The 241,812-nt window shown below is 46.4% G+C and overlaps 4 protein-coding genes and 2 non-coding genes across 82 annotated transcripts; 4 read left to right on the plus strand and 2 right to left on the minus strand.

The window, feature by feature from the left end:
• The first annotated feature begins 8,034 nt into the window (after nt 1–8,034).
• Nucleotides 8,035–8,190, plus strand: LOC123569637 (U1 spliceosomal RNA). Its single transcript, XR_006693451.2, has one exon. It is a non-coding gene; the product is annotated as a U1 spliceosomal RNA (small nuclear RNA).
• A 36,447-nt stretch (nt 8,191–44,637) lies between these two features.
• On the plus strand, nt 44,638–203,688 carry TNRC6C (trinucleotide repeat containing adaptor 6C). 25 transcript variants are annotated; one of them, XM_065532069.2, is made up of 23 exons: nt 44,638–44,948; nt 93,653–93,752; nt 94,557–94,578; nt 121,786–122,112; nt 139,197–141,806; nt 157,264–157,479; nt 160,701–160,867; nt 164,352–164,432; nt 166,331–166,388; nt 168,511–168,653; nt 170,504–170,677; nt 173,060–173,206; nt 176,723–176,842; nt 180,779–180,862; nt 181,129–181,369; nt 185,935–186,102; nt 188,053–188,244; nt 188,749–188,892; nt 192,838–192,954; nt 193,426–193,620; nt 198,690–198,760; nt 199,631–199,770; nt 200,698–202,803. In XM_065532069.2, the coding sequence occupies exons 1-23, from the start codon at nt 44,881–44,883 to the stop codon at nt 201,056–201,058; spliced, it is 5,946 nt and encodes a 1,981-aa protein (XP_065388141.1). In that variant the 5' UTR covers nt 44,638–44,880; the 3' UTR covers nt 201,059–202,803. The 25 variants fall into 25 exon arrangements, with proteins under 25 accessions (XP_065388141.1, XP_045231692.2, XP_065388143.1 ...); XM_045375757.3 differs by having other exon boundaries at nt 139,197–141,797; XM_065532071.1 differs by lacking the exon at nt 44,638–44,948 and adding an exon at nt 45,783–46,339 and having other exon boundaries at nt 139,197–141,797; nt 170,528–170,677; nt 200,698–203,688.
• Nucleotides 159,894–160,005, plus strand: LOC123569590 (U6 spliceosomal RNA). Its single transcript, XR_006693407.2, has one exon. It is a non-coding gene; the product is annotated as a U6 spliceosomal RNA (small nuclear RNA).
• A 1,679-nt stretch (nt 203,689–205,367) lies between the features above and the next one.
• LOC135967783 (uncharacterized) lies at nt 205,368–209,184 on the minus strand. Its single transcript, XM_065532083.2, has 2 exons — nt 208,382–209,184; nt 205,368–208,225 (listed from the first exon to the last, which is right to left on the minus strand). The coding sequence occupies exons 1-2, from the start codon at nt 208,865–208,867 to the stop codon at nt 207,932–207,934; spliced, it is 780 nt and encodes a 259-aa protein (XP_065388155.1). The 5' UTR covers nt 208,868–209,184; the 3' UTR covers nt 205,368–207,931.
• Nucleotides 209,185–209,445: 261 nt separating this feature from the next.
• On the minus strand, nt 209,446–229,762 carry TMC6 (transmembrane channel like 6). Of its 30 annotated transcripts, none has more exons than XR_012426228.1 (21): nt 225,711–225,807; nt 223,910–224,047; nt 223,649–223,773; nt 223,403–223,492; nt 222,871–223,029; nt 222,300–222,405; nt 222,031–222,127; nt 221,685–221,942; nt 221,151–221,341; nt 219,475–219,619; nt 218,439–218,594; nt 217,904–218,055; nt 217,544–217,723; nt 215,869–215,964; nt 215,546–215,621; nt 214,352–214,485; nt 214,018–214,194; nt 213,218–213,296; nt 211,870–211,964; nt 210,069–210,145; nt 209,446–209,736 (listed from the first exon to the last, which is right to left on the minus strand). XR_012426228.1 is itself a non-coding variant. In XM_074020688.1 (20 exons), exons 2-20 carry the CDS (start codon nt 223,963–223,965, stop codon nt 209,673–209,675), a joined length of 2,418 nt encoding a protein of 805 aa, XP_073876789.1. In that variant the 5' UTR covers nt 223,966–224,047; nt 229,681–229,762; the 3' UTR covers nt 209,446–209,672. The 30 variants fall into 30 exon arrangements, 16 of the variants coding, with proteins under 16 accessions (XP_073876789.1, XP_045231675.2, XP_005585174.3 ...); XR_006693196.2 differs by having other exon boundaries at nt 223,649–223,776; XR_012426230.1 differs by lacking the exon at nt 211,870–211,964 and having other exon boundaries at nt 215,546–215,581.
• Nucleotides 228,166–241,413, plus strand: TMC8 (transmembrane channel like 8). Of its 24 annotated transcripts, none has more exons than XR_012426222.1 (16): nt 228,166–228,238; nt 228,656–229,106; nt 229,250–229,398; nt 229,699–229,848; nt 230,120–230,202; nt 230,739–230,875; nt 231,199–231,346; nt 231,880–232,078; nt 232,385–232,524; nt 235,380–235,468; nt 235,861–235,958; nt 236,149–236,332; nt 236,481–236,611; nt 236,706–236,864; nt 237,294–237,372; nt 239,282–241,413. XR_012426222.1 is itself a non-coding variant. In XM_074020685.1 (16 exons), the coding sequence occupies exons 7-16, from the start codon at nt 231,324–231,326 to the stop codon at nt 239,558–239,560; spliced, it is 1,416 nt and encodes a 471-aa protein (XP_073876786.1). In that variant the 5' UTR covers nt 228,166–228,238; nt 228,656–229,106; nt 229,250–229,398; nt 229,699–229,848; nt 230,120–230,202; nt 230,739–230,875; nt 231,199–231,323; the 3' UTR covers nt 239,561–241,413. The 24 variants fall into 24 exon arrangements, 15 of the variants coding, with proteins under 15 accessions (XP_073876786.1, XP_005585173.3, XP_073876779.1 ...); XR_012426219.1 differs by having other exon boundaries at nt 231,908–232,078; XR_012426223.1 differs by having other exon boundaries at nt 239,285–239,802.
• Nucleotides 241,414–241,812: the final 399 nt, after the last annotated feature.

The raw sequence follows: 241,812 nt of genomic DNA on the forward strand, positions 1-241,812 counted from the left end.
AGAAAAGGCCTTCAACAAAATTCAACAGCCCTTCATGCTAAAAACTCTAATAAACTAGGTATTGATGGAACGTATCTCAATATAATAAGAGCTATCTATGACACACCCACAGCCAATATCATACTGAATGGGCAAAAATTGGAAGCATTCCCTTTGAAAACCAGCACAAGACAAGGTTGCCCTCTCTCACCACTCCTATTCAACATAGTGTTGGAAGTTCTGGCCAGGGCAATCAGACAGGAGAAAGAAATAAAGGGTATTCAATTAGGAAAAGAGGAAGTCAAATTATCCCTGTTTGCAGATGACATGATTGTATATTTAGAAAGCCCCATCATCTCAGCCCAAAATCTCCTTAAGCTGATAAGCAACTTCAGCAAAGTCTCAGGATACAAAATCAATGTGCAAAAATCACAAGCATTCCTATACACCAATAACAGACAGAGAGCCAAATCGTGAATGAACTCCCATTCACAATTCACAAGACAATAAAATACCTAGGAATCCAACTTACAAGGGATGTGAAGGACTCTTCAAGGAGAACTACAAACGACTGCTCAACAAAATAAAAGAGGACTCAAACAAATGGAAGAACATTCCATGCTCATGGATACGAAGAATGAATATCATGAAAATGGCTATATTGCCCATGGTAATTTATAGATTCAATGCCTTCCCCATCAAGCTACCAATGACTTTCTTCACAGAATTGGAAAAAACTACTTTAAAGTTCATATGGAACCAAAAAAGAGCCCGCATTGCCAAGACAATCCTAAGCAAAAAGAACAAAGCTAGAGGCATCACACTACCTGACTTCAAACTATACTATAAAGCTACAGTAACCAAAACAGCATGGTACTAGTACCAAAACAGATATGTAGACTAATGGAACAGAACAGAGGCCTCAGAAATAACACCACACATCTACACCCACCTGATCATTGACAAACCTGACAAAAACAAGAAATGGGGAAAGGATTCCCTATTTAATAAACGTTGCTGGGAAAACTGGCTAGCCATAAGTAGAAAGCTGAAACTGGATCCCTTCCTTACACCTTATACAAAAGTTAATTCAAGATGAATTAAAGACTTAAATGTTAGACCTAAAACCATAAAAACCCTAGAAGAAAACCACATGGGCAAGGACTTCATGGCTAAAACACCAAGAGTAACGGCAACAAAAACCAGAATAGACAAATGGGATCTAATTAAACTAAAGAGTTTCTGCATGGCAAAAGAAACTACCATCAGAGTGAACAGACAACCTACAGACTGGGAGAAAATTTTTGCAATCTACCCATCTGACAAAGGGCTAATATCCAGAATCTACAAAGAACTCAAACAACTTCACAAGAAAAAAACAAACAGCCCCATCAAAAAGTGGGCAAAGGATATGAATAGACACTTTTCAAAAGAAGACATCTATGCAGTGAATAGACACATGAAAAAATGCTCATCATCACTGGTCATCAGAGAAATGCAAATCAAAACCACATTGAGATAACATCTCACACCAGTTAGAATGGCAATCATTAAAAAGTCAAGAAACAACATATGCTGGAGAGGATGTGGAGAAATAGGAACACTTTTACACTATTGGTGGGAGTGTAAATTAGTTCAACCATTGTGGAAGACAGTGTGGCAATCCCTCAAGGATCTAGAACTAGAAATACCATTTGACCCAGCAATCCTATTACTGGGTATATATCCAAAGGATTCTAAATCATGCTACTATAAAGACACATGCACACGTATGTTTATTGTGGCACTATTCACAATAGCAAAGACTTGGAACCAACCCAAAGGTCCATCAATGATAGTCTGGATTAAGAAAATGCGGCACATATATACACCATGGAATACCATGCAGGAATAAAAAAAAGATGAGTTCATGTCCTTTGCAGGGACATAGATGAAGCTGGAAACCATCATTCTCAGCAAACTATCACAAGGACAGAAAACCAAACACCACATGTTCTCACTCATAGGTGGGAACTGAACTATGAAATCACTTGGATGCAGGGCAGGGAACATCACACACTGGGACCTGTCAGGAGGTGGGGCACTGGGGGAGGGATAGCATTACGAGAAATACCTAATGTAAGTGATGAGTTGATGGGTGCAGCAAACCAACATGGTACATGTTTACCTATGTATCAAACCTGCACACTGTGCACATGTACCCTAGAACTTAACGTGTAATAATAATAATAATTAATAAAATTCATAGTAAAAAAAAAAAAAGGCCGGGCGCAGTGGCTCACGCCTGTAATCCCAGCACTTTCGGAGGCTGAGGTGGGAGGATCACCTGAGGTCGGGAGTTTGAGACCAGCCTGACCAACATAGTGAAACCCTGTCTCTACTAAAAATACAAAATTTAGCCGGGCATGGTGGCGCCTGCCTGTAATCCCAGCTACTTGGGAGGCTGAGGCAGGAGAATCACTTGAACCCGGGAGGCAAAGGTTGCAGTGAGCCGAGATCGCGCCGTTGCACTCCAGCCTGGGCAACAAGAGCAATACTCCGTCTCAAAAAAAAAAAAAAATCGAGAGTGCCCAGGTCTCACCCCAGAGACCCTGATCCAACAGGTCTGATGTGGGGCCCAGGCATTGAAGGTTTTAAAAGGTCCCCCGAGAATTCTAGTGTGCCATTCAAGTGAGAACCTCTGGTGTCAAAGGCCAAAGACGCACCCCTGTGGGACCACCGTGTTAACAAATTGCCTCCCAGTCTTGTCATCTGGACAGAATGAAGCTCCAGGGCTTTGAGTGATTTAGAGCAGAACCACGTGATACTTGGGTGCGGGGGCTCCCACTTGAGAAGCCATCTCAACACCCCAAGACAGGCACTGACCCAACAGAAGAAACTTGCCCTTCTACTTCCTGTTGCCATTCGTTGGGTCTCCCCTCTGCTGCTCTCAGATTCCAAGCTGGGCTCCAGGCTCAAAGCCAATTCTCTGAAACCCAACTCTCCGAAGGGGGCCAACTCAGGGAGTTGCCTTAGCAGGCAAGCCGGGACTGGCCATCTTCCAGTAGGACCTCCCTCTGTGCTAGTTGTAAGGATGAAGTGAGATATTAAATGTAAAATGTTTTACATTTTTTTACATGTGCATGGCGTATACACGTGCTTTATAGACCCTTGTACGTAGCTCTCAGAATTTCTCTTTTGCACCCATTTCAACAGTTCAGCTCTTCAATCCATCTTCAATTCCTCTTTCTCTGCTCCCCGAATATCCCCAGTGTCACTGCCTCAGCCCAGCCCTTGGCGCAGCAGAGCGCTGCTCAGAGGTGGTGCTCAGTGAAGGCTGGAATGATGGGATAAATACAGGTTAGCCCTAAGTGGCAGGTATATCTGAATGGCACCACTATCTGTCAGCCACTCCAAGTGGACACCTGGACCCAACCCCTCACTCCTCACTCCCCCTCACCATCCTGATGCTGGCACCAACCCCCCAGCCCCACCATCCTGAGATTGCACCATCCTCCTGCCCTTTTCTCTGCAGCTGCCCCACTTCCACTCCACTCTCCAAACTTTGCCCACTGGAAGATACGCACATGAAATTACTTACTAACCATTGCACTTTACCCAAGTGATTTGCTTTTTAGAACACATACTTGAACTGAGTCAAGGTCATTTTTCCTCCGTGAAAGACATCCTCACTGGGGTTTTTCCGATCCAGCACGCGTTCCTGAGAGCTGAGAACAGAGGGGTATAATCCCATTCCAGACCAAGGGAGTGTGGTTCCTGGGATGGGCACCTGTCTCATGGGACCTTTCTGTGTGCCTCAGTTTCCTCATCTGTAAAATGGAAAAATTACAGGAGCCCCCTGACTGAGTTGTTGTGAAGATTAAATGAGATGCTACATGCAAAACTTGGAGCACAGCCTGGTCCAGTGTGTTAACCGTTATTATTATCACCATCATTCTTATTTTCAAGTGTGCACAAAAAAGGGCCTGAGGACTGCAGTTCTGCACGGTAGGAAGTAATGGCTACAAAGTTGCTCAGTTGGTCACTTCCCTCCCCTCATAAAAATCCCTCTATGGCTCCCTAGCGCCCTCAGGCAAAGTCCTTCAAGATCTGGTCCCTGGGCCAGGCGCGGTGGCTCAAGCCTGTAATCCCAGCACTTTAGGAGGCCGAGACGGGCGGATCACGAGGTCAGGAGATCGAGACCATCCTGGCTAACCCCGTGAAACCCCGTCTCTACTAAAAAATACAAAAAACTAGCCAGACGAGGTGGCGGGCGCCTGTAGTCCCAGCTACTCGGGAGGCTGAGGCAGGAGAATGGCGTGAACCCGGGAGGTGGAGCTTGCAGTGAGCTGAGATCGGGCCACTGCACTCCAGCCTAGGCGACAGAGCGAGACTCTGTCTCAAAAAAAAAAAAAAAAAAAAAAAGATCTGGTCCCTGCTGATCTTGGCAATCTCATTTTGCACCACACCCCGCTACCCAGCCGGCTGCAGCAACCAGCTTCTCTGGACCGGGTGGTGATTGGTCAGCATGGGGCTAGCCCTGAAAAAGGCTCGCTTTAAATCTGTTAATGCGGCAGGATGAGTTTGCACAGCATCGGGTCACCATCCACCCTAGGCGGTATCCTCCGGTTTAAGGGCAAAATGCAAATTATACATTTTGAAATAATCAGCAACCAAGATTATTTATCTGGAGCAAGGAGCTCTTATTTCCCCAGCAAATGCTGCCCTATGGGGTCTGCCGTATTTCCCGACTGCTGCTTGTGTGTGTGGCAGACGTCTTGTCTCATTCGACATTATTATTTTCTAGAGGATAAGATAGCAATGTTTGCTCTACTCAGAATTATCAGCCCATGATTGCAGTTACCTGTACTTTATATTCAGCGCCAACACAGAAAAACCTTCTAAGACTTGTGAAATCAACCTGAATTGGGGGATAGGAGTGGATATAAAAGAAAGAAGACTATCCTAAGAGCTAAGGAGTAAAATATTATCCTGAGTAAGTATGGGGGAGGAGTCAATGCACTGAGGTTAAAAATGCATCGTTTTTCTTTTCTTTTTTTTTTTTCTTTTTGCAAATTGCGTTCTTGTGTGTTTCGTGATGACTGATATGATATATCCTTGGCTTTCGGAGCAAGAAAAGTCATCAGGGTTTCATTTGTTATGTTTATGCCAAGAGAAATCAATCTCCACAGACACAGAGAAGGCTGCTCATACTCGCGATGCTGTCTGGGGAATCGGCCGGTCACACCCTTGGCAGACGGCAGAACAGATACTGGGTAAGATACGCTTTGGGCTTATTGATTACAAAGCTTCTTCATTACTTCTGTGGAGCTGCAGATCAATAGGCTCACAGAAACATAATAGATTTTTTTAGAAAATCAATTAAACAGAATATTTTTTACAGAATTGAGTTTGCACAGCCGTGTCGTTGGTGTGCAGTTTCACATTTTTAATGCAGTTTCTCTCTAAGAGCCGCGTTATAATGAAGAGCTGGCAAAGCCTTGGTTAAAAGTTCACGCATAGCAATACGAATGGGTCAAATCAGAGGGAGGGAGACAGGACTGACTCTCTGGGGAAAGCAGAGAGCATGGCAGCTGCAACGTTGCTGGGGAGCAGTGGTGTTGGCCACCTGGCCTGCCTATTGCCTACGCATCATCATGTGGGCAAAACCTATCCGTGTGCCTCCTCTTGGTCTAAAAAACGGAACTGAAACTTCTTGGAAAGCTCAGATCGATGTCTGAATTTCCCCATTCTGAAAGCAGAAGGAAGCTCAGCAGGCATAAAGGTGAAATACAGCCAGGCTATGGCTGTCTAGATTTGCCCTGGCGTACACGCGGCTCTCTCCTCTAAGCTGTAGAGGAGTAGCTGGAGGTGCGGGGACATGGGGTTCAGGCTACAGAACAATGGTGGGGAGGAGCTGTGACCTGGACCCCAGGCCCATGGGCCACATACATGGAGCTTTTCAGGTCACGGGTAGGTAAGCCATTTCCCACAGTGCCAGGTTTATGCAGAGTGATCCTTGCAGGCGAGCTGCAGTGCCCCAGATCACAGTCCTGAGCCAGTAGGGGCTGACACCAGCCCTGATTCACTGTACTTCCCTCCTGTTGCCACGTTCCTCCTGGTTTGGTATGATCCTGGAAGACAGGCATGAAGAAGAAAGAGAAGAAAGAGAAGGAGGAGGAGGAAGAAGGAGGGAGGAGGAGGAGGAGGAGAAGGAGGAGGAGAGGAGAATGAAGAAGAAGGGAAAAGAAGGAAGGAGGAGGAGGAGGAGGGAGAGGAGGAGGAAGAGAGGAGAATGAAGAAGAAGGGGGAAGAAGGAAGAAGGAGAAGGAGAAGGGGAAGAAGGAGGAGGAGGAGGAGAAGAAGGAGGAGGAGGAGGAAGAGGAGGGTTAGAAGAATTATTAGAAGAATAACTAGAAGAATTGTAAGAAGAAAGAAAAAATTCCCCTCCCATTTCTGGCAACTCTACGAAGAACCACTCACACGTATGCTGTGAGAAACCCAGCAGGAAAGCCTGAAAGCACTCCAGCTCTGCCGGACACAGGACTTCAATGTTCCCAATGGAGCATGATTAATAACAAGGCTGTTAACTCCACAAAGAAGCCTAGTGATGACATTTAGAAATCTCCCTTAGGCTGGGCGCGGTGGCTCACGCCTGTAATCCCAACACTTTGGGAGGCCGAGGCGGGTGGATCACGAGGTCAGGAGATCGAGCCCATCCTGGCTAACATGGTGAAACCCCGTCTCTACTAAAAATACAAAAAATTAGCCGGGCTTGGTGGCGGCGCCTGTAGTCCCAGCTACTAGGGAGGCTGAGGCAGGAGAATGGCGTAAACCCGGGAGGCGGAGCTTGCAGTGAGCTGAGATCGCGCCACTGCACTCCAGCCTGGGAGACAGAGAGAGAGTCTGTCTCAATAAATAAATAAATAAATCTCCCTTAGCTTCGTTCTCATGGTTTGCATCGTTGGAACCCCAGGATGGAATCTCAGCCTTAATTGATGTCCATTTCAGGGGTGTATGTTGTTGAATCACACTTCCTTTTTTCTGCTTCTTGTCACCTTGGGCTTGTTCTTTGGTAGGTCAGGGGTTCCTCGGGGGCCTCTCTTCCTTCCCGCTTCACTCCAGGGCAGGACAGAGGGTCCTGCCCTCTGAAAATCTAGATTATTTACATCTCTAAAGGAGCAGTGTCTGGACTTTGAGTTGCTTGTAACACTTCTCTGTAAATTCTCCCCATTTTGTTTTGTTTTGTTTTTACCCTGAATTAGTAAGAATCCGAATTGAATCCTGAAAGCCAGAGTGAAATATGCAGCCTTCCTTTCTGCAGGGCTAGAATAGAATCAGAAAGACCCCCCCACGAATCTAAAGCAGCAGGCTGGGTTTGCCTGGAGACCAACACGTGCCTGAAGGTGGAGACGTCCATTCCCTTGTTCCTTTGCCTACCTACAGGTAGCATCCCTGGGAAGCGATTCGAAGGTGCTGGGGCTGCAAGTGTTGTTTGGGGAAAGGGGAAATTAGAAGGAAGTGCACATGGAAGTCTTTCTGATCCAATGATTTGGGGAAAATGACTTCTTCTGAGGCCATGTTTACATACATGGCACCTAGTATGTATCTCGGCAAAACAGCAAATGAACCATCCAAGGATCAGCTGTCAGCCTTTCACATTTAATCGTTCAGAACTCAACCCGGATCCACAATAGACACTAGAATGCAAGGCTCTGAGAAAGCTCTAGGGAAGAACGATAGCACTGTCACAAAAAACAATGCGGAAACAAGAAGCTCCCTCCATGTGCCCTGTTGGGACATTTTTGCTTGGAGAACCGTAACTCCAAATTCTTACCTCGCAGAGAGGGACCCAATGGGACCTGTTTAGTAAATATTCACTGAGTTCTGCCACGTGTGGACAATCTTCCAGGGAGAACTCCTAATTAATTAGAAAAGGTGCCTGCCCTCGAGGCACATACATTCTATGAGTGAGACAATTAGACAAACAGACACAGATGTGACATGGACACCACAGTGCAAGGATTCTGTCTGCATGTGCGTTGCTGAGTCCCCATGTTTAGAAGAGTACCCTGCATACTTACCTGGCAGGGGAGACACTATGATCACAAAGGTGGTTTTCGCAGGGTTAGGCTCATATTCCAGGTGTGCTGACCCCTGCAATTTCCCCAAATGCAGGAAATTCAACTCTATAATCGGTGGTTGGGGGGACTGTGTTTGCAATTTCCCATGTGGGTTTTTTTAAAAAGAAGAGGCTGGGCACGGTGGCTCATGTCTGTAAGCCCAGCACTTTGGGAGGCCAAAGCAGGTGGATCACCTGAGGTCAGGAGTTCGAGACCAGCCTGGCCAACATGGTGAAACCCTGTCTCTACTAAAAATACAGACGTGGCCAGGCACAGTGGCTCACGTGTGTAATCCCAGCACTTTGGGAGGCTGAGGCAGGTGGATTACCTGAGGTCAGGAGTTCGAGACCAGCCTGGCCAACATGGTGAAACCCTATCTCTACTAAAAATACAAAAAGTAGCTGGGTGTGGTGGCAAACACCTGTAATCCCAGCTACTCAGGAGGCTGAGGTAGGAAAATCACTTGAACCAGGGAGGCAGAGGTTGCAGTGAACCGAGATGGCACCACTGTACTCCAGCCTGGGTAACAACAGCAAAACTCCATCTTAAGAAGAAGAAGAAAAAAGAAGAGTACCCTGCACATAGCAGGCCCTCAGTGAATTATGAATCAGACTGAGTCTGTATCACGGCGTATGTCAGGTGGTAGCAAGTGATGTGCGTGCCAAGAAAAGTCTTCATAAGCACAAAACATAAAGGCCCTACAGGTGCTGAGTGTAAACAGCCTTGACCCTGAAGAAGGACTGCATTTATAGCCCTCAAAATAGCGCCACACTCACCCTTTGCACACCTCACAATCAAGCCCACAGACCACACACACACACACCCCCCACATGCACAGGCACACATGTCATCTCATCTACAATATAACCTGTTGTCCACAGGCATTTTCTACAGTGCCACACCTCAGGCCTCATTTCACACCCAGTTTAAGTCATTTTTAACCCCCTCCCCATACAACAAAAGGATTTTTGGTAATTGCGGTGGGCTGAATAATGAGCCCCCAAAAATCCAGGTCCTAGTCCCTACAAACCTTTCAATGTGACCTTATATGGAAAGAGGAACTTTGCAAATGTGATTAAATTAAGCATCTTGAGATGGGGAGATTATCCTGGTTTATCTGGGCAGGCCCTAAGAGTCATCAAATGGATCCTAGTCAGAGGGAGACAGAGGTAGACTTGAGAGCAGAAGAGACTGTGCAACCACGGAGGCAGAGATTGGAGTGAAGGGCTCTGAGAATTTAGGAAGGGGCCATGAACCAGGGAATGCAGGCTCAAAACCAGCACAGACTCCACGTAAGTCCCTAGTGCAGCCTCTATGAGCTGGAAAAGACAAGGCAAGAGCCTTCAGAGGGAGTGCAGGCCTGCCAACACCTTGATTTGGGTCTGATTAAACCCATTTAAGACTTCTGGCCTCCAGAACTGTAAGAGAAGACATTTATGCTGTGGCCGAGGTAGGAGGAACGCTTGAGGCCAGGAGCTCAAGAGAAGCCTGGGCAATATAGCAAGACCCCAACTCTACAAAAAATTTTAAAATTAGCCAGGCATGGTGGTGCACACATGTAGTCCCAGCTACTTGGGAGGCTGAGGCTGGTGGATCGCTTAAGCCCCAGAGTTCAAGTCTGCAGTGAGTCAAGATCTTACTCCTGCACCCCAGCCTGGGTTATAGAGCAACACCTTATCTTAAATACATAAATACATTTCTGTTGTTTGAAGCCTCCAAGTTTGTGGTACAATTTGTTACACCAGCCGTAGGATACTAATACAGTTTTAAAGTAATCGACATTCTTTTCTTGGTTTATGATTTAACACTGTTTTCATAGAAGAATAAACTTTCATGTTAAAAAATTACTCAAATTCAGTAAAATATTTCATGGATGAACTAAAATTTGTATTTACCAAACACAAATACTTCTCCTTGCAGTTCACACTGTTTCACTGTTTGTTTGTTTCTTTGTGATGAAGTTTAACTCTTGTCATCCAGCCTGGAGTACAAGGGCGCAATCTCAGCTCACTGCAACCTCCACCTCCTGGGTTCAAGTGATTCTCCTGCCTCAGCCTCCTGAGTAGCTGGGATTACAGGAGTGCGCCACCATGCCTGGCTAATGTTTGTATGTTTAGTAGACATGGAGGTTTCACCATGTTGCCCAGGCTGCTTTCAAACTCCTGACCTCAGGTGATCTGCCCGCCTCAGCCTTCCAAAGTGCTGGGATTACAGGTTTGAGTCACCACACCTAGGCTCTTTCACTGTTTTAAATTTGAATCACAGAGAAAGAGGATCTGTGGTCATACAGAACGACAGAGCTGAAAGAAGTCCAGCTCTGTCGCTTCATTGTTGCAATCCCTGTGCTGTCATTGTGCATTTCTAATCTGTGTAATGAAGGAGAATGTAATTCTGCAGGGGTTGGATACATAGACCACACCTGAGGCCCCTCAAATGATTCCACACCTTAGAAACGTGCTCTCTAAATGAACACCAGTGGCCATCCTTGTGCTGGGAGCTGACTGTGCAACTGGCATTTTCCAAATTAACTGTCACAAAGAATGCAATGTTTATCAGAGTAAGTAATAAAAATGTGCTAATTTGAAGCTTATATATATATTATTAGAACTCAATAGCAAGCAGAAATTGTTTAGAACAGAGACCAACCAAAAACATTTCCAGGGACATTGTTTAGAACTGCGGATGCATGGTGTTAATAAAAAGCAGACGAACTTTTAGCCAGTTTTATTATTGTTTGTAAATTTCCTATGGATACTGCATGTCCTCACTGCCTGCCCTGGGTATTACACTGATGTCTCATGGTGCAGGAAAAACGAAGACTGTTATCTTGGCTTAGATGCGAAGCCTTCCTCGGGCCCCACTGTGCCAAGAGGCTGAGTGAAATCCCCAGGGCTGTCTGTGCCTGGTCTCTGAGCACAGTGCTCAGAGAGCTGGTGGGAAGGGGACCCAGGAAGGAGGGAATTCCGCAAAGGGCCCCGAAGCCTTTACTGGGTATAAAGTCAAAGGAGGCTTCCCTCCGTCCTAAGGCAGGGCAGCTTACAAGGGATTTGAGGGCAGGGCCGGCCTAGACAAAACCAGCACAGACCCCAAGTGGGTCCCCTGTGTAGCCCCTTCTCCCCTGGGGTAACCCAGCCCCCTGAGCCTGGCCTCCGAGAGAGACTTGCCCTCCCTCCCAGCCATTGGAACTCCCTACACTGGCCTTACCCCCTCATCCCCAGGGACACACCCCCAACCTGGAACTCATCGCTCAGCTGGAGACCAGCCAGGTGCCACCCCAAGTGGCTGGCCCTGCAAATTGAGGGGATCTGGATGTCTCCTGGCATGTGGTGGTGCCAGGCCGGTGAAGGAATGAAGTCACCAGGAAACAGAGAGGCAGCGGGAACAAGAAAGCAGAGGCCACCTGGCCCACACCCTCCAACGACCCTGAACCTGCATCTGCACCTGGTCGCTGCTTCCTAAGCATGCGACCTTTCTCCCCTGAATGCCCCAGGCTGCAGGCAGCCTCTTGGTGACAAGAAGACTCGGAGGTACCTATGCGCTTTGGGGTCAGGAGAAAGGGATTCAAACACTGCCTGTCCCCTGTTTGCCCTCGGGCAACATTTCACTCCAAAAAACTAGACTGGAGCTGGGCACAGTGGCTCACGCCTGTAATCCCAGCATTTTGGAAGGACAAGGTGGGTGGATTGCTTGATCCCAGGAGTTTGAGACCAGCCTGGGCAACATGGTGAAACATCATCTCTACAAAAAATATATGTAAAAATTAGCCAGGCACGGTGGTACGTGCCTGTAGTCCCAGCTACTCAGGAAGCTGAGGTGGGAGAATCACTTGAGCCCAGGAAGTCAAGGCTGCCGTGAGCCATGATCGCATCACTGTACTCCAGCCTGGGCAATAGAGTAAGACCCCATCTTAAAAAAGAAAGAAAGAGAGAAAGAGAGAAAGAGAGAAAGAAAGAGAGAAAGAGAGAAAGAGAGAAAGAGAGAAAGAGAGAAAGAGAGAAGAGAGAAAGAAAGAAAGAAAGAAAGAAAGAAAGAAAGAAAGAAAGAAAGAAAGAAAGAAAGAGAGAGAGAGAGAGAGAGAGGGAGGGAGGGAAGGATGGAAGGAAGGAAGGAAGGAAGGAAGGAAGGAAGGAAGGAAGGAAGGAAGGAAGGAAGGAAGGAAGGAAGGAGAGGCTGGAAGGCTGAGCAGGGCAATGGTCCTGTGAGAACACCTGGTGCAAGGGTGGGCAGTCAGCCTTCACCTCCCACTCCCCTCCTTCCGGGCAAATGCTCATGGGCACTTCCAAATAGTAGGGCACAGTGTCATTTGCCCTGAGCCCCCTTCCCTGGCCCCATAACCAGGAAGGGGCTGACTTGCTCCCTAGAGTTAGATTCCAGCATTTAATAGGAGCCTTTCGGAGAGATGACAATCATTTTCAGCAGTCTCAGTGGAGGAGGCATTCAAGGACTTTAGGGTGACACCCAACGTGGCTGCTGGGGCAGGCAGCCCCGTTTTGAGTTGAGCCAGAGTGGGAACAGGGTGGGAGAAGGAAGGGAGGGTGAACAGAGAGGCAGTTCCCACCCCATCGGTATGCAAATCACTTGCCGCTGAGATAAATGATCCGGCAGGATGGCAGGCAGGGTTCCCAGCGGGAGCCATTTGTCATTTCTACTCCTGATGTGTGAGTGAGAAAGTGAGAGCCTCCCCCATCCCTCCCCCTGACACAGGTAGCTCAGCCAAGCCTCAGGTGCCAGAGACAAGAGGCATCTCCCAGACCTCCACCTCCCCAAGTCTGGAGAGCGGCCTGCCTGGCACAGTCCTGGACGCGGGTTCTCCCAGCACTGCGCGTGGGAGGACACTCCTTGGCGGCCAGAGAGTGGGCCCTTTGTCTCCTGGAAGGACGATGTCAAGCCACAAACCTCCCTCTCTTGGCAGTCAGCTCTCTGGCTAATTGACAAGGCGTGCGTTGCTAAGATTTTTGATGACATCAGCAGAGCCCAACCATATCTGGGGTTCACGGGGCGGGCCTGGCACAGAACGGGGAAGGGTCAGGCCAGGTTGTGTTCCAGCAAGAATTTGCGTCATGTTTGGACCCCATGGGCTCGTGTGTAAATGATTGATGAAGGGACGGATAAATCAATCAATCCTGGAGATCTTGAATTTGCCAGAAATCCAATCCAACCATCCCGCCCTTTCCTATTTGGGCTCCTCGTCTTGAGAGCAAAGGCTTGAGAACATCACACTAGGACGCAGAATGTCTGGCAGCAGATGCCAGGCAGTAGTGATTTACTAAGAGAGAAATGGGCTGCCCTTCCTCACGGCTAGGGATGCTGTCCCACCCACGCTGATAAGCTTGAGACGGTTTCCCACTGTGGTGATGGGCCGGGCTGGTGCATCCTGCCCTTTGCTAGAGCTCAGAACCTGCCCTTAGTAGGGACCCAATAAATATTTGTTGATGAACTAACAAACGACCAGAGAAGGCCCCTCGTGAGACCACATGGCACAGACTTAATTCTGGAAAGAGTTAAAGCTTTTTGGCACAGTCAGGGGTTGAACTCACAGCCTTGGTGTAAAAAGCATATGGTCTCACTTTGTTCTTTTATTCTCTTGTTCTTTCACTCACTCACTCACTCACTCACTCACTCATTCATTCAAGAACTATTTCTTGAGGACCCACTACGTGCTCGGCATTGGACAATGATGATTCTCAGTACGTCATGGGGTACCAATGAACAGGACCCTGAACAGTGACCGGGGGCCTCTCCACTGACAATGGCCAAGAGTTCCCAGACACAAAGGGCCCCACAGCTCCTGGTGAACCCCAGATATCACTGGGCTCTGCTGATATCATGGAAAATCTTAGCAGCTCATGCACAGGATACACATCTGTCAATTAGCTGGTGAATTCACAAGCCAAAAGAAAGTGGTTCGAAGCTTTCCATTGCCTTTCCAGCACATGGAGAGTCTTGGCCAAAACACAGCGCTACCCAGGCTGCCTCCTTGGGGGCGTTCTTCCTTCTCTTGATGGTGAGGGGTTGGACAGGTCTGCCATCTCTCACTTGAGGTCCCCATCAGAACCCTCTGAGATCAACTCCACCTACAACCTCCCACCACCAAAACTTGGGAAAACTCCAGAAAGGCAAATTTGATTCAACTCACTTCAACAACACATTCTTTGATACCTACTGTGCACAAGGTCCTACTAACGCAGGGCAAGCAAGCTCTAAGATGGGGCTTAGTCCATGAGGGTTCTTGGTCTTGCCCAGGCAATAATGCAAAGGCAAGCAGGGGGTAGAAGAAAATGGCCTTGTTGAAGCAGCGGTGTTACAGCTGCGTGACAGCTCTGTGACTGCCCCTGCAGAGCAGGGCTGCCCCGCAGGCAGTGTGCTGAGAGCTGCCACTCAGGGCGGGTTAGCAGACAGATTGATACCCACTTTTAATTGCATGTAGATTAAGGAGCAGTTTATGCAGAAAATTCTAGGGGATGAGCAGTAACTTTTGGGTCATCAATATGGTCATAGAAAGAGGTGGTAATTCCCGGCTGTTGCCATGGCAATGGTAACCTGACGTAGCACACTGGTGGCCATGTCTGACCGGAAAGCTGCTTCTGCACTGGTCTGGTTTTAGCTAGTCCTCAATCTGTTCCAGTATCTGAGCCCCACCTCTGGAGTCAAGTCTCACCTCCTACCTCATTATGTTCAAACTTGCCAGAGGAAAAAGACCCAGTCTCTTTTATTCAGGTACTGATGACCTAGAGAAGAGAGACACAAACACAAGTAGCTATAATGTAAGAGGAGGTCAAGGGTTGCCACCCACAAGGGGATGAGGTCACAGGGGATACGATGCTGGTGAGAGGTGAACCGGGTCTGCGCAGGGGCTGGGAGGCAGGGTCAGCAGGGGACAGCAATGGCATAGTAGCTTCCTCAAAAGAAGGGGGGCTGGGCTGGGCGTGGTGGCTTACGACTGTAATCCCAGCACTTTGGGAGGCCGAGGCAAGTGGATCATCTGAGGTCAGGAGTTCGAGACCAACCTGGCCAACGTGGTGAAACCCCGTTTCTGGTAAAAATACAAAAAACTATCCAGGGGTGGTGGTGTGTGACTGTAATGCCAGCTACTCAGGAGGATAAGGCAGGAGAATTGCCTGAACCGAGGAGGCGAAAATTGCAGTGAGCTGAGATCACGCCATTACACTCCAGCCAGGGCAGCAAGAGTGAAACTGCGTCTCAAAAAAAAAAAAAAAAAAGAAGAAGAGGAAGATGAGCTGGAACCTGGGGAGGCGACAGGGAACAGTGTCAGTTGGGAATCCCCCATGGGAGGGGGCTGAAGGCATCTCTTCCCATCCGTGAATGGGCCAGAGGAGCAGAGACACAGATGAAGCCATGGGAGACCACCCCCTGAGGGAGGTGTGGCAGACATTGCAGGGGATCCAAATTCATTCCAATAACAGGATCCACGGCACTCCACAGGGGAAACTGAAGGATGTGGCAGGAGCCAGTCAGCTCAGAAGGAAAGGGCTTAGAAAGGGGCAGGCAGGAGGCCTGGATGGGGAGGGTGCAAGAGGACTAAGACAGACAGTGGGCAAGGGGATCTCAGAATCAAAACCAGAGAGCCGCAACTGCTGCCTAGGCGTCACACAATGCCTCCGCAGAGCCTGCGGTGTGGAGGCAATGTGCATTTGCTGCGTCTGTTGCCATGTGCCCCTGTGTGCATCTGTGACACGTCCCCAGTCATGCGTTTGCTGCAGACCCAGCCAGTGTGCAGTCACTACCCTCTCAGAGCTCATGTTCCACTTGGGGAGAGAAACAACGAGCAAATGGACACGCTGAATGAAGAAAAGGAAGCAGGGTGTGGGGAGGGCAGTGGGAAGGGTGCGCAGAGAGGAGGGTGGAGTACGAACCTGCCTTCAAGGAACTGAAGAAAGGTCTCCTTCTAGCTGAGCAACATGGCTCACGCCTGTAATCCCAGCACTCTGGGAGGCCAAGGTAGGCAGACTGCTTGAGCCCAGGAGTTTGAGACCAGCCTGAGCAACATGGTAAAACCTCATCTCTATAAAACATATTTTAAAAATTAGCCAGGCGTGGTGGTATGCACCTGTAGCCCCAGCCACTTGGGAGGCTAAGGTGGGAGCATAGCTTGAGCCTGGGAAGCTGAGGCCACAGTGAGCTGTGGTGGCACCACTGACCCTGTCTCAAAAAAAAAAAAAAAAAAAAAAGGAAAGAGAAAAAGGAAAAAGAAAACAAAAGGAAAGGAAAGAAAAAGAAAGAAAGAAAAGAAAAGAGAAAGGGGAAAAGGTTTATTTTCTCCTGGAAGGAGTAACCCTGAGAGGCTGGCTTTTTCGAGTCTCCTTTCACCCTGCCTGAGGATGTGGCTCCAGCAGGTGCGCCCCACTCGTCCCCCCTCCCCCAGGCTGCTCTCGAAGGGCCACGAAGGAGTAGCTGGCTTTGATGGTGTTCCTGTGGTCTTACCCTTTATCTAAGCCTGGTCCCAGCAGGTGGCTGTGGGGCCCGGCAGGGCCACCTGAACCCCACTGAGAATGCATTCTCTGATCTTGTCTTTCTTGGCTGTGGAGAACAGAAGTTGAAGCAAGATTGCAGCTTTGGAAAAAGGCAACCTCAGGAAGCAAAGCTCGTTCTCAGTTCCAACCTGGGAGAGGCACAGAGACCCCACAGTTCTCCCTCTGGGAACAGCGGGCCCCAGCCTGACACAGGTCCTCTCCAGTCGGACACCACCACCATACTCCCAGCTGGTCCTCAGAGGGGCTGCTGGCCTCCAAAGCCTGCTTCCAACACTGCAGGGTGTGCTCATTTCTACTCTTGGTCACCAACATCCACCTTCCTGCATGAGAGTCCACCCACAGGCTTCTCCTGTCCAGAAGCAGCTTTACGGGATTTTTAGGGGCCTATTGCCTGCCCTCCAGTGCCAGGAGTCTCTACCCCTGGGATCAGGAAATGGGGGCTGCGGACAGGATTACAGGGAGGAGTCACTTCCTGGCTGCAGGTATTGAGACCAGGAGAAGGACACCAGCCCTGGGTAATACCCAAGTGCCAGTCTCCCTCCTTCCTCCTTGGCCCCCACACCCTTCTTTCTGAGAGCAGAGGTCTTGCACTTGAACTTGGGAATGTATCATTCCCCAAGACCCCCACACAGGACCACCAGGACCTTGCCTTCCTTCTCCAGACCCCAAAGCTGGTTTCTCCTCCCTCTTCCTTGCTGTGCCCATCCTTCTTCCTCTCCTAGGGTCCCCAAATCTCCCAGGTCTCCCAAAGTCCTGAACTGCTGTGTAGAATCAGATGTTCAGTTTTTCCCCTCCACTGAAATCAGGCAGCCAGCAGCCACTTCTGCACTGAAGGTGGAGTTTTGGGCAAGGTGAGAGACCTGCCAGGGGAGGTGGTGGGCAGTGCTCTGCACTGTGGTCAGTGGCTGCGGGAGCTTGGATTCCTGAGCAAAGGGCTGGCACCTGCAGTCCTCAGCCAGACCCCCAGGCCCACCTGCCCCTCGGCCGAGGCCAGACTACCTGCAAGGTTGTGACCCATACTCCCTTCCCTGGGGCCCGGCTAGGATCCTTTCTGCTTGTCCACGGCAGGCTGGGACTCACCCAAGGCTGTGTGTCCAGGAGGCCACTGAGCCTCCTAATGTCCACCAAGGAGTCCATGTGACCAGTGACAGGCACAGCCCCAAGCATGGACCACAAACACATCACCAGGGCAGCAGGAGGGAGCCAGAGGCTAGCACATCACATTTTTAAAAAGGTTCTGGCCCTAGGACTGGCTTCCCTGTTTGGATGCTCTTCCACTCCCCTCTCTGTTCTGTCTCCTGCTCTTCTCTCTACCACTCCCAGCCTCCTTCCCAAAGCAAAGGGAGGGCCCCAGGGTGAAGAGTGAAGTCCCTTGCCTTGCCTCAGTCTCCCTTTTTGTGAAATAAACAATCCTATGATCCAAAATGAATAAAGGCCTTTGAATATATCCATTTCCTAGTCTCTGGATTTGGATTCTCCCAACCTAGGATTCCTCTGCTAGACAGAAGTCCTGACTCAGCTCCCCAAAACCTCCCCGCAACCCAGCTCTGCCTCCAGCCTCCCCCTACCTCCATTCCAGCTCCCTTCGTCCCAGCCTCCCCCATCCAGCTCCCCAGGCCCTAGCTCTGCCCCCCACCCCACCTTCCCCAGCCCCACCTTCCCCACCCAGCTCCACCTTCCCCTGCCCCACTAGCTTCCTCTACCAATTCTCTCCCCTTCCCACCCCAGCCCTACCTCCCTGCCCTGCCCATCCCTACTTTGCCTTCCCCGCCTGATGAAGCCTTCCCTTCTGCCATCCCTCAGCTGTGGCCTGGCATGGAGATGTAATTACTGCATTAGCCCAGTGGCCTGAAGAAAGACTGGGGTTGGGAGCGGGGTGGGCTGAGAACTGGGGGAGAGGAAGGTTCTTTATTAAATGCAGATGTTTTTAAATCACTGTAATTAACTGGAATGGATACCACGAATCACAGGCATAAAAGCTAAATGGGCTTTTGTTTTAACTGTTTGTCATATATTTAAAAGGGTCATTGGAGAATATAGCACATGGAGAGGTTCTTGCTCTCTTCCTGCTTGCTTTTGCCTAGCAAAGGCTTTCTTCGGACACGCTGGTGAACGCGCACATGTCCACGCACACACACACCCCCATCGATCCTCTCCTCTCTTTCTGAGTCTCACATCCACACACATACACACTCGGCACACACACCCTCCGATCTGTCACACACACACTCAGTGGGGCTGGCCTGGGTAGGACTTGGCTGCAAAGGAGTGTGGGTATCCAACAAGGCAGCTGTGGAAGAATCAAGTTTCACCCCCTTGGGAAGTTTCCTCAGAGGCCTGGGGACATCCTGCCCCAGCGGCTTCGGGAAGCACCAGCGGCTTCTCGGTGGACACACGCACAGACCCGTGCTCAGATACATGCTACAGCAAGAGGCATATCTGTGGAGACTTGCCGCCCCAACTCCTTCCTTGTTTCACTAAAAAAGTTAGGGACAGACACACCCCCCTCTGGGCCAGACTCCCCCTTTCTCCCCGGGAATGTGGAATGTGGAGCTGCTTTTGTACTTGGGCACTGTTTTTCCCAGGTCAAAGGCAGCAGGGAAGTGGCGGGGCCAGGCCCTGAGTGGTGGGCTGGGTGCTGTGAGAGGCTTTGAAGGGCCCCTCTGGCCGAACGCTGCCACCTGCCCCTCTTCTGGGGCCTGTCCCCAAAATACTTAGGTGAAAGCAGGGTCTACAGCCCAAGCATGGCGCGTGGCAGAGAGAAAGTGAATTGCACAAGCAGTGTGCGTTGAAGGTGAGGGCGAGGGGTGCTCCTGAGGTGTCTCCAGGCCAACCCACACCCACCACCCCCAGCATAGATGTGCCACCGCAGGAAAGAAGAGCCAGTGCCAACTCCATTCCTTTCCGGGAAGCCGCCCCAATGTAGAAGCCTGCGGTTCCACTGCTGGACAAAGTCAAAGCTCTGGGGCCAGACCACCTGGTGCCCACCTCTGCCTCCAGCCACCAAAGCCTCCCATGCCTCCCCACCCCCATCCTTCCAGCACTCTCTGCCTGTCTTCTTCCTCTCCAGCCCCCTCGCTGGAGCTAAGCTGAGCCAGAGAGGAGAACTGGGATGAAGATCCTTAGATTTGGGGTCTAGTGATTGAGATGCTCCTGGAATGCCCCACTGAAGCCAGGAACCCATCTCCCCCGCTGCCCATAGAGTCCATGGTAGGCCAGTCATTCTTCTGTATCGCATTTAAGGTTGCAATTTAGCTACACTCTGAGCCAAGCTAAGACCCCTGCTCCTCTTGAGAACGAGGCTTCAGTGGGAAATGAGTTCTGGACGCAGCCCGCATGCCAGGAAGTTTCATGTTCACCTTTCCTTGTAGTTAACCAGGGAAGAAGCCCAGGTGTCCAGTTTCCTGGTCAATGCCTGGTCCCCTAGAGCTTCCCTCTCTTCCCCTCCCTCCCCCCGACCCCTTCCCCTGCCGAATCTCCGTCTCAAAAAAAAAAAAAAAAAGTCACCAAAGAGCATATCTTTACCCAGCCTTGTGCGCTAGTATTTTCTATTCTATTTTTGTTTCCTTTTCTTTTCTTTTTTTTTTTTTTTCCGAGATGGAGTCTCACTCTGTCGCCCAGGCTGGAGTGCAGTGGCGCAATCTCGGCTCACCACAGGTTCCACCTCCCGGGTTCACGCCATTCTCCTGCCTCAGCCTCCCGAGTAGCTGGGACTACAGGCGCCGGCCACCACACCCGGCTAATTTTTTGTATTTTTAGTACAGACGGGGTTTCACCATGTTAACCAGGATGGTCTCGATCTCCTGACCTTGTGATCCGCCCACCTCGGCCTCCCAAAGTGCTGGGATTACAGGCGTGAGCCACCGCGCCCAACTCTATTTTTCTTTTCTTTTTTTATTTTTATTTTTATTTTTTGAGACAGTCTCACTCTGTTGCCCAGGCTGGAGTGCAATGGCACCATCTCAGCTCACTGCAACCTCCGCCTCTGGGGTTCAAGCGATTCTCCCTGCCTCAGCCTCCCTAGTAGCTGGGATTACAGGCATCCACCACCATGCCTGGCTAAGGTTTGTATTTTTAGTAAAGACAGGGTTTTGCCTTGTTGGACAGGCTGGTCTCAAACTCCTGACCTCAGGTGATCTGCCTGCCTCAGTCTCCCAAAGTGCTGGGATTACAGGCGTGAGTCACCGTGCCCAGTATAGATTTTATATATATATATGTGTGTGTGTGTGTATGTATATGTGTGTATATATATGTATATGTGTGTGTATATGTGTGGGTGTGTGTGTGTGTGTGTATATATATATATATTTTGAGACAGAGTTTTGCTCTGTCACCCAAGCTGGAGTGCAGTGGCATGATCATGGGTCACTATAGCCTCAACCTCTCAGCCTCAAGTGATCCTCCCACCTCAGCCTCCCGAGTAGCTGGGACACGAAGCACACATCACCATGCCCGGGTAATTACTTAATTTTTTTGGAGATACAGGGTCTCCCTGTGTTGCTCAGGTTGGTCTTGAACTTCCAGGCTCAAGTGATCCTCCACCTCAGCCTCCCAAAGTGCTGGGATTACAGGTGTGAGCCACCGAACCTGGCCAACATTATCTTTTCTATTCTATTCTATTTCTAGTTTTCACAACCCACAACCTGGATTTCACCCACTGGTGGGTGTCCTTCTGCAGTTTGCAAAGCACAGCTCCTGCTCTTCTGTGATGCAGGCTTCAGAAAACTCTCTAGGCCCAGGCGCCAGTTCTGCTCTCAGAAACCTTCCAGGACTGGTCGGGCATGGTGGCTCACACCTGTAATCCTAGCACTTTGGGAGGCCAAGGCGGGCAGATCACCTGAGCTCAGGAGTTTGAGACCAGCCTGGCCAACATGGTAAAACCCTGCCTCTACTAAAAATACAAAAAATAGCCGGGCGTGGTGGTGCACGCCTGTAATCCCAGCTGTTCGGGAGGCTGTGGCACGAAAATTGCTTGAACACGGGAGGCAGAGGTTGCAGTGAGCAGAGATCGCACCACTGCACTCCAGCCTGGGTGACAAAGCGAGACTCTGACTCAAAAAACAAAAAACAAAAAGAAACTTTTTTTTTTCACTTTCTAACATTACAGAAATTGAAGTGCATCTTATAATCAATGTCGAAAGAAACTTGTCAGCTGATGATATATCTTACAACATTGGGTGAATTGGAATGGAGGAAAAAAAAGTAGTTGAAGACCATCCCTGCGGCTCCCAAGGTGAAAGTTACTGGGGTGGCCTGAACTTCCCAGTGTGGCTGGAAGGTGCGTGTGGATTTTTCTCGTTTGCTGTAAGAAAGTCTCAACATAATCTGGTTACCATACTTTTAACCACACCGATTTATGGGAAAGGATGCTCTGGGGCCACAATTTTATTTCTATTTGCACAGCCTTATGTATCGATTTTCAGATGTATGCTCTCAGCAGAAAAAAATAATTTTTTTTGCAGTAGCAATTAACCTAATAAACCACCTTTTCATCGTTCTGCATGTAGATTAACCACTTCAGAGAATACCAGATCAACACCGTGTTTTGCATGCCTGCACCTTCGGAGAGGAAGCTGCTATTTCAGAAGCCAGGCAGAACAAAGGGAGTCGTCTGGTGCAATCCTAGTAATTAGGGAGAAGAGGCCCCTCAGGTAACTGCTGAGAAAGGTCCCTTAATTTGACCCTGTTTCACACAGTCCAATTTTCAATAAAAAGAGACACTTCAGCACCGTCCCTTAGGAAATCGCCTGGGAGTCCATAATCCCTCGCTCTTCCTGGGGGTTATTCTGTCTAAAGTCCTCCCTTCTGATCTGTTTGCGTCAAACCAGCCATCCCTCTTCCCGCTTCAGTATTTACCTAGGGACGTTTCCAGGGCCCAGGCCTCCGTGCCCCGTGGCAGTGTTGACAAAAAGAGTCAAACTCTGTAAAATATTTGAAGAGATTTATTCTGAGCCAAATATGAGTGACCATGGCCCGTGACACAGCCCTCAGGAGGTCCTGAGAACATGTGCCCAAGGTGGTCAGGGTGCAGCTTGGTTTTATATATTTTAGGAAGGCATGAGACATCAATCAAATACATTTAAGAAATACATTGGTTTGGTTCAGAAAGGTGGAACAACTCAAAGGAGGGGGGCGGGGGGAATTCAGGCTATCAGTAAATGCAAACATTTTCTGGTTGACAGTTGGTTGAGTTTATCTGAAGACCTGGGATTAAAGGAAATGCTCAGGTTAAGATAAAGGATTGTGGAGACCAAGTTTTATTGTGCAGAAGAATCTCTCAAATAGCAGACTTTAGAGAGAGACCAGATTGTAAAACGTTTCTTATCAGGCTAGTTGATTATCTCCTGGATTTGAACAGGAAAGGAGGAAACAAAGGGGAAAAGAGATTCTCTATAGGATGTGGATTTTTCCCACAAAAGACTATGCAGGGCAATTTTCAGGTACGGCAAGGAAATATATTTTGAGGTAAAACATTTTGATTTTCTTTCTTGTTATGCCACAGTCAAATTGGAAAGTCAGTCACAATATATAGGCTCAAATAAAACCCATCTGATGAGAATTTATGGTTTGTAGGGCATGACTCCCCAGACCCCTTAGATAGGAATTTGGGCAAGATTAAAAAAAAAAAAATCAGAGTTTAGTCCTCAGCAATATCAGCCAAGTGTGGAGGCTTCTTTCTCCTTTGGTTGGCACCTCCCTTATCATTATCACTGATGATCTGCTTGAGCTTGCTTCTCTTTCTCACCATCAGTAGGAATCCAAAGCAGTATCTGATGGTTTGTTTATTAGTTCCTTATTTATTGATCGAACAGAACGTCAATCAAATACGTTTGATTGTAGAAGTCGAAAAAGTAGAAAGTAGAAGAAGAAGTAGAAAAAATACATATGCCAGCTCCTCATCCCCAAACTCCCCTCCCCTGCCCAACTCTGATATACGCAGGATACACGCTTTGAATCCAAAACAGCCCAAATGCACTGGCATGTTTTCTCCCCAGGTACTTTGGGTTCCAGGTTTATTTTTCGTCCCCAGATTTCCCTCTTTGAAGACTAACCTCCTGGTAGCCCAGAACAGCAACAGCGGCTGCATCAAATGCAATCTTCCTTGTGGCAGAATTCTCTTCCAATGGACCATAAAATGCTCCACCCTGGTCCCCAGGAAGCCTGGGCATTTCTGGATAGCCAAGATCCTGCCTTCAGTGCTTGCTCCTTCCCACGTGCCAGCATTTCCCACCCAGACCTCTGCAGGCACACAGTCTTGGGTACCAAGGAGCACATCAAGGATTTAGGGCCTAGCTGCCCACGGCTCTGATATACGCTGCCCGGGACACAATGGCTTTTCAGGTGAGCTGGTGGGCGGAGTTCACTCTGGCTCACCTGTCCATCCATGGCCTGGTCCTGCCTGCTGTGCCGGCCTCACCTGAGTTTCTCCTTGCTTCACACCGAATCCCCTCTGTGCACCAAGAGGCTCACAGCTTCCTGCCTTTGACCCACTCTGCTCGTGCAAGGCTTAACTCAGGCATATCTTCCTCCAGGAAACCTCCCAGGGTCCAGGCTCAGCTTCTGGTCCCCCTTGAGGCCCCAGTACCCACCCCACACTCATCTGAAGTTACCTGTTTGTCTATCTGTGCCCCTGACAAGACAGAAGGCTCCCCAAAGGTAGTGTATTGGAAAAGACTCCTTCAGTTACAAATGACATAAACCCAACCCGATGGTATTAAGCACAAGAAAAATGTGCTGGCTTCAGAGGCTGAAGGTTGGGCTGGCTTCCGATGAGTCTTGATGCTGGGGCTCCAGTCACATCCTCAGGACTTGTTTCTGTCGCCTCTTGGCTTAGCTTTGTCCGCTCCCTTCCCAGGCAGGTGCTCTCAGCTTCATACACAGTAGGGAACCAGCCTGGCCAACACGACGAAACCCCGTCTCCACTAAAAATGTAAAACTTAGTCTGGTGTGGCGGCACGCACCTACAGCCCCAGCTACTCGGGAGGCTGAGGCAGGAGAATCACTTGAATCCAGGAGGTGGAGGTTGCAGTGAGCCGAGATTGCACCACTGCACTCCATCCTGGGCAACACAGTGACACTCTGTCTCAAAAAAAAGAAAAATATATATATATATACAGTAGGGAAGAGAGTCTGGTTTCTTCATAGTTCAAGTAAAATAATAGAAGAGAGTCTTGTTGGGCCTGGGTGGCTTGGCTTGCATCAGATACCTATCTCAAAACCAAGCCTGTGGCTGGGAGGATGCAATGTGTTAATTGAATCCAGGAGTTCACTGGAACCATATAATAATAATAATAATAGCTAATCGTTAGTCATCTAAAGTAGAGAGAGGGTCCTTAAACAAAACTTGAGGTAACTATTATCATAAGAAGGTGCAATAGAACTGAGCCACAAAATCACCAAAGCCAGCTACTGCAGGCACTGCGCTTAACCATCTTTTCGGGGCGCAGGCCTAGGGTGCTGATGGCGGCTTCGCACCCAATGCACACTCGCTGAGTTGAGCTGAAAGGAGGGAAGCAGCAAGACAACCACTGAGGCAGGTTCCTGGGAGCCCTCTGACACCCATGCACCATGACAGGCAGCTGTAGACTTCTACGCCCTTTCATACGCTCTGGAAACTCACGTGTGCATAGAGAAAGCTTTGCTGAAAGCCCCAGCTGCCCAGCAGTCAGGGACACATGTGACCCCCTGAAGAGGAAACAAGGGGGTTGCTGCAGGAGGCAGCTGGTCCCCGCTCCCGGTCCCCCAATTCCCTGAGAGCAACTTCCTTGAAGGCCACCTGGATTTTCTGAGGGAATTATTAAATCTTAAGCTGGAACGAAGAAGATACTTCAGTACTGTTATTAGCCACTTTCATCAACTCTACCAACTAATAATTAAAATGCCTGCTGTTAAAGTTTATAATTTACTAAATGAAAACCGGGATGCAGCATATCAGCTATACTGTAAAAGCAATACTTGCTTGGTATGGAACATATTGAGAATATAAGAAATTATGGCAGGGGACGGTGGCTCACGCCTATAATCGCAGCACTTTGGGAGGCCGAGGCAGGTGGATGACTTGAGTTCAGGAGTTCGAGATCAGCCTGGGCAACATAGCAAAACCCTGTCTCTACAAAAAATACAAAAATTAGCTGGGTGTGGTGGCACACGCCTGTGGTACCAGCAACTCAGGAGGCTGAGGTGAGAGGATCACCTGAGCCTGAGATGTTGAGACTGCCGTAAGTGGTGATGGAGCCACTGCACTCCAGGCCGGGCGACAGAGGGAGACCCTGATTCAAAACAAAACAAAACAAAACAACAGCAAAAAAGAAATTATAAAAAATATGCACCCATAAAAAGGAACAAGATCATGTCCTTTGCAGGGACACGGATGGAGTTGGAAGCCATTATCCTCAGCAAACTAACACAGGAACAGAAAACCAAACACTGCATGTTCTCATCTATAAGTGGGAGCTGAACCATGTGAACACGAAGACACAGGGAGGGGAACAACACACACGGCCTGGGTGGCGGGCAGGACGGAGGGAGAGCCTCCGGAAAAATAGCTAATGCATGCTGGGCTGAATACCTAGCTGACGGGTTGATAGGTGCAGCAACTCACCATGGCACACATTTACCTGTGTAACAAACCTACACATCCTGCACGTGTACCCCGAACTAAAAATTAGAAAATAAAACGGAATTGTAAAAAATAAAACCAGTTACCAATAACCTCACCACCCAAAAACAACAACTAATAACATTTTGGGGGGTACTTTTTTTCTTCCAGGCTTTTTCTTTTCTTTCCTTTTCTTTCTTTCTTTCTTTTTTTTTTTTTTTTTGAGACAAAGTCTCGGTCTGTCGCCCAGGCTGGAGTGCAGTGGTGCAATCTCAGCTCACTGCAGCCTCCGTCTCACAGGTTCAAGCAACTGTCCTGCCTCAGCATCCCGAGTAGCTGGGATTACAGGCGTGAGCCACCACGCCTGGTCCTTCCAGTCTTTTTCTAGATGTAGATGATGCAGATTTTATGCAGCAGTGGTCATATTATCAAAAAAAAAAATTGTATTTTCAGTAGAGACGGAATTTCACCATGTTGGCCAGGCTGGTCTCAAACTCCTGACCTTGTGATCCACCCGCCTCGGCCACCCAAAGTGCTGGGATTACAGGCGTGAGGCACCGCGCCCAGCCCTTCCAGTCTTTTTCTAGATGTAGATGATGCAGATTTTGTGCAGCAGTGGTCATATTATCTGTACGTTTGATGTCTCGCTTTTTCCTCTCTGAACGCTTCACTTTTATCAGTTAACTTACAGCTTTTGTAAACATTTAATAGCTGCGTAATAATACATTGAGATGATATGTATTAATCTATTTACGCACTTTCTAATAGGCTGCTTTTAAATATGTGCTATTATAAAAATGCAATCTGAAGTATTTTAAAAGTTTGAATTGGGCATAAGATGTATTTCGAAGTGGATGATAAATTTGACCTCAGACAACCACCACTGTGATCTCGATTTCCAGAGACTCCTGAGTACTGTCTTCTCTCGTCTCTCCTTAGAACTGTGAGAGGACATTCGCCTGGCACTCTGAATGCCTCCGGCTTCAACTAGGGACTCGTACAGGGTTCTCTGGTGACGAATTCATCACAGGGATGTGACTGACTGCCCTCCTAAAATTCTCTTCGGGGAACAATTCTCTGAGGTTTCACGTGGTGCCTAATTGACAACTTTCTGTAATGGGCTGGGATGATAACTCTTTCTTTAAGCCACAGATGATGATTAATAGAGTTCCAATAGGACAAGGTCCTCACTTTATTCTCACCTTCATTATTTTAATCTCTCTCTAAATGATTGGCTAATGGATCTGGATTGCTGTAAGGTTCTGCGAATGGTGGCTGGGTGTCTATAAATCCCTCAAAATCACTAGAGGTCCTCTCCACTTGATTAAGGGGGCTGCCTCGCCCCCAGGCTCAGGAGGGTGAGTATAACTGGCAGAAGTATGCGTTAGACATGACTCTGGAGTGGCCAGACGACTTCAACCTCCCCTGAATGGCTGAATGGCGCCAACAAATTATATTTGCTCCTTGCGGGTAAGGATAAAGAGTGAAGGGTGAAATGGCAACTTGGAGGCCATCAAGAATGCAGAGGGTAGTGAGGAATCATTCATTAAGGTGTCAATCGATGCATCCAGTCATTTAGCAATACACTGAGCCAGCTGGTCTGTGCCAAGCACAGTGCCAGGCATCGGGAAATCGAGATCACTGGAATGGTCCTGGGCTTCCCGGGTCTCACAGCCTCATTGTGGAAAGAAATAGCTACAATCTGGCAATGACCCTAGTGATAAAAGTGCTGTTAAGGACATGGAAACTAGAGGGGCCAACTTGCAGGGCCGACTTCACGTGTGGGCGTGTGATCTGTGTTGTACCACAGGGCCCGCAGGTAGAGAGACCTCGTGCTTGGTTTAACGTTCTGCTGGTGGGTTTTACTACCTGTGATAGTTGATAGCGGAGGTTAACTTGATTGGATTGAAGGATGCCTAGATGGCTGGTAATGCATTGTTTCTGGATGCGTCTATGAGGGTGTTGCCAGAGGAGACTGACATTGCTCCTCCTGCCCTTGGACCTCAGACTCCAGGTTCTTCAGCCTTTGGACTCTGGAACTTACACCAGTGGTTTGCTGGGGGCTCTCGGGCCTTTGGCCGAAGCCTGAAGGCTGCATTGTCGGTTTCCCTGCTTTTGAGGCTTTTGGACTGGGACTAAGCCACTACTGGCTGCTTTCTTCCCCAGCTTGCAGATAGTCTATCGTTGGACTTTTCACCTTGTGATCGTGTGAGCCAATTCTCCCTAATAAACTCCCCCCGCCCGCTTTTTTTTTTTTTTTTTTTTTTTTTTTTTTTTTTTTGAGACAGAGTCTCGCTCTGTTGCCCAGGCTAGAGTGCAATGGCACAATCTCACCTTACCACAACTTCTGCCTCTCGGGTTCAAGCGATTCTCCCACCTCAGTCTCCCAAGTAGCTGAGATTATAGGTGTGCACCACCACGCCCAGCTAATTTTTTGTATTTAGTAGAGACGAGGTTTCACCATCTTGGCCAGGTTGGTCTCAAACTCCTGACCTCAGGTGATCCACCCACTTTGGCCTGCCAAAGTGCTGGGATTACAGTCATGAGCCACTGTGCCTGGCCCCATTCATCTGTCTGTTTATCTCTCTATCTACCTACCTATCTATCTGCCTGTCTGTCTACCTACCTACTTGCTTGCCTATCTATCTATCTGTCTATCTACCTCTATCTCTACCTCTTTCTATCTCCTATTGATTCTGTTTCTCTGCAGAACCCTGATGGATACAGCAGTGTAGAAGGCACTCTCTGCCATCCTCCCTGCTCCCTACCTGGGCCAGCTGTCAGAGTCAGGATGCAAGGGGATGGGGCTACTGAGCCTGGGATGCATCTGAAGACTCTGCTCCTCCAAGTTCCTACCACAAGCAGCCGTGGGAGCTGGCCCTACTTGTGCCCATGGTCTGGCTACAGGTACCTTCTCATTTGCCTCTTTCAAGGACCCTGTGGTGTAAAAGCCCTGCACACTGCCTCTCACCAAAGTCTGCTGCTGGGACATTAGTGTAGAAAGAGAGGTCTGCTTTCTTTCTGACTGCTATTGTATTTGGTTTGAGTCGGACCCCAGGATGGAGGCACTTGGTGGCAGTTAATGCCCTTAAATCAAGCCCAATAAAACCTTTCATGCTGCTAATCACTGCACTGTGTGACACTCTGCACCCAGCGGTCTCCAGTGCTCACAGAATCTCTACAAAGGGACTGTGGCCCGCCGAGTGGCGGGGGGTGGTTGCCGCAGCCATTGGGATGATGTCTAACAAGGTCTTTTAGTGATGAGCACAGGATTCTCCAAAGAGATTTTTGCTGAAATGTCAGGCTCTGACACTTTTTTTTTTTTTTTTGCGCATTGAAACACGTGTCATTGCTGCAGAACTGTGTTGTCTTCCGGGAACAAACACAGAGGCCCATTGTTTATGCTGCCAATTAGGAACCGTGTTTGGCCCCAACACACAAAGGCCCAGTTGTGTTCAGACGGCAGAGGGAAGTGTCTTGGATCTTTCGACACAGGTCTTTGGGCAGAGGAGCCTGGGCTAGTCACTTACAGGGTTCCAGGGAGCATTTCCTCCTGATTGGCCGAGCTGGTGATCCCATTGGGACCTGGGAGAGTGCAGGTTGTTAGGGATGCCACCGGCTCCCATGACATCCCTCCATTGACAGCTCCCCTGCTGGGCTTTCCAGGGGCTGCCACCCTGGGGTGTGCTGTCCCTGAGGTCCTACAGATCTCCTCCAGCAGAGCTGGAAGAGGAAGTTGGGCTTGGAAGAAGTAGCAGGTAAACTGAGCCTGTCAAAGACTTTCTGGCTAGGCAGGGAAATGTTTGCATGCTCCCCATCAACAGGAATCCATTGCCTCCACAGGCTGGTCACAGAGGCAACACGGGCCTTTGTGAGCAATGCAATCGATGTCCCTGTGCCCCAGAAAGAAGCTCTGCCCGGTGGCAGAGGCCCCTCAAATACAACATCAAAACCGCTTTAGTTTGACTTCTCTCAAAAAAGCTGGCCCACTAACTTGGCCTGTTTTAAAAGTGAAGATTAATAGAAATAAGATTTCCCTTGGGCCAGGCGTGGTGGCTCACACCTGTAAGCCCAGCACTTTGGGAGGCCGAGGCGGGTGGATCATGAGGTCGGGAGATCGAGACCATCCTGGCTAACATGGTGAAACCCCGTCTCTACTAAAAATACAGAAAAAAAAAAAAAAAAAAAACTAGCTGGGCGAGGTGGCGGTGCCTATAGTCTCAGCTACTTGGGAGGCTGAGGCAGGAGAATGGCGTAAACCCGGGAGGTGGAGCTTGCAGTGAGCCGAGATCGCGCCACTGCACTCCAGCCTGGGCGACAGAGCGAGACTCCGTCTCAAAAAAAAAAAAAAAGAAATAAGATTCCCCCCCCCCCAAAAAAATGCAACAGTTACTACACCTGCTCTTCAGGGGCAACTTTCAATTGTTAAGTGGGTGAAGGCACTTAACTGAAAGGGAGGCAAATTTTCTTTCTTTCTGTTTTTGAGATGGAGTCTCACTCTGTCATCCAGGCTGGAGTGCAGTGGTATGATCACGGCTCACTGCAATCTCTGCCTCCCGGGTTCAAGTGATTCTCCTGCCTCAGCCTCCCATGTAACTGGCCAGGCGCCAGTCATCATGCCTGGCTAATTTTTGTATTTTTAGTAGAGACAAGGTTTTGCCATGTTGGCCAGGCTGGTCTCGAACTCCTGACCTCAAGGTGATCTGCCCACACTGGCCTCCCAGAGTGCTGCGATTACAGGTGTAAGCCACCGCGCCCAGCCTGGGGAAGCAAATTTTCTAAAACACACTTGTGGCAAAACAGTGCTGAGTTCTTCAAATGCACCATTTCCATCGTTGTCCCTGGCATCACTAAATGACATCCACACTCCCAGTCCCATCAGAGAGGAGGATTTGGATCTGGCATCCTGGATCTAATGACTAGCAGAAGTTTCCTTAAGTAAATTATGGCAAATTCATTTGATAAAACAATATGCCGGCTATTAAAATGATTGCTATAAAGAGCTTACTAAATAACATGAAAGATTATAATGGGAAAAAGTTTCTTACTCCTAGACTAAACATGTTTCTCTTCCTCACAGAGTAATTCAAAACATCTTGTAGAGCATGAGCACATCTATAGATTTTTAAAAATTATGCTAAGATATGAGTCTGGAAGGAAACATGTTTAAACGTTAACATGGGCTTCTTTGAGGGGCAATGTAATATTTTTCTTACTATCCTCCTATATTTTCTACATTGTTTCATAGCTAGTGTGTGTATTATTTTATAGTTGGAAAGAATAAAATAAGCAAAAATAAACAAACAAGCGGTGGCTGAGATGAGAGGATAGGGCAGGAACTTTATTTTCTAGCCTCTCCCTCGTTCCAGTGGCAAGCTATGCCCCTGGTCTGACAATTGGCAGTTGGAGACCCTGCCCAGGTTATGAGAGGTGAACACCCAGGACCTCTTGGCCAACTCCAGGTTATACCAGATGCCAAGTTTAGAGGTTTGGCAACCTCTGAATTTCACTAGTTTGGGTTTGGAGTTTTCCCCCAACTTCTGGCTAGGGAGGTACACACAGGCACACACACACACACACACACACAGGAATCTACACATCTACACATCTCAACATGAGAGGCACCCTGTAGGAACACGTTGCATGGCACCTTGCATGGTCCCGTTGAAGGAAGGTGGACTCTTTGGTAGATGCTGTAATCCCAAATCTCCAAGAGACACTGGCCCTGGAAGCCTAGCTGCCGATGAGACAGGTTTTGGTGATAATCCCCCAAGTCATGCTTTCCAAAATAAAGGCTTTGTTCCAGGAGCGACTGTGAGCATCAGTACAAGGCACCTCCCAGGAGATTCTCCGTGTTAGTCTAAGGGCAGAACCTGTCTCCAGGAGGAGGGGAGCACACTCAGGTCCTAGGAGATTGGCAACACTGTGACTGGCTCTGGGTAAAGCTGCCCTCATTCCCAGTGCATCAACTGACTGACATCTGTGGCTTGGGCAGCTGCATTAAGCCAGTGAATTTCTCTGCTTGGCCCGGCTCCTCAAATGATTCAACCTGTTGCTTTTAACAAGAATTGCAACTGAGTGTCTGAGATTAGACTCATTCCCAAATGACCAACAAAAAGAATCTGCTTCCATTGCCCAAACCAGCTCCCTCACCCTTGTGTATACAGAACAAGGTGGCCCCGGAGCGCTGGTCTCTTCCTTGTTCCCCTGATATGCACCCTCCTCTTCAGTTCTAGTGCCATCTTGATGGCACCTCCCCTGACATCCACACGCGGAGGGAACCCAGTAATGTCTGGTACAGAAAGTCACACATTCTAAATTAGTACAACCTCTATGGAAAACAGTAACGAGAGTTCTCAAAGAATTAAAGTAGATCTACCAGTTAATCCAGCAATCCCACTACTGGGTATCTACCCAAAGGATCAGAAGTCATTACATGAAAAAGACACACGCACATGCATGTTTACAGCAGCATGATTCACAATGGCAAAGCTATGGGACCAATCTAAGTGCCCACTGAGTATTGAGTAGATAAAGAAAATATACGTGGAAGAGTACTCAGTCATAAAAAGGAATGAAATCATGTCTTTTGCAGCAACTTGGATGGAGCTGGAGGCCGTTTTTGTTTTGTTTTGTTTTGTTTAGTTTTTTGAGATGGAGTCTCGCTCTGTCTCCCAGGCTGCAATGCAGTGGCACCATCTCGGCTCACTGCAAGCTCCGCCTCCCGGGTTCCCTCCATTCTCCTACCTCAGCCTCCCGAGTAGCTGGGACTACAGGCGCCTGCCACCATGTCCGGCTAATTTTTTATATTTTTAGTAGACACAGGGTTTCACTGTGTTAGCCAGGATAGTCTCGATCTCCTGACCTCGTGATCCACCCGCCTCGGCCTCTCAAAGTGCTGGGATTACAGGCGTGAGCCACTGTTCCTGGAGACACTATTCTAAGTGAAGTAACTCAGGAATGGAAAACCAAATGCCATATGTTCTCACTTACAAGTGGGAGCTAAGCCGCGAGGATGCGAAGACATACAGAGTGATAAAACGGACTTTGGGGACTTCGAGTTGGGGAGGTTGGGTACAGTGTACACTGCCCCAGTGGCAGGTGCACTAAATCTCAAAATTCACCACTATAGAATTCATTCATTGCCAAAAACTACCTCTACCCCCAAAACTATTGAAATAAAAAATAATAATACAAAAAGAAAGTCAAACATTCATCCAGTAAGTATTTATCAAGCACCTGTTACACACCGCACACTGGGGGACGCAACAGTGAGCCAACTGGACACGGTCTGCTCAGGCCGAATCAGCTGGGCACTTAGTAAAGCGGCCAAAAGGAAATGAGTGGGACTCCAGCCCCACTGTCGGAGCGCAGCAGGCAGCTGAGCTGAACGTCACAACATCTGGGATAAAAAAGTGTGGAAGTACCTTGGCTGAGACCAGATTGAGGCTCCCTTGGGTTGACCTGAATAACAGGCTGAAGTGGTGAGCGATTGATTTAATCAAATATTCCTAAAGGCAAACTATCATCTGACTGTTCACCAACTCCCCTCAGCCCTCCTAACCCTGCTCCTGAAACTGTCACTCACCTGGTCTCCTATCTGGAGCCACTTTGACACCCCAAGTCTCCTGCCCTTCAGTCAGCAGTTAGAGTTCATGTCTCTCTCTAAAATGGCTCCAGCTCTCTCATCATGGCCACTACCCTATTTATCTCCACATTACCAACAGTTGTCTTCCCTTCCTTCAACAAACATTTATTAAACACCTAACATGTGCCAGCCGCTATGCCAGTGCAAGACACAGAAGCAACCAAAAGGGCAAGTGCAGAACCCACATTCCAGTGGGAGGGACGGGCATTAACTAGGGCTCCCGCGTAAATGGAGATGAGAAAGTTGATAGAATAAACGCATGGATGAATGAATGAATGACCCGTTGTTTAGACTGTCACATGACCCCTACTCTGATCCACCCTACAGATGCTGCTGGGATAGCCATCCCCTACTACAGCTTTGCTCTTGCCACTTCCTGCCTTAAACCTTCAATGGCTCCCTACAACACAGTAGATTAAGTTCTAATTCCCTAGCCCGGTGGCTCTCCATGCTCCAACCTCCCTTTCTAGTTTTGTTTCCTTCTAACCTTCTAGGGATGACCTACATACTAAACTAACTATTGCTGTATTTGTTTGGTTTGCCTGTCCAGAAAATGTACTCCCAATCCTGATGTTGAAATCTTACCCATCTGAGGGAGGAGAAGTATATAGGATGATGGAAGGTGGTGTACAGGAGCCACATCCTCATCCTCTAGAGTAGGAAGTCATGATGTCAAAACAGGAAAATCAAGAAGGAAGAGAATGAGCATATTATTTAGAAACATTAAGGTAAATGGCAGAAGAAACAAAAAAGGATTTGAAAGTAGTTAACTCCGGGATAGCAATTCAGAGTGAGGAGGCTTGCAGGGCATGAGACTGGGTTTTTTGTCGTTGTTGTTTGTTTATTTGGTTTTTTGCTTGTTTTGTTTCAAAATTAGTAATACGTAATTGTCTTTTAAAACTATATACATGGGCGCAGTGGCTCACGCCTGTAATCCCAATACTTTGGGAGGCAGAGGCACGTGGATTGCTTGAGGCCAGGAGTTCAAGACCAACCTGGCCAACATGGTGAAACCCCGTCTCTACTAAAAATACAAAACAATAGCTGGGTATGGTGGTGCACACTGTAATCCCAGCTACTCAAGAGGCTGAGGCAGGAGAATCACTTGAACACCGGAGGCAGAGGTTACAGACAGCCAACATTGTACCACTGCACTCCAGCCTGGGCAACAGAGTGAGACTCTGTCTCCAAATAATAATAATAATAAAACTATATACACGAATTACTTTGCATTTTAAAACTGTTTTTAAGGTCGGGCGTGGTGGCTCATGTCTGTAATCCCAACACTTTGGGAGACTGAGGCGGGAGGATCACTTGAGCCTAGGAGTTGGAGACCAGCCTGGGCAAAAAAGTGAGACCCCCATCTCTATAAAAAGTCAAAAAATTAACTGGGCGTAATGGCACAAGCCTGTAGTCCTAGCTACTCAGGAGGCTGAAGCAGGAGGATCACCTGAGCCTGGGAGGTCGACACTGCAGTGAGCTATGATCACGCTACTGCACTCCAGCCTGGGTGATAGAGTGAGACTCCATCCCAAAAAGCCAAACTGTTTTTAATACATACAATATAGCAAGAGAAACATTTAAATAAGAACTAAAAATATTTAAAAAGATAACGTGTATAAAGTACATAGCTAATGTCTGGCGTGTAATAAGCAAAGGAAAATAAGGTTATTGTTACTTTTGTCTTTTCTATAAATTCTGCTGTGAAACAGGCAGGGACGGGGATGCTAGGCTTCTTCAGGTTTTACCACGTCACAACCTCGTGACAGCTTCCTAACTCATCTCTTAGACTTCAGTGTTTCCCTCCCCGTATCACACCATCCTGCCTGTCCATGGCTTATTCGTCTTCCTGAGACTATTTTTATTTTGCAATCCCTGTTGAAAGACCACAAAGGTTTCCTACTGTGTGTTAGGAGACTGGTAGCTGCTATAACAAAAAAAACAACAACAGCCACAACAACTCTCAGTGGATTTACCTAATACATGTGCACTTTTCATTCATCTGGTATTCCTGGCTTTTAGGAGATGTTTCCCCTCTTAAAGTTTAGGGACATGGGCCCTTTTCCTTTTGAGGCTCTTCCATCTCCTGGGTCCTCTGCATCCTGGCAGGAGAGGGCACAACTGCCTCTCAATTGCCCTAGAAGAGAGAGCACAACTGTCTCTCAATTGCCTTAGTGTGGACATGAATCACATCATTTCGGCTCACATTCCTTCATCCAGAACTGGTCACATGGCCCTGCCCAGAAGAGAAGGGGTTCTGGGAAATGTAGTCCTGGCTGGACACAGATGCCCCTTCTCAGTGGGAACTCACACTGGGGAAGTATAGTATGGATTTGGGTGGAGCCATCTCTGCCACATTCACCACCTGCCGAACCACATCCAAACTCTTAGCTCAGCCCAGTGGCTCACTTTCTAAGCCAAACTGTTTAGATTCTGCCTTCTAACAGGAGCCTTCTGTAGTTACCGTAACCGCATCTTGATGTCATCTCTAAGTCTGTACATTTGATGGGACACATTCCATCCATCTCAACACAGTGGAGCTTTTCAAGTGCAAATGCCGTCTGCTCTTTGAAGACTTTCTCTTTTTTGTAGCCATCCACTGATCGAATTACTGGAACTGAATAGAGTTTGAGAGTTAGATGGGACCTTAGTCACAGATTCCAATCCCATTGGTATAAGAAAAAGGGAATTCACCCAGGAAGATGAAGGAAATCCCAAAAACATGGCATTCCCAGCAAACCGATGTCCCTACCTTGCCAAGAATTCAGCCAGAACCTGAAAAGCCATGACAGGTCATGACGCCAGGAGTGTGAATTGTATGTGATGCGAATGAGCCCAGCTGACCTCGTGGCATTCGGTTGCAATGTGGATTTGTTGTGGATGGGAGTCAGTCTCCAAAACAGCCCCAAGAGTTCCACCTCCTGGCACTCACACCCTGTGTGGTCCCCTTCTACACCGTGCCACGGTTGGTCTGGGTGACCAATGGCATCAGGCAGAATTGGTGTGCTTCTGATGTTCAATTAGGAAGGGCTTTGGCTTCAGCCATGGTGCTCTCTCTCCTGCACTCCTCACTTTGGGGTGAGCCGTGTCATGAGTGGCCCTGTGGAACAGTCCCTGTGGCAAGGGACTGAAGCCTCCTTCCCACAGCCATGTGAGTGCCCCCGGAGAAGACGCTCCAGCTCTGGCACATCTTCGGAGATTACAGACCAGGTTGACAGCTTGACTGCAACCTCACGAAAGACTCGCTCTGCAAGACTATTCTTGGATTCCGGATTCTCAGAAATGGTGTGAGGCACACATGTTTGTTGTCTTAAGCTGTTAAATGTTGGAATAATAATTCGTTTCTCAGCAACAGATAACTAAAATAGTCCTTTTCATTGTCTACTCGCAATCAAGCGTGCATTTTGGTTTACTTGGGAGAGGGAAAAAATATTAAAATTATATAATACATTAAAGATTTTTTTTTAACTGGGTTCTACAAAGGTCTCAGGAAATACCTGTCATAAACGTCAAATTTCTCATTTGGGCGCGGTGGCTTCCACCTGTAATCCCAGCACTTTGGGAGGCCGAGGCGGGTGGATCACTTGAAGTCAGGAGTTTGAGACCAGCCTGGTCAACATGGTGAAACCCCATCTCTACTAAAAGCAAAAAAAAAATGAGCCAAGCGTAGTGGTGCATGCCTGTAGTCCCAGCTACTCGGGAGGCTGTGGCAGAAGAATCTCTTGAACCTGGGAGGTGGAGGTTGCAGTGAGCCAAGACTGAGCCACTGCACTCCAGCCTGGGCACCAGAGAGAGACTCTGTCTCAAAAAATTAATAATAAATAAATAAATGTCAAATTGCTGTTATTTCTTCTGTGTGTTGTCCTGAGTCTCTGAATAATTGGTACACTACTAAGATAAAAGAAAAAGAGAAAGAGGAAGGAAGCGAGGAAGGAAGAGAATATGATGGATGGAAGGAAGGAGGGAGGGAGGGAGAGAGGGAAGGTAGATAGAAAGGGAAAAAAGGAGCAAAGAAAGGAGAGGATGGAAGGAGGAAATGAAAGGACAGGAAGAGGAAAGGAAGGAAAGAAGAACCCTATCCATCCCTCTAAAGCCATCTTGGATCCCATATCCCTTAGGGAGCTTTCCCTGACCCACCCTCACATCTAATACCTAGATGTGATTTCTTCTACAGCACGTTGATGTTAACCTTCTTATGACATTAATCCGTTTACCTAATTTCATTAATTTAGCAAAACTATTTTTGGAGCACCCAGTGCCAACTCTGTTCTAGGTGCTTGAAATACATTAGTGAACAAAACGCACAAGGATCTTGTACTGGTGAAGCTGACAATCTTACGATAAACCACAAACACAGTAAGCAGCAAATAACAGATTATGGAAGGTGATGTTACAGAAAAGAGAACAAGGAGAATGGGGAGGTAAAATTGTGTCTACCTTTTTCACATCCTTGCTCCGATCATCAGTGGCTCTGGAGGGAGGACAGGAGGGGTGGCCAGGTTAGCTCGGAAAGTCTGCAGGACTTTGCCGATGCCAGGTGCTTGCAAATATTTGCTCAATTAATGAAACAGTGAAGGAGCTAGCCCTGGAAAGAGGAGTTCACTCAAAGGGCAAATCCAAAAGTGACTGGCTGTTGACACAAAGCCCTGCTTCTGGTTTATCACCAGATCAATCACCCGAAGTGGGGCCAGAGAAGCCCATCGGGGTAACAGCCATGAGTGATCCTCCTTTCCACAACAGTCCGCAGCCTGAACCACCTTCTCTCTCTCCCTGGTACCCTAGGTTGCCAGTTTCACAGAACTGGATCAAAGCAACTGCAGTGCCCCCAAAACCATCTGCCCAGTATCACAGGGCCCAGATAAATAAAGCTGTTTTCAGTGCCTGAGATCCCCTGAACAGGTGACATCCTCATCTCAACTTCCTCAGTCATCTCCTGTTCCATACCCAGATGCCCTCCACAGATTTCCACCCCTGAGTCTTCTAGGGATAGAATCAATGGAAAGACAGAACTTTGCAATGTCCGAGTTCTGACCAAGGCTGGCCTCCAAAACATCAAAAGTGTCACTTTATGATTCAGACCCAAAGACACAAAGGCAAATGAAATATGCCTTCCATAGTTTAGATATGTGGTCCCATATAGTTTGGAGGCTGGAATTTGCTTTAATAATAGGCAAAGATATAAGGTGTATGTTTTTCTATTAGTTTTAATACACCACAAACAGTAAATTTAACAGCAAGGCTATTAATATAAAATAAAACAATAATTTATACTCGATACCTAGTAATAGAACTTCAGATCTAAAAGAAATCTTAGGCCACTTTCAACTTCACCGAAGAAATAAAGAAGACTGGGTATAATGTCCTCCGTTTTTACAGACCACTCCCCAACACATGCATGCATGCACACATACAAGCTCACACATGTACACACACACAAACACAAGCACTCACATGTGCAAATATTTATGCACACACACTCACGTGTAAGCACAGGCGTGTGCTCACGTACACATACACACACACATGCATGTAGACTTACCTGCCTCTGCAGCTGTCTCTATTGCCTCTTCTGCTGTCAGTGACAGAAGGGATCCTCTCTCTCCCTGTACCATTGACAGGGTCCTGCCTCCAGCATGTGCCCAAAGACCTTTCTTATTCCATATGCAACCCCTTTAGAACATCTTCCCCATCTGGGTCCTCTCTTCTGGCTCACTCTTCTCAGCACATTCACTGCTTGAGTCTCTCCCTTTACAAACAGAACAAAACACTGAACCAAAACTACTTTATTGGTTTCACATTGACCTTCAGTCCCATTCCTTCCTTTCATAGTGTGAGGGTCCTGGGGTTGCCATAAGAAGTATCACACACTGCATGGCTTAAGCAACAGAAACTTCTTCTCTCCTAGTTCTGGAGGCCAGAAGTCCAAGATGAAGGTGTCAGCAGGGCTGGGTTCTTCTAAAGGCTCGGAGGAAGAACCTGTCCCAGGCCTTTTCCCTAGCTTCTCATGGCTTGCTGGCAATCTTTGGTGTTCCTTGGCTTATAGAAGCATCACTCCCATCTCTGCCTTCATCCTCACATGGGCTCCTCCCTGTGTGTGCGTCTCTGCATCCAAATGTCCCCTTTTTAGAAAGCACACAGTTGTACTGGGTTAGGAACCACCCCAATGACTTTGCTTCGACTTTGTCTGCAAAGACTATTCCCAAATAACATCACATTCTGAGGTGTGGGGAGTGAGGACTTCAACATATCTTTTTAGGGGACACATTTCAATCCACCACAGTGGCCCAACCAATGGCATGGTTCCTCCTCACTCTCAGTCTCTGTCTCCAGCCTTCCTCTCAACTTGCAGCCTGCTGCTGTCCCCTGCTCTGCCTTCCTGAGGACAAAATGACCTTGAGGCTGCCTGATTCCATCGGTGCGCTCCTGTTCTTACCACATGGACACCGTTGGCCACGTGCTCCTTTCTCAACCCCGTTCCCCTTGTGTCCCCTCCAGTTCCATGGGGCATCCTGTGGGATTCAGCATCTCTGGCTGTCCCTTCTCAGCCTCCTTTAGGGTTTTCTTCTCTCTTTGGTGCTCCTCAGGCTCAGCACTCAGCCTTCTCACCATCCCTCCTCATCCCTACCCCCAAGCTCATCATCTGTGATCCTGCCTCCAACTTCCAGCCCTGTGCAGACCATCCCCAGGAGACTTCTCCAGCCCAGACACCCCAACTCTGACCGTCACCACTTGACGTGTCCCAGGTGGCTGCAACTCCAAATGTACCAAACCAGGCTCATCCCTTCTTCCTCAGGGTCCCACCCAAAGACTCGAGCTCAGCCTACTCCTCCTTCCATAGCCCCTGCCTCACCATCCATCCTTTCTCACTGAGAAAGACAATGGGGCAACATCCTTTATCATCCTCCTTACCCTCCAGATAAGTCAGACTTCAAGCCCCCAGAGTTGAAGTTAAAGTTATCTTTCAAGTGGGTCTTCTCTGTTTAACTTCTGTTGCTACTCTAGGGGAGTCCATAAGTTCTAGTTTCCTGGCTGCAGAACTGTGCAGGCTGCCTACCCCCTGCCATCACCTCCTCCCTGGCCCTTCCTCCTCCAGGTCATCTGCCACAATGTTCCCAGGGAGCTCTTTCTAACAGTCAAGTGTGATAATGTCTGGCATCATCCAAGAGCTCCATATTGCCTTAAGGATAAAGTCCCCAACTCCTTAAGGTCACATGAGATGCTCCTTGTATCCATAATCTGGCCTCGGGTGTGGTGGCTCACAACAGTAATCCTAGCACTTTGGGAAGCCGAGGCGGGCGGATGGCCTGAGCTCAGGAGTTCGAGATCAGCCTGGGCAACATGGTGAAACCCCATCTCTATTAAAATACAAAAAATTAGCTGGGCGTGGTGGTGTGTGACCGTAGCCCCAGCTACTCGGAAGGCTGAGGCAGGAGAATTGCTTGAACTCGGGAGGCAGAGGTTGCAGTGAGCCAAGATTGTGCCACTGCACTTGAGCCTGGGTGACAGAGCGAGACTCCATCTCCAAAAAAAAAGATAATAATAATAATCTGGCCTCTGCTCATCTCTCCCATCTCCTCTTACCTGGTCTGTTGCAGCCTCACTGATGTCTTCCAGCCTCCTGAAAGTGCTGCACTGCAAGCTCTCTTTGGTTTCCTTTACTCTGACCATTTCCTCTTTCTTCAATGCCCTTCCATCAGTTTCTGACCTATTACTGCTTTCCCTTGCATCTTTCAAGACTCAGATCTGAGGCCCTTGGAGAAGTCTTCCTGAGCCCTTCAGAATGACCTGAGTCTCTTCTGTCTCCTGCAGCACCCATGCATTGTAATCATAGCTCAAGCACGGCTTGCAGTCTTCAATCCCTGGCACCTAGTTCACTCTCTGGCACGTAATACACGGCAATAAATATTCAGTGAGTATCTCTAACTCAGTGAGGAGTACAAAGGAGAAGTCAGAGGCCCAGAAACTTGCCTAAGGTCAAACAATTAGTGAACAGTGGAGTTGAGACGCATCCTTACTCCTCACTTTAAGGTTCTAGTCTCTATTCCAATATTATTATCAGCATAGTGGGAAGACAACGGCATCAGAATCGCTTGGGGAGCTGATTAGACATGCAGATTCATGGGCCTCATCTAGACCTAAGGTGAATTTGTAATGCAAACAAGCTACCCTGGTGATTCTCATCAACAGAAAGTTTGAGAACCGACACCCTACGCCTTGCTGCTTGTCTGAAAGGCCTCTGTAAATTTATCACATTTTTCTAACGCAGTTCAGTTGTTATCTATTGGTGACAAGCAGGGAGAGCTGAGCCCAGCTTTCTTACATTTTCATTGAAAAGCAATCATTTGTTGGAGTCCTGAAGCTTTTCCCTTTAAGAGTCCATCATTAGGATGCAAATTATACGTGTAAAATCAACAGAAATAGGAGGATGGAGTAATTCAGGCACCAGTGTGTGGTAGGAAGTGACTGGGCTTGGAGAGGGGTATTATACGCAAATACAAGCCCCAAAAAGGTGCCTTTATTTCTCTCCAATTTTCATTGCCTCAGAATCACCTGGAGGACTGGATAAGATGCAGATACCTGGACCCCATCCCCAGAGGTTTGGATTCACTGAGTCTGGCAATGGGGTCTGAGAAATTGCCCTTCTAACAAGCTCCTAGGTAAAGCCAATGCCGCTGGTCTAGGGAACATACTTTGGGAACCCCTGAGCTAGTTAACATTTTTGCACAACACAGTAATCTGTTTTGCAATAGCCATGGAGATAGGGACGTGATCATCCTGCCTTTCCGCTTAAATCCCTGCACAGATGTAGATCTTGCTACCTTTCAAAATGGAGTTTCTTTTTCTTCCCATAGCTTGTTGGGGTGCAGGTGGTATTTGGTTACATGAGTAAGTTCTTTAGTGGTGATTTGTGAGATTTTGGTGCACCCATCACCTGAGCAGTATACACTGCACCCTACAAAATGGAGTTTCTATTAATAACTCCATTTGATGGAAACTCCATTTTGTAGGGTGCAGTGTATATTTGAACAGAACCGAAAGTTGCCTGGTATCTACCACCCGCTGATCTTCAGTTGGCCTCTTAGGGTCTCAGAGAACATATCTGTGCCTATTTGCATATGGGATTTTCAAAAATACCTGAAGACAGCCATCCTGCCTTGCTTGTCTCTTCCCTGCACCAGTCTCTCCTGCTTCTTCAGCTGTTGGTCAGACTGGTGGATTTCCACCAACGACTGGCTGTATTCTGAGTCAGTCTCTAACTTCGTCGATTTCTTTCTTGCACCGTAGTGCCCAGAATTGGCCAAAATATTCCATTTGGGATCTGACCAGCTCAGAGTGCAATCTCTTAAACTGGACACTATTTCAACGTAGTGTTGCTGTTGTCTTAAACCAATCAGTTCACACATTTGCCTTGGCGAGCATGTGGTCATCTATAACTAGAATTTTTTTATGACCTTGGATCCAGCTAGGTCTTCTTCATTTGTCCTCAATTAGTTGACATTTTAATTTAAGAGATACATTTAACATTTACTCCTCTTAAACGTAATTTTGTTGGTTTTGCCCTTTTTTTTTTGAGACGGAGTCCAGCTCTGTCGTCCAGGCTGGAGTGCAGCAGCGCCTTCTTGGCTCACTGCAACCTCTGCCTCCCGGGTTCAAGTGATTCTCCTGCCGCAGCCTCCCAGGTGGCTGGGACTACAGGCACCCGCCACCACGTCCAGCTAATTTTTTGTATTTTTCGTAGAGACGGGGTTTCACCATATTAGCCAGGATGGTCTCCATCTCCTGACCTCCTGATCCGTCTGCCTTGGCCTCCCAAAGTGCTGGAATTACAGGCCTGAGCCACCAGGCCAGCCCTACAGATGATCAATTTATACCTTGGTTATAAGATGGTGGTGGCAGGGCTGATAAGAGGATGACCAACCCCAAACATGAACGTACCCATTGTTACAGTTGTGCCTGGGGTTCCTACTCATACTTGATCAGTTCAAACAACCACTAATAAGTATCACTGCTCTGCAGTCGTAAGATTCATGGCCACCATATGCCTCAACGTTTCTGGGTCAACTTCAGCTTCAAACACTCTCTCTACTGTCACAGGTCCACATGCCAAACTGTGAGTCCAGTTTGGGGTTCAGAACATACAGTCTCTATAGTTCTGCCTTTTCTTGTTGCTCAGAGTCTAATATCATTGGAGAAGAGGACGATTTTTGCCTGATTAAACTGAGGGAGGGGAGGAACCAGAGAGGAACTCAGAGGTGAGAGCCACAAATCCAACGTCAAAGACAATGCTAAATAATGTATTTTGGTTCAAGTTTCCAAAAAGTGAAGTTCTGCTTATTACAATGATTGGTCCATCCAGACACCTGGATTCCTCATTTATGTAGCGGCAGTCTACTTCGTGGGCGCTGCCTATTTTGAAGATGTTATTTTGCACTCCCTTCTGGAGCATGTGATAATACCTCTACCTTTGAGAAATACAAAAGATGCAGGTTCTCTGCAGTGGAGAATTAAATGAATGTAAATAAAACGAATAGACAAGGCAAAAGCCTCCATGTCAGTTCCCTCTGCCTTCAGATCCTTCTAAGGGATGTGGGTTCTCGGGAGGGGAAATACACAACACAATACAACAGACATTTGTCGACCCTTTAGAGGGTGGTTTGTGAATCTGACTACCCGAGGGCTTAAAATATGGCAGAAAGAAGAAAGGAGCTCATGGGACCCTGAAGGGAAACGAGAGCAGGGAATTTGTCTCTTTCATCCACAGACGTTTCAAAGCATGACACTTGCGGTAACAAAATTGCATTGCGAAAGTACTAGTGTGTTATTATCTCCTCTTCAAGACGGGGACACGTAGACAGGGAATGGCCTCTTCCAATACCAACTTCCAAGTAGCACTGCTGATCCTTCACCGAACGATGGGGTTAAAGCTAGCCTGCTTCTGCGACCTTGCATGAAAATGGAGAAAATTTTTGGTTTCAAAATCTTCTCCGGGCTTGAACCGAAAGTTAAAAAGGACTTTTCGAATTGCACATTGCGCCTGACCTTACCTACCACTAATGAATAATGGATATCGAGGAGCCGTGGAACGGAGGATCACGGCGGCGTACGGAGCAGCGGGGAGGAATCGTGGGGTGCGTAGGGGCCGGAGCGCCCGGGTTCGGCCCGGACCAAAGGCTTGTGTGGTGGGGGTGGGGTGTCTGTGCTCCAGGGAAAGGGCTGTTTCCCGGGGGGACTGTTTCGCAGCGAGGCTTGTTGTGCTCGCAGCTGGGCGCTCCCTGGGGAGCCACAGCGCGCAAGGGCGGGCCGGGAGGCGCGGGGTGAGCACGATGCTCCAGGGCCCCTAAGGGCTAGTGTGCGTGTGTGTGCAAGGTGGGGCGGTGCAGGGCGTATGCACGGCACGGGCGGGACGCGCGCCGGTGCGGGAGCCGGGCGCCGCCGGGCGAAATTACCGGATAAAGCCCGGGGCGTCGCGGGGCGCTGGCCAGGAGAACCCATCGGATGCGCAGACCCGGGTCGGCGCCCCTCCCGCCAGCACCCTAACGCGGAGCCACAGCGCCTAGGGACCGGAGGGCAGGCGGCGGCGGTAAAGGACGCCACGCAGGTCTACACGTACCCCCCAGAGTAGCGCGAGCCCCCAGAACTGGCGCGCGTCCCGGCCAGTCGGAACGCGCACCGCTCGCACCCCGGCGCGCTCCCAGCGCGTTGTAGGGAACCACAGCGCGGGCGGGTATTAAGGGGAAAGGAGGAGGCGTGGCCTGGTCGAAGAGCCAATGGGCCGGGGAGGGGCGCGCGGGGGAGGAGCTCAGGCGCAGAGTGCCGATTGGCCAGTTCGCCCTCCGGTATGCAGATACGGTGGGAGTCACGTGCCAGGGGCCGGGACGACTTCCTGTTGGAGGCCAACGCGGGGCGGGGAAGGGGGCGCGAGCGCCCCGTCTGGCTGAAGCGGGGGGAGGGGGGTTCTTGTCAGTTAGAGCAACAAGATGGCCGCGGTGGCAGCTCCGCACCTCAGCGCGACGGCCCCGGGAGCCGCAGCCGCCGCCGCCGGCCCCGCCGCCGCGCAGCCTTGAGCGCCACCCGGGCCGCCCCCTGACAGGACAGTCCCAGCGCCCGCCGCGCTCCCGCCGCCGTCACCGCCGCCGTCCCCGCGGGCCCGCCCGAGCCGGAGGCGGAGGGAGCGGAGCGGCCCCGCGCCCAGCCGTCTGCAGCTGCCACCACCGCCGCCACCGCCTAGGACCCGGGCCGCGCCGGAGCCGCGTCCCGCCGGGCGTCAGGAGAAGGACGCGTCGCGGCGTTGCCGGGGCCGGACCTGGACCTGCCGGGACGCGCCGCCGCCCACCCGCCCGCGCCGCCGCCGCCGCCGCCCGCGCCGGGACCTGAGCCCGCGGCGCCGGCGCTGAGCGGGCCCCCGCCGCCCGCGCACCCACGAGGCCCCTGGGCGGTTGTTCGTGTCGCCGCCGCCGCCAGGCCCGCGCCGCCGGAGCCCCGCGGAGCCGCCGCCGCCGCCGCCGGGGACGGAGCCCAGGTGAGCGCGGCCGTCCGCCCGCTCCTCGCCGCCGCCGCAACTTTGCCCGGAGGTTCGCGGGCCCTTTGTTCGGCCGAGCCGAGCCGGGGCGGGCGCTGGCCCCGAGCGACCCGCGTGCGGCGCCGGGCCCCGGGCCGGCCGGGTTTGGAGGGGAGCGGCGTGAAGCGGCCGGGGCCAGGGCGCGTGTGTATGCGAGTGTGAGACAGGGCTGTGCAGACGCCTGGTGTGCATCACAATCAAACGGGAGTGGAATGGAGGGCTGACGATGGCTGTGCCCCCTCCCTTTTAAAACTCCTGCAGCGGTGAAATTCGGTTCTCTCCGGGCAGCCACCCGCAGGTTTTGCATTGGTGATGGCAGGCGCGAACCCGCCGCATTTTGGTGTAGGAGCCCGGTACCGTTGTTTGGGGGAAGAGAAAAACCCGGGGCGCGCTGCGGGTGGGCGGAGAAGGACCCCTGGGCGCTCTGCGGGTCTGAAATCAGGTGGATTTTCTAACGGTGCTGCGACTGCGGAGTAATGCGTATGAGGAAAACGAGCCGTACAACATCTGTCCTGTTATCAGATAACGTAACCCGAGCGCCTCGTTGCCACCTCTGCTTTAAGCGGTGCCTCCTTTGCACCTTTACCTTGAGGACGAGATTTAATTGATTCGTAGCTATGAAAATGTGCAGATGTGGATGTGGGGGTTCCCTGCGTGTTCACCTGGGGAAGAAATAACTGGCATGCATGTTGCACGGAGCTTTGGGGATCTTAGCAAAAAATGAAGGCTTGCTGCTTGGATGTTGTGCCGATAGGTAGAGGAGAAGGAGCCGCTAGATCGTGGCTGCACCTATTGCATTCGAAGGCATTTGACGGTATTGGTGATTCTGCACGTAGTGGAGTTGTCTCAAACCTTTGCCTCCGCCAAATGAAACCTCCATTTGAGTGGTCCGCTCGGTTATTTCTAGGCGTGAACTGCGGATTCTAAACTCAAAATGGTGCTCTGTAGATGTCCAACTTCAACGTCTTTAAGGAGTTGCAAGTTGGAGCCTTCTGACTGGGTTAATCCATTGTGTAGCCGAGGTTCGATTTTTCTCGAGTGTCTGGGATTCACGTTGATGTACTTCGGCCAGTACAAGGTAGCCAATTTATGGTGATCGCTGTGAGAGCCCCGCACGTCCCTGAATGTAATTTGACCCTGCATAAGGCTTATTTTATGCGAGGGATTTCCTACAGTTAGAATTGAATATGCGAATGAGTTGAGACCCTGGAAACCTGGCTTGAGTGATTTCAGAGGACAGTGGTAGCTGGTTGAAATGTGTAGGGGGTGCTGGCAATCATATTTATAGATTCCAGATTTCCTTCGGTACTGTGTGAAAGAATAAATGATAAAACTTAGCCCCAGGCCAGATGAACTTGGTTAGTAGAGGGCACCTTGAAGAAATTTACGTTGTTCCAGAACAACAGAGGTGGCAATGGTCTTTTAACATTTTTCACTGTGGCACCCCTAGGATGCTTTGTTGGGGAAAATAATGCAAAACAAGGTTTTTAAAATGACCAGTTATATTGTCGGAATTAATTTTGTGTGTATTAATAGAACAAAGTAATGATGTGAACATCATTTACTTTATTTACCTATACTGAAAGTTTTTTTTCTACAGAAGGTTTTTAATATTTATTTTCGTAAGAATAGACATTATTGGAATCTGTTTTTCATACAGATTACTCATGACCTGACCATAGGCATAGTCAGGCCATGAGAAATTGATAGCTCAGAAAATGGTAACAGTAAACACACACACACATTCGTTTTTATTATAAGGATCTGATTTTAAAAGCTTGTTTGTAAGTCTTCTGTGTTTCTTGTCCAAAACAAAGACCTTGCTGACCTTACCTCGGTTTTACCTTTTTTTTTTACTTTTTTTTTTAGTGCAGTGGCACGATCTCGGCTCACTGCCACCTTCGCCTCACGGGTTCAAGCGATTCTCCTGCCTCAGCCTCCCGAGTAGCAGGGATTACAGGCGCCCGCCGCCACACCCGGCTAATTTTTGTATTTTTAGTAGAAACGAGGTTTCGCCATGTTGGCCAAGCTGGTCTCGAACTCCAGACCTCAGGTGATCCGCCTGTTTCGGCCTCCCAAAGTTCTGGGATTACAGGCGTGAGCCACCGCGCTCTACCGTTTTTACTTTTAAGGTATGAAATTAAATACGGTTGATACGAGACTGTCATAAGGTTTAATCTTAATTTCATTTTGGATTCTGCTATTTAAATATTCTGGTAGTAACCTGGAGTATATGTAAATGTTGATTATAGATTTTCGTCCTTACAGTGTTTATTGCGGGGTTTTGTTTTTTTTTTTTTCCAAGTAGCATATGTCTTAACACTAACAGATTATTTTGTAACAGGTTTACATTTGTATTTAGTTTGCTCAGGAACTTTGGAGTAAATAGTTGCCTTTAGAATGCTGATTGTGAAGGTAAAGTGGAATGAACTGTTTCATTTGACATTCAATGATTAAAAAATAAGTCATACAGAGGATATATGAAACTAAATACAGTATTTTTCATCACTGCTACTGCCACCTTTTTGTTAAACAGCTGGCTTTCCTGAGATAAATTTGTGCTTTTCCAAATGCTGTCATCTGGCTTACTTCCAAAACCAAGCCAGAGGAGGAGGGAGGTCAGGACTGGAGTAGGGCAGCCCTTCTCCTTAGTGAAGGGAGCTTTCAGTTTGGAAAGAAATGGAAGACACAGTTCCTGCAGTACTGGCTGGGAATGAGGTATTTACATTACCTCTTCAACCCCAAGTGAAGGGGATGAGGTCTTGATTGTAACTTAGTCTTGCTTGACCCAGGAAAGCGATGCTAACTTGACATTTTTTTAAAAAGACTACTGATGAAAGTTAGTTTATTGTTTGATTTGAGTATGTAGAGTATCTTTGGCACGGTAGAAGTTCACCAACAACCTTTTAAGATTGAAGAACCATTTTAAAGACTATTTGGGGGTCTTTTTGGCCTTCCCCAGTAGGAAATGGAGCATTAGATTGCATGCTTATGCTTTGGATGACTGTTTATCATTCAGTGAGGGTTTATTGTGCAAAGGTGATACTTGAGATTTCATAAGAAAGAAAATCGTTTGGCTGTGAACTCTAGGCTGTCCCATATACCAAAGTAAAACATATGAGACAATTAAGATTTGGGGATAGAGCAAGCAAAGATTACCAAGAGCAACTGAAGCCGGTGGAGAAGGCATAAGAAATGGAGAGGAGACAAGGACAGATTTATAGACATCCTTGGAACTGGGAGAAGGATAGGTTGAGGGAGCAGGAGGCGGAGTCCTGAGCAGACAGAGGGTGAAAGGGTCTGTATACGCCGGGAAGAACCAGGTAACTTTGTTTTGTTTTTAATCTTTCGTTGAAATTGTTTTGGCTTCTTTCTCATACTTTTAAGACAAATGGGTTTTTTTTTACCTTTTCTCCAGCTCTATCTCAGAGGGTCTCCAGATATTTTAGGTGAGAAGTAAGGAAATATTTTGAAGTGTTGGCGACACAGTCTTTAGTCTCTCTTGCATGACAACTGGTTTCACAGTGAAGGTGACTGGATTTTAGTTACTTAAGATACTTAACATCTTAATATTTTGTTTGAAGATGTTATAGATTTGAGCAGGGACAGCAAGATGTCGGGTGAGAAGTGGCTCATAATTTGTGAGGAGTAGATTGTACAGATTTTCTTGCTTTTACTCAGTCTCCTACTCTCCAAATTTATACAAATGAGTTTTTAAATAATTGTGTGGTCATGAGGAGAGCATTCTTTACAAAATGATATACAATAAGCTTTCTTTAAGCAGACTTTAATGCAATAGAGTTCATTTATAAATTTTCAGCTTATACATAACTTTTTAGGAATATAATTACTTAAAAATATAAAGGTTACTTGTCAGAAATAACTATAAACCTTGTGCAGAAAGTGTATATCTGAAATTGAAGCTGAGAAATGTATAATCTTAACCAGTGAAATTGTTTGAATAACCGGATTAAAATAGTGGTACAGTTTCCTATTGTACAGTTTGTGCATTTGAAATGTTAATTTATTTAATGAAAGGTAAATTATATAATTTTTAAAAATCTCCACCTGGGATATAACAAGGTTTTACATGTTTAAAATATGCTGAAAATCCATACCCTTTGTTCCATTTTTGGAGTTTTACTAAAAATGAATTCTTTTCTTAGCCTTAGATGTTTTCAGAGAATGAAGAAGCTATTGCAGGGATGGAGAGCTGTTTGTTAAGAATGCATTCCTCCTCTGTAGCCCTCAAAAGACTATAGAGCTGTGTGCAGAGCTAGACAATCTGGGCATCCAGCCACAAAACATCACTGCTGTAGCACAGATAGTTGTTCGCACTCTCCTGAGCCCTCTGTGGCTGCAAACCACAACAGAAGAAATGGTCTTGGGAAAGCAACGCTCACTGTTATTTTGAACTCTTAATATTCTCTGTGTCTCTCTGAGTTCCAGCTATGCATTGGGACTTTGGTTTTCTAAAATATAGTAGTGATTAAGGTTGAGCAGTAATATAGCTTCTTAAGTATATGCCTCTTGTAAGCCAGTGGATTTAAATGTTTGCTCTAGGAAATAAGGGATGTCTAGGAAATAAGAGTTGTCTGTCCCACCATCTTCCTCTTTATTTGCCTCTTTGTTGCAATATTTCTTTTCTGTTGGAGAACCACTTGCCCTAAGACCCATGTGATCATTGGGCCACACACAGTGCACATGGCCCAAAGAGTCATCTCAAATCTTCCAGCTATCTTGTGGGATGGATTGGTCTAACATGGCCCGGTTTCCACTTCCTCATGAACCTTTTTGGCATAACAGATGTTTAATTTTTTGTACAAAAATGAAAGTGTGACTGGCATCTATTTGTATAAATCCAAATGGTTTACTCTGAAGAATCTGTTTTCCTTCTTCAGACCATTTTAGAAATTAATACTCTATTGTATCTTTATAACATCCTTCTCTGAAGGATTGAACTGCCAACCTATAGTAACACAATATCAAGTCGAATTATTCTCAGCAGTTGGATAACTCTTGTTTGTGGTTGAGTCCTTTACTAATGTGCAGACTGTCTTTTGACGTGGCTGATACCAGATGCAGGTGGTTATTGGGAATATGTGCTTTGTTTGATTCATTTTATGTGTGGCCTTCTACCTTATTAAGAATAAGATCTCTCACAGCTAAAATCAAGTGCTTGGTTTGAGCCTGGCAAAGATACTGTTTACTTTTTTATTCCCAAAGATCATTTCTTTTTAATTACTCTTTTAGGAAGCAGGGAAAATCTAAGTTAAAGTAGCAACTGGGAATTAAACTAAGATCTGAAACTGGGAAATGGCAGTGCAGGCACGGGTATCACCTTTCCAACCATTGTTGCTGTGAGATGATGTGGACAGCGGTTGTTTAGAAACTACAGTTGAGGGGAGGGAGATGCACAAGTATTTTTTCTCATACTTCATATAAAATATGAAGTGCAGAGTGAGAGGCCCAGAGTGTAGGGAGGGAGTTTAACAGGCTTTGTTCTTCAAGGGACTATGGCTGATGTCTTAAACAGGGTTGTTTTTTTTTTTTGGTGGGGAGGCACAGTAAGGGAAGAAGGTGATGGATTTGTGGGAACAAGTACATTTGAGTCACTGAGGACAACTGGGAATTGTGAGGTGGGAGCAGACGAGGTTAGAAAGCATCCTTAGGTAACCAGATCTCCATTTAAAACTGATCTGAGCATTTACGATGTGATTTTGTGCCAAGGACATGAGTTTATCTTATTTAATCCTCACAACACTTCTGTGAAGTGGTTGCTTTTAACATTCCCATTTTACAGATGAGCAAAGGCAGTAATTTCCACAAGATTCTATAGCTTATAGGAGATGAAGCCAGAATTTAAACTCAGTACACTTCAAAGCCCTCACATATGGAAAAAGCTTGGATTATTTTAATAGCTTCTTAATTAGTCTCTTCCTCTGCTCTGTGTCCTACCATCCAGCTGCCAATATTAACTGACTGCCTTCTGAGCACTTCATGTGTAAGATCTCATTCATTCTTCCTCAGCAGCTTCTAAGTTAGGAACTGTGATTATATTCACTTTATAGATGGAAGCTGAAGCTGATGGAAGTTGAATAATTCGCCCAAAATCAGAGCCTTAATAAATGTGTCTAGGTCCTTGGAAGCCGGAGCCTGAGCTCTTTATCATTCTGCTGTGCTGCCTTCTGAAGCCTGAGCCTGGTTACATCATTCCTTCCACAAAACCTTTATGCCTTCTGTGTGCAGCGGCCACAGGGGAAGGACATCGACTTCTTCCTGCCCTCCCGGAGCTGTCTTGCTAGTATGGTGAGAGAAATGGGCACCAAACACATTGTTAAAAAAAAGGGAGAGAGCAATACATGTGAAGAAAGCCACGTGCACATATTAAAAAGTTAACAAAAATCTAAGGTAATACATCATTATATAGCCGTATACTGTATCTCCTCTCTTAAGGATGCATGTCAAAATTTTGGATGCTCTGAGAAGTCCAGCAGTGAAAGAAATATGTTTACTTTTATTGGCCCAGTATTTCCCAAACTTATGTGGCCCTTGAACATTGTTTTCCCTTCATACCACTTTTTGGTTCAGTGGGACTGACTCTTAACAAATTAGGAAAGGAAGAGTGCCTGGTCATCCCCAGAGAGGGCCTGTGGGCTAGAGTGGTTAGGCAAGATTTCACTTGAAATGAGTTCTGAAAGGCTGGCAGAGTTTGGTTGGATGAAAGGGATATTCTACAAGGAGACGAATGGGCAAGCCATGTTTGGGAATATTTTGTAAAGTGCGTAACATAACGGCTGAGCCCTAGTAGGGACGGGATATAGTTATTGACTAGATGAGTGCAGAGGCCTAGCTGTAAATGGAGGTTCTGTGTTGGCAGTAAGGTTTAGAAGGGACTCTATCAGGTAGAACCTCTAGTTGTTGGCTTCTTAGGAACTGTTGGTGGCTGTTGGTGGGCATGACATGAATCAGGTGTTGGATTAGAATCTTCCTTGAGCAGAGATACAGTGTTAAAACTGTGACTGTTGTGGCTATCTGTGTAAGGTGATGCCTACATATTGGTAGGGTCAAACTGAAAAGGTGTTACAAAGAATCAGCAGGATAAAATAATACAAAATGATTGATGTGGGTTGTTGGAAAGAATGAGTTCTAGAAGGCATATGGTACTGCTCTTCCTAGTGTCTGCCACAGAATCTTTAAATTAATAAAGAAGCTAATATTAAGATATTCGGTTAAATACACATAGTACATTCTTTTTAGATGCTGATGAGGAAAGATGACACACAAGATAGTAGTTTTAGGCAAGTTTATTATATGAGGTTGTGTTCTGCAGCAGAGATTTGACTCACAGCATAAATCCAAGTATGTAATGAGCCATGTAGTAATAGGTTCTGCTGTTAATTATGGTGAATACTCTGAATGAAATCATATTTTCTTAGTGCCATACCCATAAAAAAATTCTTGACCTAGATCTTATATAACAGTCCCAGGTATATAGTAAATTTTTTGCATATGGAATGTTGACAGAAAAGAAGAGAAAGCAAAAATCTTTAATGTTTCAAGGAAACATAAGATCAAATTATTACATAAATAGATTAGCAGCATTAGTAATTGTGTTGAAGTTACTAGAATTTTTTAATTTTAGATAAACTTAAGAGATTCCTTAAGCTTAGGGAATAATAGATTCTTTTTTACTCTTGTAGAGTGGGGAAACTTTAAAACAGATAAAAATAGTTTTTATTTTACCAGTCAGGTGACGAATGAGGATCTTAGCCACTGTTGGACTTTTGTGTATATGCAGTATTGCATTTAATTGAGCATGGTTATTTATTCTTTTCTATCAACTTTAGACTTTAAATTTCCGCACAGTTCCTTGCAGATTAATGCTTTGAAAAAAAATTCATTATTATGATAATTTCTTTAGATTTGAGTTACTTATTAGCAGGGATAATAACATGTTCATCTTTGTAATCCCTATATCATCTATAGTATTTTGAAGATACTTAGATAAGAATTTTTGAGTCATCTGTTTCTTCAGAGAGATTGCTTCCACAAGTCATGGGGATGGAGAGAGAAGATCGATAATTGAATACTTTTCTTTGGTTTTTAATCTTTTAGGATAATAATCAACTGTGTTTTCAACTAGTCAGCCCAGTACTTGGGGCTGTATCTACAGATTTGAGGGGAGTTGGGAAGCTGACAGTCATGAGGAACTGTCATCCTAGGGGCTCCCTGCACTACTGTTTTCTATAGGGTACCTGAAGAAATGGCCAGTTCCTTTTTCTGAGGCTCCTGGTCACTGCTAGTCAGTGCCACTGACCACATCATGAAAAAACAGTGTGTGACGTTTCTTCCATAAGAAGAAATTAAAATTGTAGGTATGATAGATCATTACAAAATTATTCCTGGCTTGTCTTTCACAGATTTGATGATGGTCTTTAGATACCAGCCCATTGGAAAAATGAGTATTATGACTAATGAGATCATTCTGGCCAAGCCAGAATATGTGGTTAGCATTATTCTGGATAGACTTATATTCTGCCCACTACTGTAGGGAATGCTGTCTGGAAATAAGAGGATTTTTAAAAAGAGATTGTCAGTATTCTTTTTCTTGAAATCAATTTATGTTTATTCATAATTTCAGTACTCCCTTAAAGGTCACTTTATAAAAATTTGAGATGTCATTATTTTTATTTATTTATTTATTCTGAGATGGAGCCTTGCTCTGTTGCCCAGGCTGGAGTGCTGTGGCATGGTCTCAGCTCACTGCAACCTCCACCTCCCAGGATCAAACGATTCTCCTCCCTCAGCCTCCTGAGTAGCCGGGATTGCAGGTGCCTGCCACCACACCCAGCTAATTTTTTGTATTTTTAGTAGAGATGGGGTTTCACCATGTTGGCCAGGCTGGTCTCAAACTCCTGACCTTGTGATTTGCCCATCTCGGCCTCACAAAGTGCTGGGATTACAGGCGTGAGCCACCAGGCCTGGCTGAGATGTAGTGAGTTGTTGTCGTTGTTGTTGTTGTTGTTGTTTGAAATGTAGTCTTGTTCTGTCGCCCAGGCTGGAGTGCAGTGGCGTGATCTCAGCTCACTGCAACCTCCGCCTCCTGGGTTCGAGCAATTCTTCTGCCTCAGCTTCCTGAGTAGCTGGGACTATAGGCGCATGCCACCGCACCCAGCTAATTTTTGTATTTTTAGTAGAGACAGGGTTTCACCATGTTGGCCAGGATGGTCTCTTATCTCCTGACCTCAGGTGATCCGCCCACCTCGGCCTCCCAAAGTGCTGGGATTATAGGTGTGAGCCACTGCGCCTGGCCCGAGATGTAGTTATTTAAATAGCTTATACACATGCCTGTTTAACTTTGGATGGCAGAATTTTGATTAGGTAGATCTTAAGGCTTTAGAAAATGGTTTATTCTGTTTAACTTGTGATTTTCCAACTAAATCTTAAATTATTGAACATGTGTTTCAAAATTCATCCTTTAGGAACACTCACAAAAGTTCTCATTAGTTTCTCTTACTTTTTATTTGTCTTTCCCACAACCTTTCCCCCTGTTTTTCCACTTGCCTTCCTGAAACTGCACTTCAGAGTTGGGAGTAGAGAGAAACCTGGTTTGAGGCAATAGGGGGAACACAGCGTTCTTTCGTTCTGTGTATTGTTGTGACACTAAGCCTGTTAGCATTCAGATACCAGTTCACAGCTGGTGAAAGGATTCCAAACTTCATAGTAGCAGTAGTTTATTGAATGCTTATCATGTGCCAAGTACAGAGCACTTAATATGTTATTTCATTTATTCTCCTTAATAAGAGAACACTGAGGCACTCTGAAGAAGCCAGGTCACCTAATTCCAGTGGCTGTGCTCCTCACTGCCGTATTGTACTACCTCATTCAGACTGACTGAGGTAGTACAATTTCCGTTATGTTTAAAAATCAGAGATCTTTGGGACCTCAGATTTGATCTGTGGCATCTGACCTATAAAGAGAAAACTAACGTTTATGTGTTTATAAGAATCAATATTTATATTTGAAAAGCCTGGTGTTGTTTTCTCCCTGATTTCTAACTCTGGCATCTGGAATGCAGTGTAGGCAGGAGTGTGCCTGGGAGACAAGCAGAGATCTCACGGATTCCTTTCTTTTTCCTGCCATAGCAGCAAATTTTCCTTGGAGCACTATTTGAAAATTAACGTTACTGAAAAAATTAAGCCTATTTAAAGGGACTCTAGTTTTGATCTAAGTTACAAAAGGTGAGAAGACAGTTCTGAAAAAAATGTGTCACCTTGGAACTGGAATGCTTTAGTTAATGGGGTAAGCTAGAAGTAAGCTGCCTTTGATAACTCACATAAGAGCAGCATATGAATGGATGATAACTGTCTTTCTTCCATTTAATTCAGCTACTTCCTATTCAATCTCAAATCTCAGTTGGAAAGCAATTTCCCTCACTTGACCCATTTTTCTTCTGCATTATATCTTTCTTCTGGTTCTTCAACACAAAAAGTTTGAAGGAATGGAGTGTTGTAAACCCTTAAAGACTTGTAAGCAGATTCAGACACCTGTTTTGGGATAAGCATATTTCATTATTTGGCTTTCTAGTTGGAAGGATAACAATTTTACTTCTTTAGGTTTGGTTTTGTTTCTTGGTTCTTTTTGAGACAGGTCTCGCTCTGTTGCCGAGGCTGGAGTGCAGTGGTGGAATCACAGCTCATTGCAGCCTCAACCTCTCAGGCTCAAGCAGGACTCCCACCTCAGCTTCCTAAGTAGCTGGGACCACAGGCATGCACCATCATGCCTGGCTAATTTTTAAAATTGTTTTTGTAAAGACAGGGTCTTCCTATGTTGCTGGGATTTTCAGTGTGAGCAACCTCACCTGGCTGCCTCTTTACTTTGATATCACAATTTTCAGGAGAGAGATCTGTTAAATGACTGAGATTGGTATAGAGGCATATGGGTGTAGACCAAGCTTGCCCAGCCTGCGGCCCGGAATAGCTTTGAATGCAGCCCAACACAAATTCGTAAACTTTCTTAAAATACTATGAGATTTGTGTGTGTATGTGTGTGTGTGTTTGTTTTTTTAGGCTCATCAGTTATCATTAATGTTAGTGTATTTTGTGTGTGGCCCAAGACAATTTTTATTCTTCTCGTGTGGCCCAGAGAGGTCAAAAGATTGGACACCCCGGTATAAATAAAAGGAGTTAGTCAGCCCAGCCTGGGCAACACAGCAAGACCCTTGTCTTTTAAAACATGAAAAAATTAGCTTAGCATGGTGGCACATACCTGTAGTCCTAGCTACTCAGGAGGCTGAGGTGGGAGGATCACTTGACCTCTGGAGTTCAAGGTTACAGTGAGCTTATGATCCGGCCACCTCATTTTGGCATGGGTGATAGCGAGACCTTGTCTCAAAAACAAAAGAGAAAAAAGTAGGTGGGGGGTATAAAATTCTTGTTTTAGTAACACGGGCAATTTAAAGATGTTATAATTTTAGTAAAGATGTATGAAATAAGCCTCTCACATATCCATATTGTAAAATGTCTATCTGAGACCCAAGTCTCTTGAATTTTTTCTCTAAATTAATCTATTAATGGTATCATTAACACATCCATTAGTTACAGGTGTCTTGTGATAACATTTGTTTCACACCTTGGATGATAGAGTGCTTGAATTGCTTTCTGTCTTTGCCAGATCAAATTCTAAATTTCCTAAAATAGCTAACATCAAACCAGTCTCCTTTATGAATCCTTCTCTGACTTCTGTCATGGTAAACTTTCTCTTCTCTGTTCACTCCTTTGGTCATCTCATTCAGTCCTGTGACATTAAATACCACCTATACACTGAAGACACCAGCCTAGACTGCTCCCCAGACTCAATATTTGCATATGCAGTTGCCTGTCCCCCAAATTGATGACTGTTTAATGGGCATTTCCACTGAACAGATCCAGAACTACACTCCTGTTCTTGCCCCAAAATAACCTCAGGAGGTTATTTTGTCTTCACTGGTGAATTCTATCAAATATAGTACTAATACCAAGCTTTCACAAACATTTCCAGAAATTATCATCTGCTCTGCTTGCATTCCTTCCCACTTAATGAAAAGCACTGCCTTCCTTCCAGTTGCTCTGCTCAAAAACTTTGGAATCCCCAGTGACTTCCCTCTTCACTCCATGAATTTTTCACTCTAGGAATTTTCACTTTCATCTAAATCATCTTTTGTCAGCATAAAGTTGTTTATGGTACCTACCTTAATTGCTGTAAAATCAGCAGTCATGTCCCCTCTTTCATTCCCCCCGCCAAAAAAAAAGTAAGAGGGAGAGATGGAGTCTTGCTGTGTTGCCCAGGCTGCCCTTGAACTCCTGGGCTTGGGAGATCCTCCCACCTTAACCTCATGAGTAGCTGGGACCGCAGACACATGCCACTGCACTCTGCTTGTGTGTGTTTTTGGTTCATTTCATTTTGGGTTTATATTACCATTGTTATTCAATGTTATGTGTAGTCAAGGTGATAATAGATTAGCAACAATGGTGCTATTAACAGGTATTATGTCTTGTTTCTCTGCTATGTTTCCAAGAACAAATCTTAACTAATTGAGTCTGTTCAAAATTCACAGTTCTGTAGAGTTTACCGAGGAGAAAACAGAGACGTAAAGAAGCAGTGTGACTTGCCCAAGATAGGTAGTCCTGGGTTCAAACCCAGGTCTTGCAGAAAACTAATTCCATGCATTTTGCCATAGGTAAATGAGCAAGGGAAAAGACAATTTGCAAAACAAATTGGTAAACATCTTTAAAATGAATCTTTCTAGTAATCAAAGAAAGAAATTAAATAAACCAGATTAAAAAAGAAACAGTTAAGTAAACTTAAATATGATACTGAGAATGATGAGAAAAGAAATTTATTTAAGTCTCAGATATGGGGAAAAAAAATTCTTCCATGCATCTTTTGCTGGTGGCCGTGAAAACAGGTGTAAATACGTTCAGGTGGTGAAAATAATAATGCACATCAAAAGAATCAAATACTTTATTACCCTTGGGAGGTTTTTTTTTAGCATCTGTATTAAGGTTTTTTTTCTGATATACATTGAACTGCACATACTTAAAGTATAACATTTGACTGGGCGCGGTGGCCCAAGCCTGTAATCCCAGCACTTTGGGAGGCCGAGACGGGCCGATCACGAGGTCAGGAGATTGAGACCATCCTGGCTAACACGGTGAAACCCCGTCTCTACTAAAAAATACAGAAAAACTAGCCGGGCGAGGTGTGGGCGCCTGTAGTCCCAGCTACTCGGGAGGCTGAGGCAGGAGAGTGGCGTAAACCCGGGAGGCGGAGCTTGCAGTGAGCCGAGATCGCGCCACTGCACTCCAGCCTGGGCAACAGAGCGAGACTCCGTCTCAGAAAAAAAAAAAAAAAAAATTTGTCATTCTTGTAGGAAGGTAATCATTTCTTAAATATTATTTAATCAAACCTTTTTCTTTTTTGGGTAAAATCTGGTCTTTTGAAAATACGAAATAGCATTGTGATTATGAGACTTCTGGACATCATGTAAGAGTTAAGGTTCAATAACAAAAATGGAAACCGGTTTACGGTTGCCATCTTTTACTCTTGCCGCCTAAGACTTGAATAAAAACCACCACGATATACTTTTATCATTACTTTTTAAAATAAAGGACATTCTCATGCAAAGAAGTGGAAAGGATACCATCTTATAGGAGAATCCTATAAATTGAGTAAATACATCTTTAGGAAAAATGTAGTTCGTCTTTATTTTTCTCAGTCTGTGGTGTTATAAAACTTTCTCAACTGATCATGGTCTCAAGAGTGAGTTTTCAACTCTGAGCTAGATCTAGGAACACCACTTATTAGCTAGGTGACTTTGGGTTAGTTTTTACTTTCTCTGAGCCTTTGTTTGCTCAGCTAGAAGAAATGAATAATAATGTATACTATTACAGGATTATTGTAAGAATTAAATGAGGTAACATGTAAGTTTCTCACATTGTAGGCTCATATCGTCTTCCTTATATTCAGCCCTGCATAATCTATTTCTCACTATCACACATTTGCTCTGTAATTACATATTTGTGTGTATGTTTCTGTAATTTCAAAGTGAGTCAAGTCTAGAGTGGTACTATTTTAACCCTATCATAACATGACTATAGGAATCACTTTGGTATGATTTATAAGGTGGGCGAGGGAGGTTGTTTTGCCCTGAAAACATCTGCAAATGCTGGCATATAGAACTGAGCAAAAGATGTGCAATAGAGATTGAATTTATATTCTTTGTGAAGACTGTTAGGATTTGTTCTTGTGATGATCAGATTGTCAGTTCAGTTTACTGTATTTCACACAGAGTAGCCCCAATTAGGGTTCCAGAAATGCTTATAAATTTGTCTCCTGTGGTATTAATGTGATGATGTTGGATTCTTCATCATTGAAGTCAGCTATTCAGGTAAAACTATTTGGTAAGATCAGATACCTAAGCAATATATAGTCACTAAGTCACTTATAAATAAAACTTGGGGCCGAGCACGGTGGCTCACACCTGTAATCCCAGCACTTTGGGAGGCCAAGGTGGGTGGATCCCCTGAGGTCAGGAGTTTGAGATCAGCCTAACCAATATGGTGAAACCCCATCTGTACTCAAAATGCAAAAATCAGCTGGGCATGGTGGCAGGCTCTTGTAATCCATCCCAGCTACTCAGGAGGCTGAGGTGGAGAATCACTTGAATCCAGGTGGTGAAGGTTGCAGTGAGCCAAGATCACACCATTGCGCTCCACCTTGGGCGACAAGAACAAGACTCCGTCTCAGGGAAAAAAAAAAAAAAAAAAAAAAAACAACTGGTTTCCCCCCATTTTATAGGTATGCTAAAGAGGAAAAAAATAGAATGCCTAACATGTTACTACTTATGTACAAATTGTATGACTCATTATATGATAAATGTTTCCAGATGGTATTTATTTTATGGTACTTAGACTTTCTAACCTTTATAATGATTACTATATATACATTTCCTTTTCCTACTAGATTATAAACTCCTTGAAAGCAGGATTCGTGTTTAGTTTATCTTTTCATAAAACTTAGCTATGTGTATTGATTTATGCATATGCATTTAGTAAATATAGCTTGATTAGTTAAATAAATCTTCATCTGTAGTAATTTCTATTTTGACTTCTGCTGTTATCAATTGTCTCTTCAAAGTTTGATGATATAGGAGTGATGGGGAAAATATGAAAAGCATTAATGTATCATTTTCACTTCCACTAGTATCTTTGCTAGACCCCTAATCTCCAGTAGTTGTAAAGCTTTGGGTTATGAAAAGGAACTCCTTGTCTCTGAAATGGTAGATATTTTTTATGATATGTTGCAAAACAAAAAGACAACTTTTTAGTTCAAAAGGAAACCAGCATTTATTAAGCCCTAGCTGTGTGCCAGGATAGGAACTTTTAAGGAGTCCCAGATCCCTTTGAGAATTCAGAAAACCTAAATAAAACAAGAAAGACATTTTAATTATAAAAGAATAATCTCCAAAAAGTTTCTTCTCCTTTTCAACCTTTCATGCTTTTAATATTTACTATGTAAATTGCCTAAGAACTTAAAAAAGAGGGATAGCTTTTCAATTTATTTTATGAAGCTAGCATACCAAAGACACAAAAAATGATAGGCAAATGTCTAACTTTAGATTTTTGTCACATAAGTGTATGTGAGACTCTTAAAATAATTTACCAGAAAGTGTAATTAATCAGTGTCGTATTTTTTCTTTAAAACCTCTCTTTTTTTTTTTTTTTTTTTTTTTTTTTTTTTTTTTTGAGAGGGAGTCTCGCTCTGTCCCCCAGGCTAGAGTGCAGTGGTGCGATCTTGGCTCACTGCAAGCTCCGCCTCCCGAGTTCACACCATTCTCCTGCCTCAGCCTCCCGAGTAGCTGGAACTACAGGTGCCCGCCATCATGCCTGGCTAATTTTTTGTATTTTTAGTAGAGATGAGGTTTCACCGTGTTAGCCAGGATGGTCTCAATCTCCTGACCTTGTGATCCGCCCACTTTGGCCTCCCAAAGTGTTGGGATTACAGGCGTGAGCCCCTGCACCCGGCCTAAAACCTCTTTCTAAAGAGAATTTGAGGCAAATGCAACAGCATATTAAAACAATAGAATAGTAAAAAGTAAGGCTTATCTTTAGAATGCAAAGAACTCTACTCATATTCCTCCACAGTTATAGATGAAGGAAGTAAACTCATAAGATTATCTCACTTGCTACCTGTAAAGTCATATAGTAAAACTCAGTATTATTTTGCATGCCTGCTTCTGGCTAAAACAGACTAGCCAGTGTCAGACCAACCCTGCTGCCAAGAACTAAAATGCTTAGGTAAATAATAAAAAGCAACTATTTGAAGGTATTGGAAGCTACTAGGGCATTGAAGACTTTGAGGCCAAGATCCCAGAGAGAAGGGAGGTCTAAAGAGGCAGAATAAACATTTGATGCCACATGACCTCTCAGAAGCATTTACCAGCTTCAGTGCTAGGACTGAAAACCTGAACAAGCGGCTAAGTAAAGTTTTTAATAGACGTTGGAGGCTGGGGTCACAAAAATGGGAGTTCAGGGATGACAGACCCTGGTAAGCATTCCAGGCTTTTGGTCAGAACCACCCCTGTTACCCCCTAAAAACCCCAACTTTTTACCCTAGGTGTATGGTAAACCTAGAAACTTTTCTGAAATCCAGCCCTCACAAAACACAAAAACTTAGTTTTGAATTGGCTGAAATAGCTTAAAGTCATTCACCCCTGCTCTTAAATGCTTGTCAGAAGCAAAACTAAGTCCTCTCTAGAGGAAGGTAACATTCACAGCCTCCGCTTATCTCCACAATTTTGTGCATGCAAGATTAACATTCAGTCAAAAACTAGACATATAAAAAGATAGGCGATAAGGTTACCCACAGGAGAGCTAGATATTAGGGTTATCAGACATGGACCTTAATGTAATGTTGATAAATATGTTTAGTAAATTAAGTGACAAATGGAGGGTTTCAGAAAAAACTAGACACTATAAAAAAGTTAAATGGAAATTCTGAAATTGAAAAGTACAATATAGGGTGACAATAGTTTACAATGATCTATTGTATATTTTAAAATAGCTAGAAGAGAAGAATTTGAATTTTTTAACATAAAGACATTTAAGGCAATGGATATCCCAATTACACTGATTTGATCCTTACAAATCATATGAATGTACTAAATTATCACATGTATCCTGAAAATATGTGTATCTGTTATGTATCAATTAAAAATTAAAAAGAACTTTTAACAGTACAGTAACTCAAATTAGGAATTAAACAGGAGGGTTTAATAGTATTCTTAGCTGAAGAAGAAATTAGTAAACTAGAAGATAGATCAGAAGACAATGTCCATACCAAAGCACAGAGAGACAAAAGGATGGAAAATGAAAATAAAAATATGTAAGAGACAAATGGGACACTGTTAAAAGTCTAAAGTACTTACAATTGGAATCTCAGAAGGAGAGGAGAAAGAATAGATCAGAAGCAATAGTAAAAGACATAATGACTTGAGAATCTTCCAAAACTAATACAAACTTGCGTATTTGAGAATCACCATAGCTCTAAGCAGAATCAATACCAAAAGACAAAAATAAGGGGAAAAGAGAGGAAAAATTGCCAAAACAAAGAAAATCTTAAAATCAGCCAAAGTAGGAAAAAGATACATTACCTTCAAAGGAGCGACAATAAAGACTGACAGTCTACTTTGTGAAGAAATGGAAATCAAAATACAGTGGAATGATGGCTTCAAAGTGTTGTAAGAAAATAACTGCCAATCTAGAAATCTGTATGAAGCAAAAATATCTTTCAAAAATGAAGTGAGAATATAGATATTTTCAGACAGACAAAAATTTGAGAGAGTTCATCATCAGCAGATCCACACTAGAGGCACTATAAAGAGGTAAAAGGAAAATTATCCCAGCTGGAAGCATGGAGATGCGGGAAGGAGTAAAGAGCACTGGAAAGGATAGATAGACGAATACATCTAAAGTAATGTGAACTGTGTAAAACAGTAAAAATATTGATAGGTGCAGCAAACCACCATGGCACACGTTTACCTATGTAACAAACCTGCACATGTACCTGGAATTTAAAAATTTTAAAAGTAAAAATAATAAATGGCAACAGCAACCCAGAAAGCTGGAAGAGAGTTCTGATGGGGGAAAAACACAGGTTATTTTTCCTCGGCTCTCACTCTATAGCAGTGATCATCACAGAGGACTTCTTTGACCAAATGTGTGGATTTCTCCCCACATGCCAAGCAAGCAGTCAGTTCTGCAGTGGACACCAGCGGGGTCTCTCTCAACGCAGACTTCTGTAACCAAACATGTGAGGGTTTCTTGCCACACATCAAACGAGCAAGGAGTTCTGCTGTGGACGTCAGGTGGGTACCCTCCAATTCCATTTTAACATTATCTACCTGGAGATAACTCAGATCCCACAGGTTGAAGACTCAGTCTCCAAGACTGTCCCTCCTTGAGACACTATTTGCAAGTCTGGGTCTCCAGAACTTCTGACCCACTAGCTTCAAGTTGGGATTCCCACCACCCCTCTTTGGGTTCAGTTAATTTGCTAGAGTGGCTCACAGAACTCAGGGAAATAATTACGTTTACCAGGTTATTACAAAGGATGTTATGAAGGAAACATGAAGAAATGCCTAGGACAAGGTATGGGAGCTGGGTGCTTCCATGCCCTGTCTGGTGCACCACCCTCTGGGCATTTCCACTTGCTTGGGCATTTGGAAGCTCTCCAAACCCAATCCTTTTGGGTTTGTTTTGTTTTGCTTTTGGTTTTTTGTTTTTGGAGGCAGAGTCTCACTCTGTTGCCCAGACTGGAGTGCAGTGGTGCAGTTATGACTCACTGCAGCCTCAACCTCCTGGACTCAAGCCATCCTCCCACCTCAGCCTCCTGAGTAGCTGGGACTCCAGGCATGTACCATCATGCTAGGTTAATTTTTTTTAAAAAATTTTGTAGAGGTGGGGTCCCACTGTGTCGGCCAAACTAGTCCCACCTTGGCCTCCCAAAGTGCTGGGATTACACTTTGGGAGCCACTGCTCCTAGCCCCTTTTGGGCTTTTATGAGAACTTCATTATGCAGGCATCATTGATTAAGCCATTGGCCACTGGTGATCAACTTAACCTTCAGCCCCTCTCTGCTCCCTGGAGATTGGAGGGTAGGGCTGAAAGTCCTAACCTTCTAATCCTGCCTTGGTGTTTATGGAGACCAGCCCCCAACCTGAAGCTACCAGGAAGCTTCCAGCTTTCAGTCGACTCATTAGCACACAAAATAACATTACTTTGGAGTTTCAAAGGATGTTAGGAATTATATGCCAGGAAGCAAGATCGAAGACAAAATATACATTTCACAGTATTACAAAGATAAATATAGTTTAAATGTCCTCAGGTCTTTGTAATTTGTATTAGATTTTAATGAGTCAGAGATAGTAATATCTAGGGTAGTCCTTCTCAGTCACATTTGGTGAGAGAATCACATCTTAATGTCAAAGACAGCAAACTTCAACCTGTGGATCAAATCTGGCCTGCTAACTATTTTAGTAAATAATGTTTTATTGGTGGAACACTGCCATGCCCATTAGTTTACATATTGTCTGTGACTGGATTCATGCTATACCACCAGAATTGAGTAGCTGCTACAGAGACATTGTGGTCCACAAAGCTTAAATTTATTGTCTAGCCCTTGATAGAGGAGATTTGACAACCCCTAGATGTTGTGGACTGAGTGTATGTGTTCCCCAAAGATTTGTATGTTGAAATTCTAACCTCCAGTGTGATGGTCTTAGGAAATGGCGCCTTTGGGAGGTATTTAGTTCGTGAAGGTGGAACCCTCACGAATGGGATTACAGACACAGAGGTCTTGCATCTTTCTCTCTACTCTCTGCCATATGGGGACACAGCAACAAGAATGCCATCTGCAAACCAGGAAGAGGGTCTTCACCAGAACTTGACCATGATGGCACCCTGGTCTTGGAGGGTCTGCAGAACCCAGCCTCTAGAACTATGAGAAATAAATGTTTATTGTGTGAGCCACCTGGTGTATGGGATTCTTGTTAGTAGCAGCCAGAACTAAGACATCTGTGCTAAGGCATCTATTATATATTATGAATTAACTTCTTTGCACTTAGAATGCCTTATAAGAACTGAAAAAAGAATAGTCACTCAGAATATTTTCTACAAAACATAATTCTTCATAGAACTTGAGAAAAGTTAACTCTAGAGTAACCACTAAAAGGATAGAAAGAGAATTTATAGTTACCAAGCTAATAGAGGAGAAAGGAAATAGAATAATAAAAACCACTTACTGTCCAAAAAAAGACAGAAGACAAAAAAGGAACATAGAATAGGAGGAACAAGGCTAGGCGCAGTGGATCATGCCTGTAGTCCCAGCACTTTGGGAGGCTGAGGCAGGTAGATCACTTGAGGTCAGGAGTTCAAGACCAGCCTGGCCAACATGGTAAAACCCCATCTCTACTAAAAATACAAAAATTAGCTGGTGGCACATGTGGTGGCACATGCCTGTAGTCCCAGCTACTCGGGAGGCTGAGGCAAGAGAATTGCTTAAATCCAGGAGGCAGAGGTTGCAGTGAGCCGAGATTGTGCCACTGCACTCCAGCCTGGGTGACAGAGCAAGATTTCATCTCAAAAACAGAGGAGGGACAAGTTCAAAACAAGTAGTAAGATGGTTAATTTAAATAGTAACAGACAAAATGGACTTTAAGGCCATTTAGAAACAAGGAAATTTTGTAATGAAAAATTAGTCAATCCACCAAGAAATACGTATGCACCTAATAACAGAGCTTCAAAAGACAAAAGTGAACAGAATCAAAAGGACAAAAAGATAGATTCAGTATCCCTGTTTCTTCTGTTATACACAAATCAGACAGAGCAGGATATTTGTTGAATATGGCATGAATGCACAGACCAACTTTCGTGTTATACTTACTGGTAAAACCCTGAAAGCAGTCTTTCACTGTTATTATACCTTATAACCCACCCCTAGAATTTCTGCTTCCCATTCTAGCAACTGAGCTCTGCCGGGATTTGGAGTTCTTGTTTTCCAATAGGGAATATTACTACCAGAGGACACAGAAAGGTTCCATTGAATTGAAAGATGAGGCTATAACCCATTTGGGACTGTTATGCCACTGAACCAACAGGTAGGAAAAGAGGTCACCCTGCTGACTAGAGTGCTTGATTCTGATTACTAAGGCAAAATGGGATAATGCTGTACAATGGGGGCAGGGAGGAGGATGTTTGTAACTCAGGATTCTCTAGAATGTCACTTAGTACTTCTTTGCAACATATTAGAGACAAATGAAAAACTGCAGTACTCAAGAAAAGGCAGGTCTGTTGAGGAATCAGATGTTTCAGGAACGAAGGTTTAGGTCACCCTGTCATGTTGAGAACCCTGACTGGCTGAGGTTCTAATTGAGGTCACAGGAAATGTTGGATGCATAGTAAAAGAAGAAAGTTGGGGACACCACCCATGGCTTCATAACCAGGTGCAGAAGCAAGGATTGTAGTTACTTAGCATATTTTTTTCTTGTGTCTGTATGTTTATATGTATTAAGTTTCCTCCCCCCCCCCCTTATTTTATATATAAATTACTGGAAGTTGGCCGGGCGTGGTGGCTCATGCCTGTAATCCCAGCACTTTGGGAGGCCGAGGTGGGCGGATCACAAGGTCAGGAGATCGAGACCATGGTGAAACCCCGTCTCTACTAAAAATAGAAAAAATTAGCTGGGCGCAGGGGCGGGCGCCTGTAGTCCCAGCTACTCGGGAGGCTGAGGCAGGAGAATGGCGTGAACCCGGGAGGCGGAGCTTGCAGTGAGCCGAGATTGCACCACTGCACTCCAGCCTGGGCGACAGAGCGAGACTCCGTCTAAAAAATAAATAAATAAATAAATAAATAAATTACTGGAAGTTAATTAAACAATTTGATCTTTAGAGAACAGAATAGTGTGACTATAACTGAATTTTAAGGATTAATTAATATAACTAGTGATTAATACAATGTCTGTTCGGACCGCAGCTCCTCATTTTGGGGGTAAGGTGAGAACATGTTCATTTATAGGAAGGTAGCTGCATGTTATTAGGTGGAATCAGAGTTGTTTTAATACTTCAAATATAGAGAATGTGTATGGAAGCCAAGTAGCCAAAGGGGTGGACTATGCCAATTTATTGTTGCTCAGGTCCCAGTTTATGTAAATCCACATCCGTTTATGCCCTGCTTTTGATACAGGAGCTGGGCACTGTAGACATTTCCCTTTGGTGAGCTGGCTTCACTTTAGGCTTTGCCAGTGGAAGCACTGGAGGCACAATGTAAGGAAGATTAGAGGAGAAAAGGGTCTTCCCAGCCAGGCATGGTGGCTCACACCTATAATCCCAGCATTTTGGGAAACTGAGGCAGGAGGATTGCTTGAGCCCAGGAGTTTGAGGCCAGCCTGGGCAACATAGCAAGACCTCGTCAATACTTAAAAAAAAAAAAAGACAAATGCCACGTGTGGTGGCGCTTGTGTTAGTGCCAGCTACTCCAGAGGCTAAGGTGGGAGGATCGCTTGATTGAGCCCAAAATATTGAGGCTGCAGTGAGCTGTGATTGCACCACTGCACCCCAGCCTGAGTGACAGATTCTGTCTCAAAAAAAAGACAGCTAGATTTTTTGAGACAGCTAGATTCTGTCTCAAAAAAAAGAAGTGGGGGGTATCCCCCCACTCCCCCCTTCCAGTACGCATGCTTTTGGTGCAGCAGTCAGCAGGCTGGCTTAGGAGAGCCCTGGCAGTGCTCACCTCAGTGGTGCTTATGAAGCAGCCTCAGCCCACCTGTACCCTCAAGTTTCTCTGCCTCCCCAGTAGGGCCGTCGTGTAGACCACCTCTTCCCTGTTCCCTCTTGTAGGTCTTTCTGCTACTCTCTAGCTGTGTGTTCTGTGGCAACCACACCCTCTCCAGTCCTGCGTGGAGGGATCTTCTTCTGAGTTCTTAGCCTCTTTCTTTTTTTTTTTTTTTTTTGAGACGGAGTCTCGCTCTGTCTCCCAGGCTGGAGTGCAGTGGCCGGATCTCAGCTCACTGCAAGCTCCGCCTCCCGGGTTCCCGCCATTCTCCTGCCTCAGCCTCCCGAGGAGCTGGGACTACAGGCGCCCGCCACCTCGCCCGGCTAGTTTTTTGTATTTTTTTAGTAGAGACGGGGTTTCACCGTGTTAGCCAGGATGGTCTCGATCTCCCGACCTCGTGATCCGCCCGTCTCGGCCTCCCAAAGTGCTGGGATTACAGGCTTGAGCCACCGCGCCCGGCCAGCCTCTTTCTTAATACATACACACACACACACACCTTTAGCTTGGAGCTATTATAGTAAGTGTGTCTGCTTTCTGCATTTGCTCCCTCTGGACCCCCTAAGGAACTATTCTTACCCCTGTTAAAACATAACCACCTTTTACTAGTTAACACATCTTCGTATTAACTCTATCCTGTTCAAGTTATTGATATGGTTTCTGGCTCCTGACTATTCCCTAAGACTTATTAACAACATTACTATTTAATCTTTAACATTGCTGTCTAAAGCTACGCCAGTTAAATAAGACAGGTGTATTCATTTTCTGTTTTTGCATAACAAATTACCACAAACTTAAGAGGTTTAAAGCATGATCAATGTTACTTCATAGTCCTGCAGGCCAAAAATCTAGCATGACATGACTGGGTGTCTGCTTATGGTATCACAAGGCCAAGGTCAAGGTGTTAGCCAGGCTGAATTCCCATGTGGATACTCTGGGGAAGAATCTGTGTTCAAGCTTTCTTGTTGCTGACAGAATTGAGTTTCTTTTGGTTATAGGACTGAGGTCCTTGTTTCCTTGCTAACTGTCAGGAGTTGTTCTCAGTTCCTATACCACCCATGTTCCTTGCCTTGTAGCCTCCATCTTTAAAACAGCAAGTGCGAGGACAGACGCGGTGGCTTGCGCCTGTAATCCCAGCACTTTGGAAGGCCGAGACGGGCAGATCATGAGGTCAGGAGATCGAGACCATCCTGCCTAACACGGTGAAACCCCATCTCCACTAAAAATAAAAATAAAAAAAAATTAGCCGGGCATGGTGGCAGGCGCCTGTAGTCCCAGCTACTTGGGAGGCTGAGGCAGGAGAATGGCATGAACCCGAGAGGCAGAGGTTGCGGTGAGCCAAGATCACACCACTGCATTCCAGCCTGGGCGACAGAGCGAGACTCTGTCTCAAAAAAAAAAAAAAACGGCAACTGTGTTGAATCTGTCTCATACTTTGAACTTCTGACATCCTCTGTCTCTGACCTCTAAATCCAGATTTAAAGGGTTAATGTGATTAGAACATCCCCACTTGGATGGATAGTCTGTCTTAAGGTCAACTGATTTGGGATTTGAATTACGTCTGAACAGTCTCTGCAAATAGTGCCTATGTTCATGTTTGATTGAATAACTAGGGGAAGGTACGTGTTCCCCAGGGGCCAGGAATCTTAGGAGGAATCTTAGAATTCTGACTACCAAAACACAAAATAGAAATTAAACCATGTAAAAATGGTTGTTATTTACAGATTGTATACCCAGAAAACCCAAGATGATAAGCTAAAAAATTATTTGATGCAGTAGAGATAAGTCAGTAACTGGACTAGACACTTACCATCAGTAACCTTTCAGGCAATCCACAGGATATTTGATCTAATATATAAAAATCAATTTTTAAAAAAATTATAAAATACCTGGAAATGAGCTTAACATGTACAGGAAATAAATATGAAGAAATGGGCTGGGTGCGGTGGATCACACCTGTAATCCCAGCACTTTGGAGGGCCAAGGCGGGCAGATCACCCAATGTTGGAAGTTTGAGACCATCCTGACCAACATGGAGAAACCCCGTCTCTACTAAAAGTACAAAATTAGCCGGGCGTGGTGGCGCATGCCTATAATCCCAGCTACGCGGGAGGCTGAGGCAGGAGAATGGCTTGAACCCGGAGACAGAGGTTGCAGTGAGCCGAGATTGCGCCATTGCACTCCAGCCTGGACAACAAGAGTAAAACTGTATCTCAAAAAAAAAAAAAGAAGAAGAAATGACAATTTCACAGAAAGAAGGAAAAAAATAAATGGAGAGATGTTCTCAAATAGGAAAATTAATTCTTATAGAGCTTTCAGTTCATTTAAAAAGTATGTTTAAAGCAATTCTAATTTTAAAAAAAACATATATTTTTTTTGGAACATGACAGTATGGCTGTAAATTTTACCTGGAAGGATAGAAGAATAAATACTTTTAAAAATATAATGAAAACCTAGTGGTAGCAGATAACCAAAATTTTATGAAACTGGAATAATTTAAATAGTGTCATTGTGGCGGAAGCGTGCAGTTACTAATGGAGCAGAATGGTCTTCAGGCCCGTCTGTTATACATGATTGACGTATGAAGAGCCATTGTCACAAATGAGCAGAGACAGAAAGGATCATTTAGTCCTGGTGCACTAAATGACTCCCAGGCAATGTTACAGAAAAAAAGGTAGATCCTAGTGTCTACCACACACCAAAATAAACTTTAAATGAAGTATCATCTGTATAATAGGAAAATTTTTAAGAAATCTAGAAAATAAAAATAGCTAATTTGAATAGTTTCTATACAGACAAGTAAAATCTCATGAAAATTTTTTGTAGAATTTGAGTAGCGTTTAAAACTTGGCGAATGCCAAAAATAAAAGGCAGACAAAAACTGAGGGAAACGTTTACAGCAACATGATTAAAGGTTAATCTATTTAACATGTATAAACTCAATAAATTGATTATGAAAAAGCCCACTAAGAACTGAAGAGACGGGCCAGGATATATAGACAGGTAATGTACAGAAAATGAAATTCATGTGGGGTAACAAATATGGGGAAATAGGTTCATTAATAGTCAAAGAATTGTAAATTAAGACTATTGAAATACTTTTTCTATCAGATTAGCAAGGATTAAAAATTATAATACTCAGTGCTTATGAGAGTGTTGTGAAATAAGCACACTTGTGTTCAGCTAATAAAACTACAGATTATTAAAATACTTTTGGAAGCAGTTTCGTAATGAAACCCTTAATTATACCCTTTTGTTTTAGGAAGTTTGTTTTAGGAAATCTCTCCTAAGACAATAATCACAAATACAGAACAAACTGGGATAATCACCAATATGGAACAAATATAAACAAAGGGGATTAGTGATAAAAAACAGTGTTAAAAGGAAACACCTAAATAAGCAGGGGGGAATTAAGTAAATTATGGTCCATCAACACAAAATATTTTGTTGTCATTACAAATTATATTTGTAGAGTTTTTTTTGTTGTTTGTTTGTTTGTTTGTTTGTTTTTTGGAGACAGAGTCTCACTGTGTCGCCCAGGCTGGAGTGCAGTGGCGCGAGCACCATCTCAGCTCACTGCAACCTCCGCCTCCCGGGTTCAAACAATTCTCCTGCTTCACCCTCCTGAGTAGCTGGGATGACAGGCACACACCACCATGCCGGGCTAAGTTTTGTATTTTTAGTAGAGATGGGGTTTCACCATGTTGGTCAGGCTGGTCTCGAACTCCAGACCTCAAGTTATCCACCCATCTTGGCCTCTCAAAGTGCTGGGATTATAGATGTGAGCCACCGCGCCCGGCCTGATGTAAGCATTCTTTAAGAGTGTAAATTAAGATGGTGGTCAACTGTGTACCAGCAGTACTGTGCCAATTAGAAATATTTTATCAGCTATGGCCGGGCACGGTGGCTCATGCCTGAAATCCCAGCACTTTGGGAGGCCAAGGCAGGAGGATTGCTTTAGGCCAGGAGTTTGAGACCAGCCTGGGCAACAGGGTGAGACTCCGTCTCAAAAAAAAAAAAAAAATTGGGACCTTGTCTCTACAAAAAATTAAAAAACTAAAAAACTTAGCTGGGTGTGATGTTGTCATGCCGGTGGTCCCACCTACTCAGGAGGCTGAGGTGGAAGCATCACTTGAGCCCAGGAGGTCGAGTGAACTATGATAGCACCACTGCACTCCAGCCTGGGTAGCAGAGTGAGACCCTATCTCTTTATACACACTCACGTACATACACACACACACACATACACATTTTCCAGCTATTTATTCTTCCATTGCACCTTCTTCCCAGCATCAGAATGTCTTCTCTACACACACACACATTTTCCAGCTATTTCTTCTTTCATTGCATCTTCTTCCCAGTATTAGAATTTCTTCTCATCTGCCCATCTGTGAATCTGTTCTCACAGAAGATTGTTCCTGTACTTTAATGATTCCCCCCGTTAAAAACTCACAGCTTCCATTTTTGCTTTTCTCTTCTTTTATCTGAGCATAGTTATTAGAGTCCACAAAAGTTTGGTTATAATTAGCATTTTTACCACCAGGGGCTATTATTTGTATTTCAAACAGGTTTTCAAATTTTAAAAGTGTTTCAGTGGAATTTGAAACTATGCAGTTGTTTCTTTCAGTGTTGAACGTCATTCTTTGGGTGCTAAATGTTTAAATTCTATTTTATGGTACATGTACCTAGAAATGAAGAACAGTTAGTGGGGAAAATAACATTAATGTTCAAGGAGACTTTTTATACTTTACCTGAGAGATGCAAGGGTATATAGATTTAAAATGTAAGAGTCATATTCTGGATCATCTTCAAGTAGTTGTGTTTGCTGCCATTTTCTAAAATGTAAGCTCCACGGAAGCAGGGACCTAGAACATCATGTGGCACATATAGTACACTCTTAATAAATATGTATTGAATGAAAGATTGAATTTTCACCTGGTGGAAGTATCTACAACTAGAAGTCATGAGTATGTAGACCTCAGATCATCTGAATTTCTTGGAATTTGTGTTACTTAACACAATGTTACTTTGTTGCCTTAAAGTGGCAGTTCTGAAGAATGGAGGGACCAACCCCTTAGGGGGCCTTTGGAAGGATGGACTTTTGTTTAGGGATGTCATGTGATTCGAGTTGGGCACAATGGCATTTAGTAGGTAGGAGCCAGAGATCCTAGGTATTCTGTGCCTGGACCTACTCCCATACAAGAAAGACTGTTAGTGCGTCTGTTATGACTTCCAAATTTCCCTCTGGATATAATGTAGGTGAAAAATTTTCTGAAGCTCAGAACCTATTTTATATGTATACAATTTTTTGTGCTGTTGTAATATATGCTGAGTTTCTGGAAACTCGGGAAAGCAACTGTCATGTACATTCAGGGAAGGTTGTACTTTGTGTGGGACTTGCTCAGTAGTTAATTCATCATTTGGGAAATCTCTTCACCTGCTAATCAGTGCCAGTCATGGAATTTGAGTTGCAATGCCAATTTTATTTTCTTCATAGTATGTAGGAAATTACTTATGAAAAACTGAAATTACTTTGTTTATTTACCTGTGTTTTTGTTTGTTTACCCACTGTAAGCTCTTGATAATAGGGATCTTACGTATCTTGTCACTGGATATCCTTACACCTAAAATCAAGCCTGGCACATTGTGTGGCCAGTTATTAATAAATGATGCCCGCTGGGTGCAGTGGCTCACGCCTGTAATCTCAGCACTTTGGGAGGCCAAGGTGAGCGGATCACGAGGTCAGGAGATCGAGACCATCCTGGCTAACACGGTGAAACTGCATCTCTACTAAAAATACAAAAAAATTAGCCAGACGTGGTGGCGGGTGCCTGTAGTCCCAGCTACTCGGGAGGCTGAGGCAAGAGAATGGTGTGAACCCGGGAGGCAGAGCTTGCAGTGAGCCGAGATCGTGCCACTGTGATCCAGCCTGGGCAACAGAGCGGGACTCTGTCTCAAAAAAAAAAAAATTAATTAAAAATAAATAAATAAATGATGCCCAAATAATGGACAGATGTTCGAATGAGTGAATCATCCCCATGGGCCTGATCTATAAATGCTGTTGCTTAAGCCCCCATCTCAGGCCCTCTTTCCTGTTTACTCTTAAACTCCCTTCCTACCTGATCTCAGCTATAACCCTCACTTTGATTTATATTTCTGCATTGACATCTCCTGAAATTTTTCTCCACTCTGAATCTTTCCTCTGAACTCTGGAATTTTACATTCAGCTCCCTTCCCCAGTTTAATGTTTCAAGCATCTCAAACTCAACGTGTCCTTCTCCAGTGTTTATCTTAGTGAATGGTGCTACCGTACACTTAGTCACACTGGTGAGAAGCCTACAGATTGTTCTTGACACCTCCCTCTCCCTTATGCCCATATCCAATTCATCACCCGGTTCTGTTCATTTTATCTTCTGAATAGTGTTCAAGCCTGCTTTGCATCCCCAGATCTAAACGACCAAGTCTAAACTCTTATATTGACTGTAGTAGCCTTACGCATTGGTTTCCCCCAGTCCACTCTTCTCTTCTTGTAATCTATTCCACATGGGAGCCAGAATGATCTCGTAAATAACTGATTGTTATTCCCTTGCTTAAAATTCTTCATTGGCTTCTCATTGCTCTGAAGATAAAGAAAAAAAAAATTTAACCTAAGTCTACCCCACCAGACTGGGTCTAGCCGTTTCTTTCATTGCTCTGCAGCCTTTAGGCCCCCCCATCATCTTGCCGTTTCTCAAACATCCTGTGTGCCTTCCCACTGTAGAGCTTCCATGCATGTTGTCCCCTGCTGTGCCACCAGGTCTCCTTCAGAACTTAGCTCACTTTCATAGGAAATCTTCTGTGACCTCTCGACCAGCCAGAATCCTTCCTCTTAAGTGCTCTCATAGCACCCTGCACTTCTTATTAGCATGCTGTAATTAATGTATTATGAAGGGAATTGTCTGTCTTTCCCATAGAATTAAGTTTTTTTTTAATTCATTAAGTGTAGGTGTGGCCCCAATATAATGTCTGTCTATATTATCACCATAAAGTATGGCCTATTAGCAACTATAACAATTTGTCTTCCATTATCTAATTGTTTTTTACTCAGTAATTTCATAGGGTTGATGAGTTTGATTTGTTACTTCAGGGGCACATTGTATTTCATTTGTTCTAAGAAGCACGTTTTTCCCATTTTTAACATTTCTGAAATTGGCATGCGTCTTACAGTCAATGGCGTATGTATCATGGTATAATTGGCAGCATTTTTGTTTCTTAGTGATGCATAAAATAATGGTGCATCTTATATTCGAAGGTAGATTAGGTATAAAAGTTGATATTTTATAACAAATTCATTCTGTAAGGGTTACCAGGATGTATGTTGCTCGTTATTCTGGAGAAGTGTTAATAGGATTTTTCTGTAGCTGTAGCAGGTAACTGATGATATCTTGATCCCATGAAGAAGTTCTGGCTAAAATCATTTTCATCATGTTCCTGTAGAGTTGAATCCCAGGGGCTTGATTTATGTATTGTTTGTTCAAGTCACACACCCAAATTTGTATGTGTATCTGTTTTGTTTTAGAAAAATTATTTATTATCTATGTGTAGAGGTGGGCAGGCTATCTATTGGTTCCAGAGATGGTTAACTAACCCCCTGAATGCATTCTCCCCACATCTTCATTTTGAAAGAAGTTTTAGATGGGCACATTTAGAGAAATTTTCCCCAGCCTTCCTTGTGTCTCAATATGGGCAAGTTCTGGTCACTTGAATGTTAACAGAAATAATACATAAACTTCCAGGGCATGAACCAAAAAGGAAGTGATTTGCTCTTCAATTCCTCTTTTCCTTCCTCTAGTGAATAAAACAAACTTGGAACGAGGATGCTTGGCCAGCCTCTCTGGACTGCAGGGAAGAAACATCTTGAGCATGTTGTATTTTGGGGTCTCTTTGTTATAGCAGCTTTGCTTTTACTCTAATATATATCTAAGAAATTGTTTGATTATGCTCTTCAATTTCCAAAAAATGAAGTCAACCTTACCATCAGTTCATTGTAAGTTTGAAGCATATGGCTGTCACTTTTGGACCACAATGAAGAATATGTGCTCTTTAGGGATATAGTGTGGTATAGTGGATGCAGTGTATGCTTGGAACTCAGTCTAACCTCAGTTGAATGGCGACGGCTCTGTGGCTGTGTCACTTACTGTCTGTGTCTGTACACAGAGGTCCTCTGAGCTTCATCCTCTGATCCTCTCCTTGAAGATGTAGGTGATACCTGTCTCAACAAGATCGTTTTGAGGAGTGAATGGAAACATCTATTTGAAAGACCTTACGAGCCCAGTGCTGAGCAAATGACAGCTCTTGCTGCCATTAGTTTTTCCAAAGACTGTCACTTCACACTATCTGCTGCCCTAGTATCTTTGCAGTTGGAACTTGGTATTTATGGAGGATTGTTTGATTTTCTAAGTTTTATCTTAAGATTAAGCAAAACCATTGGAAACCTTCACACTTGGACTGTGTTGCCTTGGCCCCCCAGAGAATTGCTGACTTTTTGCAAATTCCCTGTTTTCCCGTGGTGCTTTTTGGCTATCAAGAGGCTGCAAAAGATGATTTAATAAAGCCTACCCTTGCACACACATGCTAGCACAAAGAAGAAGCTGTCTAGTGCATGACTACGTCGCCTGTGTGAGGTACCCACTGAAATAACTTATTTTTAGACCTGAATGGTAGGGAAACTTTGTTTTCCCTTATAGAACAGGTATGTGTTCTTATGGCTAATGGGAATCCTTAAAGGACAGAGAAAGGAATTGAATCAAATAGTAAAATAATTTGGCAAATTTTAGGTTACCTCTGAGTACGTGTTAATCCATTAGTAGATGTGGTTCCATTAAAGTCTTGGAGGAGGTAAACTCTACACTTATTTTATTTTTATTTTTATTTTATTTATTCATTTTTTTTTGAAATGGAGTCTCACTCTGTTGCCCAGGCTGGAGTGCAATGGCGTGATCTTGGCTCACTGCAACCTCTGCTTCCTAGGTTCAAGCGATTCTCCTGCCTCAGCTTCCTGAGTAGCTGGGATTACAGGCACCCACCATCATGCCTGACTAATATTTGTATTTTTAGTAGGGACGGGGTTTCACCAGGATGGCCAGGCTGGTCTTGAATTCCTGACCTCAGGTGATCCACCCGCCTCTGGCTCCCAAAGTGCTGAGATTATAGGTGTGAGCCACCGCGTCCAGCCCTATCACTTTTTTTCATTTTAAAAGAAATCAGAAAGCCTAAAGGTAGCAAGTAGCAGTACATTGACTTTATGAGAGTAATAGGAAACATTTGCTTCTTGAGATTGGTATATAAACATACTATTAGATTTACAGTTCATACCAATTTTATGCTTTGAATTTTAGTTTTTGATTTGAGATAGTAATTTCCAGGAAGTTGTTTAAGGGACAGAAACAATGAGCTATAACTAATAAATACTGGTTAGTTTACAAAGTATGGGACTATGCAGCTCACAGTCTCAAATGTGATCTCAATTTGCTCCAGTAATCAGTATACTGCTTTGTGTTTAATGAGCGACTAAAGACTAAACTTAATTAGAACACTTTTTTTTTTATGAGGTAGTTCGCTTAGGATCTCTATCTAAATTTCTGCAGGGTGTGGGCAGCATCTGAACCTGTTGTGTATTTGAAAACAGAAAATTAAAGTGTTTTTCTGTTAATTGATATTTTTCAGGTAAAAAACGTTTTCTTCATCATTTATGAAATTTAAGTTTTTACATTTCACATTTTTAATGTGAAATATCGACAAGCTTCTTAGTACCTGTGGTGGTTTTTTCCTGCAGCAATATAATCAGTCACTTTTTTTTCTACTTTGTTTCATTATAGAAACTATTGGCTGGGCACCATGTCTCCCCCCTGTAATCCCAGCACTTTAGGAGGCTAAGGTGGGTGGATCACCTGAGGTCAGGAGTTTGAGCCCAACCTGGCCAACATGGTGAAACCCCTTCTCTACTGAAAATACAAAAATTAACCGGGCATTGTGGTGCATGCCTGTAATCCCAGCTACTCAGGAAGCTGAGGCAGGAGAATTGCTTGAACCCAGCAGGCAAAGGTTGCAGTGAGCCGAGACTGTGCCATTGCACTCCAGCCTAGGTGACAGATTGAGACTGTATTTAAAAAAAAAAAAAAAAGATACTATTTAGGCAGACATTCATGTCCTTTATCAGCTTATTACTCCATTGTAAACCGCTGAAACTCCTGTTATCCTCACATGCAAACCCTGGGCTTCACAGATTTTTCTGGATCAAGGGACTGGGTAGATGGTGGTATCATCTCTTTTTATATTTGATTTTTCTCTTGTGCAGATTGTCATCAAACTATTTCTGCCCAGGTCTTGTATGCTCACCTGCTCTCCCAAATTAAAATCCAACTTTGAACACAAGTTAGTTTAATGGCTCCTGAAACTGAATCCACACAGTTAACAGTCCTTTTAGTTCACAGAATTGCAAAATGTTTGAATAGAAAGCCACCCCGGGGATCACCTGCAGTCCGGTTCTCATATAGTTCTCATATTGATAACTGCCCCAGGGTCCATTTCATCACTCCAGTGACTGACCAACGCTTATCTGGTGCTGGGACTCTGTCATTTCTTTTTTTGAGACAGAATCTCACTCTGTCACCGAGGCTGGAGTGCAGTGGCGCAATCTCAGCTCACTGCAAGCTCCGCCTCCCGGGTTCACACCATTCTCCTGCCTCAGCCTCCCAAGTAGCTGGGACTACAGGCGCCCGCCACCACGCCCGGCTAATTTTTTTGTATTTCAGTAGAGACGGGGTTTCACGGTGTTAACCAGAATGGTCTCAATCTCCTGACCTTGTGATCCACCCACCTCGGCTTCCCAAAGTGCTGGGATTACAGGTGTGAGCCACCACGCCCAGCTGTCCTTTCTTTTTTGTAATTATGAAGGAGAACCTTTTCTAAACTTGCCCAAATAATGCCACAAGTTTCAGAACACAGAAATACCATGGAGGTTTTTTTTTAAAAAAAAAAAAAAAAAAAAAAAGGCAAGTGCCAAATTCAAGCAAAAATAATTACTTCACTCCATCTGTCAGGGTTGGTATTTCAGGTCTTTGTGCTATTAATTAAATACAGCTTGTCGTTTTATACTTTGATGTAATTTTTTCATTTAGGCACATCTGTGAATTTTATTTATTGATTGGTGTGACAGTATTTAAAAGTCTCCAGTTTATTGATAGGATTGAAATAAGCCCTAATTTATGGGCTCCTCCATCAGCCAAGAGAGAGAAACCATACAGTTATGTAAACAGGGAAAGTTGACTGTCAAGAATTGTTAACTGTAACAGGATTAGAATAATGAGGGATTGACTAGTCAGAATAAAGAAAGCCTTAGAGGATTCAGGAATAGCAGATACAAGGAGGAGACCCCTGCCCCCAGCCTGAGGTGGAACATCCAGTGAGAGATCACAGCCATGGCTCACAGGGTGGCAGAGAAGTCACTGTGATGCTGTGTTGATGGAACTTGAAAGCAGTTCATGGGAAGGTATCTCACCAGAGGCACTGTGCTACAAAACCGCCTGTGCAGGGGTGGCGACATGGCTGGAGTGTGCCTGCGGGATCCTGCCAGGGAACTCTCTAGCCAGGAGGCAGAACTCTTCTCCTGCTGTGTCTCTCTAGTGCCCTGTACTGAAAAGGTTGAACGTCATGCCAGCTGGCAAAGGAAAAATAGTTAAAGGTCACAGATCCATTTTCACAGAGCAGGCAAAAAGCAGAGTTTGGCACTGAGAGGCAATATAAATCTCCACCTCCAAACTCCTTAGTAGTTTTTTTGGGAAAAGCATTATGCTTATCAGTGGTTACAGAATACGTGTTCCTAGGATTTCTTGCAAACAATGAAATCCTGAGCATTATTAATAACCACTCTGTAACACATAGGCCAGGATGTACCAGCAAGGACTACTGTATCTGAGAGACTGGTTGGAGATTTTCTTCTGTTATTTTAGCACATTTAAAGTACACACATACACACACACACACACATCATTATATAATTTACTGTGAAAGTGGAATGCTATTAAAATTACACTCATTTTCTGACTTAATTTGAGGTGACTTTAAACTCAGAAATGAAGAAAAGGTTTTCACAACATGGTACTTAAAACTCCCATACTTCTAGCGTGGGCAACACAGCAAGAACCATCTCCACAAAAAATTGAAAAATTAGCCAGGCGTGGTGATGTGCACCTGTAGTCCCAGCTACACAGGATTCTGAGGTGAGAGGGTTGCTTGAGCCCGGGAGTTCGATGCTGCAGCGAGCTATGATCACACCCCTGCACTTTAACCTGGGAGAAAGAGCGAGACGCTGTCTCACAAATAGCAATCCTCCCATATTTGTAATGGACATATTAATATAGCAACGCTAAAGTTAGTGGTAAAGTGTTTACTGAACCTACTTAAAGACAAATCATAATCAAATAATGCTGCAGCCAGTCAGTGCTGACTGAGTAAGCCTAGGTTTAAATAAATAGATTGTTGATAAACTGCATTATCAGGATTTCTTGGTTACAGACAGTGGGAAGCAACTGTACAAATTTAAGGGGGAAAAAAGGAGGAACATTTGGAAGGATGTGATAGCAGATGACAAAATTGAAGGACAAGCTGAAAAACTAGGACACAACCCGTGCAGCCTAGAGAATCCAGGTAGCAGGCACTGATGGCAGGTTTTGTAGGGCACAGTCAGTGCAGTGAATCCACTCCAGCTGTCTGCCACTTCAATTCAGAGTTCCTATTCCAAGATGTGTCTTGATTAGCCTAGTATGAGTCTCATGCCCACCCCTTGGTCAGGGGAGGGCAAGGCACTGAGATACTAGGCTGCAAAAACAGCTTATTCCTGGACTCAAAGGGCATACCTCACGGACACTTAGTTTTTCTCTCCATTTCTTAGTTCCCTTCTTTGGTGTTGGCTTCATTTGGTTACAGTAACTTCCAGCCCTCTGATTCTGTTTGGTTCACATCCAGTGTCATCCCTGAATCTGAGCACCGTGGCCCAGGGGACGCTGTGCCCTTCTATTAGTCAGACACAAAATGCATCCCTGGAGCCACGGCCCCTAAGTCCACAGATTGTGGGTGAGAGGAAAATCAGAATACAGATACCAATGGGAGGAGGAAAGGAGGAAAGAAAGCTGAGTGGCGAAGTAACAGACAGTTCATCAACCTTATTTCACAGAGACAGCCAACCAAAATGAGAAGCATTACTTGTTCTGTGACCAAAAACCAAATGGAAGAAGATAATATAGAAAGACATTGGTGAAACAAGGAGGTGGAATACTTATGTCAGTGGCTAGACAAGAAGCACCGTAAGATGTTTAAAAGGTGAGAGGCAAGAGACGCTGTTTCTTAAGAAGTTCGGTCAGTTCAGGCTGCAGTAACTCCATACTGGGCTGCTGGGCTTTGTCTTGTTTCATTTTAGCCATGATAGTGAGTCCCGATAATTAAATCTGGGCTGAAATCTGTATTAACTCTAAAATGAAAATAATATCAGGATTCCTTTGAAATACCTGAGACCAACTGATTTTGTCATACCTCTCTTTGATCTCCGTGATTCTTCACCATCCTTCCAAAGTATATGTCCCTGCTGTCATCTCTTCCTAACTAGTAATCAAATCCCAGTGCTGCTCTGAAGTTTCCTCATCCTTTTCTCCAGATCTTTCCCCCGAGCCTTATGGTGCATGGTCCTCTGGTTAACAAAGACCTTTATCTTTAGCCCTGCGCCCTCCTCAGTGCCCCCAACACATACTGTCTTCACTTCGTTGAAACCACTTCTCATCAGGCCGGGAATCAGGGTGGAGGGAAGACATGAGGGAAGGATTCAATATTCTCCTGAACCCTTCCCACCATAACCATTTATAATTTTTTTAAATTTTGTTTTCTGTCATTCCTTTTATTCACTTTTTAAAGTTTACTTGTAGTACCATTCACTCTCTGGTGTACAGTTAACGTGAGTTTTAACAAATGCATACAACCATATAACCATCATCATGTGAAGATGCAGAATAATTCCGTCGCCCAACAGAACAACTCCCTTGCACTGCCCCTTTGTAGCCAGTCCCTTCCTCCCCCCGATAGTTGCTGGTCTATTTTCAGTTCCTACAATTTTGCCTTTTCCAGACTATTATATAAATGGACCCAAGGCCGGGCGCGGTGGCTCAAGCCTGTAATCCCAGCACTTTGGGAGGCTGAGACGGGCGGATCACGAGGTCAGGAGATCGAGACCATCCTGGCTAACACAGTGAAACCCCGTCTCTACTAAAAATACAAAAACTTAGCCGGGCGAGGTGGCAGGCGCCTGTAGTCCCAGCTACTCGGGAGGCTGAGGCAGGAGAATGGTGTGAACCCGGGAGGCGGAGCTTGCAGTGAGCTGAGATCCGGCCACTGCACTCCAGCCTGGGTGACAGAGTGAGACTCCGTCTCAATAAATAAATAAATAAATAAATAAATAAATAAATAAATAAATGGACCCTACGCAACATAGCCTTTTGAGTTTGGCTGCTTACATTTAGTATCTGTTATATCCAAGTATAGTTTTCTTTGAGTTTATCTTGTTTGGTATTCACAGAGCTTTTTGAATTTATAAATTTATGTATTTTTTTTCTTCACTGATGTTCCTTCTCCACCTCTGGGCCTCCAGTGACATGAATGTTGGGTCTTTTAGTATTATCCCTCAGGTCCCCGAGGCTCTGTTCATTTTTTTAGTCTCTTTGTTTTCCAGATTCAGTAATTTTTATTTCTCTGTTAAGTTGACATACTCTTTCCTCTTTCATGTCCATTCTTCTCTTGAGCCTATCCAATGATGTTTTAAATTCAGATGTTTTAGTTTTTTAGTTCTAAATTTTTATTTGTTTACTCAAGTGTATTTATCTTTATTTGCCTCCTGGAGCATAGTTATAATAACTGCTTTGAAACCATTGTCTGATAATTCCAAAACTTGGGTCGTCTGGCCATTGACGTCTGTTGTCTTTTGCCCTGATAGTTGGCTACAAAGTCTGGTTCTTTGTATGAGGAGATATTTTGGACTTTATCCTGGACATTTTGAATATGCCATATAGACTCTTAGTACTATCAGACTCCTCTAGAAAATGCTGGTTTGTTGTATTGTTTTTGTTTTAGTAGGCAGTCAGCCTGGGTGGGTTCAAGGCTTCTAATGTCAGCTCAGTACTAGGCTCTCACTATGCTGCTTTGGACCTGGCCCACATGTAGGAGTTAGTCTGAGGCTTGGGGGAGGGGGGTGTTGTCATCGTAGTTCATATCTCACAGCCTTTGTTCTGCTGTTTTGGGTCTGTCCCATAAATGCATAACTCGAAGGTAAGCCCAAAATGGTGAAGGTCTGTACACAGAATTGGGGGATTCCCTTTTCTAGCTGATCTCTCTCTGGGATCCCTGACTCTCCTGGGATACGTCCAGCTCACGGGTGCTCCTTTTTTTAGTCCTCTGCTGAGAAAGATGGGGTTTCTCTCTATTGTAGGTGTCAGTACCAGGCCTGCTACAGCGTGGCTGTGATTGGGACCCACTCCCTGGGCAAAGCTTTGAGAGAAGGAATTGAGAAAGTTACCCGCACACAGATTGCCTTCCCTACATTTAACTCCTCTCCCCAAACCACCTACTTTTGTTACTTTTTATTATTTATGTGTTTGTGTTTATATTGTACTTTGTCCAGTTTTTTGTTGTTGTAATTGGCAGGAGAGAGGCTATAGCTGGTATAATCCATCTTGCCCAGCCCCAGAAGGCCTGAATCCATCACCACCTGGTTTAGTTTGCTATGCTGTGTAACAAATACCACTGAATGTAGTGGCTTAAAGCAGTGCACATCCATTGCATGGTTTCTGTGGGTTCAGGAGGCTGTACTCACCTGGGCCCTCTGCAAAGCTGTGCAGTCAAGGCCAGGGGCTGTTTTCATCTGGAGGCTCTGCTGGTGAGTGGTTGGTATCCAGGCTTCCTCAGGCTGCTGGCTGAATGCCATTCCTTGCAGCAGTAGGATTCATGACAGCTTGTTTCTTCAAAACCAGCAGCGAAGAGGGAGACTCTAAAGCCAGTCTGCTAGCAAGTTGGAGTCTTATGTAACATAGCCGAGGAGTGACATACACCTTTGCCATATTTGAATGACTAGAAGCAAGTTGCTGGTCTCTGTCGTACTCCACAGGAAGGGATTATACAAAAATGTGGAAATCAGAAGACTATAGAGGCTGTCAAATACAGGTCTTCTTCACAACTTCTGGTCCTGTTGGTCAGAGCCATTTGGCAATGAGTGCCTTTTCCACCCCCAGTCCAGGTGTCGTGCTGAGCGACTTAAGCATTCTTATAGGCAGTCCATCTGATACGCTGGCTTACGGGCTTTGGACCTTCTCTATACCAGTGACTTGACTTCACTTTAGAATCCAGTCCTTGTGACTCTAAATCTCAAGCATACTCTCTATTCTGTTTCTTTCCATAGTCTATAGAGTTTTAAATATAATTAAAGCTTTACCTTGTCTTTCCTTTTAGATTTTATGCTCAAGGCTGAGACTATTTTGTCTTATCCTTCTCATACTGTCCACAAAAGTCTAGCAAATATTTCCTGCACATAGCAGGTAGTCAAATACATGTTGAATAAATTAAGACCTTAACTATTTCTATGACAAGTGCATAGCATACCATTTCCATCCCTTCTCTTTTTAATTTTGTCTGATAACATTTTACCAGCCCTTCCTAACATAAACAGTGAAAGGAAATTCTAATAGAATTAGTCAGTTTCAAAATAGTGGCATGTAACACACATACACTCTCTCTCCTTCTCCCTCTGCCCGCTCCCCCCCCCCACACACAAATTAGTGAATATTTTGATGACATGACGTTGAAGTCTAGCCAGTATAACTTCAGAGTATATAGGCAATGGTGTTCTTTGTAGGTGAAACTAAGGATGAGAAACATTTACAATGTCTGATAACTAAACCTCAAAGACAAAAATAGGCCCCTGCCCTCTTTTATTGAATTTTCTTCTTCTACAAATATAGGAAGTAATCAACTAACAAAAAGACTGGTAATTTGTAACATTTTTCATCCAGAATAGTTTTGCATGAGGTGACTGGATTCCCAGTCTACCTATATAATTTCACCTTTTGAATCATTATTTCTCTTTCTCCATCAGACCCTCTGAAACAAAAGTAAATCATTGTTTCTCTGGGAAAATCTACAGTTTAACTAGAAACACCAAAATGATACCCACAGAGGCCCATTTGTGGGAAATCTTCTTCTCACCCCTTCCTCCTCCTAGTTGCCTCCAAAATATGAGTGTTGCTCCTTTTTCTACCCAGAGCCTCCTAATCTTGTGTTTGCTAAATTACTTGAGAATAAAAGAAACAAATGGAAAACCCATATTATTAAAAAACGTTTTCTTCCTAATAAAACTCAGTACAGAGGGATCCATTATAGTATGCCTCACCATATGAGATATAGTAATTTATATCCAATTTGGCCCTTCAGACTTGCTCGGGGCCCAGCAGTTGAGCCCATATCAGATTTCCTCCTTACCTAGTTCCCATTGCTACTGAAACATAAGCTGAAACACCAATCGAAGGGATGCTGTTCTCTTCAGCAGAGCTGGGTAGGGCAGTTGGAGTTCTTTGCAGTGGCAGTAAACTGGAAAGGAAGTGAATATGTATGAATAGAAGAATGACTGAATAATATGATAACATTTGCCCCATGGTACATTATGGAGCCATTAGAAATAACAGATTGGACCTCTCAGTAGGGGGAGGGAGAGAGAAGGGAGATCCTCCTTCCCTGCAAGTATTGAATGAGAACAGCAAGATGCAAAAAAGTTTCTATAACATAATACCAGTTATGCCAACAATGATCCAATAAAATGTTTGTAAAAATGTATAAGTATTTATGTTTTCATACAGTTACACGAGCAGGGACAAAAACGGAAAGATATGAACGAGGTGGTTTTAATGTGGGTCATCATGGGGAGGAGATATTTGACATGGATATGGAAGGGGGAGAAAGAGTGGGTAAGGGATGCCAAGCATGTCAGCAACAGGAAAGCAAATATTGTCCTGGGGGGAAAAGCACAATAAGATTATATTTACAAATGTATGTTGATCATGTATATTTAAACGTAATTTTAAAAAGAAAATGTTCTGTGATTAAAAAGTAAAATTCTCCCAGCCTTGCCATTCCTTTTCTTTATTCTTTATTCTCCTTGCTTCTTGACTTATAGATTTATTTTACAACTTAGAAAAAATATGAATTGACTCTCCGTTTAATTGATACATTTGTTTTTTTCTTCTTTTAGTAGGTGAAAACACTTTTCAAATCCAAATTTATAATCTTACTGTGCAAGGTAGACAGTAACTTTTTAAATACTACTTGATCATATCAGAAAATAAAGTTTTCCTTGAAAGAGAAACTTACAGATTTTCTGCACTGTAAATTTCAGCTGAGATTATATACCAGAAATTGGTACCAGAAATGCCCTAAAGGGTAACATATTCTTCTCAGGGCCGCAGAGACAGAGTCCTCCTACCAAGGCACTTATAGCCCAGAGGCCGGAGGAAGCTCATAATCTTGTTTAAAGCCAGGACATTTGGCTCCCCAACTGTAACAGAAAAATAGCCTAAGCAGGAGGCCAGTGCCCAGACAGATGCAGATGTTCATCTTGTCACATTCTCACTGCATTTTGTACTTGTTGTCGTTGTAATAGCGATAATTTGTTTTACTCATTTATGTAAATATCCTTGAAAGTGTATGTATTCTTATCTTGCTTCCTGCTATAATCCCAGAGCACTTATAAAGCTCTTGTTCAGGCTGGGTGCAGAGGCCCACACCTGTAATCCCAGCACTTTGGGAGGATCACTTGAGGCCAGGAGTTCGAGACTAGCCTGGACAACATAGTACAATGCCATCTCTGTTTACAAAAATAAACAAAGCTTTTATTCAGAAAATACTTATTACATGAATCGGTCCCCACCTCCCTCCCTCCATCCTTCTTTTCGTCCCTGGTGGTTACTACAACAAATAGCGCATGTTAGTTGTGTAGTTCCTCAGTGATTGAATTAGTGAACATGTGAGATGGGTTTGAGGTGTAGACTCTGTAGGAAAAGAAGTGATTAAAATAGCTTAGAAGAAAAAGGAAGAGTCAGGAAATGGGAAGATTCAGTGAGGACAAAAAATAGGTGCTGTGGAAATAGTGATAACAATAGGAAGTTATGGTCAGAATGTGGGATAGTGGCATCTAAAATTTTAGCAGTGGAGCAATTCTGGGTGGTTAGGGTCTATTAGCTAATGCTATAGCACCCTGGTGATTGGGGGGGAAACTGCATGTTTTGGCATTTGAGGCTGCGCTAGTAAAACAGCCAGTTCCCTACCTAATATCCCTAAAGCAGAACCCACCGTGGAGGAAATCCAGCCCATACATACAAAGCCCCTAATTGGTATTTCAGTGCCTGAACAGACAACCAAGGATTACTACAGAGTTGTGGAAAGGCTTTCAGATCAGAGAGAATCTAAGGGAAGAGGCATCCAGGGAAGGAACAAAGATATGCAGAAAACTTAGAAGATTTTCAGAGAAAATAATAGAGATGATTTTGCTTACCTAAAACAAGAAGAGGGTGTTGTGGAAAAGGAGCATTCAAGAGCACAAGAAAGTTAACAATTTAAAACATCACAATAAAAAACTCAGCAGAAGGATTAGAAGATCAAGTTGAATCAAGCACCCTCAAGATAGAAGCACCAATTAAAAAAGAGTAGAAAACATAAGAGAAACAACACAGTTACAGGTGATCAATCCAGGAGGTTCAGTATGTTGTTATTTAGAAACAGAAGGAAGGTGTTTTCAAGAAAATAAAGAACTGAAAGGTATGAGCTAAAAGCATCAGCCAAATGCCACACACAAATAATGGGGGAGAAAAGACACATCACCCTGGAATTTCAGAACCCCAGGGATCAAGTGGAAAAAATAAAGCATGGCCAGGCTTGGTGCCTCACACTGGTAATCCCAGCACTTTGGGAGGCCAGGGCAGGAGATTGCTTGAGCCCAGGAATTTGAGACCAGACTGGGCAACATAGCAAGACCCCATCTCTACGAAAAATTTAAAAATTAGCTGGACGTGGTGGCGCACACCTGTAGTCCCAGCTATTCAGAAGACTGAGGTGAGGATCACTCGAGTCCAGGAGGTTGAGACTGCAGTGAGCCATACTCTAACCTGGGTCAGAGAGCAAGACCCTGTCTTAAAAAAAGAAAAAAAAATCACCTAAAAAGGACTGAAAAGCAGAATGACATCATATTTCTCTTGAATGTGACTGGATGCTAGCATACAGTGACACCAGGTCTTCAAAACTGACCTTCAGCCTGGAGTGTTTATACTCAGCCAAGCCAAGCCACCAGTCACATAGAAAGGTACCCTGAAACTATCTTTAGACATGCATTGCCTCTAAAAATTGACTTCCCCCCACCCTTTCTGGAAAAGATACTTGAATGTTTTTCACCGAATTGAGGGAGTAAATCAAGGAGAAGTAGCCATGGGATGACTGAGTTAAGAAATTTGTATCAACATTAATGGGTGGGTGATGATGTCTGTTGTATGTACCATTGCTCCTGCTTAATCTGTTCCACCTTTCCACTGTATCAGCCTGGGTTGGATAGAAAGCATGCAGTGATCCAAACGGAAGTTTTATGATAAGAGAATAACTATAGACTCCTTAAAAAATATGCAAATGGCCAACTACATATGAAAAGATGCTCAATGTCACTAAACATTAAGGAATTGCAACTCAGAACCACAGGTCCCTGGAGTAGTCAAATTTATAGAGACAAAGTAGAGTGGTGGCTGGGGAGAGGGGAATGGAGAGTTGCTGTTTAATAGGGACAGAGTTTCAGTTTTGCAAGATGAAAAGAGTTCTGGAGATTGGTTGTACAACAATGTGAATGTAGCACTAATGAACTTATATTTTAAAATGCTTAAGATGGTAAGTGTTACGTAATATCTATTTTACTACAAAGAAATGTAACTTCAGGCTGTAAGAAAGCTCTAGCAGAGTGCTCCCACCCCAGACAGAGCTGCGCTGAAGCCTCTGGAAAGGGGGTCTAAGAGTGCTGTTTTTAACTTGAGGTGAGAAGAGAGGCATAAAAAACAAAAACAATTTTTGCCAGGAAAACAGAGGAAAAGAAGGAACAATTTGGAGCTGTAGAAAAAAGTTACACAAAAAATAAAATGTAATCACAGTATACTACGTAGTTCTGTAGCAAACATTTACATATTTTTTTAGATGGAGTCTCCCTCTGGAGTGGAGTGGTGTGATCTCAGCTCACTGCAACCTCCACCTCCCGGTTCAAGTGATTCTCCTGCCTCAGCCTCCCAAGTAGCTGGGACTACAGGCAGGCACCACCATGTCCGGCTAATTTTTGTATTTTTAGTAGAGATGGGGTTTTGCCATGTTGGCCAGGCTGGTCTCAAGTGATCTGCCCACCTCGGCCTCCCAAAGTGCTGGGATTACAAACGTGAGCCACAGCACCCAACCACATTTGCATATTCTTTATAAAGTAGATGCCGTTTATTGATTTAACTAAAAATAGTGATGAGTGTGATATAAGAGCCAAATCCACAGTCATCATTACAGGAATTAAACTGTTAAGGTCTCAGATTAGGCCGGATTTGGTGGCTCACACCTGTAATCCCAGCACTTTGGGAGGCCGAGGTGGGTGGATCACTTGAGGTTAGGAGTTTGAGACTAGCCTGAGCAACATGGAGAAACCTCGTCTTTACAAAAATACAAAAATTAGCTGGGTGTGGTGGCGCCCACCTGTAACCGCAGCTACTCGGGAGGCCAAGGTCGGATGATAGCTTAAGCCCAGGAGTTAGAGGTTGCAGTGAGCCAAGATTGTGCTACTGCACTCCAGCCTGGGTGACAGAGTGAGACTCTGTCTCAAAAAAATAAAATTAAAATTAAAAATGAATCAAGAAATAGCAGCATTAAGCGTATCATGTAGAGATGTGAACAAACTTAGCCTCCCCATGCATACTGCAGTATATCATTAAGTGAAAAATAGTCATAGAAGTTTCTTAAAGATACCCAAAACTCTATTTATAAAGTAAAAATGTGATTAGATGTTGATATTTTAAAAAATTATTAATGAAAAATAGCAGAAATTGAACACAGGATTGGAGCTAGAAGAGATTACTGCTAAGCAGCTAGGGGGACATTAGAGAAACTTTGTTAAAGAGCAAATATCTGAATTAGGCTTTGTCATATAAACATGAACACAGGTAAGAAAGTGTGAGATCTCATGGCTACTTGGGCTCTTTATTTACAACATTCTATTTTACCATTAAAGTAAAATCTGAACTGTGTTGCTGAGGGAATAGCTAGCTCTAACTAATTTGTAGATTAATAGAATTAAGCAAAAATCATGTTTATTCCATTTATTAAATATCTTTTAAAAGTTAGCTTATATTGTCTACTTTATTAAGTGTAATATTGGGAGGTAGCTTAAGGGTCTTATTGTGCTGTAGATTAAGAAAATATAACAATAGCAGTGGCCAGTTACTATGTGCTTGGTTTTTGTTCACTTTTTCCCTAGATTTTAGCTTCAGCCTGATAATAGCAAAACCATCACTCACAGGGGTTGCCTGTCCCTTATAAGAAGGCTATAAGTGCAGATTTCTTGGTGTCTCTGTGCCTTTTAGCATGAAAACATCCCTGGAAGGTATCATCTAATATAATGAATAATCATTTTCCAAACTGGATACACGTGCACACCTCCTTTAAAAACAGTGTTTTCTCAACCTTGATTGAAAATGGAGTCACATCTGGAAGCTTTAAAAACTGCCAGTGCTCGAGTTCCTTTCCCAGAGATTTCCCTGGCATGGGTTGCAGCCATTGGAGATTTTTGAAGCTCTTCAGGTAATTCTGAAGGACAAAGACTGAGAACCACTGTTTAAAGAAAAATATTCATTAAGACACACCCACCACCATGTAATTTAAATTTTTCTTATGATAGTTATTTAAATATGGATTAGCTGACACTAGATTGAAATTCCTTATGCATGTAGTTGTATAGAAAACACATTTACAAATTAAAAACTCCAAAATTAATAAATTCAAAACATTCATGGGTGGATGATGATGTTTTGCTGAGACTTTTGTGTATGTTTTTACTTCTGCATAGTGTGTTAAATCCTTCCTGTCTGTATCAGTCTGGGTCCAACTAGGATTTAGAAACTACACAGTGATATAGACAAGGAAAGTTTGATTTAAGGAATAATTAAACTGTGATAAAAGGGTAGCTATAGAAAACTATATGGTACCTAGGCCTGAGGAAAGTGTCCAGGGAAGGACCAACTTTGGAAGGAGGCCCCTCCCCAAGGCTAGGGAGGATCACAAGGGACAAATCTGTGGATGGGGTGAGTGACAGAAGACCTGAGCCCACAGTGTCTGTGTTGATATGGTCATGAGAAGATGACACTAGACCACACCAGAGCCACAAGGTTGCTGAGAAACCGCCCATGCTGGGCCCATGGCTGGAGCCGTTGCAGGGTGGCCTCACACCCACACGCCTACCCCCACTTCCCCCAGCAGCTAGAAACAGCAGAAGGGCACCTTCGTCCTGCAGTGTCCCTAGGGTGCCCTCTACTGAGAAAGCTCCATGTTGTACTCACTGAAAGGAGATTTGTTTAAAGGAACTCCGTCATTATTGCAGAGCAAGTGTTTAAGGGTGACTTTGGAGCAAATAGTCGATGACTCGGTCACTGACATAACACCCTATCCAGCCAAACTCCTTTACAGGTTTTCAGCACTAGCTCATAGGCTGCTGTGACCCCTTCTGAGCAGAATTGCTCTATGTTGTGTCCCAGTGTATCTTTATACTAGCTCACCATGCTGTGTGGAATCTTTATTTTTAATAAAATTGGCTTATCAAACAAACATAATTATAGCGTGCATAAGAATCACCTCCAAAGATTCTGATTTGGTTTTGCTAAGGTGGAAACTAGGAATCTATGTTTTTTAATAGGTACCCTGATGATTCTAATGATGGTGGTCCCTGAGATGGTACTTTGAGTAATACTGGTCTGTGTTTCTCAAATACAGACTATTTGAGTGTAGGAGTTGTATCTTACTCCATATCATGCCTTTATCCCCAGCAATGCCTGATGATGGGTTAGTGTTCAACAATGTGGGCTGAATGAATGAGACAGCTGGCTACTGAAGAAGTCAGGGCAACCTGCAGTGCTGTTAGGGAAGTGTCCCTTTCTAGCACCTTTTCAGAGGGTCCTTCTGTATTCCATATGCGAAATTCTGACTTAAGACTTGAAGCAGCTAATACTTTTTCATTGTTTGACTTAACATGATCATCAAACTTATACTAGTTTTCTTTGTATTTAATAGGGAGAAAGAGCAAGAAACACAAGAAGAGGAACGTTTGATGGAAGAAAAGAAAAAGAAAAAGCAGGAAGAAAAGAAAAAGAAGGAAGGTGCTCAGAAAAAGGTTTGGCTGAAGTTCCTACTTCATTGTCTTTGTATCATTGTGTGTCTCATTTGCATCATCATAGCCATTACATGACAAGGTTTCATTCTGTTACATTTTAAATTAATACGCCAAGTCTATAATTATCAAATAATAGATATTCGACCAGTGAAATAAATACAGGTGACAACCATAAATGTCTAACTTGGAAGTAGAAGTGTTAGAGCTGTGTTTTAAGGAAGCTGTGTTTTAGTTGCTGGTAGTAACATGTGTCCATGTTGTTCTACTTAAAATGAACTACCCTGAACAACCATGTCTAATAAATGAAGAAAGGGCCATTCAACTGATCTTATTAGAAAAGCTAGAAATGTTGTTTGTTTGTTTGTTTGTTTGTTTTTGCAGCTTTGGCAAATGTTCTTTTATGAATCCTATTAGTAAAAATTAAAAATAAAAGCCCTCCTGTAAACTTTATAGTCAAGCTTGAATTTTTTGGCATTTAAAATACCAAGTTATGCCATTTGTCTTTGTTCTTACCTAGTTTAATGTATCTTGTAGTTTAAACTGTATACCTGTTAGAGCCTGTTAAAATTACAGAGTTTAAATGAGCTCCAGATAGAATTTTGTGCCTTTAGATTAATATTGATATGAAATCAACGGCATGTAGACAGTTACACATTTTTCCCACTAATAAATTGTCATAAATTAACTGGGCAAAAACTCATTTTAAAAATTTTCAATACTAAAAGTTTGCTTATAAACTTTCATAGATGTGTACATTCTACACATTATTCCTAAAAAGTTTCTTTCTTTTTTTTTTTTTTTCAGGCTGCTGATCAAAAAACCAAAGGTAAGTTTATTAATGTTTAGGGGCGTACATATATGGTGGTACCAAAATTTTTATGGTCAGGATGACTTTTTTTTTTTAATTGATGGTTAAAAAACGAGAATCTAAGCCTGCCTTTGAAACTATTTTTTATTATTCATTGTGAAATTCCTCATTTATCACTGGTTTTACATCCACATCTCATTGGCATTTGGTTAATCAGAAATGCCTGAAGAATGTTATATTAGCTTTCCAAGCAATGCTTTTACATTTTCTTTTGGTTTGATTTCCACCAAACAGGATTGAACTGATAAAGTTGATTCAGTTTGAATAGGAACAATGAAAGGATGTCTGCATTTTTTTAAGGTTCCAGTTTCTCATTGCCAACTATCCTTTATAATAAAAAGGGTACATTCTTTCTGGATTCCCTCTTTGCTTATTGATATGTAAAAGATTTCTCTTTTTATCCTTCAAGTCCAGAATTTGCTGGTTATCATAAAAGGTGTTGGTGGAAACACACACATTTCTCACTGTAACTCAGGCACTCCTGTGATGTGCTGGAGATTCAGAATGAACAAACGGAAAGCCACACTCCAAGCCTCTTCATTTTATACCTGTATGTTTAGTTATTTCCCAGTGGTTAAGAGCATACACTCAGGAGTCACATACACTAGCTCTGTTTAATTTGGGACAAGTTACTTCACTTCTTTAGGCTTCAGGTATCTCGTATTTAAAATGAGAAAGGTAGTGAATGGTTCATACCTCATAAAGCTGTTACAAAGACTTAATACAATTATTTGTCAATTAAAAATAAAATGTAAAAGAAAAAAGACTAATTGAGATCATGCAGGAAAATGGCTCAGTACCTACCATATAACTGGTGCTCAGTACAGGTTTACTATAACTGTTATTCTGAAGTTTTTATTTTCCACTGGACCATCACATGTACACAACTGTACATGTAGACACATGCACTCTCACAGGTAATACTGTGCTTTTGTGAGACATCTATAGTTTTCAAAGTTAAGGTTATATATATTATCTCATTTGAACTTCATAGTTGAACAGGAAAGGAATTCGTTTACAGATCATCTAGTGTGAATTAAGAGGCTGGTTCTTGCTTAAGAACCAGTTAATGGTAAAAACAAGACTTGAGGGAGCCCAGGTCTCCAAGCCTCTAGACTAGAGTCACATGAGCAGCATAGCAAAGAGGACATTTTTCTCTCTTATACTCTCAGAAGCACTGTGAATTTACATAACACTTTTCCAGAAGGGTTCTAAAGGGTTATGGTACATAGTTGTGTATGAATTTATGATCTTGAATGAAAAACAATGGTTTCTTACTATTGTCATTTCAAAATATAGAATTAACTGTTCTGGATCATCCATTTCTTTTTTGTTTTGTTTTGTTTTAACATTTTGAATTTTTCAGTCTGATTTAGTACCAGCTATATTCTTCATCATTGTCATTGTTTTCTCCTCAAGTAGTGACAAATTGCGTATTACTGAATAGTGATTGTGAATTACATTGTCCCACCACTTTATGCAGAGCTATTATTTTCTATTACTGTTCTGATGAGAATTTTCTTTTCCTTTTTTTTTTTTTTTTTTTGAGATGGAGCCTTGCTCTGTCGCCCAGGCTGGAGTACAGTGGCGTGATCTCGGGCTCACTGCAACCTCCGCACCCTTAGGTTCAAGTGATTCTCCTGCCTCAGCATCACCCCACCCCCACCCTGTAATTTGGGATTACAGGCGTGCATGGCCACACTTGGCTAATTTTTTGTATTTTTTGGTAGAGACAGGGTTTCACCATGTTGGCCAGGTTGATCTCGAACTCCTGACCTCAAATGATCCGCCCCCTCCTTGGTCTGCTGAAGTGCTGGGATTACAGGCGTGAGCCACCATGCCCGGCCTCTGTTGAGAATTTTCATTGGTAACTCCAAACGCTACTGGATTTTTCTCTTATCCTTCTGTATCCTCTAAAATACTGTTCCTTTGGGTACAGTTTATCAGTAACTACTAGCTAGCCTTAGAATGGGTTGTAGTAATAATTAATGTCTTTCCAAACAAAAGAGGCTTTTTGAATTACAAATAATTTAACAGTACTGCTAGGTAATTCATTGATGAATATTAGCAGCATCAAGGTTTACGTTTTTCTCAGACTCTTCATTATCACTGATTCAAACCAAAATTCATTGCCTGAGAAATACTGGTTCCAACTTTCTGACTGGACACTTTTGTTGGGTGACACAGGCTGGCCTGACTGTACATATGATACATGTTATAGTACTAGTATTAGTGTTCACATATAAAATTGATGGTTTTCTAACATTCTAGCGTTTTGACTTCCCTCCCTTGCTCCAGATTGTGTGTCCATGAGGGCAGGGGCCACATTTGCCACAAGGCAGCACCCAAAAGTCTCAAGGCCCTGCGTTGTTTGAATATAGGAAAGTGTTTAGCAATTTGAGAGAGTTCAAGAGTTGGATACTCTTAAGAGAGAGGCTACAGTTATAAATTAGATTGTATAATATACTGAATCAATTAACACTGTAGAAGTTTGAATAATTTTGGTTTTGATAATTAGCTCAAACTAGACGAAATCAATTAGAAATTCCCTTGCTCTGCAGTATTATACACCACTCAACTAGTAGTATTAGTAAAGCCATGCCCCAATTATTTAGCATTATATTTGACTTAATTTTCTCAGTAATAGAAGTGCTTTAAATGTGGGTTTGTTTTAAACATTTTCAAGGAACGTTTTAGAATATATGGCATGCTCATCTATGATACCCCTCTACCTTCTCCTGGAGAATATTAGCTACTCTAATCCATTCTTAATAGATGAGTCTTCATTATAGCATTAATTATACTTAAAAAAAAGTTTGCATCTGGCTATAACCATCAAACTTGAACTATGAATTTTTATTTAAAAGACTAATGCTGAACTGAAGCTAACTAGAAATATATCTTTTTTGAATAGCTTAATCTAATACATAGCATGCTTTCTTACCCTCCCCCTACAAATTTGAAAATTAGCTTTCTAGAAAGTCTGCTTTGTAAAATTACCACTAAACAGAAATTTTGTTCCTGGCTATCTTTTCAAATTCTGACCTGTAATGTCTTTGTTTGGGTCATTTTCTTTTTAAGATTCAGGCCAAGTGAGTACATTCGTGTGAAACACTATGCTGCCAACATTCAAACCCCCCCCCCCCCCCGTCCTACCCTGATGTGATGATGGGAACCACATTATCTCTGCAGCTGGGAGATACACTGTTATTCAGCCCTGGGGGTTTTCACTCAAATAGTTGATTCACTTTGGCTTTCATCAGTTTCCTCCTCTTGACTCCCCCTTGATTTTCCTCTATGCCTCTGAGTCTGCAGACCCTCCAGTGGGGTTGATGTCCTGCACTCTTAAGGAATCTGGGCATGTTTCTATACCTGGAGGCCTTTTCCTGGATTGTCTCAGACTCTTGTCGTAGTCAACTTTTTCTTAGTTTTCCCTCCTGTGATGAAAAACAAGTTACATATTCTCATTGAAAATAATTTGAGATTAAAGAGAAATTAAAGTTCACTTGAAATTCTTCTATCCTGAGATGTTTACCCATTAACAGTTTATTACCCATCCTTGAATGCGTCTCTCTATGAATTCATACACATAAGTATGTATTTATATGGACTCTCCACTGCTCCCCCACAGTTAGCACTCCTGGATCCCTATCCCTTCAAGGAGCTGCACCAAGCAATTTGAAAACCTCTGTGGGAGCCTATTCATAAACAAACTAGCCCTTTGTAAATTCCACTGAATATTGTCTTTGCATTGTGACCAAAGAAAGAGACAGCCGAACATGGTGACCTGTCACCCTTAGTGAGACCCTGATGCTCTCATACTGGGGGAAAAGGGAATCAGATATAATCCTGTTGCCATTAACTTGTACATTGTAGTTCTCTGTGGAGTAACTGGGGTCCAAGTGTCACTTCCGACTGGCATGGGTTTTATGACCATCGTGAGTAATCAGTTTTCTTTATTTTCGGCACTGCCCTTAATTTAGGCACAGGTAATAATAGCTTTATTTGTGATGTGATGACTTGGGAGCCTACGTTTTCAGTATTGTTTTCTGAGTATTTTCATGGATTGAGTGAGGGTTTTTTTTAATGATTAACTATGATAATTCTCATAAATGTGAAAATTTAATTCAGTGGTTTTAGCCAGATTTAAGTTCATAAAGTAGATGTTTTCGTACAAAAAGCTCAAAGTTAATCTTACCGTGTATGAAAATGAATATCTTCATGACCCATTGTAGTTCATGCTCCATATCATTAATGAATTATGATTTTTTTTTTTTTTTGGAGGTGGAGTTTTGCTTGTCACCCAGGCTGGAGTGCAGTGGTGCGATCTTGGCTCACTGCAATCTCCACCTCCCAGGTTCAAGCGATTCTGCTGCCTCAGCCTCCAGAGTAGCTGGGACTACAGGTGCACGCCACCACTAGCTAATTTTTGTATTTTTTCATAGAGACAGGGTTTCACCATGTTAGCCAGGATGGTCTCAATCTCTTGACCTCATGTACCGCCCGCTTCAGCCTCCCAAACTGCTGGGATTACAGGCGTGAGCCTCTGCGCCTGGCCTGAATTACGATTTTTAAGTCATGTACATGTGAATTTATACTTTTTTTGAGAGAGAGGGTCTAACTCTGTCACCCAGGCTGGAATGTAGTGGCACAAACACAGCTCACTGCAACCACCACCTCCGAGGCTTAAGTGATTCCCCCCGCCTCAGCCTCCCAAGTAGCTGAGACTACAGGTGCATGCCACAGTGCCTGGCTAATTTTTGTATTTTTGTATACAGACAGGGTTTTGCTGTGTTGCCCAGCTTGGTCTCACACTCAAGCAATCCACCCACTTTAGCCTCCCAAAGTGCTGGGATTATAGGCTTGAGCCACCAGCTCAGCCTAAATTCATACATTTAATTAGTATCCTAATCTTGTTTGTAAAGAGTATAATATCAGTTTTGCAGTGAGGTATTAAACTTTACCATGCATTCAGTTTGTAATTGGTAAACAAAACCTCTAGGTTCTTTTGTTAATAATGTAAGTCAGTTGAAGCTGTAGTCTTCCGGTAGTCTTCAATTGAGTGATGGAGGTTTTAGAGTCACAAAGTATTGGCAGTGTGCTTAGGCTCATTCTAAACATATAAAGTTTTCTATCAATCAGAATGAAAAGTAGTGAGAATTGAGGTTTATAGCATATCTTCCCAGCTTTATAGTCATACATAGAAATATATGTTTTTCATGATTTTTCTATAGCCACATAATGGGGCTGGAGACATAAGTATTCTGTATTTGTTGTCAGTATAATTATTAATTTTAGGAAGAAACTTAGACACTTAGGATGTTTTTAAGACTGAAGGAAATGCCTGAGAAATTGATTGTATGAGATATCTTCAGGGGATGGCATCTTTTAGGTTTTGAAATATTGGATATTTCTTTCTTTGGCTATGTTGTTTTATGTTTGAAGTGTTTATTTTACTGTTAAATTCCAAGGGGGACATATAATAAATGTTAAATTTTTTCCATGGAAACGAAAGAATGTATTAAGATGAGACGTTTAAAAAATATATAGGTTATTCAAAAGGGTAAAAATGTATTGCCAGAGCCTCCAAGTAGGTACATGAACGTGTAAGTTCTTGAACAAATTGTGAAAGAAAGGAAGTGAGCCTGGTGAGCAAGGAAGGCTCCGGGGGCGCCTCCCGAGGGCATTTCTCCTGAGTCTCAGACAAAGTGAAAGTTCACATCTCTGTTTCATATAACTTTTCACTAAAACTTTAAACACAAAGGCAGTTTCTAAGTTTAGACAAAGTTACAGTTTATAACTCTAAACGATGCTGACAGTCTGCTTTCCAAGAAATCATTTGTTACCCAGACCAGTTTCTTTTCTGTGTGTGGTTTTTTTTTTTTTTTTTTGGAGACAGAGTCTCACTCAGTCGCCCAGGCTGGAGTGCATGGCTCGATCTCTGCTCACTGCAAGCTCTGCCTCCTGGGTTCATGCCATTCTCCTGCCTCAGCCCCCCGAGTAGCTGGGACTATAGGCGCCCGCTCTTTTCTGTGTTTTTTAAAAACAACTTTATTGAGTTATCGTTGACATTCAGAACAATTAGATAAGAGTTGGCATGTATTCACCTGTGAAACCATCACCATGATCAAGATGACACCCATCATCCCTGAAGGTGTCCTCCTGACCTTTTCTGATCTATCTCTTCTGCCCCCACCCTCCCCCCATCTGTCTCTAGGCAAACACTGATCTGCTGTCTGCCTCTATAAAAGAGTTTTTATTTCTAGAACATTGTATTGAGGGACTCCTACACTGTGCCCTTTGGCCCCTTTCACACAGTGTATTGCTTTTGAAATTCATCCATGCTGTAGTGTGTATCTGTAGTTCATTCCTTTTTATTGCTGAGCAGTGTTCCATTGTGTAGGTGTATCACAGCTGTTTATCCTCTTCATTCTCCTGTTCATGGACATCTGCATTTTTCTAGTTTTGAGCTATTGAGTAAAACTTCTTTGAATATTTATGTAGAAGTCTTTATATGGCTGTATACTTTCATTTATCTTGGGTAAATGCATATGATAGGTGTATGTTTCATTTTTCAAGAAATTGCACAGCTCTTTCCCAACGTGTTTATACTATTTCACAGTTCTACATCTTCACCAATGCGTGGTATGGTCATCTTCATAATTTTCGCCATTCTAATAGGTATGTAGTGGTATCTCATTACACTTTTAATTGGCATTAACCTAATGACTAATGATGTTGCACCTTATTTTCATGTGCTTATTTGTCATCTGTACATCTTTCTTGGTGAAGCGTCTTTTGAAGTCTTTTGCCCATTTTTCATTGTTATTTATTTTCTTTTTCCAGATTGGTTTCTGATAGTAAATTGGCCTCTAGAGTTGGGCAGAAAGACTCATCACTACAGCTTAGTTGTCTGCATGCCTCAGTCATTTCCCTTCTTTCTGTGTGTGTAGTTACTTGTAAATAGTAATACCAGAAAATATGCACTTTCAAAGAGAATCGTATTTTATCTAGCTTTTAGCATAACTAAAGATTACATTAATAAATGAGCTAAATATTAGTCACATTTTACCACCTAGAGATGGCTAGTTAATTCATTAATTAACTTAAGCAGTTAATAAATACCTGTTAGATGGCAGAGATCAGTTCCCTGTTCTCAAAGAAGAAAACCACAGACACTGGGGTCTACTTAAGGGTGGAGGGTGGAAGCAGGGAGAGGAGCAGACAGGATCGCTGTTGGGCACTGGGCTTAATCCCTGGGTGATGAAATAATCTGTACATTAAGCCCCCATGACATGAGTTTACCTGTGTAACACACCTTCATATGTACCTCCTAACCTAAAATAAAAGCTTTTTTTAAAAAGTTCCCTGTTCTCAAAGAGATATTTTAGTGGGAAGAGCCAGGCAGATAAGCAAATTTATGTATATGCAAATGAATGCAATAAAATGTTCTGACATTGTAACTTCTTTATCTCAGCCAGGTATCAGTAGGTCAGTATAAGCATTTCATGGCCAGTGGCGGGTAGGGGAACAGATGCTTCCAGGTGTGAGAAGTCAGGCTCTAAGGAAAGTACAAAAAGGAAATTTTACAATGTTGGCAGCAGAGGAGCTGCTGAGTGAGGTGGCAGCCGGTGCAGTGAGGACCCAGCAGATGGTCAGTGAGGTTGATTGTGATTTATTTATCTCACTCTTTCTACCTGAAAGGATTTAGGTTTGGTCATCTTTTCATCAAATATTTGTATCTCTATAAGAAAATACACCTATTTGTAAAAGTAAGTGAGAATTGGAAAAGGAAAATACTGATACGAATGAGTTAAGTGCATACTAGAGCTGGGCCACTCCCAGTTGTGCCCTAAATTTGCTATGAAAGCAAGGACAAGGAAGGGTTGCCTTATCCCAGTCATCTTAAACCCATCCAGTAGGTCATTAAAACTGAGCACCCTTACCAAGCTGTTCTACCCCAGAAAAGAGTTGAAACTGTTTTTCAGCTCTTTTGAGAGAGGTGGAAGGTGGGAAGCTGGCTCATACAGTCCTTGAACACCTTCCTAAGGACTTTAGATGATCTTGTAGACCAGAGTGGGAGCAGTTGGAGAGTTTTAAGTGGGAGAGTGACATCATGAGATTTGTGCTTTAGAAAGATCACTGAACATGCAGAATTGAAGATGAATTAAACAGGAGGAGAGAGAGGGCTGGAGGCAGCAGGTGCAGTTAGACCAGTGCACAGTTCAGACTCCAGCTGACTAGCTAAGTGGCAGGGGTAGACAGGGAAGGGTAGTGATGATTGATAGAATAGGCAGAACTTAGAAACTAAGTGGGCTAACTAATCATTTGTTCCAGCAGATATTTATTGAGCACCTACTATTTGCTTGGTACTGTGCTGATTGGCTGATTGCTATGGGAAGAAAAAATAGAGATACACTTCCCACTCCCATGGAGCTGAGTCTTATGAGGAATGGGCATAAATCTCAACCACAGTGATACATGTATCCTTACTAACTGGGATGGTGACTGTGTGACAGCATCAACAAAGGAGCCCAAACTTGGCAGGAGTTGTGGAAGGCATCCCTGGGTAATGCAACATGGAATCTGAAGGGTGAACAGGACCCAACTAGGCCAGGGAACACTCCTACATAGAGAGGGAACAGCATTTGTAAAGAGCCTGTGGCCGGATGGAGTATGACATTTTCCATGAACTAAACAAACAGGAAGCTGTGAAATAGGGTATGAAGTGAGGCCAAAGCGAGAGATGGGGATTGGTCTACCATGCGAGGCATCAAAGAGGAGTTGTGCTCTTTTGCCTAAGAGAATAAGAAGGCTTTGCCGGGCGCGGTGGCTCAAGCCTGTAATCCCAGCACTTTGGGAGGCCGAGACGGGCGGATCACGAGGTCAGGAGATCGAGACCATCATGGCTAACACGGTGAAACCCCGTCTCTACTAAAAATACAAGAAAATTAGCTGGGCGAGGTGGCAGGCGCCTGTAGTCCCAGCTACTCGGGAGGCTGAGGCAGGAGAATGGCGTGAACCCGGGAGGCGGAGCTTGCAGTGAGCTGAGATCTCACCACTGCACTCCAGCCTGGGCGAAAGAGCAAGACTCCGTCTCAAAAAAAAAAGAAAAAAAAAAAAAAAAAGAATAAGAAGGCTTTTCCAAATCAGTTTGAAATAAGGCCAATTTTTCTCCTCCTGCACCAGCCTTGTCTTACTAAATGTTGGAGTCGTTTAACTTTGGCTCCCTCTTCTGGCAGGTTGTAGGATTCTGCACTTTCAGAAGGAAAATATCCTAGGATTACTGCTATTTCACAATTTATCAGTCCTGGGAGAACACATTTGAAACATAATTCCACTTATCTTCTGTGTTTCATGAGATTTAGGATTTGCCGTTTGTTCTGAGAGCTTATTCAGTTCAGGATGATTTAGCATGAAAAGAGATGTGGTCAAGAAGGAGTTAAGGGAACTGACAAGCTCTGCACCCAGTGGACTTTCTTTGCTTTTAATGTTTTGTCCGGTGTGTTGCCTCACTTGGAGAGTGTTATGATCAGTGTTTCAAATGAGAAGATTATAGGACAGCCAGTGTGCATTAATGCTGTCTTGATTACTCAGCTTTAACATATGCTGTTAGCAACATTTTCTAAATTGATCTTCTAAATAAGCCTGTTGTTTAAAAAGAACTTAGATATACTTGCATATATGATAAATAGTACATTTTCTTACAGCAGGAGTATCCAAGGGCCAAAGCAATCTTTTAATGAAATGATTCTTACTGTTTATAGTCATTATTAAAATAATTTTGTTTTCTTTTAACATTTATGTCATCTAATCTGTGATGTATTGAGAGTGGCATTTAGTACCTTTTAGAGAGGTAGCTATAATATGCTAGAATAGAAAATACCTCTGAACGGCATTTTTCATTAGCAGCAGACACTAAGTTAATGTAGTTTGTAGTTAATGAGTCTGTGCTCATTTTGAGTTGGGCTCCAAACGTTGCCACGGTGATGCATCAGCCAGAAGCATCCACTGAACAAACAGAAGGCACCGCTTTGTATCCCTCCGGGACTGCTGATGAGCACAGCAGATGGACCCTCCGTACTCAGAGCTGTCTTCTGCTCCCATCCCTTTGTTCTAAGGCAACTTCTCGCCACAGTGTTTGCTGCTGTATAGGCTGCAGAAGAAATGCTAATAACAAAAATAGTCCTTGGAATCACTGATTATGTTGGCACAAGAGAATAGTTCTCTTACGTAGTCACATTTGCAAACAATCTTATATCTGAGTAAATTTAAATTTAAAATGTTAAACTCTGAATCTTTGAATATATATTCTGAAATGACTAGAGTTACTGCTTGATTTTTGACAATTTTTTTCATTGTGTGGGGGTGTCCATGCATAAGAGAAGTTCTATGCTTTATCTTACAAAAGCTTGTTTCTTAAGTTCTGAGATGATATTAGTCATAGGACATATCATCGATTCAATAACGTCCTGTTCACAGAGGTGGAGCATGAATGAGGAAACCTTGTTATGTTTATACACCAATTGTAAGGTGCATTCAAATTTCAGAAAGAAGATGTGTTAAAATGTGTAGGTTAAAATGTCCCTCCCAGTTAGCATTTACCTATAAAAAGTTACTTTTAAAATATACCACTGTCATCCATTTCACACCTACTTGTTATTATACTTTAGACTGATGGTGGCAGCCCAGGGGATTCTAACTGAGGGTCCTTTTAACAGTGATACCATTCTAAGGAAACAGTGATATTCCTAGCTCATACCATGTCCTGTGATGCTGTCTAGGTAGATGGAAGATTTCAGTGTACTACTTGGGCCGGGCACGTGGCTCATGCCTGTAATCCCAGCACTTTGGGAGGCTGAGGCGGGTGGATCACCTGAGGTCAGGAGTTCCAGACCAACCTGGCCTACATGTCAGAACCCCATCTCTACTAAAATTACAGAAATTAGCTGGGCGTGGTGGCGGGCTCCTGTAATCCCAGCTACTAGGGAGGCCAAGGCAAGAGAATCGCTTGACAGGAAGCAGAGGTTGCAGTGAGACGAGATCATGCCATTGCACTCCAGCGTGGACAACAGAGCAAGACTCCATCTCAATAATAAATAAATAAAACTCTTTGCTAAAAAAGTCTATACTCTTAACCAGATTTTGGCCGAAGAATATAGAAACTAGCTGTTACAAGCAGAAATGGGTTTAAAATATGGGGGACTGGGTGCATATACAATCACTGAAAGGGCTGAAGTGGGCTAAACTCCAGGCTGGACCCTCAGAAATGACTCCCCAAAGAGTCCCCTGAGGAGCTGCTACCTCCAGGAAGAATTGAGAGGCCCCACTGGCTCTCGGCTTCCAGAGCACAGTGCCACTGCCGCAGACCAGGGGTCAGGAAGCAGCACTAACACTGTCTCTCACAGCCACGAAAGGAGCAGTTGGCAATGTGGCCCCTGCACAGAAACTGCCACTGTCTCCAGTACTATGCTCACAGGCCCCCACAGCCAGTACCTGCCAGGTCACATGCACTCACATGTAACTGGGGGAACCAGATCCTTAGCCTCAGCTCTCCTTGCAGGGAGGCTGCATAAGCTGTGTGCCAGGCTTGTGAGTCCTGCACCAGGTGTGCCTGTGGTGGTGGGTGGGAGAGAACACTATGACTACTTGCTTTGTAAACATTTAAAAAATAATGGGATTGCTGTTCATTAACGTTCATCTAGCGCCCTAACACTTTCCAAACTGTTGGAGATAGGAGAACCAAATTAAGGGGGGAGGTTTAGAACCAGACTAAGATCTAATCCTCCATTCCTGAGTACAGCTGTCATTACCTCTTCTAAACTACTGCAGTCTCTGCCTTCCTTCCCTTCTTTAGGTCATTCTCTGTGGTTCTTCGTTTAACATGATTATTTAACTTCTGTGGTTTCCATTGCTTCTGAGAGAAAGAGGATTATTATAATATAAATGCTTACTGTGTACTAAGTGCCAGTCACTCTTCTAAACCATTCTTTACATAGATTAGCATTCAGTCCTCAAGGAACTCTCTCAGTAAGGGATTCTTAGCTCCCTTTTATCCCCCTGCCTTTGCCCGCAGGTTACGGATGGCATGACTGAGGGATGGAGAAGCTAAGTAACTTACCCAGGATCCCCAGCAAAGAAGTAGCAGAGCTGAAGTTTCAACCCCAAGTCCATACTCTTAGCCAGTGCACTCCCTCTCGGGAGAAGTGTATGGAGTTGATAAAACCCCAGTTCTGAATGGTGATGGTCTTTGCTGGGGGAAGGTGGAGTATACAGTCAGGGAGGGAAGATAGGTGGGGCTTTGGTGGAGTGGGGACATTTTATTTCTTAAGCTGGAGATGGACTCCATGGAGATTTGTTAATTATTTGGTCTTTATGCCTTTTTAAAAATGTCTTAAATATTTCTAAATAAATTTTTAAAGAAAAGACTGTGTTGGTAGCATGACTTGGGTGATTGAATAAGATGGAAGCACCTCAGCGTGCTCCCGCTCCCTGCTCCCCTGCTGTGTTCTGTCCGGGGTGCGGAACGTAAGGTGGATCATAGGGAACTTCTTTTCCCATGTTGCGTTCCTGCTGGGGTGGCGGAGCTGAACAAGGAGGGTTCCACTGCCTCCTCCCAGCCACATGGCGCTAGCGTCTGCACAGGGTCTCAGAGACCTCAACAGCTTGAAGTGCTTGTTGAGCTCAGACAACCCATGACTGCACAGCTGTTCAGCTCACCATGGGTTAACAATTGTAGCAGCCTGTCTCTAGAGTTTCTCTCTGAAACTGGAAGCTCCAGGCTTCTCCTAATGTGGCAGCCAGGCGGGAACACTGAGGAGTATCCATCCATGGAACCACCCAGTGCTCTCCCAGCTACAGGTCAAGTGGTACAATCCAAAATCCTTCCAGGGTCTCTGCCTACCTCTCCAGCCTCCTGTGAAACAACCCCGCTAGGCTTCAACCCCCGAAGGCGAGAAGCTCTTTTCCATTTCAGGGCCTTTCCATGCACTGTCTAGGCGGGTGGGAGTGAGTTTGTAGGTACAAGGTGCGCGCACACGCACACACAGACGTACTTTACCTCGCTAACCCTGACATACTTTTTCGGGCTCTGCTTGTCACTTTCTCAAAGGAGCTTACTGAATCCCTAAATTAGTTTCTCTTGCCCCACTGTTCCTTTTATCATGCTTACGATAATGTGTGAGTTTGTATTTGTGAAATCATTTTAAAGATAGTGTCTCTTCTACTATATGATAAACTATAAAGACAGGAACCGTGTGTGTGTGTGTGTGTGTGTGTGTGTGTGTGTGTATGTGTGTATGTGTGTGTATGTGTGTGTGTGTATGTGTGTATGTGTATGTGTGTGTATGTGTGTATGTGTATGTGTGTGTGTATGTGTGTGTGTGTGTATGTGTGTATGTGTGTATGTGTGTGTGTGTATGTGTGTGTATGTGTATGTGTGTATGTGTGTGTGTATGTGTGTGTGTATGTGTGTGTGTGTGTATGTGTGTATGTGTGTGTGTGTGTGTGTGTATGTGTGTATGTGTGTGTGTGTATGTGTGTGTGTGTATGTGTGTGTGTGTGTGTGTGTGTGTTTTGTTTTTTGAGATGGAGTCTTGCTTGTTTTTTGAGATGGCCTTTATCTGTCGCCAGGCCGTAGTGCAGTGGCGCAATCTCGGCTCACTACAACCTCCACCTCCCGGGCTCAAGTGATTCTTCTGCCTCAGCCTCCGGAGTAGCTGGGACTACAGGCGTGCACCACCACGCCCGGCTAACTTTTGTATTTTTGTAAGTAGAGATGGGGTTTTACCATATTGGCCAGGCTGGTCTCAAACTCCTGAGCTCGTGATCTGCCCACCTTGGCCTCCCAAAGTGCTGGAATTACAGGCATGAGCCACCATGCCCAGCTGGAACTGTATTTCTTTTTTTAGTATACTCAGTATTCACAGTGCCTGGCACAGAATAGGAACTCATTAAATATTTTCTGAATAAGGAGAGGGTAGGTGAGGATGCTGACATGTTTTGGGGGATGGAGCGAATGATAGGCAGATTGAGTGGGAAAACAATGAGTTAGAGCCCTTATTTACCCTGCTTTCCTTTTTTTTGCAGCACTTAATACCTGGTAAACCATGTCTCTTACCTACACATCATGTTTATTATTGACCTTTGACCTTTTTTCTCTGCTAAGATGTGAGCTCCACAGGGCCAGGAATCTCTTGTTTGTTCATTGATACAGCCCAGAAGAGGCTGAGCTGTAGAAAACCTCTATTTATTGAATGAATGAGTGAGTACCTTCTGACTCTGTAAACTAGAAATCCAGGCCATAGATTGAGAGAAGCTGGATGGCATCAGGATTCCAGAGTGCAGGAAAAGTTTTAAGCCGTTACAGGAGGGGGGTTTTGGCAGTCCGTGTTAAGTTAGTAAGAGGAATTCTTGGTGGCAGGGGGTGCTTATGCTAGTGTTAGTAGGTAACAGCTCATTGCTGTTTCTGAGACTACGTGTGGCAGTGTCAGGTGGTCTGGAAATGACTGAAGGTTGAGATGATACAGAAGCATGGATAGCAAGCATAGTGAAAGGAAGGAAGGTCAGGGGCCTTGGCTGTTACAGATGGCAATATTGAAGTGACTGAGCATGATGAGACTCAAGCCAACTAAAATAGCTAGGAAAGAAGCAGAGAGAATGGGGTTGCAGCCAGGACTTGAGAAAGCTCAGACCCTAGCAAGGGTAGACTGGAAGCTAAGGAGGCTGGGTCACCAAGGCAAGTTCCTTCTGTCTTGGTATCTTAGAGATGACAATGTAGTAGAGAAGTCTGAAATGGAGCTCCTTCGAAATAAAGTTCTCCAAAGTCTGAAGGGACAGCAGTCTGAACTTCGTGTCCATACTGTAGCCTGTCGTTTTAGAAAAAGCAAAATGTGGGAATCTATCTGTTTGGCCCTGTTATGACAATACTACCTGAAAATTTTAGCTGAAAGAAAATTCTTGGAAAGAAAATTGTTTTAAAAGACTGTTGCTTTCTTATATAAAGAGTTACCATCTACCTTTTCACCAGCAGATGTCGCTCTCATTTAAAAAACAAAAGGCAAAAGTTTACTAGGCAGAGAGTAACCAGAATTTCCAGCTTGCTGAAAGTTTTTTAAAATTAAATATATAGTTATTAAATGGTTGCTGTCTTAATTTTTCTTAAATAAAACAAATGATTTGTTGAAAATCATGAAGAACTAAAGTTCCCATTGTCTTCCTGTATTCTCTGGCTGCATGAAAATGCTGATGTGTAAAAGGGTAGGTTCCCATGTGAGTCCCTATCTTTGAGGTATGGTGCTAGAGTCAGGTCTTTTTGAAGAAGGGGAGTGTCAAGATTGCTTTGATACCCTGGTTTTTGGGACAGTAATAGACCCATAAATGAGGATCTGAAAAGAGTTTATGGCTAGACAAAACAAATGCCCATTTAATTTATCTGTGGTGTAAGAATAGATCCAGATTTTGAGATCCTCCACTTATCACTTGAGATTATTAGGTGGCTGCTTGATTCAAAGATCCAAAAAGTACTGGCTTAAGTCAGAGAAGATATCACTACATAATATAAAAGAGACCCAGAGGTACAGCTCAACTGGGTCAGAATTCCCCATTCCTCTGTCTGTTGCTTTGCTGAGTGAGGCTTCTCTTCCCTTTTCTTAGGGTCCAGGATGACCTGTAGACTACCAGCCATAGCATTAGCGTTGCAAGCTGGAAATACCACTGTGAGAACAAGTATGTGGGTAAACTGAGTGTGCCATGCTTGCATTATACACCAGGGCCCTTGGTCTTTTTATCAATTGAATACATGCTTTGTGGCATTTTTTTTCTGTTTGTGAAATAATGTGCTAGTACTTTAGTGTAGAGTAAATAGTTGTTAGGGAAAATCTCCCACCTGAAAAAGCTTGTGATCTGTCACAACTTCTAGTTTCTCAATCTCTGTTTCACTTTCAGTCTTTATGAAAACAGGTAATTATTTAATGGTTTCTGAGAAACTAGCTTAAACTTTATCCTTTTCAATAAAACAATACCACTTCTAGACCAGCACCATTCAATAGAAATAATGCAAGCCACAAATGTGAGCCACATAAATCATTTTAAATAGCCTAGATGCATCATTTAAAAAGTAACAGGTAGAATTACTTTTAATAATGTATGTTTAACTTGATATATCCAAAATATTGCCATTTCGATGTGAAATCAACAGAAAAATTGTTAATGATGTATTTCTCTTTTTTTGGTACTAAGTCTTTAGAATCCAGTATATGTTTTTGTTTGTTTGTTTTGTTTTGTTTTTTGGGTTTTTGTTTATTTGTTTGTTTGAGACAGAGTCTCACTCTTTTGCCCAGGCTGGAGTCTGCTCACTGCAAGCTCCGCCTCCCGGGTTCACGCCATTCTCCTGCCTCAGCCTCCCAAGTAGCTGGGACTACAGGCGCCTGCCACCACGCCTGGCTAATTTTTTTTTATTTTTAGTAGAGATGGGGTTTCACCGTGTTAGCCAGGATGGTCTCGATCTCCTGACCTCATGATCTGCCCACCTCGACCTCCCAAAGTGCTGGGATTACAGGCATGAGCCACCGCACCCAGCTTAGAATCCAGTATATGTTTTAATACTAAGTACCTCTCAATTTAGACATCAAGGCTCAGCAGCCACACTTGGCCAGTGGCTGCTGTACTGGGCAGCACATTGTCATCCCTCCTCTCTTCAGTTGTCTGAGATTTCCAGTCAGTTGCACAAGCTTTAAATACTCTGTGTGCCTTCTTTATTTCCCCAGTTCATTGTTGATTCACTTAAGTGAGAAACCTAAGTGCTCCAGTGCCTTCCTACAGCAACCAACACAGTCCTGGACTCAGACTAGGAAATTCTTGTTTGACTTTTGGATGTGTTCAGTGTGAAAGAAAGCTTCCTTCAAGCAGCACTGTCCAGTAGGTAGTTGAAGAAGGAGGCTGGACTTCGAGCTCGAGGGCAACACTGGGACAATACTCAGGCATCAGTAGCACAGAAATGATGGTCAGAGTGTTGAGCATGGACAACCTCTCTAGAGAGTCCAGGGCTGGAGAACGAGTACAAAGACTTGAAGTCCATTAGCGGTGAGAGGGCCAGCAGAGCACAAAGGTGTCTCTGAGGGACACAGGAGGGGCGTGGGCCGCGCATTCAGACAAGCTGATGGACTTGTACTCATTCACTGATCCTGTTGTGCTTGTAGCTCAAGGCTATTATATAGTAACAGCACTTGCGTTTCTAAGAGAGTAATTTCATTTCTCCTAACTTAATATGTTCCTGTTTCTTCTTGATAAGTAGCATCATTTTAACTTTTCATTCAGTAACCATAAAAAAGATTATTTTCACAATTGGAGAGGAGACATGGAATAGGTTGTTTAATTATTTATTTTTTAATTTTTATTTTCTTGAGATGGAGTCTCGCTCTGTTACCCAGGCTGGAGTGCAATGGCGCAATCTCGGCTCACTGCAAACTCTGCCTCCCTGGCTCGAATGATTATTCTGCCTCAGCCTCCAAAGTAATTGGGATTACAGGGGTATGCCACCATGCCCAGCTAGTTTTTATATTTTTAGTAGAGATGGGGTTTCACCATGTTGGCCAGGCTGCCTTGAACTCCCAACTTCAGGTGTTTTGCCTGCCTTGGCCTCCCGAAGTGCTAGGATTAAAGGCGTAAGCCACCACGCCTGGCCTATTTATAATTTTTTTAATTAAAATAAAACAACACCTACATAATAAGACTTTGGTATATATTACCAGGATTTTTCCTCTAGAAGGTTTCTATGTCTGATAATCTAATATTACAAGTGGTTTCTGTTCCCTATAATAGTATCTGGCCCTTTTCCTGTAGGCCTAGCCTTTGGGCCACAAAGATGCCCAGGGGCAGTGAGACTCTGACCAAGGTCATTCCCAGAATTTTAGACTTTGCTGACCATATGGAGTTTTTTCCCCATCCTTTAAAAATGTAAGGGGTATTCTTAGTTCACCTGCCAGTCCTGCCCTCCTCACATAACAGTTATTCAGGGTGGAAAGGGAAGACTGGTTAGGAATACTTTGACTCTTAAAAAATGAGGCTGCCTTAGATGTAAGATTGACTACACATAAGGCATCAGGCAGATAGCACACAGGAAACCATATTCCATATCCAAATGTCTCAGAATTTGGTGGTTTATATTGAAAAAAGGACTGATAACATTCATTTATGATTTGCTTCCTTCTTCCCTTCTGTAGCATGAATTCCTTTTCCTCTGAAGGTTTTGAAGCAAAACAACCCTGAATTTGTCCTTCAATCATTTAAGAAAGATTAGCAGCAGCATGGTGGAAGAGCATGGTCAGAGATGTGAGTTCTGGTCCCAATGGCAGCTGGGTCAGTCATCTCAGCCAGATCATCTCGGCTGCCTGCGTCTGCAGATGAGGGTGGGACTGGATGATTTCTGAGGTTCCCATCAGCTCAAATTCTTTGCTCCTGAGTCCTTGCCTAATTGTTTCCATCAGGTTTTGAGTTCTGGTGCATTTTCTTCATTTCCAGTCTTTTGAAAGGCAAAATGACAGGTAGAAGTACAAGTGCAGTTGGCACTCCTTATCTGTGGCTTCCGCATCCATGGATTTAACCGTCAATCAAAAATATTTGAAATATAAATGGACAGTTGCATCTGTACTGAACATGTACAGACCTTTTTTTCTTGTCATTATTCCCTAAACAATACAGTATAACAGCTATTTATATAGCATGTAAATTACATTAGGTATTATAAGTAGAGATTATTTAAATATATAGGAGAGCTAGGCATGGTGGTATGCGCTGATAGTCCCAGCTATTTGGGAGGTTGAGGTGGGAGGAACACTTAAGCCCAGGAATTCAAGTCCAGCCCACCCTGGGCAACACAGTGAGACCCCATCTCTTAAAAAAAAAAAAAAGTTAAAAGCAACAAAAAGTATGTGGGAGGATGTGCGTAGGTTATATGCAAATAATAACCTGTTTTATATCAGGGACTTGAGCATCTGTGGATTTTGGCATCCAAGGGGGTTTCTGGAACCAATCCCTCTTGGATACTGAGGGATGACTGTACTTTGACTTTTATAGTAGCTAGCCATCCAATGTCAGTTATTTAGAAAAGAGAAACTGGGTTTTTCATCACAAAAATTTCTGTAGCTTGCTAATAGTTCTCTTTTTTTATTCTCCTCCTCCTCCTCCTCCTCCTCTTCTGCTGTTGCTGCTTTTGAATTTTGTAGTAAAAGAACCAATATTCCTAGCTTTCCAAGAAGCACTTGTTGAGTCTAGAATGTAACTTTTGAGCTGGGCACAGTAGCTAACGCCTGTAATCCCAACACTTTGAGAGGCTGAGGTGGGTAGATTGAGTCCAGGAGTTCAAGACCAGCCTGGGAAACACGTCAAAAACCCATCTCTACTAAAGATACAAAAAATTAGTTGGACATGGTGATAGGCATCTGTCATCCTAGTCACTTGGGAGGCTGAGCTGGGAGGGTCACCTGAGCCTGGGAAGCCAAGGCTGCCGTGAGCTGTGATCATGCCACTGCACTTCAGCTTGGGCAACGAAAGTGAGACCCTGTCTCAAAAAACAAACAAAAAAGCCTGGCCGGGCACCGTGACTCACGCCTGTAATCCCAGCACTTTGAAAGGCCAAGGTGGGTGGATCACCTGAGGTCAGAAGTTCAAGACCATCCTGGCCAACATGGTAAAACCCCATCTCTACTAAAAATACAAAAATTAGCCAGGCATGGTGGTGCATGCCTGTAATCCCAGCTACTTGGGAGGCTGAGGCAGGAAGAATCACTTGAACCCGGGAGGCAGAGGTTGCAGTAAGCTGAGATTGTGCCACTGCACTCCAGCCTGAGCATCAAGAGCAAATAAAACTGTCTCAAAAAAAAAAGCAAAAACAAAAAAACCTTTTGAGGCAGATACATTAAAGTGTGTGAAAAAATAATTGCTAGTATGTTGAGTGTAATTTTAAAATACATTGAGTGGTTTTAAGTTTACCAGACAAATGTCTATGTATTGTGCTCTCAGTTTTATTTGGAAAGTTGCTATTGTGAAAGAGACAGCAAGTTTTCTTCTCTGTCGTGGGTTGTATTTCCATTTTTTATTAATAGGCTGTATTATTTAGAGCAATTTTAAGTTTACAAAACAATTGAGCTGAAAGTACAAAGTTCCCGTGTATTCCCTCTCCTTCCCACCCCTAGTTTCCCATATTTGTGTGGAACATTTGATACAACTGATGTTCCAGTATTGATACTGTTTTTTGTTTTTTTGTTTTTTTGTTTTTTTGTTTTTTTTTAAAGGCAGAGTCTTGTTCTGTTGCCCAGGCTGGAGTGCAATGGTGCGATCTCAGCTCACTGCAACCTCCGCCTCCCAGGTTCAAGGACTTTTCTGCCTCAGCCTCCTGAGTAGCTGGGATTACAGGTGTGTGCCATGACGCCCAGCTCATTTTTGTATTTTTAGTAGAGACAGGGTTCACCGTGTTAGCCAGTGTGGTCTCAAACTCCTGACCTCAGGTGATCCACCCACCGCGGCCTCCCAAAGTGCTGGGATTACAGGCATAAGCCACCACACCTGGCCAATACATTATTATTAACTAAATTCCACAGTTTACATTAGGGTTCACTATTTGTATTATACACTCCATGGGTTTTGACATGCACAATATTGTGTATCCATCATTGCAGTTTCCCTGCCCTAAAAATCCCCTGTGCTCCCCATAGTCATCCCCCACTCCCCTGGCAACCACTGATCTTTCCACCATCCCTGTAGTTCTGCCTTCTCCAAAATGTCACGTAGTTGGAATCATACGGTATCTACATACTGTGGATTTTCTACATACTGTACTTTTCTGATTGGCTTCTTGAACTTAACAATATGCATTTTTAGTTCCTCTATGCTTTCATGACTTGATAACTAATTTTTTTAAATCACATAATGTTCCATTGTCTGAATGCACCAGTTTATCCATTCACATACTGGAAAACATCTTGGTTGCTTCCAGTTTTTGACGGTTATGAATAAAGCTGCTATAAACATTTGTGTGCAGGTTTTTGTATGAATGTAAGTTTTCAACTCATTTGGGTAAATACCTCTTAGCTTTTCTGTTATTATAATTAGCTGAAGGTCACTATCAGGAAAATATATATCTATTTATATTTGAAGGCCCCTATACATTTAAGAATCAACTTCAACTTATAATAAATAGGTTCTGCACCTTTCTTTAAAAAGAAAAGATATAATGGATGTTCATTCCATATAAAGGTAAAGAACTTTAAAGTCTAAAGTAATTACAAAAAGTATTTCATGTCTATATCAAGGCCGGGGAAATAGAAGCAGAGACAGGCTGGACATAGGGAGGAGGAAATCTGTGGACCCTGAAATGCTAGCCATCACAAAATTAAAACTGCATGTCGTGTTCTCTGGGTTTCACTTAAACCATAGGCTTTCAGAATTAGAAGAAGCCTTAGGGTGTCAGCTAATCTAAACCTTTCATTTCCAGATGAGAAAACTGAAGTCTAGGGATATGAAAATTACTGGAAGTGAATCCAAGTTTTTGAGGTCTCTAGCCTTAGTGGTTTTTTATATCAACTAATTTCTTTATATTATGTTGCTGTCTCTGTATTTTTTAAACTTTATATGTTTGAGAAAAACACTCCTTCAACATTTATGTAGCACTCACTGTTGTCAGGCACCATGCTGCCATAATTTACAGCCTAGAGAAGAAGACAGTCATTTAAAAAAGTAATATACACAATGCTGAGTGCTGTGCCAAATACCGGGTACTGTGGATGTTCAGTCAGAAGCACCTAGACTGGCTTAGGTGAGTCACAGGAGGTTTGGAGAGAAAGTGACATTTAGTCTGATATTTAAAGAACAACTAGGAATTGCCACATTTTTTTACTCTGACATTATCAATTGTATTATGCACTATTTTGTGTACCACTAAGAAAGAAAAAAATAGTTAAACTGATACATTCATTGTCAGTTTTAACATGCATCCCAATTTCAGAAATGTTGAAATGTTAGGAAATGTGCCCTAGAATTGATGAAACGTGGTAGTTAGATGAAGAAGCAAGCAGCTCACAGGGGAGTTTAGCACTTGCTGAACCTCAAAGCTAAGTCTGGGGAACTGGGAGTCTTACTGCTCAGGACCACGTGGACCTTGCAGAGAGTTTGGATTTTATTCTGAGAACGTTACAAGACCTCAGAGTTTTAAACCAGGGAAGAAATCTGCATTTCAGAAGGATCACAGTGGCTGCAGTATAGATGGTGGATTAGAAAGTCTCTTATAGTATTGTAGCTAAGAGATGAGGGTGCCCAGGTTCTGATGGTGACAGTTGGAATGAAAATAGATGGATGAAACTGAGTGATATTTGAGGGTGGAGGGTATTTAGGTGCTATTAATATAAATGACAAGGTTTGGTGATTGATGAGATGTAGGAGAGATTGAAATATTCAGAAGGGCGAGGCAAGAAAGCTGATGAGTATATGGGACATGTTGATTTTGAACTGTATCAAGTATAAAAGAGTGGACAACAAAGCCATAAAAGGAAACCTGCCAAGGGGGACGGGAAATACAGCATGGAGGAGTAGACAGGCAAGAAGGCAGGAGTGGTCATCGCTGATAAAGACAGCTCGGGGGTCTTTTGGTCTAAAGACTGAGGGGTCAAAAGATAACATGGCCTTGGATTTTAGCAGCAAGGAAGAAATTATGGCCTTGGGTAGTCAGTTTCCATGAAGGTTTGCAGGAGGACAGGAGAGAGTGGGAGGAGCTGGAGGAGAATGTGGAGTCCAGGAGAAAGGTGATTGTTGCCATTTGTGAAGAGATTAAAGATTTGAACGTGTTCAAATGATAATGAGAAGGAGCTAATTACAGTAGCCAGACAGTCCCTGGGCCAGTTACAGGCTGGAAATGCAATTTCTTTCACTCTGCACACAAACACAGCAACCCTCTTCTTTTTTATATTCGGTTCCCTCATTAAAACTCTGGCTAGAAAAAAAATAGAGAAATATTTGTAAAGCAAGGAATTGATCCAAGACCCAATCTTATGTTTTGGGCCTTCATATCTACTTTGGAGAGAGTTGTGAGTTGAAGACCCAGGACACGCAAAGTCCCTAAGATAGGATCCAGAGGTTTGGAGGGTGCCCCCTTGCATTGCCTCTTTGACCCCATTGATTGTGAGACATATCGGTATTGCACATACCATTAAGAAAGGAAAATATGCTGCCTGTGCACTGACATGTCATCCATTATAAGACACATCCCAATGTAAGTGATGGTAACCTGTGAAGGGATGTGCGTCTTCGAGTTGATGGAATACAGTATTAGCCTTAGATAGGAGTAACAGATGTGGGACAAAGAACAGGGTGACACTCATATATCTGTAGTGACAGAAACTTGAAGTTTTTACTTGATGGCTTTTATTTATTCTGCAGAGTAGTCAAGTTCATTTTCTGGAGATGGGGAGAAGTGGGAACAAGGAGGTAAAGGCATTAGGAGTTCAGGAGTGGAAGATCTTTAAATGAATTGTTGACAGCACTGGAACAAGGCAGACCCAGGAAGTTGCAGGATTGACAGGAAGCAATGAGGGCGTTCTGAGGCCGGGACCATGCATTCAGGGACCATGCATTCATAGTGGTACCAAACTGCATGTCACATGATTTTCTTGAGAGCTACTTAGCAACCTGAGTCAGGAAGTAAGGAGAGTAGACAGTGGGTTCATCCAGGACTAAGGACTTGCCAAGCATTGGTGACAGCTAGACAGTGAGGCAAAGACCTGGAGGATACTGGCAGTGTAGACATTGTAGTGTTCACATGGTAGATGGTCAATTCCACGTTGAGAGACAAAAACTGCAGGTAGACTGGAGCTGGCAATGTAAAGGAAAACAGTACCGTATCATGAACCACCCCCCATTGTTGACTTAAAATATTTTTTATTGTTTCTTCTACATAAAAGGTATGTACAGAACTAGGTATAAACTCATTTTGTACATAGCTTTTTTCAACTATCAAACCAGTGATGTTTACAAATTGAGTAGAAAACCAAAAGTGTTTTCAAATAACAAGATAAATGTAATGACCTGGATAATGATGTTTTGTGTACAAGATGAGGTGGGACTCTGATTATTGAGGCGCAAGACTCTTTTGCACTTTACATGTCGGCGTGCAGAGTTACTACTCGAATCACTGTTTGCATTTGGCATGCTTATTAGTAAACTCTATTATTAGGTTATGACCCAACTCTTCTGCTCCTTTTTTAAAATTTAAATTACTATGAAATCTTTGTTTATGCAACTTTAATATGATTTTGGACCTTCACTTAATGCAAATTCATTGTTCGCACAGTAGGCCCAACTGCATTCAGTAAATCTGGCAGAGTGTGGCGGTGCTACAGATGCCGGACCACAGTTGCTGACACTGAAATTCAGTGGTACAGTCATACCTTGCTTGACAGAGAGATGCATTCTGAGAAATGCACCGTTAGGCTGTTTTGTCGCTGTGCAAACCTCGATGGTATAGGTTGCTACTCACCTACGCCAGGTGGTAGAACCTTTCGCTCCTAGGCTGCAAGCCTCTACAGCATATTACTGTACTGAATACTGTAGGCAGTTGCAACACAATGGTAAGTATTTATGTTATCTAAACATAGGAAAGGGACAAGAAAAATACACTATTAAGAATTTTAAAAAGGTACACCTGTATAGGGCAGTTAACTATGAATGGAGCTTACAGGACTGAAGTTGCTCTGAGGAGTCAGTGAGTGGTGAGTGAATGTGAAGGCCTAGGACATGACTATACACTTAGGCCACACTAAACTTATTTTTAAAACTTTTTTTTTCAGGAATACAGCTTTTTAATTTTTTTTAAGTTTTTTTTACTCTTTCATAATAATACTTAGCTTAAAAGATACATTGTACAGCTGTACAAAGAATATTTTTCTTTATATCCTTATTCTCTAAGTCTTTTCTGTGTTTAATTTTTTTTTTTTAAACTTTTAAACTTGTTAAAAACCTAGACACAAACACACACACAAGCCAAGGCCTACACGGGTCAGAATCATCAGTATCACTGTCTTCCACCTCCACATCTTGTCCCACTGGAAGATAACATGCGTGGAACTTTCATCTCCTGTGATAACAGTGACTTCTGGATATCTCCCGAAGGACCTGCCTTAGGCTGTTTTACAGTTAACTGTTGTTCGTGGTGGTTTGTTTTTTTTTTTTTTTTTTTTTTAGAAGCAATACACTCTAAAATAATGACAAAAGGCATAGTAAATACATAAACCAGTAACATAGTTATTCTGAACCATTATGTACTACTGTACATAATTACTACTGTACATAATGTATGTGCTAGACTTTTTTTTTTTTTTTTTTTTAAGACAGTCTCGCTCTGTCGCCCAGGCTGGAGTGCAGTGGCGCAATCTCAGCTCACTGCAGCCTCCACCTCCCGGGTTCAAGCAGTTCTCCTGCCTCAGCCTCCTGAATAGCTGGGATTACAGGCACGTGCCACCACACCTGGCTTGTGTGTGTGTGTGTGTGTGTGTGTGTGTGTGTGTGTGTGTGTGTGTGTGTGTGTGTGTTTAGTAGAGAGGGTTTCGCCATTTTGGCCAGGCTGGTCTCAGGCTCTTGACCTCAGGTGATTCGCCCACCTTGGCCTCCCTAGACTTTTTATATGACTGGCAGCACAGTAGGTTTGTTACCACCAGCATCACCACAAACACATGAGTAATGTGTTATACTACGACATTGCAACATCTGTGTCACCAGACAATAGGAATTTTTCAATTCCATTATAATCTTACGGGACCACTGTCATATATGAAGTCAGTTGCTGACTAAAACGTCATTATTTAGCTTTAATTATTCAGATAACCCAGAATGCACCAATATATGTTCTATACATTATCATCAGAGTTAGAACAAAAATACATATAAATTCATGGACACCTGAAGATTCTTTCGTTTTATAAATATTGAACAAGAGCAGTGGTTCTCATAGAGAGGTGCAAGAACCGGCAGCATCAACATCGTCTCAGTAATTGTTAGAAATGCAAATTCTGGCCAGGCATGGTGACTCCCACCCATAATCCCAGCACTTGAGGAGGCTGAAGCGGGCGGATCACTTGAGGTCAGGAGTTCGAGACCAGCCTGGCCAACATGATGAAACCCCATCGCTACTAAAAATATAAAAAGTAGCTGGGCTTGGCGGCCTGCACCTGTAATTCCAGCTACTCTGGAGGCTGAGGCAGGAGAATCACTTGAATCCGGGAGGTGGAGGTTGCACTGAGCTAAGATGGTGCCACACTGCACTCCAACCTGGGTGACAGAGTGAGACACCGTCTGACGCTAAAAAAAAAAAGCAAATTCCCAGTTTCTCCTTGCTTTTTGATACTGAATCAGAAAGTCTGGAGGTGGGCACCAGGTGTCTAGGCTCACATAAGCCCTCTAGGTGATTGTGATGCAAACCAAGTGTGAGAACTGCTGCTCCAGTCTTACTGTATCACCTTGATTTTGCAGATGAGGAAACCAAGGCCCAAGAATAGCTGGCTCAAATGCTCAAGATTGGTTTGTGTGTAGCAAAACTAGGTCTCAAACTAGAAACTCTAGACTTCAGTCCAGCTCTGTTTCCAAAACTTGGAACTCTAGACTTCAGTCCAGATCTGTTTCCAAAACTAGGAACTCTAGACTTCAGTCCAGCTCTGTTCCCAAAACTAGGAACTCTAGACTTCAGTCCAGTTCTGTTCCCAAAACTAGGAACTCTAGACTTCAGTCCAGCTCTGTTCCCAAAATTAGGAACTCTAGACTTCAGTCCAGCTCTGTTCCCAAAACTAGGAACTCTAGACTTCAGTCCAGCTCTGTTCCCAAAACTAGGAACTCTAGACTTCAGTCCAGCTCTGTTTCCAAAACTTGGAACTCTAGACTTCAGTCCAGCTGTTTCCAAAACTAGGAACTCTAGACTTCAGTCCAGCTCTGTTTCCAAAACTAGGAACTCTAGACTTCAGTCCAGCTCTGTTTCCAAAACTAGGAACTCTAGACTTCAGTCCAGTTCTGTTTCCAGAGCACTGCATTGTCATTTTTTCTCAGTGTTTGGTTATGGTTTCTTTGGTCTGGGTTGGGTTTTAAGGGGGTCTAGCTAAAGTTTTGGGTTCTTTTGCCTTTTGCTCATTTTAGTGCCAGAACCTACTAAGACCTGTTCAAGCCAGCCCCAACCTGCCGGTACCAGTACCAGTACTTCCACCAGCACTATCTCCAGCAGCAACAATGGCAAACGTTCATGTGCCGGTGGCCAGCAGCCAGCTGCATCCCGTTACCTGCCTCGTGAGGTGCCTCCACGCTTCCGCCAGCAAGAACAGAAGCAGCTATTAAAGAGAGGCCAGCCATTGCCTACGGGGACTCTAACCAGTGTGAGCCCAACCCAGGGTGCTGGGCCTGCAGGGGTAAGCCCACCTCCCCTACCTGGAGCCGGAACACAGCATCATCCCAGTAAGCTCCAACCAGGTAAAAACCACATAAGATGAGACATTCATTTTGATCTGAAAACTGTTTGCTATTTTCAGCTTTGCTGCTGAACAATAGAAATGACATATTTTGGTCCATACTCACTACATACACAGAGACAGACAAATTCATTTCATTTCAAGTGGGTTTTAAAATTTAATTGTGTTTTCCCTCTGTTTATTTACATTATTGCTCATGAGTTTGCAGATGGCATGAGCTACTTCAGCTGAGCTTATTTTTCATCAGAAACTAAAGGTCTGTACATTAGTTAATACGAACCCATCAAGGCAGATACTTTAGAACCCAGCAGTGAAAACTTTTCAGTAAAACCCTTTTCTCTCAATTTCCTAGTCTGTCTTATGAGTGCACACAAGCATTTTTTGCAGGGACTGATCCTTCCACTAAGTGTTTCTAACTGTAACTTAGTCACACACATTGAGCCAAGCCTGTCTGATGTCTCCTCATCCTAAGCCCCGCTTCTTGTTGCTTCCTTGCCTGTAACTAGTTGTTAGCTTTGTTTTGGCTTCTAAGAAAAATCACCACTTGTTTATTTGCTTTCCAGCTGCCAAAATGTAGATGTCTCTCATTTCATGTCAGCTTCTTTTCCAATCTCCTTGACTTGATGGATTTGTACTTTTGAAAAATTCATGTACTGTAGTTTTAAGGAATTTTTGGAAGAGAACGAAGTATTTGTGGTCAACTGCCATGTTCTCTGTTAGATTCTTCAATTTTTCGGTTTCAAGTAACAACTAATAATTGGTGCTGTTTCTAGAATGGAAACTTACCTGCTCATGGTTGTGAAATTAAGGTCTGTAATTAGATATGCAAGGAGGCTTCTTAGATTAGAATTTAAAAGAAACATGTCACAAGTCATATTCTTGTTTTCTTTCATGTGTTGCTTTTTAATATGGGGACTGATTCTAGCATGACCTAAAAGTATTTATAGCAATGTTTTTCAGAACTATGACTTTGGAGTATAGTCAGAACTAATATTTTTAGACAACTTTACCAAGTCTCTTCAAATAGCCTTGACTTTCATCTGCTAACCACTTTGTAGAGGGGATATAGGTCAATGATTGTCACCAAAAAGCAAGGCAGAAAAGATAAAATATATTCACTGACCAAGAGTATAGTCTCATCTATTTAGTTGCCAACCGTTTACAATCAAACGTGCTACTTTCCCAATATGGTCCTTGGGAAAATCTTAACAGAGAAAAGGATTCTATAGTTAGACCTAAATAGCTTGGTGTGTTAATTTAAGGGGCTTATTTTGAAAAACTGAATAAGAAATGTAACAGCCCTGCCTGTTCTGGTTGTATCTGGTTGTGATGTGATTGGTTGACAGTATTGCATCAGTGTTCTCATCAAATGCTGCTGGTGCAGAATGTTACTGGTATCTTCTTGGGTAAGTAGAAAATAAGCAATTAAGTCAATAAAACCTTGCTATGATAATATCCTTTCATTAAATATTTGTCTCTGTAAATATGATAACATTATCCAAGAAAATATTCCTAGTTCATAATCCTTCTAAAATATATATTGTAGGCTGGGCACGGTGGCTCATGCCTGTAATCCCAGCACTTTGGGAAGCCAAGGTGGGTGGATCACCTGAGGTCGAGAGTTTGTGACCAGCCTGACCAACATGGAGAAACCCAGTCTGTACTAAAAATACCAAATTAGCTGGGCGTGTTGGTGCATGCCTGTAATCCCACCTGCTCGGGAGGCTGAGGCAGGAGAATTGCTTGAACCTGGGAGGTGGAGGTTGCGGCGAGCAGAAATCGCGCCATTGCACTCCAGCCTGGGCGACAAGAGCAAAACTCCATTTCAAAAAAAGGTGTGTGTGTGTGTGTGTGTGTGTGTATATATATATTTTTATATACTATATATCTATCTATACTATATATGTATATTTATATATAGTATAAAATATATATTTTTATATACTATATATACTATATATGCATATTTATATACAATATATAGAAGAACATAAATCATTTTATGGATTAAAAAGTCTCAAAAAATTGATCAATCTTTGTAGTGAGCACAAAATAAATTCATTCTTGACTCCCAAACAAAAATCTTCATTTTATACCAATTTCATCTCTTCCTTAACAGTCTCTGGTATCAGAGCCAGATGCATCTTTCTAACTCATCACCTTCATTGATGAGGGGCCCCCTCACAAATCTGCCCTGGTCACCTAGTTACTAATGTACTCTCCATTTTTCTGTCTGGCTGTGAAGGCCCTTCATAGCTGAGTCTCCCCATCATTTTTCCCTTCTACTTTCTATGGCCTACTTCCTCTTTTTTTCCTTTTTTTTTTTTTGAGACTGACTTTCTCTCTTGTTGCCCAGGCTGAAATGCAATGGCACAGTCTTGGCTCACCGCAACCTCTGCCTCCCGGGTTCAAGTGATTCTCCTGCCTGGCTCAGCCTCCTGGGTAGCTGGGATTACAGGCGACTGCCACCATGCATGACTAATTTTGTGTTTTTAGTAGAGAAGAGGTTTCACCATGTTGGTCAGGATAGTCTCAAACTCCTACTCCAGGTGATCCACCTGCCTCAGCCTCCAAAAGTGCTGGGATTCCAGGCATGAGCCACCGTGCCTGGTCTCCATGGCCTACTTTCTATTATGATTGGGATTGCTTTCTTACTGTCTCACAAGTGTGCCATGATCGCTGTCAAGTCCCCTCCCCCTATGCACACATGCTTAATTGCCCCTCCCACCCCCGCTTTCCTTCCAGTTCATTGTCACCCCGCATCCCTGAGGCTTCCCCAAGCAGCTCTGTCTCCATTCTATTCTTACAGATGTAATATGCCTAGTTTGTAACACACACCTTTACACTTACTGTATACTATATATCCTATATTTTTTGCTGATTAGGTCATAAAAGTCTTGCCTTTCAACTAAGTTGGAAATATCCTATGAAGACAATGTTTGAGGTCGGGCGCGGTGGCTGACACCTGTATTGCCAGCACTTTGAAGTCCTGGGCGGGTGAATTGCTAGAGCTCAGGAGTTCGAGGCCAGCCTGGGTAACATAGCAAAACCCAATTAGCCAGACGTGGTGACACGTGCCTGTGGTCCCAGCTACTCAAGAAGCTGAGGTGGGACAGTCGCTTGAGCCTGGGAGTTGGGGGTTGCAGTGAGCCAAGATCGAGTCTCCAGCCTGGGCAACAGGAAAAAATAAATAATGTCTCTGAGCTTTCTATGATTAAGCAGAATGGGAAAATCTCTGAACCATAGGTGAGGACTTGGAAACTAGAACTTATTATGCCACCAACTAGTACTTCCATTTCTCATCTAAAATGAGAAGTTTGAACCTCTCATGACCTCTAATCTCTAAGGTCCCTGCCCTTAAATTTCTGACTCGGACACTATTCCAATGACTTTGTTTGATTTTGTCAGTGGAAGGCCTTTCTGAAACACCATCCCATGTTGTTATGGTGTTGGCACAGGGATTGTAGGTGAGCATCAGCGTGCATGGAGGCAGTGTGGCAAAGTGGTCAAGAGACAGGCCCAATTCACTTTCCAGACCCACCACCTCCTGTGCGACCTTGACCAAATCACGTTCACTCCCTGCATTTTCGACTCATCTTTGAAATGAAGAGATTCCTAATTTTAAAGATGAGGTATTTATTTCATATTCAGCACAAGGCCTTGCTTATAATAAGTGTTGAGTAATGCAGGTGATAGTTGTTAATGTGAGACTTTGAAATATACAACAAATATGTACCCGTCTTTGAAACACCATTGTGAAGCAGAGTGTTTACAAATCCCAGTTACCTGACAAGCTGAGAGAGAAAGATCACTTTAGCCCAGGAGTTTAAGACCAGCATGGACAACATAGCAAGACCTGTTTCAAAAAAATACTCAAATTTTTTAACTGACTAAATTCGAAAACAGTGCAGTAAAGCTTTCTCATCACTCTGTGATTTGTGTATATTTTGAAATTTCACTTGTCTGTCCTAGAGTTCTCTTTTTCATATTACAGTTGTTTAATGAATTCATATCCAGGTGAAATTGTATTAGTGTATTCCTGAGGAGTAACCAGATTTCTGGTTGCAGTGAAAGTATTTTTAGATACAGTTTGAAATAAAAGCTCTTAAAATTTTCTTAAAAGTAATACATAGATTTTCGTTGTACTTGTATCTGTCACTTTAATGCAGAAGTGACTCCTACAGTCACTTCTACATTAAAACAAAAAATAGAGTTTTATTCGTGATTACATTGCTCTAACTTGTAAGGTTAAATTAAAAAGAAGTACAGAAGTACAAATGCTGGGTCAGTAGAACTAAGGTTGAATTAACCAAGCAGGGGGCAGGTGAGGAATCCTTAGGAATTTAACAGCACACCATTTCTAATGAAAAGCAAAGCTGAAAGTTCTTTCAGCTTAGCACATGGATTTCTGTGTTTTTCCCAGGTGTGTTAGTATGTAAGCTCTTTGTGTCCTCCCCCCATGTTTTAGTGTGCTTAGCAAAAACTAAAGAAGGTGAAGTATTCGTGGAAGGAATCGATGGAGTTCAAGTCACCTTTGTCATAGCTTTAAAAAGTTGCACAGTGAAGATTTGTGGGCATCCTCGTTTCCCCATAACTGAGTATTTGACCAGTTGCCTGCTGCTTTCCCGTGGAAGTAATGTTATAGTCCCGTACTGTACTAATGGAAAACTTACGTGTCCATTGCAATAAACAGAGAGGATTTATGGATAAAATTAAGCAATAGAGGAGCAGAAATGGGAACATTTTTAAAGAGTTAAAAATGGAATTTGTAGCATTTTTAGCTGTGTAAGTATAGATAAAATTTATATACTATTACAGTACAAGGCAACTGGTGAAATTAGAAAAGAGACTTACATAGGCTAGGTGCGGTGGCTCACGCCTGTAGTCCCCACACTTTGAGAGGCCGAGGCGGGTGGATTAGCTGGGTGTGGTGGCAGGCGCCTGTAACCCCAGCTACTCGGGAGGCTGAGGCAAGAGAATCACTTGAATCTGGGAGGCAGAGGTTGCAGTGAGCTGAGATCGTGCCACTGTACTCCAGCCTGGGCAACAGAGCAAGATTCCATAAAATAAAAAAAAAAAGAAAAGAGACTTAGTCTGACAGTTATTTATTTCATTGTTCTTTTTCTTTATATAGCACATGCTTCCTAACAGGATGTAAATCAGTAGATTCATCTGGCTCTTGCAATACTTTGTCATAATTCACCTTTTGATTTACATTAATCTGCAAGCTTGTTTCTTTAGAAAATTGCAACCACATGTTGTGCCACTTCTTAGACAAACTAGTGTACTAGCTTCACACTCTTTCACTCTTTTTCCTTTTCTTCCTATGTGAGAATGTTCAGGTAGCAGTGCCACACTTGGCTTGCACAGCTCTGAGAAGGGAGGAAGATGCTAGCCTTTCAGAACTGTGGTTTTGTCATGTGTGTCATCTTTTGTTCATTGAGCAGAATATTTGTTGAATGCCTACCAAACATCACATACCCGGCACTGGGGATGCACAATTCATGAGTGAAGTGTTTTGGAATAACCAATAAGTAAGCCACTTCCAGGTGTTGTAACAGAGGTGAGGATAGAGTGCCACGTGGAAAGGACAACTAACCCAAACTACGGATAGGGGACTGCAAGGAAGTCTTTCTGATGGAGGTGATACGAGCGGAGTTTCAAGTTAGCTGTGCCGGGCAAAGAAGTTGAAAGAGCGTTGCAGGTGGAGTGACCTGCATGCACGAAAAGCGCAGACCCACAATTGTAAAGCCTCTCAGTAACTGCTGCAGGCTCATTGTGGCGGGAGGGCAGCGCGAAGATCTAAGGCTCGAAAAGTAGGCTGTTGGTATTACTAAGTAGTAGTAATAAACCAGCATAAAAGCTTCTTTTGGTAATAGAGCCAAATTAAATTCAGATTTAAAGCTCTTCCAACAAGTTGCTTTTGGAACTTGATAGACTAATTCTGAAGTTCATTTAGAAGAGCGAATGTACGTGAATAGAAGAGCCAAAAAACTGAAAAAGCATAATGAGCTATCACTGGGAGCTGTGATCCTTGAGTAATTTTAACAGTGTGTTTCTAGGGCAGGAGTAAACACAGATCCAGGAACTACGATATAAAGAGAGCAGGGGGAAAAACAGATATATACACGGAGAGTTGCAGATCACTGAGAAAATAGTGATTCAGATCAATATTGAGTGCTGGAAAGCCATATGCAAGACAAATATAAGAACTACAGAAAGATGACCTAAGAGTATTTTCTAAATATTGGGATAAAATGTTAATCATAAGCCATGAAAAGAAAGACTGACAGATTTGAGGGTATACAAATTTAAAATTTTTGTACACAAATATGAATAAAATCTGAGAGGACATGTTTACAGTGTAAATAGCAAAAGGTAAATATCTCAAAAATACCAAGCGTTCCTACAAATCAAAAGAAAAACAGTCCAATACAAGAATGGGCAAAGAATGTGAACAGGCAGATCATAGAACTACCACAAATGGGTCCTAAGTATGTTGAAAGTATTCCCTTGTGGCTGGGCGCAGTGGCTCACGCCTTGTAATCCTAGCACTTTAGGAGGTTGAGGTGGGTCGATCACGAGGTCAGGAGATCGAGACCATCCTGGCTAACACGGTGAAACCCCGTCTCTAATAAAAATACAAAAAATTAGCCGGACGTGGTGGTGGGCGCCTGTAGTCCCAGATACTTGGGAGTCTGAGGCAGGAGAATGGTGTGAACCTGGGAGGCAGAGCTTGCAGCAAGCCGAGATCGCACCACTGCACTCCAGCCTGGGCGACAGAGCGAGACTCTGTCTCAAAAAAATAAAAATAAAAAAAGTATTTCCTTGTCATCAGGGAAAAGATAAATAGAAACAGCATTTGATAGACCACTTTCACTTACCAAATTGTCAAAACTTTAAATCTTGTTAATATCCCTCTATTGCAATAACACAGTACTATGGATTGAGTGCTTACCATTTGCAAGGTCCAATTGCTTTACACATATTAACTCACTTAATCTTCTCAAGACCCTGTAACCACCGCAGACGATCAGCAAGAGTGTGGGAAAAGGCGACACTGGTGTGCTGTTGGTCGGAATGTAAGTAGGCATTTGGCAGGATTTATCAAAATGTTGGGTAATATGACCTAGCTGCTCAGATACAGGAATACATCCTGCAGACGCCTATAGCACAGCTCTTTACTGACGACTGAATGCTCTGTGGTTGTTCTCTGCCCAGGGGCATGAATTAATGACAGGCAAGTTGGAACGTGTCAAGACGCAGTAGGGACAAAAACAGAGTTGACTGTATTTTTTACAGAACAGGCAACAGGTGTAGATAGCATTAGTCTTCCAGTGACCAGGAATCTCACTGTATCCTGTGACAATAAAGAGCAGCCCATGTTTGAGAACCAGGTGAACTTTTGCTAGGCTGCAGGTCCCCACAGAACAACAATTTCACATCTTGCCCCCCAACTCCCTACCTCTTACCAGGTCAGCCATCCCTTCTGTTCTTGGTGTCAACTTCTTGCTGTCACCCACTTTGGCCTGGGCGTTGGCCAGAAGCGTCATTGGTTTTGTAGCATTATTGATGTCACAAGTATCCCATTTTAGAAGGTAACCAAGACTTCTAATACTTGCATGCAAAAATAAGTCCTAGATGCTTTTAATATTTGATAATGCTGATGTTGAAGTGAAATTCAGTCAAGTGAAACCAATTTTGTAATGGGCTAACAATTCTAAACATAGCTTTCTGGCATCCAGCTGAGCCTCCTGCCAGTGGTTAATGCTGTGACTGTTCTCAGGCAGCATCCTGTGGCAGCCATCCCTCATGGGAAACACAGGCTTGCACACAAGGGCATCCAGAGCAGACAGGGCAATAAAGGCCTAGAAATGCCCTCTAAGGACTGGGAGAACAACAGAGGGGAGCCTACAACAAGCCCGAGAGGAGGAGAGCCTGTGGGCATTTCAGCTGTCAAAGGGCTGGCCTGAGAGCCCCGCTGACCCTGGGCAGCCCCAGAGGACAGAGGTGGAACGAGAGTGGCGGAAATATAGGGTGGTGGGCAGGGTTTTCAAGTTTCTGGAAGAACTTTTATTCCTTCCCCCTTCACTGGCAGTAGCCGGAGAGAGACGGTCAGTTATTGCCAATGGTCGAAGGGCTTCTGCGAGGCAGACAGGCCAGGGTGCCTCCCAGACCTGATTCCAGGTTCTCTTTAGATAAAGACTATTACCAGCAAATGAAACATTGGCCTTCTCATAAAATAATACAGGGAAAAGTAGATTTGTAAATTCACATATTGATTTGGATGGGAGTTCATTTAGCCAAATGGCAACAGATCTTAACTGGGAAGATGAGTATTAGTAAGTACAGTGATTTCCAGAGATTCCAAAGAATGCCACCTGATCATGTCATGTTCAGTGCAGATTATGTTTCTGCAAGTTTGCAGGGTAACTCCAGCTTGAAACACTTGAGAGCTTTTATCGTCAAAAAAATAATAATAATAACTTCTTGTGCCAAAGGCGGAACAATGTACTGTTTTGGTGGCTGCTTTGTACATTTATAAACAGAGGCTTTGATTAATATATGGCAGTGTTTGCTACTTAGATCTTTTTTAGATAGAGGCAGGAAAGTAATTAAGAAGCTGGACACTTGCCAATTTACATATGGGGCTCATTTAGAATATTACAGCTAGTGTTGGCATGCCAAATGTTTAGGAGTTGTTTAGAAAAAGAGAGAAAGAAGGAGCGGAAAACAAAGGCAGGATGAGAGAGCCGCAGTTTATTCGCCTGCAGCCAATAGGCAAAATGCCGTTATTCTTTTGGCTGACTTTCAAAAACACAGAAGAAAAGTGGCTGTGATGCTAATTGTAACGGGGTCCTGAAGTGAAAATGTTTGTGACAATTGAAAGAATTTAAAGAGGAAGGAAGATCGGTTTAGTGTCAGCTGCAATTAGATAATCAAAGCTGTAAAATCCCATCCGTCCATGCCTCCACCCCTAGTTGAAGGGGATGATTCGGGTGCCTCCTGGAGTAGAAAGGGCATTGCCCAGCCCTGCCCGGCTTGCGGCCGCGGGCGCCCGCGGGTGGCCCGGACACAGGCTGGCCCCGGGAGCTTCCTGGCAGCTCCCTGGCAGCTCTACAGGAGGCGGCTCTCGCTGTACCCAGCCGACATGTTGTAGCGAGAGGCCAGGCGAGCCTAGATGCAGGAGTAGAGGCAGCTGTGCACGCGAGGTGGCGTCTCCTAGGAGGGTTGGGCGGCACCGTCTGCAGGTATTTCCTCACCCGTCAGCCCCTCGTAGAGCAGAAGAAACGGAACAAACACGGAACACATAGTGGCTGCTTCTCGCCAGTCCGTTTGTGACATAACATTCCAGCGTGTGAGTGGTAGCTCCGCGTCCCTAAGCTCTTGGCTGCAATTCAGATTGGATAAAATGGCGTCTTGGAAAAGAGCTGTTTGCTAAAGATCTGCCGCACTGAGCAGAGACTTACCCGTGGCTTTCCCTACTGTGGGTTCTCTCTGCCAGGCTGGCACGGGCAGGCCCTCCCAAATTAGGAAGCAAGCCTCCTTTGCCCCCGGTTTCCTTCTTTATTTAATAGATTCTTAACCTTGAAGAAGGAATCTCATTTTACTGCCGTTTTGAAGAAAAACACGAGGCAACAAACTTATTCTTTTGGACACTTTTTGTGTTTCCAATAAATCTTGTACTGTGTTCTGCATTTCATAATTCCTTGTATTTATAGTAGTTGACAGATGAAATGTTTGGGAGTCTGTCCAGCAATGGAATTTTGAATTCAAAGTACTTTCTCCCTGAGATATTTACACCCAGTAAATGCAGTAGAGGGGGAGGCATCTTTGGTTTTCAAAAGCTGAAAGCAGTTGTAGCATTTATCCTGCCCCTGAAAACCAAGCAGCGAAGGATTTGTGGTATCAGTAAGCCTTAGTGAACATATATTGTCAACTGTTGAAAGCATTGGGAACTAGTTTTTATAACTATAGTGTATTATTTCAGCTAAAAGGACTGTGATGATAAAGAATGAACGCATTTACTGTTTGTCAGTGTTAGCACCAGTTAAGCGTTCTGCACGCCTCTGAGTAAATCTTGTCCACACTTTCCTATCTGATTAAATCTCATACCTCATTAAAATTTTGCTTACCATAGCTTTTGGAGGCTCTTCATTAAATACTTTTCCAGGAAAAATTTATCTTTATATGCAAACATTTTGGAATTTAAAGACAAAGGAAAGCTTTTCTCTTTCAACCATGCTATTATGTAATCCTTTTTAATTTAATCACTTAAGACAGTTATGTTGCTTAGATTTTTATAGACACCTATTTATAGACTGTGTAAACCACTTAACAGCTGAAGAAAAGGGAATTTAACGTTATACATGAGCTTCATTTCTTTTTTCTTTTTAAGACTTTTTTAGGGGAAGAATTATTTGATAATAGAATGATGTGGTGGGAAGAGCACTAGACTGTATTCTGAAAACCCAGATTTCAGTTTATTCCTTACTGCTTATTAGTTACAAACCCTGGCCACTTGGCCTCTCTGAGCCTGTTTCTTCATCTATAAAACTGACATTTTGTTTGTAAGGTTCAGTTAAGCCGATGTGTATGGAAATACTTCAGACTCTGAAATGGTATAAAGTATGTGATGTCTTATGAATATGAGGACTTTCATTTATAAACTCTTTCAGTCTTTCTGTGTGTCAGGTGTATGGATTTTAGCCTTGGAAAGCTCCTGTGCTGAACAGGAGAGTCTAGAACAGCTGTAAGAGAATTCAATCTTGGTTCATTTCAGAGTTTTCATTCATTTCAAAATGGCTGCTCTTAAAAGTCAGTTATTTCACAGATTTTTTTTTTTTTAACGACGTTTACTTTTTTAGACTACATTTTCATTTTTGGAATAAATCCTGGTATTCTGATTAAAAATATGTGGGTGATGGTGGTGATGATGATGGTGGTGCTATTGGCGATGGTGATAGTGATGATGCAGTTGGTGATGATGGTGGAGATAACGATGATGGTAGTGGTGATCACGGTGATGGTGCTGGTGGTGATGATGGTGATGGTGGTGGTAATGACGGTGTTGTTGGTGATGGTGGTTACAATGGTGATGGTGGTGGTGGTGATGAGGAGGAAGAGGAGACGTTCAAAGATTTGATAGAGTAGAACTAAAAGCATATTTTAATTAGTTCAGTATGCAATACAGTCCCCGGTTTGGGGGTTTTATATTTATAATTTTCAGAGAGATCCCTAAGCCTGCCCTTCAAAAGAGAGCTTATAAGTGGTAGGTACTTTTTTCTTTTTCCATGAACCTGCATTGAATTTTCAGTAAAATTAATTTTTGGAGAGCCAGACCATTTGATGAGGTGGAAGAACCAAGAAGTAAGGAACAAGAGAGCAGCAAAAGTATGGAAAAAAGGAAAAAAGAATAGCAGTATGTCTCGTAATGGTAGCCAAACATGGAATGTCAGCAGCTGCAGCCTGAAACTTCAGTGGGCTGGGCTGGCTGGGCACACTCCCTGCTCCTCTTCTGTGGCAGAAGATGTACCAGGCCACAGCATGGCCGTGAGGCTGCAGCCTATCCCAAGAAGCTCAAGGAGGCTATTAGAGGTGGGAGAAAAGAGGTGGTTGATTCACTGGTTCCTTTTTAAGTAAAATAGCATTGTTCCAAGTTGACTTCTGTAGTAAAACTTATATTTTTTATAATTGTTTTTATTTTTCTGGGTACATAGAAGGTATATATATTTATGGGTTACATGAGATATTTTGATACAGGCATGCAATGTGTAATAATCACATCAGGATAAATGGGGTATCAGTTATCTCAAGCATTTATCCATTGTGTTACAAATAATCCTATTATACTCTTTTATATTTTTAAATGGACAGTGAAATTATTTTTAGCTATAGTCAGCCAGTTATGCTGGTAATTACTAGGTCTTATTTATTCTTTCTAATTATTTTTTGTACCCATTAACCATCTCCACTTCTCCCCAACCCTCACTCTCCCACTACCCTTCCTAGCCTCTATCTTCGTAAGTTCAGTTATGTTCATTTTTAGCTCCCACAAATAAGTGAAAACATGCAAAGCTTATCTTCCTCTGCCTGGCTTATTTTAATTAACATAGTGACCTCCAGTTCCATCCATGTTGTTGCAAATGACAGGATCTTATTCTTTTTATGGCTGAACAGTATTCCATTGTGTATATGTGCCATATTTTCTTTATTCATCTGTTTATGGACACGTAGGTTGCTTCCAAATCTTGGTTGTTGTGAGTAGTGCTCAGCAAACATCAAAGCTATCTCTTCACTATACTGATTTCCTTTCTTTTGGGTGTATACCTAGGAGTGAGGTAGAGTAACTTATTATCAAACCCTATCTATGTTCTCAACAGAGATTCATAGTCTCAGTTGTAATTTTTTCTAACTAAAAAGGATTTTGAACTGTCAGTTCCTCTTGTACTAACTTTTCTGAATAGATAATCCAGTATTTTTGCAAATAACTTCAGTTAAGTTGGTTGCTAGTCAACATGGCAACCTAAGCTTAATCTTAATTTTACCTTCAAGACTGAAAATTTAAGCATCATTTACTAGCAAACTGCTTTCAAGTATTGATAAGAATTATTTATTCATTCATTCATTCAGTGGATGTTTATTTACTGCTTCTTCTCTGTCAGGTACTCTGCTGAACACTGGCAATAAAAATAGGACCAAAATAGGCACCCCTTGCCTTCATGGTGTTTACAGCCTAGAGGGAGAACCAGCCAGTCACACGATGACTCACACTAGAATGTGTGCTCCATGAGCGAGAGGCCGTTCATCTTGTTTATGACTGCGTCTCCAGCACAGTAACTGCACATAGGAGGCACTCAATAATAGTTATTGTTTCAATCGAGTTGGCAAGCTCTGGGCCCATGAGCCACATCTGGCCCACCACCTATTTTTGGAAATAAAGTTTTGTTGGCACACAGCCACACTCATTCTGCTTTTATGCCACAGCAGCAGAAATGAGTAGTTGTGACAGAGACTATATGGCCCACAGAGCCTGAAGCATTTTGGCTATTAGGCCCCTTACAGAAGTGGTTTGCCACCACCCTGGTTGGTCTAAGTGACTTGAAAGGAAGACTGTTACAGTGAATGTATGAGGGAGTCATAACTATGGAACAGAAATGTCCCAAATTAAATGTCCATGGATTTGAGATAGGAAAAAAGAATAGACATTGAGCCCAGGTAGGGGATGGCACCTTTAACAGCCCTGTCTTTGGGAGGGCAGGACACAGATGGCACCTTGAGGAACTGTCTGGAGCACAGAGCAAGAGAAAGAATGATATGAGCGGCCTCAAAAGAGACCCAACCGTTGGTGACCCACTGGGCATTCATTTGGAAAAGAGCACTGTATGCAATGTTGGGCACATTGTTGAGGGGGTGGGGGGCACAGGAGGGGGTGTGGGTAGAGACCTGTTGGAAAGTTATTGACAGTAATCCAGTCAAGATATGAGGGTGCTTGGAATAGGGGTAGTTAGAGGGAAGTTTTGTTTCTTGTTTTAATGGAAAAGGTTCTAGAAATACCCGGTATGTAAACTCAACAGGCATGACTTCATCCTTATGGCATCCTGTATGGCCATCCTTATGGCACTTCAGCTGTTAGGGATGGATATTGGCCTTTGTAGAAGTGATTTGCTTCCTGCCAGTATTGCCCTGTTGGTGGTTATTTGGCTGTGGCATAGTTGAGATCTACACCTCAAAGCCTGGGAAGGCCGGAGTAAGAGACGTCATGGTAGTGGAAGTGGTTCTCTTAGAAGACAGATGTGCTTGCTCAAAGCAATCTGGGCTGTACAAGTGCAGCTGATTGGTGACTTCAGCTAGAACTCAGATTGTAGCACTGTGCATTTATGGTTTTGTTTGCCCAGGAAACATATATTGTTTGCCTATATGTGGCAAGCATTTTGAATGGAAAACTAAAAAGATATTTGCCATGCCCTCAAGGAACTCACCTTCAGAAATTAGACACTTAATTCAGGGATCAGAAGGGTTTTTGATCAGACTGCTCTGCCACCTGATTTGGATCACATTTAAGCATAAAAATTAAAAATTTTAAAAATATTTTTTCAATAGAAGTGTACAGAAAATAATGTAACTATATTCACAATAGAGATTTAACATAATAACGTGCCAAATTTGCTTCAGGACTCTGTTTTAGAAATGTTATAGGTATCACCCTCCAACTCCATTCTGGTCCCCATCCCACCCCCAGAGGGAACCACAATTCAAAAATCATAGTGTTGTGTCATTTTCATCTAGAGTGTGACATTAAAGTGCATTTCTTAATTATTAATGAGGTTGATTATTTTTTCATATGTTAATGGCTTATGAGTTTTCTCTTTTTTAAATTGCCTGTTCCTATCCTTTTCCCATTTCTGATTGAGTTGTTGGTCTTTTTCTTACTGATTTTTAGGATTCTTTTTTTGAGATGGAGTCTCACTGTGTTGCCTAGGCCGAAATGCAGTGGCTCAATCTCGGCTCACTGCAACCTCCACCTCCCAGGTTCAGACGATTCTCCTGCCTCAACCTCCGGAGTAGCTGAAATTACAGGCGTGCACCACCACTCCCAGCTAATTTTTGTATAAGTAGAGTCGAGGTTTCACCATGTTGACCAGGCTGGTCTTGAACTCCTGACCTCAGGTGATCCACCCGCCTCAGCCTCCCAGAGTGCTGGGATTACAGGCGAGAGCCCCTGCGCCTGGCCAGGAATTCTTTAATCTGATAACCATACATTATCTGTTGTATCTTCTTCCTGCTGTGGCTTGTTTTTTTAGCTTTCATTATATGATATCTTTTGTTATATAGATGTTTTTAATATTAGCATAGTCAAATTTATCATCTGTTTATGTCTTATATATTTCATGTCTTCTATAAGAAGATACAATGTCCAGGGTCATAAAGATGGTCTCCTGTGTTTCCTTAGTAAGCTTTAAGTAGTTTTGCTTTTCCTAATTAGCTCTTTACTTTATCTAGAATGTATTTTTGTATACGATATAAGGGATCTACTTTCATTTCATGTGGCTAGACAGTTGTCCAACAGCATTTATTAGCCACCAGCTTATAATGCTATCCTTCTTTCAAACCTGTCATGTAACTGAGTGTGAACCTGTCAAATTGGTGGCCGAGCAATCCTCAAGTCCTGGAAGTAGACCATTAACAGAGGGCAGATCATTTTACAGTGTGACTGTCGTGGAATGGAACCAATAATACTGTGTATTCAAATGGCAACTCACGTATGGGAAAGAATGCATTGGTTGTTAACCCCCTGCTTTCTGGGTGTGGGTTGCAGTGAGTGCTATCCTAGTCAAGAGATAGCCTGCCTTATGGCACAACCTGTCCCTGAGGGAACCCAAACTGGTGGTAAAATGAAATGTGACAATATTTGCTGGCAACAAGCCATAATCTCTGTGTGTTAACTTGGTCTTATTTTCTGTGTTAAATGAGGAATGGCTCATTTATCTCTTTAGTCAGTTATTATATTAGATAGTTTTTCGAGTATGTGCGAAACCAAATTGTCATAAACCAGGGTTATAGATCCAACCCCTAATATTTGGCAGTGAAAAGAACCTAGTAATTTTATAGCAGTTTCAACATTTAAAGTTTTCTGTTGCCTGTCTTCATTTTTCCTTTGTAATTTTCACCTGGAATTACATACCTACTTTGAAATCACCTAGAGCATAATTATAAAATCATTACATTGCTCTTAAATCAAGCAATAAAAATGTCTTTTAGGTTGATATTAGCTTTAGTATGGTCTTTCTAATGATAATGATAATTTTTTACACACTTCCTTTTTTTCCTTTACATCAAACTGTAAAAGAGAATTTATTTGGGAAATTCATGTTTTAACTGTATATAAGATTTTTCTTGTTAAAATAAATTTGAAGAGAACATAATTAAAAGATTCTAAAAGAGAAGAAAATATTTTATTGCAATTTATTTGTATATTGTAGTATTTAGAGAACTTCACCAAGGATTTCTAAATCATATATGTGGTTTGTTGTATATTTAGGTTAAATGATTTTTTTAACATTTCTTTTACTTTATTTTTGAGTGATACATACTTTGAATGAAGTCTGCCAAAAAGTTGATTGGAATATAAGTTTGACTGCGATGTTGGAAACACTTAAATAATTATTAAAGTCATAGGAAATAAAATGCAGATCCACACAGGGGATTCTTTAAAAGGACCCGAAGAGTTAAATACTGTAAGAAGATGACATGTAGTTATTCTAGGGATCTCCAAAGAAAAGACTAAAGAAATAGAAAACAAGGATAGAGGGAATCCTTAGAGATCCAAAAGATAGCACCTGTAGGGCTTTCTTTTTCTTCTTTTTTCTTTTTTTTAGTGATGTCCTTGAGCTACAGATTTTTTTTTTTATGAATGTGCAGGAGACAGTGATAAACCAAATTGCAGATAAGATCAGATAAAGTAGTATACATCTAATTAAACATTTCTAATCCTTACTATTTTTGATAACATTTTGATAGCATTGTCTCCTTGTCTTTTCTCTCTTTCCTTCTGTCACCACTTCCCCCACCCCAAATATTGGTTCTGTTATGATTCTGCAATGCAATTTACAACTTTTTCCTACTGAAAGCCATGTTTCGCCTCTATATAATACTGTAATCTAATTAGAGATCTTAAAGAGAACTATAAGCTTTATTCAAAACTCCACGTGAACTTACTGTCATTGCCAGCATTTCTCAGTCTCTATATTTATAGGAGTTGCAAAGTCATGTATCTTTCAGAGCTGACTTTACTACAGATGCTTTCAGAGATGCTGATGTGCTAATGTGCATTGTGAATATTCTCCAGGGGGAATAATAGTATAGTGTAGTGGTAAGAATTGATATAATTTTAAAAACATTAATGCTTCTTAAAATGGGATCTATTAAGAAGACAAATAGCTTTTTTCTTTAAGTCATTTTTTAGTGCTTGTCATTCAGATTTGAAGACTTGAAATAAAGAGCTTCCCCAAAGACTAGTTAACAGTTGATTCATTGACAAATGGGTAGAAAATCTAATTTTGAATTTTGTTTCATCTTTTTCAGATCTCAGTCATAGTGGATTGGCAGATCATTATGAAAATTCCCACTGGGGACAGCAGCCTACTTACAGAAGCGAAGCCAACTGCAGCTGGGATAAAGTGATAATAGATAGGACTGACAAGGAGGCGTGGCCTTCCATCACAGGAACAGAGACTGAATCTGCCTCAGAATGTACTACAGACACTGACTCTGCCTCCAACTGTGGCTCAGAGAACAGTAGCATGGCTACAGGGAGTGCCCAGGGCAACTTCACTGGACATACCAAGAAGACAAATGGCAATAATGGCACCAATGGCGCACTCGTCCAAAGCCCTTCTAATCAGAGTGCCCTTGGAGCAGGGGGAGCGAACAGTAATGGAAGTGCGACCAGAGTGTGGGGTGTAGCCACAGGCTCCAGCTCTGGCCTGGCTCACTGCTCTATCAGTGGTGGGGATGGAAAAATGGACACTATGATTGGAGATGGGAGAAGTCAGAATTGCTGGGGTGCTTCCAACTCCAATGCTGGCATTAATCTTAACCTTAATCCTAATGCCAACCCAGCTGCCTGGCCTGTACTTGGACATGAAGGAACCGTGGCGACAGGCAACCCTTCCAGTATTTGCAGTCCAGTCAGTGCCATAGGTCAAAATATGGGCAACCAGAACGGGAACCCAACAGGCACTTTAGGTGCTTGGGGAAACTTGCTGCCGCAAGAGAGCACAGAACCACAAACGTCCACTTCTCAGAATGTGTCTTTCAGCGCACAACCTCAGAACCTTAACACTGATGGACCAAATAACACTAACCCCATGAACTCTTCACCCAACCCTATCAATGCAATGCAGACAAATGGACTGCCAAACTGGGGCATGGCTGTTGGTATGGGGGCCATCATCCCACCCCACCTGCAAAGCCTTCCTGGTGCTAACGGATCATCAGTTTCTCAAGTCAGTGGGGGCAGTGCTGAAGGAATAAGCAATTCTGTATGGGGACTGTCCCCAGGTAACCCTGCCACAGGAAATAGCAATTCTGGGTTCAGTCAGGGGAATGGAGACACTGTGAACTCAGCATTAAGTGCTAAACAAAACGGATCCAGCAGTGCTGTGCAAAAGGAAGGAAATGGAGGAAATGCTTGGGATTCAGGACCTCCTGCTGGTCCTGGAATACTCGCCTGGGGAAGGGGCAGTGGCAACAATGGCGTTGGTAATATCCATTCGGGAGCTTGGGGCCACCCCAGCCGAAGCACCTCTAACGGTGTGAATGGGGAATGGGGAAAGCCCCCAAACCAGCATTCCAATAGTGACATCAATGGGAAAGGATCAACAGGGTGGGAGAGTCCTAGTGTCACCAGCCAGAACCCTACCGTGCAGCCTGGTGGTGAACACATGAACTCCTGGGCCAAAGCGGCATCTTCTGGAACTACAGCAAGTGAAGGAAGTAGTGATGGTTCTGGCAACCACAATGAAGGAAGCACTGGGAGGGAAGGAACGGGAGAAGGTCGAAGGCGAGATAAAGGGATTATAGACCAAGGGCATATCCAGTTGCCAAGGAATGATCTTGACCCAAGAGTTCTATCTAATACTGGTTGGGGACAGACTCCTGTAAAGCAAAACACTGCCTGGGAATTTGAAGAATCCCCTAGGTCTGAAAGGAAAAATGACAATGGGACAGAGGCCTGGGGTTGTGCAGCTACTCAGCCTTCAAACTCAGGGGGGAAGAACGATGGGTCCATCATGAACAGTACAAATACCTCTTCAGTATCTGGGTGGGTCAATGCGCCACCTGCCGCTGTGCCAGCAAACACAGGTTGGGGAGACAGCAACAACAAAGCGCCAAGTGGCCCGGGGGTTTGGGGGGACTCGATAAGCTCTACTGCTGTTAGTACTGCTGCTGCTGCCAAGAGTGGCCATGCTTGGAGTGGGGCCGCAAATCAGGAGGACAAGTCACCCACCTGGGGTGAGCCTCCAAAGCCCAAATCCCAACACTGGGGAGATGGACAAAGATCAAATCCAGCCTGGAGTGCCGGAGGGGGAGATTGGGCAGATTCATCATCTGTCCTTGGACACTTGGGGGATGGGAAAAAAAATGGATCTGGATGGGATGCTGACAGTAATAGGTCAGGGTCTGGTTGGAATGACACCACGAGGTCTGGGAGCAGTGGCTGGGGCAACAGCACAAATACAAAGGCCAATCCAGGTACAAACTGGGGGGAGACTTTAAAACCTGGCCCCCAACAGAACTGGGCTAGCAAACCCCAAGACAACAATGTGAGTAACTGGGGAGGAGCTGCTTCTGTGAAACAGACAGGAACAGGGTGGATCGGGGGGCCAGTACCAGTCAAACAGAAGGACAGCAGTGAGGCAACTGGCTGGGAAGAACCCTCTCCACCGTCCATTCGCCGCAAAATGGAAATTGATGATGGTACCTCAGCTTGGGGGGACCCAAGCAACTATAACAATAAAACTGTAAACATGTGGGATAGAAACAACCCGGTCATCCAGAGCAGTACCACGACCAATACCACCACCACCACCACTACCACGAGCAACACCACACACAGGGTCGAGACGCCGCCACCGCACCAGGCCAATACTCAGCTGAATCGATCACCATTGCTCGGTCCAGGTATGAAAGGTATTTCATGTTTCTTTACAAGTTAAAAAAAAAAAAGCTTATTCTCATTATATATTCATGAATACTCTGAGTAGTGTTTTTTTTTTTTTTGAGACGGAGTCTCGCTCTGTCGCCCAGGCTGGAGTGCAGTGGCCGGATCTCAGCTCACTGCAAGCTCCGCCTCCCGGGTTCACGCCATTCTCCTGCCTCAGCCTCCCGAGTAGCTGGGACTACAGGCGCCCACAACCGCGCCCGGCTAATTTTTTGTATTTTTAGTAGAGACGGGGTTTCACCGTGGTCTCGATCTCCTGACCTTGTGATCCGCCCGCCTCGGCCTCCCAAAGTGCTGGGATTACAGGCGTGAGCCACCGCGCCCGGCCATAGTGTTTTTTTTTAATAGCAGATAGCATTAAAATAATTTCAGTTCCCTGCAATATTGTTTCTAAAGATTATCCAGTGAGAGCAAAGCAGGATCCTCTGGTGGTTTTCTATTCAAGAAAAAAATATATTAAGCACACTCAGTAGAACATCAAGCGAATGTTTGGGTGGTGGCAGTGGTGGCCTGGGGTGGAGACGATGGATTTGAAGACAATGACAGTGCATGATTCCAAGATTTTGTAACCATTTGGATACAAGAGCAAAGAAGAAGATAGGATAGACATGGCTCAGAACTTGGGCAAGTGTGCAGATGACTGTGTCAGTTCACTGGCATGCCCATGAGCACAGCAGGAGGCTCAGAGCCCGCTGTGTCCAGTGGGGACAATAAAAGGTCCCAGATATGAAAGATCAGTTCTCAGCCAGAGGGGCGAGGTCCAGAGCAGAGAGATTTTAAGGTGGCAAAGTCACGAGCATGTTTCAGAGCTGTTAGAAAGGAACAAATGGAGATGAGAATGAGTGAAGAGGGAAGAGATCCCTGCATCCAGCAGGACGAGGGCACTTCACCCATCTTGCGAAGCAAGGAGCAGGAAAAAGCACTGCACAGGTGGCCCAGGCTGTCATGGCCAGAGGGCCAAGGCCGCCTTCTGGGGTTCTTTTCTCTCTGGGAGTGTGGATAGCAACCCAGAGTGGAGGAAGGCTGGCCAGGAGCAGCGGCATGAGTAGAGGGGGAGCGTGCATTAGCCCATGTAGAGGACAGGAACAGAGAACTGACTTGACTGGGGCCCCTGGAGAGTTGCTGGGCAATGTCAGGGCCCAGAGATCACCAGTGAATTTATTGGGACCTGCCACGTTCTAGGCTGTGCCCTAGTAGCTGGGTAAACTGCAGGGAGCAAAACAGTCAAAACCCTGCCATGGTGGGGTCTAGATCTAGTGAGGGAGGCAACAGCACGTGAATTAAAGTATATACATAGTGTTGGGCGGTGATGGTGCAGGGGAGGAAACAGTAAGCCTGGAAGGTCTGCACGCTGGGGACCAGTGGAGTTGGGGAATCACCATCTTGTGTAGGGCAGCCTGGGCATTTGGGCACCTTTTTGGTTTTTGTCATAAGCATTCAACAGGAGACTGTCCTGCTTGCTACATTAATTCAATTATGACTGCCCTACAGGACCTCCCCTGGCCCACCAGCTGGGCCCTCCAGCCTCCTCGTAGACTGCTTGGTAGTTCACTTGTACCTCAGTGAGGTTGCCACATCAGGAGTCCTTTATGGATCCTCAAGACAGTTTTAGCCTCCACCTAACACATCAATGTCACTAAACCAGAGGTCAAAAGCCAGTGGTCCATGGGCTGCACATAGTCCCACAAATGTGCGTTTTTGGCCCACATTTTCTCTGTGAATTGGCATTTTTTAATGCAGATGTTTTATATTAAATTACAGATTTCTGGCTTCATTTGGAAACCTGAAAAGTCTGACACATTGGATTCACATGGCAGCAGTCAGTCAGAGCCACTTGCCTTCATAAGGGCCTGTGCGTTCTCTCCATACAGTGTCACATTGCCCCCCGACCCCTGATGATTCCCAGCACTGAGGCTTTTGATCAGTAGCCGTTGAGCATCATCAAGCTTGTGCTGCTGTTCTTACACTGGGCCTGTTTACGTTAACTGACTGGTTCCTTGGAGTACTTGAATTTGTTATTCCAATTTTTTACTAATATATGACTAATATTTCTAGGCCCTTACATTTTATAAAGTACTTGGGAGGATAAGGAGAAGCAGGAAGAAGGAAAATGAAGGGATTTGAAAAATAAGATTAGGTCGGGCGTGGTGGCTCACGCCTGTAATCCCAGTACTTCGGGAGGCCAAGGCGGGCAGATCATCTGAGGTCAAGAGTTTGAGACCAGCCTGACCAACAAGGTGAAACCCCGTCTGTACTAAAAATACAAAATTAGCCAGGCATGGTGGTGCATGTCTATAATCCCAGCTTCTCAGGAGGTGGAGGCAGGAGAATCGCTTGAACCCGGGAGGCAGAGGTTACAGTGGGCTGGGTTGGGGCCATTGCACTCCAACCTGGGCGACAGAGTGAAACTCTGTCTCAAAAAAGAAAAAGAAGATTCTTCCTAAGTAAGGAATAGTCTGGTGGGACAGGCCAGTAATATCAAATTTAATAGAGTTTAATTAGCGTTATAGTAAAGGTATGCAGAAAGTGATCTGAGAGCCCCCACCTGTAATGCCAGCTACTTGGGAGGCTGAGGTGGGAGGATGGCTTGAGCCCAGGAGTTCAAAGCCTGCCTGAGCGACATAATGAGACCCCATTTCTTTAAACAACAACAAAAAAGCTCCAGGAACAGAATTAATATGGTCATGCATTGCTTAACAATGGTGATACATTCTAAGAAATGTGTCATCAGACAATTTCAGCATTGTGTTAACATAAAGTATAGTTACATAAACCTGGGTGGCATAGCCTCCTAATCACCTAGGCTGTGTGGTACAGGCATTGCTCCTGGGCTACAAACCTGCCCAGCATATTACTGTACTGAATACTGTCGGCAGTTGTAGCACGATGGTAAGTATTTACATAGCTAAACATGAAAAGGGAACATTAAAATATGGTATAAAAGATTAAAAATGGTGCACCTGTATAGGGCACTTACCATGAGTGGAGCTTGCAGGACTGGGAGTGGCTCTGGGCGAGTCAGTGAGTTAGTGGTGAGTGGATGTGAAGGCCTGGGACACTACTGCAGACTACTGTGCACCACTGCAGACTACTGTACACTGCTGGAGACTGCTGCACACTACTGTACACTACTATACACCACTGCAGACTACTGTACACTACTGCAGACTACTACAAACTACTATACACCACTGCAAACTACTGTACACTGCTGGAGCTACTGCACACTACTGTATACCACTGCAGACTACTGTACACTACTATACACCACTGCAGACTACTGTACACTACTGCAAACTACTGTACACTGCTGGAGCTACTGCACATTACTGTATACCACTGCAGACTACTGTACACGACCGTATACCACTGCAGACTACTGCACACGACCGTATACCACTGCAGACTACTGCACACGACCGCACACCACTGCAGACTACTGCACACGACCGCACACCGCTGCAGACTACTGCACACGACCGCACACCGCTGCAGACTACTGCACACTACCGTACACCGCTGCAGACTACTGCACACTACCGTACACCGCTGCAGACTACTGCACACTACCGTACACCGCTGCAGACTACTGCACACGACCGTACACCGCTGCAGACTACTGCACACGACCGTACACCGCTGCAGACTACTGCACACGACCGTACACCGCTGCAGACTACTGCACACGACCGTACACCGCTGCAGACTACTGCACACTACCGTACACCGCTGCAGACTACTGCACACTACCGTACACCGCTGCAGACTACTGCACACTACCGTACACCGCTGCAGACTACTGCACACTACCGTACACCGCTGCAGACTACTGCACACTACCGTACACCGCTGCAGACTACTGCACACTACCGTACACCGCTGCAGACTACTGCACACTACCGTACACCGCTGCAGACTACTGCACACTACCGTACACCGCTGCAGACTACTGCACACTACCGTACACCGCTGCAGACTACTGCACACTACCGTACACCGCTGCAGACTACTGCACACTACCGTACACCGCTGCAGACTACTGCACACGACCGTACACCGCTGCAGACTACTGCACACGACCGTACACCGCTGCAGACTACTGCACACGACCGTACACCGCTGCAGACTACTGCACACGACCGTACACCGCTGCAGACTACTGCACACGACCGCACACCGCTGCAGACTACTGCACACGACCGTACACCGCTGCAGACTACTGCACACTACCGTACACCGCTGCAGACTACTGCACACTACCGTACACCGCTGCAGACTACTGCACACTACCGTACACCGCTGCAGACTACTGCACACTACCGTACACCGCTGCAGACTACTGCACACTACCGTACACCGCTGCAGACTACTGCACACTACCGTACACCGCTGCAGACTACTGCACACTACCGTACACCGCTGCAGACTACTGCACACTACCGTACACCGCTGCAGACTACTGCACACTACCGTACACCGCTGCAGACTACTGCACACTACCGTACACCGCTGCAGACTACTGCACACTACCGTACACCGCTGCAGACTACTGCACACTACCGTACACCGCTGCAGACTACTGCACACTACCGTACACCGCTGCAGACTACTGCACACTACCGTACACCGCTGCAGACTACTGCACACTACCGTACACCGCTGCAGACTACTGCACACTACTGTACACCGCTGCAGACTACTGTACACTACTGCAGACTACTACAAACTACTATACACCACTGCAAACTACTGTACACTGCTGGAGCTACTGCACACTACTGTATACCACTGCAGACTACTGTATACCACTGCAGACTACTGTACACTACTGTATACCACTGTAGACTACTGTACACTACTATACACCACTGCAGACTACTGTACACTACTGCAGACTACTACAAACTACTATACACCACTGCAAACTACTGTACACTGCTGGAGCTACTGCACACTACTGGAGACTACTGCAGACTACTGTACACTACTGCAGACTACTATACACCACTGCAAACTACTGTACACTGCTGGAGCTACTGCACACTACTGGAGACTATTGCAGACTACACTACTATACACCACTATACACCACTGCAGACTACTGTACACTGCTGGAGCTACTGCACACTACTGGAGACTATTGCAGACTATACTACTATACACCAGTATACACCACTGCAGACTACTGTGCACCACTGGAGACTACTGTACATCACTGCAAAGTACAGTTCACCACTGTGCACCATGGGAGACTACTGCACACCACTGGAGACTGCTGCACACCACTGGAAACTACTGCACACCACTGGAGACTACTGCACACCACTGGAGACTGCCGTAGACTTGGTGGACACTGTACACTTTAGGCCACACTACATTTATTAAAAGATACCTTTCTTTCTTCAGTAACACTTAGCTTAAAACACAAACACATTGTACAGCTGTACAAAATTATTTTTTATACTCTTATTCTGTGAGCTTTTTTTTGTACCTTTTAAATTTTTTTGTTAACTAAGACACGAACACACACATTAGCCTAGGCCTGCACAGGACCAGGATCTTCAGTATCACTGTTGTCCACCTCCATACATTGTCCCATTGGAGATGCAGTAACAGGAAGTACAGTAAAGACATAAACCGGTAACATAGTCCTGTATTAGCATCATCGGTTGTGTGTGCTAGACCTTGCTGTGACTGGCCGCACAGTAGGTTCGTTTACACGAGCATGACCACAAACACATGAGAAATGCATTCCGCTGCATTATGATGGGTGCAGCATCATTAGATGATGGGAAATTTTCAGCTCCATTATATATAATCCTAGGGGGCCATTGTCATCTGCGCAGTCAGTTGACCAAAACGTCATTATGCAGCCCATGACTATTTTAAATTGGCTTGCATGTCCCATCTACCCTTAGTGGATAGTCCCAATTTGAGTGCCAATTCCTGGAAGAGCTCAAGCTACAGAGGGCCCTGTGCCTGGCACTGGAGTCTTGCAATAAGTGTGGTCTGGCCATGCTTGGCTGTCATGTATGGAACATTTTATGGATCGTCTCACACTGAATCTTTACAGCTCCTTGGGCCTCATTTTACAAATGAGACCTAGGAGATTAAGTAGCTCTCCAAGGGTACGTATGTGGGAGGGAGATGGTGAAGTCTCAGATGTGCAATATATATATGTAAAATATATATTTATATATATCCATGACACCCTACAGAGGTTAGAACCATATTGCGTTTGTTGGAGGATCTCCCCGTTGGAGGATATCTAAGGATATGTTATCTTTAGAAACTTTTTCTTTTAGAGACAGAGTCATGCTGTGTTGCCCAGGCTAGTCTCAAACTCCTGGCCTCAAGCCATCCTCTCACTTTGGCCTCCCAAAGTGTTGGGATCACAGGTGTGAGCTACCATGCCTGGCCAGAAACTACTTTTTTTTTTTTTTCTTGAGGCATCTCACTCTGTTGGCTGGGCTAGAGTGCAGTGGCACGCTCTCGTCTCACTGCAGCCTCCACCTCCCGGGTTCAAACAATTCTCCTGCCTCAGCCTCCCAAGTAGCTGGGATTACAGGCGAGCACCACCATGCCTGACTAATTTTTGTATTTTTAGTAGAGATGGGGTTTCACCATGTTGGCCAGGCTGGTCTGGAACTCCTGACCTCAAGTGATCCACCCACCTCAGCCTCCCAAAGTGCTGGGATTACAGGCATGAACCACCATGACTGGCCCAGAAACTACTTTTTTTTTTTTCTTTTTTTGAGACAGAGTCTCGCTCTCTGCCTGGGCTGGAGTGCAGTGGCGCGATCTCGGCTCACTGCAAACTCCACCTCCCAGGTTCACGCCATTCTCCTGCCTTAGCCTCCCGAGTAGCTGGGACTACAGGCACCCGCCACCACGCCTGGCTAATTTTTTTATATTTTTAGTAAAGATGGGGTTTCACTGTGTTAGCCAGGATGGTCTCAATCTCCTGACCTCATGATCTGCCAGCCAGCCTTGACCTCCCAAAGTGCTGGGATTACAGGCATGAGCCACCGCGCCTTGCCCAGAAACTACTTTTAACTCGTTTTTGGTAGCTAAAACATGGGAGCTTCACTCCGAAAAAGGCATTCTTGTTCAGTTAAAAGAGCCAAAATAATTATCTTTTATATGAAAAATATTTATAGTTTTTTAAACAAATTGCGTGTATTATCACCAAATAGAAAGAAGGAAAATGTGCTGTAACTGCTACACCTTAACAGTGTACTCTGTTCTCCCCTGCAACTCTTGCAGCCGGTGCATGTGTGTGCTCTTTGTAGTTGTAGCAGTATTATAGGAGCAGTTGAAAATCTAGTTTTACCAATTAACAGACAAAGTTACACAAATTTTTTTCCATGTAGAAGTATGCTCACATGCTGAAAGTATGTCAAGTTTAGTATATTGCACAACATATGGGATTATTCATTTTTTTCATTTATAACAATCTGTTTTTCTACCTCTGGCATAAAGTGGCTACACTGAATATTATTCCTGCCCTGTATTACCTGTGATGTATAAGTCTCAGACATGAACCAAGCCTTCTTTTGCAGTGAGAGCAAAAATCATAAGTATGATTACTTAAGAATTACAAGTAATCATAGCCTTTCACTCTCCAAGCTTGTTAGACCAAGCTATTCTTTGAGACTGTAGAATTAACAGTTCCACACCAGTTCCCTTCATAGAGGTGACAGCATGCAGGAGTGGCATTACCCCCGGTGGCAGCCCCTTGCCCTCCTCTCTGGGGACTGTGCCATCTGGGCAGTCAGGGTCGGCAAGGGCAGCAGCAGTCTCAGCACCTGCCAGGCTGTGCTGCCCACTGGCTTGAATGCCTGCACAGCTTTCCATAGCTATTGGGACTCCCAGACAGAAGCCTTCCACTTGTGACTACCTCATGAAATTTCTGCTATTTTTAAAGTTGGTGTTTTTAGGTTTTATGCAATTTTGCTGTTGACCTATGCTGAATTTGTAGAATTTTCACTTATGTCAGAGTTTGGGTTTTAAGTTGTTGATCATTACCACTTAAGGGTATTGATCTCTCCTATCTTATAAAATATGATTTCCGAATTACATATTTTGTATGTGTGTTGTTTTAAAGGAGCGAATGCTACAGTACAGTCATTTTTGTCCTATGCTTGTTGATTTTAATTAGTTTTCTGTGAGCCTGAGGAAAACATAGTATTTTAGGAAATGCAGTATAGCTTCCTAAACTTGATTGTCTGGACCTGGTTCAGATTCATTCTGGAGATAAAACAGCAGTATTAGTCCAGAGAAATATCCCTGTGCCTGTCTTTTTATCAGAAATTGTAGGCTGCCTGAGAAGGGCTCCAGAGGCCACACCTGACACAGGATGTAAAGTTGTCTACACTGGCTCACACACATCCTCCTCCTTCAACATTGCCTCAATTACTGTCTCTGGTGCAAGCCAGAATTGCAGGACCTTGTGTTCTGCTGCGCATACAAAGCTATTAAGTCATCATAAAATCAGTCTGCTGTTTTACCAGTTAGTGGGATGTGGCAGAAAGGGCCAAAGTGCAAACATAACATTTTTGTGTGTTCTAAGGGAATGAAAGCAGGCCCTAAAAATACTCAGAGCCCATGATTACCTCGCGTACGCAGACATAAATATTCTGGGACACTTAAAAACCAACTTGCAGCCACACAAGAGAACATTGAATATTAATTAATAAAACCATTTAGTGAGCAACGGAGCCTCGTAGTTGGCTCTGAATCTCACAATGAAATTGAACAAGAACTTCCAGGGATTTCACCTCTGAACTCCGATTTCACTGAAATGTAGATAATTTTAGAGTTAAATATGAAGGCCATTACACAATTGATCCAAGTAAACCAGCAGCAGTGGGGTAGTGACATCTCACTGTGTCTTCCAACAGTGGCTAGAAGTAAAATATTACATATGCCAATCAGAAAACTGGCAGGGAGTCTACTGCTAATACTAATCTTCGTCTAGAATTTGTTGTGTGTTCATTTTGCTGCCTATTTGCGGCTCTTCAGAGATGCCTCTCAGCCATAGCAGGTATTCCAGCTGTGCTGGTGGTGACCCCTGTGGGCTCCCACAAGTCAGCGAAGGTTCTAGCCAGAGGCATACTTTACTTTGCATGTGGGTACTTAATCTGGTGACACTTGCTTTAAAACTTAGTTTTCTGAAACAATTATCATCTTATAAAATATAAAAGCAGAGATTGTGTGCATTAATCATGAAAGAGGCCTATCTCCAATTCACTAAACTAAAACTTGGAAAAAATTAGATTTAGGAAGCTTCTGCCTACAAAGGCGAGACATGTATTGTTTCTCTAAGTCTCATCAGCAGCAGAAGCCAGAGAGCAGTGGCCTTCCTTCCAGATTCCTGTCCTAGGAAGTTTATCATTCTTTAGTATAAAAACTACACCAAAAGACAGTCACCTGCAGATGGAGTGAATCGCAAGATCCTGTTACAGCTCAGCTGTTTTAACATAACTTCAGAAATAGATCCCATTGACCTCTCCAGCCAGAAGTAATTCTATTTTAAGCACTATGCAGTAGTTACTGAAAGAGGAATGGTCTGAGTGATATATGCTTTTTGTGGATGTGGGATTTTTCTTGGGTTTTGTTTGGCTGGGTTGTTTTTGCTTTCCTGTGTTTGAGGGGTTTGCTAAGTGGGGCTGAACTTGAGCAAGGGCTGGGGAGTTGGGAGCCTGCTACAGAAGTAGGAAGAGATGCTTCTCAGTGCAAGTCCATGGCATGAGACACGTGAACCCCACATGCCAAGGCCTTAGCTTTAGGTACCTTCAACTCGAAATAGGTAAATGATGAAGACAGTTGAAAATACAGTGTGAGGCCGGACACAGTGGCTCACACCTGTAATCTCAGCACTTTGGGAGGCTGAGCCAGGTGAGTTGCTTGAACCCAGGAGTTTGAGAACATCCTGGGCAACCACATAGTGAGACCCATGTCTCTACAAAAAAAATACAAACATTAGATGGGCATAGTAGCATGCGCCTCTAGCCCCAGCTACTTAGGAGGCTGAGGCAGGAGGATCACCTGAGCCCAGGGAGGTTAAGGCTGCAGTGAGCTGTGGTTGCACCACCACCCTGCAGCCTGGACAACAGGAGACCCTGTCTCAAAAAAAAAAAGAAGAAGAAGAAGAAGAAAATATAGTGTGCCCCCCGCCCCCAATGCCGGTAGGAAAGAGTTACCACATTAAAATCTGTATTAATGTAGTGAAATCAAAAGTAAATAAGATGGTTTTCCTTTTCTAATACTTACTCCACATGATGACTCAATAAGGCAGGCAGAAGAAGCTCTTCTAAGGGAAGTTGCTGTGCAGCTTGAGGCCCATGGTCAGCTTCTAGAAAGGACCCCGAATCATTAACCCTCAAATAGAGTCCCCTGAATTTGGAACGGAAGTGTAAAATGCCCACCACGAAGACTTTCAGAGAAGTAGGATACTTTGCCATCTGACTATACTCTTGTATAATGAACAAATTCTTCTATATAAAGTTTTACTGTATAAAGACCCATCTTGATTTCAGATAAGAAAGTTTTATTGATCTTGCAACTATCAATTCTGCTCTGTTCCTCCATAAGCAAGTACCCAACCAATCATAGTAAATTTACATTAAGCTTAAAGGCTATTGGTATGAGTAAAAAAATTTCATCTCGTTAATATTTAGGTCAGGTTAATATTTAGGTTAGGTTAATATTTAGGTCACCTTAAAAAGCCAAGCACATAGCAAGCACTCAATAAATGCCTGATCGATTGCATTTTTAATCTTTTATCTTTTTTTTTTTTTTTTTTTTTTTTTGAGACAGAGTCTTAACTGTCTCCCTCTGTCACCCAGGCTGAAGTGCAGTGGTGTGATCTCAGCTCACTGCAACCTCCGCCTCCCAGGGTCAAGCAGTTCTCGTCCCTCAGCCTCCTGAGTAGCGGGTACTACAGGTGTGTGCCACCATGTTGGCCAGGCTGGTCTTGAACTCCTGGCCTCGAGTGATCCACCCACCTCGGTCTCCCAAAGTGCTAGGATTACAGGCGTGAGCCACCGTGTCTGGCCTAGTCCTTTATCATATACTCTAATTAATTACAGTTGGCCACTTTTCAACTAAACCTTTCCTCCCAAAAAGGACTGCCCATCACACTTACAAAGCCATGTAAATGACATCCATGGAACAAGCTAGAATTGATTTCTTATTTCATAGAGGAAAGAATTCCATCCACTGACTTAATTATCTGTAGTGCTTAAGATGTGATGTGCTTAACAGTGTTTAGTGAGAGAAAGATTCTCTGTTCCTTGGTCCTGTTTCTTGGCCTTTTCTCCATCTGCTGCTCATTTTTATAGCCAGCTTCCGGGTGCATGCCATATTTTCTCCATTCCGATGGAAAGATGAATGTATATTTTAAAATTGAATGAAAACTACAAAATCCTGGCTGTGTTTTATTATCCCCATCTTTGTTTGTCAATTTGAAGAAATTGAAGGGAGGTAACGATTCTAAGACCCCGTAGTACAGAAATATTCTGCAAAAAGCAGTAGTATTTGAAGGATCATTTTTAAAAGTTTAATATCAGTATTTTAAATGTAAGAAATTTGTTCTACCTCATCAATTCTAACTTTAAAAGAATTCCTATAAATTATTAAAAAGATGCCAAATTCATTCTGATGATAAACACTTAAGAGTAGAGATTGTTTTAATTCTGTGTACTTAAAATCATTTTCTATGTGCTGAAACTACTTGTTTTGTGTCAGAATTTTCTATTGCATTTCAGTTTTTAGCATCTCTTCTAGAACCTTTAGAGTGTCAGATGGTACATCCTAGTGTTTCTGTTAGGATGCAGATAAGTTGTAGTCTTGCAAGATTCAACTGAAAATGAAAATACTGGGCCAGGTGTGGTGGCAGGCGTCTGTAATCTCAGCTACTCCGAAGCAGGAGGATCGCTTGAATCTAGGAGTTCGAGGCTGCAGTGCGCTATGATCACACTTAAGAATAGCCACTGCATTTCAGCCTAGGCAACATAACAAGACCCCATCCCTATTAAATAAATATAAAAATGGAAATACTCGGTTTTTTCATTTTTTGGGTAAGCAAGTGTTCTTCCATTTCTTTCTAAGATTTTGAAATGTGATGCTTGCAAGTCGTTTGCCTTCTCCATGAAAATACTCACTAGACATTTCTGCTGCCTTTAAGAGGAATTTAAAATTCTTTACAAAAATCAATTAACTATGCTTACCACAATCTTAGTATTTATCCTTAGTTTTGACTTAAACAATTTGTAATACGTATTGCCTCCTCAAAGAGATGGAGGTCTAGAGATAAACAAATTCTAGGTGAGTTTATTATTTACCTACAGTAAATTAGTATTTTTATAGCTAATTGGGCTTTAGCAACACATAAGTTATTTTAGCTTCCCAAAACCTTGATAATTTTATTAGCTATGTTAATGTCTCTGATTTAATTTTGTCCTTTCAATTTGTAAAACTCCTTCTCCCAATATATATTATTGTCTTTCGTGTAATTAAAGTTAATATTGTAGTTAGCAATTGCCAGCGATAACTGGTTAGGGCTAACTCCCCTGTTATTGGTAACTATTTACATAATATATTGCTCAGCATAGAGCTTCTAATTTAAAATGATTTCTAGGTTGTATATCCTTTTGTTATTAATCCATCTTACTGCATTTTCTTAGAATAAAGAGTATCAAGGGAACTGATTCCATACTATTTTTAGTCAGAAAATTAATACATTTCATAATTAATGTTGTAATATCCACGTTGAGGCCAAACAATGTAAAATTGATGGTTAACTATTTGCATTTTATACTGTAAGCTTTTCTCTTGAACTGTCTCATGCTTTCTACAGTTATGACTTAAAATATTTACATTTCTGTCTCTGAGCATAATGTATCTGTATGAAAATTACAACTGCTACAAGCTGTCAACCTGACTATCAGCAGTGTCAGGTGAGCTTATGGCAGAAGCAAAAGATTAGAATTTGAAGCAAAAGATTAGAATTTGAGTTGATTTGGAAAAATAAGATTGACCTATGCAATATAAAATGTTTCTTGTACTGAAGAGTGAAGGGCATGGGGAAATCCTCCTTGTTACCTGGTGTCATAACCTCTTTTGTGCCTGTAGATAATACAGTTGGCCCTTGAACAGTCTGGGATTAGGGTTATCAAAAGTATAAATTAGGGCTTCCCAAAAACTTAGCTACTTGACCAGAAGCCTTATTGATAACAAACAGTCAGTTAACACATACTTTTTTTTTTTTTTTTTTTTTGAGGTGGAGTCTCGCTCTGTCGCCCAGGCTGGAGTGCAGTGGCTCACTGCAAGCTCACAAGCTCTCGGCTCACTGCAAGCTCCGCCTCCCGGGTTCCCGCCATTCTCCTGCCTCAGCCTCCCGAGTAGCTGGGACTACAGGCACCGCCACCACGCCCGGCTAATTTTTTTGTATTTTTAGTGGAGACGGGGTTTCATTGTGTTAGCCAGGATGGTCTCGATCTCCTGACCTCGTGATCCGCCCGTCTCGGCCTCCCAAAGTGCTGGGATTACAGGCTTGAGCCACCGCGCCTGGCCAACACATACTTTTTTATGCCTTCAGAGTTTTATACAATAAGATAAGCTAGAGAATGGAAGACATTATTAAGAAAATTGTAAAGGCTGGGTGCAGTGGCTCACGCCTGTAATCCCAGCACTTTGGGAGGCCAAGACAGGCGGATCACTTGACGTCAGGAGTTCAAGACCAGCCTGGCCAATATGGTGAAACCCTGTCTCTACTAAAAATTCAAAAATTATCCGGGCATGTTGTTGCATGCCTGTAGTCCCAGCTACTCGGGAGACTGAGGCATGAGAATCTCTTGAACCCGGGAGGCAGTAGTTGCAGTGAGCCAAGATTGTGCCACTGCACTCCAGCCTGGGCAACAGAGCAAGACTCTGTCTCCAAAAAAAAAAAAAAAATACACACACACATATATATATGTATATATGTAAGGAAGAGAAAGTATATTTACTATTCATTAGGTGGAAGTAGATCATCATAAAGGTCTTCATCCTCATCGTCACCATGTTGAGGAAGAGGCTGAGGAGGAAGGGGGGGCCTTGGTCTTGCTATCTCTGGGGTGGTGGAGGTGGAAGAAAATTTGTGTATAAGTGGATCCCTAAAGTTCACACCCATGTTGTCAAGTGTCACCTGTGATGCCACAGGCTTCTATATGCGTCTCTAACCTGTTTCCACAAGAGACCAATTCCTGAGGATGCTGTTGCAACAGGACTTGGCAGAGGAATGAAAGGGTTCCTGAAAAACCCTCCCAGAGTACCTATAGGAACTACTTTGATCCGTAATTCAAGTCTCATCTGCCTTCTAAGACAGAAACCTCAGATCTCCCTCGCTTGTGGGTGGTACCATGGGAACCATCTGCATTTTCCAGTTATGACTTCACCTTTATGTGTTTAATCTGCCGTCTTCTCATTTCTTTGCCCAGATAAGGTGATCTGTGTCTATGATGGTCAAAAGATAAACAAGAATAATATTTCAGTATATATTTGCAACTCACAAATTTTTCTTAGAATGATTTCTTTTATGTCATTACATATAATACAATAAGTAAACAAGCTTTTAACCATAGTTTTAAACTATTCTTCTAAACCCTACTGTGTTGCAAATGCTGACAATTGAATAGGCTTTAATGTTTAATGGACTTTTAAAGTTGTAAATGGGTAGAGGTCAGGAGTTAGAAAATGGCAATTTTTTATTTTTTCATTTTTTGAGACAGATTCTCGCTTTGTTGCCCAGGCTAGAGTGCAGTGGCACAATCTTGGCTCACTCCAACCTCTGCCTCCCGGGTTGCCAAAGTATAACTTAGGACTTCACAAAACATAACTACTTGGTTCCTGGGTTCAAGAGATTCTCCTGCCTTAGCCTCCCCAGTAGCTGGCATTACAAGTGTGTGCCACCACACCCAGCTAAATTTTTGTATTTTTAGTAGTGACTGGGTTTCACCATGTTGGCCAGGCTGGTCTTAAACTCCTGACCTCAAGTAATCCACCCACCTCCCAAAGTGCTGGAATTACAGGCATGAGCCACAGCATCTGACCAGTTTAAGAAGCTAAACAAGCCATTTGCAGTGACACGCCCCAGTAGTCCCAGCTACTCAGGAGGATTGAGTGAGCCCAGGAGTTGAGGCCAGCCTGGGCAACACAGTGAGTCACCGTCTCTAAACAAAAATAAATAAATAAAAAGTTTAAAATACAAAGCTAAACAAATCGGATTACATGTAATACATTTGCCTCCTTTAAGTTTTCTACTAAGGGCTATTCTAAGGATAGATTATCTTGAAATTATTTTGAAATTGAAAACTGAATTATATTTTTACTTTTCTGTGATGCACTTTCATTATTTTCTCTACCCCTTGGAACCTTTTTCAGTTTCATCAGGCTGGGGAGAAATGCCTCATGTTCACTCAAAGACTGAAAACTCTTGGGGAGAACCATCCTCCCCTTCTCCCCTGGTGGATAATGGCACAGCAGCGTGGGGGAAGCCACCCAGCAGTGGTAGCGGGTGGGGAGATCACCCTGCCGAACCGCCAGTGGCGTTTGGAAGAGCTGGCGCACCTGGTGCTGCCTCAGCCCTGTGCAAACCAGGTAAGCCTAGTGTCGTGCTTGCCCTGATCTGGCAATTTAGAAATGACTCAAAGTATTGAATTTTAAAAATTAGAGTTTTAGGATACTTTCCTCATTATATTTACGCTTTTACTACAAACCAAGAATCTTGGCCAAGCACAGTGCCTCACACCTGTAATCCCAGCACTTTGGGAGGCCAAGGCAGGAGGATCTCTTGAGCCCAGGAGTTCGAGACCAGCCTGGGCAGCATAGTGAGACCTTATCACTACAAAAAAAATGGAAAAATTAGCCGGGCATGGTGGCACACGCCTGTAATCCCAGCTACTCGGGAGGCTATGGTGGGAGGATTGCTTGAGCCCGGGAGGTTAAGACTGTAGTGAGTCATGATTGTACCACTGCATCCAGCCTGGGCAGTAGAGCAAGACCCCATCTCTTAAGAAAAAAAAAAGCCAAGATTAATTTTTTAAAATATTTGCCATGCCTGATACGTGAACACAAAGGCGGTTTTAAGAGATGTCCATGCCCTCCTTTTATAATAATACAAATAAATGCAAGAATCAAAGCAACCAGCATATTATGTTTGATTCTCCTGGTAATGCCCACACTACTTCAGCAGTATTCTTGTACCTGCCACATTAAGTAATTTAAACCTGCTATTTCACTGAGCAAGAAAGATAAAGCATGTCATCTTCTTGAGATAAGTTTTTGAAAATACGTTTTACCTCACAGCAGCCTAACGTATCTTGCCATCTTGCCCTGCTTTCATCTTGTCAACAGAATTCCACTTTGGGTGGAATTCGCCATGTTTGTTTTCAAGTTATTTATCCCTAAACAACTTGAAAAAATAAAAAAATTGTACATTTTCCTCCCATTTTGTGAAAGTGTAGCAAATTTGCAGGTAATAAATATCCTTGTAAATGTCCAGATTATGTATACCACATGGAATTCTTATAATATATGGGTGTTTTGCAATGTGATATTTGTAATATTAACATGAATATAAGATTACTGATTTAAATCTGATATTAAAATTAATTCTGGCTGGGCATGGTGGCTCATACCTATAATCTCAGCACTTTGGGAGGCCGAGGTGGGTGGATCACCTGAGGTCAGGAGTTCGAAACCAGCCTGGCCAACAAGGTGAAACCCCGTCTCTACTAAAAATACAAAACTTAGCTGGACATGGTGACGGGCACCTCTAATCCCAGCTACTCAGGAGGCTGAGGCAGGAGAATCACTTGAACCTGGGAGGCGGAGGTTGCAGTGAGGCAAGATCAGGCCACTGCACTCTAGCCTGGAAGACAGAGATTCCATCTCAAAAAAAAAAAAAAAAAACTAATTGTTCACATAACTGCAGAAACTTCATCTTTTTTGTTTTTGTTTTTGTTTTTGTTTGAGATGGAGTTTGGCTCTGTTGCCCAGGCTGGAGTGCAGTGGCACGATCTCAGCTCACTGCAAGCTCCACCTCCTGGGTTCACGCCATTCTCCTGCCTCAGCCTCCCGAGTAGCTAGGACTACAGGCGCCCGCCGCCTCGCCTGGCTAGTTTTTTGTGTTTTTAGTAGAAACGGGATTTCACCATGATAGCCAGGGTTGTCTCAATCTCCTGACCTCGTGATCCAACCGCCTCAGCCTCCCAAAGTGCTGGGATTACAGGCGTGAGCCACCGCGCCCGGCCAGAAGCAAAGTGCTGGGATTACAGGCGTGAGCCACCGCGCCCGGCCAGAAGCAAAGTGCTGGGATTACAGGCGTGAGCCACCGCGCCCGGCCAGAAGCTTCATCTTTTCTTTGGACATTATTAGATGTCCTAGATATTAAAATGCAACTTTATTGCTTTTATATTTTGTTTTTTTGCTAATGCTTGCTAGTGTGTTCCATATAGCCACCACTCTGCTCAAAGTATTTATTCCATTTATATTACTTTTTGTTACAAACCTAAAGGATAGGGGAATTTCTGAGTATTTAGATTCATGTGCCATTTTGAGGCAGTGTATTCTATCTTGAGAATTTTTCCTTGGAGGCACAGTTATGTGCCTATTCTGTATGTTTATCAGCATTATATCTTCATTAAAGACCCAGCTAATTGCGCTATTACCTAGTCTTTGCCCTTCTGCATATTCTTCCAAGAAGTGAAAATTTGGGGTAATTTTGATACCGAAAATCACTTTGTATTTTAAGAAAGGAGGGAAAAACAATATCTGAAGTGGAAACTCAATAGTCACTTTGTAGCTCCATCTGCCTAAGACCTCCATCCTGCTAGTCTATAAGCGTCTCCTATGGGCTTGTTAGAAATGCAGCCTGTCGAGCCCGACCTCCGGCCTGCTACACTGCACGTGATCCAGCTGACTGTCATGAGTGGGCAGGTTTGAGAAGCTCTGCTCTGTGTCACTGAATCCTCACAGGTTTGGATCGAGCAGTGATTAAGAATCAGACAGAGGTGGTCATTTCAGCAGCACACGTACTGAAACTGGAACAATACAGAGAAGACTAGTGTGGCTCCTACGCACAGATGAGATACAGATTTATGAAGCATCCCGTTACAGATTTTCCTGCCACTTGTGATGGCTCATGCCTGTAATCCCAACACTTGGGATGCTGAGGCAGGAGGACCGCTTGAGCCCAAGAGTTTGAGACCAGCCTGGGCAACATAGTGAGACACCATCTCTATTAAAAAGAAAAATTTTGCTGGATGTGGTGGCACATGCCTATAGTCCTAGCTACTCAAGAGGCTGAGGCAGGAGGATCACTAGAGCCCAGGAGTTCGAGGTTGCAGTGAGCTATGATTGCACTACTGTACTGTAGTCTGGGCAACAGAGCAAGACCCTGTTTCAAAAAAAGAAAAAATGTACAAATTTTAAAAACCACACAGGACAACGAAATGTTTTAGGAATCTACATTTCTGTAGCCTTTTCATACCATGTAGAGATTGCCACCTTCCCTGGTGGCCCCAGGATTTGTTCTTAGCATGTTTGTGTTTCAGAATGATCTATAGTTGGTTAAGAAAGTTTAGAACAGCACAGAGTACAAATAGCTGGTGTTTGAAGGAAAAATTATATACATATACATGTTTATTTACATATGTAGCAGAAGAAATTCAATTCTGAGATCTGGGAGAAATGAAGGCATAAAAAGGTAGATTGCAGTGCATCATTTGTCCCGCCTCCCCTAAATTATTTGTTATAGTGGAAGCATCGTCCGCGTTAGGAACGTGAATTTGATAAGTTCATGTTTGCTCTATTTCTAGCTTCAAAATCTATGCAAGAAGGCTGGGGCAGTGGTGGGGATGAAATGAACCTCAGTACCAGCCAGTGGGAGGATGAAGAAGGGGACGTGTGGAATAATGCTGCTTCCCAAGAAAGCACCTCCTCCTGCAGCTCCTGGGGGAATGCCCCCAAAAAAGGACTTCAAAAGGTAATGCGTACAACATTCTTAAAGATGGTATACCCTGAAAACCAAAGGTACTTCAAACACATTCAGTATCCAGTTAATCAGATGAAAAGATAGACCTGAGGTTCTCAAAGTAGTCTTAGGACCCTTGGAGGTCCCAGAGACCCTTTCAGGGGAGTAAGCAAGGTCACAACTATTATCATGCCAGTACTAAGACTGTCTTATTCATTTGAAATCTCTCTCCAGCATAGGGTAGAGGTGTCCAGAGATCTTTATTATAGCAGAGAATGTGCAGAAACAGACATGAAAATCCAGCCATTTATCTTAAACCAGACATAGAGATTTGCCAAAAGGCAAAACAATGCCACCCTTCTCATGAAAAATTAATTACTTTTTATTTAAAAATGTTAGGTTAATGTGTAATGACTTTGTTATTTTTAAACAAAATATTTTTAAATTTTCTCAGTTTTAATTTCTAATACAGTAAATAGCAAAAGACACAAATCATATAAACAAAAGTTCTTTGGGATCTTCAGTCTCTAAGAGAGTTTTATAGGGTCCTAAGACCAAAAAGTTTGAGACAGATGGTTAAGAAGTCTTAAAACAGATGGGCAGGCCGGGCACAGTGGCTCACGCCTGTAATCCCAGCACTTTGGGAGGCCAAAGTGGGTGGATCACTTGAGGTCAGGAGTTCGAGTCCAGCCTGGCTAACATGGTTAAACCCCATCTCTACTAAAAATACAAAAATTAGCTGGGCGTGGTGGTGGGCGCCGGTAATCCCAGCTACTCAGGAGGCTGAGGCAAGAGAATTGCTTAAACCCGGGAGGCGGAGGTTACAGTTGCAGTGAGCCAAGAACGCTTCACTGTACTCCAACCTGGGCGACACAGCGAGACTCCTTCTCAAAAAAAAAAAAAGACACAAATGGGCAGTCATCTAGAAAAAATTGAGATACACATCTCATATATATGTGAGATACATGAGACGTGTATCTCTTTTTTTTCTGGATGACTGCCCATTTCAGTCCACATTCAGCATGACTGAATTTCAAGTAGGTCACAAATTGAAATATTAAAAATATAAAAATGTGAAAGAACATTAAAAACAATTTTGGAGTCAGAGAGGCCTATCTAACTATGACCAAAATCTAAAAGGCATAAAGGAAAATCTTTTGCGTCAATAGATAAATATAAAAACCGTACATGACAGAAAATACCATAATCAAAGTCAAAAGAAAAATAGCAAACTGGAAAAATATGTTTATAACTCATATCATAGAGAGGGCTGATCTCCCTGATACGTAAAGTCCTAGAAACTGATTAAAAAAAAAAAAAAAATTCAGCCAGAAAAAAAAAAAATCACAGAATGTGAAGAGTAGCTGGTCCACAGAGAAGGAGCACCAGTGGTCCTAGACACAGACTCACAGGAAGGCAGTGCAGTTCCAGACAGCACTCAGAGATGCCTGCCATTTTTCATCTCTCAGACCTGCAGAAAGCCAACATTTTGATTTTTTTATTTAAAAAAAATTTTTTAGGGACAGAGTCTTGCTGTGTCACCTAGGCTGGAGTACAGCCTTGAACTCCTGGGCTCGAACTGTCCTCCTGCCTCATCCTTCTGAGTAGTTGGGTCTACATGTGCATGCCACTCTGCCCAACTAATTTTATTCTTTATTTTTTCTGTAGAAACAAGTGTCTCACTTTGTGGCATTTATACAGTTTTGTATTGCAGCATTTTTGTAGTAAAAAGATAAAAATGGTTTAAATGTACTTTGGTGGAGTAACAAGTTAATTGTCATTTCTACATTATGCAAAACTATTTAAAAGGAAATTCTATATATGTATTGATATGAAAGGATCACTAAAGTACATTGTTAAATGAAAAGCAAGGTGCAGAAAAACATGTACAGCGCACACCCTATTTTGTGAGGTAGGAGGAAGAAAACTGTGCGTGTGTGTATTTGTGTGTGTGCATGCATGCACACATAGTGTATTAGCTTCTACAGAATGTTCTAAATTCTCTGGAAGGGCAAATAAGAAACTGCTATGAGTAGTCTCCTCTTGGAGAGAACAGGAACTAAGCAGATGGGGCGGCATGAGATGAAAACTTTCTTTATACCTTGTTTATGCTTTTGAATCGTGTGAAGGTATTCATGTTCAAAAAAATGTAGTTTAAAAAAGCATTCAGTTAATAATCGGCAGAAACCAGAAACTAAAATCAGAGCTTTCCGCTCATGAGTAGTAGAAGTGATTACAGACATCAGAAAGAACCTTTTTTACAGTTGGGCTGGCAAATAATCCAGTTAACGATGGGACCAAAAATACCAAATTGGTAAATTAAAATATTGGCTGATCTGGCTCTGGCCGCATAGTAATGATTAAAATAGCCCCCAAATAAGCTAGTTCCTTGAGGAAAGAAAGCCTGTTTGTAGAGCTCCATGTGCTCCATGGTATAACTGTGGCAGGCTCAATTGTGAAAAACACTATGAAGAATATTTTTAGAAGGGGATTTTTTTCATATTATGATAATGCATCATCAGAACCTTTGCATTTATAGGCTCAGAGGGAATGTTTTGTTTTGTTTTGTTTTTGAGACGGAGTTTCGCTCTGTTGCCCAGGCTGGATCGCAGTGGCGTGATTTTGGCTCACTGCAAGCTCTACCTCCCAGGTTCACGCCATTCTCCTGCCTCAGCCTCCCGAATAGCTGGGACTACAGGTGCCTGCCACCACGCCCGGCTAATACTTTGTGTTTTTAGTAAAGACGGGGTTTCACCGTGTTAGCCAGGATGGTCTTCATCTCCTGACCTCATGATCCACCCATCTCGGCCTCCCAAAGTGCTGGGATTACAGGTGTGAGCCACCGTGCCCGGCCAGAGGGAAGTTACTGAGAAGCCTCCTGGCTCCTCTGTGGTGCCATGCCCTCCCCCCGACACTGCTCTTTCTGTAGCTGACCTTTTTCCTCATCCTCTCCTTCACTGACATTTTCCTCCTTACTCGTTTTCTCTACCCTGTGAGCTATACGTAACAAATAGTTAATAAAACTAACAGGTTTTTTCTCTCTTTCTTCTTGCTGCCTGTTTATTCATTGGAATAAACCCCCCTCATTTTATCATTTTTCAGAATAAAGCTCAGAAAAGGGCAAAAACTGTGTAAATAATTTTTAGTAAACTTCACACAGGGCTATGTTCAAGGGAGCACTTAGAATTATTGGATAGTAAAAATAATATATATTTGTGATGAACTAAATTATCTGGGAAAGAGAAATAATTATCTTGCTTTTTTTAAGTTCATAAATTGCACACATATACCAACCTGCAAATGTACCTTGATGCTTTCCATAGTAGTAGCCATGAAATACTGTTAGAGAGTTTCTGGAATACAGCATTATTCAACGTTAATACAAAAAGATCCTGTGACTTTTAAATGACCCTGAATTTAGGCTGTCTCCTATTTCTGGAAGAAATGCATTAAAATATAGCTCATGGACTTTCCCCTTTCCCACACTTTGTTCCAGGGCATGAAGACATCTGGCAAGCAGGATGAGGCCTGGATCATGAGCCGGCTGATCAAACAACTCACAGACATGGGCTTCCCGGTAACTGCTGTCATATTTTACTGCTACCTACCATGCTTCCCGAAATGAAATGCGCTGATTGTTTCCTCTCCATGTTTGCTCTGTGTGTCAGAAGGCACCAGGATTATTTGAGGAATGAGATATTGACATCATCTAACTCTTGAATCTCCTTTTTACCTGGGTAGTTTGGGTTAGGGATCATTGCTTTGAACTACAGCAAAGACCCACATAATTTCTGTCAAAAAGGGTGTGAGAGCCTTTTCCTAGAAAAGAAAATGCTGTTTTTTTGTTTTGTTTGTTTGTTTGTTTGTTTGTTTGTTTGGAGACAGGGTCTTGCTCTGGCACCTAGGCTGGAGTGCAGTGGTGTGATCAAGCAATCCTCCTGTCTCAGCCTTCCGAGTAGCTGGGACTACAGGCGTGAGCCACCATGCTCGGCTAATTTTTGTATTTTTGGTGGAGATGAGGTTTCACCATGTTGGCCAGGCTGGTCTCGAACTCCTGGGCTCAAGCAATCTGCATGCCTCGGCCTCCCAAAGTGCTGGGATTACTGGCATGAGTCACTACGCCCAGCCAGAAAATGCTGTGTGATTTTTAATTTTCATTGGTTTTATACAGTTTTATGTTTACTTTTAATTCATAATTAAAAGTGAATTTCATTAGTGTATAGATATATTGACAAAGATCACAAAAGAAAACTTGGTATAAAGTACTAAAGTTTCATATCCAGAAAAAGTATCCTAACCAGACCTGCTTAGTTCCTAAGTTTCTAGTCATATGTAGGGAGAATTCATATTGCAGAGCGTTCCCCTGAAAATACCACAGTCTGTTCAGTTCCTGAGATTGGATGGCAGTTCAGATGACAAGGAATGTTGCCCATATTCGCCATGTATTCCCTTCATGTGCCTTTTTTCAAAATCCTTATTCAAATGAATGTTTATATTTTAATTACTGTAGATGCCTTTTAAAAAATGAGTCCAGAATGGCCTCCATGTAGAGGAAAAACCCCATCCTTCACATTGGGCACAGGCCCTCTGCATTGGGCAGGGCATTGTGTTGGTGGCCCAGGCTCTGCCTGTGTGAGTGGGCAAGAGGTTGACCGTGGCCACAGCGTGTCCTGATTTATACTGTCTGAGTTATCATGGCACCCTAGCGGCTTCTATCATCCCCTGAGATTACTGTGTTCCAGTCATAAATTATCAAAATGAATCTACTTGTTTTGTTTTTCTGTTTCTTAGAGAAAAGTTGTTGATGATAGAGCCTAGAGTTGATGAAGTGAGAAGTGAAGCTCTGCACTCCAACAGTGACTGACATAGTTGCTGGGACTAGAGAGAGGCATGGAGATGGGCCCATGACAGGAATCCTGTCCTAGGAGAGCATCCTGTCCTCATGGCAGGTGTCCTTGTCTGTGGCCCTGCTGTCTTGGCATAGATTGCATCTTTATGTAATCAGTGCTACTCAGTGTTGTACAGAATGATTTTAGGACCAGACACGGTGGCTCACGCCTGTAATCTCGACACTTTGGGAGCCCGAGGCAGGAGGAGGACCACTTGAGCCCAGGAGTTTGAGACCATCCAGGACAACATGGAGAGAACCTATCTCTACAAAAATAATACTAATAGTTACATTTTTAAAAAATGAAAATGATTTTAGGAGTACTTACAGGGTTTTACTGTCACTCTGCATTTTGTTTCCAAAGTGTTAAATACACATGCTTTACTTTGAAAATCAAGTCAATACATTTTCTTATTACAAGTATTTTTAATTCAAAAGACATTGTCTCTAACTTCAACAGTGAAGAAATGTATTTCCAGTTCCAAAACCTAATAACTATGTCTTTAAGTTGATAGTAATTAAACTATTTGTAAGCTTTCCTTCTGTTAATTAATGTGCATTAATGAAAACTCTGTTTTCCTACTCAGAGAGAGCCAGCCGAGGAGGCCTTGAAGAGTAACAATATGAATCTTGATCAGGCCATGAGTAAGTCATACAACATCCTTTTTAAAAAGGTACCCAGCTGTGAAGTTTTACTTTCCAGAAGCATTTGGTTGTAGTCATGGTTTAATGGTTGAATATGTCCTGGGTAGACAGGACCAGGCCACAGTGAAAGAGCAACCACACAACAGGCTGGAACCACAGAGTGAGTCTCTAGGGACTAGTGGACTTTGGAGCCGAATCGCCAATACCGTAGTTGAAGCATGTTGGCTTTTCTCAATATTTTCCCGTATGTTTTAAAGGGAGGTAATAATGACACTCTGAGAGACACTGGAACCACACACTGGACTTCAGTGGACGCTGAGTGCGTTCCTCATGCCTTGCCCCAGAGTGGACTTGCCTAGGGGCCAGCAGAAGCGTCGCCTTGCTGGTTGAGCACCAGCTCTTGTTGAGAGATAAGATTTTCTGTCAAGGAACAAGCAACCCTAGTTCTGGAGCTGCTTTAAAAGTAATAATAATGTTAAATATTTACATTTAAATATAGTTGATTCTTATTTTCTTGGTGGTTATGTTCTATAAAGTCACCACAAACACTGAATTAATGAATACTGAACCAGTGTTCCTAGGAGACATGGGGTTGGGTTCCTAGGAGACACAGGGTTGGGTTCCTATGAGCCTTTGCTCACAACATTTTTGTCAACCAGTCAATATATAACCTTGTTTTATATGTTTTTCTGTTTCAAGACACCTTATTTAATATTGATATATATTTCTCACAAGTAATTATATGCCATATTTGTTAATACTAAAACATTAACCAAGAAGGGTGTACCATTTTTCTGACCCTGGATAATGTGACCATAAATTTATTTGGCTTTCAGACTCATAACAATGCCGTCCACTACACTCATGAATCCACAAATTTAGCTTCTTTTCCATAGCTCTATCACATGCCCAGATGTTACTTGAGTACTTCTGAGCAGCCTCACATACAGGTCAGTGAATTTTCTCTTCCTTTTTCTGGATGTACCATGTCATTGATTCATGATCATTGAACTCAGGGCCAACAGTGCTTTAACTCATGCCTACATGAAACTTACCTGACACACATACTTCCTCCGTAAGGTGCTTTACTGCCTTCTTGAGCTTAAAAACACAAGACAGCACCTCAGCCCCACATGGGGGTACCATTTTAAACACCAGCATCCCTGCAGAAAGCACAGAAATACGAAAAGCATGACAATAAATGAACGACAAAAAGGACGCTTCTTTACAGCTTGAGATCTGAGGCTCAACCTGAACTGGGAACATGAATGTTGGGCAACTCACATTTTTTTGCCAATCTGCACATGTCCACAAATAACCACAAAAGTGCTGCAATTATCGATTTGGGGGTTACAAATTTTAGCAAGTAGGACAGTTTTACAAGTACAGATTTCATGAATAATGAGGATAGACTGCAGACTGTCTAATCGTGCACGTGCGACATGTGGTGCAAACTGCCAGGGTGGGACAGAGCAGGGTGTGCTGCAAGAGGTGAATTCTAACTCCCTAGAACTGTGGAGCAGGATGGAGGGTGGGCCAAACACACACTAGTCATTAAGCCAACAGAGCCATGAGAATAGAAACAGTGTCTGTTTTGCACAGTATTGTATCCCCCACATCTGGAAGAATCCTTGCAGATACAGGACTCGGTGAATGGAGAGGCACAGCCATGAAGTAGGAGAGGAGCTGTTGCAGACAGAATAATCGGGAAGGCCCCTGCAAGAAAGTGACCATTGAGTTCACCAGAAATGAGGAAGCAAGCTGTATAGAAAACTAGGGGAGGGAGTGCATCCCAGGGAAGAGGACAAGCCGAGCCCCTGAGGACCAGCCATGGCTGGTGTGGCTGCTGCAGAGAGAGCAGAGGAGCGGCAGGGCCAGATCAGAGAGTGCAGGAGCCATGGAAGGATGCACGAGACCAACCCCCATCCCCTGACCTGAATCCTTGGCAGCCCCTTGTCGGGCTCAGCCCTAGCAAAGCCAAGGGCTGTCTCTGCCCCTGGCTTCCCTGTGTTTAAAGGGGTGGAGGGTCTCCATCCCTCCTTGAGGCCTTAGCTGGTGCCTGTCTTGTGCTCAGCACTCACTTGTTTTGTTTACAGCGTTGCTTCTGTTTGTTGTGCTCCAGGCGCTCTGCTGGAAAAGAAGGTGGACGTGGACAAGCGTGGGCTGGGAGTGACCGACCATAATGGAATGGCCGCCAAGCCCCTCGGCTGCCGCCCGCCAATCTCCAAAGAGTCTTCCATGGACCGCCCCACCTTTCTTGACAAGGTATGAATATAGGTGGTTTTTTGTTTTTGCTTTTTTAACAAGAGGAGTTTTTCATTTCAACTGTGTCCTTAATACAAGCCAGATTAAAAATTTGCTGGACTGTAATACTTAAATGACTTTTGTCCATTTTTTTCTAACATTATGAATGTTGAACTCAAAGAAGGGAATGTCGTATTTCATGTGATGTTACTGAGAATGAAAAAGACTGGGATTGAAAATAGATTTTCATTTTTATTGTGTGATCTTGGCTGGTTTTCTGCTTCAATTTGTCCAGTGGGCAAGGATCATCAGATTTCCATTTTAAAACACAAATATCTCATTTTAAAAACACAGATCTTCCCTTTGGAAATGATGTGTTACATGTTTATCCTCAGGAAAAGGGATTGGAAGTGGTGGGGCTTGGGCACCCATCTCTGGCTGCCCCTTGTCAGTTGGCCACATGAGTGACCACAGCAGGCGTCCGTGGAAAACTCCCTGAATGTTTAGCAAGTCCAGTCACAGCTCAGTCCCCAGTGTTGTCATGTAATGATGTCCCCACTCCAGACTGGTGTGACTACAAAGCGGAGAAAAGCATTGCACTAAATTCAATGCAAACATTGAGCCTTGAAAATAAAATTGAAGGAAGGAAGGACACATTTAAAAAAAAAAATCACCAATGAAAGGAGCCTGGATGTGGTGGCTCACTCCTGTAAACCCAGCTGAGGTGGGTGGATCACCTGAGGTCAGGAGTTTGAGACCAGACTGGCCAACATGGTGAAACCTCATCTCTACTAAAAGTACAAAAATTAGCGAGCATGGTGGCACACGCCTGTGATCCCAGCTACTTGGGAGGCTGAGGCAAGAGAATTGCTTGAACCCGGGAGATGGAAGTTGCAGTAAGCTGAGATCGTGCCATTGCACTCCAGCCTGGACAAGACAGCAATACTCTGTCTCAAAATAAAAGAAAAAAAACAATGAAAGGAAAGGCTCACAAGCAAAGAATATCAGAGATGGGACTTGATCTTACTCTCAGAGTCCTCCAGCACGTGATCTGCTTCAGCTGCAGCTGTGGGGTAGCCCAGGGTGAGGCTCACATCCTCGTCCTCGTCCTCGTCCTTCCCATCGCCAGTGTGGACAGAGTTCAAACTCATAATGCCCAGTGAAATTGGAATTACAGATAAATAATTTTTGAAATCATACTAAAAAATTACTGTTCATCTGAAATTCCAGTGTAACTCAGCATCATATATTTTTATTTGCTAAATCTGACAACCCTAAATTGGGACCCTGACATTTAAAATATGGGATAATGCACAGGCTGGTTGTGATGTTAGCTGACATAAATTTGCAAAAGACCTGGCACATAGCATGACCTCAATAGATGTAAAAAAATAATAATAATAATAATAATAAGGTTCTATCTTTTATAACTTACTTTTATAACTCACCCTCTTCTTAGATTACACTCTATGAAACTGCTGTGTTTGTAGGTCAAAAACAAATGTCACAGAATTCAACCTATGTATACCTACAGCTTTGGTAATAACTTCTCAAAAAGAATCTGTTTATTTGAAAATGGTTGTAAAGTGCTTGTTGCCAATGCCTCCCATCCTTCCTCCGTGTTCCTACCTGTTAGGAGCCAGTAGTTAGGAGAATAGTAGCAGCTAATATATGTGTTTGTAAAATACTTTTAAACTGAAAACAGCATCTTAATCCTATTTCTCTTTTTCTTTTTCCCCTCTTGCTTTTGCCCATGTTCTCCATTCCCTTATCCACACTTTTTTGATCTGTTAATTATTTATCCATCCATCCTCCTCTGTTTCCTTGGGAAACTGTTTGGTGCTTTGTCTGCTGATGGACACTGCACACAGCTCACCCTTTCTTTCTCCAATCAGGATGGCGGCCTCGTGGAAGAGCCCACGCCTTCACCGTTCTTGCCTTCCCCAAGCCTGAAGCTCCCCCTTTCACACAGTGCACTCCCCAGTCAGGCCCTGGGTGGGATTGCCTCCGGGCTGGGCATGCAAAACTTGAATTCTTCTAGACAGGTAAGGCTGTTGGGAGAGAGCAACACGTGGCCTTTGTTTTACCTGCCTTCTAAAAAATGTGTTTGAGACATAAACTTTCTTATTTGTAGTTAATACCTCTATTTTAAAATATGACTGAAAATGTACAGGTAGTTGAAATAGTACCAGGATTTCCCTTCAAGTGACTTATTGGAGTCAAGGGTTGAAGTAGGAAATGCTTTAGTTATATTTATTCTTAAACTTAACTAAAACGTGTTAAGTTCAGCACCCTTGGTCTAACTTGGGACTGGCTGAAGTGATGATGTGTTGCACAGTGGTCTTTGGCTGCCAGATCCATCCAGAGGTCCAGGTAGTCCCCAGCCTCTTTTCTCCTGGCAACCAAAACGTTACATCTGTTGATCTGTGAGAAAGCACCACATTCTCCCCCTTTTTCCCAGAAATAAAGATGACATCTCTTGCAAGGTGGTTCTCAGGAGTCACACTGGCATTTTTTTCCAGACTTCAGCACTCTTTGGGTACAGGCGGAGATCACCTTTCTAAATCAGTTACTAAAGGAAGAACCTGAGAGTGTCGTTTGCCACTTCATCTTACTTTTCTCATATAGACTCTTAACGTGAAGTGTTGTACCAAAAAACATATGATCCTTTCCCATCCCTAGGACATCCCTTCTCTCTGATTTTCTTAGGGATGAGGTTGACACACACACACCCCTTGGAGACATGTCTCTAAGACACTGTGACATGTGGTTGGCCAAACAGCCTCTGTGTGCCCATTGTCCCAGTGTTGTTACCAGTAGTGCCCTTTCCACTCACCAGCGCCCAGCTGTGTGATCCTGGCAATCTGACATTACCCCCATGGTGGTGATGCAGTGAGACCTCTCATTTCCATTGTTCTGCCAGCTTCAAGTCAGCAGCCCAGCTAGGGTGTGCACTGGGGTTAGTTCACAGCTGTTAGGTTCACAGAAGGGGGTCTCTGCCAGTGCCTCTCAGGCGGCTCTTCCCAAGTGAAGCTGTACAGTACCTTACCTCACCTATTTGTCAGGTAACTCATTACACAGAGTGAAAACTACAGCTACAATATCTTTATCATAGTTAATACAGAATTAACTACCTGAATTTGTCAGTTCATTCCATTTCAAGGTTTATTGAAATAATAACTATATTTCCTGTTTGAAATGTTGCCGGCCGGGCGCAGTGGCTCAAGCCTGTAATCCCAGCACTTTGGGAGGCCGAGATGGGCGAATCACGAGGTCAGGAGATCGAGACCATCCTGACTAACGCAGTGAAACCCCGTCTCTACTAAAAAAACACAAAAAACTAGCCGGGCGAGGTGGCGGGCGCCTGTAGTCCCAGCTACTTGGGAAGCTGAGGCAGGAGAATGGTGTAAACCTGGGAAGCGGAGCTTGCAGTGAACTGAGATCCGGCCACTGCACTCCAGCCTGGGCGACAGAGCGAGACTCTGTCTCAAAAAACAATCAAAAAAAAAGAAATGTTGCTATCCTCTTAGATTAGTAATCCCCACACATTATTATTATTTAATTTTTATCACATCGTTTTGGAAATGTATATTATTCAAATAACCGTATTCATGTTGCTATAGTGTGTGAAACATTGTATGCTGGTAGTTTCTTTGAATGGGGTAGCCTTCTTGTTGTATAAATGACACTCATTAAAAATTCACTTGGGGTTGAGCGAGGTGGCTCACACCTGTAATCCTAACACTTTAGGAGGCTGAGGTGGGTGGATCCCGAGGTCAGGAGTTTGGGACCAGCCTGGCCAACATGGCAAAACCCCGTCTCTACTGAAAATACAAAAATTCAGGCCAGGCGTGGTGGCTCACACCTGTAATCCCAGCACTTTGGGAGGCCGAGATGGGTGGATCACGAGGTCAGGAGTTCAAGACCAGCCTGGCCAACATGGTGAAACCCCGTCTCTACTAAAAATACAAAAAATTTAGCCAGGTGTTGTGGCGGGTGACTGTAATTCCAGCTCCTTGGGAGGCTGAGGCAGAGAATTGCTTGAATCCAGGAGGCAGAGGTTACAGTGAGCCGAGATCGCACCACTGCATTCCAGCCTGGACAACAGAGCAAAACTCCGTTTAAAAAAAAAAAAAATAGCCAGGCGTAGTGGCGGGCATCTGTAATCCCAGCTACTCAGGAGGCTGAGAGAGAAGAATCACTTGAACCCAGGAGGCAGAGGCTACAGTGAGCCAAGATCACACTACTGCACTCCAGTCTGGGTGACAGAACAAGACTCTGTCTCAAAAAAATTCTCTTGGGTACAAGTTGACAGTGGTAGGAAGTAGAAACGATTTTGCAATCACTTAAAATAGATCATTTCACCCTACCTCCAAACAATGTTTAATGCCTGCCTTGGTAACATGTCCAATTCTGTCCCTGTACAGATACCGAGTGGCAATCTGGGTATGTTTGGCAATAGTGGAGCAGCACAAGCCAGGACCATGCAGCAGCCGCCACAGCCACCAGTGCAGCCTCTTAACTCTTCCCAGCCCAGTCTCCGTGCTCAAGTGCCTCAGTTTCTATCCCCTCAGGTCAGACCCACATCCAAGCAGGACTAAGCAACAGGATGTAGATGCCGGTTTTTCGTGGGGTCCTGTGTTATCTGGAAGTCACTATTTTAAAGTGAGGGCTGAGTTAATCCATGTTTAAGAGAAGGCCTTCCGGTTTTTAAACTATAAATTAATTTTGGACTATAAAGTAGTAAACTGATTCTCCTGACCCAGGAGACATTTTCAGAGCTTGCTCCTTGGAATGCCTCAGCCACCCAAACTAACATTTGGCATCTTCCTAGTCAGAAGCAATATTGAGGGGAAAGGACCTGCCCAACACAATCCTATTGATGTGCTTTTGTCCCAGTCTTTCTCGAGAAAATTATTCAGATGAACCCAGTGAACTGTCCTAGTTTGGTGGGAGAGGAAAGTGACATGCTGTAGTATTGCTGAGGATGTAAAAGAAACCCTTAGAAGCAGCCAAGGACTGAATCATGCTTTAATGAGAAACTAAATGTGATCTTATATAATAGTATGTATATTATAGATTTTCAGTTATGTTTAATATTCAGCATTAGATCATTTTTGCCAATAGAGATGGGTTTTTTTTTCTTTCTTTCATACCTTTTTAGAAGTGAACCGTAGAGATTGTTAAGAAAAAAAGGTTGCCGGGCGCGGCGGCTCACGCCTGTAATCCCAGAACTTTGGGAGGCTGAGGCGGGTGGATCACCTGAGGTCAGGAGTTCAAGACCAGCCTGGCCAACCTGGTGAAACCCCGTGTCTACTAAAAATACAAAATTAGCCAGGTGTGGTGGCGCATGCCCGTGATCCCAGCTACTTGGGAGGCTGAGGCAGGAGAATCGCTGGACTCCGGGAGGTGGAGATTGCAGTGAGCCAAGATTACGCCATTGCACTCCAGCCTGGGCAACAAGAGCAGAAACTCCTTCTCAAAAAAAGAAAGAAAGGAAAAAAGGTCAAATCGAATTAAGGAAAAGGATATTGCTGTTTTGCATGGCTCTGAGGCCTAATATATATCAATTGTTGTTGTTAATATTGTTTATTTTTAGCACATTTTACAATTTTAGGCTTTGGACCAAGTTTCTAATTACAGTGTTAGTTCTTACCCCTTATAAGGTATTTGATGATCGATGGTATTGATAACATCTTTGCTGTGTGGGTAACTCAGGGCTCTGGTAATTCTTCCCACGTAATTCTGATGTGAAGGTTGACTGGAGCCTGCCCTGAGGGAGCAGCAGCATCTTGAAGTACTTACCACATTCTCGCATTCTTATAGCAGAGAGGGGAAAAACTGCTTTCTTCCCCAAGAGACCTCTAATATCAAGAAGATAGTTAAGATTTCTGAGGGATCTTATTTTCAAACTGTCCCAAAAGAGAACGTGTTAATTTGTCAATCTTCTATTATTCATAAAATTTAATTTAAATGTGTTCAGTTTGTTGGAATATAGTGTCTTAGTCCATTTGGGCTGCTGTAACACAATACCTTAGACTGGGTCATTTACAACAGCATGAATGTATTGCTTGCAGTTTTGGAGACTGAGAAGTCCAAGGTCAAGGTGCCAGACGATTCAGTGTCTGGTGAGGGCCCGTTTCTCATAGATGGCAACTTTTATGCATCCTCATGTGGTGGAAGGGGTGAGCGGGCTTTCTCAGGCCTCTGTCATTAGGATGCTAATTCCATTCATGGGGGCTCCTGATCACCCCCCAAAGGTCCCAGCTCTTAATACCACCACAATTAGGGTTTAGGTTTCAACATAGGAATTCTGGGGGAGGGGGACACAGACATTCAGACAATAGCATATGGGAAGGTAATGCTAGCGTACGAAAAAGAGCAGGATGCACTAGGCACTGCACTGAGGGTAATTCTCACTCTATAATTGTTCAAATCCAGGTTTGTGCACTGAGTTGATAGTGGACAATTATCAGTGTAACTAATACATTTAACTATTATCAGGTAATAAGATAAAAGTTATTAGATAATAGTTAAATGTATTCGTTAGAATATAGGATAAGCTACTATAACAAAGACGCCTCAAAAAACAGTAGTTTAAACTAGGTAGACATTGATCTCTCTCAGGTTACAGTGCAGAAAGAAGCAGTGCAGGGATTGGGGGCAGCTCTGCCACAACCACTTCCCAGTAACAGGGAAAAAGGCAACACTCTTGTGCAAGTGGCCTTGAAATTGCACACACCACTTCCAGTCACATCCCACTGCCCAAACCTAGGCCACAGCTATACCCAGTCTGAGAGGCAGTAGCAGAAGAATCAGTTTGTCTTACCCACACAAAGCAAACCAGCATGTCCCAAATGGCAAGGCATCTGTGTGCCATCTCACTGTTTCTTCCATATTTCCATGTTACCTGTAAGTACTGATAGGAAGGACACAGAACCTTGGAAAGTTCATTTATAATTAAAGTATTTGGAGGATGAGATCTCTGAAGACTTCCCTTCTTCCTTCCCTCCTTTCTTTTTCCTTTCTTATTCTTTACTTGCTAACTACTAATATTAAAATGTCCATACATTTTTTAATGGCCTTTGACATTTCACCCATGAGACAAATATAATTATTATTGCGGGATCTGGCCGGCAGCCCGCAATGCAACAGGGCTCTTTCTTTGTTCCCAGGCAGATTGGCAGGTCGAGAAATAAAAGATACACACGAGATAGTGAAAGCTGGGTTCAGCATGTCACCGCCTTCTGGTCCTGCGATGCTGCCAATGCACTGGATATACCAGCATTTATTATTAAGTTTAGTGAGGGCAGGGTAGGTTAGTGAGGGATATAGGGTCGTTTGATTATGAGGTGAGATGATCACATGGGATGAAGTAATTCTTTAACATAATACCAGTATGCAGAAGTAGAGTATACAGAGATAAGGATTTACAATGTAGTGTGTGCATCAGCAATTTCTAACAGAGCCTTAAAACAGAAACACAGTCTGTCCATAACCTATGTTTAGTAAGATACTAATCAGTAGTAATAATTGCAGCAAAAGCTTGTTGCAAACAATCAATAGAAACAGGGCATGAAACTATACAACTGGTTAGACCACAAATTCTCAGAAGGGAGTATGCCTTAACCCTGAAGAGACCTAGAAGAGCCATGGCAAGCAAGATAAGGGCATTTATAACCCTATCTTATCCATATGAACAAGCATCCCTCATGTGTCCGTTTATAGGCTCTCCACAAGGGTTGTATTCCATTCCCAGAGCTATGAACATCTGCTTTTCTGGGATAGGAATCTTGGTGATGTGAAACCTCCCTGACTGCGTGTCCGTTGATAGGCTCTCTGCAGTGGGAAGCACATCACGCACTGTTGGCTCATTCTGGCGGCCCAACCTTGCGTTGTCTTTATGCAGTCCTGCATGCAATTTTGTATTTACAGTAATCAGGGGCATTTATTTTTTTTCTGTAACAGTAGTTTCCGGGGATCTCCCTACAAATTATCACTTAATCATTTTTGAATTTTGAAAAACTACATGGGCAAGTAACTATTTTAACAGAGATACAATGGCTGATCGCATATTTTTTGTTAAACAGGTTCAAGCACAGCTTTTGCAGTTTGCAGCAAAAAACATTGGTCTCAACCCTGCACTATTAACCTCGCCAATTAATCCTCAGCATATGACGATGTTGAACCAGCTCTATCAGCTGCAGCTGGTGAGTGGACAGACCCATGCGAGTTAGAGCACGCAGGCCGAGTGCTCTCCTGGTGCCCATGCAGATGCACCAGTGTGGCGCACCACTGAGAGCAGCAGTTGTGATAATGTTTGTCTTCACATCGGGGATGTCATTGAGACTGTCATGAAGTATTTAAACTCTTCATGAGTTAGGAAGTTCTCACTCAAAGGTGTCCTTACTAAGTTTTGTAAATGTTTTGGCCCTTTGTTTTTGTTTTTGTTTTTGTTTTTGTTTAGAGGCAGCATCTCACTATGTTGCCAGGCTGGTCTGGAACTCCTGGACTCAAGGGATCCTCCCACCTCAGCCGTCTGAGTAGCTGAGACCACGGGTGTGCACCACTGCACATGGCTTGGCCTCTTTGTGTTCAAAAAATCTACCAGCTTTTATAATTAGGCATGTCTTTTCATTTGAGCTCTCAGCCAGAGTTTCTGAGAACCACAGAACACAAAAAATCATTTGAGTGACTATTTTCTCAATAATTCTAAGGATGGTATACATAAATACTATTCTAGAAGCACAGGAGAAAAATTGCTTTGTTACATATAGTAGATACCTTAGAACATTAGAACTTAATTCTCTCATGAAACCCCGGTCAAGAATGGCTGATGTGACCTAATAATTCTTGAAAGTTTTTTTTTTGTTTTTGGTTTGTTTTTTTTTCTTTGAGATGGAGTCTTGCTTTGTCACCCAGGCTGGAGTGCAGTGGTATAATCTCGGCTCACTGCAAGCTCCGCCTCCCGGGTTCACGCCATTCTCCTGCCTCAGCCTCCTGAGTAGCTGGGACTACAGGCACCCGCCACCGCGCCCAGCTAACTTTTTGTATTTTTAGTAGAGACGGGGTTTCACCGTGGTCTCGATCTCCTGACCTTGTGATTCGCCCGCCTCGGCCTCCCAAAGTGCTGGGATTACAGGCGTGAGCCACCATGTCTGGACTGAAAATTTTATAACTTTACATAATCTTGATTTTTTTTTAATTTTCAAACGGTCTTACTGATTTTACCATAAATTGCCATGTCATTGTATACCTAGATGCCTACTGAAATTATATACACTAAAAGACCCAGTGAATTATTTCATTCTTTAATGTGGGTACCTGATTTGTTTAGCAATCTTAGCCAGCAACTTCATCACCTAGCAAACGACTAGGAATCGGCCAAGCACAGTGGCTCATGCCTGTAATCCGAGCATTTTGGGAGGCCCAGGCGGGTGAATCACCTGAGGTCAGGAGTTTGAGATTAGCCTGGCCAACATGGTGAAACCCTGTCTCTACTAAAAATGCAAAAATTAACTGGGCATGGTGGTACACATCTGTAATCCCAGCTACTTGGGAGGCTGAGGCAGGAGAATCGCTTAAACCTGAAAGGCCTGAAAGGCGGAAGTTGCAGTGAGCCTCGCACCATTGCACTCCAGCCTGGGTGACAGAGCAAGACTCCATCTCAAAAAAAAAAAAAAAAAAAAAAAAATGACCAGGAATCATGAAGGAAAAAAAATAAAAAAAAAAGAATGGGACTCCAAAAGACAAAACCATTGGCATAAGATCTTTGCTAATAAGAGAGTACTTGAGTCCTCAGTCCTTCCCCTTTGCCGTTTTTTAGACATATGTCCAACAAGTTTGAGGTCTGGCTTTTCTGTAAGCAGCAGGGGAGGATAGAAGGAAGGAGGGAAGGATGTGTCCCAGAGGCACATGCTATGTATGTGTCCTCGCTTTAAGGGAGAGCACAGAGCTCTAGACATGAGGTCAGGACCAAGGCTTGGCCCTCAGAAACTGTTTTTTCTTTTTCTTTTTTTTTTTGAGACAGAGTCTTGCTAGTCTTGCTCTGTCGCCTAGGCTGGAGTGCAGTGGTGCAATCATGGCTCACTGCAGCCTCCACCTTGTGGGTTCAAGTAATTCTTCTGTCTCAGCCTCCCGAGTAGCTTGGATTACAGGCGCCCGCCACCACACCTGGCTGATATTTGTATTTTTAGTAGAGACGGGGTTTCACCATGTTAGTCAGGCTGGTCTCGAACTCCTAATCTCAGGTGATCCTCCCGCCTCAGCCTTCCAAAGTACTGGGATTACAGGCGTGAGCCACTGCGCCCGGCCAGAGACTGTTTTTTCATCTATCAGAAGGGAAGAATCGCTGTGGGGAGGCAGTGCACATGTGCAGTCCTGTTGCTTTCAGTCCTGCCAGCTGGAGACCACTGACCTCCAAAGGAAAGGAGACAGCTCTGAAAACAGGCACTCATAGAAAAAGCATGCAGGTTTAGAACTGTTACTATAGAGGAAGATTGCTTTCTGCCGCTTGATGCAGGCATTGCTGTATTCTGACACAGAGCTGATTTTCTTACTGATGTGCTAGAATCTTTTAGTTATACAGTAAGTTTTTATTGACCCCATGGCGTGAAAGACGTCAAGAAAATGTTGAATTACAATAGTGTGTTCTTATTTTAAAACAATGTATTCTGTTCTTAAATATTTTTCCAGAAAAAATGGAAAAATAAAGTTTCAGTGCTTCCATAAGGTTAAGTTTTAGGGCCTATAAGAATTTACTCAAGTATTTTATTCCTCCATGATTACAGATTAATGAGGCATTTCTAATAGTACAATCTCCACCTTTATTTGGATTCTACTTTGATGAGTCCTTTTGCCAAAAATGTCCCTAAAATTCATGTTGTAAGAAAAAATTATGATATTCGGCCGGGCGTGGTGGCTCACGCCTGTAATCCCAGCACTTTGGGAGGCCGAGGTGGGCGGATCACAAGGTCAGGAGATCGAGACCATGGTGAAACCCCGTCTCTACTAAAAATAGAAAAAATTAGCCGGGCGCAGGGGCGGGCGCCTGTAGTCCCAGCTACTCGGGAGGCTGAGGCAGGAGAATGGCGTGAACCCGGGAGGCGGAGCTTGCAGTGAGCCGAGATTGCGCCACTGCACTCCAGCCTGGGCGACAGAGCGAGACTCCATCTCAAAAAAAAAAAAAAAAAAAAGAAAAAATTATGATATTCAACCAACATTTCAAAACAGTCAAGTGACCAAAGCTGCTATGTCAGTGTACAGAAGAATATCATAACTTTAACCAACTTTGTAGATGACAAGTTCGTGTGACAAAAATGCCCACAAATCTGCATTTCAGGTTCTCTCTTAGCTTTCATTCCCATGATGTTATGGAGACGACCACATTGTTTAACACACATTATTCTTGAATGATTTGGGACAGTTACTCCCAGTGCTTTGCCACATTGGGCTGTGCTGGACTTCAGTATCCATCATTATAGAATAGGTGGTGGTGGTGGTGGTGGTGGTGGTGGTTGTTTAAGTTTCAGTTTGTATGAATCAAGCAGAAGAATTTTGATCTCTTCATTAAATGAAAAATATTTGCTGACCAACATCATCACCAACACTAAACAAGTATTAACTCTGTGATTTTTTTTAATTCTGTACACTAAAAAAGTGGATAAGACATTAATCTTTTAAAAGTGCTCTGTGCCTCCAGAATATGTGTCAGCCACAGCTGGGTGCGTTGGCTCATGCCTGTAATCCCAGCACTTTGGGAGGCTGAGGCGGGCAGATCATGAGGTCAGTAGTTTGAGACCAGCCTGGCCAACATAATGAAACCCCGTCTCTACTAAAAATACAAAAATTAGCTGGGCAATGTGGCACGTGACTGTAATCCCAGCTACTTGGGAGGCTGAGGGAGGAGAATTTGTTGAACCCAGGAGGCAGAGGTGGCAGTGAGCTGAGATTGCGCCACTGCACTCCAGCCTAGGTGACAGAGCGAGACTCCATCTAAAAAAAAAAAAAGAGTATGTGTCAGCCACAGTATGGGCCAAGAAGAGTGGCTAGGTTCTCTTTTGTTTTTTAACTAATGTCAAAGTTGAACCATTAGTTCAACTTATACTTAATTATTATACTATTTTAACTCTTCTTTTTGTCAACAGGCATACCAACGTTTACAAATCCAGCAGCAGATGTTACAGGCCCAGCGTAATGTGTCCGGATCCATGAGACAACAGGAGCAGCAAGTAGGTGCTACCCAGATTGACTTTTGTCATGAGCTATAATTTTCCCTGATAGAAGAGATGCTAATTGATGAACTATTAGATGATCTTTGATTTTTCTCTAGCCAAGCCTTCCTTGGAAAATTCCTGGGTTCAGCTAGGTTTGGGAGGAGGTTGACCTAGCCAGTGGTGGCCTCAGCATAAAGACAATGAAGAATTCACCTGGTCCCTAGACAAGCCATGAGTGTCCCTTCCCACCTGGTTAACGAACCTATGTCTGTGCCTGCCAGGTTGCGCGCACAATCACTAATCTGCAGCAGCAGATCCAGCAGCACCAGCGCCAGCTGGCCCAGGCCCTGCTCGTGAAGCAGCCACCACCGCCACCGCCCCCGCCGCACCTGTCTCTGCACCCCTCTGCAGGCAAATCGGCCATGGACAGCTTCCCCTCGCACCCGCAGACTCCCGGCCTACCTGACCTGCAGACCAAAGAGCAGCAGTCTTCACCCAACACCTTTGCTCCTTACCCTCTTGGTGAGTGTCCCATGGTCTTCAACAGCCACATCAGGTAGAGAGAGTGCCTGGAGTCCATATGTGGCGGCCAGGGCAGCATTTCAGTGGTTAGGAGGACTGGCCAGCGCCAAAACCATAGCCTGTTGTAAGTGCAGTCCCAGACAAAATCACAGAACACGCATCTCAAGGCTTTTTAGCTTTAAAAAAAGTTTTTATTATTTTTTGGAGAAATGGGGTCTCATCACGTTGCCCAGGCTGGTCTCGAACTCCTGGGCTCAAGCAATCCTCCCACCTCAGCCTCTTAAAGTGCTGGGTTTACAGATGTGAGCCACCATGCCCAGCCTCAAGAATTTTTAATAAGGGAGCAACACTAACCATGTTCTATAGAGCAGGAGTTTTGCTGCTGCCATAGTACTCTCAGTATAAAACCTTTAAAGGTGGTACCAGTCAGAGCCTCCAAAATCTCATTTCCACTGTCACATCTCCGGAGTTTGTTCTGTTCCTAGTCTACTCTGAACTGTACTTTACCAGCCACTTCCTCCAGCCCAAACCGCAGAGAAGACTTTATAATGGTTTGGTCAGTAAAAGTATTCAGATTTACACCAAAAGCACTTCTTAAAAAGCAGTGGTTGTTGATACAACTCATTTTGTATGAAATGTGATTTGTATAATCGACGAAATCAACATATATATGTTGAAATCTAACTTGTAGAAGCACATAGGGCACATGAAACCTGCAGGTCACTATAAGACATGGTGCCAGGCCTCAAGGTCAGGCCTGCCAGGAGAGTCACAGCTCACATACCTGAAGACACCAGAGGGTATAAATGAGTACATTGATTCTGCATGGACTAATTTGCTGTAAGAATTCAGAACTTAGTGAAAGCACTTTAGGCTTGTCTGTTGATTGCTATTAGAGTCTGTAGATGCAGGACAAAGGGTATCAGTAACTTGGAAAATACATCTGTAAAGGGCCAAAGGCCAGTTGAGTGGTAGTGAATTTGCTACCAGCAGATAATATTCATTTATCTAATTCTATTCAATGTCTCTCAAAAGGGCGGTGTATTGTAATCATTTGAACACTTTTTACTTGACATATTATAAATGTGATATATCTTTAATATGAGATTGATAAATACTAGACTAGATGATCTCGTTCCTTAATTATTGTCTCATCCATTAACACCCTTTGTGTCTAAGTAGTTAAGACCTGACTTAGGAATTAGATTGCCTAGGTTTGAGTCCCAACTCACCACCAACAGGCTCACTACTAACTTGGGCAACTTGCCTAGCTGCTTTTTGCCTCAATTTCTTTCTTTTTTTTTTTTTTTTTTTTTTTTTCTTTTGTTGGAGACGGGGTCTTTCTGTGTTGCCCAGGCAAGTCTCAAACTCCTGGCCTCAAGTGATCCTCCCTAAGTGTTAGGATTACAGGCCTGAGACACCATACCCAGTCATACCTTAATTTCTTCATCTGTAATGTGGAAATACTTAACTCCTAGGTTTGTTTTAAAGATTAAATAAGCTAATATGTAAAGTTCTCTCTCTTTTTTTTTTTTTTTTTTTTGGAGACGGAGTCTCACTCTGTTGCCCAGGCTGGAGTGCAGTGGCGCGATCTCGGCGCACCCAGCTAATTTTTTGTATTTTTAGTAGGGACGGGGCTTCACCGTATTAGCCAGGATGGTCTCGATCTCCTGACCTTGTGATCCACCTGCCTTGGCCTCCTAAAGTGCTGGGATTACAGGCATGAGCCACCACTCCTGGCTTTTTTTTTTTTTGGCTGGAGTGCAGTGGCATGATGATAGCTCATTGCAGCCTCAAACTCCTGGCCTCAAGTGATCCTCCTGGTCTCAGCTTCCCAAAGTGCTGTGATTACAGACATGAGCCATCACACCCGGCCTAATACGTAAAGTCTTTAAATAGTGCCTAGTACATAGCAAACACTTTGTAAAATATCAGCTACTTATGTAAGTGCTTCTGTTTTAGAAACAAATTTCATTCTACCTATTATCCTAAAATGCGTTAGCTTCAGCTTTCTAGTATTCACCTGTCTTCTTAACCTGTATTTGGAAGATAAAGTACACTTATCATGACTTTTTTTTATTTTTTATTTATTTATTTATTTATTTATTTTTTGAGATGGAGTCTTGCTCTGTTGCCCAGGCTGCAGTGCAGTGGCGCAATCTCGGCTCACTGCAACCTCTACCTTCTGGATTCAAGCGATTCTCCTGCTTCAGCCTTCCAGGTTGATGGGATTACAGGCATGCATCACCACGCCTGGCTAATTTTTGTATTTTTAGTAGAGACTGAGTTTCACCGTGTTGGCCAGGCTGGTCTCGAACTCCTGACCTCAGGTGATCCACCCACCTCGGCCTCCCAAAGTGCTGGGACTACAGGCATGAGCCACCGCGCCCGGCCACTTATCTTTACTCTTAAGGATTTTTTTTCTTAGTACAAGTTAAAGAATTCATGCAGTGAATCTTTGAAATTAGTTGAAAAATAATTTGGGTAATATTTTATAATATTCACAGTGAAGTTATAAATGTATTAAAAACAAATAACTAATAAAGTATAGGAAACTTTGGTTGTAAAATTGCCTCTCTTGCTGGCTCTCAGCATTTCTCTGCAGCAGCACCTATGTTGAAGAGCCTATTAGAAACTCAACAATTCATGTAAAGAAACCAGCAGCCCATGGTCAGTAGTGGGGGCTCCCAGCTACCATCCTTCCCTCACATTCAGCCTGTCCTTGTTATTCTCAGTCTTTTGCCACCTGGAGTTCGTCATTTAGATGGGAAGAGCAGGCATATAAACAGGAAAAAATAACCTTGATACCAGTGTCATGTGATTCTCACAGGGCTCTAGAGAAGGAAAAGTTCACTTTCACTTTGAGTGGAGAAAGAAAAATCAGAGAATAGTATTAAGCTTGAACCTCAAGTGATTAGATGGGATTACAGTAAATAAAGAGGAAGCCTTTCCAAATGAAGGGGAAGCCTCACATAGCACAGAAGAAAGAGGCCTGGCCTGTTTCAGGGGCCCATTTTGCAAGGGCCAGGCCAGTCTAGCTGACTTTCCCAGAGGGGAAAGTTGGGAGAGATGGGTTGGGGCCAAATTGTGGAATTCGGAGCATTCTGAAGGCCAGGTTGAAGCCCTGACATTGTTGCCACCTTACCTGACTAGATCTGTACAAGCTGAAACGAAGAGAACTCAGAGATTGCAAGTAGGCAACCCCGTGGCACTGATGGGCTTGCAAAGGCGTTTTGTTAAGTCTGCGAAGCGTGTATGTGCATGTTCGTAGGCGTGTGTTAATGCCAACATTCAAAAATTGGGGAAAGTGGCTTCTGGCTTCTCTTAAAAATGGCTTTAGTGGGTCTATGTTCCATGTAGCAATAAGTGGTTGGCCCCAGTAGCACCTGTTTATTTAGACAGGACAGACACTCTCTGGTTTGCCACAGTCCCCATGAGGCCCACCTCTTCATGTGCATGGCCACTTGGCTCCTATGGGCATTTGAATTTGCAGCCTCTGAAATAAAGGTAAGAACCAGAATGTTCAGCACCTGGCTTAGTAGTAGAGGCTCACTGTGCTTACATACCATGTGGCATAGTTGTACATATGGTAAGGATCTGTGGAGTATGTGTATGTGGTAATGGGAACTGCAGCTGGAAATCCAAGGGGAGGGGGACCCCTCTGCTCGTTATTCCCTTCCAAACAAGCAGTCTGTCCTGCTCCAAACTGGTGTCCTCATCAGAAAGTCTTTACTTCAACCTTTTTATCATTGTCCTCCTTCCTCATCGTCTTTCTTTATTAACCTAGCTTAGTACAGGTCCTGGACAGATAACCAGCTACCTGCTTTTCGCTATAAGAAATGAGCTCAGAAGCCTCAGCTCACCATCCCAGCTGGGGCAGATGGCAGCACCCTATCTGTCAAACAGTTCAGTTCCTTAAAAGTAGTTTGATTTTAATTCACAAACTCTTTTAGAGCAGACTTTTGTAAAGGAAACTCACTGAAAGTAGAACTGAATTATCCTATCAGTCTGTTTCATAGGTGGTACTTTAGAGTTCTGGAAAAGTGTTTTTGACCCGATGAGTTTCCATAAGATATCCCAAAACCAGAAAAGATTTTCCTAATAGTTTGGACTTTTTCTGTTTTCCTGTGGACTCTGAGAAGCCTCAGGACCATGTTTATCCAGCACTGAAACAAGTAAAGTGAAGAGAGTCGTGGGCCTCACTTAATCAAAGGCTATTCACATTTTCACCTTAATTTAGGAGTAATATTCTGAGAAGTACATGCTGTTATGAAGATAAAAAGTATTTTTCACCAGCACTAAAAGTTACAGTTAAAATATTTTGTTGTATCCCAGCTACTTGGGAGGCTGAGGCAGAAGAATCGCTTAAACCCAGGAAGCGGAGGTTGCAGTGAGCCAAGATCATGCCATTGCACTCTAGCCCGGGCAACAAGAGCAAGACTCCGTCTCAAAAAACAAAAAAAAAATTTGCTGTAAGCGAAGACTGAAATAGCTTCTGTAGGAGAGCTTTAGAATGAAGTCTTTTAGAGGAGCAGGTGAATCCTAATCGGCATCTCTCTCTTTAGCTGGACTGAACCCAAACATGAATGTCAACAGCATGGACATGACCAGTGGCTTGTCGGTGAAGGACCCATCCCAGTCCCAGTCACGCCTCCCCCAGTGGACGCACCCCAACTCCATGGATAACTTGCCCAGTGCCGCTTCCCCCCTGGAGCAGAACCCTAGCAAGCATGGTACGTCTGGGCTAGGATGCCTGTGGTGGAATCACTGCTGGCTTACTAATCGATCTTCCTGTTGTATAACATGCCCATTCTATACTTTTCTAAGAATTGAGCGCTGAAAGTTGGATTTAAAATAACCCATTCCGTTATAGTGCATATGAGATCTCAGCTAGTCAGTGATCAAACTTCTTAAAAGCCAGCCATTAGATCTTAGCTACAAACCTAGAAATAATTTGAAAACCCCAGAGCAGCAAAGAATCTAGGTCATAGCCTATGTACTTTTTTTTTTATATCTCTATTCATCAACAAAAACTTGAGTCTGCTGAAATATTTTCAATAAAATAGTAAAACACAAATAGAAAATCAAATATGCAGTATGTATGGGAACTGCAGCTGTAAATACTAGGGTGCATTTCTGTTGGTTATTCCCCTCCATCCAAGCAGTCTGTCTTACTCCAAACTGGTGTCCCCATCAGGAACTCGTTACCGATGGACACACCAGTAAGGTGGAAGCAAAAATGATACCCGTAGGAGGTACTTTCAAGCATTAAATTTAGCTCTGAACTTGCTGGTAGAATAAACAGCAAAGGAAATTCAATAGGTTATGTAGTTCTCTCTTGATACAAAGCATTCTAAAAAGAAAAAAGAAACTATGGGCCGGGCGCGGTGGCTCAAGCCTGTAATCCCAGCACTTTGGGAGGCCGGGGCGGGTGGATCACGAGGTCAGGAGATCGAGACCATCCTGGCTAACACGGTGAAACCCCGTCTCTACTAAAAAATACAAAAAACTAGCCGGGCGAGGTGGCGGGCGCCTGTAGTCCCAGCTACTCGGAGGCTGAGGCAGGAGAATGGCGGGAACCCGGGAGGCGGAGCTTGCAGTGAGCTGAGATCCGGCCACTGCACTCCAGCCTGGGCGGCAGAGCCAGGCTCCGTCTCAAAAAAAAAAAAAAAAAAAAAGAAAAAGGAAACTATGTCTCATGGTTAACTTACGGAAAATCATCACACACTGCTGGCACCTTTCTTAGCAGGAGGGCCTTGCTGCCTGTGGCTAGTTGGTTTGGTTCTGTATGAATTTTTAACATCCACTGTGTTCTTCCATAGTGAGGGTTTCAGACTAAAAGGAGGGAAGAGGTAAGAGCAAATTTGATAACTAATCACAAAGACTCATAAGTTGTCCCCAAAAAGGTTTATTAAGGGCAGCTTCCCATGGTATGGATATGTATTTTATAAAGATTTCAGGCCGGGCGCAGTGGCTCAAGCCTGTAATCCCAGCACTTTGGGAGGCCGAGATGGGCGGATCACGAGGTCAGGAGATCGAGACCATCCTGGCTAACACGGTGAAACCCCGTCTCTACTAAAAAATACAAAAAACTAGCTGGGCGAGGCGGCGGGCGCCTGTAGTCCCAGCTACTCGGGAGGCTGAGGCAGGAGAATGGCGTGAACCCGGGAGGCGGAGCTTGCAGTGAGCTGAGATCCGGCCACTGCACTCCAGCCTGGGCGACAGAGTGAGACTCCGTCTCAAAAAAAAAAAAAAAAAAAAAAAAAATTTCTAACTGGACAAACTAAAATTGTTCTTCAGGGGTTTCGGTCTTTCAGGGCTGAAATTGGAGCTGGCTTAAATAGTCACTGGCCAGGCATGGTGGCTCACACCTGTAGTCCCAGCTACTTGGGAGGCCAAGGTGGGAGGATCACTTGAGCCCAGGAGTTTGAGGCTGCAGTGAGCCCTAATCACATCACTACACTCCAGCCTGGGCAACAGAGTGAGACATTGTCTCAAAAAAAAAAAAAAAGTCATTGATTCTTACAGAATCCTAGACAGACCAAGTCTTACAATTCATGTAACCGAATAGAGCAAGGCATTGGACCTAGAACAGAAGGTGCATAGGGAGGCTTAGGGTATCTTCTGCTGTCTCTCAACTGGAGGGTATTCACTCGCTTCTTTGTTTCCTGTTGTCCCCATAGGTGCTATCCCTGGAGGTCTAAGCATTGGGCCTCCAGGTAAGTCCTCCATTGATGACTCCTATGGCCGGTACGATTTAATCCAGAACAGTGAGTCACCAGCCAGTCCTCCCGTAGCTGTTCCCCATAGCTGGTCACGTGCCAAATCTGACAGTGATAAAATCTCAAATGGCTCTAGCATCAACTGGCCCCCAGGTAAGACCGTGCAACACTTCCGTGCAACAGCAGCAGGTCAGAACGTGCTCCAAGCCTGCAGAGAGTGATGAGGCTGGGAGGACCCAGAATCTGAGCTAAGGATCTGGAAGCGTTAAGCCCAGAGCTTTGGCATTTTCCTTGGAAATCCATTTGTCAGATCAATTTTGGGTATGGTTAGCATCAGGCATTTTTCTGTAATCCCTTAGTTCAACATGAGAAGTGGAAGGGGTGGCAGGGAGGAAGCACACTGTATACCATCTGGTAAAACTATTCCGACTCTGTGTGAAAACTATCTTAATATGATAGCTAGAATACCTGGTTCTAGTTTGTTCCAAAGGATTGATTGTTTTAATGAAAGAGAGTATCAAGAGTATAAAGTGTACCTCTCATTTAATTAGCAGATTATAAAAATTTCTACAAACAGGACAAAACATCTTTTAAAATGTCATGAATCAATGTGCAGATGTTCTGATCTGTGGCTTCTCATTTGGGTTTCTTAAACAGAATTCCATCCGGGAGTTCCATGGAAAGGACTACAGAATATTGACCCTGAGAATGACCCTGACGTCACTCCTGGCAGTGTCCCCACTGGGCCTACCATCAATACCACCATCCAGGATGTCAACCGCTACCTCCTCAAGAGTGGAGGTGAGGGTGCTGCTCTGCCTGCCTCTGCGCAGACGGTCTCTCTAGACCCATTTGGAGATGTCAGGGGTGACAGGTTGGGCTCTGAGGCAGGGATGATACAAGGCACAGTTGAAGCAGTCATCTGAAGCAGCATGAAGAGACGGCAGTTAGTGCTTATGGGAAAATGGACATCAATTTGAGTTTCTGCTGGAATTTTTTTTTTTTTTTTGAGATGAAGTCTCACTCTGTCACCCAGGCTGGAGTGCAGTGGCACGATCTCAGCTCTCTGCAACCTCCACCTCCTGAGTTCAAGCGACTCTCCTGCCTCAGCCTCCCAAGTAGCTGGAATTACAGGCATGTGCCACCATACCAGGCTGATTTTTGTATTTTTAGTAGAGACAGGGTTTCACCATGTTGGTCAGGCTGGTCTCGAACTCCTGACCTCAGGTGTGACCCATGCTGCTGGATTTATTGATAAGTAATGTCTTATCATAAAAGTGCCATCTCTGACAAAGTTTTATCACAGCATGCTATTTTGTGGAAGAAAGAGCTAGATTGCCATAGGTACTACCACTAATAAGGCCACCTAGGTAGTTCCCAAAACATTAAGTTTCCCACTTGAAATATGACTCATTGGAGCCTTGTGTTTTGTGTTTGCTTCTTTTCTTTCTTTTTTTTTTTTTTTTGAGACAGATTCTTGCTCGTTTGTCCAGGCTGGAGTATAGTAGCGTGATCTTGGCTCACCGCAACCTCCGCCCGCCTCCCAGGCTCAAGTGATTCTCATGCCTCAGCCTCCCGAGTAGCTGGGACTACAGTGTGCACCACCACACCCAGCTAATTTTTTCTATTTTTAGTAGAGACGGTGTTTCACCATGTTGGCTAGGCTGATCTCGAACTCCTGACCTCAAGTGATCCACCTGACTTGGCCTCCCAAAAGTACTAGGATTACAGGCGTGAGCCAGTGTATCTGACTGCTTCTGTGGTTCTTTAAAGTGATAGGCTTCTCAATGTATCTTTGACTGGAAGGCCAACATGAGTACAGATTGCCCTGTCTGTTTAATGCTGTGTATTCCTTGGGGTTACACAGCTGCTTTTCGGATGCAGCTGCTTTTCAGAGCAGGGGTGTTATGGGTGTCCCTGCTGTCAGACACAGTCAAGTGGTACCCAAAAGGGAGCCGTGTGGCAGAGGACAGGTGAGGCGCCAGCCAGAATCAGAGACCCAGCCCTCCCTGCTTGTCATACCTGGTGGGGCACCAGGGTTGTGCCAGACAGGAAAGTTATATTTTGAGGGTTGTGGAGAAGTGGGATGCAGGTTGTACAGATCCAGGTCATAAGGGAAGTTGGAAAGAATCGAAGTTGCTTAATACATGGCAGAGCTCCCTGAGTGGTGCCCAGATGAAGGATCAAGTGGCCCCTTAGCCTCCAGGCAGAACCAGGGCCACTGGGAGTGGCCTCCGCCATCGCCTGAGTGTACCATGATGTGATGAAGATGGCCTGAGAAACACGTGGCAGCTGTTCTCCAGCTCCACATGCAGCTGTCCTCCAGCTCCATAGCCTGTCCAGTTAAGGAAATCAACTTGCGGGGAGGGCAGAAGAGAACCTCAGCCTAAGAAATGCATTGGCCATTGAGATAAGGCAAGGCAGTGGCATCTCCAACCCTGAGCCTAAGAACCAGCCAGCCAGCCAACCTGGGTGACTTGTAGCTCCAAGTGAACATCGTTTGACTTCCCGGGTGCTTGATGTTTGGGTCTTGAGCCTGCCCTGGCACTTGTGCACAAACATCAGTATTCAGCAGCAGCCAGCTCAGGTGGCTCATGCCAGGCCTCCCCTTCAGCTCATGACCAGCACTAGGAACCTTGTTCCTCCACTCTGGTACCTCTCTTGGTTGTATTTAAGGATACATTAGGGTTTGTTACTGAAAGAAAGGGTAGTACAATGAACATCTCTTCACGTAGAAGTTGCTAACCAGAAAGCACTAGCAGGCTGAGCACAGTGGCTCACACCTGTAATCCCAGCACTTTGGGAGGCCAAGGTGGGAGAATCACTTGAGGCCAGGAATTTGAAACCAGCTGGGCAATATAATGAGACCCTATCTCTACAAAAAATTTAAAATGAAAACATTAGCTGGGTGTAGTGGCACACATCGGTGGTTCCAGCTACTCAGGAGGCTGAGACAGGAGAATCACTTGAGCTTGGGATGTCAGGACTGCAGTGAGCTGTGATTGGGCCACTGCACTCTAGCCTGGGTGACACAGCAAGACTTCGTCTCAAAAAAAAAAAAAAAAGAAAAGAAAAGGCCTCCCAAAGTGCTGGGATTACATGCCTGAGCCACTGCGCCTGGTCAAGCTGACACCTTTTTAAAGTAAAGACCTTCCTGAGCAAATTAACACAGGAACAGAAAACAGACAGCCTGAGTTGACATAACACAAAGAAGGGAGCAGCAGACAGCGGGCCTGTTGGAGGGTAGAGGGTGGGAGGAAGGGGAGGATTGAAAAACTTCCTGTCAGGTACCATGCTCACTATCTAGGTGATGGAATGATCTCTACAACACACCCCCACAACACACAGTCCACCTGTGTGACAGACCCGCACGTGTACTCCCAGAACCCAAAATAAAAATTGGAAAAAATAAAAGTGAAGACCTGCAGATTACCCATAAATGCTAACTTTCCTCAACTCTGGTGCCCTCATTCTAAAGAGGTCACTTGCAGCAGGGCAGCTGCAAACAACTGTGCAGGTTGGACACTGCATGTGTCCAGGAAGTGCCACACGCCTGGTTATTCACTGCACAACGTCATGTGGGCCTACAGCTGAGATGCCATGGCTTTTCAGAAACCATCCGATTCTGTGTGTGGTCATCAGTTTAACAGCCAGACTGTGCTTATGTTCCCTCTGCTAGCCAGGATCCATGCCCTGCAGAGTTATTGTCCCAATGAGAGCTCTTTCCATTCTGCATTCACCCCAGCTGTCACCGTTACTCCGTCCTCACTCTTCTCCAGCTTCTTGCTTTCTTCACAGAATTGAAAGGGAGAGCCACATTAGAAAATACAAAATAAAACCAAGCAGCGAGGAGCTGAGCTTTCACACAAGGGATCGAGGTGCCTGAAGGATGGCCCATTTACCCCAAGTCTCCCTTTCAGGCACAGGGACGAGCTTTCCTCAGAAAACTACAGTCCTAGGGATAGAATAACTCAAGTCCATATACACAGTTATTAGGACAGATGTCTTTTAATTATTCATGTATTTAAAAAGGGAATCATGAGCCGGGTGTGGTGGCATCTGTGATCCCTGCCGCTCAGGAGGCTGAGGCAAGAGGATCACCCAGCCCAGGAGGTTGAGGCTGCTGTGCACTGTGATCACGCCTGTGAACAGCCACTGTGCTGCAGTGTGGGTGACATAGCAACTGTGCTGCAGTGTGGGTGACATAGCAACAGCCCCATCTCTAAAAAAAAAAATTTTTTTAAGCAAAATACGAGTTCGGAAGCTGATGGGACACCCCAGTCAGAAGAAATGTTCAAATTTTTATGGCACATTTTGTAATGAATGGCTTGGAGTTTTGTTCTTCTATTTTGTAGCCATTGTTTGAACTGTGAAAGGAGTAGATTGCCCTGGATTTTTATTTTATCTTATTTGGGAGAGGAAATCAATGTGGTGCTTTAAAACTCTGACATGGCATTTTAAGCATTCTGGCGGGAATTCTCAAAGAAGCTCATGCTGCTTCTTGCCCTTTGATTCCTCCGCCTTCAGCAACATCCCAGGCCTCCCTGAGTGGCTACAGGGACCCAGAATAGGAGGCATGCCCTGTTTCTTCCTTCCCACATGACACTTTCATGTTCAGGCTTCTATTAAAAATGGCAGCCTAGGGAGAGGTTGATTCTTGATGGTTAAGATTCTCACACCCCGCAGTTAGAGTCACGAACCCGGACACCGCCACCACCTTGCTCAGTGCCGTGTTTGGTTCTGCAGGGTCCTCCCCGCCATCATCTCAGAATGCCACGCTGCCTTCCTCGAGTGCCTGGCCGCTCAGTGCCTCCGGCTACAGTAGCTCTTTCAGCAGCATTGCATCCGCACCTAGCGTTGCAGGTACGCGCCTAGCCTCTAGACTTGCAGGTAGCATTTTCTTTCTTTCCCCAAACAAAACTTTGACAGGCCCCAGCTTTTCCTATTGGCTCTTCACTCACTCCCTGAGCTGGGAGGCCGTGTGGCATGATAGAGGATGGGTGGGGGCCTTGCCCAGGCACAGTGGGCACCTTGGGCACATCAGCTTGCACACACATGGAAGTGGTGACATCTTCTCCATACAAGTGTGTGGGCCCATTGCCTTTTCTCTTCCTTTCCCCCATGGCCACAAGACAAGGGGTATGCAAGGTTTTGAAAACTTAGAGGCAAAACACTTCTGGGAATTTGCAGTTACTTGAGTTTGCCAGGGGCTTGACTTGGTGTTTCTTTGCCTATCACACAGTCTGCTGGTGTTAGAGAGCACTCTGTGTGGCTCCCCAAACACAGCAGTGTTTGTCTCAAGACTGCGTATTCTCCATCTCTCTGCCTTTCTAGGTAAACTGTCAGACATTAAATCGACGTGGTCCTCTGGCCCTGCCTCCCACACGCAAGCCTCTCTGTCTCATGAACTGTGGAAGGTGCCCAGAAACACTACTGCACCCACGAGGCCACCTCCAGGGTTAACCAATCCCAAGCCCTCCTCCACCTGGGGTGCCAGCCCCCTCGGCTGGACCAGCTCCTACTCCTCAGGTAAGCTTCATGCTCCTCGTGTTCCAATGGGGGCCTTACCTTTTCGGGGATGTGCTTATCACTTCATCCTGTACCTCCTTTGTAAGGACCCCTGCCTCTAACTCTGGAGCCTGGGAGGGCTTAGGAAGGCACCAGGGCCACCCTAGATGTCCAGGGCATTAGCTGGGTGAGCCTGGTGTTTTTAGCATCAGCCTAGGTGTGCCAGCACACAGCAGGTTTGCTCTGGCCCAAGAGGTCCCAGGCGGTTCCAGCACCCTTTGAGGGCCCACGCTGGCCACCTCCATCCTCAGGAGTGCAGCTGCCCTGCACTGGGTCATTAGAGGCCCGCACAGTCCTTTAGGCTGTCTGCCCCCATGAACCCCCATCGCACAGGGATCTGGATTTCTGCTTTTTATATTTGCTTCTCCACAAGATGTCACTGAGACATAAGGCTTTTCCAGACCCAAAACGAAACAAACCCCACCAGTTTGAAAACACAACTCTCATAATATTGCAGCTTCTCTCAGGTGCTTCATGTCGAACCTCAGAGATGAGAAAAATGTACTGGGAATTGAAGAAACTGAAGACTTAAACCAATGTGGGCAACAAAGCGAGACCCCATCTCCACAAAAGAATAAAAAAATAAGTGGGGCGTAGTGGCACATACCTGTGATCCCAACTGCTGGGGAGGCTGAGATGGGAGAACAACTCAAGCCCAGGAGATTGAGGCTACAGTGAGCTATGCTTGAGCCACTGCACTCCAGCCTGGGTGACAGAGTGAGACCCTGTCTCTAAAAAAATAATAGTAATAAATAACAAAATGTTTAAAATCAGCCGCAGATAGTGTATTCGTCCATTTTCACACTCCTGATGAAGACATACCCGAGACCGGGCAATTTACAAAAGAAAGAGGTTTATTAGACTTACAGTTCCACGGGACTGGGGAGGGCTCACATTCCTGGCAGAAGGTGAAAGGCATGTCTCACATGGTTGCAGACAAGGAGAGAGAGAGCTTGTGCAGGGAAACTCCCATTTAACATCAGATCTCATGAGACTTATTCACTATCATGAAAACAGTATGGAAAAGACCTTCCCCCATAATTCAGTTACCTCCCACTGGGCTCCTTCCACGAAACATGGGAATTGTGGGAGTTACAATTCAAGATGAGATTTGGGTAGGGACACAGCCACACCATATCATTCTGCCTCTGACCCCTCCCAAATCTCATGTCCTCACGTTTCAAAACCAATTATGCCTTCCCAGCAGTTCCCCAAAGTCTTCATTTCAGCATTAACTCAGAAGTCCACAGTCCAAAGTCTGTCTGAGATAAGGCAAGTCCCTTCCACCTACAAGCCTGTAAAATCAAAAGCAAGTTAGTTACTTCCTAGATACAATGGGGGTACAGGCATTGGGTAAATACAGTCATTCCAAATGGGAGAAATAGGCCAAAACAAAGGGGCTACAGATCCCATGCAAGACTGAAATCCAGCAGGACAGTCAAATCTTAAAGCTCCAAAATGATCTTCTTTGACTCCATGTCTCACATCTGGGTCATGCTTAGGCAAGAGGTTGGTTGCCATGGTATTGGGCAGCTCTTCAGGGTACAGCCTCCCTCTTGGCTGCCTTCACGTGCTGGTATTGAGTGTCTGCGGCTTTTCCAGGCACACGGTGCAAGCTGTCAGTGGATCTACCATTCTGGGGTCTAGAGGACGGTGACCTTCTTCTCACAGCTCTACTAGGTGGTGCCCCAGCAGGGACTTTGTGTGGGGGCTCCACCCCCACATTTCCCTTCCACACTGCCCTAGCAGAGGTTCTCCATGAGAGCCCTGCCCCTGCAGCAAACTATCGTCTGAACATCCAGGCATTTCCATGCATCCTCCGAAATCTAGGTGGAGGTTCCCAAACCTCAGTTCTTCACTTCTGTGCCCCCAGAGTCTCAACACCATGTGGAAGCTGCCAAGGCTTGGAGATTGCACCCTCTGAAGCCATGGCCCAGGCTGTACCTTGGCCCCTTTTAGTCACAGCCAGAGCAGGTGGGACACAGGGCACCAAATTCTTAAACTGCACACAGCGTGTGGACCCTGGGCCTGGCCTATGAAGCCATTTTTTCCTTGTAGGCCTCTGAGCCTGTGCTGGGAGGGGCTTCTATGAAGACCTCTTACATGCTCTAGAGACAGCCTCCATTTTCCCCATTGTCTTGGGGATTAACTTGCAGCTCCTCGTTACTTAGGCAAATTTCTGCACCCTGCTTGAATTTTTCCTCAGAAAATGGGATTTCCTTTTTTTTTTTTTGAGATAGAGTTTCACTCTTGTCACCCAGGCTGGAGTACAATGGCGTGATCTCGGCACACTGCCACCTCTGCCTCCCAGGTTCAAGCAATTCTCCTGCCTCAGCCTCCTGAGTAGCTGGGATTACAGGTGCCCACCATGCCTAGCTAATTTTTGTATTTTTAGTAGAGATGGGGTTTCACCATGTTCGCCAGGCTGGTCTCAAACTACTGACCTCAGGTAATCCACCCATCTCAGCCTCCCAAATGCTAGGATTACAGGCGTGAGCCACCGTACCCAGACAATTTTCTGAACTTTTATGTTCCGCTTCCCTTATAAAACTGAATGCTTTTAAGAGCACCCAAGTCACCTCTTGAATGCTTTGCTGCTTAGAAATTTCTTCTGCCAGATACCCTAAATCATCTCTCTCAAGTTGAAGGTTCCACAAATCTCTAGGGCACCAGTCTCTTTGCTAAAATGACAAGAGCCACCTTTGCTCCAGTTCCCAAAAAGTTCCTCATTGTCATCTGAGACCACTTCAGCCTGGACATTATTGTCCATATCCCTATCAGCACTTTTGTCAAAGCCATTTCACAAGTCTCTAGGAAGTTACAAACTTTCCCACATTTTCCCATCTTTTTCTGAGGCTTGAGTTCCAACCTCTGCCTGTTACCCAGTTCCAAAGTTGCTTCTGTGCAGAGACCAGCTTGACTGGGGAGACCCTAACCCAGCGGTGCTAGAGGAATTAAAGACACAGAAATATAGAGGTGTGACGTGGGATATCAGGGCTCTCACAGTCTTCAGAGCTGAGAGCCCTGAACAGAGATTTACCCACATATTCATTAACAGCAAGTCAGTCATTAGCATTGTTTTTATAGATACTAGATTAACTAAAAGTATCCCTTATGGGAAAGGAAGGGATGGGCCGAAATAAAGGGATGAGTTGGGCTAGTTATTTGCAGCAGGAGCACGTCCTTAAGGCACAGATCGCTCATGCTATTGTTCGTGGCTTAAGAATATCTTTAAGCGGTTTTCCGCCCTGGATGGGCCAGGTGTTCCTTGCCCTCATTCTGGTAAACCCACAGCCTTCCAGTGTGGGCTTTATGGCCATCATGAACGTGTCACAGTGCTGCAGAGATTTTGTTTATGGCCAGTTTTGGGCCAGTTTAATGGCCAGATTTGGGGCGGGGGGAGCTGTTCCCAACATGTTCCCCTTCTTTGATTTGCAAAGCAATAAAAGCAAAGACAGCTTTGTCACGGTGAGCTACTTCTTGCAGGAGTCAGGATCCGCATCTGCAGACTGTACAAAGACAACACAGATTAAAAGCACAATCATCGTTGAAATCACAGTGCTTCCAAGTGTTTTTATCCATTTTAATGGGTTACTAGCTGCTAATCTGTCTGCAGCTCCTTCTAGCACTCCAGTTCCTGGCATTAAGGTCAGGTGCGCCTGGGATGCTTTAAATATTTGTTCTTTTAATTTTGCAATATCCAAAAACAAGTTTGTAGAGTGTCCCTCTAGATGCTTTTTTGGTCTTTCCCAAATTTTGATCTTATTAAGAGCTATTAATAGTTTCCACAAATCCTTATGTTTAGCTCCTACAACGGGCCATATCATTTGAGGTTGAGGTGCCACTATACCGCCATGGTTCCAGATAATGGGAACTTTTGCCATACTTCTTATTTCTACCCTCTGACCATTTTGTTCAGATCAGCTGAACATAGTGTGGCCAAGGCACACAGACTGAGAGGTGCAGTTCAAGCTAAACATCCCCTTGGGGGACCAGTGAATAATGATTCCATAGGAATTGATGTGCAGCACCTCTGCCTGTTCTGCATATCCCTGTCAGCTTTTTTGTCAAAGCCATTTCACAAGTCTCTAGGAAGTTCCAAACTGTCCCACATTTTCCCATCTTTTTCTGAGCCTTGAGTTCCAACCTCTGCCTGTTACCCAGTTCCAAAGTTGCTTCCACATTTTCAGGTATCTTTTCAGCAGCACCCCACTCTACTGGTACCAGTTTACTTTATTAGTCCATTTTCATGCTGCTGGTAAAGACATACCCAAGATGAGGCAATTTACAAAAGAAAGAGGTTTATTGGACTTACAACTCCACGTGGCTGGGGAGGCCTCATAGTCATGGCAGAAGGTGAAAGGCACATCTCACATGGTGGCAGACAAGAGAGCTTGTACAGAGAAACTCCAGTTGTTTAAACCGTCAGATCTTGTGAGACTATCACGAGAACAGCACAGGAAAGACGTGCCCCCATGATTCAATTACCTCCTACCACGTTCCTCCCACAAAACATGGGAATCATGGGAGTTACGATTCAAGATGAGATTTGAATGGGGACACAGCCAGACCATATCAGATAGTTTGAAAGTAATAGTTTCTGCCTTTTAGCAGCAGTCTTTAGGGATTTGCTCTGTTGTATTAACCAGAAGAACCTGGGAGCACTGATTCCACACCAGGTCTGGGGGCAGGCAGAGGTGGAGACCAGAGCTTTCCTGGAGATTGTCAGGCCTCTCACCCCCGTCTCTCCTGGCACAGATGGGAAAACACGGGTCTCCGGGGCTGGCGGGAAGATCCAAGAAGTCAGAGTCACCACGGGGAAGTGGGAAGGGGGTCTGCAGGAACTGTGAGGTTTTGGTTTACGAAAGAAAGTATGGACCTCCCAGGCTGAGAAAGGCTGTCCTAGATCATGTGGTGATGGTCCGTGATGGCCCGTGCTGTCCCACACTTCAGCACGGTAAGAGGTGGGGAGGCCGCACTATCCACTGGCACCGGGGCCTTGTCAACCGGGTTCTCCCCTCTTGTTGCAGGTTCTGCCTGGAGCACCGACGCCTCAGGAAGAACCAGCAGCTGGCTCGTTCTTCGAAACCTCACTCCCCAGGTGCAGTACGGTGCCCCTGTGTCGCTGAGCATGATCCAAGGAGGGTTCCCTCTTGGCCCCCGATGCAGATGAGGCTGTCTGGTGGGGCGGGATAGTCGGGGGTTCTTGGTCAGGGTCCAGAGGTGATGCTGCACGGGAGGAGATGAGCAAGTGCCAGGCTTGGCTCCAGCAGCAGCAGCAGATGGGGTCCAGGGGTCTCTTTTAACCATGTTCTTGGTGAATTGTTTGTTTACCCACTAGAGGCTGGAAAAGTGTGCTCTGTAAATAGAATTGTTTATCTTACAACTACCCATTCAAGAGTGGTTGGGCCTGGCCGGTTGCAGTAGCTCACGCCTGTAATCCCAGCACTTTGGGAGGTCGAGGCCAGGGATCACCTGAGCCCAAGATTTGGAGACCAGGCTGGGCAACATAGCAAGACCCCATGTGTGTATTTTTATAACATTTTTTAAAAGAGTGGTTTGGCCACGTCAGACTGTGGGGCTAGCCAGTCCCTTCTTGGGACCCAGGCCACACCCACCTACACATCTCCCAAGTCTGTTGTCAGCAGCTAGACCCAGGTGCCTTTTGCAAACCAGGGGCTCTGTGTGATGTGCTCTGGTGAAAGGAGAGCTGAACTCAAAGTGGGGTTTTTCTCCTTCCTCTGATTAGCCTAACTCATAAAATATAACTGAAACATCCAAGATTTTAGTTACACGTTTGGCCACAGAGATACAGAATGTGAACATTGTAAAATCACATATTATTAAAGCCTTTTAAAGAAAAACATTTTCCTAGTGTTTAGTGTATCCAGTTTCATGTTTTTTCTTTGGAAGGCTGTAGTGAAAGAAATCAGAAGAAAGCTCATTCATGCCCCTGTGCTTCCTCTGTCAGATTGATGGTTCTACACTGCGGACATTGTGTTTGCAACATGGGCCTCTCATCACATTCCACCTGAATCTGACTCAAGGCAATGCCGTGGTCCGGTATAGCTCCAAGGAGGAGGCTGCCAAGGCCCAGAAGTCTCTGCACATGTATGTTTCCTCACAGCCACCTCAGCGCTCCAAGTAGCTCCACATCCCCCAGAGCATTAGGTTAGGGGTGTTGCAGGGGGGTCCTGAGCCGCCATAGCAGCATCCCACAGGCTGGCCACCCTCCCGCTTCTGGAGGCCGGAGGTCTTGACACCCAAGATGAAGGTGTGGGCAGGGCTGGTTTCTCCTGAGGCCTCTCTCCTTGGCTATAGACAGCTGCCCTCTCCCTCTGTTCTTACATGGTCGTCTCTTTGTGCATGTTGGTGCCCTGATATAAGGACACCAGTCATGTTGGACTAGGGCCCACCCATGTGACCTCATCTAACTAACTTAATTACCTCTTTAAAGACTCCATCTCCAAACACAGTTACATGGGGAGGTACTGGGGGTTAGGACTTCAGCAAAAGAATTGGGGGAAGGCGACACAGGTCAGTTCTTCACAGGTATCTTGAGACTTATTGTTTTTTTCTGCTGCTGAGTTGCTGTGTCTACTCCCCTCTGCCTGTGACACATTCCTACACAGGGCCCAGCAGCGGTCCTCACAGCCAACCCTTCACCCTGACGAAAGGTTGCTTTTGATAGAAGTATAAGTAGACCTGATCAGTAACATCACTTGAGACATGGAACCTAGAAATTAGTCATTCCTGTTTTTAGCCCAGGATGCAAATGACAGTGACCCTAAATGAGCCCACATTTAATGGTGTGTTCATGCACTTGAAGATGTACTCTCTGTACCAGTACGGTGTTGCTGCTAGAAGTCTGAACTGAGCAAAACCTTCACAGTCTGGGTTTGGAAATAGCAGTGGCAAAACAGAAGCCACACGATGGCTTCCAGGTAGCCTTTCCCAATACGAAGACAGAAAGCCGGTGCCACGAACTTAGCAGGACTTGGGGTGGCCCTGCTCACGTGCCCCATCTTGCTGTTGCAGGTGCGTCCTGGGAAACACTACCATCCTGGCTGAGTTCGCTGGCGAAGAAGAAGTGAATCGCTTCTTAGCCCAAGGCCAGGCGCTGCCACCCACCTCCAGCTGGCAGTCCAGTAGCGCGTCCAGCCAGCCGCGGCTCAGCGCAGCGGGCAGCTCCCATGGCCTGGTGCGCAGCGACGCTGGCCACTGGAATGCCCCATGCCTGGGTGGCAAGGGGAGCAGTGAGCTGCTGTGGGGCGGGGTGCCCCAGTACTCCAGCAGCCTGTGGGGCCCGCCCAGCGCTGACGATAGCAGGGTGATCGGCAGCCCCACCCCTCTGACCACCCTGCTGCCTGGGGACCTGCTCAGCGGGGAGTCCCTGTAGGAGCTGCCATCATCAGCACCAGGAGAGCCGACCCCTCCCGGGACCCCTCCCAGATGGGCGGCCCCACAGACCCGCTGGAACCCAGCAGCGGCCACCCTTTTGAGTACCTCTGTCCAGGACTGAAGACGAACCTTGGCCACAGTCCTTGCGAACTGTTCGCAAAACAGTGCGGGCTGCGGTGGGTCAGCGTCACATGCTAATGACAGGATGTTCCTCGTAGCTTTTTATTTTGTGTGTCTTATGTTTGTATAGTGTGTTGTCATTTTGATTTTTTTTTTTTAAAGTATAAAAGCTGCTTAGAATAGTTCTATCATGAAGGGCACTTTTCAGATTGTGGGCTGGAAAGGGTTATTTTATCTGTGGGGGAGGGAGGGAGACGTGAAGCCTATTTAAAATGAGCCTGTGACGATTATGCACATTACCAGAGGCGGCCGGTAATCAGGGCAGAGTCTGGTGTGGACCGCCGGGCGCAGAGCGGCTCCACGGTAGGAGCTGAGCGGAAGGCGTGGGCTGCGATCTGCTCTCTGTTCCCCTGGATCCGCCTATGCACATTACCCTTGTTTCATTACTTTTTCATGTCATTTTTTTATCCCAAAAAATATTTTTTAAAAGTTAAAAAAAGACATATCAAACATGCAAATACTTGAATCCAGCAGGCCAATAGTGAAATGTGAACACTTTCTAACTCTACACTTCCAGGCTGACATCAGTACACAGAAACAGGCTCTAGGGAAAATTTCTAAGTTCATAGCCTCCATGTGTGTGAGTGTGTGCGTGTTGAAACAGAAGTGTGTGTGTGTGCGTGTGTGGCGCGTGCTCCTGCACAGCGTGCATTTTCTGTGTTTGTGTGTTTGAAAGCGTGTGAGGATTTAACTGTGGGTTTTCCCTTGTATTCAGTATATGCTTTTTTTTTTGGCGCATTGGTCAAACGTTTGTTATTATTAGCTTCTAACTTTGCACTGAGTGTCCTCGCCCTTCCTTTAGCTAATCCTATACATTACAGAGAATTCCTAGGACAGGGCTGGCGACAATTCATGTGTAAATGTTTACTCAAGGACTCTGTGACTGCGTTTAAAAAGTACAGTGTATATCTCTGGAGAAATAATATGTATACCTACCTTTAGCAGCTTTTTATTGTGGACTAATGCAAGAAAATTATTACCAGAGTATTGCACCATTTTTCCATTTGGAATATAAAGTTAAAGAGAAAAAAAAAACTGTTGTTGAACTGTGGCCATAGATACTTGTAAAGAATGGATGGTTCCGTGGAAGGAACAGAAACAAGCACTTGGGCGTGGGTTGTGACTGCTTTTGGGGGAGCCTGGGGTTTGGGCTCCCACCTGTTTACAGACCTTTTTTTCTCCTTCAGACTTTAAAATTTTAAAAATTTAAAAAGGAATTAAAAAAAAAAAAAAAGACTTCCGTCGTAAAGAAACCTATTTTCAGAATGCAGATGCGCTCCTTCAGAGCTCTGGGACGGGACGGCGTTGTTCCCTCGGCCATCGTCGTGGACTCTGTCGATTGCTTTCGCCCCTTCGTCAAGGTGACAGGCGTTGTGGCCACTGTCTTGCACATGCCGGACGCGCTCTCAGGAAAGCCAGGGCTCCCGAGGGCAGCTCCACACCATTTCATGTATTTTTAAACCCAACTCCTAGCACTGAAGATGTTATTTTAAAAAAAAAAAAAACCAACAAAAAAATGAAAAAAAAGAAAAAGAGGAAAAAAAAAATCACAAAGAAGAAAAATACCTAATCTCTAATGTGTAGCAGTTACATATTTACCAAATAATGGACTCAAAAGAAATAGATGTTTGAAGAGTGCTTTATATATTAAAAATTGCTTTATGTTTTAAAAATGATCAATGTTTTGATTGTTTTGCAAGGAAGAAAGACAATGGAATAACATACCCTCAAGTATGTTTTAAAATATATATATACGAACATTGTGCTCCCTGCCTGCTTGATCAGGAAACTTGTGCATTACATTTTTTTTAATTAGCTTTTTAATGGTTTTATCAAAACAAAAAAAAATACAAAAAAAAAAAGTCCTGCAAGATTGCAGATCCACAAAAGCTGGTTTTATAGAGGATCATGAACTATGCACAAACTGGGTTCAAGACTTTTTTTCTCAAGTTTAGTAGGATATTTAGCAAAACCAACCTTCCTCAGAGTGACTGCATCTCATTGCCATTACATGCGTTCTATATATTTGATGGACATACACACCTGCGTATGTATATCCAATATGTGTGCGTGTGAGCGTGCGTGTGCGTATGTGCACCCGACATACCACTTCCCGTGCTGCCGGCGAGCATTGAGTTGTAGAAAAACTCCTGTTGTTTTAAAATTGGGGATGGAAGTCAAGAATATGTTTGTTTGTTTTTGGGTTTTGTTGGGTTTGTTTGAGGTTTTTTTTGTTTTTTTTTTTGTTTGTTTTGTTTTGGGGTTTTTTGACCTTTTATTTTGAACTTAGTATGTCTGTAACTCTGAGATTAAAAAACAAGTTTGTGGCTCTTAATGTTTTCCTCATAGAATGTGATTGTTGAAGAACATGCATCGAAAGTTGCTTTCGAAAGTACAACGCTTTATTGAATCTTAATAAATTGCAATTTTTTTTCTTGGCTGTTCAAAGTAATGTGTTTTTCATTTTTCAAAACAGATACTATGGATGTCTACTTTGCAGCTGCGATGGGGAGAGCTGTCCCGCTGCGTGCGTTCCCTCTATAATTTCCTCAGAGCTCACATACGTACCTCTCTCATGAGTGAACTCAGACTTCCTGTTGTTTTGCTTTATTCTATCATTTGCTTTGTGGTTTTGCTGTAAATATTGAAATCTTAATCGTTGAGAGGCACAACCGAGCTTTCTAGCTCTCCACCCCCGCAGCCCATCCGAGTCTGTTCATGTGGTAACTTCTGTTTGGGATGGCAGCAAGCAGAGGCTGGGGCCTGCCTGCAGTCCTGGCAGAGGAGTGCCACTCACTTTTGCCTAGGGTCCAGTTTGGGCTTAGAAAATATTCAAAGAGAATAATGAGGATTTTTTGTGTTTCCTAGACATTTTATGCATTTATTTTTGTGAAATCACCTTCGCTAACTTTCACCGAGCACTTTGAGCACAGTGGAACTTCGGAAGCAGCACCAGCCTCACCCCAGAATCTCAGTTGGCATAGCTAGAAACTGAGTCCCTTCCTAGGACACTGGCCGTGGCCTTCAGGGTGTCCAGTGCCACCAGTGTGGCATTGGTGTTGCAGACCAGCCTCTGAAGACAAACCGAGCACCCCGGCGGCCCCTCACTCAAACTAAGCAAAGGTCTTTTTTCTGTCTCCACTCCCTGGGGAAAGGTCAAAGGTGGACCTGCCCACTTTGAGTCAATTCCTTCAAAAAGATGGGACCCGCACCGTGCCACAGGCTGCCCCCTCTCCACCATGGGGAAGGCGGGGTACTGCTGGCTCTGACCATCCTCTTTTGGAAATTGAGAAGGAAAGCATTGAGTAGGACCTAATCTGGAAAAGAAATTAAAAGACCAGAAAAGGAAGCCGGGAATGAAACTCAAGATGCACCTGAACCTGGAAGCGGCAACCGTCGGCTCTGCGCGGAGCCTCAGCAAGAGTTCCTTTTGTGCCTGCGTTACGATGGAGCAAACCGTACCCATGCCTGTGCGCTGGGAGAACAAGGTCAGCGCCCAAGGGCGTGCAAAGGATGTGGCAGGCTTCATGGAGGAGGTGGCATCTGCCCTGGGCCTGGGAGACCAGGTTGGATTTTGACAGACTGGCAACTCGGGGGACAGATGGGGAGCACAGTGTAAGCTAAAGCCCCATGTAGGGACCCCACACAAAGACCTTGTGGGCTTCCAGGGCACCATCTTCACCCATGGGTGGGAAGGAGGCTTGAAGAAAACGGGTTCTTCACCTGCATCTGTGGATATTTTTTTTTAAGTTTATTAATTTTTTTTTTTTTTTTAATGACAGGTTCAGACCTGCCCTTTGTGGTTTGTGTATTTGTTTAATACAGGGTCTCTGTCTCCCAGGCTGGAGTGCAGTGATGTAATCTCAGCTCACTGCAACCTTGACCTCAAGCAATCTTCCCACCTCAGCCTCCCAAGTAGCTGGGACCACAAGCATGCATGCACCACCTACACTCAGCTCATTTCATTTTTTATTTTTGTAGAGATGGGGTTTCACCGTGTTGCCCAGGCTGGTCTCGAACTGCTGGGAATACAGGCATGAGCCACTGTGCCCAGCCTTTTTTTTTTTTTTTTTTTTTTTAACTATTTTGGCAACATCACGGCAGAACGCTAAAGGCAGAAAGCAGGGTGCCCAGCGGCTAGCAGTGTGGCATGCCAAGAAGGCTGTTCCAATGGGGGAGAAGCCAGCAGACGCAGAGGCGTTATGGTGTGCCTCGACTGAGTGTGTTCAGTGAAGAGGGAAAACGGAGACAGTGGGGCATCCCAAGAAGATCCTCTGCAGGAGTGCGGTGTCTACGGATGGACCAAGAAAACCTACGCAGGATCCAGATGGAAACAAAGCTGCTTAGCTCTGCACATCAGTGTTCAGCGGAGTTGTGGCTGATGGGCTTCTAGTGCAGGACTGGCCCCCGAACAGCAGCAAGTGTAGTATGCCTGGCCCCCAGGTCGTCATGAAAACCAGACGCAGACACTCGGGAGGCTGAGGCGGGAGGATCATCTGAGCCCAGGAGGTTGAGGCTGCAGTGAGCTGTGATCATGCCACTGTACTCCAGGATGGGCAACAGAGTGAGCGCCCATCTCAAAAAAGCAGAAGCACATTTCCGAAGCCCCCCAAGCCCACGGGCATTTGTGACAACCTGGTACTTGGATAGGGGTTCTCAGCCTTGGCCCATATTAGAATTATCTGAAAGTTTTTAAGATAATTCACATCATGCCAGGCGCGGTGGCTCACACCTGTAATCCCAGCACTTTGGGAGGCCAAGGCGGGCAGATCACGAGGTCAGGAGATTGAGACCATCCTGGTAACAAGTGAAACCCCGACTCTACTAAAAATACAAAAAATTAGCCAGGTGTGGTGGCGGGCGCCTGTAGTCCTAGCTACTCGGGAGGCTGAGGCAGGAGAATGGCGTGAACCCGAGAGGCGGAGCTTGCAGTGAGCCAATATCGTACCACTGCACTCCAGCCTGGGCGACAGAGCAACACTGTCTCAAAAAAAAAAAAAAAAAAAAAGCCGGGCATGGTGGCACGTGCCTGTAATCCCAGCTACTCAGGAAGCTGAGACAGGAGAATCGCTTGAACCCAGTAGGCAGAGGTTGCGGTGAGCCAAGATTGTCCCATTGCACTCCAGCCTGGGCAACAAGAGTGAAACTCTGTCCCCCCCGGAAAAAAAAAAAAAAAATCACATCCAAAATTTTAAAGATAATTCACATCCAAATCAACTCAAAAACAGAATCTCTGGGGGTGGGCCTCAGGCACCAGTGTTTTTTTGTTTGTGTTGAGACAGGGTCTTGCTGTTGTCCATGCTGGATTCAAAACACCTGGGCTCAGCAGGTGTAGTGGTTCACACTGTAATCCCAGTACTTCGGGAGGCTGAGGCAGGCAGATCACTTGAGGTCAGGAGATCGAGACCAGCCTGACCATCACGGTAAAACCCCATCCCTCCTAAAAAATACAAAGATCAGCCCCATATGGTGGCATGCGTCTGTAATCCCAGCTACTTGGGAGGCTGAGGCAGTGAGCCAAGATCGTAGAACTGCACTCCAGCCTGGGCAACAGAGCAAGACTCTCTCAAAAAGCAAATAAACCGAAACTCTTGGGCTCAAGCAATCCTCCACCTCAGCCTCTGGAGCAGCTGCAATTACAGACACACGCCACCACCTCCAGCAAGTACCAACGTTTTTAAAACCTCTTCGGTGGGTTCTGTTGTGCAGCCAAGGCTGAGAAGCAGTGGCATCGCGGAGTCTTGTCATTCAGCCTGAAATAGCACCAACTTCCCGTCCACTCAAACAGCAGTTTGCAGTTTCCAGGTCTTAGGCTGTTCTCGTCAGGCAAACACCTCAAACGGGTGCCAGGCACGGTACACAGCACACGAACTGTGTCACTTGATACAGCAGCCCATGAGGCGAGGAGCTGGGAGGTCACGGAACACACCCCAGGGCACCCAAGGACACACGGAAGCCCAGGCCTCCAGCACACAAGGGCTGCTCCGAAGAAACACAGGAAGTCCTCGCTGGAGGGTCTGTGGCCACAAGGTGGGGCCACAAGGTGGGTCCGCAGACAGAACCAACAGGAGAGAGAGACAGGCTCACCCAGCCGTAGGGCCTCAGGCTGGACATCCAGTGGGAGTGGACGCCGCCGTCTCAAGGCAGAATTCCCTCTGTGGGAAACCTGGGTTTCTGCTCTTGAAGCTTTCAGCTGATGGGATGAGGCCCACCCACATTCTCAAGAATGATCTTTAGGTGTAATTAACTGTAGTTGTTCACCACATTCCAGCAGCACACGATCGCAGCAACACCTCGGTTCCTGTTGATGAGATCACTGGGCCCCACAGCCTGGCCTGGTTGACACAAACGACTGACTAGCACACACGGTAATTCTCCAGAAATATCTGGGACAAGTTCTTCCACTTCCCTGCCATAAGCAGCTGGTACTGTGCTTTGTGAGGCTGGCAAGATGGGCTCAACAGGTCACAACCAATGATCATGTTGTCAAGCCAGCAGTGGCAGGCATACGTCCCCAGCCAGAGAGGGACCGTGATGGTTTGGAGGACGGCATCTGCACCGATGGGGGCCGGAAACCCTAGGTCAGTCACTCTGGACCATCAGTCACTTTCTGGACTGCCCACGCAGCTTCACCCAGCAGCGCTCACGCCTGAAGACGCTGCCACCGGCGGCCGCCCAGAATCAGCACCAGCTACTTGCTGAGGCCCAGAAGCACCACTTGGCTCAGATCCACCCAGACGGCCAACTCTGTGGGGCCCTGGTGGCAGCACCCAGATGTCTGCAGAGCACAGGACATCCCCATGGAACCGGGTGGGCTAGACCCAGTGCGGGGTCTGCTAACAGCCAGTGGCATCTCCACCTGGGTCTGACCCTTTTCTGGGCCCATCACTCTCCGACTGTTTCCCCACCCGGGCTCATTCCCCCAATCCGAAGCGCAGCTCCTCAGACATGAACCCTGGGCCATGACGGGCTGGTCCCCGCAGACCTGGAGCACTGGGGTCGTGACGGGCTGGTCCCCACAGGCCTGGAGCACTGAGGTCGTGACGGCCTGGTCCCCACGGGCCTGGAGCACTGGGGCCGTGACGGCCTGGTCCCCGCGGGCCTGGAGCACTGGGGCCGTGACGGGCTGGTCCCCGCAGACCTGGAGCACTGGGGCCGTGACGGCCTGGTCCCCGCAGGCCTGGAGCACTGGGGCCGTGACGGCCTGGTCCCTGCAGGCCTGGAGCACTGGGGCCGTGACGGCCTGGTCCCCGCAGAGCTGGAGCACTGGGGCTGTGACGGCCTGGTCCCCGCGGACCTGGAGCACTGGGGCCGTGAGGGGCTGGTCCCCGCAGACCTGGAGCACTGGGGCCGTGAGGGGCTGGTCCCCGCAGACCTGGAGCACTGGCGCCGTGAGGGGCTGGTCCCCGCAGACCTGGAGCACTGGGGCCGTGAGGGGCTGGTCCCCGCAGACCTGGAGCACTGGGGCCGTGACGGGCTGGTCCCCGCAGGCCTGGAGCACTGGGGCCGTGACGGGCTGGTCCCTGCAGGCCTGGAGCACTGGGGCCGTGACGGGCTGGTCCCTGCAGGCCTGGAGCACTGGGGCCGTGACGGGCTGGTCCCTGCAGGCCTGGAGCACTGGGGTCATGATGGGTTGGTCCCCGAATCCCTGTGCCCACCCCCCACAGCCTAGGGTTTTCGGTATCCCACGGGCTCCTCAAACTCAGCCCAATCAGACCCAGGGTCACCGTGCTCCAGCCAACTGCTGGCAGCCAGACGCAGGGGGCCAGCCCTGCCTCACCAAGCCCTGTGTGCCTCCAAGCCCAGGTGCTGGCTGCCTATGCCTGGGAGGCAACTGTCCCCACAGCTCATTTGCAACTGGTATGTCTCCCCTCCAAGTCCCTCTCTAAATTTGCCTCCTGCTCCAGTGATGGTTGATGCATCACTCTGGTCACGATCCTTGCCTGCTCGGCTCACTTGTGCGGTGTAAGCCCCTTCTGGGCGCAGGTTCAGGCTGGTCAAAGGCAGTGAGCGGATCAAGCCCTGGCACAGTCCAGTTCCTGCCATCTGGGGCTTGACCAGCAGAGGGCGCCCCCACTCCAGCTGAGGTTCCCACGACCCAGGACGGCGCCTGGAGGTGGCCCCAGGGCAGCGGGAACAGGCCCTGGGCACCGTGCTCAGGCACAGGCTCCAGTCACAGGCACAGAGCCCCAAGGGACAAGCCCATCTGCAAAACCCCTTTAATCAGAAGAAACAGAGTCCCAGGCAGGGCAGAGTTCACTGTGGATGCCCAAGCCGGATTCACCCACCCTCTGGCTCCAGCCCAGGCGCAGCTGCGGCTTTCGAGAGGCGAGACAGTATCTTCTTTGTCCTGATGTCCCAGCAGGGTCACTGGGAGGCACCAGTGTGGTCTCAGGGTGCTGGGCGGGCCCGTGAGGCCCATCGCTGTCCCCCTAGTCATCCCGTTCATCTGTGAGCAGGGTGGGGGGTGCTGCAGTCTCCTCGGTTGTCCCAACCCTGCCAGAAAGAGACGTCACTGACGGGACCCCGTCAACATCAACATCCCTGCAACCTGGCTGGGCACAGCCAGGGCCCGGCGAGGGACTGGCCAGGCGCCCCACAGCCTTTCTCCTGAGATGTATTTTAAGTCCCTGTCAAAATGGTCAGGCTCCGGAGGCCAGAGAAGGCTCTAGAGAGTGAAGGTGAGCGCCGGGGTGGGGATATTTGTAGGTCAAAAGCGATCAAGTGTCAGCAATGTCGTGGTGTAGCCCCAGTGGCAGCCCCACTGTCCAGCCCTGGACCCTCTCCCCCCCGGGCTCAATGTCCCCACTCCCTCCACAGACCCTCACCTGCTCCTCTCCTCCCTCTCCTTCCTCTCGTAGATGGAGTGAAGCTTGTTGATTAAGAAGATTTTGTCTTCCCCCTCCTAGAAAAGCCAGAACACAAAGGGGAGAAGTCATCCATCAGCCCATCCAGAGCCAGCCTGTTCCCAAGTGCATTTGAGAGAAAACTCACGAAGTGCATTCAACATCACAAGCAGCAAAAAGGTAAAAGAAAAAGTAAAAGGTGAAAGGGCCACCAAACAAGGACAAGGAAAAACCAAGAGCCAGGAAGTGGGCATATGTGTAGATCTAAGCTTCCTAGTGGCCAAAATAAAAAGGGAAATATAATCAGCAGCCCAGAGCCGGCCTGACTCAATGTAAAACCGGCCCTGCCACTTACTGGCTCTGCCTTGGGTTACTAACTCTCTGACCTCAGTGGCAGCATCTGGAAAGGGGGATAATAACACAAGGCACAGGGTTTACGTGAGTCTCCTGCTGCCGCTGTAACGAGCTGTCAACTTCGTGGCTTAAACACCGCCAGTTTCTCAACTTTCAGTTCTGGAGGTGAGAAGTCTAAAATGAGTCTCACTGAGCTCCAATCAAGCATCATCAAGGCTATGCTCCTCCTGGAGGCTTCGGGGGAGAGTCCCCTTCCTCGTCTTTTCCAGCTTCTAGAGGTCCCTGGACTCCTTGGCTCTCAGCCCTTTCCTCCACTTCAAAGCCAGCAGTGGCCGCTCAAGTTCCGCTCACGTGGCGCCACGCTGACCCTGACACTCCAGCCTCCGTTTTTCACCTCGAAGGACCCTGAGATCATGCTGGGTCACCATGATAATCCAGGGCCATCTCCTATACCAAGCCAGCTACCTTCACAACCTTACTTCCCCCAGCCACACAACATTTTCGCAGGCTCCACACAGTCTTAGGACGGGGACATCTTTGGGGCCAGTACTGGACTGACCCAGGGTTCTTTCGACAATGAAATGTGACAAGCAGAGGGGGCACTTAGCAAAGGACCTGGTGCACAGAAACCGAGCATCGGTGCTTGGGTCAGACCCGGATTCCCTGCCGGGAACCTTCACAAAGAGAACAGGAGTTCTGTCAAGAGCCACACGGATTGGCTCTGGGCACCTGGCAACCTGGCTCAGCCTAGGAGGGTCACTTAGAATACCTTTAAGAAGAGACCATGGGCCCTTATGCAACAAACTAAGTTGCTTCTATCGAGTTGCTGATGAGTGTGGAGGGGCCGTGTGCTTGAGCCACGCCAACCTGCTCGGGGAAAGCTCAGGCCGACGGCCCCAAAGCCTGGGGTCAGAGCTCCGCCTTGGGTAGACACTACAGCCAGCATCCCCCTGGAGAAAGGTCCTTCCCATCCCAGAGCAACAGTGGGTAGAGCTGGGATTCTCCCAGCACCACTCTGCATTCCCCACCCGGACCCACCTGGCCCCTGGGGGCTCTGAAATGCCACCCAGTAGGGCAGGAGCCACTTCCCACTTCCAGTATCTATGGCCAGACAACCACCGAAGCCAAGATGCCCAGCTTTCAGCTCTGTGTGGTGAAACGGGAAAGGCAGGAGATGGGACAGTGTGTACTGCAGTGTTTACAACCCAAGCAACGTGGGAGCCATCCCATGAGCGCTTGGGACGAGCTGGGACGAGCTGCCTGGAGCTCTGGCTCCTGGCACCAACTATCCAGCAGCAGGGTCACATGGCTGCTGAGGCCCACGGGCTGCGCCCCACCATGCCCTCGCCTTGGCAGACACAAGCCGCTGATCCCGACAAGCACCCCCCTAGCCCTGGTGTGGAGCACGCCTAAGGACACTGGCACTCACCAGCCCCAGAGTAAAAACCTGCAGGAGGACAAACCGCAATGGGAGGGGACGGGGAACCCTGGGGGGAGGGCAGAGCCCAGCAGCAGGATGCAAGCCTGGAAAAGACACAAGACCTGCTTCGCGGGGGCTGTTCCCCAGGGGAGAGGCCAGGCTGGGTGGCCCAGGGGGAAAAGTGCCTTGTCTCTAACTTGGTGGCTGCACAGTGGGCAAGAAGGTCCCCTGGGCGGAGGAAGTGGGCATGGGGGCCAGCTGCCGGGCACACACTCCTCCCGGGGGCTGCCCGTGGGGCATGGGGGCTGATCCCCTTCCGCAGCTCACTCCCATGCCACAGCATGAGGGCCTCATCACCTCACTCTGTCCCCCAGGCTGGAGTGCAGTGGCACAGTCATAGCTCACTGCAGCCTCAACCCGGGCTCAAGCGATCTCTTGCCTCAGCCTCCCAAGTAGCTGGGACCACAGGTGCACGCCACCATGCTCAGCTAACTTTTAAAATTTTTGCAGAGATGAGGTTTAGCTCTGTTGCCCAGGCTGGTCTCGAGCTCCTGGGCACCAGCCATCCTCCCAACTTGGCCTCCCAAAGTGTTGGGACTATAGGCGTGAGCCACTGTACCCAGCCAAACATTGTTTTCTTCATAAAAATGTTTTGGCTAGGTGTGGTGGCTCACACCTGTAATCCTAGCACTTTGGGAGGCTGAGGTGGGCGGACTGCCTCAGGAGCTGGAGACCAGCCTGGGCAACACAGTGAAACCCCATCTCTACTAAAATTACAAAAAATTAGCTGGGTGTGGAAGCAGGTGCCTGTAGTCCCAGCTACTTGGGAGGCTGAGGCAGGAGAAACGCTTGAGCCCAGGAGGCAGAGCTTGCAGCAGTGAGCCGAGATCGCGCCACTGCACTCCAGCCTGGGCCACAGAGTAAGACTCTGTCTCCAAAAAAAAAGAAAGAAAAAGTTTTAAGTACTGACTGTCCCTCAACCTTACTCCCCCTATTTGTAAAATGAGTAAAGAGTCCATAGGGACCCAAAAGCCATTTCTGGGATCTCAGAAATCCTCACAGAGACTGTCTGAGCCCTCAGCGGGGCCACCCCCCGGGGGCTGAAACCAACCCCACCCGCCGGAGTCCCGGTCCCAGTGGGGCCCTGCGGGTCCCTGGGGATCAGGAGCCTGGCTCCGTCTCACAGCTGCTTCGTCACTTGATCTGAAGTGCACATATTGATCAGGGTCACTTGTCTGGCAAACAAACCCTTTCACCAGCCAAGGCCCACAGGAGAGGATGTACAGGGGGGTGGAGGGGAGCGTCACCCCCGGGCGATCAAGACGGGGACTGAGGGCAGCCCAGGTCGGGCACTCACGTTGCTGATCTGCTCCTTGAGCAGGCAGATGACCCTCCGCTGGCCCCGCACCACCTGGATGTTGAGGTAGATCACGGCCCTGTGGGAGAGGGGCTGTCAGGCAGGGAGTGAGGGCTGTCTCCCCAGGGCCGCCCCCGCCCGCGGGACTCACAGCAGCAGGGCCGCCCCCCGCCCCCCCCCGCGGGACTCACAGCAGCAGGGCCGCCCCCCACCCCCGCCCGCGGGACTCACAGCACCAGGGCCGCCCCCGCCCGCGGGACTCACAGCACCAGGGCCGCCCCCGCCCGCGGGACTCACAGTAGCAGGGCCGCCCCCCCCGCCCGCGGGACTCACAGCACCAGGGCCGCCCCCGCCCGCGGGACTCACAGTAGCAGGGCCGCCCCCCCCGCCCGCGGGACTCACAGCAGCAGGGCCGCCCCCCCCGCCCGCGGGACTCACAGTAGCAGGGCCGCCCCCCCCGCCCAGGGGACTCACAGCAGCAGGGCCGCCCCCCCCCGCCCGCGGGACTCACAGCAGCAGGGCCGCCCCCCCCCCACCGCCCGCGGGACTCACAGCAGCAGGGCCGCCCCCCGCCCAGGGGACTCACAGCAGCAGGGCCGCCCCCCGCCCGCGGGACTCACAGTAGCAGGGCCGCCCCCCCCGCCCAGGGGACTCACAGCAGCAGGGCCGCCCCCCCGCCCGCGGGACTCACAGCAGCAGGGCCGCCCCCCGCCCGCGGGACTCACAGCAGCAGGGCCGCCCCCGCCCGCGGGACTCACAGCAGCAGGGCCGCCCCCCCCCCCCCCGCCCGCGGGACTCACAGCAGCAGGGCCGACACCAGGAAGACGAAGAAGGTGTTTTCCACCAGGTACCGGTGCACCCAGGGCAGCCAGGAGACCCTGGGGCCCGCCGCCTCCAGGTAGCGCACCCACACCCTGCCGGCCTCGTACATGCTGTCCAGGGTCCGGAAGGGGCCACAGGTGCTCGAGGGCTTCACCCTGGGGAAGAGGCCGACCAGGAACCCCCCAGCCCGGGCAACAGCCCACCCGGCTCCCTCCCAGCCCGTCCTCTTCACCCCTAAGTCTCGGGCCCCCCAGGCACCACTACCGAACCCAGGATGACACAGAAGGGTCCCCTCCACCCGCCCCTACTCACTGCCAGACTGCGTAGCAGAGGAAGATGGCAGCGCCCAGGAAGGCGGGGAAGCAGAGCAGCGTGAGGAAGATCGTGCTCATGTGCGAGGCCAGCCAGGGCCGGCGCGGCGCCTGGCAGTTGGCCAGAAGGCTGGTCTGCGGGGAAAGGCTATGCTCTGCCACCGTCCTGCTACCCCTCAGCACCCCTCCAAGGCCTGGGGGAGCTCAAGAGGGAAGGGCGACCAGAGCTGTGCATGCAAGCAGGGCCCAGGACGGGACCCCGCTCCCTGCAGCCTACTCATTTACAGAGGAGGACAGAGGCCTGCAGGTCACTCACACGCAAAGGGGTGATGCCAACAGCACCTCCATCCGCTGAAGGTCGCTGCCATGCCAGGCTCTGCACACAACACTGTACACGCCACCTCCCTCAGTCCCCACAGGAACATGGTCCCCATTGCATGGATGAGGAAACAGCAGGCCAGACAAGACAGGAGCCAGGATGGCCGGGCGCAGTGTAATCCTAGCTCACGCCTGTAATCCCAGCACTTTGGGAGGCTGAGGTGGGCGGATCACGAGGTCAGGAGATCGAGACCATCCTGGCTAACACAGTGAAACCCCGTCTCTACTAAAAATACAAAAAAATTAGCCGGATGTGGTGGTGGGCACCTGTAGTCCCAGCTACTTGGGAGGCTGAGGCGGGAGAATGGCGTGAACCCAGGAGACGGAGCTTGCAGTGAGCCGAGATCGTACCACTGCACTCCAGCCTGGGCAACAAAGTGAGACTCTGTCTCAAACATAAAATAAAATAAAATATAAAATAAATAAAATAAAATAAAGACAGGAGCCAGGATGGGAAGGGAGGTCCCAGTTCTCAGCCACTGGGCATGACCTAGTTGCGGACAGAGGACCAGGGTCACTTTTCCAGGGACCCAGCGGTCCCCAGGCTTAGTGTCTCCCAGAGCCCTGGCGCTACCCCTGGCCAAGTGCACACAGGCACCTGGTGATGACCTCTGAACCCAGCGATGCTTCCCGGCCTGCCAAAGACAGTGATGCCGGGAGGGGTCAGCCGTCCCTTGGGCTGAGGGACAGGCCAGGGCAGCCCTACTCCACTCCGGTGGGGAGGGTTCCAGTGTCCCAGGCGCTGCCCAGCTGAGTTCTGCCCCCACTGCCAGGCCGCCCTGCCAGCCCAGCCCTCCCCAGGCCTTGGCAGCCTCACCTTCTTGACGTAGAAGACGAGCAGCAGCTTGATGATCTGCACGGCGGGGAGGAGAGGTGAGAAGAGCACCCCCAGCCTGGGGAAGGGTGGCAGTTCAGGGGCTGCTCCGGTGCCCTCCCCCTCCCTAAGACCAGGCTGGTTCCAGACCACGGGCAGGGCATGTGAGAATGGCCAAAACTAGGTCCTGGTCAGGGCCTGCATCGCTCCAGGGTCCACGGCTGGGCCCGGCTGTGCCCCCAGTGGGAGGCAGGTGCAGGAACCCCAGGGGGAAAGGGGCACTGACCGAGGGGCCAGACAGCAGGAGGCAAGCAGAGGACCCTCACCAGGTCAGAGTCTGCCCGTAAATCAGCTCCAGGACATTCCGGGCGATGTCAAACTCCGGCTTCCGCCTCCTCTTCAGCTTCTTCTCGGAGATAATCCTGCCTCCGAGGACGACCCCAGAGAGTTAGACGGGAAAGCCACGCCCAGGGAGGCCGGCCCGAGTCCCCACACCCAGAGGCACCCACCCCCCAGCCAGGTGACATCCTGGCCCTTCCACAGATAATGCCAAGGACAGACAGCCACCAGCCTGGGGCCCCCACCCAGGGCTTGGTCACACCGGCCTCTTCCAAAGTAGGTTCAGATATACCCAGAGTTAAACAAGCAGTATCAGCTCCAGCACCAAATGATTTTTTCTTTTTTGAAACAGGGTCTGGCTCTGTTGTCCAGGCTGGAGTGCAGTGGCACAATCGTGGCTCACTGCAGCCTTGACCTTCTGGGATCAAGCGATCCTCCCACCTCAGCCTCGTGAGTAGTTGGGACTCCAGGCACACACCACCATGCCTAGCTAATTTTTATTTATTTTTATTTTTATTTTTTTAGAGACGAGGTCTCACTCTGTTGCCCAGGCTGGTCCCCAACTCCTGGGCTTAAGTGATCCTCCCACCTCAGCCTCCCAAAGTGCTGGGATTACAGGTGTGAGTCACCACACCAGCTCTCCTACTGATTTTTTAAATCTTGTTGTTATTGTTAAATTCACGTATTCTCGAAGAAAACACCAAGAGGAAAACTCAGCTGAAGTACCAGAACCCGCAGCAGGATACCTGGGACATTTTTTAAATCTTCCTCCGCTGTCCATTCCCTGCTGCCTGTTTTTCCTTTGTATCCTAGACTGAGGTTGTGTCATACACATGTCGCTTTTTTTTTTTTATGACACAGTCTTGCTCTGTCGCCCAGGCTGGAGTGCAGAGGCGCAATCTCAGCTCACTGCAACCTCCGCTTCCCGGGTTCAAGCGATTCTCATGCCTCAGCCTCCCGAGTAGCTATGACTACTGGTGTGTGCCCTGACACCTGGCTAATTTTCGTGTTTTTAGTAGAGACGGGGTTTTGCCATGTTGGCCAGGCTGGTCTCAAATTCCTGACCTCAGGTGATCCACCCACCTCACCCTCCCAAAGTGCTGGGATTACAGGCATGAGCCACCACGTCTGGCCATACATGTCCCTTTGAAACCTGTTTTCCTTCCCAATCTAAACATGAGTTGGGTTCTATTTCCAGAGTCTTCCTCTGAAGGGTGGAGACACAGGGCCCTGATGTGAAAGGTCCAGGCCTGGGCGCGGTGGCTCAAGCCTGTAATCCCAGCACTTTGGGAGGCCGAGACGGGCGGATCACGAGGTCAGGAGATCGAGACCATCCTGGTTAACACGGTGAAACCCCGTCTCTACTAAAAAATACAAAAAAAAACTAGCCGGCCGAGGTGGCGGACGCCTGTAGTCCCAGCTACTCGGGAGGCTGAGGCAGGAGAATGGCGTGAACCCGGGAGGCAGAGCTTGCAGTGAGCTGAGATCCGGCCACTGCACTCCAGCCTGGGTGACAGCGCGAGACTCCGTCTCAAGAAAAAAAAAAAAAAAAAAAAAAAAAATGAAAGGTCCAGGCCTGAGAACCTCCCAGCCACGCGTACCGGCCACTAAGGGGAGAACTCTCCCCACCCAGCCCACCCAGCCCACCCAGGGCCTCCTCACCTCCACACCAGTTCCCCAAAAAGCGTGTCCAGAAGCATGAGGACGAAGTCCATCACCAGAAACCGGTACAGCTCCTGGCCCACAAAGTCCTCCCAGCACTGACCCTGCAGGACAGCCACCCTGCGGCCCAGCCAGTGGTAGCACAGTGTCCCCAGGATGGCCAGCTTGAGGATGAGGTTCCTGCAGAGGGCAGGGTGCAGAGACTGAGGGGCGGGTGCAGGGGACAGAAGATGCACCCCAGGGCCCCCACCAGGGGCTCAGCCACACCGGCCTCTTCCTAAGTAGGCTTGGATACACCCAGAGCTAAACAACCAGGATCAGCTCCAGCACCAAATGATGTTTCCATGGGCGGCCACACACCTGCAGATGGCCACGTACACCTCCAGTACCGGGGAGTCATGCGGCTCCAGGGCGGCCAGAACACGGCACAGGTAGGGGGCCCCCAGGTTGAGAAGGCCAACCACCAGGGGCAGGACCAGCAGCGCAGCCTCCTGGCCAGCAGCCTCCGGACTCTGCAGGGATTGGTGTCACGGAAGCCCCCCATTCATGGTGGGAGGGGGCAGCTACAGGGAGGGGCCCAGGGCAGAACTGGCAGGCAGCACCTCCCTCCTCCAAGATCTGGCCCTCCCCAGGCCTCAAGTTCAAACCACACAGGAAGCGGGGAGGGGCACGGGTAGTGGAAAAGAAACCAGAAACCGAAAAAAAAAAGCCGTGAGATAGGAAAAGGGGCGAGAAGTGGGGCTGGGAGGGAGCCCCAGCACAGGGCACACCGTACATGGCACCCTGGGCTGGCTGGGTGGAGGAGGGGAGGCAAGGCTGCCTCCCCAGGGGGCAGGTGCCCAGAGTCGCTGGGGACACGTTCCAAGCAAGGGCCAGGCTCCCCCCATCCCCGCACCTGGATCAAGAACTCTGAGAAGACGTGGATGGCCACAGCGCAGCCCAGCGCGGTCCCCAAACACAGCAGCCATGCAAGCCCCAGCGCGGCCGCCTGCCGCAGCCTCCCGCACACGCTCCTGGGGCTCTGCCGCAGCTGCCACTCAGCCAGTAGCTCCTGCAGGCGGCACCATGTCCCCGTCACCCACACCAGAGCACGGACACGTGCAGATGTGCAGATACAGCACAAGGCACACAACACACGAGACACACCAGGAGGCTTGAACCAGGACAGAGGGTCAGTCCCCCATGCCCCACCTGCCTTTTCATCTGCTGAGGGCCCTCCCTCCAGACAGAGAGGACCCAGTCCCCTGCCGAGAGGTCCCTGTGCCTGGGCCGGCATTCACTTCCGAGGCCTGCCTCAACCCCTCTCTAGCTGCTTCCCCAGCCCTGCCCGCTGGGGCTGGGGCCTTGCTCAGAGGTCCTTTCCTGTTCCCTGTGGATGTGGGTGGCCCCCAGTGACCAGAAGCCCCCCATGAAATGGCTCATGACAGGTCACAGCTCTGAGTTCCTTGAAGCACGGAACCCCAGAAAGGCAGAGAATGTTCCGCGAGGCCCAGCTCTGCAGCCTCCTGGCCCCGCAACCTCTGCAAGGGCCTTGGCCTCTATGCCTCAGTCTCCTCACTGAGCCACAGAAAAAAATGACAGTCCTCACCCACTGGGCTTGTGTGGCCACCAAGCTAACGCCAGCCAGGGAGCATGTGTCAGCTGGGGCCTGAGGCCTCAGAACAGGCTCCCGGGTGCTCACTAGGCCATGGTGCTACTACCCGCTAGCAGACAACAGAGGCAGCCCCTAACTGAAGGGTGTGCACCGGCGAAAACTCAGGGGCTGCCCCATCGCCGCAAGCAGACCACACCTGCCCAGCACCCCGAGTTCAGCTCACGGACAGACGGCCCCTCCCTGTAGACCACGGTTCTGGCCACGTGGTCCTAAGCAGAGCCAGGGCCAGGCCTGCAGGGAACTGGGCAGGTCAGCTTGGTGCTCCAGGGCCACTCACCTTCAGCCGGGTGCGGATGTTGTCCTGCTGGAGGCGGGAGGCCCGCTTCTGCGTCACCTTGTAGTCCCAGGAGCAGAAGACGGTGATGGCGTGGATGCCAGAGGTGCTCCCCACCCGGTAGCTCTCCCCGAAAGAGTGAGCCATGCTGGGGAGAAGCAGACACGGACATGGAACCGACAAGCTAAGGGGCAGAGGCCAAGGGGAGAAGGCAGACCGGATGCTCTTGGCAGCCAGACCCCACCACCCACTCAGGAGCCATCTGGGGCCTGGCTGGGCCTCCTGCCATGCCCCTGCCCTGCCACCAGCCCTCTACACCAGCCTCATCCAACATAGCACCCACCAGCCACATCTGCCTAGAAGAGGGGCAGGGCTGCGTTCACCACTGACTTGGCTGGTGGCCTCCCGGCGAGACACGGACCAGATGATGCTGGGCTCACCTCAGGGCCTTTGCACTGCTGGTCCCAATGACCAAAACATCTTCCCTGCTTCCTTATGAATCCCCACTCTTATCTAACCTTCCCCTCTCAGGACAAGTGCCGCCTCCCCTGGGAAGCAGCCTGACTCCTTCCCCAGTGCTCCCATAACACCGGGAAAACACCGCTAAGCCTCCTGGATTGTCCCAGACCATTCAGTGGTTCATCTTCTCCCAGAGACAGCAAACCCCGCTAGGACATTTACCATCCTGCCCTGAGCTGAGCACAGAGAATGTTTGTGCAATATGTAGATGCATGGGTGGGTGGGTGGGTGGGTGAATAAATGTGTGGGTAGATGGGTGGATGAATGGGTGGGTAGATAAGTAGATGTGTGGGTAGATGGGTGGATGAATGGATGAATGGGTGGATGGGTGAGTAGATGGATGAATAAGTGGATGGACAGGGGAATGGATGCATAGGTGTGTGAATGGATGAATGGGTGGATCGGTGGGTGGGTGGATGGATGGGTCGGTGGATGGGTGGATGGATGGGTGGGTGGATGGGTGAATGGGTGGGTAGATGGATGAGTGGGTGAGTGGGTGGATGGGTGAATGGGTGGATAGGTTGGTGAATGGGTGGATAGGTAGGTGAACGGATGAATGGGTGGATGGGTGGGTGGATGGATGAATGGGTGGGTGGGTGGATGGATGAATGGGTGGGTGAATTGAGTGGGTGAGTGGGTGGATGGGTGGGTGGATGGATGAATGGGTGGATGGATGAGTGGGTGGATGGGTGGATGGGTGAATGGGTGAATGGATGGATAGGTTGGTGAATGGGTGGATAGATAGGTGAATGGATGAATGGGTGGGTGAATTGAGTGGGTGAGTGGGTGGATGAATGGGTGGATGGGTGGGTGGATGGAGGAGTGGGTGGATGGGTGAATGGGTGAATAGGTTGGTGAATGGGTGGATAGGTTGGTGAATGGGTGGATAGGTTGGTGAATGGGTGGATAGGTTGGTGAATGGGTGGATAGGTAGGTGAACGGATGAATGGGTGGGTGAATTGAGTGCGTGAGTGGGTGGATGGGTGGGTGGATGGATGAATGGGTGGATGGGTGGATAGTCGGATAGGTGAGTAGATGAAAGCAGACAGGTAGATGGATAGAAGGAAGAAAGGAAAGAGGGAAGAATCAACGAATGGACGAAAGGATGAATGGATGGATGGGTGGAGCTCGGAGCCCAGGTCATGAGATAGAGACGTTACCTGTACACCAGGGTGATGCAGGTGATGAAGAAGCCTGCGCCCACAGTGTAGAGGTAGGCCAGGGGCATGTTGTAGGGCAGGCCGCCCGCCCTGGGTGTGCACTGGCTGCCGTCCAGGGGGCTGCCACACGGCTGGTTCAGCGTGGCATTACTGTAGTGGCCGTAGAACATGACGGTGTGGGTGAAGCAACCCTGCCACAGGGAGAGCCAGCGAGTCAGGGTTCTCCCCATCCCGCACCCCACCCTCAGGCCTGACAACCACAGAGGCAGAGCAGGAGGCAGCCAGGCAGGGGCCGAGAGGGAAACAGGGAGGGCCCATGGCCACAGCAATCTTGGGTCTCCCAGCCCCATGGGAACCCCAGCACGATGGGCATCAAGGGGCATTGAGGGGGAGGCGGGGAGCTGGCTGTGGCCACCTGGAGTCACAGCAGGCCAAGGGTTGGGGGCCCAGGGAAGCTGGGACAAGAAGGGGACACGGTGCCAGGGCAGCAAAAGACAGGCACCCCCCTGTACCCCAGTCCTAGGGCTTCCTCACCGCGCCTGTGAGGAGCTCCAGGCCTGTGCAGATGGGGGCAGGGCCCGGCAGGGCAGGCGGGAAGGCGACCTGCGGGCCCACGATGAAGGCCACCAGCAGCAGCTGCAGGAGGGCGTTGAAAGCCAGCAGGGTCTTGAGGAAGAGGAAGTAGGAGAGCACGCTGGAGCCGAACTGGCCCCCGATGCGCTTCAGGGCATAGCGCCATGGCGTCAGGGCCTGCAGGCCGGAGAGCAGCGCCAGCCCCAGGCTGTGCAAGGCCTGCGGGCACAGGCGGAGAGGCCGTGAGGGTGAGGCCGTTGGAGGCACTGAGGCCGCCCCAGCCCCAGGGCAGACCAGGGGCCCCTACCAGCACGCAGGCATATCTGAGCCGGCCACAGCAGGAGCAGACCCCGCCGCTGCCCTGCTGGCCCCTCCACTTCCCCCTCGGGGTCCTGCTCTTCTCTCTGGGGACAGAGGCAGCCATAAGTGCCTGGACCAATGAGGGGCCTGACTCTCTCCTTCCTGGAGACCAGTCACCCACCGGCTTAGCCCCTTCTCCCCCACCACCCAGCCCAGCTGAGGAAGTGGGTCTGGGGGTGCAGAAGCAGGGATGGGGTCAGGGGCGGGGCTGCTCACCGCAGGCTGCGTTTCTCAGCCAGGCTTAAGGGCATCCCTCGGAGCATGTGGTCCCGCTGTGCCACCGCCAGGCTCTGGAGCTCCTTCACCAGGAGGCTCTGCTTCTCTGCGAGAGGGAGAGGCAGGTCCTGCCCATCCTCAAGTGCCCCTCCCTGCCACCTGCAGCAAGGACCCTGGACAAGTCTGTGCGTCCCTGCGGCACTGTCCCGAGACACCTCGGTGCCCTTATTTGAGCTTAAATCACCAATCCATGTGTTTGCTTCAGTCAGCCGCTGCGACAAGCAGGGAGCTCACAGAGCAGAGGGGCCTGATTCCCCTACAGTCCCCGACTCGGGGCCCAGGGCCACAACCTGCCAAGCACTCCAAGACGCTTGTGAGGTAAGACCCCCACTTCCCTGTCCCCGTGGGTCCCTGCAGAGGGACGGGGGAGCCTTCAGGCAGCGGCTAAGGGATAGGAGAGGGACCTCTGGCTCTGCGGCACCCCAGCACCCCCCACCCCGGCCACGCTGGCCTCCTGCACCCCACCTCAGGCCGGTGTCCGCCTGGGACTGGGGCTCCGATGCCCACTCACCCTCCTCCTCCCGGGCTGTGGGGTCCAGCTCCAGGTCGTACAGGCGGAGGCTGGGCCGGGCAGAGAGGACGAAGTTCCCGAGCAGGGGCCGGCTGCTCCTGCGCCGAAGCTGCACGGTGCGGCTGTAGTACTGGGAGATGATGGCGCCTCGGCTGCGGCCTACGGAGGCAGCTGGGCAGGGCCAGGCCAGGCAAGGCCCGGCCTCCCTCCCTCCAGGAAGGGCTCACCACAGGCCTCCCCGTCCCTCATCCCTTCCCAGGACCCAGGAAAATCCTTTCAACAAAGACTTCGGGCACCACTGCGTTCCGAAAGCCTATTTTTACCCCGTGACGACTCTGGAGTCATTTTTAGAACCCAAAGAGGGCCACATGGGGCTGTGCTGGGCCTCCAAGCGACAGATGGGGTGGGCTAGGAGCCCGCCCTGGGCCTGGCTCTGAGCTACGGGAGCAACCGCTACCCAGGGAGATACCTGGCGGGAAGCCCAGCCCAGCCCCAGGGGCTGGGGTCAACTCGGGCCGGGGCCCCCACTCACCAATGGTGCGGCTGGGCATGCTGGCCAGGATGCGGAGTGTGGCCGTGCTCTGGGTGCCCTCGGGCCGCCGGAGCGTCTGCTGGCCACTCCCTACAAAGCAAGACAGACTCGCCCGGGTCCTGGAGATGCTGTTGGTCACAGTGTCTCCCACCCCATCCCAGGCCTGCAGAGCTGGGAGACCCATCCTGAGGGGCTGGGGCACCCAAGTATTGGTCCACACTGCCCAGCATCCAGGCCTGGGCTTACCTGTGGCCTCCTGCTCCCTCTGCTGCAGCTCCAGCCCCTCCTGGGCCGCCCACTGGCTCTGTTCTTGGATGAGCTGGTGGAAGGAGTCGTGCACTTCGCTTTCATCGTAGGGGCTGGGCTCCTGGCTGCTGAGGGGGTTGGCGGGGTGGGGGGGCAGTCAGGCTACAGCCGCCTCTCTCCTTCCAGCGGCCCCTGCTCAGGTGACCTCTCCGTGAGGGGTGGAACATTCCAGCCTCCAGCCCCCAGCCCCAGAGCACTTACCCCTGGTCCCCCGGGGTCTCAGGGACATCGAGGATGAAGGCCAGCGGCTGGGCCATGTCTCTGGCCAACGCCCGCTAGTCTGCAGACCTAGGGCAGCTCAGAGCCTGGGCGCCACCTCCGAAGCCTCCTGCTGCCCATCTGATGAGACAGGGGCACAGAGCCAGGGCTGGCCTTCAATGCCTGGTGGGGGTCCACACCGGCCATCCCCAGGGAACCACGGGAGGTGCCACTCATAGCCCAGGCAGTCCTGTTTGCCCCCCTACCACCCCAGGTAGACACGTCGTCAGGCACCAAATAAGCCTCATGCCAGAATGGAATGGGGGCCCCTCCAGTGTCTGGAGAGGGGAAGAGAGGAAGGAAGGGTGTGGGGTCTGCAGTTCCCCATCTGTTTCCTCAATGTCGCCAGTCCCCGGGAAATGGGGAAGAGGTGGGGTGCCTGTAGACACAGCCCCTTTCAGGACCTCCATTCCCAGGGTTCTGGCACGAGACACCTCCTTTTTGGAGAGAAAGGATAGGGCAGGCTGGAGGCCATCTCTGCGTCTGCCCTATGACCCCAAAGCACTTCCTCTAGAGGAAATTAGCTGCTGGAGCCCTCACCGCCCCCAGCCCGAGGCAAAAGCAGCACAGGAGGCTCTTCCCCCACACAGCAGTCTCTCCAGGCCACCCCCATCAGGGCGCCAAGGTCCTCATGTTCTCAGAAGACCCACTCCCCTGCATTCCATCATCCCAGGGCGGCCAGCTGGGGAGGGGTGGCCAGGACCTCAACAGGCCTCCTTTGTCCTGGCTCTGCCATCACCCAGCACAACTGTAACCAGAGCAGCCTTGCCTGGGGCCCTGGGCTCAGGGCCTATTCACCCTATGGGAGTGGAGCCAGGACTCAGCTCCCAGCCACCAGGAGTCCTGCCGGCCTCTCCCATGGGCTGCTCCTGCCCTCTCTCAGGAACTCAGGGCTCAAAGTCGGCCGGGTTGACGGGCGATTCCTCGGACAGGCAAAGCCCGGGTGCCCCGACAGAGCAGCTCCTTGCAGGGGTGCCATCTTCGGGCCCAGACCCCACACCACCCCCTCCCTCCAGCAAGCGCAAAGAGGTGGGAAAACCAGTACACAGCTGGGTTCGAGGCGGCCCCCACCCAGCCTAGCACAGGACAGCTGCCCAAGGAGGGACTTGAGGACGCCCCATCCAGTCCCTAAAGCTGGAATCCCTTCCTCCAGACAGGCCTAAGCTCAGGGGACCCGGCACCCCAGCACCCCGCCCCGAGGCCCGGGCAAGTCCAGCGGAGTTTCCGGGCGCACCATTCCTGAGCCCTGAGCCAGGTGGGGAGGGCTGGGCGGCGCCCGTTTCCAGGAACCCCCACCCCATCCGGCAGCGAGCCCCCGGGAGCAGCCGCTACCCAGTGAGAGCCTCAACCTGGCCCCGGAGCCCAGGGCGGCTGCAACTCGGGGGCCACTGAACCCGCCCAGCCGGCCTCCCCGTCCCTGCCCCTCCCCTCCCCGTGCCCCGGACCTCGGCTGGGGGATCTGGGTGGGGGCTGCAGATTTGGCCCCCCACTCTATCCTCCGCGCCCCTGCCGCTCCCAGCTCTGTCCGAGCCGCAGAGTCAAGCCCTGGGAGCTCCGAGAGCACCCGGGGAAGGAACTCGGCTACCAAGTGGCCTCAGAGGCCGAAAGAAATTCGGGGGGGTCCGCTGTCCCCGCATGAGAGAAGCAGCCGGGGCTGGCAGGACCCGGGACCGGAATCGCGGCCGCTCACCTGGGAGGCGCCGGCGGGGGGGGGGGGGGGGCCGCGCGCGCAGCCAGGGCTCACCTGTGCCCCGCAAGGGCCGCCGGGAACTAAGGGCTCGGCTCTCCTTCCCGAGGGAGTGGCAAAGGGCCCCGGGGGAGACGGGGCCAGTCGCAGCTCTGGCGGGGCCTGGGGGTAGCCGCACCTCCCGGCCCACGTCGGGGTTGGGGGGGGGGGCGGGCCTCGGTTATCACGTGACCCGGCCCCGCCTGCGGCGTCCCTGCCCCCCTCCGGGCGCCCCGCGGTGACTGTGCCTTCCTCCCTGTCAACTTCCGACCCCTCCTCCTGAGGTCTGAGCTGGGCCACGGCGGCCGAGTGTCTGGATTCATTCCAGTCCCTGGTTGACGTACCCAATTTTTGTGAGGCTCAGTTTCCCCAAGTTCCAAAAAGGGGCAGTACTTCCAGACCCATCTGCTTCCCATGGTTAGGGATCGTCCAAGTAAGATGCCGCTGAAAGCCCCAGGAACAGAGTCTCTCAGCCAAATTAGGCAACCCCCTCCCCACCGCAAGCCTCCTGCTGACTCTCCCGGACCTCCGCTGGGGGAGCCTGGTTATCTGCCCCGACTGACACCTGCGCAGTGCATTGTTTATCTAGTAAGAGTTCTGGCTCACTTCCTGTGTGCTGTGTGGAGAGGAGGTGATGAAAAGGAGGACACCCTGACACCTACCTGACTGTCCCCAGGTGCTGTACCCATTGCCCTGTTTTCTGTTATTTCCCATGAGCCAGGAAGGTATACACTGATATTCTCCCATTTCACAGATGAGGAAACTGAGGCTGAGAGGTTAATCTGGGTGCCCCCAGTCAAAGCAGGAGACTTGGTGGTCCACCTGGGAACTCTATGGAGGAAACTGGCTTTGAGATGGCACCCCCAACCCCAAGCCCATTTGGAAGGGAGGGTCATTCCTGGTGGGGAGAGGCCATGAAGCAGGCAGGGTGAATGTGAGCTGGAGCCCAGGAGGGCAGGACAGGGCGCTGCTGCAGGTGAAAGCAGGCAGGCAAAAGCGAGGACCAGGCAGGGGCCAAGCTTCAGACATTTTGCAGCTGCCAGTGTGGTCCTCAGATGGCTACCCCTAGCTGGTTCTTGGCAAGTGGCACCCTAGCATGGAGGCCCAGCCCCTGCCTCTCCTCCCACTGCTTCCCCCTCTCTGCATACCCACACTGAATTTGCATGAATGCCACCTCCTCTGGGGAGCCTCCCCAGATTGAACCCTGGTGGAGCACCTGCCACTTCCTATTGACATGTACATTTGTGGTTCTGTGCCCCCTCCTACCCCAGCCCACTGTGTGCCCAGCACCAGCACACAGCTTGGGCCTGACACACAGAAAGGTGTCTGGAAACCAGGAAGGAGGTGGGCAGAGAGGCAGAAAAAGCTATGAACATTCAACCTGAGTGGGTTGATGACTGGGCCCTATAGCAGGTGGAGAGGGAGCAGGGAGTCAGGGCTGTGGGCCTCCCAGGGGCCCGAGGATAGGGAATTGGCAAAACTATGTCTTTTTTTTTTTTTTTTTTTTTTTTTTTTTTTTTTTTTTTTGAGAGGGAGTCTCGCGCTATCGCCCAGGCTGGAGTGCAGTGGCCGGATCTCAGCTCACTGCAAGCCCCGCCTCCCGGGTTCACGCCATTCTCCTGCCTCAGCCTCCGGAGTAGCTGGGACTACAGGCGCCCGCCACCTCGCCCGGCTATTTTTTTGTATTTTTTTTAGTAGAGACGGGGTTTCACTGTGTTAGCCAGGATGGTCTCGATCTCCTGACCTCGTGATCCGCCCGTCTCGGCCTCCCAAAGTGCTGGGATTACAGGCTTGAGCCACCGCGCCCGGCGGCAAAACTATGTCTTAAATATCTAGCCTGGGAGAGCATGAATGGAGCCAATTCCTCAGCACTAACTATGGGCCAGGTGCTAGGCCTGGGCCTTGGCAAATGATAGCACCAATGACGGGGGAAGTCCAGCAGTAACACCAAGAGTATCTGGAAACCCAGCAGCCAGGTTCAGGGAAGCCAACCATCCTGTCATTATCACACCCTCCAGGGGCTCTGTGGCAGGCAGATAAAGAGTTTGGCCCCTGCACCCCGCCGTCCGTATCCCCACCCATGTCAGGCTCCCAACTCGGGCCTCGAGATCAGGTCCTGCCTCTCCAGGCTGGAAGGGGTTGAACGGAGAGGGCCTCAGTCACAGGCTGGGCATCCCCAGAGGCAGCCAGGGGGCAGACCGGGACAGTGGACCCTAAGGCTTCAAGAGACCAGGCCCTGACTCCTGTGCAGAGAGGAAGGGCGGGCCACCTGCAACCCAGCGTGCACAGAGCTCCCGGGGAGGCTAAGTGGCCTACGCCTGTTACCTTCACCTCTGCATCTCAGGGGCCCACAGGAAGTGCCTGCTCGGCCTCAGTTTAGAGCAGAGGAAACCATGGGGTGGGAGGGGAGGAGGGAGGTAGTGGAGAGGGAAGCTGGGGTTCCTGTCACGTGACCCCTCCCCTGGGCTCCCTCACTGCCCTGCCTGGCTTGTCAGGAGTTGTCTGAGAAGGGGACTCCTCCAGGGACTCGGTCCCTCGGTCCCCAGGTGAGCTGGATGTTAAGTGGAGGGAGAATGCAGAGGGTGAGGGGCTGTGGAGGGCCAGCTAGAGCCCTACAAGGGCAGCAGTGGGTCCCTGCTCCTGTCCCCATGGCTGGGGCTATAGCCACAGGTCCTCATCGGGGGCTCCCGGGGTATCTGGGCAGACCCAGGCCTGGAGGCTGGACCACTAGAAGGAAGACAGAAAGGGGTCCCCGGCCATCCAGAGTCAGATGCGGCAGATGCCAAGTCCCAGGAACTGTGGGGTTTGGGACACAGGCTCTTCTCGAAGGGCAAACTGGCACGTGGAGAAGAGCAGGAATTATCTATCCTCAGGGTGAAGGTGGGCACAGGCACAGATGGGTGCGGGGTGCAGCAGGTCCTGGCTTTGCCTGTGACGGTCTCGACTTTCCATGCCCTTGACAGATGGGGAGACTGAGGCCGTGGCTGTGTGTCCCTCTGAGAGTTGGAGCGGGACTGGGCCCGAATTCAACCCCAGGAGGATTCTCTCTCATTTCTGAGCCCCGGAGGCAGCTCAGACCCGGGCAAGTGGACCCTAGGGCTGCAGGAACCCAGGCCCCGACGCCGGCGCAGAGGGGAAGGACGGACCCACCCCCAGCCCAGAGTACACAGAGGTCAGGGCCAAGGCCTTGCGGCTCATCCACCTGGGGCTTCATATCCCCCCCACGAGCAGCCAGGCGCCCCAGCCTCCACCCACGCCTGCCGAGATGCTGCCGCCACGATCGGTGCCATCGGAGCGGGCCCCTGGGGTTCCGGAGCCCGAGGAGCTGTGGGAGGCAGAGATGGAGCGGCTGCGCTGCTCCGGGGCGCCCGTGCGCGGGCTGCCCTATGCCATGATGGACAAGCGCCTCATCTGGTGGGTGCCACGCGGGCGCCGGACGGTGGGTGGGGGGGTGCTGCGAGGCTGCCCCGTCGGATGGGGTGGGAACACCCCGTCTCCCTGGCCCAGGTGGGCAGGGCGGGTGACTCAGGGGCGCCCCTGTCACCACCCCCGTCCAGGCAGCTGCGGGAGCCCGCGGGGGTGCAGACCTTGCGCTGGCAGAGGTGGCAGCGCCGGCGGCAGACGGTGGAAAGGCGCCTGCGGGAGGCAGCGCAGAGGCTGGCCCGGGGCCTTGGGCTCTGGGAGGCGGCGCTCTACGAGATCGGGGGTAGGACCCGCGCGAACCGCGCCTCCCCTTGCCCTCTCTGGAGCCCCACTGCCCAAATCGGAAAAAGGAGGGTGGCATCATCCCACCTGCCTTCGCCCGGGTCCCCCGACCAATCAGCCCCTCCCCCCTCCCACCCCCTCCGCCCGCGGGCACCGCAAACCTCGAGGCCCCGCAGCGCCCCCAGGTGACTGTCAGCAGTACCTCCGGACTCGGGCGGGCACCCACCCCGTCCGGTGGGTCCGCCCTTGGACTCTCAGCCCGGCCCCAGCCTCCCTGACCCACCCTGCTCTCCCCCTGCAGGCCTCTTCGGCACCGGAATCCGTTCCTACTTCACCTTCCTCCGCTTCCTGCTGCTACTCAACCTGCTGAGCCTGCTGCTCACCGCAAGCTTCGTGCTGCTGCCCCTGGCCTGGCTCCGCCCCCCTGACCCAGGCCCCGCCCTGAACTCGAGTGAGTGAGCGACCCACCAGGGGAAGTGCTCCAGTGCCCACTTGCGCCATGAGGGGCTGGCCCAGGGCGTGGGGACAACCCTGGGCGTGGTCCTGCCGTGCCGGCCCCGGGGCTCTCTCTCCCTGACAGCGCCTTGTGTGGGGCACACCTCTGGCACATCCTCAGCCCCCTGCTCAGGCCTCCCCAGGGTTGGGGGTTAGGGAGCAGTAGCCGCAGAACCTCACCTATGCCTTGGGGATCCCTCTCTATTGACCTCCTTCCTCCTCAACAGCCCTCCAGTGCCCTGGCAGCCGCCAGTCCCAGCCTGGCGTTTTGAGGTTCCACAATCAACTTTGGCATGTTTTAACTGGCAGGGTGAGTGAGGTCTGTCCTGGCTATGGTCCAGAGTCTGGGAGACCCAGGGAACTGGCTTCAGGGGCCACAAGTCTAAGAGGACCTCTACTCCTCCAGGGACATTTCGGCTCCTCAGGGGATGGTCTTACCTAGACAGACTAGCCTGGCCAGTGGTGGGGTTAGAGAGAGGCTGAGGCCACTGTGCCCAACATAGACTCATGGACACATGCCCGTGGTCCTCGGAGCCCAGCTGGTGTAGGGGGTGCCAGGGACAAAAGGGGAAAAGTGCCCCGGCCTCCGGGAGAAGCACTTCCCCACCCTCATCCTGGGAAGCCATCGACTGGTTACCAATGGGGGCTCCTGGGTTCCAGTCCTGGCTCTATTTCTCAAAGCCCTGTGACCTTGGGCAAGTTGCCGAACCTCTGTGGGCCTCTGTAAGATGGGACGCTCCCTACCTGATGGGGGGATTGTACGGGGGCTAGCGAGATCATATATGGAAAGCACTTGAGCTGAGCCTGGCGCTCACCCGGGCCGGGTATCTTCGTCGCTGTCCCCAGGCCTTCACCAACACCTATCTCTTCTACGGTGCGTACCGAGTGGGGCCTGAGAGCAGCTCGGCGTACAGCATCCGCCTGGCCTACCTCCTCAGCCCGCTGGCCTGCCTGCTTCTCTGCTTCTGTGGGACTCTGCGGCGGTGAGAGCGAAGCCCATGCCTTCAACCCTTCCCGGGGGAATCTTCCCTGATCCCCCTTTCCTTGGCAGGGTACTCTCCCACTGGCAGGAACGCCCATGGCCCCGCACAGCAGGCTCCTGGGTGCTTCCTCAGCCCAGGCTCTGGCCACAGACCTTAGGAACAGGGCCACTGCCCCCCTACCCCTACCCCGACTCCTCACTCACCAGGACCTGCACTTGGGGCTGCAGGCGTCCTCCCCACCACAGGCCCAGAGCCGAGCCAAGGCTGAGGCTGGATGGTAGAGGTGCCCCTCCTCCAGCAGCCCCTGGTCTCCTGCCCCGCAGGATGGTGAAGGGGCTGCCGCAGAAGACTCTGCTGGGTCAGGGCTATCAGGCACCTCTGAGCGCCAAGGTCTTCTCCTCATGGGACTTCTGCATCCGGGTGCAGGAAGCGGCCATCATCAAGAAGCATGAGATCAGCAACGAGTTCAAGGTGTGTGTGCGAGCGAGTGCGTGAGATCCACGAGCTGCAGGTGTGTGTGTGAGCGAGTACGTGAGCTCTACAAGCTGCAGATGTGTGTGCGAGCGAGTGCATGAGCTCCACGAGCTGCAGGTGTGTGCGAGTACGTGAGATCCACGAGCTGCAGGTGTGTATGTGAGCGTGTGAGATCCACGAGCTGCAGGTGTGTGTGCGAGTGAGTGCGTGAGATCCACGAGCTGCAGATGTGTGTGAATGTGAGATCCATGAGCTCCAGGTGTGTGCAAGCAAGTGCGACTGTCCCAGTGTGTGTGAGCATGTGTGGGAGCCTGTGGGAGCGTGACAGAGGGCGTGTGAATGTGTGTGCGTGTGAGGGCACATGTGACTGAATGGGTGATGGTGAGCACTCCTGTGAATGTGTGAATCGGAGTGTCTCTGGGAACGTGACAGTGTGAGAGTTCGTGACCGTGTATGTGAGTGTGAACGGTTGTGACGGCATGTGAGAGCGTTTCCTGCACCCTTTCCTCCCACGCCCACCCCGCCTGCAGCTGCCCCTGTCCCCACACTTCCTGGCAGGTGGAGCTGGAGGAGGGCCGTCGCTTCCAGCTGATGCAGCAGCAGACGCGGGCCCAGAGGGCCTGCCACCTGCTCTCCTACCTGCGGGTCAACATACTCATCGGGCTCCTGGTGGTTGGGGCCATCAGCGCCATCTTCTGGGCTACCAAGTACTCACAGGACAACAAGGAGGTGCTAGGCAACTGCATTCATTTAATCCTGGCCAGAACTGCGGGGGGGGAGATGGGATGATCCCGTTTTACAGATGAGGAAACCGAGGCTCAGAGAGGTTCAATCGGTCGTGGCCACAGGTCACGGCCAGGACAGGCGGGCTCCCACTGGATATTCCCACCGACTGCCAGACTGCCAAAGTGAATAGCTTACAGTCTTCCCTGTTCTGGGCCTGCCCCAGAGTTACACTTCAGGAGGCCATGGGGGGCAGAGAGCCGACAGGGGCCCCCCAGCACACGGGCTCCCCTGACCTGCCTTTTCCTGCAGGAGTCCCTGTTTCTGCTGCTCCAGTACCTGCCCCCTGGGGTCATCGCCCTGGTCAACTTCCTGGGTCCCCTGCTGTTCACATTCCTGGTCCAGCTGGAGAACTACCCTCCCAACACAGAAGTCAACCTCACCCTGATGTGGTGAGTGCCACCCTTGGTGGGGACAAGTCTGCATCCTGCTGCTGTGTTTTGCTTGTCACCTGGCACCTGGGGTCCCCAGCTGAGAGGCTTCCCTGTTCACTAGTGGCCCAAGGGAAGGCAGGTAGACACCTCACAGCACACGACCTCATCGCCCCAGGTCTAAGGCTTTCCAATCCCCCGCCTCTGAAGGAAGTCGCCAGTCTGGACCAAGCTCTGGCCATTCAGTGGAGCAAGGGACTGTGGCCAGGGGTGTTGGGAATGGGCTTTGCACACAGGAAAACCAGCAACACGGGACATGCAGAGCTTCTACACCCTGAGAGTGTACTCCCCTTACCTAGACAACTCTCACGTGACCCATAAAGTCCAGACCATCCTCATCCCCCTTTGAGGGATGAGGAAACTGAGGTTCACATGGGTGAAGCACCCAGCCAAAGTCAAGCACATCGTGCCTACCAGGTGCAAGTTCAAAAGCAAGCCCTCGGCCTCCTGGGCTCAAGTGATCCTCCCGCCAGAGCAGCTGGGACCACCCCCCCACCAGGCTCTGCCATCTTCTGCCTTAGTACTTAGGTCCTGTCTAGACCCCCTACTTCTCCACCCTTCACCCAGCCACAGAAATTCTACTGTGAAGCCCACCTGAGCTCCCACCAGCTTCTCTCCCTCCCACCACCCTCAACCATCACTTGCCCTGTTTTTCCCTCTGCTTCCTCAAAGTCAGTTGTGTTTGGTTTGCTTTGAAACTTTATTGTTTGAGGCCCAGCATGGTGGCTCACACCTGTAATCCCAGCACTTTGGGAGGCCAAGGCAGGTGGATCACCTGAGGTCAGGAGTTCGAGACCAGCCTGGCCAACATGGTGAAGCCCTGTCTCTACTAAAAATACAAAAATCAGCCAGGTGTGGTGGCGCACACCTGTAATCCCAGCTACTCAGGAAGCTGAGGCAGGAGAATCACTTGAACCTGGGAGGGAGACATTGCAGTAGAGTGCGCCACTGCACTCCAGCCTGGGTGACAGAGTGTGACCCTGTCTCAAAAAAACACCTAAAAATTCAAAGTGTTCAACAAAGTGGAGATTTTAAAAATAAGCCCTTGGACTGAACTCAGTGGCTCACGCCTATAATCCCAACACTTTGGGAAGCCGAGGTGGGAGGATTGCTTGAACCCAGGAGTTCAAGACCAGCCTGGCCAACAAAGCAAGACCCTGTCTCTACAAAAAATTAAAAAGTTAGCCGACCTTGGTGGTGCACGCCTGTAGTCCCAGTTGCTTGGGAGGCTGAGGCAGTAGGATGGCTTGAGCCCAGGAGTTTGAAGACACAGTGAGCTGTGATCCCACTACAGCACTCCAGTCCTGGTGACAGAGTGAGACCCTGTCTCTAAGTTAAAAAGCGCTCACCAGCTGGGCGCAGTGGCTCACGCCTGTAATCCCAGCACTTTGGGAGGCCGAGGCAGGCAGATTACCTGAGGTTGGGAGTTTAAGACCAGCCTGGCCAACATGGTGAAACCCCATCTCTACTGAAAATACAAAAAATTAGCCGGGTGCAGTGGCGCGCACCTGCAATCCCAGCTACTTGGGAGGCTGAGGCAGGAGAATTGCTTGAACCTGGGAGGCAGAGGTTGCAGTGAGACGAGATCGTGCTGCTACACTCCAGCCTGGGCTACAGAGGAAGACTTCATCTCAAAAAAAAAAAAAAAAAAAAAAATGCTCTCACCTACCCCTAGCTCCCTCAACAGGAGAACCACTGTTCCCAGCCACTCTCTAGCCCCGTGTCAGCAGTGGGAATGTCCCCTCAGAGATAACACGTGGCCAGGCACAGTGACTCATGCCTGTAAGGTCAACACTTTGGAAGGCCAAGATGGGAGAATCACAGGAGTTTGAGATCAGCCTGGGCAACGTGGCAAGAGCCCGTCTCTACAAAAACTACAAAAAAATTAGTTGGGCATGGTGGCACACCATCCTAGCTACTAGAGAAGCTGAGGCGGGAGGATCACTTAAGCCCAGGAGGTCAAGGCTGCAGGGATCTGTGATAACGTCACTGCACGCCAGCCTAGGCAATGGAGTGAGACCCTATCTCCAAAAAAAAAAAAAAAAAAAAAAAGGTAAAAACAGATAACGTGCATGCGATGATGTTTCGTTTAGACAATCACACCTATTTGGTGTGGTCATGCATTGTGCAGTACATATGTGTGGCATGTGTTTATGACATGCAAGCTCATGTCAGTGGGCTTCGATGTCCACAGGCGGCAGAGGAAAGGAGGAGCTCGCCTGTAGTCAGAATCCTGAAAAGGCCACAGGCTTCTCCACCGCAGGGCTTGCTGCATGTGCCTCTCCACACCGGCTGTAGGGGAACGTGGCTGGACTGTGCAGTGTTTCTCAAACTGATTTAAAAACAGAACCCTTGGCCGGGCGTGGTGGCCCACGCCTGTAATCCCAACACTTTGGGAGGCCAAGGCGGGTGGATCAGCTGAGATCAGGAGTTTGAGACCAGCCTGGCCAACATGGCGAAACACTGTCTCTACTAAAAATACAAAATTTAGTCAGAAATCGCTTGAACCTAAGAGGCAGAGGTGGCAGTGAGCTGAGGTCACACCACTGAACTCCTGCCTGGGTGACAGAGTGAGACTTGGTCTCAAAACAAACAAAAAAACCCCCCACAGAACCCTTTTTCCCATGAATCACCTGGAGACTCAGACTCTGAGAATACACTTTGGACCACGTTGCCACAGACAGAGCAGGTTGGAAGGAGACTGGGCCCAGGAAACAACATGATCCTACTCAAGACATCAGCCACACCTGTAGCTTGAGGGGAGCCCAGTGCCTGTGTGCCTGGGCCCCTCCACCTGACAAGGTCCCTACCCCCAGGTGTGTGGTGCTGAAGCTGGCCAGCTTGGGGATGTTCTCCTTCTCCCTGGGTCAGACCATACTGTGCATTGGCAGAGACAAGACCAGCTGTGAGTCCTACGGCTACAACGCTTGTGACTATCAGGTGGCTGGCAGCCCGGCGGAGCCTGTCTCTCCCTTCCTTCTCCCCAAAAGCTCCCCTCAAACTGTGCAGAGCCCTGTTCCTGCCCCTTTAGTCACCTTTGAGAGAAGCTGTGAGCAGGACTGCCTGCACCATGGCACACCTCCAGGGGGCGCCACTGCTGCCACATGGTGTAGTGTGGCTGCCCTGGCTGTGAGGCTTCCTGCTCTAATCCCATCCTCAAGGCCTGGGTTTCAACCTAACGATTCTATCAGACACCAGGCAAGGCACCTGTACCACAGAGACCCCCCACAGGAGGCTAAGGGAAGGGAGGGCCGGGAGGCCATGAGTGGTGACAGGTCCCCTTCCCCTGCACCCCAGTGCTGGGAGAACTCCGTGGGGGAGGAGCTGTACAAGCTGAGTATCTTCAACTTTCTCCTCACCGTGGCCTTCGCCTTCCTGGTCACCCTGCCTCGGAGGTGAGCCCTGGGGTGACGCCTCCAGAAGGGTGGGGGTGCCACGGGCATGTTGGGGGTGGCCAGTGGCTACAGCCAAGGGTGAGCGGGTCCAGTATGGAGCCCGGGAGTGAGTGGCAGGCTGTGGCTATGGCCAATAAGGCCCACGCATCTGTCTGGAGTGGTGGGTACCTGGACCCTCCCATCCCTGCAGGCTGCTGGTGGACCAGTTCTCAGGCCGGTTCTGGGCCTGGCTGGAACGAGAGGAGTTCCTGGTCCCCAAGAATGTGCTGGACATCGTGGCGGGGCAGACGGTCACCTGGATGGGCCTCTTCTACTGCCCCCTGCTGCCCCTGCTGAATAGCGTCTTCCTCTTCCTCACCTTCTACATCAAGAAGGTGTCGGCTCATGGCTGGGGAGTATGGGGTTGGTGCCTTTGGGTGGATGCCTTGAGTGGGGCTTGCCTCCTGCCCCCTTTCCTGGGCGTCAACCTCCTGGGGTCTGCGTAACTCTCTGATTCCTTGTTGCTGTTGCTTGCGCCCCCAGTACACCCTCCTGAAGAACTCCAGGGCATCTTCGCGGCCCTTCCGCGCCTCCAGCTCCACCTTCTTCTTCCAGCTGGTGCTCCTCCTGGGCCTGCTTCTGGCTGCAGTGCCCCTGGGCTATGTGGTCAGCAGGTGAGGGGAAGAGGAGGGGGGCACCCAGAGGATGGCAGGGGTAGCTCCTCACCCAGGACCCTGATGCCAGCCCACCTTGGCCATCTCTCTCCAGCATCCACTCCTCCTGGGACTGCGGCCTCTTCACCAACTATTCAGCCCCCTGGCAAGTGGTCCCGGAGCTGGTGGCCCTTGGGCTCCCGCCCATTGGCCAGCGTGCCCTCCACTACCTGGGCTCCCACGCCTTCAGCTTCCCCCTCCTCATCATGCTCAGGTGCTCAGGGCAGCAGGGGCCATGGGAGGGGGCACCTGGAGGGAGAGGTCCTTCCTTCCATGGGGGTGGTGAGCCTGTGCACCCCCAACCAGGAGCCAGATGCAGAAAGCCAAGGGAAGCAGGGGCCCCTGAAAAGCAGGTACCTCCTGGGCCCACCCTGTGGGCTGCCGTGGGGATTGCAGGATCACTGGGGAAGCACCATGTCTGGGCAGCCGCAGCTGCTGAGCTCTTGGTATTGCTGTGCCAGAGGTGAGGGGATGAGGGGCTCTTAGAGGAAGGAGAGGAGGGTCCCATCCTCAGATACAGCAGTGTGCAGTGAGAAGACCCCAGTAACGAGTATTGTAGAGACTGAGGTGGGGAGAGAGGAAGTCAGGGAGAGGCGCTTGTGGCCCCAGGGGCAACTGACCATGAATCCCCTTCCGACCCAAGCCTTGTCCTGACGGTGTGCATCTCCCAGACCCAGGCCAATGCCAGGGCCATCCACAGGCTCCGGAAGCAGCTGGTGTGGGTGAGTGTCCTTGGGGCTGGCAAGGGGACAGCAGCTTCAGTGGAAACCCTTCCCTGTGTGTGGCCAAGGGCCTGGGACAGGTCTGAGTGGGTCAGGCGGGTTCTTCCTACTGGAGGGCGTGGCCTCAGGCTGAGGGTAAAGATGGGGAAGGGGAGGAAGAGAACAGCTCAGGCTCCTGGTACCGGGAACCAGACCTGGTATGACATGACCTTAGGGGCTGGGCCTCTGCCTGTAATCCCAGTGCTTTGGAGGCCCAGGCAGGAGGATCGGATCACTTGAAGCCATAAGTTCAAAACCAACCTGGGCAACAAAGCAAGACCCCGGTCTCCACCAAAAATAAGTAATTAATTTTTTTAAAAGAGAATGTGGCCAGGCTTGGTGGCTCACGCCTGTAATGCCAGCACTTTGGGAGGCCGAGGCGGGCGGATCACGAGGTCAGGAGATCGAGACCATCCTGGCGAACACGGTGAAACCCCGTCTCTACTAAAAATACAAAAATATTAGCCAGGCGTGGTGGCGGGTGCCTGTAGTCCCAGCTTCTAGGGAGGCTGAGGCCGGAGAATGGCATCAACCCAGGAGGTGGTGGAGCTTGCAGTGAGCGGAGATCGCACCACTGCATTCCAGCCTGGGCAACAGAGCGAGACTCCGTCTCAAAAAAAAAAAAAAAAAAATTACAAAAAAAGGTAGCTGGGCGTGGTGGCACGCGCCTATAATCCCAGCTACTTGGGAGGCTGAGGCAGGAGAATTGCTTGAATCCGGGAGGTGGAGGTTGCAGTAAGCCAAGATCACGCCGTTGCACTCTAGCCTGGGCAATAAGAGTGGGAAAATAAAATAAAATAAAATAAAATAAATAAAATAAAATAAAATCGGGCACGGTGGCTCACGCTTGTAATCCCAGCACTTTGGGAGGGCGAGGTGAGTGGATTGCCTGAGGTCAGCAGTTCAAGACCAGTGTGGCCAACATAGTGAAACCCTGTCTGAGCTAAAAATACAAAAAAAATTAGCTGGGCATGGTGGCGGGTGCCTGGGGAGTCTGAGGCAGGAGAATCGCTTAAACCCAGGAGGCGGAGGGGCGGAGGTTGCAGTGAGCCGAGATCACCCCCTTGCACTCCAGCTTGGGCAACAAGAGCAAAACTCCGTCTCAAAAAAAAAAAAGGGTAATATGGCTGAGTGCAGTGGCTCAGGCCGAGGCGTGAAGAGTGCTTGAGTTCAGGAGTTTGAGACGAAGCTGAGCAACATAGCAAGACCTCATTTCTACTAAAAATCAAAGAAATGAGCTGGGCATGGTGGCGCGTGCCTGTGGTCGCAGCTATTCCGGAGGCTGAGGTGGGAAGATCGCTTGAGCCTGAGAGGATCAGGCTGCAGTGGGCTGTGGTCTTGTTACTGCACTCCTGCCTGGGCAACAGAGCGACACGCAGTTTCCAAAAACAAAAACAATTTTAAAAAAGATACGACTTTAGGCTTGGGAACAGGGGTTTAATAGAGCTGAGGGCAGAACAGTGACATGGCTAAGGCGTGGCCTCAGGGTGGGGCCTTTAACGGGGGCGTGGCCTTGGGCTGCTTGGGGACGGACTCTTAGGAGCTGCATGGGGTGGGACCCTGCTGGGGCGTGGTCTCAGAGCATGTTGGGGGTGGGGCCCTTGGGGGCGTGGTCTCGGGCGGGGAAGTGGAGGGAGTGGCATCTGGCCGCGTTATGGGCGGGACTCTTGAGGGCGTGGTCTAGGGCTGCATCGGGGCGGGACCCTGGTGGGGCGTGGCCCTGGGAGGGTGTGGTCTCGGGCGGGGCATGGCCTCTGGCTACTTTGGGTGCGGGCTGGCCCTTGGGCCGAGGAGCTGCTGCCGCTGCTGTCCTCACACCCGCTCGTGGGAAGCGGCGCCTGTCGCAACTCGCCACTTGCTTTCCTCACAGCAGGTTCAGGAGAAGTGGCACCTGGTGGAGGACCTGTCGCGACTGCTGCCGGAGCCAGGCCCGAGCGACTCTCCAGGCCCCAAGTCCCCTGCCTCCCAAGCTTCGCGCCCTCGGTCCTTCTGCCCCGGATTCCCGTGCCCTGGCTCTCCGGGCGCCCGGGCCCCGCCGCCGGGCCCCTCCGTTGTGGATGCCGCGGGACTGCGTTCCACTTGCCCTGGACCGCATGGTACCCCGGCCTCCGCCCGTAGGTTCCGCTTCCCCAGCGTCGCAGAGCTGTAACCCCGATCCCTGCCTCCCCAAAGCCTCCCTGGGGCCCCTCCAGGCCTCCTTACTCCATCTTCCAGGCCCCTGGCAACCACCGCCCTCCTCAGTGGCTCCAGGGCCTCCCTCAGGGGTCTCCAAAGACGGACACACAAAGCAGGAAGAACATACGGGAATTTTCTCTTTATATTTTGATCTCATCCCTTTAAAATGTCTATTTTTATTACGTTTTTTATAATATACATAATCTATTAGTATAGTATCTCATGAATGCAGTTTTTTTCTAGAGTATGTTCTGACTTTTTTTTAGAACCATGAGTGCAATTTACACATACATCTATTGGGAATCCTCAGAAGTTGTTTACTGATGGAAGCAGCTTCAGAAGAGTCTGGGGACCACTTCCTAAGGAAGGAAAGAGCTGGCCACAGTTAGAGCAAGCCTGCCTGGGGGCCTGCTCTGTGTTCCAGAGCAAACTGCCTGCATCATCCCCTCCTGTTACTCTCCCTTCACCTGAGACAGTCAAGCCACAGCGTCAGCCGGGGCCAGAGCTGGGATTTGAACCCAGGCACTCAGGCTCCAGAGCCACACTGCCCCAGCGTGGGGCTTAGAGGCTGCCCCTGGCTCTGACTGAGGGGCTGCCTGAAGCCGGGTGAGAGGGTGCTGGGTCAGCTTCTCCCTAGCGGGAATCCTCTCCGTCCAGTCATATAACTTAGCAGCCTCACGTCTACAGAGCTGCCTTGGAAAACTCAATAGAGCCCTGGCTTCCTGCAGAGCCCTGTTCTCCCAGCCTGCTTCATGGCTCCCTGGTTGAGCCAAGCTTGCGGATCTGTGGCGTGAAGGTACCCGCACTGCCTGGGCCTTAGTGGTATGTATGGGCCTCCACTGTGGGCAGCAGACAGGGGCCCAGGCAGGTGAGGCAGCTGGCCACAAGGGCAGGGCTGGGTCCCCCTCCCAAGGCTGTGTCTGATATTCTTAAGGCTGTTCAAGGTTCCTTTTCCAAGCCTCCTGTTCTCCCACCCCCACCCCTGCCATGCTGCAGTGACTCTAAATCTGTGGTTCTCAGCCTTGGCGAACACCTGAGTAGCTGCTACAAGCTGGCCGCAGCCCAGCGACTCTGATGTGGTTGGTCCAGCAGCCAGGGCATCGGGACTTTTCGAAGCTTCCAGGTGACTCACCGGCAGCTGGGGATGCGAAGTGTCAGGAAGGAAGGTCAGAAGTCCCAGGATGCACTTGAAAAGCCTCTAGCTCCACCAGTGACCAGCTCCTGGCCGGACTCCTGGCCTGGACTCAGCATCTGGCAGGCTCTGGTCTCTCACCCTCAGGGCTGGGGGCTTCTTCACATGGTCATCAAAGACTTGGCCAGTTCCGCCTCTCCTGCGGCCATCCTTGTCTCACCCAGCATCGCATGACCCATCAGTTCACCAGCAAACACGGTGAAGTGCTGCTGGTGCTGGGCCCTGTGCTGGGATTGAGGGTTCTCTGGCCCTCATCTGGCGATGAGAGAAAGAGGGAAACGGTGAGCTCTGTGTTCCGTCGGGGGGTAGCGACAAGTCTGGACCAGATAAAAGTGACTCATGTTGTTAATTAGCAGCTTAGGGCCAAAGGTGGCCCCTGGACCAATGGCCTCAACATCACCTGGGAAAAGGTTAGAAATGCACTTTCCCAGGCCCACCTCAGCCTCCTGAATCAGAGCAGCCCTTTGGCAAACTGTACTGAGAACCAACCGCGTACATCACCGAGCGTGAATAAGACAAGCTTTGAGACCTTGAAGGAATCATCAAACTCTCGGCCTCGGTGTGCTCACCCAGGGCGAGACAAAGACGCTGTGCTCCTCCAAGTGGCCTCCAAGATTAAATGAACAATACCTTTTTTTTTTTTTTCAGACAGTCTCTTTCTGTTGCCCAGGTGGGAGTGCAGTGGCAAGATCTTGGCTCACTGCAACCTCTGCCTCCCAGGTTCAAGCCATCCTCCTGCCTTAACCTCCTGAGTAGCTGGGACTACAGGCACCTGCCACCATGCCTGGCTAATTTTTTGTTTTGTTTTTGTTTCTGAGATGGAATTTTGCTCCTGTTGCCCAGGCTGGAGTGCAATGGCACGATCTTGGCTCACTGCAACCTCCGCCTCCCAGGTTCAAGCCATCCTCCTGCCTCTCGGCCTCCTGAGTAGCTGGGACTACGGGCGCCCGACACCACACCCGGCTAATTTTTTTGTATTTTTAGTAGCGATGGGGTTTCACCTTGTTGGCCAGACTGGTCTCTAACTCCTGACC

The sequence above is a fragment of the Macaca fascicularis genome, chromosome 16, assembly GCF_037993035.2.
Source record: "Macaca fascicularis isolate 582-1 chromosome 16, T2T-MFA8v1.1".
Classification (NCBI taxonomy): domain Eukaryota; kingdom Metazoa; phylum Chordata; class Mammalia; order Primates; family Cercopithecidae; genus Macaca; species Macaca fascicularis.

Coding starts and splice junctions, on each gene's coding strand:
- TNRC6C (XM_065532069.2), top strand. CDS start 44,881: ATGGATATCGAGGAGCCGTGGAACGGAGGATCACGGCGGCGTACGGAG. Junction 160,868..164,351: donor CCAAAAAAGGACTTCAAAAG/GTAATGCGTACA, acceptor ACTTTGTTCCAG/GGCATGAAGACATCTGGCAA. Junction 168,654..170,503: donor GCCCCACCTTTCTTGACAAG/GTATGAATATAG, acceptor CACTGCACACAG/CTCACCCTTTCTTTCTCCAA.
- LOC135967783 (XM_065532083.2), bottom strand. CDS start 208,867: ATGACCCCAGTGCTCCAGGCCTGCAGGGACCAGCCCGTCACGGCCCCA. Junction 208,226..208,381: donor TCACGGCCCCAGTGCTCCAG/GTCTGCGGGGAC, acceptor CCAGTGCTCCAG/GTCTGCGGGGACCAGCCCGT.
- TMC6 (XM_045375740.2), bottom strand. CDS start 223,965: ATGGCCCAGCCGCTGGCCTTCATCCTCGATGTCCCTGAGACCCCGGGG. Junction 221,943..222,030: donor TCAGATATGCCTGCGTGCTG/GTAGGGGCCCCT, acceptor CTGTGCCCGCAG/GCCTTGCACAGCCTGGGGCT. Junction 217,724..217,903: donor GTGTACGTGGCCATCTGCAG/GTGTGTGGCCGC, acceptor TGCCCTCTGCAG/GAACCTCATCCTCAAGCTGG.
- TMC8 (XM_015438901.4), top strand. CDS start 228,958: ATGCTGCCGCCACGATCGGTGCCATCGGAGCGGGCCCCTGGGGTTCCG. Junction 230,203..230,738: donor GGCATGTTTTAACTGGCAGG/GTGAGTGAGGTC, acceptor CGCTGTCCCCAG/GCCTTCACCAACACCTATCT. Junction 232,079..232,384: donor ACTCACAGGACAACAAGGAG/GTGCTAGGCAAC, acceptor CTTTTCCTGCAG/GAGTCCCTGTTTCTGCTGCT.